Genomic DNA, 288,358 nt, shown 5'->3' with positions numbered 1-288,358 from the left:
TCAGTGGCACCATGATGTGATCAACATCATATTCAGGTTGAACTTGATCAAGTATTAATTTTCAGAAAAACTTTTTATTACTAACATGTCATCATACCAGAAATCATGCAACTACTCATCACGCAGAGCAAGCAACTCTTAAGCATGGATCAAAACAAGCAATATAACTAAGTTGCACTACTAAGATCAGCAACTTCTCTGGTTATAAATCATTTTTATCTACAAACAATATTTTTATTAGTTCGTCATTTAGTTGAAAACTATTACTAGCAAAAATAGCTACCATAACTTTCCATAACAAAATATCTAGTGCAAAACCATACTCTAGTTTGCCAAACAATTCTATGAACTCATCCAGAAGCTAAAACAAGCATATCAAGCATCATAAAACATCTAGCAATTAACCATATTAATTTATCAAATTTTAAATGCAAATAAAGACTCATATTCAAGTAGAAAATCATAGATATTGAAATAACACCATCCAAATGATGTTGTGGCTTGCCTTAGTGCAGAGGGGGGTCACACTCCTCCTGGTTAGCTTCAAGGCAAGATCCTCCTTCTGAAAATATTTAAGAAACCACAAAGATAAATGTCAAAACACCTTCCGAAAATCACCAGAAATTCTAGACAGCAAGGAAAAATCCACCTTTCGGTGTTCTACTAGAGCTTTCTGTAACAAAGACCATGCAAAAAGAATCAATTCATTTGGACTTGTGGTTTAAAAGTTATGTCTGGTCAAAGTTTGGTCAATTTTTTGAATAAATTTGAATTAAATAGAAATTCCTGGGGGGGGTGACGTCGAAGGCGTAAAGTGGGAGTGCGCCTCCACTCGTACCGCTTCAGGCATGAGTGGTGCGGCTGACACTAGGCCCCACCAGTCAGGAGAGAGACGGGGATCGAGATCAGAGGAGGGGCGGCGTTTCGCCGGAGCTCACACCGGCGACGAGGGGGTTTGGGGCTAGGCTAGAGGGATAGATTGGAAGCGGTGCTCGTGGCACACCTGCCTGTACCCGTGGCTTGGCGACTGGTGGACGGAGCTGGTCGCAGTCGAGCTCGCAAGCTTTGGTGGCGGACGAGGATCGTCAGAGAGGAAGAAGACGGCGACTAGAGGCAGCTCTGAGGGCTTTGGCGGGGTCCAGGCAGCTCGAACAGACCACCAAGGCCCTGCCCAAGCAGCTCTTGAGCTCGAGAGGCCCTGGAGAGCGGCAGCTGGCCTGTGTGGATTGCCGGAGTCCTAGGGTAGGGGCAACGGCCAGAGGCCTACCCGACCAAATTGCGGTCGTTCTACGTGTTCGTGGTGGTTGTGTGGAGTGGTGCGTGGCCAGGATTCGAGTTGGGGTGGCTTTATATAGCCGGAGCAAGAGGGAGGGGGGCGTGTCGCCGCCGGAGCGCTCTGGACACGCGGCGAATGTCTACGAGAGGCTCCAACACAAGGGGACAAGGTGCAGCGTCAACGAGCACAAGAGGCGGTTTGAGATGGGGACAAGCACACGCGCGCACTGTGCCGTTTTGGCCGCGACCTGACCTGTCTTGCTGCGGTGGCTCTGGTGTCGGCGAGCGCCAGGGAGGGGTCATGGGTGATGGGTCGAGGGTTGTGGCACGTTGCGGCAGTCGGCGGCAAGCGCTCGCATGCACACGCATGAAACAGAACGAAAAGCGCCAGCCAAAGCATGTCGAGACGCATGCCAGGCACTGTGTCCACGCGCGGTCACCAGACTGGCATGGTCAAAATGACGCCTAGAAGCGACCAAACCTTGTCTATGCTCTCGATTGTGCAGTGTTTAGTCTAGGGGAGTTGATGGCTCATGCCCAGGTCGACCAGAAGTGACTCCACTTAGCTGACAAGTTTCTGTACAGAAACTTGGTCACCAAGTTTGGCCACCTTCTAGAAGGCCATTAGGGCTGATCTCCTAGGGTTTAGGGTTTCTTAGGAGGGTGTTTAAGCTTAAGAAAGATCAAGGCTAAAAGCTTAGGGGAAAATGCACTTGCTTTACAAAGTGCATTTCTGGTCCAGAAGTGAAACGATTTTCTATAGCAAAAATATTACAATAAGTGATGCAATATTTTTGCATGGGAAGATGTGCCATGGTCCTAAGAATATTTAGGAATTATCTCATATTTTTCTGAGCAAGAAAAATTGAGGTTGCTTTGGAGCACAAAGTTCTGAAATGAACTTAAGAGAGAAAATTGAATATTTTCCTTTTAGGAAAAATATTAATTTTATTATTTTGGGGATTTGTGGGAGGAATAAGGTAGATAGGTCGCTTGGGTGAAAGCCAGGGATATGCCCAAGTGACAAGTCCATTTGAATTGATCCAAAATCCAAATCAAATCAGGGCAAAAACCACGATGAAAACCAAGTCTGGAAAGAGAGAGAAGGCAAGTCCGGTAAAAAGGGAGAAGGCAAAATCCAGGCTGTCACAATTAAATAACCAGTGGCAAGCCAATGAGTACTTTGAATGTACTCACTAGCAACCCATGATTTGGTTCAAAGTAACAATGCAATTGTATAACAAGTAAGCAACCTAGCTTCAAGCTAGTTGAGATGTCCTATCAACTTGTGAGATATGCATCAATGAACATGGGTAACCTTGAGAACAGGTTATAGATATCAACATAAATAGGGTTTGGATCAATGCCATTTCATTTAACATGTCAAGTCACCACCTTGACACAAATAGTTCTCTTCCACACACACATGCACCGAGATTGTAAAATTTCTGGAAATAGTTTAAGTAGAACCTCCCAACTGTCCATGACCGTGGACACGACTATTCGAATAGTTTGACACTCTGCAGAGGTTGCGCACTTTACCCACAAGATCCGGGAAGCTTTCGTGTCATCCACGATCCCGCAGTACCTCAAGTACTTAGGGGAAGCACCCGATCATTACCTTTCGCTAGACGACACTAACATAGGGTCCACTCGTTGATACACGGCCCTTGTGTATAAGCAAAAGATCGTGGGACCCTACCCTTTTTACATTATCACGCATACACGAAGGGACCAAAGGTGTGTCCGTTGCCTTGTGAAAACAGTCATGGCCGCCTATCCAAGCATGACCCTGTCCCGAGAATGACCTCGGGTCACCCCTGTCACTAGTAATGTGGGCACCATGCTAGTATCAGCCTAAGTAATCAATAATGCCCCGTCCCATAAAGGGGTAGAGTGGTTGCACATGTTTGGTTGGGACGGTAATCACACATAAATCAAATCCATCATTTTATACACACACCAAAAGCTCTCTTCGGTACACCACTTTTTCCTCAAGTGGTGACCTTAGTTCAACATCTCCCAAGGGCATTAGGGGCATCCGATGGGGTTTTCGAAAGAATGTAACCACAAAGGGTTCATGGTACACATGCATCATTATGCATCAACTAGTCTCTTGACATTGCATTCATGAACAAGGTAAAGTCATGAGTAGGGGTATGCATCATGTGCTAGTTCACAACAAGTTTACCACCGTCATATTTCATCATCATGCAATCGGAAAGGGTACCGATGAACAAGAGGGGTGTCATGGTCAAGGGGCTGCTTGCTTGGCTTAGCAAAGTCTTCGAGGTCTTGAAAGTTTTCTGATCCAATCTCTTTTGATCACAACGCAATCTATTGTCGCAAAATACCAACGAGAAAAATAAGGCAATAGAAAAACAGGAAAATCAAAGTGCTTAGAAAAATGTCAACTCATTTTCGTTAAATACTAAGAAGGGGGAAATTCTTAGTTTTGGATTTGGACTTAGTGGGACAGAGTAGTGGATTTTCAAACAGAGATATTATTGTTCAAATTTGAATTTAAACTTGAACAGTACAGAAGAGTGTAATGGATGTGTATGAAAGTTATATCAATAAATAGGTGGGATTATTCTAAGATTTTAGGAGTTGGAATTATTGCATTTGGATTAATATTTAATATTGTGGAATTTTTGGAAAATTCACATAAAAGGAAAGGGAAAAGGGCACTGTGCCACTGGGCCAAAATAGCCGCAGCGCAGCAGGCCTAGTGGAAAGAGGGCCCAGGCGAGCTGGGGCGGCGTGCGCGCACCAAATTCAAACCTGACGAGCGGGCCCCAGGCGCCAGTGAGAGAGAGAGGGGCGAGGGAGAGGATAGGCTGACAGGCGGTGGCCGCCTGTCATCCCTAACCCTGAAACCAGAGGGTCGGCGAGCTCGCCGGCGACATTTTCGGGCATGGTGGGGTGAGCTGATGGCACCGTTGGACTCCTTGCCGAGTCATCGTTCGGGTGGAGGTGATTGCGGTCGCCGGGGTGGCTTGGTTCGCCAGCGACGAGGAGGCACAGCGGAAGAGCTTCGGGTGGCGGCGGTTCCGGCCATTTCCGATAGCTACAGAGAGGGGAAACAGGGGGGAAAAGATCAGTCTATTGCATAGGTTCCATATCGAGAGGAAGGAGAGGCGGGGATGACTTGTACCTCGTGAACTCCGGCAAGCTGAAGCGGTGGAGGTTGATCTCGATCTCAAGCTCGGGCGCCTTTGGAGAGGAACTGGAGGTGCAAGGGGATGATTTGGTGCGCAGAGAGCGAGTGGTGAGGAGAGGAGAGCTTGGGAGGGCCTTATATAGGCTGGCTAAGGCTCGCCGTGGACTCATGCGCCGGCAAGCTCGTTGTCGTCGCTACGGGTCACGGGGGCTCACTGCGAGGTGTCGGGGGTGCTCATGGGGTTGGTCTAGGGCGAGGGGAGTGAAGAGAGAGCACGGTGCCCGGGGCACCGCGCGTGTGAGCATGCTCACTGGTGCGCTAGGGCGGCCGGCGCGCATGTGAGCTGGGGCAAGAGGAGGGAGAAACAGGAGGGGGACCAGGGCGTAGCGTGCTTCGGACGTCAAGGTGCGTCGGTAGGCGTGCTGGGGAGGCCCAAGGTAGCTGGAGGTGCTTGGCAGGGGCAGCTACAGTGCAGGGCACACTGTAGCACGCTCCAAAGCGCCCAAATGGCTGGCATGGCCATTTTCTATGCAATGTGGGCGCGGCCAAAGGTGTCTGGTAGCTCTAGGGGAAGTAACTAAGTAGGTTATGGCCTTGGATGCCCTGGGGAGTCACTAGAGTAAGGAGGGAGGTTGAGGGAGAGAGAGAATGAGGGTGTTTCACCCTTCAATCATTGAGCAAAATCCAGGGAGAGCCACTGGAGGTAGAAGAGGTCTAGGAGGGTCTGTGGTAAAAAGTAGAACTCATGGAGATTAGTGGAAGTGGTCAAGGTGGTGTTTTTAGAGAAATGGTAGAAGGTCTTTGTTGTTGATTTGGGCAAGAAGATGAACTCCTCTTGTCATAAGGCTTGACAGGGTCAAATGGCATGAGAAAATATGAGGTTCCACCAAGATTGAGTCCTTTTGGGCAAAGTTGCCAATGTAACTTTTGTAAACCCTAGAAATCAACAGAAATGAGTTTTCCAAGATCTAGTCATGAAAAACTATTCTCCTTGATGCACCACTTGGTGTAGTGTCATCATTTAGGGTTTAGAGCATTCCCACAAAGGTTGAGAGCAAAAGGAGAAAGTTGACAATGTAAAGTTGGTCAAATTTGATTCTGGACAGAGAGGGTTTTGAGGCACTTTGATGAAGATATCATTTTATCTAGCTTGTGCCATTTGGTCTAGATGCATAATTAGACCATTGGAGAATGTGCACCCAGTTTGAGAACATCTGGACATGTTTGGCAATGTAAAGTTGCTCAAACTTCAAAATGGACAGAGATGGTTTTGAGGGGATTTGGTGATGTTATCTTGTTCTCCAAGACATGAGGCTTGGCAAGATCATCCAATATGTCATATGTGACATGCTAGAATTTTCTTGGAATTTTTAGAGAATATTTCCATTGTAAATATTTCAAAAGCTTGAAATATCCAAAAAGGGTTTTTGAGGGGTTTGACCAATATTTTGAATATGACCATGTGTTGAAACTCTTATATACGGACAATATGTGTCCAATGAGTTTCCATAAATTTTCACAAATATTTTTACAGCATTAAAAATAATTTTAACCTATTAAAGACCATTCCTTGCCTAAAGAAAAAGCCTTTAAATAAAATAGTAGAATAACTTTTAAAATTATATTTTTCTGGTTTATGGGAGTCCTATAGCTAATAGGAGTCAAACATACTCTTTGAAAAAAAATTCATACCCCAGATCAAGTACTTGTAGTGCAAACCTATATTCAGGGTTTTTTGGTAAACTAAATTTAGAAAATACTTTTTGGCCAAATTATTTTGTAAACAATTCTATACTGTACTATACACATGGCATGATCATTGGGCAAAAGTTTGGAGCAAGGGGATGGAGTAAAGAAGGTGGAGCTATAATATGGCTTTCATGAGCACTTGAAAAAAAAAGCCAAAAAATGTTATAGTTCTTGTCAACCCATATTTTATCATGATATATTAGCTTAAGTGTTGTGGCATGAAAATCAGGGTGTGACAGACCTACCCCCCCTTACAAGAATCTCATCCCTGAGATTCCCAAACTAGGCGCGGAAAGGAGTATGGAAACTTGGATTTGGGTTAGTCTTCACATCCTCATCTGCTTCTGCTTCTGAGCGGTTCTCCGTTTGAACCTTGAAGTGCTTGATGGTATAGCTCCGTGTATAGCATTCAGCTTGATCCAGGTTTCTAAGGGGTTTCTCACGTAGGTCAGGTTGGGATGGAGGTCGATGGCTCGGTGACCGATGTCCTTGTTAGTGAGCGGGCTAGTTAGGAAGTCGGAAACACTTTCGGTGTTGTGTCATGTGGAAAACATTGCACAGTGGGTAACTCAGGTGGTGACTCCAGCTGGTAGTTGTCTACACTTCATCTTGCAGTGACCTCGGAGGGGGACGATAAATCTTGGTGTGAGCTTCCTTTTGACGTGGAAATGCTTGGTTCCCTCGAGAGGAGTGGTTTGCAAATACGCACGGTCTTCGACGAAGAAGTTCAATTCTTGACGATGGTGGTTGGTATAGTTCTTCCTCCTTGACATGGCGGTCTTCAGATGTTCCCTAACCAGCTGAATGATTCTTCTTCCGTCTTCGGGTAGGCAAGTAGGTCACCAAATAAAGATGACAACCAACTTGTCCAAGTACTCCATGAAGACTTGCCCATGGGGTACACAAAGTGGGATGCGGCATTGATGGTTGTCTCGGTTGAGTATTGGCCAAGGTCTTTGTGATCTAGAGCCAAAGCCTGTGGTCTTGATCTGACCATGTTGTTGCTTGGTAGGGCTTAAGGCTTTCAAGGATTCTAGGGTGCGAGTGAACATTTATCATCTTATCCTTGACCACAGTTTCTGAGATGCCAATTGTTATATCTAGTCTTCCAAACAAATCATATCATATTACCGATAGAGTCATCCCGTATAGGTCAGCTCCAATCATCACTCATGCTATTCATATCCTCAGGACTCCCCGAGGGGAGGTCTATCGGAATTATGCATGTCAACTATCCCCAAAACCATATCTATGCAAAATCCATGGGTAGAACATACAAGCTGCTAAGCTTGAATTAAACATGACAATCCGACTGCTCAGCATATTCTTTCAAGGTCAGAGATAGTGCATCTCTATCCTAAGGAAACACGTTGTATGCCACTCCAATATCATGTTCCCTTCCTATGAATTAGCTCCAACAGCCTATTAACTCCATCAATCACTACATGATCCATCAATTCTACAATACAATATCTATGGTGTTCCAAATGACCTTCTAATGTCCTATAACCCCCAAATCCTGGAAAGACTATCCTTACTATAGTCAATCCACCAATTCCCATTATCGCGATTAAGTAAACTTCAAGGTCAAGCTTATATAGATCCCTAAATCGACTTTGACAAATTAATCCAATCTCCTAGTTTATCATCCACCGAGAAACATGGTATTATGATTGAGTTCATCAATCTAAATCCAGTTTACTCCGAACCATGTGGACTTACTTAGCATCTATACTCCACTAGGATCACCTATTTTAATCCAAATCTCATGTCCAACGGGAATTCCCACATGTTTTCCCCCAACTCATAATCGTAATATCAACTATCTTATATCGATATCCCCTGGCTAAGTCAAATCCTTATACTTCCAAGAATTTCAGCTTGCAATCATAATTATCCTACTAAATCCAATTTACTCAAGGCCAATGAAAGTTACGCTACTTTAACATGATCCCACCAAGTTCATATACCAACATGAAAGCCTCATACTCCACCAAAGAGTCTCAGATAAATCCTCAAGGTGTCACATCCCTAGCTTCTGGTACTACCTGGTGTTGCATCTTGTTGCATCATGTTTAATTTTTTTAAAGTTGAATTGGGGATGACAGAATCCCCAGCACCCGCCTTAAACCAACTAGGGTTTACTAAAATCATTTTCAATGAACCCGAAATGCCCTTCTAAAATGTTCATCATCTTTGCCTTGGTCTAGAACCTCTGGAAAAAAATGGTGCACACTTTTCTAGGACAACAGAGGGTCAGTGGATTAAATTATTAGTTAATTGCATTTGGGCATTTAAATGCTAGTAAATATTTTAAATGTCCAAATAATCCCAAACCAAAATGTTCCATGTTGGATATATTCTAAACATTGGGCATGCACAGTTTGGTGATTTTTGAAAATGCCTAGATATTTTTAGTAAAGCCACAAAGTTGCAGAAAAATAGAAAAGAGGAAATAAAAGAGAGAGAGAGAGAGAGAGATAGAGAGAATTACCTAGCTAACTTACCTGTTCGGCCCAGCTCTGCAGCTGGCTAGCCCAGCTGGCATCCCAGCCCACCAAGCCACCCCCTCCCTATCGTCTTCCTCCCTGCCAGGAGGACGGGCGCGTGCCCGACGCGCGCGCACCACCGTGCGGCCACCTCCACCCTGCTTGCATGCGTCCTCGACGCTCTGGACGTCTCCAACGACGCCACGCACCCCCTGGAACCCCCTTGCTCACTCTCCCGTGCCTCTCCCCTCCTCTACTCTCTCTCTCACCCACGCCGAGCGCGTCCGTCGCCGCCGCTCACTGCCACCGCGCCCACCGCCGTCCCCTTGCCTCGTTGTCGTTTCCTCTAGCTCCGCCTTGATGCCATGAAGCTCCAAGCCAAAGAACGCGCCCGCTGATGCCGTGCAGCGTTGTCAACATCGCCATCTTCCTCGCCTGCTCCGACGAACGCCGTCGCTCGATTCGCCGACCTCCGAGCGTCCCCGAGCACGCTGAGCTACTCATCGGCCTCCCTATGAGCTCCCCCGCTTTTCCCCTCTCTTCCCCGCATCATTTTCGCCCTCTAGCCACAACCCTGAGATCAACCGCGGCCGCCTACCGCCATGACCGGCGAGCCCATGCTCCCGAGCTTCTCCTGTTCGCTCCAGGGGTACTTATACGCTCCTGGCGCCTCCAGGAGGCTGCCTAGCCACTCCGTTGGCTCGCCCGAGCACTGCAGCCCCGGACTCGCTTGAGCCGAACTCCGGCCGCCGCCGCGAGCTCCGCTCTGGCGAGCTCCGCCGTCCCCGCGGCCTCCCGCTTGTTCCACTGGATGCGTGCCGCCCCAGCTAGCCGTAGGTCCAAACGGCGCTCGATTCCGTGGACTACAGCGCGACCCCGAGCGCCACCGCCGCGCGATTCGGTCACCGGCGGCTAACCGCCGTTGTTGATGACGTGGCACACTTAATTAGGAGCTAATCACCCCGCTAACTAAACCATGTGCAACTGACAGTGGGCCCAATGCCCTAATTAACCCTGGGATTTATTCCTTGTTTAGCTTAAATTAAACCTGTCGGCCCTGCCTGTCAGTTGGCCCTGCCACGTCAACGTTGACCTGGCCCCACTGGTCAGCCTCTGTTCTTGCCCTGTTACACTGACCCGTGGGTCCCAGCCGTCAGTTTTGACTCTGGGCAACCCAGTTGACCTGCTGACGCAGCAATGACACAGTGCTGATGTCATTAATCATTTTCTGGATTAAAAATAATCCAGGAAATTCCAAAAATTAGCAAAGCTTCAAAAATTCATAGAAATTCAACCGTAACTCCAAATGAAATAATTTATATATGAAAAATGATCAGAAAAATCCAACCTATCCATCTGTACCATTTTCATGCATGTTAGAACAACTTATAGCTGCTGTTTAGCACAAATCAATTAAATGGCATTTGAATATCACATATGGAGTTTGAATTTGAATCTTGTATTCAAACCAACTTCATTTAATTTGTTGCTAGTTGCATTAGCCCAATCAACAGCATATTGCCATGTCATGATCATGCATCATATTGTGCATTGCATTGATTGTGTTCTTCCTTGTTTGCCGGTGTTTGTTCCCTCCCGATAGACGTGGTTTCGACGATGAGTTCGATGACACCGATGAAGAACTATACTATCTTCAGAAGTGCCAGGCAAGCAAAACCCCCTTGTTCATTCCGATACAATCCCACTCTCTCGCTCCTGCTCTATTTTACTGCATTAGGACAACCACGATACAACTGTTACTTGCTGCGGTAGTCGAACCCCTTTATCCTCTGCATGACCTGTCATTGCCACAGTAAATAGATGAAACCCACTAGCATGAGTAGGAGTTGTTTGAGCCCTGATGTGCCTACTCATTCATGCTTGTTTGTCATGCCTGCTATTGCTTAGAGTTGTGTCAGGTCTGATTCATCAGGGATGAATTGGAGGTGTGTGAACATGTCCTACTGTTGAGAACTAAGTGTGTGAACACGATTTGGTAAAGGTAGCGGTGAGAGGCCATGTAGTAGTACATGGTGGGTTGTCTCATTGAAACCGTCCTCAGGAACTGAGTTTTGTGTTTGTGATCCATGAACAGCTACTACCACTCATTGGGATCCTTAATTGACCCTCTCGGCTTCTTAATCACCCTTGTTCTCTGTCCAGGAGTTGCAATTAGTTTCTGGTGTTTGTAGGTAGTGCTAGTAGTCTACCAAGTGGCACCCGGTACAGGTGGGCTTGGGACAGACTAGGTGCAGTGGCATGGTGTACCAAGTGGCACCCGGATGGTGGGCTTGGGAACCCTGCTCACATCGTTTGGGGCCGTGAGCGACACCCCGGCCGGATCTCCTTGCGGATGGAACCCGAATAGGCGATAAACCTGGACGAGAGACTTGAGTGTTTAGGTAGGCCGTGGCCGACACCCTCGCCAGGCTTCCGCTTGAAGGTTGCCGAGATACATGACGTGTACATAGCGGTAAGTGGCGAGAGCGTGTGTGAAGAAGTACACCCCTGCAGGGTTAACATCATCTATTCGAATAGCCGTGTCCGCGGTAAAGGACTTCTAGGTTGCCTGTACAGTTCATAGACAAGTGAAAGTGGATACTCTAAAATACGCAAGATAAGCGTGAGTGCTATGGATGGCGTTCTCGTAGGGAGACGAGAGCGGATCCATAGTGGTGTATTGATATGGTGAATATGTGGACTCGTGTGCGCCACCTCAAAAGAGTTACATTGCAGTCGTAGTTCAGGATAGCCACCGAGTCAAAGCTGGCTTGCTGCAGTTAAACCCCACTACCCCTTTGTTGATAATGATGCATATGTAGTTAGTTCTGATGTAAGTCTTGCTGGGTACATTTGTACTCACGTTTGCCTATTTTATGTTTTTGCAGAGAGACTTCAGTCTCATTAGTAGTTCCGCATGGACTTCGACGATTAGCTTGTTACCTCAGCTACGATCTTGTGCCCTCGGCAGGATCTGGTAGATAGTCAGGCTTCTCAGCCTTTTTCATTTGTAGATGTCTGTACTCAGACATGTTAAGCTTCCGCTTGTGCTTTGACTTGTATGCTCTGAGTGCTGGGTCATGAGACCCATGTTTGTAATATCTCGCTCCTCAGAGCCTATTGAATAAAATACTTGAGTTGTAGAGTCATGTTGTGATGCCATGTTGTATTTGCACATATCGAGCATATAGTGTGTATGTTATTGAAATGCTTGGTATGTGTGGGATCTGACTATCTAGTTGTTTATCCTTAGTAGCCTCTCTTACTGGGAAATGTCTCCTAGTGCTTCCACTGAGCCATGGTAGCTTGCTACTGCTCCGGAACACTTAGGCTAGCCGGCATGTGTCCTTCTTCGTTCCTGTGTCTGTCCCTTCGGGGAAATGTCACGCGATGAATACCGGAGTCCTGTTAGCCCGCTACAGCCCGGTTCACCGGAGTCCTGCTAGCCCAGTGCTACAGCCTCGATTCACTCGTGATGACCGACACGTTCGATGCTAGGTCATGGATGCATGTCCCTGTAAGTTTGTGCCACTTTGGGTTTACGACTAGCCATGTCAGCCCGGGCTCCTTATCATATGGATGCTAGTGACACTATCATATGCGTGTGCCAAAAGGCACAAACGGTCCCGGGCAAAGGTAAGGCGACACCCGTGGGGACACCGTGCGTGAGGCCGCAAAGTGATATGAGGTGTTACATGCTAGATCGATGTGGCATTGAGTCGGGGTCCTAACACAAGGCCACTGACATAAACTCATCAAGTCATTTGTCCTATATTCCTATATCCTCAATTTGGTCTCCCTATGGCATCACCAGTTCTTGTGCTATGTTAAGATGATAATGTGCTTGCTCACTTCATCCACTAGTTCGATAATAAACCCAATGCTGAGCGAGCTTACTGTCGGATATCGGGTTCCGGCAAAACCCTTAAGGTTTGAACTCTGGGGTGCGCGCAGAGATCTTCCCCCTTACCAATCCATGTCCCAATGCCTCGCTGAGAATCTAAGCTAAATGATGAACACACAAGGGACACAAGATTTATACTGGTTCGGGCCACCGTTGTGGTGTAATACCCTACTCCATTGTGTGGTGTGGTGGATTGCCTCAGGGGCTGATGATGAATAGTACAAGGGAAGAACAGCCTCTCGAGAGGTGTTCTTGCAGTGGTGGTGTGCTTGAGAAGGATTCGATCCCCTCCTACTGTGGTGGCTATCTCTATATAGAGAGGCCCTGGTCCTCTTCCCAAATATTGAGCGGGAAGGGCGCCAACAACGGCCATTTTGAAGGGGAACATCTAGCACAAGTTATCCTGACTAAAGTTGGTCTTCGGCTGCCAAAGGCACTGGCGATGACGCCGTCTTGGGCTCCACGATGGCCTCCGTCCTGTCGCTCTACTGGTCTTGTTCTCGTTGCACCGGAATGGTAACCTTTGCTAAATGCCTCGGTATTCCGCGCCTGTGCTTGCCCCCTTTGCACCAAAGAGGAAACAAGGACACTGCGCAGGCTAGCGCCCGCCTGGTCTCGATCGTCATGGCTTGCGTCACGAGCACCTCGTGAGGTACCCTTGCCTTGATCTCTCCGCCTCCTCGTGAGCCGGCCTGGTGAGGCCGTTCCTAACGAAGCCTTTCGCCGTCCGCCCTGTAATACGTCTCCGTCGTATCTATAATTTTTGATTGTTCCATGCCAATATTATTCACTTTCATATACTTTTTGGCAACTTTTTATATTATTTTTGGGACTAACTTATTGATCCAGTGCCCAGTGCCAGTTCCTGTCTGTTGCATGTTTTATGTTTCGCAGAATATCCATATCAAACGGAGTCCAAACGGGATAAAAACGGACGGAGCTTATTTTTGGAAAATATGGAAAAATACAGAAGAAAAATCCAAACGAGACGGTGCCCGAGGAGGTCACGAGGTAGGGGGGCGCACCTGCCCCTCTGGGCGCGCCCCCTACCCTCGTGAGCCCACCATAAGGCGGTTGATGCTATTCTTTTGCCGCAAGAAAGCTAATATTCGGAAAGAAATCACAGCGAAGGTTTCAGGCCTATCGGAGTTACGAATCTCCATATATACGCGAAACGGTGAAACAGAGCCAGAACAGAACGCAGAAACAGAGAGATAGATCCAATCTCGGAGGGGCTCTCGCCCCTCCCAAGCCATGGGAGCCAAGGACCAGAGGGGAAACCCTCCTCCCATCTAGGGAGGAGGTCAAGGAAGAAGAAGAAGAAGGGGGCTCTCTCCCCTTGCTTTCGGTGGCGCCGGAACGCTGTCGGGGGCCATCATCATCACCGCGATCTTCACCAACACCACCGTCATCTTCACCAACATCTCCAGCACCTTCCCCCATCTATATCCAGCGGTCCACTCTCCCGCATCCCGCTGTACCCTCTACTTGAACATGGTGCTTTATGCTTCATATTATTTTCCAATGATGTGTTGCCATCCTATGATGTCTGAGTAGATTTTCATTGTCCTATCGGTGATTGATGAATTGCTATGATTGGTTTGAGTTGCATGTTTTATTATTGGTGCTGTCCTATTGTGCCCTCCGTGTCGCGCAAGTCTGAGGGATTCCCGCTGTAGGGTTTATGATTTATGATTTGCTTATGGTGGGTGGCGTGAGTGACAGAAGCACAGACCCGAGTAAGTAGGTTGTTTGCGTATGGGATAAAAGGGGACTTGATGCTTTAATGCTATGGTTGGGTTTTACCTTAATGAATATTTAGTAGTTGTGGATGCTTGCTAGAGTTCCAATCATAAGTGCATATGATCCAAGTAGAGAAAGTATGTTAGCTTATGCCTCTCCCTCAAATAGAATTGCAATAGTGATTACCGGTCTAGTAACGTAGTCAATTGCTTAGAGACAATTCCACAACTCCTACCACCACTTTTCCACACTCGCTATATTTACTTTATTGCATCTTTATCTAAACAGCCCCTAGTTTATATTTACGTGCTCTTTATTATCTTGCAAACTTATCCTTTCACACCTACAAAGTACTTCTAGTTTCATACTTGTTCTAGGTAAAGCGAACGTCAAGCGTGCGTAGAGTCATATCAGTGGCCGATAGGACTTGAGAGAGTATTTGTTCTACCTTTAGCTCCTCGTTGGGTTCGACACTCTTACTTATCGAAAGAGGCTACAACTATCCCCTATACTTGTGGGTTATCAAGACCTTTTTCTGGCGCCGTTGCCGGGGAGCAATAGCGTGGGGTGAATATTCTCGTGTGTGCTTGTTTTCTTTATCACTAAGTAATTTTTATTTTCTGTTCTTAGTTGTTTTCTATCTTGAGCTATGGATATGGAACGCAAAATACCAAAAAAATTAGATGTACTTGCTACTCATGAGGATGGGGTAACTCCTAAAACCCTCGATTCTCATTATGCGAAAGATATTGTGTACTAATTTGATAATCCGGAGAAAACTCCATTCAACTTTATAATGGGAGACACGTTGGATCAACGTGAATACTTTAGGGATTATCGCTCGACAAAAAAAGGGAAACTATTATGGGATCAATTTATTATGTTGCATTGGTATGCCGGGGCTCTATGCTTGAGATATGATATTACTTGTTGCTCTAGGATGGAGGCTCCACACCTTCCCTTTTCATGCAAATTTAATGCTAATGAAACCTTAGCTTCTTACGGTAATGGTATATACGATTACTATGATGTGGAACAAATAGAAGAATTTGTTGCTTTTAAGGCTGCTTATGAAATTGAATCTTTCTTTGAAAAGCATGAAGCTTTAGATGATGATGTTTATAGGCCTGAAAATCTTGCTATACTTAGATATTGCTATGCAAATTATGAATACAATTACTATATTAATGCATTTATTGAGAAAGTCTCCGCTGTCCAAGAAGAGATTAATATTTTGTAGGAAGCTATGGAAGAAGAAATTGATGAAACTGTGAGCTCATTGGATGAAAAAGATGATGAGGAGAGCGAAGAACAAAAGGAGGAAGAGCGGATTAGCTACCTGTGCCCACCTTCTAATGAGAGTAACCCTCCAACTCATACATTATTTAATTCCCCTCCGTGCTTACCGAAGGATGACTGCTATGATGACTGCTGTGATCCCATTGATTCTCTTGAAATATCCCTTTTTGATGATGCTTGCTATGCTTGTGGCCAAGATGCCAATATGAATGATGCTTATGGAGATGAACTTGCTATAGTTCCTTATGTTAAACATGAAATTGTTGTTATTGCACCCACGCATGATAGTCCTATTATCTTTTTGAATTCTCCAAACTACACTATATCGGAGAAGCTTGCACTTATTAAGGATTATATTGATGGGTTGCCTTTTACCGTTGCACATGATAATTTTGATAGATATAATATGCATGTGCTTGCTGCTCCTACTTGCAATTATTATGAGAGAGGAACTATACCTCCACCTCTCTATGTTTCCAATACGATAGAATTGCAAGAAACTGTTTATACTATGCATTGGCCTTTACTATGTGTGCATGAATTGTTCTTTTATGACATGCCGATGCATAGGAAGAGAGTTAGACTTCGTTGTTGCTTGATATATGTTACTTTGTGCTCACTACTAAATTACAAATCTTTGTTAATTAAAATTGGCTTTGATATACCTTGGGATCCGGGTGGATTCACTACTTGAGCACTATATGCCTAGCTTAATGGCTTAAAAGAAAGCGCTGCCAGGGAGACAACCCGGAAGTTTTAGAGAGTCATTTATTTCTGTTGAGTTCTTTCATATAGTTTAAAAACAACAAAAATAAAGAGGGGAACCCAAAAACTTTTCAAAAAGAGAAGTGAAAGTGAGAGAGACGAGCATTGTGAAAGTGGGGGACGTCCTTAAACTTGTTCAGGCTCATGGGAACTTTGTGAATCTTAATTACAGAAACTTTTCAATAAAAACAATTATCCCCTTGTACAATTCCATTGTGTTATAAAAATAATGTGCCAAGGTTTGCCTTTAGGATGTTTACAATGCTTGTTGGTTTGTACGGTGCAGGACAGAAACTTTGGCTGTAGTGCGCGATTTTACATTTTTAACTGGAACGTCAATTGGTTCTGATTCCTTTTGTGGTGTATTTATATACAACTTGTTTATTTTTCCTAATTGTTTTAGAATTTTTGGGGTACCATAAGTATGGTGTATGTTCAGATTGCTACAGACTGTTCTATTTTTGACAGATTCTGTTTTTGATGCATAGTTTGCTTGTTTTGATGAATCTATCAATTTATATCAGTGGATTAAGCCATGAAAAAGTTATATTACAGTAGACACAATGCAAAAATAAAATATGAATTGGTTTGCAATAGTACTTAGAGTGGTGATTTGCTTTATTATACTAACGGATCTTATCGAGTTTTCTGTTGAAGTTTTGTGTGGATGTAGTGTCTAATCGAGGATGTTTCGATATGAGAAGAAGGAAGAGAGGCAAGAGCTCAAGATTGGGGATGCCCAAGGCACCCCAAGTAAATAATCAAGGAGACTCAAATGTCTAAGCTTGGGGATGCTGGGGAGGCATCCCCTCTTTCTTCAACAAGTATCGGTATGTTTTCGAAGTCGTTTCGTTCATGCATTATGTGCAAGTCTTGGAGCGTCTTTTGCGCTTAGGTTTTTATCTTTCTTTTATGCACCATGCTGGTATGAGATAGTCCTTGGTTGATTTATAGAATGCTCATTGCACTTCACTTAAATCTTTTGAGTATGGCTTTATAGAATGCTTCATGTGCTTCACTTATATCATTTGAAGTTTGGATTTCCTGTTTCTCTTCATATAGAAAACCACCATTTGTAGAATGCTCTTTTGCTTCACTTATATTTGTTAGAGCGTGGGCATACCTTTTGTAGAAATAATTAAACTCTCTTGCTTCACTTATATCTTTTCAGAGAGATGACAGGAATTGGTCATTCACATGGTTAGTCATAAAATCCTACATAAACTTGTAGATCGCTGAATATGATATGTTTGATTCCTTGCAATAGTTTTGCGATATAAAGGTGGTGATATTAGAGTCATGCTAGTGGGTGGTTTTGGATTGTAGAGACACTTGTCTTGAGGTTTGCAAGTCCCGTAGCATGCATGTATGGTAACCATTGTGTGACAAATTTGAAGCATGGGGTGTTTCTTTGATTGTCTTCCTTATGAGTGGCGGTCGGGGACGAGCGATGGTCTTTTCCTACCAATCTATCCCCCTAGGGGCATGCGTAGTAGTACTTTGCTTCGAGGGCTAATAAACTTTTGCAATAAGTATATGAGTTCTTTATGACTAATGTGAGTCCATGGATTATATGCACTCTCACCCTTCCATCATTGCTAGCCTCTTCGGTACCGTGCATTGCCCTTTCTCACCTCGAGAGCTGGTGCAAACTTCGCCGGTGCATCCAAACCCCGTGATACGATATGCTCTATCACACATAAACCTCATTATATCTTCCTCAAAACAGCCACCATACCTACCTATCATGGCATTTCCATAGCCCGAGATATATTGCCATGCAACTTCCATCATCATCATATTCATGACTTGAGCATTCATTGTCATATTGCTTTGCATGATTGTAAGATAGCTAGCATGATGTTTTCATGGCTTGTCCGTTTTTTGATGTCATTGCTACGCTAGATCATTGCACATCCCGGTACACCGCCGGAAGCATTCATATAGAGTCATATCTTTGTTCCAGTATCGAGTTGTAATATTGAGTTGTAAGTAAATAAAAGTGTGATGATCATCATTATTAGAGCATTGTCCCAAAAAAGGAAAGGCCAAAGAAGCCTAAATAAAAAAGGGGGGCCAAAGAAGCCCATCCAAAAAAAAGGGGCAATGTTACTATCTGTTTTTCCACACTTGTGCTTCAAAGTAGCACCATGTTCTTCATATAGTGAGTCTCATATCTTGTGTTTCAAAGTAGCACCATGTTCTTCATATAGATTGTCTCCTATATTTTCACTTTCGTATACTAGTGGGAATTTTCATTATAGAACTTGGCTTGTATATTCCAACGATGGGCTTCCTCAAATGCCCTAGGTCTTCATGAGCAAGCAAGTTGGATGCACACCCACTTAGTTTCTTTTGTTGAGCTTTCATACACTTATAGCTCTTAGTGCATCCGTTGCATGGCAATCCCTACTCCTCACATTGACATCAATTGATGGGCATCTCCATAGCCCGTTGATTAGCCGCGTCGATGTGAGACTTTCTCCTTTTTTGTCTTCTCCACATAACCTCCATCATTATATTCTATTCCACCTATAGTGCTATATCCATGGATTGCGCTCATGTATTGCGTGAGGGTTGAAAAAGCTGAAGCGCATTAAAAAGTATGAACCAATTGCTCGTCTTGTCATCGGGGTTGTGCATGATGGGGCATTTTGTGTGACGAAAATGAAGCATGGCCAAACTATATGATTTTGTAGGGATAAGCTTGCTTTGGCCTTGTTGTTTTGAAAAGACATGATTGCTTTATTGGTACGCTCGAAGTATTATTGTTTTTATGTCAAATGATAGACTATTGCTTTGAATCACTCGTGTCTTATTATTCATGCAATGATTAGACATATGATCAAGATTATGCTAGGTAGCATTCCACATCAAAAGTTATTCTTTTTTTATCATTTGCCTACTCGAGGACGAGCAGGTATTAAGCTTGGGGATGCTGATACGTCTCTGTCGTATCTATAATTTTTGATTGTTCCATGCCAATATTATTCACTTTCATATACTTTTTGGCAACTTTTTATATTATTTTTGGGACTAACTTATTGATCCAATGCCCAGTGCCAGTTCCTGTCTGTTGCATGTTTTATGTTTTGCAGAATATCCATACCAAACAGAGTCCAAACGGGATAAAAACGGACGGAGCTTATTTTTGGAAAATATGGAAAAATACGGAAGAAAAATCCACGCGAGACGGTGCCCGAGGTGGCCACAAGTTAGGGGGTGCGCCTGCCCCCCTGGGCGCGCCCCCTACCCTCGTGAGCCCACCGTAAGGCGGTTGATGCTATTCTTTTGCCGCAAGAAAGCTAATATTCAGAAAAAATCACGGCGAAGGTTTCAGGCCAATCGGAGTTACGGATGTCCATATATACGCGGAATGGTGAAACAGAGCTAGAATAGAACGCAGAAACAGAGAGATAGATCCAATCTCGGAGGGGCTCTCGCCCCTCCCAAGCCATGGGAGCCAAGGACCAGAGGGGAAACCCTCCTCCCATCTAGGGAGGAGGTCAAGGAAGAAGAAGAAGAAGGGGGGCTCTCTCCCCCTTGCTTCCGGTGGCGCCAGAACGCCGTCGGGGCCATCATCATCACCGCGATCTTCACCAACACCACCGTCATCTTCACCAACATCTCCATCACCTTCCCCCATCTATATCCAGCGGTCCACTCTCCCGCATCCCGCTGTACCCTCTACTTGAACATGGTGCTTTATGCTTCATATTATTTTCCAATGATGTGTTGCCATCGTATGATGTCTGAGTAGATTTTCGTTGTCCTATCGGTGATTGATGAATTGCTATGATTGGTTTGAGTTGCATGTTTTATTATTGGTGCTCTCCTATTGTGCCCTCCGAGTCGCGCAAGCGTGAGGGATTCCCGCTGTAGGGTTTGCAATATGTTTATGATTTGCTTATGGTGGGTGGCGTGAGTGACAGAAGCACAGACCCGAGTAAGTAGGTTGTTTGCGTATGGGATAAAAGGGGACTTGATGCTTTAATGCTATGGTTGGATTTTACCTTAATGAATCTTTAGTAGTTGCGGATGCTTGCTAGAGTTCCAATCATAAGTGCATATGATCCAAGTAGAGAAAGTATGTTAGCTTATGCCTCTCCCTCAAATAGAATTGCAATAGTGATTACCGGTCTAGTAACGTAGTCAATTGCTTAGGGACAATTCCACAACTCCTACCACCACTTTTCCACACTCGCTATATTTACTTTATTGCATCTTTATCTAAACAGCCCCTAGTTTATATTTACATGCTCTTTATTATCTTGCAAACTTATCCTTTCACACCTACAAAGTACTTCTAGTTTCATACTTGTTCTAGGTAAAGCGAACGTCAAGCGTGCATAGAGTCGTATCAGTGGCCGATAGGACTTGAGAGAGTATTTGTTCTACCTTTAGCTCCTTGTTGGGTTTGACACTCTTACTTATCGAAAGAGGATACAACTATCCCCTATACTTGTGGGTTATCACCCCGTGAGGCTTGGCCCCTCGCGAGGGTCTTGAGCTTGAGTTGATGAAGATGGGCCGGACTGGGCCACCGCTTGAGCCACGCCGCAGGCTGCAGCCAAGCAAGTCTGGGGACCCCTGTTCCCAGAACACCGACAGTAGCCCCCAGGCCCAAGGCACGCTCGGACTTGTCTTAGCAGAGAACCAAAGGGGCAAGTGCGGAGCGCCGCGGGCACCAATAGGCTGCGACCTTGGTCGCCGCGTGGCGGTTGATTGGACGTGGGCGTCTCCGCTTCCCCACGCTGCCTCGGCAACTGCCCGTCCGACAAAAGGCTGGTCCGGGTTAGGCTTACCTTCATTGCTCTCATTCGCCTTGCTTCAGATCCCCTTTCTTGCTCTCGCCCTCCTGCTTCTGAAATCTCCAGATCCACTTCTCCCTTTCTTCTCCGAAGGACAATGGCACCCCGCAAGACCGCGACCGGGGCTCCATCGGCCTGGCACTCGCCGGCTCTGGATCCCCCAAACATGATGGAAGAAAATATCGCCCTCACACACCTGATGACGGTGGCGCAAGGTAGCGAGATGGGGGAGACTGCGGTCCGGCCCGGCTCCATCTAGCCGGAGGACAAGGGGAGCACCTTCTATCCCTTCTTCATCAGCACCGTCATTGCCGGCCTGGTGCCTCCTTTCTCTGAGTTCTTCTTTGCTGTCCTTCACCATTATAAGCTGCATGCTCTGCACCTCCACCCCAACTCCGTTCTCCTTCTATCGATTTTCGCCTACTACTGCGAGGCGCACTTCGGGGTGACGCCCTCTGTGGCCTTGCTGCGCCACTTCTTCTACCTCCCAGTCACTGGCGCCAATATCTCGGCATGCGCAAGCTTTGTCGTGTACTCCAAAGCCAACGCAATCTCGAAGGCCGGGAAGAGGGCCAACAGCTTCCGGAGCAAGTGGGTCATGTTGGATGCCATATGCATCAATTCTTGGCTGGCGACCGTCGATGCGTGGTCCCGCGCGTGGTCCCACGCGAAGGTTGACGACCAACGGGCAAAGCCGGTGCTGGAGAAGATGAACGCTGACCTGAGGCCGAGCAACATGAAGGCGGAGAAGCTGACTGGAGCCACCCATGGGGTGGCTCCACTTCAGGCGCACTCGTGCCCATTGTGGAGGCTTGAGGATGCGGACGCCGACCTCCGCTTGAGCTCGGAGGCCCTGGCTGACGAAGATCTGACCGCAGCTCTCCGGTTCCTGGTTGGAGAGGACGTGGCAAGCCCGGAGGGCGCTCCCGTCCCCTTGTTCCTTCGCGATGACTGGGAGCAGGTGGTGAACGCCATGCCCACCTTTGATGGGGACGGTCTAGTGCCGGTGGAGGCTCCGGAGGGCTAGGCAGCAACGTCGACAATTGACTTGTCGCCCGATGACTCCTGCGGGGGAGAGGAGGAAGATGAGGAGGAGGAGGAGGAGCGCGACTCAGAGGCGACCACCGAGGGGACAGGGGAGACTTCCCCCGGCGCAGGTCCTGTGCCCTCCGCTCCATGCCGGACGACGACGTGGCCGGCACCAGGCGAGGAGGAGAGGACCCGCCCGTGATCCTGAAGAAGGACAAGTCGAGGCTGATCTCCCGCGGGTCTACTCCAGCCCCGGTGCTGCCCGGAGCCCGGTCCAGCCCTTCTGGTGCGCCTTCCTCTGCTGCCGGGCCTCCCGAGGCTGAGCCCTGTAGGAGGCTCTCGGCCTTCAAGCTCGGAGGCCGTTGGAACCCGCGGTAGCCAACCAGTAAGTACTTGATCTCTGCTTTACTTCTTATTTTTGCTGTCAAGGCTTGACATCCTTCATTGCTTGGGTAGGCCGCCGCCTACGGCGAAGAGGCTGAAGGTGGACGCGGTGGCCCCACTCGGGGCAAGATCGTCTGTTGTGGTTGCACCTTCGCCCGCGGGAAGGGGAGGCAGTGAAGCTTGCACCTCCCCTGCCCGATCGTCCTCGCGAGGCCAGGAGGGACGCTCTAGCAGGGAGCTAGCCCCGCACTAACTCTGGAGGCGCCTGCGCTTGACGCTGTCACCGAGGTTGCCAAGGCTCAGGAGGTCCCGGCGTCTCAAGCCGTGATCACGCTTTCGTCTTCTCCTCCTACTCCACCGGCTTCCATCTCCTCTGTCTCCTCCGCTGTGTTGGACCGTGCTGCTGACGAGCTGAGTCGGCTGCGAGAAGATCTCCAGGGCGCCAACCCCCGCCTTGTGGTCGGGCGCCTGGAGCTGGTCTCTGGCTAGGTTTGCTCTGACGCCTCCGTCCGAGCGGCGCTGAGCCAGGCTGTGACAGCTTCCGACGAGGAGAAGCAAGTCACCTCCTAGGCCATAGCCGTTCGCGACGCGGCATTGAAGGATGCTTCAACTGTCAAGGCCGCTCCAAGGCACTGGAGGACGAGCTGTAAGGCCTGCGTGATGAGCTCGCCAAGGAGGCTCGCGACCGTCAGGCGAAGGAGGAGGAGATGAAGGCTCGGGAGGTTGCCATCAGGGACCGTGACGCTAAACTCTCAGTTGATCGCGGTCGGCTGAAGACGCTGGAGCAGACGCTGAAGGAGGAGAGGGTTGAGTTGGATGCCAAGGCGAAAATCTTGGCCGAAGATCGTGCGGCCTTCACGGACTATGAGGTGATATCTCGCAAGGCGCTGAAATCGCTTTATGAAGATGGTCTGGAGAAGCTGCTGGCCGGAGCCACGAAAGGCCCGCGAAGCTGCTTCCCTTCCTGGTCGAGGCGCTTGAGGAGGTCGTGACCGGCATCGGCCCGATGGCCGAGGTTGAAGCTCGCGTCCTTTCCTCCGCAGCGCTGACGCGGATCCTTAGCCACGTCTACCTCGCAACCCCGACGCCAACCTTGACGACTTGCTGGAGCCTGTGGATGCCGAGCGCTCCGCCGCTGCTGCTGAGGCCGTGAATAGCCGAGCGGAGGCCTTGCTGGCGAAGTTCCGCGCCTTCAACACTGCACCCAAGCGAGGTGTTGCTGGCTCCGCGGCCTCGGGGGGTGGAGCTGACAAGCGCGACCCTACCACGAGCGGCGGTGCTGTCCAAGGGTGATCTTCTCGCGGATTCTTTCCTGCTCCAACTCCTGCAACATGTACCGTGCCTCGTGGAGGCGTTTAAACTTGTGTTTGGTACCGTGAGAACAATTCATTGTCTGTAATATTTGCTTCTGAATTTCTGAGATTTAGCGGTTTCCTTCCCATTTGCTTTGTGTTCTACGTCGGCAGGGCCCGGCCCCACGCATACCTCAGCCGCCATTAGCACCTCCCGGATCACCAGGATGGGACTAAGGAGTGAGGGGCTACATGGAAAGTTGGGCTCCTGAGTCGTGCTGCTCAGGAGTCCCCCTTGACGTGCAAACAACAAATAGAGAGGGGGGTGAAGGAGTGGATCTGTCGTTCTATGTCGGCAGGGCCCGGCCCCGCGCATACCTTAACCGTCGTTAGCCTTTCAAAACTAAGGAGTGAGGGGCTACGTGACTAGTTAGGCTCCTGAGTCGTGATGCTCAGGAGTCCACCTTGACGCTCAAACGGTCTTCATACCTTGGCTCCGCTCGGGGAGGGCCGCGTTACGCCCAGGTCCGAGGGACCTGGCTGGGTGGAGTGGGCTCGGGCATGACTCGGGAGCAGCCCCCATGTCCAGCCCCCTTGCATGGCGCTCCTGAGGGGAGGCGTTGCGATGAGGCCGGACAATGAGCTCTGGGCTCCCTGAGGTTGATACAGCCGTGGGGTGCCCTCACTTGTTTATCACCAGCGCGGAGCATAGCGCTTCCGTATGTGTACGGGCATAGCCGCTCCTTGGCAGTGTCGTCAGCCAGCGCGGAGCATGGTGCTTCCACTGGTACGTTGGCGGGCCTCCGGGAGGAGCCCCCGAGGCATGTACAGCCCCTCCCTGACACGTGGCCGGCAAAGTAGGGCTAGACGAGGTGTATCTGGGCACTCGTGAGCCAGCGCGGGAATCACGAGGCCCTACCTCAAGGCGGGTTGCGCCTGATCTTGAGCCTTGGGCGGCTGAGTGTTCCTGCATGGTGATTAGATGCAAATGCTCTACGTTCTCAGGTCCCAGCCCTCGAGCAAGCTCAACCGCCGCTGGTATGCCAGGTCGCGATGTTGTGGACAAGGCCAGGGGGTGAGGGCTGGAGAGCCAGTAAGAGCTCCTGAGTCACGATGCTTAGGCGCGCCCCTTTTAACGTGCAAGCGATTTGCATGAGGGATAAAAAGGGGCCGCGATGGGTGAGAGATGATAATCATAGGTAGGTTAATTGCAAAGAGCAAATCAGCTTACATAGGTGCAGGAAAGATACATGCTACAGGGTCAGGCCCGAGCAGCTTGGGGATGATGCAGCCCGAGGGGCGCCCCCAACAAGGTAAACTAAAGACATAAGCAAAACGGATACATGTCGCAGGGACAGACCCACGTGACCTAGGAATGATGCAGCCCTGAGGGCGCTCCCAGCTGAAATGAAACTCGAAAGATGTCACCTGGTATCATTGCAGAGCGAGTGTTGGAGTAGTTGACGATGCGCGGTGAAGAAGCCGGTCCTCACGAGCCTTCGGAGCCCTGAGCCTCGGGAGGCAATGGAGGTCCGGGAAGCTCCTCAAGGTCCATGTCCATCTCCTCCAGGAATGCGCGGTGTCTGGCCACCTGAGCTTCCAGAATGCTCCTCATCAGGTGCTGGTGAGAAGCAGACGCGTTCGGCAGACCGAACGGCATGCGAACGTAGCTGTGAGGTGGACCCTCATAGCATCCAACGTGCGAAGGCCAGCAACGCTCTTGAGACGCGACTCGGTTGAGCCCTGGGTAGTCGATGCAGATGCGCAGCCCGCCATCCTCGCCTGGATGGGAGGCTACACTGGGTAGGCGGCGACTGCCATGCATGACTCCTGATTCCTGCAGCTCCTGAGTGACCTTGGTGATGAACTCCTGAGGGTTGGGCCCTCCTTGCCTCATGCCTTCATGAGGGAAACGTTCCATGAAGCACGCCTCCAAGTGGTGCCCGAGTGCCTCCCTCGTGATCTTGGCAAAGTCGGTGGCCCTCCAGGAGAGAGCCCCCGAGCCTTGCCCGAGGAGGGCGTCGGGTGCGCCTTCCTATGCAACGGAGGGAGGCGCCCCTTAGACGGGCGCAGATCCTGGCATGGTGCCTCCGGAGGTGCCTGCCTCCTGAGGCCTTAAGCTGGGTGATGTTTTCTTCTTCTTGGGAGCTGCCTCGGGAAGGTTCCCACTCTTTCTGTCTGGGTCCTCAATTGATGCGGCTTGAAAGGCGTGCTCAAGAGAGCACACCGCATCCTTCTCTTCGCAAGGGACTGTGATGACTCCGCCGCTTCCCGACATCTTGAGGACATTGTAACCATGGTGAGTCACTGCCATGAACTTGGCCAGGGCTGGATACCCGAGGATGGCATTGTATGGCAGTCGAATGTGGGAAACGTCGAAGTCGATGAGCTCGGTACGGTAGTTCTTGCACTGTCCAAAGGTGACAGGGTGGCGGACCTGCCCTATCAGGGTGGTGGAGCCATCAGTGACTCCCGAGAAAGGCTTGGTCGGCTGAAGCTGATCATATCGCACTTGGAGATTGTTGAACGTCTCGATGGACAGAACGTTGAGTCCTGCGCTGCCGTCGATGAGGGTCCTGGTGACTTGCACGTTGCTGATGACTGGGGAACAAAGCATTGGGAGGACTCCGGCTGTTGCCGCACACTTGAGCTAATTCGTTGAGTTGAATGTGATGGCACACATGGACCACCTGAGAGGGCCCGTGGCCTCGAGCTTGGGGAGGACTGCATTCACTTCACGGGCAAACTGCTTGAAGATGCACTGAGAGGCTGGGGCTTGGGCACTGCCCAAGATGCAAGCTATAGCGCGCGGCTCCTAGAAGCCCCTAGCCCCCTCATCCTGATGATGGTCGTCACTCCTTCTTGGCGGTGGTGTCAGAGGAAGAAGGCCCGCGTTGCCTTGCGGGCGATCCTCACGAGGCTGATCCCTCCAAGCCCCCCCCCCCCCCGCGAGGCTGGTCCTGCCAGCGGTCCTTGCGAGGTCGGTCACGCCACCCTTGGCGAGGGCCACGGTCGTCCCATCATCCTCCACCTCTTCCTCCTCCTCGGCCATAGCCCCGATCGTTGCGCTCGGGGCGTCGACCGACATGTCCTTCTCGCACGGCCCTGAGCTCTTGGCATTCGTTGGTGTTGTGGGTGTGGAGGTCATGGTACACGTAGTACCGGCTGCCCTTGGACGACTCTGGCTGGTCCCTGCTGTGCTTCATGTCTGGCTCTGCAGCGAGCACAGCTGCTCCTTTGAGCTTCACGTCCTTGGCCTTGGCTTTCTTCTCTTCTGGGTCCGCAGCTGGGAGCTCGAGGAGGGAGAGGCGTCCTTCTTCAGCCCTTGCGCACTTGGTCGCCAGGTTGAACAGCTCCAGAGATGTGCACAGATCCTTGTGGATTGCCAGTTCCTCCTTCATCTTGACATCGCGGACACCATCGGAGAACGCTGAGATGATGGACTTCTCGGTTACCTTGGGAATCTTGAGGCGAGCGTTGTTGAAGCGCTGGATATACTTCTGCAGGGTCTCCCTAGGTTGCTGCTTGATGCGGCGCAGGTCGCCCATGACTGGAGGACGGTCGTGAGTGCCCTGGAAGTTGGCGATGAAGCGGGTGCGCATCTCGTCCCAAGAGGAGATCGTGCCGGGAGGCAGGTTCAAGAGCCAGGTGCGGGCACCGTCTTTGAGCGCCATGGGAAACCAATTTGCCATGACCTTCTCGTCTCTGTTGGCCGCTTCCATGCCCAGCTCGTAGTGTCGTCGTAGCAAGGTGGCAGATCCGGCTTGAACTTGCCTGGCCCGGCGACACTGCATAGCTCGGTGGTGAAGGTGTGGCAGCCTGCGGTGGCCACCGGAGCTCTTTGCTGACGCGGGGCTTGATCCTGGGGATTCCCGCGCGCCGCCGCCAGAGGCAGCGCGGGGTCTTGACATGGTGGCGCAGAACGGAGGGCAAGGCAGCAAGAGGGATGGCGCAGGGGAGCCCCCTGCGGCGCTGACGAGCTCGGTGATGCGAGCGAGCCACTCCTCATAGAGGTCGTCGACGGGACGGTAGTGCAGGAGCTCACGTGCCAGGAGCAATGCGGCATGCGCGTACGTGGGAGCGCGACGACCATGTGACGACGAACCAGCTGGAGTCAGTGACGGGGTGGCGGTGCGGCCTTCCCGCCGCATCGAGGGATGTAGTGAAAATGCCTGATGCTTGTTCCCCGCCGGGCCGGTGGCGGCGTGGGCGGCAGGCGACAAGGAACGATGGGGAGGCCCACCGACGGGAGTCGTCTGGGCGACGTGGGCGGCGAGAGCAGCTTGACACTCGGCGCGAGCTCGGCGAGCGTCAGCCATGGATGTGACGAACGATCGAACGCAGAACAGCGGAAGAAAGATTCCGGCACACCCCTACCTGGCGTGCCAAATGTCAGATATCGGGTTCTGGCAAAACCCTTAAGGTTCGAACTCTGGTGTGCGCGTGGAGATCTTCCCCCTACCGATCCACGTCCCAACGTCTCGCTGAGAATCTAAGCTAAATGATGAACACACAAGGGACACAAGATTTATACTGGTTCGGGCCACCGTTGTGGTGTAATACCCTACTCCAGTGTGTGGTGTGGTGGAATTCCTTAGGGGCTGATGATGAATAGTACAAGGGAAGAACAGCCTCGCAAGAGGTGTTCTTGCGGTGGTGGTTTGCTTGAGAAGGATTCGATCCCCTCCTACTGTGGTGGCTATCTCTATATATAGAGGCCCTGGTCCTCTTCCCAAATATTGAGCTAGAAGGGCACGAACAATGGCCATTTTGAAGGGGAACATCTAGTACAAGTTATCCTGACTAAAGTTGGTCTTCGGCTGCCAAAGGCACTGGCGATGACGCCGTCTTGGGCTCCACGATGACCTCCGTCTTGCCGCTCTGCTGGTCTTGGTCTTGTTTCACCGGAATGGTAACCTTTGCTTGATGCCTTGGTACTCCGCGCCTGTGCTTGCCCCCTTTCCACCAAAGAGGAAACAAGGACACTGCGCAGGCCGGCGCCCGCCTGGCGCCCGGCTGGTTTCGATTGTCATAGCTTGCGTCACGAGCACCTCACGAGGTAACCTTGCCTTGATCTCTCCGCCTCCTCGTGAGCCGGCCTGGTGAGGCCGTTCCTGAGGAAGCCTTTCGTCGTCTGCCCCGCAAGGCTTGGCTCCTCGCGAGGGTCTTGAGCTTGAGTTGATGAAGATGGGCCGTACTGGGCCACCACTTGAGCCACGCTGCAGGCCCCAGGCAGGCAAGTCTGGGGACCCCCGTTCCCAGAACGCCGACAGTTACCGAGGCTTAACTGGTTCTCTTGCAATTTGTGGGTTAAGCACATGGTTAAGGATTCGAGCTGGGGTATCTCATGATGTCTCGAAGGGTCCAGGGATGGGTTTCTAATCTTGAGGGGTAAAGATAACTCTACGGGGTTGCACTTGGTCGAGGAGGCTGCAGCAAAAGTCTTGAGTGCTAGTTGGTCGCCGAGGTGGTGGTGCATCCTGTCTTGCTGGTCTTTAGTTGATGAGAGAGATGAGATGGAAATTAGCATAGATGGGAGATGCCTAAAGGGGGTTCTATAGTGCAGGTGCAAACAAACAAGTGCCAAAATACCACATAATTTCATTAAGATAAGATAGGTGATATAGTCGCATACATGCTGCCTAAGGCAAAAGTGCGACTTATATCGAAACACAAACAGATAAGAGCAAGCAACACTCAACATGGTTTCAGTTTAACCATCATATGGACTCGACTGTGCATAGGGGGTACATGACTCATCCTACCCTAGGGGTCCTCAGATTTGGTAGTCGTGCTTGCTTCATCACTTTGAGAGAAAGGTGTTCGGTCTTCAACTTCTAGGTTCTCTTGGGTGCCAATGGACATCTGACAGTCGGCTACTTGTTGGGACACATCCTATTAATATGCCCGAGTTCACCACACCTGTGACATGTGATGGAAGCAAAAGGGTTGCTATTCAGTCTTGGGTATTGTCATCGGTGGCCTGACGATGATCCTCTATGAGGTGGATATGGAAATCCATTCCTATGCCTCCTGCGTGGGGTTTGGTTACGAGCTTTCTGAAGTTCCTTGATTTGCTACTCCTGATTAGAAATGTGGGCTTCTAGTGCAGTGATTTGCTGTTCTTGCTCGACCACCTTCTTCTTCTCAAGGCAGTGGAGGTGCAGAAGTGAAGAGAGATATTGGCGAGCCTTGAGAAATGCTTCGGTAAGGTGACGTAGAAGGTAGTCTCCTGCGTTGACGAATCGGATCTGGTACTTGAGAGTTGGATCCTCGTCTTCTGGGGAAACCATCACTTGAGTCGGAGCTCCAAATCCGCTCTTGTAAGGTAGGTAGCAGGTGGCATGTTATTCTTTCATTTCTGGAAGGAGGTCTCGAAGACGGAGGAGTGCTCCGTATGCCATTTGCTGAATGGCTAGGTCTCTTGTTGGCATGGGTGGTCCAACGAAGAACCACCCATGAGGTGAGGTCTTGGCAGGCACAAAAACCTTTGTGTAGAACTCTTTCTTGAACACATGATTTTCCAGTTCATGCAGGGTGTACATGGGAAGGAAGGGATAGTGGCATTGTTGGAGGCAATCTCTTAGGAGTGATGGCAATCGTGTCGTAAGGAGTCTCAAGGGGACGACAACCATCTACAAAAGTTGGATAGGAGGGGTCAATACTGAAAATATCCCTTAGTTTTGGGAAATCTCAGAAAAGAGGCGAGGTATAGATGGTTTTGAAATTTTGTTTTATCCTAACTAATGACCATGCTAACTAAGGCTTCCTACAGTCAGGATGGCTCTGATACCAGCTTTGGGGGGACCCCGAACCATAAGTCGAGATCACTGAATGCACGTGTACAGTGATCTGAGAGATCAATGCTCACTGAACACACAGAAGCTGAATAACAAGAGTCTTTCATCCATACATACCATATTACACAAATTATGACCATTATGGTCAAGTCTTACATTGATTAAGCCTTAAGGGTTGTACATCGAAAGAAACATAAGCAGCGGAAATCTTGGTCGATAAGTAGAACCCATGCCATCTGCCTTAACCCTACAGGCATTCTGACTGGGAAGCGTCCTAGTTCGCGTGTTCGTCATCAAAGAACTCTTCCTTGAACTCCTTCTCTTCCATGCCCGGTCAATTAAATAACTAGTGGCAAGCTAATGAGTACTTTGAATGTACTCGCAAGCAACCCATGATTAGGTTCAAAGTAACAATGCAATTGTATAACAAGTAAGCAACCTAGCTTCAAGCTAGTTGAGATGCCCTATCAACTTGTGAGATATGCATCAATGAACAGGGTAACCTTGAGAACATGTTACAAATATCAACATAAATAGGGTTTGGATCAATGTCATTTCATTCAACATGTCAAGTCACCACCTTGACACAAATAGTTCTCTTCCACACACACATGCACAGAGATTGTAAAATATCTGAACATAGTTTAAGTAGCACCTCCCAACTGTGCATGACCGTGGACATGGCTATTCGAGTAGTTTGACACTCTGCTAAGGTTGCGCACTTTACCCACAAGATCCGGGAAGCTTTCGTGTCGTCCACAATCCCACATTACCTCAAGTACTCGGGGCAAGCACCTGATCATTACCTTTCCCTAGACGACACTAACATAGGGTCCACTCGTTGATACACGGCCCTCATGTATAAGCAAAAGATCGTGGGACCTACCCTTTTTACATTATCACGCATACAAGAAGGGACCAACGGTGTGTCTGGCGCCCTGTGAAAACAGTCATGGCCGCCTATCCAAGCACGACCCCGTCCCGAGAGTGACCTCGGGTCACCCCCTGTCAGTAGTAATGTGGGCACCATGCTAGTATTAGCCTAAGTAATCAATAATGCCCCGTCCCATAAAGGGGTAGAGTGGTTGCACATGTTTGGTTGGGACGGTAATCACACATTAATCTAATCCATCATTTTATACACACACCAAAAGCTCTCTTCGGTACACCACTTCTTCCTCAAGTGGTGACCTTAGTTCAACATCTCCCAAGGGCATTAGCGGTACCTGATGGGGTTTTCGAAAGAATGTAACCATGAAGGGTTCATGGTACACATGCATCATTATGCATCAACTAGTCTCTTGGCATTGCACTCATGAACAAGGTAAAGTCATGAGTAGGGGTATGCATCATGTGGTGGTTCACAACAAGTTTACCACCGATATATTTCATCATCATGCAATCGAAAAGGGTACTGATGAACAAGAGTGGTGTCATGGTCAAGGGGATGCTTGCCTAGCTCAGCAAAGTCTTTGGGGTCTTGAAAGTCTTCTGATCCAATCTCTTTTGCCAACAAAGCAATCTATCATCGCAAAATACCAACGAGAAAAATAAGGCAATAGAAAAACAGGAAAATCAAAGTGCTCAGAAAAATGTCAACTTATTTTTGTTAAATATTAGGGAGAAACTAAGAAGGGGAAAATTCTTAGTTTTAGATTTGGAGTTAGGGGGACAGAGTAGTGGATTTTCAAACAAAGATTTTATTGTTCAAATTTGAATTTAAATTTGAACAGTACAGAAAAGTGTAATGGATGTGTATGAAAGTTATATCAATAAATAGGTGGGATTATTCTAAGATTTTAGGAGTTGGAATTATTGTATTTGGATTAATATTTAATCCTGTGGAATTTTTGGAAAATTCATAGAAAAAGAAAAGGGAAAAGGGCAGTGTGCCACTGGGCCAAAACAGCCGCAGCGCAGCAGGCCCAGTGGAAAGAGGGGCCAGGCGAGCCGGGGCGGCGCGCGCGTGCCAGATTCAAACTTGACGAGCGGGCCCCAGGCGCTAGTGAGAGAGAGAGGGGCGAGGGAGAGGAGACGCTGACAGATGGGGCCCGCCTGTCATCCCTAACCCCGAAACCAGATGGTCGGCGAGCTCACCGGCGACGTTTCCGGGCACGGCGGGGTGATCTGATGGAACCGTTGGACTCCTTGCCGAGTCGCCATTCGGGTGGAGGTTATTGTTGTTGCCGGGTGGCTTGGTTTGCCGGCGACAAGGAGGCACGGCAGAGGAGCTTCAGGTGGCGGCGGTTCCGGCCGTTTCCGACAGCTATAGAGGGGAAACAGGTGGGAAAAGATCAGTGTGCTACGTAGGTTCCAGATTGAGAGGAAGGAGAGGCGGGGACGACCTGTACCTCACGAACTTCGGCGAGCCGAAGCGGCGGAGGTCGAGCTCGATCTCGAGCTTGGGCGCCTCTGGAGAGGAACTGGAGGTGCAGGGGATGATTTGGTGGTGCAGAGGGCGAGTGGTGAGGAGAGGATAGCTCGGGGGGACTTATATAGGCTAGACGAGGCTCACGGGGGACTCGTGCGTCGGCGAGCTCGTTGTCATCACTACGGGTCATGGAGGCTCGCTGCAAGGTGCTCGGGGGTGCTCGTGAAGAGAGAGAGAGAGCAGGGGCTAGGGGCAACGTGCGTGTGAGCGTGCTCACTGGTGCGCTCGGGCGGGCGGCGCGCGTGCAAGCTGGGGCAAGAGGAGGGAGAAGGAGGAGGGGGACCAGGGCGTAGCGTGCTTCGGACGTCGAGGTTCATCGGTAGGCATGCTGGGGAGGCCTGAGGTGGCCGGAGGTGGTTGGCGGGGGGTGGCTACAGTGCGGGGTGCACTGTAGCACGCTCCAGAGCGCCCAAATGGCTGGCATGGCCATTTTCTATGCAATGTGGGCACGGCCAAAGGTTTCTGGTAGCTCTAGGGGGGAGTAAAGAAGTGGGTTATGGCCTTGGATGCCCCGGGGGGCCACTAGAGTGGGGAGGCAGGTTGAGGGAGAGAGAGAGGCTGCTGTCCAGAGGGGTAAATGAGGGTGTTTCACCATTCAATCATTGAGCAAAAGCCAGGGGAGAGCCACTGGAGGTAGAAGAGGTCTAGGAGGGGTTGTGGTAAAAAGTAGAACTCATGGAGATTAGTGGAAGTGGTCAAGGTGGTGTTTTTAGAGAAATGGCAGAAGGTATTTGTTGTTGATTTGGGCAATAAGATGAACTCCTCTTGTCATAAGGCTTGACAGGGTCAAATGGCATGAGAACATATGAGGTTCCACCAAGATTGAGTCCTTTTGGGCAACGTTGCCAATGCAACTTTTGTAAACCCTAGAAATCAACAGAAATGAGTTTTCCAAGATCTAGTCATGCAAAACTATTCTCCTTGATACACCACTTGGTGTAGTGTCATCATTTAGGGTTTAGAGAATGCCCACAAAGGTTGAGAGCAAAAGGAGAAAGTTGACAATGTAAAGTTGTTCAAATTTGATTCTGGACAAAGAGGGTTTTGAGGCACTTTGATCAAGATATCATTTTATCCAACTTGTTCCACTTGGTCTAGATGCATAATTAGACCATTGGAGCATGTGGACCAAGTTTGAGAACATCTGGACATGTTTGGCAATGTAAAGTTGCTCAAACTTCAAAATGGACAGACATGGTTTTGAGGGGATTTGGTGATGTTTTCTTGTTCTCCAAGACATGAGGCTTGGCAAGATCATCCAATATGTCATATGTGACATGCTAGAATTTTCTTGAATTTTTTAGAGAATATTTCCTTTGTAAATATTTCAAAAGCTTGAAATATCCAAAAAGGGTTTTTGAGGGGTTTGACCAATATTTTGAACATGACCATGCATTGAAACTCTTATATATGGACGATATCTGTCCACTGAGTTTCCCTAAATTTTCACAAATATTTTTAAAGCATTAAAAATAATTTTAACCTATTAAAGACTAGTTCTGGCCTAAAGAAAAAGCCTGTAAATAAAATAGCAGAATAAATTTTAAAATTATATTTTTGTGGTTTATGGGAGTCCTATACCTAATAGCAGTCAAACATACTCTTTGAAGGATTTTTCATACCCCAGATCAAGTACTTGTAGTGCAAACCTCAATTCAGGGGTTTTTGGTAAAGTAAATTTAGAAAATACTTTTTGGCCAAATTATTTTTGTAAGAAAATTCTATACTGTACTATACACATGGCATGATCATTGGGGCAAAAGTTTGGAGCAAGGAGATGAAGTAAAGATGGTGGAGCTATAATATGGCTTTCATGAGCACTTGAAACCACAGACAAAAATCCAATTGAAATAAAAGCCAAACAATGCAAGAGTATTTGTCAACCCATATTTTATCATGATATATTAGCTTAAGTGTTGTGGCATAAAAATTAGGGTGTGACAACCCACCTGCCTTCCCAAGCTCCTAAGACAATCCCTCTATCATGGCCATTTTCGCTCTAGGGGATCAATATTCTTGGCCCCTTCCCCTGAGCAATCGAAGGCTTTGAATTCTTGTTCGTTGCCATCGACAAGTTTACAAAGTGTCCGGAAGTGACTACCGTGAGAAAGGTGACTGCCCACTCAGCTATCAAGTTCTTGAAAGATCTAGTGTGTTATTTTGGAGTTCCGGCAAGGATCATCACCGATAACGGCATCCAGTTCATGAGCCGTGCCTTCATGCAATATGTTCATGCCCTCGGATGCAAGATCTCATTCGCCTCTGTGGTACACCACCAGAGCAATGGACAAGCTGAGAGGGCGAACGCTAAAGTGCTACGCAGACTCAAGACAAGAACCTTTGATACGCTGCAGAAGCACGGCAGGCGGTGGATCGATGAGCTGCCAGTAGTTCTCTGGTCCCTCAGAATGACATCAAACCTACCTACTGGGCAGACTCCCTTCTACCTGGTCTACGGGGCAGAAGCAGTTATGCCCACGGAACTCATCTACGGGTTGCCTCTAGTGCTTGCCTATGATGAAGTCGTGCAACATCAGCACTGGCTTGACAACGCTATGCTACTCGAGGAGAATCGTCTCTGGGATGCTACACATGCTGCATGCTATTAGCAAGCCCTACGTCGCTATCATAGCTGCAGGTTCATGCCCGGTGTTTTGAGGAAGGTGACCTTGTCCTTAGGCATGTTCAGTTTGCCAAGGGTACACACAAGTTATCACCGAAGTGGGAAGGCCCTTACCGGGTAGTACCAGTCACCAGACCTGGCGCAGTTCATCTGGAGATCGGAGATGGCACTCAGGTGCAAAATTCTTGGAATATTGAGCACCTTCGCATGTTCTACCCGTAAGGCGTGATGCTATCGGGCCCTGCCCGGCAGCCACCCATTTCTATAGGCCTTGCCTCAGCTACATGTAACCCCTTGTACAAAGCTGGGGCGATGACCCCGTGTAATAGAAAATAGAGAAGCATTGTAGGGGGGGGGGGCAACGTAGACTGCATGCATGCATGAGCATTCCAGATCACTGCATAAGCATTTCATGAGCATTTGCATATGCATATAGATAGGATCGCATCCTGCATTCATTCTCATCTGCATGAAGCTGCAAGTTCTTGCCGTGATCTTGGTTTTAGCAAGGAGCTGAGAAGGCTGCCCGACACTACGATCCCCGGCAAGCCAAACAGATAAGTTCTACCTCTTATCCGTTCATGTTCTATAAGCTATAACTTATGCATCAGAAAACCTCGCCACTCCTTTTAGACTTAGGTACTCCCATTCCTGACTCGAACATTGCTTCGGTCAGAGTGGTCACAGTGGTGTTTGGTAAAAGGAAGTTGGCGGGGGGCTGGTCCCTCTATCTGTATCCTGATAGATGATGCCTACCGGGAAAAACTCGTTTATTTACATTAAAGAGGCATCTCCCCTCTGCATGGACATATACATGCGCGGGTCCCCGGCAAGGTTCATCTTTTTCATTAACATGTTGATACAAGTACAAGCTTTACAGAACACAGACATGGACTCAAGAGATTACATTATTTGAATTAAAATTTGGCCAGTGCCTACAGATTTAAGATTGAAAAAAGATAAGTGCCCCGTAATGCCTTTGCCCTTGTCCATCTCCTACAGGACAAGGTCAAAGAGGCAGAAGGCAAACCCAGCTGGGAATCGGCGCCTCCCCAGGATCAGGATGGCGCCACTTCTCGGCAAGGAAGAAAGAACCGAGGGGCAAATGCGGATGGTGACGTTGCCGGAGGACCAGATGGAAGACATAGAGTCACCAACAAACACGCCTTGTCGAAACGGTCGCCCTCATTCTTGACGCATCATGGGTTGCCACCGCCATCCGCATCACTACCACCCGAAGACCTCAGACCGTCAGCCACACCAAATGCCATGCTCTCTGGCTTACCCCCATAAAGAGCATGGTCGTCCCCAACGGCCCTAACGTCAGAAATCACTGCATGTTCCGAAGACGTGTACAAAGACGATAAGCCCTCCTCCACAAACAGAGGGAGATGCCCGGAAGAGCCAAATCCGCCCTCACCAACGGCAGACCTCTCCCAAGGCTCTTCCTCTATGTCGCGCAGGAGTGAGAATGAGGAGTGATCGACTGCCATGCCCCATGCCTGCCATGGGCCTTGGCATCGGTTATTCGCATCCCCTACCACCAAGATCAAGGCCGGGAGCGGCAAAACAAAAAGCGCGCTCGAGTCGCCACCTCCAGCATTACTGCCGTGCCGCCCGAGCATCCTCACGACCACTAAAAGTTCTAAGCTAAAGCCCGAGGCCTAGCCCCGGGCTCTCCCTTCCAGCATATCTAAGACGGAGCAAGATAGAGGAGAAGAAGAGTGCGGATGAATGGCTCCACTCCTCCACCGCTCTTCCTCTTATAGGCAAGCGGGGGGGGGGGCTGCGGGCTGGTTCCACAACGGGTAACCACCGCCCTCCTCCACCAATTCAAGGAAGTCGTGCCCTCGCCATTATGCTCTCTGGCACCACACGCCTCTGTTACCTACCCCGCGCGATGCATGCAGCATACGTGGATAAGGATAAGGGCGTGGTGGGAAGAGTGAATTAGCCGTTTCTACCCCGTGCATTAAAGTCATTCAGGGGCCATTACTGGAGCGGCCCCACCACTATTGGCTTTACACGACGCGTGGGGAAACCTGAAACTGGCCCAAAATCAAGACTATTGAAGACGTAAAGAGGATCTCAAGAGACCAGCCTCCACTACAAAAAAATACACTTCCGTGATGATACGTGTTTGTCATAGTAGGTCACGTTTTCTGTCATGCATGTACATCCATGACGATTTTATGACAGAATCAACATAGTCATACCTGTGTTGTCGTAGAAGTGTTCCATGACATTACCAAAATTATCATCACAGAAGTGGCCACTTCCATGACGATAAATCACGCGTCATAGAAGTGCTTTCGTTAAGGGTGACCGACACATGGCATCCACCATAACGGAATGCCATTAAGCTACCGGGTCCGATTTTGGATCCGATAACCCGTTAACAGCCCCGACCAATGAGGATTTTCCACGTGTAAAATCATCATTTTTTTGACTGGGAACTGTGAGGCAACAACCCCACAGTATTTTATTAAAACTAAACCAACAAAATACACAAGGTTCTAGTAAGTAAAGTTAACACGTGTCGTCTCACTGTTGGGACAGATGCCATCCCCTCATTGGACCGAAGGCGCCTATGATACATCGACACATAGCACGGCCCAACAGAGGCCCATTCCTGTGAAAAGGCCGGCCTCTTTGACTTGGTCAAAAGGTGGCGGGCCGGCCCATAGAAAGCCTGTTAACGGTTTGTTCGCATATAGCCCATTTACAGCCCACTAACATAGGGCCCATTACGGCCTAACTGAATTAGGCCCAGTAGCATCATCTGGGCTGTCCAATATGATTCCAGCCCATTTTAACATCTGGCCCATGTATGGCCCATGACGTCTTTTGGCCCATATGAGACCCTTTGTAACTCTTGGCCCATTAATGGCCCGTGGTGAAACAATCCCGTAATGAACAGCGTATCACTTTATACCCATTAACGACCCATTATTCCATTGGGCCGTTTCCAGCCCATGTTATCTTTCGGCCTTCTCAGGGCCCATTTATTCTTGGGCTCATTTCCAGCATTCGGTTACTTACGGCCCATTGCTGTCATTTTCTGCTTGTTGGCCAAATTTTGCTCGTTGTTACAGTCGGCCCGTTTGTGGCTCGTTAATACGTTGGGTTGTTTTCATAGTGTCATCAAATACAACTTATTAACGACGACCCGTTATGGTCGGCCCATGAACGGACGATTCCAACTCTAGCCCGTTTACAGCCATAATGTGTTCTGTTATTGGCCCATGTTTGGCCGATCGATCATACGACCCATATAAGGCCCATTGATGATACGAACCGTAAAAGTCCCATTGTGTCTATGGCCCGTAGAAGGCCCAATGTTTCTACGGCTGGTAGGAGGCCCAGTGTCACTACAGTAAATATGTAGCCCATGGTTATTGTGGCCTAGTTTTAAAAAATAGGTTATTGCGGCCACTAGCAAACCGCAGAAAAAGATCTGCACTGACTACAATCAAACAAATAAACAAGACAACAAGGAAATAAATAAGCAAGCAACTTACGCTAGGCTATCACGGCTATTACACATATTACATCCACTGGGCATCAAACTTCGCCACCAATGCAAATATAGGGACAAAGCAGCATATAAACGCCGCAGCAAAACAAGTCCAAAAGTGAAACCACTTCAGAAGAGGTCAGGAACCAATATCCTGGGTCCCCATGATGCTAGCAAGATGCTTAGCAAGCTTATTAACTTTCTCTTATTTGGCGCTTAAATCCTCCAGCGCTTGCTGTTGCACAAGAAAGTACACATCTGAATTATGCAGGGACTTCCTCAGTCCTTCGGCTTCTTGCCGGAGCACAACTGACTGATGCCTTTCAACTTATAGCTGAGACTGAAGAAGTCCAAGTGATTCAAGCAGCGAGTTTGAAGAGCTTGTGCCAGCGGTACTAGCCAGTAACTCGAACACTACATCAACGCAGGACTGTGGGGTTTTCTCACTGTCTACAAGATCATTTTTATCAGCTTTCTTGGAGACCAACAGGGTTGTCTGTAACACCCCCGGGGTCATGCTACAGTAATATCATACCTAATGATGCTATGTCATCATAATTATTTTTGCTAATCCTCACTTTGCTCCAAACCAAACTCAAATCCAAATTCTAATGCTTCAAATTATAATTTTACAAAATAGTAAAACTAAAATGTTCACACTATTCTATAAATCCCCTCGATCATTCCCGTGATGAAACCAACTTCATTTGACTCTCAGTTAAATCCCTTGGAAATTAATAAGTGGCCCAACAACACTTAACCGAGCCATTTAAATGCAAACATAATTTGAATAAATTCAAACAAACTTCAAACCTTTTGTGGCGGTACTAAATAATGCCTAGTATTTGTTTAGACCAGTTTCATATTTTGCAAAAGTCATTTGGTGGTCAAACAAATACAAAACAATAGCTAAGTTAAATACATAAAAAGAAAAAGGAATCTGGAAAGCCTACACTGTGCACTTGGGCCTGCTAGCAACAGTGCAGGCCCAACCCAACTTCTCCTCTGTCCTCTTCTTTCCTGTTCATCGGTCGCGGTGGACGTTTGTACATCATCTTTGGCCGGATCCTCCACGGGGCAGCCATTCCATGCCTGCTCTTCTCTCCCCGCGGCAAACCGCCACCATGGTCGCCAAGTCCGACCTCGCCCACGTACTCTACGCCCGCCGCCTAGGAACGTGTCAAGAGCACCATCAACGTCCGCTGCTCCCTCTCCGTCCATGAGCTCGAGCTCGGAGTCCATACATCGCGTGGATCGGGAGGCTTCATCGCCTATGGTTGTCGCTGCCTCACCGCGGATCCACGCTCCAGCAAGCCCCCGACCCGTCCGAGCTGGCCGTCAGCCATCCCCTGGTGAGCCTCCTTCGTCCCCCCTCGCGTCGACCTTGATTCGTATTGTATATCACCGCCCCACCGCTATGGCCGCGTACGTCCGCCTCCACTCCTCACAACACGTCGAGGTCGCCCACTCGCTCGCTCTCCCGTGGCCACCATCGCGCCCGCTCGCACGTCCGCTCGTCACTGCCTCCCGCGCCCAGTCGCGTGCGCCCGCCCTGGCCTCACCTGCGTCTGTCGTTGGCTCGGCCGCCGTTGCCTACTCCCAGCCGCCCCGCACACCGTGCCCCTGGCCATGCCCAGTCCCGTGTCCGCTGCACCCCGGCGCGCTGGCTGGCCCGGCCGCCCGCCGGCTCGCCCGACCGCGCGCCCACGCGTGCCGCACTGCAGCCGCCCGCGGCCCTGCCGCTGTCCTGTTGCTCCCTGTACTGCTGCTGCTTCTGCGTGCCGCCGTGGCCTCACGTCCGCTCGCTGTTGCTCTATTTCTGTTGCCGGGCTGCTACTCCTGCCGTGTGCCACTGAACTGCTGCTACTCCCGCTGCTGGCCGTGCTGGTGCTGCTCTTATCCTGCTAGCCGCCGCCACTAGCGTTGCCTTGCTGCGGGTACTGCCGTCTGCAATCGCTGGCTGCTCGTGGTGGTGAATGTGGCCGTGTGTGCGTACGTGTTGTGTGTGGCCGGCCTAATTAGATTAGGCCAATTTAGACTACTTATTAGGTAATCTTTGTTAGGTTAGTTGCTAGCCTACGGCAGGTGAACCCCATTTAGTTAAGTTAGATTTTATTTATATTTTTACGTATAGTCTATGCCATGTGGGCCACGCCTTACCTTTTGACCAGTCAATTTGACTTGGTCAATTCGGTTTAAATAAATGTTGAATCTTCATAAAATGATTAAAGCTTTAAAATTTCATATAAAATAAACCGTAGCTCGGATCGAAAAACTTTCTACATGAAAGTTGATCAGAACGACGAGACGAACCCAACAGTGCCATCTGTTTCCGTATCGGGACCCTCTATAGAGGTGAACCCGCAACTTTTAGCCTGCTTCCGGTAGATGAATAGTGCATATATACATGTGAATAAATCCAACTTTAATCCTAAAATACCTAATATGACTTAGACATATCTTTAGGCAACCCTGCACTGCACGTCAGCATAGCATCCTCTGTGTTGCATATGATTACTGTGTATTTATCCGTTGCTTCCCCTTCTTCTCTCCGATAGCCCCCGAGACCGATGTTGTCCCTGTGATCGACTACGTCACCGACGACACCACTAACGACCCTGCCTTTGCCGCTGAGCAACCAGGCAAGCCCCCCCCCCCCCCCCCCTTGATCATCCTGATATCGCTCATTCCATTCTCTCATGCTTGCATTAGATTTTGCTACTACTATTGTTTGCTCCTACTCTGATGCATAACCTGCTTATTGTTACCTACCTGCTTATCCTAAACTGCTTAGTATAGGTTGGTTAGTGATCCATCACTGACCCCCACCTGGTCCTTGTTGCCCCTGCTTCATCATCGACGACTCGATCAACGTGATCGACGACCAGAGCCCGACACCTCACATCACATCACGCTCCTTTTCTTGCTTGACTCTACAGAGTTACCATCGAGTGCCGAGGGTCGAACCTCATACACCACTCCTGATGAGATCTCTGTAGTGTAGCTATTCGGTCATGGTCATCGAAGGTGATTTCCTCCGTAACCACTTCTGATACGACTCTGTCGTGCAACCCCTCAAGTGTGAACCTCGAGGGTGGTTCCTCTTGCGTTCACCTTGATGATTACATCGAGTGGAATCCACCGAGGGTGGTTCCTCAGGGTTTCCCTTGGTGTTAGACACACAGTTACTATGGTTACTATGACTTTACACTGAACCATGTTACTAAAGACGGGTCGTCCCTGAGGGGTACCCGCGGAAGTTTAATTGTGAGTGATGTGGAGTCGGGTTGACCTTAAAGGTACCCGCGAGATAATTACGAGGCGTGGCCGGGCATTCTTAGCCCTTGCCGCAAGTCCTTGAGACGGGGCGATGGGGTCACATCTTTCATGAGTCTCTGCTTGTTACCGCGCGTTCCTAATCCACTACGATTTGGATATTTGATCCGAGGGGCCTCTGGCCTAATAGCACTAACCATCACGTGGGCATAGTATGGGTGTTCTGCGTCGTATGCATCAACCGAAGTTTAATAGACGTCAGCGACTGAGCGGCGCGTGCCGGATTGGACTGCGTAAGCTCCTGCCATTTTAAGGAGGTAGCTAGGTCTGCTCACCGGTCGTGTACGGAACGTGCAGGAGTTCCCGGGGCGATGGCCCATGACCCCTAGGGGCATAGGTTTAGTCCGGCGTGCTGACCTCTCTATTTAGCCTAGGTCGGGTTGTGACGTATTGTTTCGCCGAGGCCGGGCATGACTCAGGAAAGTGTGTCCGGTCGGAGTTAATCAAGCGTGGTGGGTAAGTTGGTGCACCACTGCAGGAAAGAAAACATCTATCGATAGCCTGTCCTATGGTAACAGACACTCGGAGTTGTATCCCGATTGATACAACTAGAACTGGATGCTGAGGCATGATTTGGATATGTTGCTTCGGGAGTCGAGAAAGGATCCCGGGGCATTGACAACAACATAAATATGACTTATGTTATACTACTCTACTTCATTCTCTTGCTGCAAGACGGTGGTTCCCGAAAGATGCTAGTGTTCGATAGGACTAGCTTCTCCCCTCTTATTCTGACACTCTGCAGTTAGTCCACAGATACTACCCCTTTCATTGATACTGATGCATAAGTAGTGTAGATCCTTGCTTGTGAGTATTTTGGATGAGTACTCACGGTTGCTTTGCTCCCTCTTTTCCCCCTTTTCCATTCTTCTCGGATGACGCAACCAGATGACGGAGTCCAGGAGCCAGATGCCACCTTCGATGACGACTACTACAAACCTGAGGGTGCCTACTACTACGTGGAGGCCGCCGATGACCAGGAGTAGTTAGGAGGCTCCCAGGCAGGAGGCCATGGCTTTTCGATCATGTTGCTTTTGTGCTAGCCTTCTTAAGGCAAACTTGTTTAACTTATGTCTGTATTCAGATATTGTTGCTTCCGCTGACTCGTTTGTATTCGAGCTTATGTATTCGAGCCCTCGAGGCCCCTGTCTTGTAATATAAAGCTTGTATTATTTTAATTTGTGTGTAGAGTTGTGTTGAGATATCTTCCCGTGTGTCGGATATTGGGTTCTGGCAAAACCCTTGAGGTTCGAATTCCGAGGTGCGCACGAAGATCTACTCCCTACCGATCCACGCCCGAAAACCTCGCCGTGAATCTAAGCTACACGATGAACAACACAAGGGACACAAGGTTTATACTAGTTCGGGCCACCGTTGTGGTGTAATACCCTAATCCAATGTGTGGTGTGGTGGATTGCCTCTGGGGCTGATGATGAACAACACAAAGGAAGAACAACCTCGCGAGGGGTGTTCTTGTGGTGGTGTGCTTGGAGAGGAATCGCTCCGTCTCTGTTGGCTCTAGGTGAGGTCCAGATGCCCTCTACTGTAGTGGCTATCTCTATATATATAGAGAAGCCCTGGTCCTCTTCCCAAATATTGAGCAGGAAGGGAGCCAACAACGGCCATTTTGAAGGGGGACAGCTAGTACAAGCTATCCTGACTAAAGTTGGTCTTCAACTGCCAAAGGCACTAGTGATGATGCTGTCTTGGGCTCCACGGTGATCTCCTTCCTGACGTACTGCTGGTCTTGGTCTCGTTGCACTGATATGGAAACCTTTGCTTGATGCCTCGGTACTCCGCGCATGCGCTTTCCTCCTTTGCACCAAAGAGGAAACGAGGACACTATGCTGGCTGGCGCCCGCCTGGTCTTGATTTCATGGCTTGCGTCACTAGCACCCGCGAGGTACTCCTTGCATTGATCTCTCCGCCTCCTCGTGAGCTCGCCTGGTGAGGCCGCCCCCGAGGAAGCCTTGCGTCGTCTGCCCCACGAGGCTTGGCCCCTCGCGAGGGTCTTGAGCTTAGGTTGATGAAGACGGGTCGTACTAGGAAACTGCTTGAGCCACGCTGCAGGCCGCAGGCAGGCAAGTCTGGGGACCCTCGTTCCCAGAACACCGATAGTAGCCCCCGGGCCCAAGGCGCGATCGGACTTGGCTCAGCAGCGAAGCCAAAGGGCAAGTGCGGAGCGCCGCGGGCCCCAACAGCCCATGGCGTTGGTCGCCGCGTGGCGGTTGATTGGACGTGGGCGTCTCCGCTTCCCCATGCTGCCTCGGCAACTGCCCGACTGACAAAAGGCTGGCCTGGGTTAAGCTTACCTCCATTGCTCTCATTCACCTTGCTCCAGATCCCCTTCCTTGTCGTTGCTCTTGTTGCTTCCGAAATATCTAGATCCGCCTCATCCTTCCTCTTCCAGCGAGCAATGGAACCCCGCAAGGCCGCGGCTGAGGCCTCGCCGGCTTGGTACTCGCCGCCCCTGGATCCCCCCAACATGACGAAGAAGAATCTCACCGTCACGCGCCTGATGACGGTGGTGCAGGGCAATGAGATGGGGGAGACCGGGCTCCGAGCCGACGCTGCCTAGTCGGAGGCCAAGGGGGGGTACCTTCTATCCCTTCTTCATGAGAACCGTCATCGCCGGCCTGGTGCCTCCTTGCTCCGAGTTCTTCTATGCCGTCCTCCGCCATTACAAGCTGCAGCACCTTCATCTCCATCCCAACTCCGTCCTCCTTCTGTCGATTTTCTCCTACTACTGCGAGGCACACGTTGGGGTGATGCCGTCCGTGGCTTTGTTGCGCCACTTATTCTTCCTCCGAATCTCCGGCAGCCATACCTCAGCGTGCGCTGGCTTCATCGCGTACTCTAAGGCCAACGCGATTTCGAAGACCGGGAAGAGGGTTGATGGCTTTCGGAGCAAGTGGGTCATGATGGACGCCGGGTGCCTCCACTCTCGGCTGGTGCTGCCCACAGAGCAACCCAGGCTGACGAGGCGTGGTCTCGTGCTAAGCTTGACGACTGTTAGGCGAAGTCGGTGCTGGAGAAGATGAACACCGACCTGAGGCCGGGCAACATGTAGGCGGCGAAGCTGACAGTGGCCACGCTCATGAGGGAGTTCCTGGCGCAGCGGGTAGCTCCACTTCAGGCGCACTCACGCCCGTTGTGGACGCTTGGGGGTGCGGATGACGATCTCCACCTGAACTCGGTGGCCCTGGCCGACGAGGATCTGGTCGCAGCTCTCCGCCTCTTGGTCGGGGAGGACGTGGAAGGTTTGGAGGGCGCTACAGCCCCCCTGTTCCTTCGCGTAAACTGGCAACAAGTGGTGGAAGCCATGCCCACCTTCGAATGGAGCGGTCTGGTGCCGGAGGTGCCTCTCGAGGGCTAGGAGGCGGTGGCGCTGGTGGAATTGTCTTCCGATGATTCCCGCAGAGGAGGAGAGGAGGACGAAGAAGAAGAGGAGCGCGACTCGGAGGCGACCGCTGAAGGGACGGGTGAGACTTCCCCCTGGCACAGGGCCAACATCCTCCGGACCATGCCGGACGACGACGAGGCCGACACCAGGCGAGGGGGAGAGGACCCGCCCGTGATCCCGAAGAAGGAGAGGTTGGGGTTGATCTCCCGAGGGGCTACCCCGGCCCAGGCACTGCTCGAAGCCAGCTCCAACCCTTCTGGTGCGCCCTCCTCTGCCTCTGGACCTCCCGAGGCTGCGCCCCGGACCAAGAGGCTCACGGGCTTTAAGCTCGACAAGAGACCGCCAGAATATTCCGCGATTGACCAGTAAGTGCTCGAACTCCCTATTGTCCTTGTTTTTGCTGTTGGGTCTTGACGTCCTCCATCATTTGGTTAGGCCGCCGCTTGCGGCGAAGAAGCTGAAGGGGGACACGGTGGTTCCGCTTGGGCCAGGCTCATCCGTTGTGGCCGCGCCTTCACCTGTGGGAAGGGGAGGCAGTGGAGCTCGCACCTCCCCTGCCCGGTCGTCCTCGCAAGGCCAAGAGGAGCGCCCTGGCGGGGTGCCAGCCCCCATGGCCCCGCTGACTCTAGAGATGGCGGTGCTTGATGTTGTCGCTGAGGCTGCCAAGACTCAGGAGCTCCCAGTCTCCCAAGCCGTAGTCACGCTGCCGCCTTCTCCTCCTACTCCATTGGTTCCTGACTCCTCTGACTCCTCCGCCATCTTGGTCCGTGCCCTTGCTGGGCTAGGCCAGCTGTGGGAAGACCTCCAGGGCGCCAACCCCCACCTGGTGGCCAGGCGCCTGGAGCTGATCTCTGGCTTGGTTCACTCCGACACCTCCGTCCGAGCGGCGCTAAGCCGGGCTGCGACAGCTTCCGAGGAGGAGAAGCAAGTCGCCACCCAGGCTGCAGCCGCCCGTGATGCAGCTCTGAAGAATGCTACGGTCGCCTAGGACCGGTGCAAGGCGCTGGAGGACGAGCTGGAGGGTTTGCGCGATGAGCTCGCCAAAGAGGCTCGCGACTGCCAGGGGAAGGAGGAAGAGATGAAGGCTTGGGAGGCCGCCTTTGGGGACCGTTACGCCGAGCTGTCCGCTGATCGCAGCCGACTGAAGACGCTGGAGCAGAAGCTAAAGGTGGAGAGGGACGAGCTGGATGCCAAGGCGAAGGTCTTGGCTGAGGATCGCGTGGCCTTCACGGATGTCGAGGAGAGATCTGGCAAGTCACTGAAGACGCTCTAAGATGGTGGCCTGGAGAAGCCGCTGGTTGGGGCCAAGGACGGCCCCGCCAAGCTGCTTCCCTTCTTGGTCGAAGCGCTTGAGGAAGTCGTGACCGGCGTCGGCCCCATGGCCGAGGTTGAAGCTCGCGTCCTTTCTTCCGCGGCGCTGACGCGGGTCCTCAGCCACATCTACCTTCGCGACCCTGGCGCCAACCTCGACGAGCTGCTGGAGCCTGTGGATGTCGAGCGCTCCACCGCTTCTGCTGAAGCCGTGAAGGGCCGAGCGGAAGCTCTGCTGGCGAAGTTCCGCACCTTCGCCACTGCGGCCAAGGCATGTATTGCTGGTTCTGCGGCCTCGGGAGGTGGAGCTGACAAGCGCAACACCACCACGGAGGCAGGGCTCCTGGCGAATGACGGCGCTGCCCAAGGGTGATATTCTCGTGGCTTCTTTCCTGTTTCAACTCCTGCAATATGCACCGTGCCTCGTGGAGGCGTTTAAACTTGTGTTTGGTATCGTGAGGAAAATTTATGGTTTGTAATATTTGCTTCTGGATTTGCTTCGAGATTTGGTGGTTTCCTCCCTATTTGCTTTGGGTTCTACGTCGGCAGGGAGGATATATGCCACTGGGTCAGGCCCGAGCGGCTTGGGGATGATGCAGCCCGAGGGGCGCCCCCAGCAAGGTAAACTAAAGACATAAGCTAAAGGGATACATGCCGCAGGGACAAACCCACGCGACCTAGGAATGATGCAGCCCCGAGGGCGCTCCCAGCTGAAATGAAGTCGAAAGATGTCAGTTGGTACTGTTGTAGAAGGGGTGTTGGGGTAGCTGGTGATGCGAGGTGAAGAGGCCGATCCTCACAAGCTACTGGAGGACTAAGCCTCGGGAGGCTCTGGGGGTCCAGGCGGTTCCTTGAGGACCATCTCCATCTCCGCCAGGGCCGCGTGGTGCCTGGCCTCCTAAGCTGCCAGAATGCTCCACAGATGACGCTGGTGAGTGGCAGCCGCGTTCAGCAGAACGAAAGGCATGGGAACGTAGCTGTGCAGTGGACCCCCGCAGCGTCCCACGCGCGAAGGCCAGAGGCGCTCCTGAGACGCGACTCAGCTGAGCCCTGGGTAGTCGATGAAGACGCGCAGCCCGCCATCCTCGCCTGGATGGGGAGCTATGCCAGGTAGGCGGCGATCGCCGCGTATGACTCTTGATTCTTGAAGTTCCTGAGTGGCCTTGGTGATGAACTCCTGAGGGTTGGGCCTTCCTTGCCCCATGCCTTCCTGAGGGAAACGTGCTGCTAAGCACGCCTCCAAGTGGTGCTTGAGCGCCTCCCTCGTGATCTTGGCAAAGTCTGAGGCCCTCCAGAAGAGAGCCCCCGAGCCCTGCCTGAGGAGGGCGCTGGGCACGCCTTCCTATGTGATGGAGGGAGGCGCCCCTTGCACGAGCGCGGATCCTGATGCGACACCTCCAGAGATGCCAACCTCCTACGGCCTTGAGCTGGGCGATGTCTTCTTCTTCTTGGGAACTGCCTCGGGAGGGTTCTCGCTCCTGTTGTCTGGGTTCTCGATTGATGCATCTTGGAAGGCGCGCTCGAGGGAGCACACCGCATCCTTCTCTTCGCAGGGGACTGTGATGATTCCGCCGCTTCCGTGCATCTTGAGGACATTGTAACCATGGTGCGTTACCGCCATGAACTTGGCCAGGGCTAGATACCCGAGGATGGCATTGTATGGCAGGCGAATGTGGGCAACATCGAAGTCGATGAGCTCGATGCGGTAGTTCTTGCACGGTCCGAAAGTGACAAGGAGGTGAATCTGCCCTATGGGAGTAGTGGAGCCATCAGTGACTCCTGAGAAAGGCTTGGTTGGCTGAAGTTGGTCATAAGGCACTTGAAGGTTGTTGAACGTCTCGACGGACAAAACATTGAGTCCTGCACCACCATTGATGAGAGTCCTGGTAACTTGCATGTGGCTGATGACCGGGGAACAAAGCATTAGGAGGATGCCAGCCATAGCCGCACACTTGAGCTGATCCGCTGAGCTGAAAGTGATGGCGCACGTGGACCACCTGAGAGGGCGCATGGCCTCGGTCTTGGGAAGGACTGCATTCACCTCGCGAGCAAACTGCTTGAAGATGCGCTGAGAGGCTGGGGCCTGGGCACCGCCCAGGATGCAAGCGATAGCACGTGGCTCCTGGAAGCCCCCAGCCCCCTCGTCCTGGTGGTGGTCATCATTCCTTCTTGGCGGTGGCGGCAGAGGAGGAAGGCATGCGTTGCCTCGCGGGCGATCCTTGCGAGGCTGATCCCTCCAAGCCCCCTCGCGAGGCTAGTCCTGCCAGCGATCCTCGCGAGGGCGGTCACGCCACTCCTGGCGAGGGCCTCGGTCGTCCCATCGTCCTCCACCTCTTCCTCCTCCTCGGCCATAGCCCCGATCGTTGCGCTCGGGGCGTCGACCCACACGTCCTTCTCACACGACCCTGAGCTCTTGGCATTCGTTGGTGTTGTGGGTGTGGAGGTCATGGTACACGCAGTACCAGCTACCCTTGGATGACTCTGGCTGGTCCCTGCCGTGCTTCGTGTCTGGTTCTGCTGCGAGCACAGCTGCTCCTTTGCGCTTCACGTCCTTGGCCTTGGCTTTCTTCTCTTCTGGGTCAGCAGCTGGAAGCTCAAGGAGGGAGGGGCGCCCCTCCTCAGCTCTTGCGCACTTGGTCGCCAGATTGAACAGCTCTAGAGATGTGCACAGATCCTCGTGGATGGCAAGCTCCTCCTTCATCTTGATGTCGCGGACACCGTCACAGAACGTTGAGATGATGGCCTCCTCGGTCACCTTGGGAATCTTGAGGCGAGTGCTGTTGAAGTGCTAGATGTACTTCTGCAGGGTCTCTGCCGGCTATTGCTTGATGCGGTGCAGGTCACCCATGACCGGAGGACGGTCATGAGTGCCCTGGAAGTTGGCGATGAAATGGTTGCACATCTCGTCCCAAGAGGAGATCGAGCCGGGAGGAAAGTTCAGGAGCCAGGTGCGGGCACCATCCTTGAGCGCCATGGGAAACCAGTTCACAATGACCTTTTTGCCTCCATTGGCCGCCTCAATGCCCAGCTTGTAGAGCTGCAAGAACTCCTCGGGGTCGGCAGTGCCGTCGTAGCAAGGAGGCCGATCTGGCTTGAACTTGCCTGGCCAGGAGACGCTGCATAGCTCGGTGGTGAAGGCGCGGCAACCCGCTGTTGCCACCGGAGCTTTTTACAGACCTGGGGCCTGCTCTTGATGGTTCCTACGCACTGCTGCCAGGGGCAGCACGGGGTCGTGGTGTGCTGGTGCAGGGATGCGGTCTTGGCGTGCTGGAGCAGGAAGCAGGCGAGCGCCTTCTTGGGGCCGACGGATTTCTTGTCAACTCCTTTCTTGTCGCGCGGGCATTGGACGCAGTGGATCTCGTCCAGGGGCCGCGCGCCTTGGAGCCAGGGCGCCTTCTTGGGGAGGAGGTGGTGGAGGCACCTCCTGAGCTGCATCGCCCATGCAGGACGGAGGGCGAGGCGGCGAGAGGGACGGCACAGGAGAACCCCCTGCGGCACTGACGAGCTCGGTGATGCGAGCGAGCCACTCCTCGTAGAGGTCGTCCACGGGGCGGTAGTGCAGGAGCTCACGTGCCAGGAGCAACACGGCATGCGCGTTGGTGGGAGCGCGACGAGCATGAGATGGAGTGGCGGTGCGGCCTTCCCGCTGCACCGAGGGATGCACCAATGATGCTTGCTGCTCATTCCCCGCCGGGCCGGTGGTGGCGTTGGCGGCAGGCGACGGAGAACGACGAGGAGGCCCACCGACGGGAGCCATCTGGGTGACGCGGGCGGCGATAGCAGCCCGACGCTCGGTGCGAGCTCGGCGAGCGTCTGCCATGGATGCGACAAAACGATGGAACGCAGAACAGCGGAAAGAAGATTCCGGCGCACCCCTACCTGGCGCGTCAAATGTCGAATATCGGGTTCCGACAAAACCCATGAGGTTCGAACTCTGGGGTGCGCATGAAGATCTACTCCCTACCGATCCACGCCCCAAAACTTCACCGTGAATCTACTGGTTCAGGCCACCGTTGTGGTGTAATACCCTAATACAGTGTGTGGTGTGGTGGATTGCCTCTGGGGCTGATGATGAACATCATAGAGGAAGAACAACCTCGCGAGGGGTGTTCTTGTGGTGGTGTGCTTGGAGAGGAATCACTCCGTCTCTGTTGGCTCTAGGTGAGATCCAGATGCCCTCTACTGTAGTGGCTACCTCTATATATAGAGGCCCTGGTCCTCTTCCCAAATATTGAGCGGGAAGGGAGCCAACAACGACTATTTTGAAGGGGGACAGCTAGTACAAGCTATCCTGACTAAAGTTGGTCTTCGACTGCCAAAGGCACTGGTGATGACGCCGTCTTGGGCTCCACGGTGATCTCCATCCTACTGTCCTGCTGGTCTTGGTCTCATTGCACTGATATGGAAACCTTTGCTTGATGCCTCGGTACTCCGCGCCTGTGCTTGCCCCCTTTGCACCAAAGAGGAAACGAGGACACTGCGCTGGCTGGCGCCCGCCTGGTCTTGATCATCATGGCTTGCGTCATGAGCACCTCGTGAGGTACTCCTTGCATTGATCTCTCCGCATCCTTGCGAGCCTGCCTGGCGAAGCCGCCCCCGACGAAGCCTTGCGTCGTCCGCCCCGCGAGGCTTGGCCCCTAGTGAGGGTCTTGAACTTGGGTTGATGAAGACGGGCCATACTGGGCCACTGCTTGAGCCACGCCGCAGGCCGCAGGCAGGCAAGTCTGGGGACCCCCGTTCCGAGAACGCTTACATCGTGAGTCCTTGATCTTGATCGTACACATTTGCATGTATGATTAGTGTATGATTGAATCGAGGGTGTTAGAAGTTGGTATCCGAGCCGACTGCCTCTAGGATCCCCCTTTCCAACTCCTTGGCCGAAGTTGAGTCTAGTCTTTGAAAAACTGTTTTACTAACATGGTTGGGTTGCTTATGGGCCCACGCCGCTATTGGGTGGTATTAGGATCTTTTATTCCTCTCCTTTACTCTGGGAATCTGATCTCTCTTCTATTCGGGTTAAATAAGTTTGTTATCTCTAACTCTAGGTTCTCGTAAATACTTTCTCTCAGAGAGCCCCTCACTTCAGATGATTTCTTGGTGCATCAGAAGATTCTGAAGATACTCTCAATGTTGTACCGAGTCCCTTGTACCCTTCGCCGCTGCAATCCATACCATCGATAAATCCTTAGGTGTAACTACCTACATTGTCGTTCATACAGTCATTGCTCGTTGATCTTGTTATTACGAGATACCTTGAATTTCTTCTTACTGTTCCGAGAATACCTTGAGCCTACTGATTGGCAGTTCCTTGCCGCATGATTACCCCTACGGATAGTTACTCGTTCTCATCAAGCATCCGTTCATCCCCACTTATTCTTATGCTTCATAAGATAATTTGTAATACAATCCGAGCTTTCGATGACCTCTGTCGCCTATTGCTCTACAAGGTCTTACCTGCCTACACTTGGTTAATTCCCTATGCCTAGCAGTATCCATTAACGTCCTTTGTCATTATCATCTTGAGTCTTTTGATTTGATATGTTTGTGATTAGTCGCAATCATTAGTTGATCCTTATAGATTTTCTTTCCGGCTTAGGCGTCTTCTCAAACATGAGATGGTCGGCCAATCAGATTGCCATAAATTGTGCCCTAAGTCTATTCAACTTATCCATCCTTGATCAGAGTGTTTGCTTCTTATCCCTTGATTTTGGAAATCATAATTCCGTTACATTGAGCCTTGAATTAGTCAGTTTTTTCTATAATCTGATCTCCTTGCATTCTTTCTTCTTCTGGTTGAGTATTGATGCTCACATCATATCCCTTGTGGACCATCGGATCCTTTGTTGGGTTTTATCCGACATCGTCCTCCATATTCAGTAACCTTGTGAGCCTTTCCTCGGATAAATAATGCCTTTGGTAAATTGTATCTCTGCTCTTGTCAACCATACTCTACTTACGAGCTTGAGTACCCGTGAAGTTTGTGGTATATGTTCCTAAGATGCCCCGATGGGTTGAATCTATGTCTTCCCTAGATCCATGTGAACTCAAAAGTTATGCGGGTTATACTCTACTGGCTTTCGTCGGGTAAAATTTGGACACTACAACTTTTTCGGATGCGAGAAGTGAATGGAAAGTTGTGCATTAAAGAAGTGGGATTCGACCTTGAACCTTTGTGTTCATGCCCATGGACCCGATGCCGAACTTATCATGGAAGCTGCTCGTAAAAATAATTATTTACTTGGTACAAGGCCATCTTGTATCTATGAATTGATCCTTTGCAATCGTGGTTCCGACCATACTTTCTCCTTGATTCCTTTTCCCAGACAAGTTAAAAGTACTTGTCTTCTGCAAATCATTTCACCTGTCCAACCTCTATTTTGATCTACCTTCAAGAATTGCCCCATGTTATATCGAGGATATTGCGTCATCGCACTACCTCTTGTGAATTCTTTTTCTTGGAATGATACTCCATCATGTCATTCCTAGCCTGCTCGGCTATATCATTGTCATTCCGATTTGAACCGTCCTGCCTGGTCCTTATTCCCAGAGAACAACTTTTCGACGATGAGCGAAGCCTACGTCGATCTTCCTCATCTTATCATTCCACCTTGAACAACAAGCTTGATTTTGAGCTTGTGTCGTATTCATGGTTTCAATAACCTTTCGCTTCATCATCCCCCTTTTGCCAGATGCCGTCGATGTTCGATTGCATCTTCATAGATCCTCTCGACCAATGCGTCCAGATCAGCATCAACATTTTGACTTCTGTTGAGATATCAATCATGATGCGTAATACCATCCTTGCTCTTCGACGATTTGTGATATCATCTCCAAGACTTTTGTCTTCTTCCCAACACATGTTTGATCATGTCGTGGTTATACTTTGAGCCCCTTGCTATTCTTGCAATTGTCCCTTGACGAATTCTTGTGATCTTCAACTCTAACCTTTACTTGAAACACCATACCAATGCTACCTTGAAGCATGATTGTGGCATCCCGAATATCCAAAAAGGAACATTGGAAGCGCAACGCTAAATATTTCTTGATCTATTATCCAAAAACCGTTGTGTGGGTAATATCATGATTCTTTCCTTGCCCATTTATCTAAATGCTTTTGGTCTTGCTGGCCTATCATGTATATCGTGCTCCACTTTTCCTTGGGAAGGATATACTACCAATTCTGGTGTGTAAACACATTTTCCTTTCCATTGATTTGTCTACCCTTTCTTGTGATCTACATGTTATAAGCAAAAATAATTCTCTGCTGATGGAAACACTCCGATGTACAACCTTGTCAGTGAGACCCTGTTACTATTGTTGATGACATTCCGGTAACCCCCGATGGATGAGAACCTTACCTATTGTCCCGCCTCGTTTCAACGAGTAGGAAAATTGTTCTCATCGTCCCTCGCCCTTGGTACCGACGCTGTTGCCAACAGAACTGGTAGGCTATGCCCTGACATGCCTTACTATCATGACTGTGCAAGATGTCACCACTCTTTCTACTCTTAACCCCCATGTTGGGCCCATAACCCACAGTTCCACAGGATTGAAACCTGACTCTCCTGTACAACCTTGATCCTGAAGTATACTTTGCCCTGGGATTCGTATGTATCTTATGAGCCACCTTCCCTCACTTATTCTATTCCAATGTCAGACGCGATATTTATTTCGTTGCTCTGAACCTCTCTCACCCTCTGTTTCAGGCATCGAACATTTGTCTGCCACTTGTAAATTTTCATGCCTACTTTAATTCTCTCGATGTTTTTCCTGAGTTCCAACTCAAGAGATACTCATATGTTCATTCATGGGATAACCCCAGATGATTACCCTTATAAGATTCTATCATTGCCGAGCTCCCCCTTACCTATTCGTAAGTATGACGAAGACCCCGAAGTAAGGGTGATGACTTCATCATGATGGTTGAAGCAGAGAAATGAAAACATCAATATAATGGATTGAACTCTTTGAGAAGATCAACTAGGACCAAGAAGATTCGTTAGAATTTCATAACCAATTCCTTTACCCTTACTCTACCTCTTAAATCTCGGGACGAGATTTTGTAGTGGAGGAGATTTGTAACACCCCTGGTGTCATGCTACAGTAATCTCATACCTAATGATGCTATGTCATCATAATTATTTTGCTCATCCTCACTTTGCTCCAAACTAAACTCAAATCCAAATTCTAATGCATCAAATTATAATTTTGCAAAACAGTAAAACTAAAATGTTAACACTATTATATAAATCCCCCTGATCATTCCCGTGATGAAACCAACTTCATTTGACTCTTAGTTAAATCCCTTGGAAATTAATAAGTGGCCCAACAACACTTAACCGAGCCATTTAAATGCAAACATAATTTGAATAAATTCAAACAAACTTCAAACCTTTTGTGGCGGTACCAAATAATGCCTAGTATTTGTTTAGACCAGTTTCATATTTTACAAAAGTCATTTGGTGGTCAAACAAATACAAAACAATAACTAAGTTAAATACATAAAAAGAAAAAGGAATCTAGAAAGCGTACACTGTGCACTTGGGCCTACTAGCAACAGTGCAGGCCCAGCCCAAGTTCTTCTTTGTCCTCTTCTTTCTTGTTCATCGGTCGCGGTGGAAATTTGTACATCGTCTATGGACGGATCCTCCATGGGGCAGCCATCCCGCGCCTCCTCGCCGTCTCCCCGTGCGATAAGATTGCGCCCTCACCATGGAACGAACCCTAACCCCCCACTCACCTCTCTACCTCGCCCGCTCTTCTTGTTGGGTTCTACGGTAGGGTGCATCGACTGCAAATTAAAAAATTTCGACACGTAGAACAATAGGAACATGCTACGGGAGATGGATCACAGTTCGTTACCACTAGACGCATAGTGTCGTGCAGCGGAAAAAGAGTTGGGGCAGCGCGTTCGTCTGGATCGTCTCCTCCTCGTCCGATCTCCCTCGAACAGCCGGTCGTCCGATCCCACATACTAGTTCGCCGGAGCGGCGCAAGTGCACCGCCTCTAACAGTATCCACACGTGCAAGAGGAACACCGTGCGGCGGACTGCTAGTTCCGATCACACAGTCGGCGGCGAGTGGAGGTGGCTATTCGCAACACATGCAAACCCTACTGACAGCACCGAGGCGATCAAATCACATGAGTGTGCCGCACCTCCACTTTGTATAGGCGTCCGTCGCAGGCTCAACACTTGGGCCTCGCACGGACTCTAAAGCCCACATGTCTACTCGGCCACAATCCGAATACAGCTCGGATCACATCCGACCAGTGTCCTCAGATCCGACCTTGTAGGTTCCTTCCCTTAAGCACGCGACCCCTTAGGTTCAAGTCAGCTTGGTCGCAGTTCGGATCACCTCCGACCTGCACGGTTGGTAGCGGTCTTTAGCGAGGTGTGTCGACCACCAAGCATACTATGAAGCTGGTTAGGAGAACCTGTACAATGTGTCACACTTCTGTTCCCTTTGCCTCATGATATATGTTGTCGGGCTCAAGGAGATACTGTCCTCCTTGTGCTAGCCCGACCTCTTTCTCGTTCCAGTGATGCGACCACTATCCGGATTATCTCATAATCCTTGTCGCATGGCCATGCTTATCCTGGTCGGATCACACGAGGGGCCCAGAGTACATCTCTCCTAATCGGAGGCGCAAATCCCATCTTGCTCGACCATGTCTCGCGGCATGGGTCTGGACAAGCCTGAAACCTACCTTTGTAACTACCTAGTTACGGAGTAGCGTTTGGTTGGCCCAAAGCAGGTCTGTCACCATCCCGAGTTCATGCGTCAGCTCAGGTCTTATGTCACGCCCAATATGCGATACTATCCTAAAGAGACTCGAAGGTCCCACCAAGGATAGAACCGCATATTGATACGCTTTTGCAAGGTGGATATCATTACATCAACATTACATAATAGATGGGGGTACATACAAAAGGCATACAATACCACGCGAATACAACATCATCTTACATAAGAGCACCATCCGACTACGGATGAAACACAAACAGAAACTCAAACGACATCCACCCTGCTAGCCCAGGCTGCCGACCTGGAACCTATCCCCTGATCAAAGAAGCAGCAGAACAAGAACTCCAAAACAAGCAAGCATCGCTCTCACGTCATGATCATCGCATAACCTGTACCTGCATCTGTTGTTGTAGTAATCTGTGAGCCACAAGGGCTCAGCAATCCCATTACCATGGGTATCAAGACTAGCAAAGCTTACTGGGGAAGGAAGGGGTAAAGTGGTGAGGTTGCAGCAGCGACTAAGCACGATATGGTGGCTAACATACGCAAATAAGAGCGAGAAGAGAAGCAAAGGAATGGTCGTGAAGCTAGCAATGATCAAGAGGTGATCATGAACTCCTACTTACGTCAAACATAACCCAAAAACCGTGTTCACTTCCCGGACTTATAAGTGCATCTAGTGCCCCTTAGTGATTTTGGTGTATTGAAGACTTATAGGTTAAGGGACTAATGTGTTTATGAGTGTACACAGGTCTATAAGTCTATGAGGAGTTTGATACGGACAGAGAAAGTCGACCCCTAAAAATGAATATCTTCGACTGAAGATTTTGGTATTCCTGAAGACTTTCATGAAGACTTTGAAAGTGAAGAAATTGGTGTGTTCGTGAAGACTTGATATTCATGCAAGGAATATGAAGCTTGAAGACTTTCGTTATCATAGTTTTGTTTTTCCCCTTCTTGAGTCATAGGAAACACCGTACTGTTAAAGGGGGTCGAGGAAATACTAAGGAAAAATTTCCATGTGATGCTCAACTCAAAATCCTACACCTATCAATTCCTTTGAGTGAAGCCATTGGAAATCTCATATAGTTCAGTCAATTTCTTCAGTGACAGAGACGAAGTTCTTCTGGTTGCTGAGGAATTTGTTCTGACTAAGGAGTTAGGAATTCGCCAGTGCGGATTGCCTACATAGTGAGGAACATGATAGCCCTAAGGAATTTGAGAGTCAAAATTCCGACCGTTGCTGTGCTGCGCGCCAGCTGTCCCAAAATATCTTATCCACCTAACGGTCATATCATTGAAGGGCATTTATGTCTTATCATGTCGGGCTGCTCCCTAGGCTATAAATAGCCGCCCCTACAACCACTAGCTGGTTGGCTGCTCCGAGAGAAACTGACACTTGTCATTTGAGAGCAACCCATCCTCCAAGGACTTTGAGCTAAAATCATCGAGTGAGGAAAAACCCCAACCCAAACACCTACAAACCCAAATTGATTGAGCATCACTGAAGAGATTGATCCTGTGTGATTCCGACGCTTGTTACCTTTGAAGACTCTGCTTCTTCTAGACGGTTAGGCGTCATCGTCTAGAGCATCCAAGAGGAATTGTGGATCGCCGAGTGACCGAAGTCTGTGAAGGTTTGGAAGTCGCCTGAAGACTTACCACGAGTGATTGGACGAGGTCTGTGTGACCTTAGTTCAAGGAGAATACGGTGATGACTTGGTGTCCTAAGCTGCGTGCTCAGCGACTAGGTGTCCGGGACTGTGTGTCCTCGAGTTTAAATACTCAGCCGCTCCAACCAAACGTACAACTGAGACAGCAGTTGGAACTGGTCTACCAAATCATTGTCTTCACCAACCTTACTGGTTCTATTTCCTCAACTCTTTCATTTCTTCATTACTGTGTTGAGTGATTGTTCATATCTGTGTTTGAAGACTTTGACTGAAGACTTTCTCAGTTTCCTCAGTTCAATTTCTTCAGTCTGTATGTCTTCATCTTGTGTTATCCTGTGTTTACGCTTTCTGTACTCTGTGTTTGTCTTCATTTCATCATGATGACCATGTGTGTATTATGTCATGCTTACTTCTGAATACTTATTCCGCTGCAAGTAGTTCTTCGCTCAGGAATTTCCTCACCGGCAAATTCCTGAGTGAAGAATTCATAAAAATCGCCTATTCACCCCCCCTCTAGTCGATATAACACACTTTCAATTGGTATCAGAGCAAGGTACTCCCTTGTTCTGTGTGATTTTGGTTTAACCACCTGGAGTTCTAGTTATGTCGACTGCAGGATCGAGGAAAGTTTCCTGTCCCATCTTTGACGGTCATGAGTATCCTCGGTGGAAGGCCATGATGAAAAAGTGACTCATAGCTATGGACAGCAAACTGTGGACCGTCACTGAGATCAGTCTTACCGATCTATGCAAGATGGCTGAGGATGATGACATTCGCAAGTACACACTGCTTAACCTCACAGCGAAGGATGTCATCTGCTCTAGTCTGTCTCGAAATCAGTTCAGGAACGTCATCCATGTCAATCACGCGAAGCTAATCTGGGACGGTCTCTCTGAGGTCTATGAAGGTCATCGGACTCGTCATGATCCTTGGTTTGAGGATTACAAGGAATCTCTCAATGCGATGACATTCAAACCAGAATCATCATCGTCTACCCCTGCCTTATGGCAAACGGTGCTGAGGTAACCGAATCCTACCTATCCGAATCTAGGGATGATGAATCTGGCGATGAATTTGGACCTAGCTATGTCAAACTTGCTTCCCTTTCCACTAAACAACAAAGAGCCTTGGAAAAACTTCAATACATGCTAAATAAGAGCGATGATATGTTGGGTGAAGAAATGGATCAGTCAAAAGCCTTGGCTGAAAGTCTTCAGGGACTCCATTCCAAGTTTGACGACCTTCAAGGTCATCATAACGCTCTCTTATCTGATCACGAGAAGCTTTCTCTTGAACTTCTTCAAAGAAAGCAAGATCTTGAGAAGCTAAGAGTGAGTTATGAAGATCTTCAGAAGGAGCGCGATTCATTACTTGCTCAACAAATCAGCGCTACTCAGGAAGAATTTGATCCTTCATGCTTAAAGTGCATTGAACGTGAATCTGCTAATTCTTCACCTGAATGTTCAAATGCTTCAAATGTTACAAATTCTTCACATGCCTTTGCTATCACTAATTCCTCATCTGAGGATGTTGCTAGTATCACTGACGATGCAGGGCTGAAGGAATTGTATATGACAGGCATGTACAAAAGCTTCAAAGGGCATCAGACTCTTTGTGATGGGCTTAAAAAGCAGATCCTCAACAGAAACCCTAGGAAAGAGGGTATTGCCTTTGAGAGGAAACTCAATGCTGATGGAACATATTGGAAGCCTGAGCAGTACCCCAAAACCTCATGGGTTGCTACAAAGGGACCTCCAGTTGATCCATCTAACTTATCTGACTTTACATGTGAATCTCCTCATTCGTCTGATGAGTCATTTGACTCCAACTATAAACTGTTCAAAAAATCAGAATGGTGAAGTATTTGCTAGATATGTTGGCACTAACTGCAGGAATGGTTCCCCTATGAAGAAAATCTGGGTTCCAAAAGTTATGTTGAAAGTCTTCAGGTGAATGTCCTCATGACACCACCAGTGAAGAATAGGAACCCCAGATCAAACTCTTCATATGGACCAAATTCTTCATATGGATCCAAGTCCTCATACGGACAAAATTCCTCACGTGGATCAAATTCCTCAAAAGGATCAAAGTCCTCATATGATCATCATCGTGCTAACCCTTCTGTTTCGCAGGGTAGAGCTAAGGGTTATGAATATGTGCATTATTATTCAAATCATTATGTTCATAACTCCTCGAAGAATTTCTCTGCTTATTCATATGCTTACCCTAACCCCTCTTATGTGAAACAAAGTGGACTGGCGTCCATGCCACCTTTCTCATATGGTGCTCGCAGAGTGATGAATTCTTTGCCACCCCTCCAGATGTGGGTGGTGAAGAAAAAGAACTAATCTCTTATGTATGGTCAGGTCTCCAGTCATGCTCAAAACGATTGAAGAATTTGCTGGAGACCTAAACAGTGCCTGATAGGACGCAGGCGAATCATGATGAAATGAACTTTCATTTCACACGTCCTCATACTGATTATCTGATCAATTTACTTGATGAAATTGACCTGATGATACTGATGTCATATTCTTCACTGATGAAGTATATGAGTTTGTAGCTGCACTGATTCATCTGCAGGATGATCAACCCAAAGCAAATGAGTGGGTCCTCGATAGTGGATGTACAAATCACATGACTGGTGACAAGAACCTATTGATGGATGCTCCCTTAACACCGTCACATCTGAAGCATATCATCTTCGCTGACAAAGGCAAAAGTCAGGTATTGGGTCTAGGTAAGGTTGCGATCTCAAAGGATCGACACATGGACAAAGTCATGCTTGTCGAGTCCTTAGGATACAACCTCATGTCTGTATCAATGCTTTGTGATCTTGATATGGTTGTTGTCTTTGGCAAGTATCGTTGTGTTGTGATCATGGAAGCTGACAATTCCAAAGTCTTCGAAGGCTTTATGAGAGGAGACTTGTACATTGTTGATTTCTCTACAGGACCACAACCTGCCGTGTGCTTACTTGCAAAAGCTTCAGAAGGCTGGCTATGGCATCGACGACTTGGTCATGCTGGCATGAGGAATCTGCACACGCTCGCAAAGAAGAAGCATGTCATTGGCATTGAGAATGTCAAATTCCTCAAGGATCACTTATGCGGAGCATGTGAAGCTGGAAAAATGACCAAGGCCAAGCATCCAGCGAAGACTATCATGACCACTACTCGTCCATTCGAATTGCTTCACATGGATCTCTTCGGTCCTAATCATTATTCTGCTGTGACAAATGATGCATCCCTATATGGCTTTGTTATTGTTGATGATTATTCTTGTTACACATGGGTACACATTGTTACTTACAAACATGAAGTGCAGGAAGTCTACAAACGATTTTCCTCGAGGGCTTCAACCAACTTTGGTGTGAAGATCAAGCACATCAGGAGTGACAATGGAACCGAGTTCAAGAATTCCGGTCTTAATGACTATCTTGATGAAGCATGTCATGGAGCGCAAGAACAGAACTCTTGTTGAGATGGCTTGCACTATGCTTGATGAATACAAAATGCCTCATCGTTTTTGGATTGATGCAATTGATACCGCGTGCCACATCATCAACAGAGTATATCTTCACAAATTCTTCAAGAAGACTGCCTATGAACTCCTCACTGACAAGAAACCCAATGTGAGTTATTTCAAAGTCTTCGGTGCTAAATGTTGGATTAGGGATCCTCATCACAATGCTAAATTCGCACCGAAAGCACATGAAGGTTTTATGCTTGGTTACAGAAAGGACTCGCACACCTACAGAGTCTTCAACAACGCTCTTCACAAGGTTGTTGAAACTGTAGATGTGCGGTTCGATGAAACTAATGGCTCGCAAAGAGAGCACCTACCTTCTATGATAGATGAACCAGCACCTGAGGATTCTATCAAGTTCAAGGCTACTGAGGATATCATTCCTACCGAAGAATCTACTAAAGAATTCATTCCAGAACGCGAAGATCGTCGAGCTAATGCACCTGAGGAAAATGCTGAAGAAAATGGTGCTGAAGAAAATGCTGATCAAGTTCCTCGACGACAACCAGCTCACCCTCGCGTTGCAAAAGAAGTGCAAGTTGAAAAGATCATCGATGACATTGAAGCACCAGGTCCTCTCACCCGCTCAAAAGCTTCACATTTATCTAACTTTTGTGGGCACTATGCTTTTGTCTCTATCACAGAACCCACTAAGGTAGATGAAGCATTTCTGGAGCCTGAGTGGATTCAGGCCATGCAAGAAGAATTACATCAGTTCGAGCTCAACAATGTCTGGGAACTGGTCAAACGTCCAGCACCTCGCAAGCATAATATCATTGGCACAAAGTGGATCTACCACAACAAGCAAGATAAAAATGGCCTTGTGGTGAGGAATAAGGCACGACTTGTAGCTCAAGGCTACACACATGTTGAAGGAATTGATTTCGATGAAACTTTTGCACCTGTTGCTAGACTTGAGGCTATTCGCATATTACTTGCTTATGCTAACCATCATAATATCACTTTATATCAAATGGATGTGAAAAGTGCATTCCTCAATGGTAAGCTTGAGGAATAAGTATATGTTGCTCAACCCCCAGGTTTTGAATATCCAAAGAATCCTGACAAAGTCTTCAGACTCAACAAGGCCCTCTATGGCCTCAAGTAGGCCCCTCGGGCATGGTATGATACTTTGAAGGAATTCTTCGTGAAGAATGGCTTCACACCCGGTTCACTCAACCCTACTCTCTTTACTAAATCTTATGATGGTGAACTGTTTGTGTGCCAAATATACGTTGATGATATTATCTTTGGCTGTACTGACCAATGTTATAGTGATGAATTTGCCTATATGATGAGTGAAGAATATCAAATGTCTATGATGGGAGAGTTGAAATTCTTCTTAGGTATTCAAATTCGTCAACATCACAATGCCATATTCATATCTCAGGAGAAATACCTCAAGGATGTTCTGAGGAAATTCGGCATGCAAGATTGCAAAGGAGTCAAAATTCCTATGCCCACAAATGGACATCTATGCACTAATGAAAATGGTATTGACTTCGATCACAAGGTATACCGCTCCATGATTGGTTCTTTATTGTACTTATGTGCATCTAGGCCAGATATAATGTTTAGTGTTTGCATGTGTGCCCGATTTTAAGCTACACCGAAGGAATCACACCATAAGGTTGTGAAGCATATTCTTCAATATCTAGCTCACACACCAACACTAGGACTATGGTACCCCAAGGGCTCTACTTTTGATCTCATTGGATATTCTGACTCTGACTATGCTGGAGATCGTGTGGACCGCAAGTCAACATCTGGTACTTGTCATTTCCTCGGACGATCTTTAGTCTGTTGGTCCTTGAAGAAACAGAACTGTGTATCACTGTCTACTGCGGAAGCTGAGTACATTGCTGCTGGTTCTTGCTGTGCTCAATTGCTCTGGATGAAGCAAACTCTCAAGGACTACGGCATCAACATGAAGAATGTGCCTCTCTACCGTGACAATGAGAGTGCCATCAAGATTGCTCACAACCCAGTTCAGCACTCGAAGACAAAGCACATTTAGATTCGTCATCATTTTCTTCGCGATCATGTGTTGAAGGGCGACATTTCTATTGAGCATGTGAAGACTGAAGAACAGCTAGCCGATATCTTCACAAAGCCCTTGGATGAGAAGAGATTTAGCAAGTTGCGGTGTGAGCTAAATATCTTAGAGCCTTTGAATGTTCTTTGAAAAAGGACACTCATCCTAACTCTTATGCAAAATTGATGACTTAGATGTGCAACACATGAAGAAAGGTTTTTCTTCAATCAATGAAGAATAACACTCTAAGTGTGAAGAAATTAATGAAGAATTTGATTCTCAGAACCCTACGACAATTGTACGCGGTGTCTGAAATCATCATTCTTATACGGTGGGTCACGCCACCACCGAAGTTGAAAATCTTCAATTTGAGTTTTTCCTCAGTTTTTGAAATTCTTCAGTTTTTCAAATTCTTCAACTTTGCAAAATCTTCACTGCTTCTGTCGTTTTTCTTCATTGGCTATATATATATATGGGTTTATGTCCTCTACAGCATTCACTTATGCCTATTTCTTTAAGTTGCATTTTCTGCTAAGTGAATGTGATCAGACCCTTCCCCCTCTATGCTATACTCAACCCAATCTATTCACAAATTCTTCATGTGCATTCTATTAAAAACTCGTTCAAAATCTTCACTGTGTCCTTGTCAGCTGAAGAAATTGCGAACGGAACTTTAAAACTAATCTTATAAAAAATTTCGGCTTTGCCGCCCAAACCATTCCGCTTCCTACGATAGACTTATCTATTCACCCATGATCTAACACAATCTCCACTTTTCAGTATGTAGGTGACACATGTCAAGCGAATGAGAAGGGCCAGGGGCACGTTCGTCCTAAATCAGGCGAACAGTTTTTCACTGTGACTATAAATACCCCCTCACCCCTTCCTCACTTCCTTTACTCTGCTCGACCGCTCTCTCTCTCGCTCGAGCTTCTCAAACCCTAGCGCCACCGCTACTCCATCGTCGCCGGTGAGGAAGAGCTTCACTGCCTCGACCTCATCGCCGTCGTACTCGCGCCGGCCGCGGAAATCTTCACTCCGCCGCCATAGGTGGCTGTCTTTCTCCGCCAAGTTAGGGCGTGGAAGATCTGAACCGATGAGCTTCAAATCTACACTTCTCAGTTCGTCGTGTTCTTCATCAGGGTAATTAAAAGTTACTTTTACTGCCCTCTTTGATTCAAATTTTCTCTACAAAATCTTCAAAGGTGTTTTATTCTTCAAATCCTCACACAGAAAACACTCACTAGTCATCTGCTCTTGATTCATTTCTCTAAGCATCATTTATCTTCAAGATTCCTCAATTGTGTGGATCCTCAATCTATACAACTCTGGAACCTAAGACAAAGAATGCTTAGTGAAATTCTTCAAGACTCATCTGGTAAAATTCCTCAAACTTGTTCTTTTTGAAAACCTTCTAAGAATGCATATGACCTCTTCAAATTCCTTGCAACTATACTCTGTTCACAGGTACTCATGTCCGCTGCTGAATCACTAGGTTCTCATCAACTTAACTCATTTGCAGCGTTCCTCGGAGAAAAGTTGCATACTTCTTCAGAGAATTCGATCGTTCAAATCCCTCAATTGAAGAATATGGTAGACGGTAAGAAACCACAGAAAGGAGGAAAGAGGCCTGAGGTCATGACTATGTTTGAAATACCTGAGGACATCTATGCTGACTATTGCACACCTGATGAGGCTAAGTTCGGAAAGGAGAACAAAAATTAGCGCAAAGTGCACATACAGAGGATTGAAAGGAGATGGGCAAGAGAATGGACGGAGTACAGATATGTAACTCCAAAGTATATGAAGAAATTCGCTCTAAATCCTCCATGCCCAAGAGCTCCATTGGCACCTGGCCAAGAAGCTGACCCCACCAGCATCAAGCGTGGTGAGGATTTCCCTGAAGAATGGGCCAAACGCCAAGCCAAGTTGGCAAGACAAGCCAAAGAAGCAGCGAGGAAATTCAATGAAGACTCTGCTACTGCCACTGCCACTGAGGCCTCTATCAGGCCTAGAAAATCAATGGCAAAGAAGCCCGCTCACAAGCCAAGTGCTTCACCAACTGTGCCCTCAAGGCCAAGTTCCTCAGCAATGCCCTAACGGCCAGATTCTTCAAAGCCCTCATGGCCAGTTCCTCATGTTGCTCCTGCTCCTCCAAAGTCCTCAGCTCCTCCCCCAAAGTCCTCAGTTGCTCCGGCAAAGTCCTCAACACCTGTACATTTGGCCACGTGCCAAAGGACTGCAGGCATCTCTATTGCCTATGGTGTCTGAGCAAGTTCCTCAGCTGCACCAAACTCTTCATCAGGCCCCACTCTGCTGAAGACAAAGGCAACAGCTGGTCGAGGTCCTCGGCCAAATCTGAAGAAGAAACAGGTTGCCTTCCAAGTGCCATCTGACGATGAAGATGATGATGACGAACTTGCAGAAATCATCAGAGATAGGCAAGAAAGGGCCGCTAGAGCCAAAGGCACACCTATGCCACTGCTTTTGGATCCAAAGGTGATCCTCGACTACATTGATCTCTGGCACAAGGACCCAAACACTCCTATGCCTGATTTTCATTTGACTCGTGGCCAAAGTCACGTGTTGACCCATTTCATCAATGAAGAGAAATGAAAATTTGAGAAGGCTAGACAAATCAAGAAGGATTAGTTCAGGAAAGAGAAGTTCCTGAAGCCTCTACTCATTAAACTGAAGAACATGCCAGTACCGCTGATGACTATCAGGATGCTGATGAAAATGCTAGTTCTAGGGCTGATGACTCCATTCTAGCCGCTAAAGACATTGCCAGGGCATCCACTAGTGGTGCGCCTGAAGAAGTCAGGGCAACTACATCAGTTGCGCCTGAGGAAATTGAAACAGATTCCTCAGCTCTTCCTGCGCCTACACCAACTCCTACCCTTCCATCTGCATCAGATGTGAGGAAGACCAAGGCTGCAAAGAGAGCTGCAGTGAAGAAAAAAGGAAAGCATCATCTGCTATAGATTCTTCAGCTCCGAAGAAAATGAAGCCTATGACCAGCTCACTTGAAAATCCAATTGATGTTGTTCCGATTTCCACCCTGCCATCAAAGGACCTTGTTCCTTTTGGTGAAGAATATGTGATCCCTAGCAGATCTGATGAAGAAAATCATTCTTCTGCTTCGTCAGAGCAGATTGATGAAGAAATTGAAGTGGATACGATCCCTTCAACGCCTATTGCTTCCTCGCCAATGCATCAGTTCACAGCTGAAGAGGCTGGCGTTGAAGAAATTGAAGATGAAGACGTGGATATTGGATGCACTATGCCTGTGATGAATGATGACTTTTGGGAAAGTCAGCATCCCAATTCTCCACACTTCACCCCAATACAACAAATACCTCAGTCCCCTGCACCAACCGTTCAAATAGGCTCTGAAAAAACTCATCCTACCTCGTCTGTGCATGAAGAAATTCCAGCCACTAGTGCTGAAGAAACTGCTGCTGCTGATCCTTTGAACATGCAGACTGCCAGTGAAGAGGAACCAAAAATTCCTCAGCCTGAAGAACTGGAGATTGCAACTCCTGAGGTTGTGATGTAACTCGCTGACACTCCTCTGCCCAAGCCAAAGGATCCATTCTCAAAGAAGCAAAAGTTCAAGGCTGCAGATTTCTTCAATGAGCATGTGTTCTTCACTGACTACAATCCCTATGATTCTGCTCGCATAAGGAAGAGGCGTTTCTAGACTGCTAGTCAAGCCAATTTCTATTCCTCTGTGCTATTTGACAAAGACAAAGTCTTCGATCATGCACATATTCCTCACGTGGACATGGAATCTCTGCCAGGCTTCGAGCCTGTCCTCAATGTTCTTCACGATGCTGGATTGCTGAATTTCTGCACTGACATCTGTGATTGGAATGAAGAACTCATTCTTGAATTCTATGCAACGCTGCACATCACAGGAAATTCTGAAGATGTGAACTCTTGGGTGCTGGACTGGATGTCAGAAAATACTCACTACAAGGCACCAGCAACTGAATTGCTTCGTGCCCTCCCACTCAGTCCTCCCCTTGATGGTGCTCGTTGCGTCTACAGTGAACCTGAGCTTACAAATCATTACATGCAAGTGCTGATGAAGCCTTTGAAGCCAGGGCAGGCCCCTCGAACCAAATTCCTCGTCAAGGAATTACTGTATGTGCCACGGACTCTCTATCGCATTCTGATGAAGACATTGAGTCCTATCAAAGGCCACGACTCAAATGATGAAGAAATCGTTGGCATCATGAGGAATATGCTTTTCAATATCATTCATGGCGTTCCCGTCAACTTCCATGATTTCTTCATGAGGACTCTGGCCAATATTGCTATGTCACCATTTGAGCTGAAGCCTTATGCACCATGGATTATGAGGTTCATCAGGACAAGGTCTTCACTCAATTATAAAGATGATACTCTGAACCACGGCAGCTATTTGCCTCCAATTGAAGTCCTCAAACAGACATTTTCCTCAGTTGATGACAAAGGCAAGGTAGCTGCTGTGATAAATGAAGGCATTCATCCATTGGATGGTCAATTTCGCAAAGCTGCATCCTACTCCACCAATGATGACTCTGCCACACATGACTCTGCCGCCAACACCTTTGCCAAGCAAATTCCTCAAGCCACAGCACCCAGGGTGATGACTGATCGTGAGTTACTCCTTAGTCTTCATCAGAAAGTTGATCGCAATCATAAATGGGTCAAGCGTCAGTTTGGTTCAATTCTTCACAACATGACCCCCACACACAATGCAGTGAAGATAAACCACTACTACCTCCATGAAACCTTCAACCGTACCTGGGCTGTTCTATCTCATGTCTACAGCGCAGAAGATCTGAAGACAATGGGCCTCAAGGAAGAATTTGACTGGTCTGCACCTCCACCTAAGAAATTCAAGAGGGTCAAGGTTCCTCCCTTGGTGGCCAGCTCCTATTCTTCATCGCGCGACACTGATGAAAATGAAGACTTGGAAGACACTACGGCAGGCCTTACTACGACAACCGACCCCGACAACACTGACGCTCCTCCATCAACTTGATATTCTTCAGGGGCGTTAGTCCTCAGTTTCGATCCTTTTGGTCATTCGATGACAAAGGGGGAGAAATCTGAGTTAGTCTTCAAGCGGGTCTATTATATGGGCGTTTTTTTGCTAAGTTACAACTCCCGCTCTTCTGAAACTTTTATTGGATCGAGTTGTAATCTTAAAACCGATGGTGCTCTAATACTTTTGATGCACCGTGCTCTCATACTTTTGATGTGTTATTCTGCATGCTTGTTCCTTGTTAATATTATTGCACACATGCTGAATTTCTTCAGGCACCATATTTCATCATGCATTTCAAATTCTTCATATTATATGTCAAATGCATGTATGAATTACAAGATATAGGGGGATATCTCCATGATTCAACTCTTCAAGTGTGCATTGCTTCAAAAGCAAATTCCTCACTATGCACATCTTTAGGGGGAGTTCTTCTATATCTTGCAATCAAATTCCTCAATATCAGTACTTACACTTCATATGTTTATCCCCGTTGAAAACTTAACCTATATTGTCATCAATCACCAAAAAGGGGGAGATTGTAAGTGCATCTAGTGCCCCTTAGTGATTTTCGTGTATTGAAGACTTATAGGTTAAGGGACTAATGTGTTTATGAGTGTACACAGGTCTATAAGTCTATGAGGAGTTTGATATTGATAGAGAAAGTCGACCCCTAAAAATGAATATCTTCAGCTGAAGATTTTGGTATTCCTGAAGACTTTCATGAAGACTTTGAAAGTGCAGAAATTGGTGTGTCCATGAAGACTTGATATTCATGCAAGGAATATGAAGCTTGAAGACTTTCGTTTTCATAGTTTTGTTTTTCCCCTTCTTGAGTCATAGGAAACATCGTACTATTAAAGGGGGTCGAGGAAATAGTAAGGAAAATTTTTCATGTGATGCTCAACTCAAAATCCTACACCTATCAATCCCTTCGAGTGAAGCCATTGGAAATCTCATACAGTTCAGTCAATTTCTTCAGTGACAGAGACAAAGTTCTTCTGGTCGCTGAGGAATTTGTTCTGACTGAGGAGTTAGGAATTCGCCAGTGCGGATTGCCTACACAGTGAGGAACATGATAGCCCTGAGGAATTTGAGAGTCAAAATTCTGACCGTTGTTGTGCTGCGCGCCAGCTGTCCCAAAATATCTTATCCACCTAACGGTCATATCATTGAAGGGCATTTATGTCTTATCATGTCGGGCTGCTCCCTAGGCTATAAATAGCCGGCCCCTACAACCACTAGCTGGTTGGCTGCTCCGAGAGAAACTGACACTTGTCATTTGAGAGCAACCCATCCTCCGAGGACTTTGAGCAAAAATAATCGAGTGAGGAAAAACCCCAACCCAAACACCTACAAACCCAAAGTGATTGAGCATCACTGAAGAGATTGATCCTGCGTGGATCCGACGCTTGTTACCTTTGAAGACTGTGCTTCTTCCAGACGGTTAGGCATCATGGTCTAGAGCATCCAAGAGGAATTGTAGACCGCCGAGTGACCGAAGTCTGTGAAGGTTTAGAAGTCGCCTGAATACTTACCACGAGTGATTGGACGAGGTCTGTGTGACCTTAGTTCAGGGAGAATACGATGAGGACTAGGTGTCCTGAGCTGCGTGCTCAGCGACTGGGTGTCCGGGACTGTGTGTCCTCGAGTTTAAATACTCAGCCGCTCCAACCAGACGTACAACTGAGACAACAGTTGGAACTGGTCTACCAAATCATTGTCTTCACCAACCTTACTGGTTCTATTTCCTCAACTCTTGCATTTGTTCATTACTGTGTTGAGTGATTGTTCATATCTGTGTTTGAAGACTTTGACTGAAGACTTTCTCAATTTCCTCAGTTCAATTTCTTCAGTCTGTCTGTCTTCATCTTGTGTTATCCTATGTTTACGCTTTCTGTACTCTGTGTTTGTCTTCATTTCATCATGATGACTATGTGTGTATTCTGTCATGCTTACTTCTAAGTACTTATTCCGCTGCAAGTAGTTCTTCGCCGGTAAATTCCCCAGTGAAGAATTCATAAAAATCGCCTATTCACCCCCCTCTAGTCGATATAACGCACTTTCAGGACTCTGCCGAAAAGAGACCATCACGGCTAGACATGCGGTTGTTGCATTTTAATTCGTATCTGATGTCAAGTTATCTACAACGAGATATTAACAAATTCCCATCTGCCACATAACCGCGGGCACGCCTCTTGAAAGTTTATACCCTGTAGGGGTGTCCCAACTTAGCCCATCACAAGCTCTCACGGTCAACAAAGGATATTCCTTCTCCCAGGAAGACCCGATCAGTCTCGGAATCCCGGTTTACAGACATTTCGACAATGGTAAAACAAGACCAGCAAAGCCGCCCGAATGTGCCGACAAATCCTGATAGGAGCTGCACATATCTCGTTCTCAGGGCACACCGGATTGTCCAAACTTCCGGTAGGCTAGCCCAGAGTTGCCCCTGGTGACCACCGGCGGCTGACAGGTTGGACCAACACTCACGACGAGCTTTGGCCCAGGGGGTAAAAATAAGATGACCCTCGGGAGCGCGACTCCCAAGGGAAAAGGGCTAGGTGAGGCAAATGTAAAACCATGGTTGGGCCTTGCTGGAGGAGTTTTATTCAAAGCGAACTGTCAAGGGGGTCCCATAAATAACCCAACCGCGTGAGGGACGCAAAATCCGGGAACATAATACCGATATGACGGAAACTAGGGCGGCAAGAGTGGAACAAAACACCAGGCATAAGGCCGAGCCTTCCACCCTTTACCAAGTATATAGATGCATTAATTAAATAAGAGATATTGTGATATCCCAAACATAATCCTGTCCACCATGGAGCAATCTTCAACTTCACCTGCAACTAACAACGCTATAAGAGGGGCTGAGCAAAGCGGTAACATAGCCAATCAATGGTTTGCTAGGAAGGGTGAAAAAGGTTAGATGGCTATCATGGCAATTTGGGAGGCTTGATAAGCAAGTGGTAGGTAACGTAGCATAGCGATAGAACGAAGCAACTAGCATAGCAATGATAGTAGTGAGATCCAGGGTAACGGTCATCTTGCCTGAAATCCCGTTAGGAAGAAGAACGAGTCCATGAAGAAGATGAAGCCACGAAGATGAACCAAGCATAGACGAACGAATCCTCACGATCGCAACGAAACGGGAACTATCAAGAAGAAACACACGACATGGTAAACACACCACACATGAACAAGGCATGATGCACAACCAAGTATGATGCATGTCCTGTTTAATGAGGCATGGCATGGCAAAGTGCAACAAACAACACTACAAATTAAGTGTAGCTCAATATGCAACGAGTTGCATATTGACGAAACACCACATGACTTATTTAGTTCCCTCTCGTTTAGGTACCCATCAATATTAAATGTTGTTAAACGTAGCAAGAGGTGAAGCATAATAAAACTACCTATCTAGGCAAGTTTAAATGAGGCCGGAACAACAAACAACAATTCTGGAAAATCCTGATATGCATAATATGAATTTTGTACTGTTCTGCCCTAAACCATATTTTAATGTTGTTAAACAGGGAAATAAAGTACACCATGTTAATCTAAGCATTTTTCCACCCCATTTAAATATAAAGATTATTAAAAATGGAGCTACGGTTATTTAGTTATGAAATAAACCATTTTAACATGGCACTTAGCAAAAAAATGCAAACAACTTTTTTTAACATTTCAAACATGGATGAAAGTGGCAAATTATGAAACTAGACATAATTCTAAGCATTTTACATATTTGGAGTTTTTACATATGATGCATAGTTCATGAGTTATTATATGCATGATGCTCGGGGTCCAAACTGTAAATATGTAGTTTTCTGGATAAATGCGAAAATCACAGCGCATGAAATAAAATACTACGGGCCGAGATAGATGGATCTGTGCTCCTCACAGTGGGCTCTAGGGAGCTCGCAGAACCGGGCCCGATGCGGTGCGGGAGTGGCTGGAGCTGGGCCAGTGGCTAGATAGGCCAACGCGGGCGGCACACGGTCAACGGGCAAGACGAGCGGGCGTCCTCTTCTCGACTAGAAACAGAGCTGCGGTGGCGCGGGCAATTCAGCGGGAGGACGGAGCGACGGGAACGGGGAAGATCGCCGGATCTGGGCGGCGGGAGCCCATCTCCGAAAATGGTGGCGCCGGCTGGTGCTCCTGTTCGAGGCAAAGGGTAGAGACATAGATTAGAGGGAAAAAGCAGAACACAAAGAAGAGGAGGCAGGGTACGGCGACATGACCTGGGTAGTCGCCAGCAAAGGCGTCCATGGAGGGGTTTGCGGTAGCGGCAGCAGGTCGAGCTCCTGCTCGAGGAAGAAGGCGCGCAAGGGGCTCGGCGGTTGGGGTCTCGAAGCGAACCAGAGGATTGAGCAACAGAAGGAGGCAGCGGCGCTCGCTCGAACCGGATGAAGCAGAAGCGAGGTCGGGCATGGCGACGCGGGACTTGGCGAAGGGTGGCGCGACGAGGGACTTAGGGACGTGGTTCCGGCGACGAGGCGTTAGCAGGGGAGGCAGACGAGGCGCTGGCGTTGCACCTCCTTCGTGCAGAGAACGAGCAGGCCAGGCAGGGGACTAGGCGCCCGATGGCTTGAAGGTCGCGCGGCGGCAGACTTGGTACAAGGGCCTTGGGGCTCCGGTAGCGCCGGGAACGGCAAAAATGGAAGAATCTGGTCGTCGGCGCCGGATCCGGACCACGACGGCACGGACGGAGCTCGGGGACGGTACTGCAACTTCGGTTGGCAGCGAGCTCCTCGTGAAGATAAGAGAGAGAGGTGAGAAACCGGAGGGAGAGAGGGACAGAAAGAGAAGATTGGGGGGAAGGCGCTGTGGTGCTCATCTTGCTAGCTGCTGGTGGCCGGCGTGAGGGAGACGAGGTGAGGACGAAGCGCTCAGTTGGGGGGTTCGAGCGACGAGAGGAGCGGGCGGTGGTGCGATTGGATGGATGGATCAATGGAATTGGCTGGGATGGATTGGGGAGATGGGGAAAACAAGGTGGAAGCTCGGGCTGTGGTTGTTGGTGGGATGGGGATCCCAATGAAGGAGGGGATCAGCGGCGATGGGACAAGCTCCCAAGGTACAAGGCAGAGTGGGTGGCGGCGGTGGGGAGGATTAGATGGATGGATGGGACAGGGCTAGGGTTTGCACTGATTTAGAATGTAGGTGGTCTTTATATATAGAAAGGAGAGAGGTTTGGATCATCCGATCCAGATTGGATGGCTCCGGGTCAAATGGGTGGCCTAATCAAATAACCAAAAATATTGAGGGGATGTTTGAGGTTGATCCGGACCCAACGGTGACGACTGAGCGGTTCGGGTTCAGATGAGTTTCGAACGCGCACACGAGGGGGTCTATGCACTATGCAGAGAGATAAGGCGGACAAAGAAGAGGGAAACAAGAACCTGGTTGGTCTCGAAACGGTCAACGAAAGCAAGGGGGGACGCGGCAACTACGAGCGGATGCAAGTTTGAAAACAATGACGGCAACAGAGTGCCGATGCAATGCGAATGATGCGATGATGAATGCAACAAACAAATAAAACACAAAGCAGCAACGAAATAACTGGAAGGCTTCTGAAGCGTCGGTCTCAGGGCGTTACAACACTCCACCACTACAAGAGGATCTCGTCCCGAGATCCAGGATGGCACCGGAGGGAAAACGTGGGAGGAATAGGTAAAACAAAGTTGCTTCTTTGACAAACGAGTGAAACCAAAGAACCTTGAGAGGTTGAACAGTTTCGAGAAAAGAATACAATGAAGATGAACGAAATTGAAAACATTGCGTTAGAAAAGAGGAACAAGGAACACTACGAGAACCTTATAGGTTGAAAGACTAAAGAAAAAGGGTTAGAATGGACAAGAAGTACATGCAAGCACTCCGGTTGAAACGAGATGTACGGGGAACGATACAGGTCAATTACGACAACACTCCGGTTGGAAATGGAAGGCATAGAATAAGAACTTGGTAAAATTAAAGCACTTGGATGAGACTCTGAATAAAAGAGGAATGATAGACACAACACTCCAGTTAAATGGATAAGCACGAAAAGAACACGATCTTCACAATTCAAGATGATGAGCGAAGAGAGCAACATCACATTGTCTCCGGAAGAAGGAATAGAAGATGGATCATTGGAATAAAAGAATGGAGAAGGAAATGCCAATTTCTGCCACAAATGAGCTTGGAAAGCACCCTTCCAAGAAGGTTATAACGTAGTTGTTGGAAAACCAACAACGAAAAGAATAATCTTGTAGTGGGCTTATGGAAACATCTCAACACTTGAGGTGAAATTCTGCCACTAACAAAAAACAATTGCTTGTTTGAGATCAAAGAAGAGATGAAAACTTCTTTCGCCGAGAGGATAAGAGAAAACTCGGATCATTGATAAGCACCACAAATAGCAACATTCCTTAGGGAAGGCTTTAGGTGAAATCTATACCAAGATAACTCCAAAGAAGGGATTGATGGATTTAAAATACCTCATTCTTGACGACATGTGAATCACGAAACATGAATGGAAATTGTCAAGAATGATATAACACCATCTCAAAAGATAAGGTAGGAGAATTGCTCTTAGGAATGCAAGATGAAGAATGCTTGAACGCCTCAAAACAAAACATGTGTTGAGCACCATGTTTAATTTGGAGTATAGCTTGGCGTGTCAAAATTCCAAGAGAAATCTTGAAGAACGACCGAAGATGAAAAGAATCCTTGAAGAACCACCATCCGTGAAGAAACTCTCGAAGAACTCCGGATAGATAAAAAGAAGGTCGTAAGAAAAAGAAGCTTGAAAAGAATAATATGAATCCTTGCATTGATTTAGATGGATCTTCGTGATGATATAATTGAGAGAGTTTGGAACTCTGGGAAAAGAAAAGATGAAACAATTGAAACCGCGAATTTGATGAACCTCCGGAATAAGGAATTAAACACTTGGATGAAACAAGAATAAGAATTACGTTATGCGTATCCTTCACCAATTTAAATTGATGACAAGCAACAGATTTGGCATACTACTTATTCTTCTAGAGGGATTAAGGATAGAGATAGCGCAAACTTGAGAAGGTATTGATGGAACCACCGGTGGGATTTGGAAACAATGAATGAATTGTTATGGTAGCAAAGGAAGAGGAATCTCGAACGAACCACCGTAAGAATTGAAAATGAAAGTAGCAAAGGCACAATTCAACGGGAAGAATTGGAAAATGAATGAAGATACTTGAGGGATTTAGATACATGAGAACAAAGAGAACATGATCTGATTAGAGGATATTTGAACGATTCACTAGTAAGATTTGGAGAACGGTAGCTACACGCTGAGAATGAAGAATTATGACATGATGGCCTTCGAAGGAAAGAAATGGAAACAACTCATGAAATGCTCCGAATGGTAAGAAAAGAATTCTCGCAATCTAAAACAATTATGAGAGGATGGCATCAAGCTTGAACTACGCCTCTTTGGAAGCACGGGTAAGGATTTAAGAGGAACTCTTCTTCGGTCTTCAAAATCCGAGAATGACGACGAGAAACACCACAATGACAATTTATGAGACACTTCGGAGCAATGAAGAATAGAAATGTTGAACCAATGATGAAAATGTTTTAAAAGCGATCTTGGAGAAGGAATATGACTGATGATAATTCATTCTTATGTCAAACTTGGAAATGAATTTGAGAATCGCTCCTGATAATTAGAAGAGTCAGGTAAGATCCTGGGAAAAGACCTGTGGGTTAGGGTCCACTCGAAAGAAACATCGTTGAAGGATTTCTTGAAATAAAGATTGCACCGGTAGAATTAAATGGCTTGAATGAGATAACAATCTCGAGATATCTTGAACGGATTGAGAATGGAAACACAAGTCTTGTGATATATCTTCAGCACTCCAGAACAAATGAATAGGAAGAAGTGAATGATTAAGAGGTGCATCGGCATGAGAAAGCATTAGAAACGAGGAAAGGAATATGATGAATATCGAAAGCTTGAATTGGATCCACAGGAGAAGAAACAACAATGAAGGATGATGAACTTGAAACTGTTGAGCATCTTCATGGGAAATCACCGGATAAGAACATTGAAAGAAAAGAATGAAGAGACTTCCCACAAATAAAAGGATACATGATTAAGAAATTTGAGTCCTTGAAGAAAAGGGGTGGGAGGGCAGGAAAACAAAGGAAACTTGGGGATGGATGTAACAAACACCGGTGAGAAAACTTAGAGTTGATCTTGCGGATGTTGAAAATGATCGGATCCACTTGAAGAGAAGCACACCGGTTGGAAAAGAATTAACATGATGACCTCGATGATCAAGAAGGATTATTATTCACATAGCAATATGAGAACACCGTTTGAAAGGTATGGAATCAACAATTGACATTGAAGCAACTCAAATATCACAACTCAAAACAAAGGATTGGCTTGCAGAAATAAGCCGGTACAAACATATGATAGAGATTTCGTCCGAAGTTTTCGTGGTGGGGCCCACACGGGCTCGATCGTACAGCACCATCATGTACAAGGCAGTGCACATGACATACGAAGCGTCCCCGAATCGGCATAGCCAAGGATTCTTTAAGACACAATGAGACCACTGTAAAAATGACTGTGGATAGGCGGACCACTAGACGTCGAACCCCAATCTCATATCATGCATCTGTCGGAAAGATATTCTAGGAGCTACTTGAATTCCCACCTATAAAACTCCCGAAACTTTCTGGTTATGCAATCTGGTGTTGGGGATACAGGGGAAGCAATATATCTCACCCAAACTAACAATCCCTACATCCAGCTGTATCCATCCGTCAACACATAACCAAGAAAACTCCGGAAATCGTGTACCTCAACCTTCGAAAAGCATCCGTTATACGAGCTATGCCAATACTCCCGAACTCCCCAGTACTGGGTGGTGTCGAGGTTATCTCACCAACAACTGCATAAAAGAGATTTCCGATGTCGGGAAAACTCAGGTATTCCAGAACTGCAACGATAAAATTGTGACGACAACACCTCGGAGCTCAACTCCCCGGGACACTGCCACAACCCCTAAATGTCAGGAGTCACCAAGAACAATGTTCTCGTCACAAGACTATCAAAACAATTCCAAGATACCCGCGTAATCCTAAAAAAATTGTGAAAAATTGAGAAGAGGAAAGACAAAACATCTACGTCAAGAGTCCTCACCGGAGCAACAAAGGGGGCTGAGGAGTAAAAAGAATCCTACTCTCCGATATATATAATCCTAAGACTGAAAATAGTTTTCTTCTAGACTCAACAACGACCAACTATCAAGGGGGCTCCTATGGTGGGTCGAGGCTCTGATACCAACTTGTCACGCCCAATATGTGATACTATCCTAAAGAGACTCGAAGGTCCCACCAAGGATAGAACCGCATATTGATACGCTTTTGCAAGGTGGATGTCATTACATCAACATTACATAATAGATGGGGGTACATACAAAAGGCATACAATACCACGCGAATACAACATCATCTTACATAAGAGCACCATCCGACTACGGATGAAACACAAACAGAAACTCAAACGACATCCACCCTGCTAGCCCAGGCTGCCGACCTGGAACCTATCCCCTGATCAAAGAAGAAGCAGAAGAAGAACTCCAAAACAAGCAAGCATCGCTCTCGCGTCATGATCATTGCATAACCTATACCTGCATCTGTTGTTGTAGTAATCTGTGAACCACGAGGACTCAGCAATCCCATTACCATGGGTATCAAGACTAGCAAAGCTTAATGGGGAAGGAAGGGGTAAGGTGGTGAGGTTGCAGCAGCGACTAAGCACGATATGGTGACTAACATACGCAAATAAGAGCGAGAAGAGAAGCAAAGGAACGTTCGTGAAGCTAGCAATGATCAAGAGGTGATCCTAACTCCTACTTACGTCAAACATAACCCAAAAACAGTGTTCACTTCCCGAACTCCACCGAAAAGAGACTGAGGGAGTCCTGGACTAAGGGGTGTCCGGATAGCCGAACTATCATCATCGGCCGGACTCCAAGACTATGAAGATACAAGATTGAAGACTTCGGCCCGTGTCCGGATGGGACTTTCCTTGGCGTGGAAGGCAAGCTTGGCGATACGCATATGTAGATCTCCTACCATTGTAACTGACTCTGTGTAACCCTAGCCCTCTCCGGTGTCTATATAAACCGGAGGGTTTTAGTCCGTAGGACACAACAACAATCATACCATAGGCTAGCTTTTAGGGTTTAGCCTCTTTGATCTCGTGGTAGATCCACTCTTGTACTACCCATATCATCAATATCAATCAAGCAGGAGTAGGGATTTACCTCCATCGAGAGGGCCCGAACCTGGGTAAAAACATCGTGTCCCTTGTCTCCTATTACCATCCGCCTAGACACAGTTCGGGACCCCCTACCCGAGATCCGCCGGTTTTGACACCGACATTGATGCTTTCATTGAGAGTTCCTCTGTGTCGTCATAATCAGGAAGGATGCCTCTTCCCGTCTTTAAAGACGGAACCATCGCCAATGGAGCTTTAGCCACCGGACAAACTATCCGGCTAGGTTGTTTTCTTATGACCACCTGTTCGGCCGCCGCTCCGACGACGACCTCTCGGGTCATCAAAAGCGATCTTCACGTCAACTCGGAATTCGCCGAGCTGCTAGATCTGATGGAGCTCTCCTTCGTAAACAAGCTCTTGGATCGCATCGCCGCCCTGAGAGTCGCTACAGACTATAATCAGATTGGGCTTAAAACCGATCTGAGAGAGATCAACTCTCCCCAGGCTACCCACCACATTGCGGTGGTGGAGGAACAAAGCGGCGACTCTTCTTCTATATTGAAGACCAGTTATGTCCGGATTCCTGATCCCTCCATGCCGGATTCCCGCGGTGGGACGGACGTCAATCAAGTACTGAACCTAAACTCAGGCAGCGGACCAGATTCGTTGGACAACATCCAGCAATCCGAGCTTCCAAATTCGGAAACTTTTCGGCCCTTGAGCCTCAAGTTGGGCAGGGTTCCGGACTTAATGCCACCCGCGCACCCAAACATAAGCGATCTATCTCAAATCCGGCAAGAGCCCACGGAGACAGTACATCATTACTGGGCCAGATTCCTCCTGGTTATGGACAGGATAAAGGACTGCGTGAGGAAAACACAATCTCAATTTTCTGCAACAATTGCACGGACAAGGGAATTGTGAACGCCGTAAGCCATCGCGAAATTACACGCTTCGCCGACCTGGCGTCCATAGTACGAAAGTATTGTGCGATGGAGAGTGCCTGGAAAACCGAAACTAAGTTTTGGGACAATCCGGCTCCGAACACAACCCTAGTTCGAAATAATCGAGTGCATCACGCCCAGGCACCTGGGACAAAAGCCAAAAAGCAAAAAAAACCCTAAAGGGCACGGAACCGTACTGGAGGGATGGCACAGCGGACCCTGTAAAATCCATAGTACAGAAGGCGCCAATCCAACACATAGCCTTCGGGCATGTTGGATACTACGGCAGGTGGCCAAAAGTGGCGAAGAGCTTCTAGCCCCGGAGAACCAGCCCAACAGTACCAGTACGGTATTAACAGTCTTTGAGACTTTCGCATCAAATAATATGCGGAAACGAACAATCCGCAGCCTCGCCGAAGTATACCAAGTAGCAACAACAAATCCATGGAGCGACACGGCTATTACCTTCAACGCCAGCGACGAACCTAAATTCCGAACAGCCCGAGCACGAGCTGCATTGGTCCTCAGTCCGATAGTAGACGACTTTCGTCTTACCAAGGTACTCATGGATGGCGGCAGCGGATTGAACCTCATCTACGAGGAGACCCTTCGAAAAATGGAAATAGACTGGAGCCGCATTGAGCGAAGCAGCACTACCTTTAGAGGAATAATCCCTAGTCGGGAAGCGCGCTGCACAGGAAAAATTGCATTAGATGTGGTGTTCGGCTCGCCGGACAACTACAGGTCCGAGGAGGTCACGTTCCAAGTGGGCCCGTTCAGCAGCGGATATCACGCTTTATTAGGGCGAGAGGCATTCACAATTTTCCAAGCCATACCCCATTATGGGTACATGAAGCTTAAAATGCCCGGCCCCAATGGAATCATCACTCTTGTCAGTGATCCGGACATAGCGCTCCGCGCTGAAAATAAGACAGCCGCACTAGCCCTAGAGGCACCATCCGAAGCCCTAGCGGCAGAGGAACTCACCACCCTGCGCTCCACGGTGAACAGGGACGATGTGATACTCAACAAGAGATCCAAGTCCACCTCTTTCAAACCAGCGGACGAAATAGTCAAATTCCAAGTCCATCCAACGGACCCCACAAAGACGGCCTCCATCGGGGCACAACTAAACCCTGATGTAGACGCCGCACTACGAGAATTCCTTCGGGAAAATTGGGATATCTTCGCCTGGCACCCTTCAGATATGCCAGGAATCCCACACAGGCTGGCAGAGCACAGCCTAAACATCCTAAAAGGATTCAAGCCAGTCAAATAGGCTCTTCGGCGATTTTCCGAACCCAAAAGACACGCAATGGGGGAAGAGGTAGCCAAACTATTAGAAGCCGGATTCATCAGAGATATAAAACATCCGGACTGGCTAGCAAACCTGGTAATGGTACCAAAAAAGGACAAATCCTGGCGCCTGTGCGTCGATTTTAAAGACCTTAACAAGGCTTGTCCAAAGGATCCTTTCCCCTTCCCCGCATCGATTAAATCATCGATGCTACCGCAGGACACGATTCATTGTGCTTCCTTGACGCATACTCCGGATACCATCAAATCACGATGGCAGAGACAGACCAAGCCGCAACGACATTCATTACTCCATATGGACCATTCTGCTTCAACACAATGCCCTTCGGGCTCAAGAACGCCGGCGCAACATATCAGCGCATGATTCAGACATGTCTGGCAACCCAGATCGGCAAAACAGTGGAGGCATACGTAGACGATGTGGTCATCAAGACCAAACACGCCGAAACTCTAGTAGACGATTCGAGGCTCACATTCGACAACCTCCGAGCATATGACATTAAGCTCAACCCGGAAAAATGCGTTTTCGGCGTACCAGCCGGAAAGCTCTTGGGCTTCATTGTATCCGGTAGAGGAATTGAAGCAAACCCAGCCAAGATCCGAGCTCTGTCACAATTGGATATCCCAAAAGACCTCAAACAAATACAAAAATTGACAGGATGCATGGCGTCCCTAAGACGCTTCATCTCCCGTTTGGGAGAAAAGGCATTGCCCCTCTATCGCCTCCTCAGGCGCACCGAACACTTCGAATCGACGGATGCTGCCACGGCCGGACTCGAAGAAATAAAGGCCATGTTGGCAACAAATCCGGTCCTGGCCGCGCCCAACTTGGGCGAACCAATGTTATTATATATCGCGGCAACACATCAAGTTGTAAGCGCGGTGCTTGTCGTCGAACAAGAAACTGAAGGACACAAATTCCCTCTTCAAAAACCAGTGTACTACGTGTCCACTGTCTTAACTCCATGCAAGTCCCGGTACCCACATTATCAAAAGATAGCGTACGCGGTGTTCATGGCATCCCGGAAGCTGCGACACTACTTTCAAGAGTGTTCAATAACAGTGGCCTCTGAAGTACCTCTCAACGACATTATAAACAACTGCGACGCGACGGGCAGGATTGCAAAATGGGCCATCGAGCTCTTACCATTCGACATAACCTACAAAACACGGCGAGCTATAAAGTCACAAGTTTTGGCTGACTTCATCGCTGAATGGACTGAAGCCGAACTCCCTAAAGAGTACGGCGCATACTCCAATTGGATCATGCACTTCGACGGCTCTAAAATGTTGGCTGGCTTGGGGGCTGGCGTCGTCTTGACGTCCCCAACCGGAGACACAGTCCAATACGTACTTCAAATAATGTACACGGACTCCAACAACGCAGCCGAATACGAGGCCCTTCTACATGGTCTCCGGATGGCCATCTCCATGGGCATTCAACGCCTAGAGGTCCGCGGGGATTCAAACCTTGCAATATCCCAAGTAAATGGAGACTTTGATGCCAAGGATCCGAAAATGGCAGCCTACCGTAATGCCGTCTTAAAAATGTCAGCTCGGTTCGAAGGACTCGAATTCCACCATGTAGCCCGGGATAACAACCAGGCAGCTGACATGTTGGCACGCATCGGCGCAAAACGCGACGCCGTCCCTCCAAACATCTTCCTGGAGCGGCTCTTTAAGCCATCCGTAGTATGGGAAGAGGAGTCCGGAAATAACAATCCGGAACCAACCGCACCGCCCAACACCGGACATTCTGACACAATTGGTGGCTCAGCCAATGAAATAACACCTTCAGCCCACGAAATAATGGGAGTGATTGCCCCGTGGACGGAACCACTCCTTGCCTACTTAATTAGGCAGGAACTCCCCGAAGACCAAAATGAGGCCCGCTGCATAGTTCGGCGATCTAAAGCCTACAAGGTCCATGAGGGAGAACTTTATAAGAAAAGCACAACCGGAGTCCTTCAAAGGTGCATCTCCGAAGAGGAAGGGAGAAATCTTCTGGCTGAAATTCACGCCGAACTCGGCGGGCACCATGCCGCAGCCCGGGCCCTTGTAGGCAAGGCCTTCCGTACAGGATTTTATTGGCCAACAGCCCGGGCAGATGCTAAGGACTTAGTCCAATGATGCGTCGGTTGCCAGCTCTTTGCTAATCGGAGCCACATGCCACCCACCACCCTCAAAACTATACCCATCACCTGGCCGTTTGCGGTCTGGGGGCTTGACATGGTTGGACCCCTTAAAGGGGGAACCCACAAGCAAAAATACCTATTGGTCATGGTGGATAAATTCACCAAATGGATAGAGGCCAAGCCCGTTAAGACGGCCGAATCCGGACCTGTGATAGACTTCATATCTGGGGTAGTACACCGTTATGGCGTCCCCCACAGCATCATCATTGATAACGACACGAATTTCACGGCCGACGAGGTTAAACTCTGGTGCAAAAATATGGGCATCAAGCTCGACTACGCTTCAGTCTATCACCCTCAAACTAACGGTCAAGTCGAACGAGCGAATGGTCTAATCATGAGCGGCATCAAACCCAGATTAGTGCGGTCCCTCACGGAATCTAACACGCACTAGGTAGAGGAGCTTGACTCCGTACTCTGGGGGCTGCGGACCACGCCAAACCGCACTACCAGATTCACACCATTTTTATGGTATACGGCGCAGAGGCAAGTTTGCCCTGCGATATAATTCATGACTCACCTCATGTGCGCATGTACGAAGAAAGAGAAGCCGAGTTGGATCGGCAGGACAGTTTGGACGCCTTAGAGGAGGAGCGTGACGTGGCGAAAGCCCGTTCCGCATTCTATCAGTAGCAGGCTCGAAGATATCAAAGCAGAGAAGTACGGGCCAAAACTTACAATGTTGGCGAGCTAGTTCTACGCCTGCCGGACAAGAAAAAGGACAAACTTAAGCCCAAATGGGAAGGTCCCTTCATCATCGACCAAGTCCTGACCGGCGGAGCATACCGTCTACGTAACGCATCTGACAACCGACTCGAGCCGAACCCATGGAACGCAGCCCGTCTCCGAAGATTCTACGCCTAGCGCCGGACTAAGAGTTCGTCTCCTTCCTCCGTCCACCTTTTATAATTTCGCTATCTTTTGTTTCCCTCCTTTTTCCTCCCTTTTTAGTAAAAGCCTTTGAGGGCTGATTTGCGCATTGTTCGCACACACTTGATGTGCTACTCTCACTCATTATACCTGGGGGCTTCTTTAACAAAAGCTTATTTATACGGGCTTCATGCCCAACACATGTGTCATACTTCTGCATGTACCTTTTACTCACCATTATATGCATCGATATGACTTAAGTTTTGGCCAAGCTGGGTTGCCTGGCTCTTGTGCTTACCCCTACGTTCCCGATTGTTCGGCTAGGAGGTAAAGGGAGCACCTCTGCGATTGTTACTGCCGGGTCAGCCGGATGTGTACCTCAGACTGGGTGAAGCCGAAAGCTAGCGTTCTTAAGGGAATATTCGGTCGGTGACTTGAAAGATGATTTATTACTTATTTATTTGTCTGCCCCCAGATGCTTTTTCTGCTCTTTTCGCAGTCTGAACATGCACTTTAGGGCATGCCTCCCAGGGAAAGGAACCCCTAACGGAACTATTCTCCCTGGAAGATGTTTCTTACTAACCATGTAATATAACATAACTAGTTGGGCACTTGTCTGATAAAGCACTAATGACCCCTACGCCTGGTCTCCATGCATGCCCCGGTTTTTACATAACCGTGAGGGTATTCGGACACACTCCGGACTGTTGGGTCCCGAGGTTGAAGCGAAAAGGTCCGCAAAGACAAACGATCTACAATCCGGCTAGAAGGCATTATACATGTCATTTCAAAATACATCATCAAATTGACTGATTGTACTCCTCTTCAATCCCATCTAACAGGCTGTCTAATTTACAGTCCCGTTGGGAATACTTAGCGGCCAACTCCACTTGGCCGTACATTAAGCTCACAGGGATCTCCTTCCCATCGGGCCCCACAGGTCCGACCTCGGCCATGTGGTTTGGATCCGACTTCTTGTATTGCGTCTTAACCATGGCCCAGGCCTCCCTGGCGCCTTGACGGCAGGCCGAGATCTTCCACAGACGGAAGCGCTGCCGTGCTCCCTGAAGCTTCTCCGCAAGCCCTCCAAGACCCTCGGGTAGGGAGACGGACGGCCACAAGGCCTGGGCGACGCCAATCATAGCCTGCCGAACACGTTCGTGCAGTTGCAGCAGCTCGGGAAGTTGGTCACCCGTTGAACCAGGCATCTCCTCCGGAGGACGACCTGTGAGCACACCTACAGACACATTTCTGTCAATCGACTTCCTCGCCGAACTCTTCTTTTCAAAAGAGTTTGCTCAAGCACTTACTATAGATGCCGCGACGAAGCCGCCGATTCTCCTTCAGGGAGTTAGACAGCTGGACCCGAACATCTTTTAGTTCTTCGCCCAGCTGGGTGTTGGCATCTTGGAGTTTGTTCCTCTCCTGCTGCACCCTCATAAGCACCTTCTCGCCGGCCTTCAGCTGGCGCAGCAGACGTTGCTTGTCCGGATCTAGTCCGGCACCCTCTGCAATATTATTGTCAGACTTACGCACAAGCCGCACTTCATAAACTGCTTATCTTTTCGAAGTATGTATTACCAGGGGGGTCTCCGTGGCTCCCCCTGCAGCGGCTAGTGCGGCCTCAAGTTGAGCCTTGCATCCTTGAAGCTCCTGAGATAGGTGGGTATTCTTCTCTGTAAGATCCTGCATAATAAATGATCCTTAAATCAGTTATTCTAACTATTTTAAGTCTCGGGGGCTACTGGCATATATAACTATTAAAATTTCTTACCCGTATGTCCTTCACATACTGCTCCGTGGCTCTGGTTAAACCATCTTGAGCGGCACGGAGGTGCGCTTCTCCTGCATTAAAGGCATTCAACGCCTCTGGGGAGAAACACGTGTCACGAAGAACTGTCCGGCGGCGCCTGTGATTCATGGCGCTCTCCACCTCAGACCTGGTGGCGGACAGCCTTTCGGTATCCTTCACTGGAGGAGCATCCGGGTCGCGCCTTACGCTCGCCTCCCCCTCCGAACTAGGCGTTGGAGCCTGGCTAGCGGAGGCCTGGTTGGCCACCTCTGCGGGCACAGTCCGACAAGCGCTCTTTCTCCTAGAAGAATTAGGAGCGTTAATATACCTCCCAGAAATCTTTCCCTTCAATACGGTGGTGCTCCATACCGTTGCGGCGATGTTTTGACTCGCGCCGCACTCCTCTTCCGCCTACTGGTCCGAACTGACCCTTGTTGGTCAGCCGTCGCGGATCCGGCTTCCCGCCCTAAAGGTACCTCCTGCAGGACACCGTTGGTATACAGTGTACAGAAATAAGCATGGATGAGTAATAATGACAAGACCTCGGTCGCAGTTACCTAGGAAGCCGGAGTTAAACCAGGGTAGTCGGCCGTAATGGCAACTAAAGCATTGTCCATGCTAAGTTGGTGGAACACCCCATCGATCAGCTCCACCTTTATATCCGGATCCTCCTTGGAGGCCGGATCAATGGATCGTCCCGGATCCTCGGGTTGTGGAGCCAGGCTGTGTATGCCCTCCACATCCCGGCGCAGTTCCTGCATCGAAATCATAAAGTAAGACACTTAACTTTGAAAGCACGGATCGGATAGATAAACGTCCGCTTACCCAGCTCCGAGGGTTATTCATGGAGAATCCATTCAATGGACTCGTGCGGAGGAAGTCCTCCTTCTCCCCCTTGTATAAGCCAGACAGGATCTTCACCAGATCGGCAGTCGATCCCGGTCCCTTGCGGCCATGACGGGTGGCATCGTTCTCCCCGTTGAAGTCCCACATGGCGTGGCCCCTATATTGGAGCGGCTGCACCCCTCGCATAATGCACATGGCCATGACTCCAATCATGGTCAATCCGGAATGGGCCAGTAACCTTATCCGGCCCATCAGGTATTGGACGCTCCTATCATCTTCCCGTTGAGGGCTCCGCGGGCGCCAACTCAGGTGTTTCTTCAGAGGAGCGTTGCTGAACTCCAGGAGGCCGATCCGAACTGGGTCCAGCAGTGGAGCATCTTCCACATAAAACCATTCCGAAGGCCAGTCTTCGGATGCCTTCTTCGGGGTCCCGGATAGATATCCGGTCCCAGCGATGCGCCATATTTCGGCTCCGCCCACTTGATATATCAACCCCTCATGAGAACGGGGTACGAGGCAAAACAATCTCTTCCACGGTGCAAAATGGGGCTCGATGCCAAAGAACAGCTCGCAAAGAGCTACAAAACCCGCGATGTGCAAAATGGAGGCGGGTGTAAGGTGATGAAGCTGGAGTCTGTAGAACTCCAGGAGCCCCCGGAGAAACGAATGTATGGGAAATCCGAGCCCCCTTATTAGATAAGGGACGAAACACACCCGCTCTCCTTTGGAGGGATTGGGGGTGTCCTCCGCCTGCTTTCCGCCTTTATAGGTGGCCAGCCCGGCTCGAACCGGGACCATGAAGGCCGGAGGAAGGTATCCCTCCGCTTGGAGCATCACCAGCTCGCTGTGCGGAATTGTACATCTCCCCTAGTCCCCTGGCTAAGGGCTGGGAGCGCGAGAGGAGGAGCCGCGTCGACTGTCCATGATGGAGTGGATTTTTGTCAGAGGCACTCTGATGAGTACTCGCAGAGGGAGGATGGTGTGATTTGGATCTAGATCCTTGCCTCTCTTATAGGCAGCTTATTCGTGCAGCTTGGGGGTAAAACGTAAAAATACCCTAGCTTTTCGCATTCATACGACACGTGGAAGAGGGCCATTATTGGACGTGGTAGCCAAGGAGCGCAACATTTATGAGGAAGCCGGACACTATTTGGCAAGCACATGGAATTTGGAGGAGAACCCGCCTTGCAACGCCGAAGACAATATGCGCGCTGGACTAATCGTCATTGAAGCCTGGTTCGGGGGCTACTGAGGGAGTCCTGGACTAAGGGGTGTCCGGATAGCCGAACTATCATCATCGTCCGGACTCCAAGACTATGAAGATACAAGATTGAAGACTCCGTCCCGTGTCCGGATGGGACTTTCCTTGGCGTGGAAGGCAAGCTTGGCGATACGTATATGTAGATCTCCTACCATTGTAACCGACTCTGTGTAACCCTAGCCCTCTCCGGTGTCTATATAAACCGGAGGGTTTTAGTCCGTAGGACACAACAACAATCATACCACAGGCTAGCTTCTAGGGTTTAGCCTCTTTGATCTCGTGGTAGATCCACTCTTGTACTACCCATATCATCAATATCAATCAAGCAGGAGTAGGGTTTTACCTCCATCAAGAGGGCCCGAACCAGGGTAAAAACATCGTGTCCCTTGTCTCCTGTTACCATCCGCCTAGACGCACAGTTCGGGACCCCCTACCCGAGATCCGCTGGTTTTGACACCGACAGAGACCATCACGGCTACACACGTGGTTGATGCATTTTAATTCGTATCTGATGTCAAGTTATCTACAACCGGATATTAACAAATTCCCATCTGCCACATAACCGCGGGCATGGATCTCGAAAGTTTATACCCTGCAGGGGTGTCCCAACTTAGCCCATCACAAGCTCTCATGGTCAACGAAGGATATTCCTTCTTCCAGGAAGACCCGATCAGTCTCAGAATCCCGGTTTACAAGACATTTCGATAATGGTAAAACAAGACCAGCAAAGCCGCCCGAATGTGCCGACAAATCCTGATAGGAGCTGCACATATCTCGTTCTCAGGGCACACCGGATTGTCCAAACTTCCGGTAGGCTAGCCCAGAGTTGCCCCTGGTGACCACCGGCGGCTGACAGGTTGGACCAACACTCACGACGAGCATTGGCCCGGGGGGTAAAAATAAGATGACCCTCAGGAGCGCGACTCCCAAGGGAAAAGGGCTAGGTGAGGCAAATGTAAAACCATGGTTGGGCATTGCTGGAGGAGTTTTATTCAAAGCGAACTGTCAAGGGGGTCCCATAAATCACCCAACCGCGTGAGGGACGCAAAATCCGGGAACATAATACCGATATGACGGAAACTAGGGCGGCAAGAGTGGAACAAAACACTAGGCATAAGGCCGAGTCTTCCACCCTTTACCAAGTATATAGATGCATTAATTAAATAAGAGATATTGTGATATGCCAAATATAATCCTGTCCACCATGGAGCAATCTTCAACTTCATGTGCAACTAAAATCGCTATAAGAGGGGCTGAGCAAAGCGGTAACATAGCCAATCAATGGGTTGCTAGGAAGGGTGAAAAAGGTTAGATGGCTATCATGGAAATTTGGGAGGCTTGATAAGCAAGTGGTAGGTAACGCGGCATAGCGATTGAACGAAGCAACTAGCATAGCAATGATAGTAGTGAGATCCAGGGTAACGGTCATCTTGCCTGAAATCCCGCTAGGAAGAAGAACGAGTCCATGAAGAAGATGAAGCCACGAAGACGAACCAAGCGTAGACGAACGAATCCTCACGATCGCAACGAAACAGGAACTATCGAGAAGAAACACACAACATGGTAAACACACCACACATGAACAAGGCATGATGCACAACCAAGTATGATGCATGTCCCGTTTAATGAGGCATGGCATGTCAAAGTGCAACAGACAACACTACAAATTAAGTGTAGCTCAATATGCAACGAGTTGCATATTGACGAAACACCACATGACTTATTTAGTTCTCTCTCGTTTAGGTACCCGTCAATATTGAATGTTGTTAAACGTGGCAAGAGGTGAAGCATAATAAAACTACCTATCTAGGCAAGTTTAAATGAGGCCGGAACAACAAACAACAATTCCAAAAAATCCTCATATGCATAATATGAATATTGTACTGTTCTGCCCTAAACCATATTTTAATGTTGTTAAACAGGGAAATAAAGTACACCATGTTAGTATATGCATTTTTCCACCCCATTTACATATAAAGATTATTAAAAATGGAGCTACAGTTATTTAGTTATGAAATAAACCATTTTAACATGGCACTTAGCAAAAAAATGCAAACAACTTTTTTTAACATTTCAAACATGGATGAAAGTGGAAAATTATGAAACTAGACAGAATTCTAAGCATTTTACATATTTGGAGTTTTTACATATGATGCATAGTTCATGAGTTATTATATGCATGAAGCTCGGGGTCCAAACTGTAAATATGTAGTTTTCTGGATAAATGCGAAAATCACAGCGCAGGAAAAAAATACTATGGGCCGAGATAGATGGATTTGTGTTGCTCACATTGGGCTCCAGGGAGCTGGCAGATCTGGGCCCGATGCGGTGCGGGAGTGGCTGGAGCTGGGCCAGTGGCTGGATAGGCCAACGCGGGCGGCACACGGTCAAGGGGCAAGACGAGCGGGCGTCCTCTGCTCGACTAGAAATAGAGCTGCGGCGGTGCGGGCAAGTCAGCGGGAGGACGGAGCGACAGGAACGGGGAAGATCGCCGGATCTGGGCGGCGGGAGCCCATCTCCGAAGATGGTGGCGCCGGCTGGTGCTCCTTTTCGAGGCAAAGGGTAGAGACAGAGATTAGAGGGCAAAAAGCAGAACACGAAGAAGACGAGGCAGGGTACGGCGACATGACCTGGGTGGTCGCCGGTGACGGTGTCCATGGCGGGGTTTGCGGTAGTGGCAGCAGGTCAAGCTCCTGCTCGAGGAAGAAGGCGCGCAAGGGGCTCGGCGGTTGGGGTCTCGAAGCGAACCAGGGGATCGAGCAACAGAAGGAGGCAGCGGCGCTCACTCGAATCGGATGAAGCAGAAGCGAGGTCGGGCATGGCGACGCGGGACTTGGCGAAGGGCGGTGCAATGAGGGACTAAGGGACAGGTTCCAGCGACGAGGCGTTAGCAGGGGAGGCAGACGAGGCGCTGGCATTGCGCCTCCTTTGTGCAGAGAACGAGCGGGCCAGGAAGGGGACCAAGCGCCTGATGGCTTGAAGGTGGCGCGGCGGCGGACTTGGTACGAGGGCCTTGGGGCTCCGGTAGCGCCGGGAATGGTGAAAATGGACGAATTCGGTCGTTGGCGCCGCATCCGGACCACGGCGGCACGGACGGAGCTCGGGGACAATACTGCAGCTTCGGTTGGCGGCGAGCTCCTCATGGAGATAAGAGAGAGATGAGAGACCGGAGGGAGGGAGGGACAGAAGGAGAAGATTGGGGGAAGGCGCTGTGGTGCTCATCTTGCTAGCTGCTAGTGGCCGACGTGAGGGAGACGAGGTGAGGACGAAGCGCTCAGTTGGAGGGTTCGAGCGACGGGAGGAGCGAGCGGTGGTGCAGTTGGATGGATGGAACGATGGAATTGGCTGGGATGGATTGGGGTGACGGGGAAAACGAGGTGGAAGCTCGGGCTGTGGTCGTTGGTGGGATGGGGATCCCAATGAAGGAGGGGATCAGCGGTGATGGGACAAGCTCCCGAGGTACAAGGCAGAGTGGGTGGCGGCGGTGGGGAGGATTAGATGGATGGATGGGACAGGGCTAGGGTTTGCACTGATTTAGAATGTAGGTGGTCTTTATATATAGAAAGGAGAGAGTTTTGGATCATCCGATCCAGATTGGATGGCTCTGGGTCAAACGAGTGGCCTAATCAAATAACCGAAAATATTGAGGGGATGTTTGAGGTTGATCCGGACCCAACGGTGACGACTGAGCGGTTCGGGTTCGGATGAGTTTCGGACGCGCACACGAGGGGGTCTATGCACTGTGCAGAGAGATAAGGTGGACAAAGAAGAGGGAAACGAGAACCCGGTTGGTCTCAAAACGGTCAACGAAAGCAAGGGGGGACGCGTCAACTACGAGCGGATGCAAGTTTGAAAACAATGACGGCAACAGAGTGCCGATGCAATGCGAATGATGCGATGATGAATGCAACAAACAATAAAACACACAACAGCAACGAAATAACTGGAAGGCTTCTGAAGCGTCGGTCTCGGGGCGTTACATCTTAGGACATAGAACGTATGTTGTACTAGAGACTCACAGATGACATATCGCTGCGTCTCATAGTTGGGTCTGTCCGACTCGGACCTTATCTCGACTCGGATCCGACTATGTCGAATCCAACCAAACCATTCCAAGTCCATATTATCCGGTTAGCATCCAATGCTCCATGGCTAGTGAGAGAAGGCCATCGACCATGTCATATTCTAGTGTAGTCAGCTGCGCATCCACACAGCCCTTTTGACTAGGAACCTTTTAGGACAGTCATCATACAATGCATAGTCCCACAGACAAGTCACATACTTGCTGATACACATCATTGATAATATCCAAGGACCATCTTTATTCATAAACACACAGGAAATATCATCATACATGATTGCCTCTAGGGCATATCTCCAACACTTCTCTCCCCGCGGCAAACCGCCGCCATGGTCGCCAAGTCCGACCTCGCCCGCGTGCTCTACGCCCGCCGCCTAGGAACGTCCCAAGAGCACCATCAACGTCCACTGCTTCCTCTCCGTCCACGAGCTCGAGCTCGAAGTCCATACATCGGGTGGATCGGGAGGCTTCATGGCCTATGGTTGTCGCTCCCTCGCCGCGGATCCACGCTCAGGCAAGCCCCTGACCCGTCCGAGCTCGCCGTTAGCCATCCCCTGGTGAGCCTCCTCCGTTCCCCCTTGCATCGACCTTGATTCGCGTTGCCGCGTCCGTCCGCCTCCACTCCTCACAACACGTCGAGGCCGCCCACTCGTGCGCTCCCCTGTAGCCACCACCGCGCCCGCCCTGGCCTCACCTCTGACTGTTCGGCCACCGTCACCTACTCCCAGCCGCCCCGCACACCACTCCCCTGGCCGTGCCCTGTCCCGTGTCCGCTGCGCCCCGGCGCGCTGCCTGGCCCGGCCGCCCGCCGGCTCGCACAACGGTGCGCCCACACGTGCCACACCACAGCCGCCCGCGGCCCTACCGTTGTTCTGTTGCTCCCTGTACTGCTCCTGCTTCTGCGTGCCGCCGTGGCCTCGCGTCCGCTCGCTGTTGCTCTATTTCTGCTGCCGCGCTGCTGCTCCTGTCGTGTGCCACTGAACTGCTGCTACTCCCACTGTCGGCCGTGCTGATGCTGCTCTTATCCTGCTAGCCACCGCCACTAGCGTTGCTTTGCTGCAAGTACTGTCGTCTGCAATTGTTGGCTGGTGGTGGTGGTGCATGTGGCTGTGTGTGCATATGTGTTGTGTGTGGCCGGCCTAATTAGATTAGGCCAATTTAGACTACATATTAGGTAATCTTTGTTAGGTTAGTTGCTAGCCTATGGCAGGTGGACCCCATTTAGTTAAGTTAGATTTTATTTATTTTGTTTACGTATAGTCTATGCCATGTGGGCCACGCCTTACCTTTTGACCAGTCAATTTGACTTGGTCAATTCGGTTTAAATAAATGTTGAATCTTCATAAAATAATTAAAGCTTTGAAATTTAATATAAAATAAACCGTAGCTCGGATCGAAAAACTTTCTACATGAAAGTTGATCAGAACGACGAGACAAACCCAACAGTGCCATCTGTTTCCGTGTCGGGACCGTCTACAGAGGTGAACCCGCAACTTTTAGACTGCTTGCGATAGATGAATAGTGCATATATACATGTTAATAAATCCAACTTTAATCCTAAAATAACTAATATGACTTAGACATATCTTTAGGCAACCCTACACTGCACGTCAGCATAGCATACTCTGTGTTGCATATGATTACTTTGTATTTATCTATTTCTTCTCCTTCTTCTCTCCGGTAGACCCCGAGACCGATGTTGTCGCTGTGATCGACTACGTCACCGACGACACCACTGACGACCCTGCCTTTGCCGCTGAGCAACCAGGCAAGCCCCCCCCCCTTTCATCATCCCGATATCGCCCATTCCATTCTATCATGATTGTATTAGATTTTGCTACTGTTATTGTTTGATCCTATTCTGATGCATAACCTGCTTTTTCAACCTGCTTATTGTTACCTACATGCTTATCCTAAACTACTTAGTATAGGTTGGTTAGTGATCCATCAGTGACCCCCACCTGGTCCTTGTTGCCCCTGCTTCATCATTGACGACTCGATTAACGTGGTCGACGACCAGAGCCCGACACCTCACATCACATCACGCCTTTTTTGTTGCTCAACTCTGCAGAGTTACCATCAAGTGCCGAGGGTGGAACCTCATACACCACTCCTGATGATATCTCTGTAGTGTAGCTATTCGGTCGTGGTCATCAAGGGTGATTTCCTCCTTAACCACTTCCGATACGACTCTGTCGTGCAACCCCTCAAGTGTGAACCTCGAGGGTGGTTCCTCTTACGTTCACCTTGATGATTACATCGAGTGGAATCCACCGAGGGTCGTTCCTCAGGGTTCCCCTTGGTGTTAGACACATAGTTACTATGGTTACTATGACTTTACACTGAACCATGTTACTAAAGATGGGTCGGCCCTGAGGGGTACCCGCGCGAGCTTAATGCAAGTGATGTGGAGTCGGGTTGACCTGGAAGGTGCCCGCGAGATAATTACGAGGAGTGGCCGAGCATTCTTAGCCCTTGCCGCAAGTCCTTGAGACGGGGCGAGGTCACATCTTTCATGAGTCTCTGCTTGTTACCGCGCGTTCCTAATCCACTATGATTTGGATATTTGATCCGAGGGGCCTCTGGCCTGATAGCACTAACCATCACATGGGCATAGTATGGGCGTTCTACGTCGTATGCATCAGCCGAAGCATAATAGAAGTCAGCGACTAAGCGGCGCACGTCGGGTTGGACTACATAAGCTCCTGCCTTTTTAAGGAGGTAGCTAGGTCTACTCACCGGCCGCGTACGCAATGTGCAGGAGTTCCCGGGGTGATGGCCGATCACCCCTGGGGGCATAGATTTAGTCCGGCGTGCTGACCTCTCTATTTAGCCTAGGTCGGGTTGCGGCGTATTGTTTGGCCGAGGCCGGGCATGACTCTGGAAAGTGTGTCCGACCAGAGTTAATCGAGCATGGTGGGTAGGTTGGTGCACCCCTGTAGGGAAGAAAACATCTAGCGATAGCCTGTCCTATGGTAACGGACACTGGGAGTTGTATCCCGATCGATACAACTAGAACTGGATGCTGAGGCATGATTTCGATATGTTGCTTCGGGAGTCGAGAAAGGATCCCGGGGCGCTGACAACAACATAAATATGACTTATGTTATACTACTCTACTCCCTTCTCTTGCTGCAAGACGGTGGTTCCCAGAAGATGCTAATCTTCGATAGGACTAGCTTCTCCCCCTCTTATTCTGGCATTCTACAGTTAGTCCACAGATACTACCCCTTTCATTGATACCGATGCATAAGTAGTGTAGATCCTTGCTTGCAGTACTATGGATGAGTACTCACGGTTGCTTTGCTCCCTCTTTTCCCCCTTTTCCATTCTGCTCGGATGACACAACCAGATGACGGAGTCTAGGAGCCAGATGCCACCTTCGACTACGACTACTACAAACCCGAGGGTGCCTACTACTACGTGGAGGCCATCGACGACAACAGGAGTAGTTAGCAGGCTCCCAGGCAGGAGGCCTTGCCTTTTCGATCATGTTGCTTTTGTGCTAGCCTTCTTAAGGCAAACTTGTTTAACTTATGTCTCTACTCAGATATTGTTGCTTCCGCTGACTATTTGTATTCAAGCTATGTATTCGAGCCCTCGATGCCCCTGGCTTGTAATATAATGCTTGTATTATTTTAATTTGTGTCTAGAGTTGTATTGTGATATCTTCCCATGAGTCCTTGATCTTGATCGTCCACATTTGCGTGTATGATTAGTGTACGATTGAATCGAGGGTGTCACATTGTCTCACTATCTTGAACCTTGTCTGCATTACTTTCTCTACCATTGCATAGTGGGGTGCTCTTCTCCAATATTTTGTTTGCATACTACAAGAGAAACAAGCAGACACATCACAGGTTTAGCATGTAGTATACATAACTCATTTTGGTAAACCTACTCAGTCGTAAGGTCAACAGGATAATAGCATGAAACAAACATATATCTATGTACTATGGTCACTGTATTGTCCATATCATTCTAGTTTATGTTCCCTAATCAAGATATAGACACAGTTCAACTAATATATATTTAAGACACAACAGCATAAACAGAATATAAGTGTGAGAAACTACACAACATTGGCAACACTTGTAATGTGCGTCACATGAGAACCTAACTATTTATATAACTTAAACTGAAATCAAAATAGAGAAATAAGTTAGAACAATCCAATTAAAGAAATAGTTTAAAACATACCTGTTGCGCCATTGGAGTTTCAATTGGATCCTTCAAATTCGGAAGTAGTTGGTATGAGTAAATACAGTGATGCAACAGCAAAGGAGTATGGACCATAGCTACGGAATCTGACCTGAGAACAGTTGCTCTTCTGCTTTAAACATGGAGTTTGGGTTAGTTGTGGTGGTCTTTGTGCTTTGGGCACTGCAGTAGCTTTACAAACTGCTCGTGTGGGGGTACTCTATGGTGGACATGGTTCTTTGTCAACTAGAAGTGGGTTACTATCCACTGGGGTTGCGGTTAGATGGGTTGTAGCTGGTTCTCTGTCCAATGGTGTAAGTGTGCAATCTGGAAGAGTCTCGATTATGTGTGGTCGGGCTAGTTTGTGGGCCAGTACAACCATGGTTCTATCTGCATCGACGGGTAGCACTGTCTTTCGTGAAGAATGGGTTTTTGCTCCCTTAGATACTGCCATCACCACCTCCAATTCAAATGGCTGATAAACAAGAAAAGAAATTGAACGTACAAACGTTGTATGATAGACAGATGTGGTAATTCACATATATGTTGTCTAACCAAACAGGACAGCATGACACAATTTCACATATATGATGCCTAACTAAACAGGATAGCATTACACAGTTTCAGATATATGATGGATAACTTAACAGGATATAATGGCATAATTCAACATATGATGAGTATCTAAACAGGATGACATGACAAAACTATATGATGTCTTTCTAAAATAGGTTGGGATGAAATAATTCACATACATGTTGTCTAAGTATACAGGATGGCATGATATAATTGACATAATTGATTCATATACTAAGTAGCTGGCACTCGCATGTATGATCTCTAAACTAAGCAGATGGAATTCAATATTGTGCATATGATGTCTAAACTAAGCAATGCAAGACACCATATGCATGATGTGAGAAATATAAACATTGCAACTTAGAGCATACACCTCAGGTGGGATATAGGACTGGTCATCTATCTCTGAATCCTCCTCTGAGGAGCTCCCTGTAACCATCGAGATATATGCTTCAACAGGTACCATTGCCTGCTCTGAAGACCTTGTTTTCACTCCAGATTTTTCCATAACCGGCTCAAATGGCTGATATGAAGAGTAGTTCAATATACACAGATTGTCGACAAATGGAATACATAAGGAAAAAAAGATGGCATGAGATAATTCACATATATGATGCCTGGCTACATGGCGGTGCATAATTCACATATATGATAACTGGCTAAAAAACATGGCATTGCATAATTCACATATCTGATATAGAAAGCAAACAGGAGGCATTCACACAAAGCATGTCTAATCTAAGCAGATGGCATGGCAATGCAAGACACCATATGCATGATATGAGCAATATAACCCTGCCAAGTTAGAGCATGCACCTCGGGGGGGGGATACGACTGGTCATCTGTCTCTGAATCCTCCTCTGAGGAGCTATCTGTAACCAGCAAGAAATCTGCATCGACAGGTAGCACTGACTGCTCAGAAGACCTTGTTTTCACTCCAGATTTTCCCATGACCGACTCAAATGGCTGATGCACAGGAAGAGTAGATGAATGTATAAACATTGTTGACAAATGGAATACATTATGGAAAAAATATGGCATGATACAATTCACATATACGATGACTGGCTAAACAGGATGGCATTGCATGATTCACGTATATGATGCCTGGCTAAAGAAGATGGCATTGCATAATTCCCATATACTCCCTCCGTTCCTAAATATTTGTCTTTTTAGAGATTTCAAATGGACTACCACATACGGATGTATATAGACATATTTTAGAGTGTAGATTCACTCATTTTGTTCCGTATGTAGTCACTTGTTGAAATCTCTAGAAAGACAAATATTTAGGAATGGTGAGAGTATGATATAGAAACCAAACAGGTGGCATTCACACAAAGCAAATCTAAACTAAGCTGATGGCATATAAGATGTATAATGAAAGCAATGCGAGGCGCCATATGCATGATATGACCAACATCAGCATGCCAGGTTAGAGCAAACACCTCAGGTGGTAAACAGGCGTGGTCGGCTCCTTCTGAATCCCCATCTGAACAGTTATCTTCCTCTGGAATACAATCTGGAAATGCAGGAGGGGGGCCCACTTTGCCCACCATGGAGCGGCGTCTGCATGACATTATATTCCCACGCAACGGTCTTCTCTTTTTCTCTACATGTTCAGTACGATTGTGTACAATATCTGACATGCATAATAAAAAATAGTTAGATTTTGTAAGGCCTAAGGGGTGCATGCAAAAATCAAGACTGATGGTAGCAAACGAGTGGATGGATCCAAAACTAATGATAGCAGGTAGATTATAGCTTCAGTTTAAAAAGATAGACAATGGATATTGTTTGTTGCCCACCCAACATGAACCACATAGAAGACCCCAGATGAACCAGATAGTAGACAGATACTATTCGTTGCTGCCTCGATATGATACCCACGGGCATTTTAAAACTCAAGTTTGAACGATAAAGTAGCAGGTAATAATAACCGATGTATAATGTAAGCAAACACGAAAGACCGCGACCTCTCTTACGGAACTGTGTTGTCCTCAGGTTCATCTGCTCAGTCGATGATGGTAATGCAGTTGGCGTGGCTGCCGGCAACGGGGAAGATGATCTGAGGCGGCGAAAGAAAGTCTGCAGGGGGGATCTCTGCTGCAGTGAACGCTTCTGTCTATGGTGCACCTCAGGTGGGGTGGATGACGGCACGACAGGAGCAGGACATAACACACAGAGTTTTCTTTGACGCCTATCTGAAAATGAAGTAAATCTGTAAGGGCTCCTTAGAATTGGAGGATTCTATAAACGCAGGGACAGGAAAAACACAGGAATAGGATAGGAATGCACGTGCAAAACAGAGCATTTGGAAACATAGGATTTCAGTCAACCTGGGTGTTTGGTTCACATGAATTGGAAGAACACAGGAATGGAGAAACGTGGTCAAATTAAAGTCAAACCACATGAAAATGAAAAAAATAAGAATCTTATTATGCCAGTAATGCAATTAGTTCTGTTCTTCATGCATATTAATTTGAAAAGGAAGTCCAAGTGAATATTAAAATTCCTACAGTTTTTCTTCGAAAGAGACACCAAGGGAAAAAATCCTCCAGTTTTGCTTTGCTCCACTCCTTCTAACCAAATGCACGAATAGTAGTACCATAGTAGTACCATAGCAAAGGGTCCCTAAGGGATCGACATGAATGCAGAGTAAAAAAGTGATGCGGCGAGTGTACAACCTCTTTGGCATAGCCTTGTGGACGTCAACATCATTGGGTTGGAGGATGGTGATGCTGGTGTGACTGTCGAAGGTGGGGAAGAAGATCTGAGGCCTTTGGGAATGGCGCCGAGGGTACTGCTCTGCTGTGATGGAGGGTTTCGTCATTGAAGCAGCTCCGGTGAGGTGTACAGTGGCGAGGCTGAAGCAGGACAAGACAGACAATGTTAATCTGAAGTGGGACTCTAATATCATCTGCAATAGATGATGTAAAATACATCACCAAAAATTGCTAGATGTAAAACGCACCAGCCACGCCACGGCCGCTCCGACAGATGCTGTAAGTACTGTTCACTCTGAACTTAACTGAAGAAACTGAACTTTATAGTCGAAACTAAATTTTACTGTCGAAACTGATTGAACTAGTAGCAGAGCATTGCAATACATGTTTAGGGCATTCGAGCACTAGTAGCAAAGAAGCAGTGATCTAAATCAGCAGACGCTCAAGCAGGGAACACACTAGCAGAGAGCAAGTCGTGCAGTAGCCCGGCGAGCGAGCGCTAAAGCAGCAACTCCTGTAGCTGCCGGAGGTCATGCGGCAGCAGCAGCAGCGCGAGCGAGAGCAAGAGCAGAGCAACAGCATGAACGAAAGCAAGAGCAGTGCAGCAGGGTGATCGATTGCAAGAACAAAGCCGTACCAGTTGCAGCTAGTGCCGGTATGGAAGTCGCCACCGAGGAATCAACAACATGGGGGAGAGACGCCGTGGATGATGTGGCCGGCGACGGCGCCGTCGATGGAGACCCGCCATGGCTGCTCGGTATCGAGCTCTAGCAGCCGCGTGAGATCGAATAAAAGATAAAATGCAGCGGTGAGTGCAGAACCTCCTTGGTGGCATCGAGTTGGCCTCAGCTTCATCAGAAGAATTGGTGAGGGTGTTGAGGTTCTGGTAGGGCAGGTCAAGACGACACTGTGGGGATTGAGGTGGCGCGATAGACGAGGTGAACATTGGGGCAGCTCCTTGGAGGTGGAGGATGGGGCGGCTGATCCGGCGGGACGACGAGATCGACGACGGATCCTCATCCAGTGCGGTGGATGAGGGACGGTGAGCTGTTGCGGTGGACAACGTAGTCGAGGAAGAGTCTCTGGCTAGGCGGCGGTCAGGAGGCCGGTGGAGGAGCGTGGGGTTTTGCGGGTTTTGGCGGCCTCGGTGTACGAATATGGGGGCAAAGGGGAAGGGAGGGGGAGCCATGGCTTAGGGACGTGCTTGTCTGAAATGTAGGGTAAGTTACCAGCATACCCCCACCGGTTTTGACACCGCGACGTGAGCTTCATTTTCGGCTGAGGGCTAGAAGGGGGATTTCGTGTGTCTGGGCTGCGGGACCATTTTGGATGAAGAGGGAGTTTTCGCGCGCGTCGAAATTTCGGGATAACAAGGCGCGGTGCGGGTTGAAGAGGCGGAAGTTTCAAAGCAGGTGAGACAAAAGATACTCGAGCTTGAAAATTTCGGGATAACAAGGTGCGGATTCCTTGTTCGGCAGAACAAACTTAACGTGTAAAAAACAATTCATACAAGACACAACAGAGTCATGTCCCCTTTTACTATATTGCTATAGATGCCATTGAAAAACTACAAGAAAAATGTAAAAAAATCGGGAGAACAAGATTACCCTGTACAGTACCAAATCGATTCGCACTTCCCTCAACAACAACAAAAAACAAATCAATTCCCACCAAAAGAAAGAGTAATGTCACTTTTTATATGATTACAAATGCCAGGATCTCGAATTTCAATTTTTGAATCCACGTTATGTTGAATTCGAATATATCGTTAGGTGACCTTGCGGTTTATAATTGATGTAGTCGTACATTTTGATCTTCCATCATATATGAACATTTTACTCCACCATGTGAACATATATATTGTTGTCAACCATATGGACTAAATTTGAATCAATTTTCCTTATTTGAATACGATTGTTGTCAAGTTATACAATAATTTAAATATTATCTTGATAACAAAAAACATGCATATAGCAGTAATCATATTTCAGTATGCGCTACATGTAGCATACGATCTCCAATTCAAATATTTGTATCCATTTTATGTTGAATTCAAATCATAGTACATTGGTCTAGGTATCGAGATGTTCGGGATAATCTAAACCCTGTTTTCATATGTATAATTTTTGGCTGAATTGGGACAAGTTTTGGTATAAGCTTCTTGCAAAACCGGAGATTCTCTCAACAAGCCTCGTGGTTCCGAGAGGGAACGTGTCACCTTTGTGTGCGAAACGATATACGCTGCCTCCCCCCTGATTTTCTTTATAGAGGCAACATAGAACTATATGAGTGCCCTGTTAAATTTTGGAATTATTTCGGGTTCGTTTGGCCTTTTTATACATTAATTGAGCTTCTGGACTTTTAATGTGCATAATCCAAATTTGAACTGCAGGCACATGCTCCGGTGCACCAAAGTTGGTTGAAAAATCACATGTGTGTCCTTGGTTGAATTTCTAGGTCCCATGGAAGAAATGAGAATGAAATTCAAACATCTGGGCATCGTGACTCGGCCGAGAACATCGAGAAACTTGGATTTTAAATTCATGTAAATCCAAAACTCGCCTGGAAATCATGAAACTTGGCATGGTGTCATGTCATGGCACTGACATGGTGTGGTAAAAAATTGGGCCGGTTTGGAACAAGGTTTGGTAATAGGGGCCGTTTGGATTATGCCCACACCAGCCCGACCAAAACGACGGCATGCCAAAATTTTGGCGAAGGAAATAGCCGCCGGGAACTCGCCCACACGCTAGTGCGGAATCACAACGGCTGGCCAAAAAGTTGGTTGTGAGCCAAAAACTTGGCTGCGATCCAAACACTGGCCCAACCTGTGGTCAACGACCAAAATTTTGGAAGGGCAGCTTGGGGCTGCCATCCAAACAGCCCTATAAGCTTCTTGCAAACGGAAGCTTCTCTCAAGAAAGCTCGTGGTTCTAAGAGGGAACGTGCCACCTTTGAGTGTGAAATGATATACGCTGCCCCCCTTGAGTTTCTTTTCAAAGGAAACATAGAACTACATGAGTGCCCTGTTAAATTTTGGAATTATTCTGGGTTTTTTTTATACATTAATTGAGTTTCTGGTCATTTAATGTGCATAAGTCAAATTTGAACTACAAGCACATGCTCTCGTGCACCAAAGTTGGTTGAAAACTCACATCTGTGTCCTCGGGTGAATTTCTAGGTCCCATGCAAGAAATGAGAATAAAATTCAAACATCTGGGCAAATCGTGTCTCGGCCGAGAACATTGAGAAACTTGATTTTAAAATTCTTGTAAATCCAAAACATGTCTGAAAATCATGAAACATGGCATGGTGTCATGTCATGGTACTACCATCCTATGGTAAAAAAATTGGCTGAATAGAAGCAATTTTTGGTATAAGCTTCTTGCAAACCGAAGCTTCTCTCAAGAAGGCTCGTGGTTCTGAGAGGGAACATGCCACCTTTGAGTGCGAAACGATATACACTGCCCCCTTGAGTTTATTTACAAAGGCAACATAGAACTACATGAGTGCCTTGTTAAATTTTGGAATTATTCCGGGTTCGTTTGGCCTTTTTTATACATTAATTGAGTTTCTGGTCATTTAATGTGCATAATTCAAATTTGAACTACAAGCACATGCTCCCGTGCACCAAAGTTGGTTGAAAAATCACATCTGTGTCCTCGGGTGAATTTCTAGGTCCCATGCAAGAAATGGGAATAAAATTCAAACAGCTGGCATCGTGGCTCGGTCGAGAACATTGAGAAACTTGGTTTTAAAATCATGAAACTTGGCATGGTGTCATGTCATGGTAGTACCATGCTGTGGTAAAAAAATTGGCCGAATAGGAACAAATTTTGGTATAAGCTTCTTGCAAACCGGAGCTTCTCTCAAGAAGGCTCGTGGTTCTGAGAGGGAACGTGTTACCTTTGTGTGCATAATTCAAATTTGAAATACAAGCACATGCTCCAGTGCACCAAAGTTGGTTGAAAAATCACATGTGTGTCCTCGGGTAAATTTCTAGGTTCCATGCAAGAAATGGGAATGAAATTCAAAATTCTGGGCGTCGTGGCTGGGCTGGAAACATTGAGAAACTTAGTTTTTTAATTCCTGTAAATCCAAAACACGCATGAAAATAATGAAACTTGGCTTGGTGCCATGACATGGCACCAACATGTTGTGGTAATTTTGCAGTCCGATTTGCGAAGGCGCACACATTAACAATCAACAAAGTCATTTTGGAACAAGTGTTGTCACGTTACAATCGGAAACACAAGTATTATTGAAACCGTGGGCGTTCTATTTACTACCATTTACGTGCCGCCACGCGTCCCCTTTTTTATTAGCTAGGAGGCGCCGTGCAGGGTAGCTATTTGAGTACGAGAGGCGTGCGATCAGACCCCTGTGCGTGCTTATCGGGGGGAGAGCCCTTTGACCTCCATCTGCCGTCCACCTCTCTCCCAAGGTCTCCATTAATGGCGCCCAAGCCTCTGTTTAATGGCGTGGCTATGTCTCACTCGACTGAGATTTAAGAGAGAAAAAAGAAAATCTGAAAGCACGGATCTTGATGTAAGATCCGACGGACCTATATAGCATCTACTGCGACTTATAGCAAGACTAATGAATATATAAGGACGACGACAGTGGATAATAATTGTCTTACATAATTAGGAAGATAATTAAAAAATCCACATGCGGCTACGCCCGAAATACACGAGGGCATAAGAAGAAGGAAGACAAGGATCTGGCTCGCTGATCTCTACTTTCTTGATGTGTTGCTGCAGGCCGCGGGAACTAGTCTCCGCGGCGAGCGGCGATGAGCTCTTTCGTGTCCTCAAGACGCTGCTTGAGAGCATCCACGGATTCCTCCACCAGCCTTTGGCGCTCGATGCAGAGCATGTCATTCTCGTCCATAAGTTTCTTGATGATGACGCTGGTCCTCTTCAACAAGGCACTGGTCTCCTCCTGCTGGTCTACACTTCGGACGATCTTCGCCCTCAGCAGGTCGCGCTCGGCCCGGAGCCTCTCATTGTCCTCCCTTAGTTGACGGATGACGCCGGTAGCCTATTCAAATGAGGCTTTCATGTCGTCCTGCAACCTCGCCCAGCCAGAGATCTGATCCATCTGGCTATGGACGATCGCGTGCATGCACCTGTAAGAGTCGTCGCCTGCCTGCGAGACATTTTCCCAGGCCGCCGTGGTGCAGCGGGACATCTCTTCTGCATTCGTGGTGCGGCGGGACATCTTTGCTACTTCCGCAGTGCGGCTGGACCAGTCTGCTGCATCGACGGCGCGGCGGGACCTCCGTGCTGCTTCGGCGGCGCGGCAGGACCTCTGTGCTGCTACTTCCGCACAGCGAGACATGTCGGATGCTTTCGCAGCGAGGCGGGACATCTCTCATTCTTCCGCTTCCATGCTCGTCTCTCCCTGGTGGTAATCTCTCGACCCATAACTCACGTTGGCCATGGCAGACGCAAGAGAAGGATGCTGAATGACTTGTTTGTTTTTGTGGATGAGGAGTTGAGGAGGAATGTGCAGTCATCTTGGCATAGTAGTATTTATAACCGAGTACTAATACGCTCCTAAGTGTGAAACCGTTTAGGTTGTGATCGTGTGAACAGGTTTGCAATTCAATATAGCGTGGTAGTAGTAGTAATTTGGAATGTGACGAGACGCAAGCTCAAAATTTATTGACAGTTCTAGTTTCGAAGTGCGGCACTATTCCCAGATGGCGTAACGTGGGCACGTGTTCTCGGTCGTGGTGTAGCATATGCCATGGTAGTTCTTTTTCTACTGCTGTGTACATGCAATAACTGGCACCGTCGAATACATATCTTACGGTTAATGGGGCGTTCGACGGGAATAGCCGCGTGGCGAGCTATAGGCTAGTCTTTTTTCAGAGGCATTAAACCTATCTCTCAGGACTTCTCTCACGCACCATCGTGCCACCCACATACAATTGTATTCTGAGTTTAGTACATTATACAGGAAGAGAAGAGGTGCACGCACGCACTCGTCCTCTCACACACGCATCTGTTTTTTCTCGAAAAGGAGGATGATGACCCCCGGCCTCTGCATCTGGGAGTCACACACGCATCTATAGCTACGAATTGTAGTGTTCTCAACCATCCGATTGGCTCTATCATAGGATTCACGTTGCTCCTTGGCCTTGAGATTGAGAAGTTTAAAATGCGAAGGATAAGCTGGAGGCGCGAGGTTTTGGTTAATGTGCGGACCACGCACGACTCCAACACGACACAAGCTTTGTCTGCCTGGTGCGCAATCCGGTGAGTTGTCCAACACAACCAGGCTCTGCTTGGTATCTGTGCCTCGACTTATGCGCAGAGAAATTAGGGCCGGAGGGAGCACTACTAGTAGTAGTACTACTTTGATGTGTCGCGTCAACTCGCACAAGTATGAAACACTTTGTGAACGAACAAGCATATACTCCCTCCGTTCCAAAATACTACTCTACTTGACTTTCATTTGTCCAAAAATGGATGTACCTATATACTAAAACATGTCTAGATACATCTATATTTTGACAAATGGAAGGCATGTATTGTGGAACGGAGGGAGTGCTTGTCATCAAAATGGATAAAAAGGGACGTATCTAGAACTATAATATGTCTAGATATATCTCCTTTTATCCATTTTGATGACAAGTAGTACTTCTTACCCAAAGGAACTTTATATCCAATAGACACAAAATATCTATTCGAATGTTGGAAATTATTGATCTTATGTCGAAGTAATTGCTGCATCGCCACCAAAACCCACCATTTCTTAAGCTAAAGCAGACCGAGCTAATCCCTATATTAGCATATTACTAAGATAAACAGAAGGCATTGTAGAAACATTTAGGACGTGAGCTTGTCAATCTGAATGTGGAGGGACACCAGCTTAGCCCCGACCAGCAGTTTGGGCGGAACTGTGAAGAAGGTCAGCTCCTGCACGGCGACGTGCCGGTATCCTTGCTGCTTGTCACCTCCATTTCCACCTTGACGGCGTCGGTCATGCCTTTGGGCACCCCCGGCGGGCCGTTCACCCACAGCTTGGACAGATAGTGCGGCAGTGGGGATGCCCCCGCTCTGATGCAGACAACCGACACGGCGATAGTCGCGCCGATATAGAGCACGCCGCCGACCAAGAAAAACACGCGGTCGTCCTCCTCCGCGTACAGCAAGAGCCGTGGCTCCGATAGTGGCACTTGCAGCTGGAGCACCTTGCTGTACTGGATCCTATGCACGGGCATGGGATGCGCGGTGCTGATGTGGTGGTAGAGCACCGGCGGCGGGCCTTCGTAGCCGCAGACAGGCACGGGGCATTTGCAGGGCGCGAGCGGACACGCGCTCTGGTGATCGGCGAGCTTGTGGTAAGTGACGTAGAGCCCATAACCTTCGTGCGGGCACTCCACCCTCACCGACGAAAGGACGGTGTCCACTGCCGTGTTCCGCACGTCGAAGCCACCACCGCGCTCGCACTTCTGGCACTGCCGCTGGTTCACGGGGCGCTCCAGGCGGCAGTCCACGCAGGACAGGTGCCCTCCCTTGCACTACAGAAATCAATCGAATAGCACATCAATCAAGAAACCTGCACCTTGCTCGATCAGCTGAACAGACGAGGTGTATTCAAACCTCATACACTGGAGGCGTCAAGGGGAGGAGGCACAAGGGGCAGTGGAGCACGGTGAGGTCACACGAGACCTTAGAGAGCTCCATCGTTGGGTCCTGTTCCGTCTGCATGATCTTGCCCTCCTCGTGCACAACCATCTCTCGCTTTAGGGCCGGGGCATTACAAAGCTTTACCGTCACATATTTATACTACTTCAAGGTGCATTAAATCAACACATGCAAGTATCAAAAGGAGATTCACGGCATGCATGCATGCATTGTAATTAATGCATCGTTAAACGCAAATTATTGAAATATATCGAGTGTTGTGCTTTGAGGTGTCGCGTCAACTCGTACATCAACAAGAAGTTTGATTATCCTCTCCCTCGCGGACTTAACTGCACCTGCCTTTGGTTGTATGACAAGTTGGCCACCCACATGTCGGGCCCACCTGTCATACATGCAAAGGCAGGAGTGTCCCTCCCTCGCCCATGAGCGTGGTGGCTGGCAAGACTAGGAGAAGCTTTCGCTACACGCTCTCCCTCCCGCACGCGGTGGACATGCAGCAGTTCAATCGGTGTCAGATGGCTAGAAGCATACTGTAGTACTCCTCCAGTGCAGTAGTACTCCATCATTGTTCGACTTCCCGAAGAGGCGAAGAGCCAAGCGCAGCCCGGATGCTCATGTGGCAGTTTTGTGTGTAGAGTAGTCTAGGATAGCGTGTACCGTGCATGTAAGCTTAAAATCGTTGGGGTCGGCTCCATGCTATGTGGTCGGCTTGAAGTGTTTTTTAAAATCAAAATAGTCTTCTGGCCCTACCTGTCACCCTGGTGATTGTAGTTTGCATGCTCATCTGGTCAAGACAAGAATATATATTTTAATTTGTGGTGGGTAAATGTTAGAGGTTGCAGCAAATATATTGTACACCGCAGGTCTTTCAGCCAAGTTTAGAGGCAAGCATGTGGGGCCAGTGCTATGACGTGTCATGTCAACTCGTACAACGAGGAGAAGCTTGATTTTACTACTACACGCCTTCTCCCGCGCCCATGCGCGGGGTTGCTCGCAAACGAGGACAGGCTTTTGCTTACAGTACTACAACAAGCTATCCCTCCCGCTCGCATTGGACGGACATGCAGCAGTGGATTCAACACTGAAGCAGTAGTAGTAACATCATTGTTCGTCTTCTCGAAGAGGTGAAGAGCCAAGCGCAACCCAAACGTGGCAGTTGCGAACATTGGAGCACGCATATAGCCATGCTCTTGCATGAGACAAAATTGCTATGTGAGCCCACTATTTTACTAGTATATACTACTACTTGCTAGTATAGCCCTGTAAACCAGAAAGGAGTATTTGCCTTTCTAGACATTTCAACAAGTGACTAGACTACACCGAGACGGAGTACATATGGAGCAAAATGAGTGAATCTGCACCGTAAATAAATATGTAGTTCTCTCGTTTTCCTCTCCGAGGTGCACAATATTGAGTATACTAACTAGTCTCTTTTTGACACGCATTTACGTTTTTTACACAGTACAGACACAAGCGCTCATATACACGCGCATAGACTCACCCCTATGAATGCACACATGCACACCCTACCCATATGAGCACCTCCGAAAGACTGAGCCGGCACTATCATCTTGAAATTTATGAAGTCATCATGGGCACCTCGTCGTCGACGGGAACGTCTCCTGACATGCGATAGATGACACGAGTGGCAGTCGCCTCCATAGGTGCTTGAATGCCAAGGAGGGAGGGTAGCGGTTCCCGAGATGTTGAATGGTCAATGATGCATCCTCAATTACATGCAGAGGGAATTAATTGGAGAAGCTGACTGCGCAACACTGCTCACTCCAATCCAAGACCAAGTGACCAGAAGCCACAAGCACCTATGGAGGCGATGGACGAGAGCGGTAGTCGGCTATGCCAAATCATCCAAGGCGCCGGCCTGTGGCCTCGCACCATGCAACATTTCTAGACGGTGCTGGCAACCGCCGGCATCGTAGCCATCGCTGACACCGGCTTCGCCTCTCGCATGGACGACATGATGGTCAACTCCATCCGCAAGTTCACCGCCGTCAAGAAGTGCGCGGACAACCATGCCATACTGCTCCATCCCGTGCACCCAGGCTCCTCATTTCCTGCCACCCTCATTAGCCTCCATGGTGACAAACTCTTTCAAGCCCTGGTGGCCCTACAGGTGCTGGAGGTCGCGACGAAGAATGTGCACCTCGAGGCCACGCTTGCCGTGCAGCGCCTCGCCATGCAAGAAATCGTCGACCTACACATCCACGTCTACGAGGAAATCGTCTACATGGGCCACTACAAGGCAAGCAAAGACAGAAAGACGTTGGCCTTCTTCCAGCGGCTGGAATCTTTGGACACCATTGTTCAGAAGCACGTCGACCTGGCCACAAAAGCCACTGCTACTTAGGCGCCCTTCGGTGGGCCGGCACCCTGAGTTGAGGGGGTGGACGTCGTCGATGGATGCATCTCTTCTTCTTGCCTCCTGTAACCAGCACTGCATCGCCTCGTGGCCTTAATGTTTTATTAGTATAGTACTCCCTCTGTTCCTAAATATAAGTCTTTCTAAAGATTCCAGCAAGTGACTATTACATACGGAGCAAAATGAGTGAATCTACACTCTAAACTATGTCTACATACATCTGTATGTTGTATTCCATTTGATAGTATCTAAAAAGGCTTATATTTAGGAATGGAGGAAGTATATGGCATTTTTATTCTAGTCGTAATGTTTTCACTGTGAGATGGGGCCGCAGTTGTGCAAACCCACCCCGCCCACCGGGCGTCGACCGAGTTTAGAATTAGAAGAGAGAAATGAGGGAGGAGAGCTAGCTGTAGCACGGACGCTGTTGTTAGATGGGACTCGTGTTGATAGAATAGGAGTACTGAGCACTCGTGCCTCTTTTTTTAGGGAAAAATAGTCGCATGTCTAGTACCACTAGGTGGGTGCATGCGACCTATAGCTGTCATCACTTTAGGTCTCCTTTTTGAACCGCGGCTACGCTTCACAGTACATATGTTTTCACGCATTTATCCTCCTATATGTACTCCTAGGCTATTTCCACGTGCTCCCATTCGCCGACATGTGGGACATAGAGCATCTGGGTCGTAGTGCATGCACGACTCGGAGCATATGCCGGGGTAATTTACATTTCAGACCTCATGAATTACATGCAAACCCCCCGCAGAAGAATAAATAAATAAATGAATTACTACATGAAAACGGATTATTTTTGGTAGAAACCGGAGCACGTTCATTAAATTTTGGACATAACACGTTTATAAAAAATGACCGGACCTAAACCAGTCTAAGGGCCTCTTTGATTTTTCCCGCAAAAAAAGGGCCTCTTTGATTCGCAGGATACTGAAAACACAGGAATGGGGAAAGTATGATGGCGATGAACCGAGACGAGGAGAACTCTAACTCAGTTAGAGGTTAGAGTTAGATTCTAACCCTGAACTAACTCTAAACCAAAGAGGTGTATGGATGGCAGGGTTAGATTGACAATAAATGCTCTTTCTCAATCATTTGACTACTTTGGACCCTATTTCCTGCCGGATTTGGTGTGGCCGGCTCTTGTGTGGCCTCCTCCCGCTCACAATTGACATAAACGAACCATCTTTACAAATCAAGCATGCAAAACATGATAATTTTTACTTTGTCCATACAAATGAGATATCCCACTTAAACATACAAGTCGTCAATCAAGCTTCACAAAAAAACACTCCATGAAACAAAGCATGAGCTAACTCATCACGGAAGTCATTCACGATAGGGAGGGAGCCCGGAGCCCCTCACGCACCGAGGGAGGAGCTCGTCATCGTCGCTCTGGAGGAAGGCTCTGTAGAGCCCAAGCCCGGGAACCCCTCCGACGCCGGCCCTTGTGAGTTGAGGTCGACACCGGCATGGGTAGCAGGGACGCTTGCCGCCGACTGGGAACTTAATCTTTGGGCCTCTAGAAATAATGCAAGCCTGAAACTCAAATACCTAGAAAGGTGAACTGAATCTTTGGGCCTCTAGATATAATGCAAGCCTAAAACTGAAATACCTAGAAAGGTGAACTGAATCTTTGGGCCTCTAGAAATAATGCAAGCCTGAAACTGAAATACCTAGAAAGGTGAACTGAATCTTTGGGCCTCTAGAAAGATTTATTACCTCCTCAAGCAGCATTAAACAATTCCGTGCGTGCACCACAAATCTATACCAAGTTTGTTCAGGATCTACTTTTCCAAATCAGTATTAGCGCAAGAGCGAGCAAGATCAATGATATGGCTGTGAGACAGAGAAGGAACGAACAAACACACCCCTCTCATGACCTCCCTGGTAGATGCGCCGCCGCCGCGCACGACAGAGGGAGAAAAACGACCGGTGAAGGGGGAAAGGGGCGACCTTCGAAGGCCGGAGGGAGAGGGCGGCCGGAGTAGGGCCGCAGAGGCCAGAAGGAGAGGGCGGCCAGAGGAGAGAGAGGGCGTGCGGCGCTTGGGCGGGCGGCCCTATGGGGAACAGAGAGGAGTCGTGCGAGAGGGGGGGGGGCAATCTGGTGCGGGCAGGGGAGATTTTTTTAGTTCTCTTTTAGTGGGCCCAAGGATAACTAACCCAATTAGAACCTCTCCACCGGGCTAGTTTTTTTAGCTGGGTTAGAGCAAACTAGCTCAATTAACCCCTCCTGTTTAGATAATTTGAGGCTATTTCAACCCAAACTAGCTCTAACTTAGGGATCCAAACAAAGAGGAGTAGTATTATACATGCTACAGTCTGGACCGTAGCACATTGTTTTTTATGGCCATATCACCACATTGTTTTCTACTGCTGGTTCACTGGGCTACCGTGGTTCGCACTGCTGGTTCACTGGGCTGTCGTGGTTCACACTCCTCCGACCTGAGTAGTAGTAGTAGTATATACCGCATCATTCTTTGCTCCTTCTTACTACTACGTACTTCGCCGACATGTGGGAGAGCCAGCATCCGGGTCGACGTGTCATGCACCAGATTAGAGTGCGGAATGGAAGGGGGGCATCACCCCGGTCGTAGCGCCAGTAATTCATGACTATAGTGAGTAGTCATATCACAAGTCTTTCCAGCAGTAACACGCCGTCAAATCTCACAGCCCGACCTTTCTAGCAGTAAGTTTGAGAATCCGCCACTCGCTTACCCTCCTCGCCTCTCTGTCAAACCGCCTACCCGAAAACTGTCGCGCGTACTACCCGGGAAAAGCCCCGCCCTCAACTTTTAACTACGCGAAAATAGTTCGAGCTTGTTCATTCTATATAAATACTTACTGTATGTTTATTACCCGTGGGGTTGTTCAATGAATGGAGGGCCGGGGAGCACAAGTGAACAATACTAGTACTACTAGTAGTAAGTAGGAGTCGTACAGTAGTCACCTTAAATAGAGAGTTTCTTTTTTTTAATGCCACGTACACAAATTGAAACGCTTGTTGTGGAGAGAAAAACATAATCACTCCACTATATATGTACGCAGGGGCCTAAGCGCTTGCTTTACTAGGGTTGCTCTCTTCATTCTCTCATCCTCTCCAGATCTAAACAAGACAGCAGTAGCGACATCTTCTCTCTGCTCACCGCTGATCACAGATCTGGCCGGATCCCTTCGGCAAGTGTGTGTAGAGGACTAAAAGGTGCATCGTTCACGCGATCATCACCGCCGAGGGAGGAAACCCACAGCTGCCGGTGGGGCCTGATCCTCTGTCCGTGTCATTCTCTCCGACACATCGCCGACTCGTGAGGTCCTCCAACCCTTCTTCCTCCTTGCCGTGTTGTGCGCATATCGGACCTGCTGCCGCTGACATCTCGACGGACCTCAGGTACAAGTTTTTCGAAACTGGCCTTGCTCTACTGCCCTAGCTCCCAACATGTCTGCATGTGCATCTTTTTCTACTTCCATCAGCTCTTCCAAATCCACCTAAATTTTTTGTATTATTGGAGGTAAATCTACTTCATGCATTCGAATCTAGGACTTGGTTCAAACAACGAAGAAAGGGGGGGAAGTCGTAGCATGAATCTAGGACTTGATTCAAAGAGGAAATAATAGGGGGAAAGTAGTAGAGACCGGGTACCCAACCGGTCTCTGGGTTGAAAAGGGAAATAATCGGAAAACTAAGTACAAACTGGATAAGGAACAAATCTATTATTGGTTGAAAATGGATAGAAAGTGGTGGCTGGTGGACAAGTCAACAGAGTATGTACAGAATTAGATTTGCTGCCCTCACATAGTAAAAGGTCTCCAGGATTAGATTTGCTACCCTCACATAGTAAAAGGTCTCCAGGATTAGATTTTCTACCCTCACATAGGAAAAGTTCTCCAGTATTAGATTTGCTGCCCTCAAAGAGCATGAACAAACTCGGCATCACCACTTTATGCCTCTTTGTAGGTACATTGTGCTGATGCGTCCACTGTCGCATGTCCTTATACCAACCTTTTGCTGTTGTTAATGTAAGGGCGCATGTAAAATGAAGCGATCAAACTGTTACCTTAAGGACATGTCTAACCAGTGTTATTGTTAATCTAACGCCTTCAGTGATATGATGCAATTAAACTGTGTTAACAAATGGTACTCCTGCTGTTTTCCCAAGTATGATAAGTAAGTTGCTTCTTTACGCTACTGAGTGACTTGGTGTTCCCATGGTCCCATGCCCTTAAACCAACTCTTTAGCTACTGTTGATTTACTATATCTGGTAAACAAGCAATGCCACCATTAAAGAAATCCCATATTTGACGAATGTCATAGTTGATCGTAATGCTTCCGGTAACATGAAGCATTGCTGACGTTTTAAAATTTCTACTATCCTTGCGTGATTGCCATGAACATAATCAATATGCTTCTTTTCATTTCGTGTATGTTTTGTATATTCTTATTGACCAGCAACTGTTTACTTTCTATCTTTTTGTGCAGATAGGGATATGCATTTCACCTGCTGCTATTGTGACCTTTTGGTGAACTGCACAAAACACTTTCTTTTGGAATGAGTGTCTTGTGTTGTTCAACTAAAATGTAAAGTGGGCAACATCTCTCAATTTTGGTGGAACTGCACAAAATGGTGATTGGAGTTTCCAAAATCTCCATCAAATTCTGCTGGTAATCTCTTACAACATTTTATTAGCTTTTGCAAGATGAGCCGTCACTGTCACCACAATGGCACTTTATTTTAGTGGAACTGCAAATTATAGTTGCACCTTACATGAGCAGGACAACCAAACTCAATGTTGCTGCACTACTAAAGAAGAACCTGCTAGCTCATGAGAGCAAGTACTTCTTGCTAGCTGAATGATGCAAGCTTTGCTTCATTTCTGTTGAACTGCAGAAAAAGGCGCATGAATTGAATCATGGAACTCCAGGCTGGCCTCATCCAAGTGGAGTTGTAGGTTCACCACATCGAGTTGTGGTGGTATAGGACCCCTCACACCGGTTGCTTCAACTAGTGCCACTATTATAGTAATCATGCTCTTTCTTATTTGTGCAAACAGGAATACTCTACTACAGATGTTGTGATGGTCAAGAGCATTCGCTAAGTTCTTGGGTTGTATGACACACCTAGCCAAGATGGATTTAATCCCGATATTCACTTTATCAAAAGGCTCTAGTGGGTTGGTTCTGAATCTTGCAAGCTGGGAATCAATGAGATGTGTAGGCATCTTTGTTGAAATTATTATTTGAATCTTATTTGTTGGTTCTGAATCTTGGAAGCTGGGAATCAATGAGATGTGTAGGCATCTTTGTTGTACTTATTATTTGGATCTTATTTGTTGGTTCTGAATCTTGCAAGCTGGGAAACACGGCATGATGATGTAGAGGACAGCAACCATAACAAACTTCAAACTTGGTAGTATTTTCTCTGTGAAATTGCGGCAAAGGTGTTGATCATGTGCGTCCTTAGAATACTAATTCTAATTGTTGTGCATGTTGATCCTGTGGCACTGATAGAACGAGTCAATGCATTGCTTGTTCTAAGAATACATTTTAATTTAAGATAATTAAATTTAAGTAAAGTGACCACTAACACTTGTTATTACAGTACCAATACAGACCCACTCGTGAACCGACGTGTGTGGTCGGAATAGGTTTCTTAATGGAGCCGTTTGAATGTGCCAAGTGTGCATATACTGCTGGGCGTGCAGTGGGCGACGGAGGGGTAGTAACTATTGTCGCCTATACACACTCAGTTTACTGTTGAATCCAGTTCCCCAAGAGCTGAAAAACGAACTGCTGCTGCCGCCTACTCACTCGTTCACTTGAAGAGACTCCAATGGCGATCTGAGGGGTGAGCCTGCTGGATATGGACTCCAGCAAGGAGTTCACCTTTGAGTTCTCCGTTCAGTCCCATGGCGGCACCAGGTTGAATGTGATGTACACCAATGATCCGGACTCGGTGAAGCTCTGCCTCGCCGAGTTCAAGCAGTACCTACAGGACGAGAAAGCACAAGGTCGCAGGACTAGACCTTATGCCCATCCATTCGTCTCTTGACATGGACCAGCCGACCGCGGTCGCCCAGGTATGCGTGCGAGACGAGGTTCTAGGCTACCACTATTGTAGGGCCATCAGAGGTTCTGGAGCATTCGCTCATTTCATCGGCAGCACCCACTACACCTTCACTACGGTGGAGAGAAGGAAGAACGTGACGATTCGGCCATATGCTGCAGCAAGCTTGTTGACATCCAGAAGCAATACAAGATCATCAGCAACATGCAGGAGAAGGACTCCGTGGTTGACCTCGTCAAGACCATCATCAACCCCTGATACTCCAATATGAAAGAAGACAACGATACCAAGGAGCTCCACCGGCCAGCATGCATCCGAACAAGTCAACCCTCATACTCCCCTCCGCCTACGTCTTCCCCCGCTCCGGTTCGTTCGGTCCACGGTCTCGACATCGTCCTCCACCTTGGTGCTCTCGCCATGGCGCCGCCGTCTATCGTTCCCAACATGGCCAGCAAAACAAGAGGAATCAGGAGACAACTGTTCGTCGAGAGGCTGACAGTCCCGGGCCCACTAGGTCCATGGCCTAGGTTTTGTTGTTTAACATGGGCAGCCCACGACATGTTTCAAAGTTTTTTGGATCAAGCGGCCTCTGGATCTCCCAACCTAGCTTGTCTATAACATCAGCAGCCCAAGTTATGTTTGTTTTTTCAAGACGACGCATAGCTCAGTTCTTTTTTCTATAAGAATGCAAAACTGAACCTATGTTTTCCTTTAAATAATAGTATATATATATATATATATATCTAATTTTATTACATATACACATATATATATATATATATGTGTGTGTGTGTGTGTGTGTGTGTGTGTGTGTGTGTGTGTGTGTCTATATATAGAAACAACATAAGGTTCCGTTAAACCTGTCGTTCGTCCAACCATTTTATAGACCTTCCCACTTCCTTTATTTTTTGCTCTCATTAATTCTATATCTGAATTTTTCTTCCTCTTTCTTTTTCGATGTAAACTGTGTTTTCTCTCAGTACTTTTCCCTAGAACCAACTCAACTGTCCCACGTCTAGCCTAAAAATAATAATACCCCACGTCCTATTAACTCATCAAATTAAAATGATATTTTATTTTGTAAATTGAAAGTTCTTACAAAATAATAATAATAATTGTTTATATATAACTTGGCAAGTTAACTCCTAGTGATTAAGTACATAAGCTTGCAAAGATTTTACTGAACCATGCCGTAATGGACGTGTAATCATGTGTTTATGTTTTTATAACATTTCTCCATCCAGCCCAACATGATATTTTCACCCAGCCCAGCAAGTCGCGGATTTCGAGAAAAATGCAAAGGGCTTTAAATTCTACCACATATATAAATGGGCTACATAGATGCTACATCATTGTTTCATCCATCCCACCAAATGGACTAAAAAAACAAATGGACTGGCTGACATGTGGGCCAGTAGGTCGAAGCCTAAGCAAGGCGTTGGATTTACATCCAATGGCTGACATTCTTCTTCAATCTCTCGTCTTCTTCCCCCAGCGCTGCCGGGACCGCCTGCTCCAGCCTCCGGCGTCTAGCGGCATTGTTTTGCGTGCCTCGCCGCGAAACGCTGCTCCGCCGATGGCCAGGCCATCCCTCCACTCCGCACCTCCTGTTATTCTCTCCCGAGTGTAGGCCCACCCCGCACCTGAACCAGTCAAATTTCCCAATCCTCTCCGTCTGCGACTCCACTGCCGTGTCTTCCCCATCTCTGGGTCGTTCCAATCTGGGGCCTCACCGTTGTCCACTGCCTCGCTGCGCTCGGCGGCGTGGTCAACAAACGAGAGTCGTCGGAAGAGGACTGTAGTTGATAGCCTGACGACTGGGACCTACAAGGTCCATGGTCGCATGCAAGGAAAGTTCCTCCTTATTAAGCTGTTTCCTTCCCCTGACAGTTGGGACCCACCGGGTGTATCTTCGCACGGAAGGAAGTGCCTCCTTGTTATGCTAAAAAACTATTCCTCCCTATGACAGCTGGGACCCTACAGATTTGGTGGCTGACTTGTGGGCCTACTAAGCAGACGTGTACGCAGGGCTTTGTCAACTTAATCGACAAATGATTCTAGCAGTTGGACCGTTGGATGTTAATCCAATAGCCGTGCTTCTTCTTCAACCTCTGTTCTTGCTCCTGTCTCCCGTGGGTGGCAGTGCTGCCGCGCACCCGAACCAATCAAGTTTCCCACTCCTCTCCATCTGCGATTCCACTGCCGCGTCTTACCATCTCCGGGTCGTTCCAGTCTGGGGCCTCTCCATTGTCCATCGGCCTTAGTGTGCTTGGCACGGTGTGGTCAACATGGTCAACAAACGAGAGTCATCGGAAGCCTCACACCGTAGCCGAACCAGTGAACCCTCGTACTCCTCTCCGCGCGGGCTTCCACTGCCGTGTCTTCCCCGGCTCCGCATCGTCCCCTTCCTAGGCCTCGCCGTCGTCCACCGCCCTGGTGCTCTCGGCGCGGCATGGTTAACATGGTCAAGGAATGACTTCCATCGGAAGAGTACTATACGTGGAGAGGCTGACAGCTGGGCCCACGGCGGCCGCAAGGAAGTGCCTCCTTATTACACGCAAATAATTATTCCTCTACCTGACAGCAGGGACCCACCAGACTATTTCGCAAAAGAAAATGTTTCCCCCCTGACTGCTCAAACCCACCAGCTACATCTTCGCACGCAAGGAAGTGCGTCCGGGCAAAAAAAAACGATTCTCCCCCCTAACTGCTGGGACCCACTAGCTACACCTTCGCACGCAAGGAAGTCCCTGACAGCCAGGACCCACCTGGTCGAAGCGTACGTAGTGTTGTCATTCTGGTCGCGAACGTGTATGTACATACTGGTCGATGTAGAGGCGCGCACGTGTCGTAGTAGAGGCGCACACGTAGCATGTACACGTACGTACATCGGCCAGGGTGCAAGAAAGAAAATACGGCCACTTACGTACATACGGGCCAGGTCTCGAACGCCTACTCATGCATACGTACGGCCAGGGCTCGTGTACATGGCTGGGTCGGAATAGAGAAACTGCATCGTCGTCGTGTTCATGGGGAGGCAACGGAATGCGTCGTGTTCATGGGGAGGCAACAGAATGCGTCGTGTTCATCAGGAGGCACCAGAATGCGTGGGAGCTAACCGGCTTGGACGGAACAGCCGATGGAAACGAGGCCTGGCGTACCGCATAACAGAGGAAACATCCTTGTGTTCAACCGGCCACGTTCGAAACGGGATCCTGTTCGTCGGGAGGGGTCTGGCGTACCGTAGAATGGAGGAAACGGACTTGTGTTGTACCTCCTATGGTCGAAACGGGGTCCTATTGATCGGGAGGGGTGTGGCGTACCGCAAACGGAGGAAACGGACTTGTGTTGGAGCGCTACGGTCGAAACGGGTGTCCTGTTCATCGGGAGGGGTGTGGCGTACCGCAAAACGGGACTCCACGGGATATTGTTCATCTCCACCGTCGACCTCCTCCAGCCTCCACGGGCTACTGTTCATCCACCGTCGACCTCCTCCAGCCTTCACCTGTGACTGTTCATCCACGGGCTCCTGTTCATCCGGCCTCCACCGCGCGCTACTCCACCAGCTACTGTTCAACCAGCCCTCTCCATGGGCTCCTGTTCAACTACCCCTCCACGGTCTACTGTTCATCCACCCCTCCACCGTCTACTGTTCATCCGGCCCTCCATGGGGTTATCCTGTTCATCCAGCCCTCCACGGGGTCCTGTTCATCCAGCCCCAACCGGATCGATCGATTGGGGTCCTGTTCATCCAGAGGCAACACCATGGGGTCCTGTTCATCCACCCCACCAGGAACTGTTCATCCAACCCCCCCTACAACGCTCACTGTTCATCCAGAGGCAGTATCGATCAGCTTGATTTAGTAGCAGTAGCTAAGGAATTGCTCGATCGGGTTCAGTTAACAGCCATCGATCGATTGCAAGAGTTCAGTAACGCGTAGCCTGCATTGCAATCGCTCGGGTTCAGTAGGCGAACGCCTCGCTCGGGTTCAGTTAGAGCCCAATGCCTCGCACCCATGCGCGTGTGTGTACAAGAGAAACGCGCAAACCTTCATGCATCGCTCGGCCCCGACCACCCATTGTAACCGGGAACACCCCAATATTTTCCTCGCCCTCGCTTCTACCATGGTTTTTTCCGTCATGGACGGCCCAAAGAATGTCATGCAGCTGCATCTCTGGACTGCCTAGGACGAAAAGCCCATTTTCTGTCATGATTTTTTGTCATAGAAGTAGGAGCCCACCACATCTATGATGATACCGGGTTTTGTCACAATTATCGTCATAGAAGTGTCATAAGTATGACAGAAAAAAAATTCGTTCGGCCCAAAATGTCATGGACGTGTCTTTTTTTGTAGTGCACTTCAGCAACTCTGCCTGTGCACTTATTAGGCCCTACCCCGACGACGCTCGGCAACATATTCGGGGCAGGCCCGGGGCTTCTGTCAGTGCAACAAACCCTAGGTCTGTTGCCTTGACTGTGCACAGCCGCAGGATCAAGATTGAAGCGCCAGTCCAAGACAGAGTACAAGACACCAAGAAGAACCAACGAGAATATCAGAGGGACCAAGACCAAGCCAGTGAAGCAAGATATCAACAAGGGAGAAGCCTCCCCTGCTGGGCAGGCGAGCCGGGCAAAGGGCGAGGCCAACCCCTAGAAGAAGATAACCAAGGCGTCTCGGTAGGGTCTGCTGGGGCTTGCGGAGGCTAAAACACCTCACCAAGCACTCCACCATGACTAACGTCATCGATTAGTGCGGTGTCAAGCCACAGAGTGATTAGGTGGCAGCCATTCGCCACATGGCAGCCACTTTCTACCAGAAAGCCCATAGACGACACCCGTCCTATGACGTGTCAGAAGAGCAGGCGTGGAGCTGGCAAGATAGCCCGGCAAGCCTTGACAGGCAACCAACGACATGACATTGAGCGGTGCATTAAATGCACACTATCAGCCTGCGGAGTTAGGTATGATAGCACTATTTTCTATCTTATCAGTGTCTAATACTGATTTGCCACTGTGGTGACCCCTTAACCTATAAAAGGAGTCCCATGGCAATGGTTCACGAGGTTGGCAAGTTAGAGGACTCATACCCCCATATGCGCATAGTCGCTGCCGCCCTGAGTCAACCCTTGCGGGGAAAGTTTACTACGCCCTGCCACCACATTTCCACCATCAATCCACCAAAGCAGGAATAGGGTTTTACGCCTCACGACGGCCCGAACCTAGGTAAAACTTCCCGTGTGATCTCTGCCACGCTGCCCCATGTTGGTTTGCTCTTTGTGCAATGCAACTTCCCCCTGTCGAACCAACAAGGGGCCATCCTGGACCCATAGGTGGTCGTGGTTACCCGTAGCACCAAGCATCTAAGCTTGGGGATGCCCCAGATGGCATCCCCTCTTTCGTCTTCGTCCATTGGTAAATTTACTTGAGGCTATATTTTTATTCACCACATAATATGTGTTTTCCTTGGTGCGTCTTGTATGATATGAGTCTTTGCTTTTTAGTTTGCCACAATCATCCTTTCTGTACACATCTTTTGAGAGGGACACGCATGAACCGTGAATTTATTAGAATACTCTTTGTGCTTCACTTATATCTTTTGAGCTAGGCAATTTGCTCTAGTGCTTGACTTATATCTTTTTAGAGCACGGAAGTGGCTTTATTTTATAGGAATTGTTGAACTCTGTCAGCGTCCTGGATATGGGGGTATCCATCCCTACCTGCCTGTGGCCCACCACATGTCTCCATCAATGGCCTGGTACGGCCTAGCTTCAGCATCAACAACACAAGACCCTCGCAAGAGGCCAAGCCTCGCGAGGCGGACGACGCCAAGACCCCCTAGGGGTTCAGCCTCCTTAGGCTGGCTCTCGAGGGGCGGGGAGTTCTATGCAAGATTCACCTCATGAGGTTCAGCTGACGTGGGCCATGACTACCAAGGCCAGGCGGGCGCCCGGCGGGCGCCAGGCGGGTGCAGAGCGTAGGTTTCCTCTTTGGTGCAAAGGAGGCAAGCCACAGGCGTGGAGTCCCAGGAATCAGCCAAAGGTTTCCATTCTGGTGCAACGAGGCCAAGACCACCAGGACGGCAGGACGGAGGTCATCAACGAGCCCACCGCAGCGTCATGACCAGAGGCTTTTCGTAGGCGAAGACTACTTTTGTCAGGATAAGCCGTACTACTTGTCCCCTTTCAAATTCGGTCGTTGTGTGATCCCTTCCCACCAATATTTGGGAAGAGGACCAAGGCCACTATAAATAGGACTAACCACCACCATAGAGACAAGACAGGTCAAACTAGCTCACACCACACCAGCTCCCTTGAGCTCAAGAACACCTCACCTCCTGAGGCTAGTTCATCCACTGTACTAGTTCATCCTCAGCCCTCCGAGGCAATCCACCCAAAACGCTAGAGTAGGGTATTACACCGCAAGGTGGGTCGAACCAGGATAAACTGTTGTGTCTCTGTGTCTCTTTGGCTTGACACGCTAGGCTTAGGAGGATCGCGAGTAGGCAGGCTGGGTAGGTTGAGATCTCCGCACGGACCCCAGAGTTTGAACCTCTCAAGGGTTTGTGGATCCCATAATCCGACAAACTCTCATGCTTCACTTACATTATTTTGAGAGTCTCTAAATAGCATGGTAATTTTCTTAGGTTATGAATTTAGTCCTAATATGATGGGCATCCAAGAGGGATTTAATAAAAACTTTCATATAAAGAGCATTGAATACTATGAGAAGTTTGATTCCTTGCATTTGTTTTGAGATATAAAGATGGTGATATTAGAGTCATGCTAGTGAGTAATTGTGGATTGGTAGAAATACATGTGTTAAAGTTTGTGATTCCCTTAGCATGCACATATGGTGAACGGTTATATGATGAAGTCGGAGCATATTTTATTTTTGGATTGTCTTCCTTTTGAGTGGCGGTCGGGGACGAGCGATGGTATTTTCCTACCAATCTATCCCCTTAGGAGCATGCATGTAGTACTTTGTTTCGATAGCTATTATTTTTTGCAATAAGTATGTGAGTTCTTTATGACTAATGTTGAGTCCACGGATTATATGCACTCTCACCCTTCCACCATTGCTAGCCTCTCTATTACCGCGCAATTCTCGCTGGTGCATTAAACCCACCACATACCTTCTCAAAACAGCCACCATACCTACATATTATGGCATTTCCATAGTAATTCTCAGATACATTGCCATGCAACTTCCAGAGTTCCATTTTATTATGACACACGCCATCATTGACATATTGCTTTGCATGATCATGTAGTTGGCATAGTATTTGTGGCAAGGTCATCGTTCATAATTTTTTATACATGACACTCTTCATCATTGCACATCCCAGTACACAACCGGAGGCATTCATATAGAGTCATATCTTGTTCTAGCATCGAGTTGTAATTCTTGAGTTGTAAGTAAATAAAAGTGTGATGATCATCATTATTAGAGCATTGTCCCATGTGAGGAAAGGATGATGGAAGCTATGATTCCCTCAAAAGTTGGGATGAGTCTCTGGACTTAATAAAACATAAAAGAGGCCAAATAAGCCCAAATAAAAAAATTAAAGAGGCCAAAGAAGCCCGAACAAAAAAAATAAAAAAATGAGAGAAAAGAGAGAAGGGACAAAGTTACTATCCTTTTTCCATGCTTGTTCTTCAAAGTAGCACCATGATCTTCATGAGAGAGTCTCCTGTGTTGTCACTTTCATACACTAGTGGGAATTTTCCATTATAAGAACTTGGCGTGTATATTCGGATCATGGGCTTCCGCAAATTGCCTTAGGTCTTTGTGAGCAAGCAAGTTGGATGCACACCCACTTAGTTTCCTTTTGATCTTTCATACACTTATAGCTCTCGTGCATCTGTTGCATGGAAATCCCTACTCACTCACATTGATATCTATTGATGGGCATCTCCATAGCTTGTTAATACGCCTAGTTGATGGGAGAATTTCTCCTTCTTTTTTTCTTCTCCACGACCACCACATTCTATTCCACCTATAGTGCTATATCCATGGCTCACTCTCATGTATTCACTACCAGGGAAAACCTTATACACGGAAATTTAGCAGCAGCGTGGGTCAAAAAAGGGCGCTAGTGCTAGATAGCAGTAGCCAGTTAGCAAAAACCGCGCTACAGATAAAATTGTAGTAGTAGCATGTGCGGTCGTAAAAGCGCTACTACTAATATTCCCATTGCTAAAATGATAGGCTACGCATAGCAGTAGCGGGCTTGGAAGAAGCGCGCTACCGCTAGGACATAAGTAGTAGCGCGTTTCCTACGAAAAGTGCTACTGCTAATGGAAATAAAATAAAATGAAAAAATAGAAAAGTAAATGAAAATGAAAGAAATAGAAAAATGAGAAAGGAAAATAATAAAATGTAAAGCAAAATAACTGAAAAAGCGAAAAAAAGGAGAAAGGCATAGCAGTAGCGTCTGTTCGTAAGAGGCGCTATAGCTAATGTAGCTGCAGCGTGTTTCCTAGACCCACGCTGTAGAAACAGAAAAGGAAATAAGAAAATGGAAGGAAATTACATAGCTATAGCAGTAGCGCGTTTTGCTAAAACCACTATAGCTACATTAGCTATAGCACATTTTGTGAAACATGCTACCGCTAAGTTTGACTTAACCAAAAATCTGTTTTCCCCCGGCAACCACTTCTCCCCCAAATCCCTTGACCCACCCCGCTGCCGTCTCCCCGATTCGCCATCGCCCCACTTCGCCGACGTCGACGCCCCCGGAGCCACCAGAGCCGCGCGCCGTCGACGCCACCGGAGCCGCCCCCAACGCCACGGAGCCACGCGGCCTCATCAACGCCATCGGAGCCGCCGTCGACGCCACCGGATCCTCCCTCGCCACAACTGCCTCCCTCTCCATCACCGGAGACGCCCCTGCCTCCCTCGCCACCACTGCCTCCCTCACCGTCACCGGAGACGCTCCTGCCTCCCCCGTCACCACTACCTCCCTCGCCACCACCAGAGCCATCCTCTGTAAGCCCCCACCCCTCCTCTCTCTCTCTCATGCATATATAGCACAAACACTAGACAGAGAACCTAGGTTAACTAGTTTAATTAGGTTAATTATCTAGGTTAGTGCAAAAATTTAGTTAGGGCTTTGACAGAGAAGTAGTTAGGTTAACTAGTTTAATTAGGTTAATTATCTAGGTTAGTGCAAAATTTTAGTTAGGGCTTTGACAGAGACCTAGTTAGGTTAACTAGTTTATTAGGTTAATTATCTAGGTTAGTGCAAAAATTTATTTAGGGCTTTGATAGAGAACTAGCTACATTAACTAGTTTAATTAGGTTAATTGTCTAGGTAAACTAGGTTAACTAACTAGGTTAAATAGGTAGGTTAATTAGGTTCGTTAGATTAACAAGCTAGGTTAAGTAGGTTGGCTAGGTTAGAGCAAATTTTTATTTTAGAGCATTAGGTTACAAGGGTTAGAGAAATGGAGTTCCTTTGCAATTTAATTGGGTTATGTCCTAGGCAGAGAAGTGTTAGAGAAAATAATGTGTGTGTGTGTGAGAGAGAGAGAGAGAGGAATAGCTAGATCAACATAATTTGGGTTCTGTCCTAGGCAGAGAAGTGTTTAGTGAGTTCATTTTGCAATGGTTTTTGATTTTTGAAAATACCACTATTTTTCAAGGAAAATAATTTAGGCAAGTATTATTTTAAAGATGATCCCTTCCTAGACTTTTATTGTTGATTATATCTTTTCATTGAAGTGGTCGTGTTATATCTTTTCATTGAAGTGGTTCGATTGTGCCCAAGTGGCTTTGTTGTTTCCATGGAATGAAGCCGAGTGTCCTATGTTTTGCCGGAATGTTGATTCATTTCCATTCCGGCAAATTTCAGGTTCTCGATTTGTCCACTTTTTAGCAAAAGTCATGCCAAAATTTTCCGTGAATTTCGGCATGACTTGTGCTACAAACTAGGACATATCGAGTTCCCAGGATTTGCCTCACCAGGAAGTAGTCAACGTTCCTGCATGTCATTATTCATTTTATTAGGTCTAGATAATACTAGATTTAATCGTAGGAAACATGGCTAGAAACGATGAAGGACAGGGTTCAGGTGACTGCGACAACGTCTATCGGGCGGCAGAAGAATTTTTGAGGGACGCCATTGATCAAGAGTTGATGTTGGTGGGTCCACCTGTCACATTGGAGATTGAGATTGACATCAAGACCGGCGGTGAGACTGAGATCGGCGCTGAGACTGAGACTGGCATCGAGACCGGCGCTGAGACTGAGACCGATGCCGAGACTAGCAGAGCCGGTATAGAACCGAAAGCAAAGAGGCAACAGCTTCCTAACAAGCTTGGGACTACTAGACTGGTGGTCACGGAGGTGGACGACGACAATTTTCAGCCAACCGCGCCCAAGGAAGCGCACGCGTGCTACGGCAATCAAGTAGGCTGCATCACACGGACAACCGCCACCATCAACGATGAGAAACTAAAGAAGATAGATAATATGAGGCCCTCCCTCCTAAAGAAGTTGCACCAGATATTCTTGTTCCCGGGATGGAATGAAAAGGATTATAAAGATCCAGATAAGGACCCATCAGTGAAGAAGATATAAAAACATCCCATGACCAAGTTTAGCGACACGTTGGCTGCCTGGAAATCAAGGGTGAAATATCGGATCGTCACCAAAAAGGAACCCTACTCTGAGATTGTAAAGGATAATCCGACAATCACGACAGAGCACTTTCAAATATTCAAGGCGGCTTGCGAGGCCAAAGCTGCCAAAAAAAAGTTGAAGTACATGAAGGGGCTTCAACAGATGAACATTGGGAGCCACCACCCCGGAAGCCGTTGTTACGGCGGGAAGAGGTCCATATGGGCCAAGGAGGACGCGGAAGCCGTGAGTCTGGGCATCCCAGACACCTTGGCGGAGTTCACCGTCCCGCAGGAGCGTGACATCCTCAGGGCCTGGCACCGTTGGGACCCAGTGAAGAAGGTTTTTGAGATGAACGGGGTCACGACGGAGTTCATGAGACTGCTGGTAATTTTAGTTTTCGATCAATTCGACTGTAGGTTAGTCATATTTGTAAATGATCCTTGTGCCTTTTGCAGAGAGAGCAGCACAGGATTGCGGCCGAAAGCAACTCGCCGTCTGAGGCATTGGCGAAGCCCAAGTGGGACACTCCTTTCAACCGGGTGTTGAACATATTGAAAGGACTCCCGGTGGAGACTCGACTGTCGTATGGACGCATGCACGGTGTCGGAGACGGTGCTACGTGGAAGAAGTACTACCGTGAGACCATGGAGGAGAGAAAGGAAAGACGCATGTTAACCAAAGAAAACATTGACAAGAAGGTTAAGATTGCGGTTGAGAAGAAATCATCTCTGACAGTCGCAACAGCAGTAGCTCCCGCAAAACAGGTGGTTGTAGATATGTCTACTACCTTGGTTCTGGCTGCTTTCAATTGGACCAGGCAAAATCCTGGAAAAAAAAGCAAACTTTCCCCTTGCTGACTTTTTGGGGACAAGCTCGACTAGCGTTGCACCAGCACCTACAGCTGCACCTGCTCCCATGCCGGCTCACGCACCGGCTCCTGCACCTGCTCCGGCACCGGACGTGCTCGGTGGTGCTTCGTCTTTGGCTGAGCTCGACGCCCTCACGGTATCTGTCACACCGGCCATCTTCAATAAATGTATAATCTCCCATTTTCATTGCCTTTCAGATGTCTCATGTCACAGACATCTCTTTGCAGGCCGACGAAACCCCGTGCACCTTATTGTACACCATCGGCAAGGAGAATGTGGACGTGGGGAAGGCGACAATAATGGAGCCGAAGGAACAATTGTTCAACAGCCGGCCGAACCCCCCGGGCGTCTTCAAGGTTTGCGTGGCCAGTGTCAAACCGGGCCACAAGAATTTGGCTCCTCTGGTACGGGGATGACGATGAGACCCCAGGGCAGCTTGGTGATTGTTGCAATGGGTGGGTCCTATTGTGGCCAAAGAGTCTGCTTCGTCTGGTGGCGGTCGGGAGCACACCCACGAGCACGCAATTAGGTATGAACATCAACACCTGACCTAGTCAATTAGCGTCGGCTGTCGTGCTGGGTGATAGTGGAGGGGTGAGGAAGAGGCTCCATTAGTCGTTGGTGATGTCGCCATAGATGAGGATGAGGATGACGATGACGATGACACTCAACAATATGTCAATATTGGCGCCTACTTAGGGTTTGAGCGTCATGAGTCGGTGCCTGAATTGTCGCCTCCGGTGTCTGAACGTATTATGGACAACCTTATGGTACTAAAGAAGTCTAGGAAGAGATCGAGGAAAGGCAAAAAAACCTAATTCTATGATCCAGCCGCCTCAGTAGCCTCGGGTTCAAGACCGTATAGATATCACCCGGTGCGAAAAAATGGCATATCGTCGGTGAACCAATCCTACCTGAAGCAGTGATAGGGTCTATATTCAGCGATGTAAGAAGACTTCATGACGATGTGCTGCAGAGAGAGAAAGGCCTCATCGCCTCGAAAATCCAGGATACCCACTCTACGTGGTTAACATGCCGTGGCAATTGTCGTACGTCGACACATTCCCCACGGACAAGTTCTTCCTTCGATTTGATTACATCTTCGACATGTATCACTGGAAGAAGCTGGATTTTATGTTTGTCCGCCTTTATGCCTTGCACATGAACTACCTCATCGGGGTTGAGTAGATACCTTTTATCTTTGTCGTTGACCCGTACTTCATGCACGAGAGCTTCTTGGCAGTCTGCGCAAAGCACCATGAATTCGCGAGGGACTACCTCATCAATTTCATGCTCGCCAATAAGGACAAGGAGGCGATTCTCGTGCCTTACCATCCCCTGTAAGTCATCCGCACGGATATCCTTCCTTCGATTTCAATCATTCATTTGCACGGTGGAGGCTAATTAATTTGAGGTGTACTTATTTTGCGCAGCGGCGGGCGCGCCGTCCTCATCATCCTCTACCCCCGATACTCCCATGCTCTTTACTTGGATTCGTCGAAGAACATTACCAAAAAGGATTACACCCACATCAAGTTTGTTCTTGACAGTGCTATCTTTTACTACGGCAAAGGGGGTGGAGAGTTCAACGACAACAAGACAAGGCACGGCAGACCCGCCTTCCATAAGACCAACTTCTGCTGCATCCAGCAACCGAGTGATTCTCTTAATGATGGATTCTATGTCCTACACCACATGCTGGAGTACAGATGGGATCACCAGAAACTTCACATGTCACCTAAATCCGGCGATGCCCATATTCTGCAATGGGCAAAGCACATAGGAGATATTGAGGATCATTGACTTCGAGCTGAGTTCTATCACATCTAGCATGAACTTTCCCAAATCATCATGAAGGAGGTCCTCGAAAAAATAGGGATGTTCTACAAAGAAGGAGAAATGTCGCGGGAAGGCGTCCGAACACGCGTAGCCTCTCAACGTCTCGACATGAAGCCTTTCACTAAGCTCGGGGACTTTCTCCCTGACATGGATGGATGGCACGACATGTTGGAGTGATTGTCGATATATGACAATGTGTGTCCGTTTAGTCCATACTTACTGTATGACAAAACTTTGAGTTATGCATGGCGAAACTTTATTTGTGATGTAATTAAACCGTCCTCCTCCTCGAGTAGCGAAGATCACTCTAGTTAGGGCATTTTGGGTACAATGAACGTTGCTATTTATGCTTATGATATGTTGCTTCTATATATGCCAAGTATGTCTCTTTCTGTTGCTCAACTATATATGTTGCATATCATCGACTCATGTGATGATGCAGGTGCATATATCATCGATGGTGAAGAAGTGCTACGCCAGGAGTATACGACAAGTGGCCAGAGTGTCAGGCCCAGGTGTACCGGTTTCCGGTTTCCGTGCGACAGCTAGTAGTTAGTTTAGGTTCACGCTAATGCAAGAGAGGGGATACGAACTCATGTACTTTGTAGTTCCACTCTCACTCATAGTGTAGCTCTTCTCGCGTATATCATTGTTTAGATGGATGACGATGTAGTTGCAAGTAATCGATGACGAGAGACCACTTTGTGTTGGATGATGATTATGATGATGACATGGTTTGATGAGACTATTTGTATGTATATGCTATGATTACATTTGTATGTGTATGATATGCTAAAGATTATTGTATAAAGCCTATTCAAATACAAAACAAATATGCATAAAAAACAGAAACTAATAAAACTAGCAGTAGCAAGGGGAACAAAGTTAGCAGTAGAGCTCCCTTACCAGTAGCGCTTACTTCTAAAAAGCGCTGCAGATATTAGCAGCAACGCTCTTACCTAAAGCATGCTACCGCTAGCCATGTATAGCAGTAGTGTGGGATGACAGGCGCTACTGCTACACGTTAGCTATAGCGCCTTATCAGTAGCGCGACGGCCCGTGATACTGATAGGCAAAATACCCGCGCTACTACTAGGGTTTTCCTTAGTAGTGATTGCGTGAAAGTTGAAAAAGTTGAGAACACCAAAAGTATGAAATAGTTGCTTGGCTTGTCATCGGGGTTGTGCATGATAAAGTACTTTGTGTGATGACGATGGATCATAGCCAGACTATATGATTCTGTAGGGATAACTTTCTTTGGCCATGTTATTTTGAGAAGACAAGATTACTTTATTAGTATGCTTGAAGTATTATTGTTTTTATGTCAATATTAAACTTTTGTTTTGAATCTTATGGATCCGAATATTCATGCCACAATAAAGAAGATTACATGGATGAATATGTTAGGTAGCATTCCACATCAAAAATTTTGTTTTTATCATTTACCTACTCGAGGATGATAGGAATTAAGCTTGGGGAAGCTTGATACGTCTCCAACGTATCTATAACTTTTGATTGTTCCATGCTATTGTATTATCTGTTTTGGATGTTTTATGTGCATTAATATGCTATTTTGTATTATTTTGAGGACTAACTTATTAACCTAGAGCCCAGTGCCAGTTTCTATTTTTCCTTGTTTTTGAGTTTTACAAAAAAGGAATATCAATCGGATTCCAAACGTACTAAAACTTTACGATGATTATCTTGGACCAGAAGACATCCACGGAGCTTGGAGATGGGGCCAGAAGAGTCCCGAGGGACCCACAAGCCCAGAGGCCGCGCCCTAGGGGGCGCATCTCCCGGGCTTGTGGGCTCCTTGAGAGTCCTCGAACCCTAATTCTTGTGCTATAAATTCCCAAATATTCCCAAACCAACAAAAGCATCCACCAAAATACTTTTTCGCGCCGCAAGCCTCTGTTCCAATGAGATCCCATCTTGGGGCCTTTTCCGACACCCTAACATAGGGGGATTCAATCACGGAGGGCATCTACATCAACTCTATTGCCCTTCCGATGAAGAGTGAGTAGTTTACCACAGACCTACGGGTCCATAGCTAGTAGCTAGATGGCTTATTCTCTCTCTTTGATCTTCAATACCATGTTCTCCTCGATGTTCTTGGAGTTCTACCTGATGTAATATTCTTTTGCGGTGTGTTTGTCGAGATCTGATGAATTGTGGATTTATGATCACATTGAATATTATTCGAGTCTTTTCTGGACTCTTTTATGCATTATTAAATATCATTGTATTTCTCTTCGATTTATCAGTTTGGTATGGCCAACTAGATTGGTTTTTCTTGCAATGGGAGAGGTGCTTAGTTTTGTGTTCAATCTTGTGGTGTCCTCGCCCAGTGACATAGTAGGGGTAGTGAGGCACGTATTGTATTGTTGCCATCAAGGGTAAAAAGATGGGGGTTTCATCATATTGCTTGAGTTTATCCCTCTACATCATGTCATCTTACTTAAGGCGTTGCTCTGTTCTTATGAACTTAATACTCTAGATGCAGGCAGGAGTCGGTCGATGTGTGGAGTAATAGTACTAGATGTAGAATCCTTGGGGTCTACTTGACACGGATGTGATGCCTATGTTTGTAATCATTGCCTTGGACATCGTCATAACTTTGCGGTTTTCTATCAATTGCTTGACAGTCATTTGTTCACCAATCGTATTACTTTATTTCAAGGGAGAAGCCTCTAGTGAAACCTATGGCCCCTGGGTCTATTTTCCATCATATATGTTCAGATCTATAAACCAAAAAAACCAAAAATACATTGCTGAAATTTATTTGTTTTTATTTTGTTTGTCGTTTTAGTAATCTTTTATACCTATTTCTATCAGATCTCATCCTTGCAAGTGACCGTGAAGGGATTGACAACGCCTCCTACTAGATTGATACCTTGGTTCTCAAACTAAGGGAAATACTTATCTCTACTTTGTTGCATCACCCTTTGCTCTTCAAGGGAAAAAAACCAACGCAAGCTTAAGAAGTAGCACAACCAAGCACTGGTCCACCCACATATCAAATTATCAAAGTAGCGAACACAAATCAAACCAACATGATGAAAGTGATTAGATGAAATTCCCGTGTGCCCACAAGAATGCTTTGCTTATTATAAGAGACTGTTTTGGCCTGTCCTTTGCCACAAAAGGAGTGGGCTACCTTGCTGCACTTTATTTACCATTATCGTTACTTGTCCGTTACAAATTATCTTGTTATCAAACTACTTGTTACCGGCTATTTCAGTGCTTGCAGAAAATACTTGCTAAAAACCACTTGTCATTTCCATCTGCTCCTCGTTGGGTTCGACGCCCTTACTTATTGTAAGGACTACGATTGGTCTCCTATACTTGTGGGTCATTACAATGCTAAGTGTCGTGCGGAGGTGTAGTGCCCAAGATGAGTATGCATTCATGATTGGGGCACAACCCCATTTCGAGCGCATAGCAAGGTGGATATAATTACAACATACCATGTACTGAATAGATGAGAATACTAGATAAAGGCTTACACTCACCATAAGCTACAACATGAATACATCAATACATAGCAATCATCATACAGAAGAGCAGGACCCGACTATGGATGAAATCAAATAAAAAGCAGAACGACATCCACCCTGCTAATCCCAGGATCATGACCCGGAACCTATACCTTGATCGAAGAAGAAGAAGCAGAATGACTCCAAAACAAGCAATCATCGCTCTCACGTCAAACTTCACTTTACATGCACCTGCTGTTGTAGTAATTTGTGAGCCACGAGGACTCAGCAATCCCATTGCCATGGGTGTCAAGACTAGCAAAGCTTAATGGGTATGGAATGTATAAGTGGTGAGGTTGCAGCAGTACTAAGCAAACCGTGTAAGGGACACAAATCAAGGAACATAACACCAATATGACGGAAACTAGGGTGGCAAGAGTGGAACAAAACACCAAGCAAAAGGCTAAGTCTTTCACCCTTTACCAAGTATATAGATGCATTAATTAAATAAGAGATATTTTGATTATTCCATGATATCCATGTCCCAACATGGAACAAACTGCACTGCACCTACAACTAGCAACGCTATAAGTGCGGTTGAGCAAAGCGGTAACATAGACAAACAATGGTATGTTGGGATGGTGGAAAGGTTAGAGGCTTATCAAGGAAATTTGGGAGGCTTGTTAAAAAAGTGGTAGGTAGCACGACATAGTGATAGCACCGAGACAACTAGCAAAGCAAAGATAGTAGTGGTATCCAAGGTAATGGTCATCTTGCCAAAAATCCCGCTAGGAAGAAGACTGAATCCATGAAATAGACGAACATGCGTAGTCGAACGAATCCTCACAATCGCAACGTACAAAGCACAACCAGAAAGAAGCAAACAACACGATAAATGCACAAGCATAAATGGAAGACTCTGGGACACGCAAGACGGCAGACTATTATAGGCTCCAGCATTGGAGGCCAGTTCGGGGGCTACTGAGGGAGTCCTGGACTACGGGGTCCTCGGGTTGTCGGCCTGATCCTCACTGGCCGGACAGTTGGCCCGCACTGTAACTACTAGAAGGTTGAGCTGCGAGACAGCCCCGCATCTAGACAAGAAGCTTTTTGGTGCCTTGGTGTGTCCTCCAAGTCAAGAAGAGAAGAATCGACATGCTTATCCTCTCCATGTACCGACCGTGTGTAACACTAGCACCCCCCCGGTGTCTATATAAACCGGAGGGTTTAGTCAGTAGAGGCTAGAACAACAACCATCATCCTACTAGTTTAGGGTTTAGTTCATATGATCTTGTGGTATATTGACTCTTTAATCCTCATATACATAATAAATATAATCAAGCAAGACATAGGGTTTTACCTCTTCAAGAGGGACCGAACCTGGGTAAATATCGTGTCCCTAGTCCCTTGTTCCCAATTGATCCAAGATCCATAGCTAGGGACCACCAACTCGAGATCCACCGGTTTTAACACCGACACCCACTACCTTGCGGAAGGGCACATCCTCCGCTTCAAGTTGGTGGAGACCGACATGATCTCCATAAAGGTCTTCAGGCGCTCAGGTGCTTTCATAGGGTGCTGCATGGAAATCTCGAGCGACAATGAAAGCTCCTCCTCGAGCGACAGCGATGAGGAGAACACCGACGGCGAAGACGGTGACGACGAGCCCTGGGTCATCAAGCATGAGGACAACAACTTGAACTCTGGCTGAATATTGCATGCACTATCACCCTCAGCTAGGTGCCGGTAGCACCATCATCTGCAGCTGGACCCCGGCAGAGCGATCTATCCATGGATATGCATAGCAACGGGAGGGAAGAGTATGTCTGTGTACCCTCGTAGACCATTTAGCGGAAGTGTTTATTAAAGTGGTTGATGTAGTCGAACACCTTCGCGATCCAACCGATCAAGTAATGAACGTACGACACCTCCGCGTTTAGCACACATTCAGCTCGATGACGTCCTCTCCTTCTTGATCTAGCAAGACGGGCAAAGTAGTAGATGAGTTCTGGCAGCACGATGGCGTGGTGACGATGATGATGAACTCGTTTCCGCAGGGCTTCGTCATGCACCATGGAAAACTAGACGGAGGATTAAACTGTGGAGAGGGGCGCCGCACACGGCTAAGAGATTGTCGTTGGTTGTGTGGCGCCCCTCCCTCTCATATATATAGGTGGGGGGAGGGGAGGCAGCCAGGAGGCGCCCCAAGGGTGGCCGGCCGGCCCCCTTTGGCTCCTTCCCTCTAGCGCCCCCTTTCCTTGTTTGCCTGCGGGGGGAAGGCGGGAGAGGGTGGTGCCCCCTGAGGGAGTGTAACGCCCCGGATTCGATGCGCCAAGTGTCTTCCAGTTATTCGCCGTCGTTGCCATGTCATTTGCTTGCGTGTTGCATTTTGCCATGTCATCATCTGCATTTCATCTGCATGTTTTTCAAAACTTGCATCTGTTCGGGTTCCGCCGGTTCTCTCCGTTATCCATTCCGAGTCCGGACACACTCGCACGCGCCTGTTGCCCCTCTCAGACCTCGTTTCGTGAGTGGCATAAAAATGTTCTCGGAATGGGATGAAAGTTGACGTGCGGTCTTATTATAGTGTAGATAGGCCGCCTATCAAATTTCGTCGCATTCGGAGTTCGTTTGACTGCCCAACCGTTAAACATATAGCGGTACCGCTGCCGGTACCTTCGTCGGATGTTTCGGTCTTCGAAACTGCTATCGGGCCTCTCTCTCTCTCTTCTCTGCTTCAGCCCCTGGCCTTTCTAACACAGCCCACTAACCCCTCCTAGGCCCAGCCTACCCCCCCCCCCCCGCGTCCGGAGCCGTCCGATCTCGATCGGAGGCTCCAAAAAACCCCCTTAGCACCCTCTAACCCTAGCCCCTACCTATTTTAAACCCCTCCTCCTTCCATTTTGGGCAGCCTACCCCTTCCCTAATCCCAGCCACAGCCAATCCCCCCTCCTCCTCGGGATCTCGGGCGGTGCCCACCTCAAATTCCGCCGCCGGCCACCTCCTCAGCGCCACTTGGCGCCACGCCATTGGTCGTGCCGCCGCAGCCGCCGACCGCAGCCAACCGGGGGCTGCCACATCGCCCGCGCTCCCCCTGGCCACCTCCCCGCAGCCGTTGGCCCGCCCAGGCCCGCGGGAGGCCCGCCCCGGGCCGGATCTGGGCCGAGGCGCCCGCCCGCGCCGCCGCTTGCCCGAGCGCCCCTGCTCTCCTCTGCCGACCGCGCCTCCCCACCGCCGGCCGTCGCCCTTCCACCGCCCGCGCCACCCTTCCGCCGTGCGCCCCTGCCGCCGTCGCCCTCCAGCACCGCCCGCCGCCCTCCGGTGACGCGCCCGCCGCCGGAGATCCGCCGCCGCCTCGCGACTCCGCCGCCCGGATCCGCCTCGCCCCGCCGTCATGGGTGTGCGCCCGCCAGAGCCGAGCTCCCCCGCTACTCCTCCTCCCGGATCCGGTCGCGGGAGCTCCGGCCGCCCCGGATCCGCCCTCCTCCGACCTCCTCCGTCCTCCCCGGCGATCGCCGGAACCCTAGGGTCGCCGGAGATGGCGTTGACCCGCCCCGGGACGGTCCCGTTCCATATCCGGCGTGGGTCTGCTCGTCCCCGGTCTCCCCTTGCGCCATCGGCTCCCGTCGTCGTCCCAGCAACGCGTCGCCGTGCCCTGCGTCCTCTGCATCGAGCGGAGGAAGACGCCTCCGCTCGCCAACCCCGCGTGGGCCCCGCACCGCCGGCCCAGGCAACGGCCTGCCTCGCGTCCTCTCCTCCGGCCCAGCCAAGGCCTAGCAGAGCCAAGGACCAGCCCAGCTTCAGCCTCCACATCGGCCCACCTTGCCCTCTGTTTTTTTGCTAGGTATAAAAAAACTGCCAAGTCCCAAATTATTTTGCATTCTGGTGCTAACTTTGACCAGCCATATCTCCATGCATACTGCTCCCTTTTGCGTGAATTATATATCAAAATGTTCGTTGTGAGATGCTCTTCATTTTGTTACATTGTGCCATGTTTGTTTGAGTCCTTCTTGATGCCCTAATCATCGTTGCAAGAGTGCTATATGATGTTAACCTGCTAAAACTGTTATAACTTGATGAATTGTCTTTTTCGTTGCATTTTGTGTGTGCATCCTATGAGCATGAGCTCTACATGTGTTTTGTGCTACATCATGCCATCTTTACAGTGGTGCAATCCATGTATTTTTTATGTATTTTAGTGAGTGCATCGAGCTCGTGAAGTAGGGTACTTGCTGTTGCTGTTTTGCTAGTCTGAATCTGCTATATCATGATGCTATGTTAACCTGCTTCTACAAGTCATTCTATGCATAATCTGGAGATGTTCACTAAGGATGATTTGTTATATATGTTATTCTCTATAGATCTATGCTCCTGGTTGCATTTATAGCCTGCTGTAGCTTGTTGTTATCTTGCCCTCAAAACTGATAAATAATGTTGCTGTCAGCCTGTTAACTTTAAGTTCAGTTTGCCATGTGTTTTGCTAGTGATCCATGCACCCTATGAACTTGCTCTTGCCGTTATTAGCTTCATAAACATGTATTCTTACTTTTGGTTACCTTTCCATGCCATTTATTTCTCTGTGGTGAGTGGTACAAGCTCACCAACATGCCTACTTATTGTTGTTCCTGCCATGTCTGAATCTGTCATATCATTTGCCATGTTTGCATGGATGATTCCATCTTTTCTATTGATATTTAGAATAAGTTCAGTAAGGGAGTTTTGTTCTTTGTCTTTATTAGTAGCATGCCATGTCTTTGTTTGCCATGATAAGTTCTTGTAACATGTTGTTTGATAGTTCTAAACATTGCAACCTGATGTTATTTCTGCCAAGTCTGGAACTGTTATTATTTGAAATCTTGCCATGTCCTTTTGAGCTTGTTCTAGTGATTTCTGGAGATAGCTCAGTGTTTATGTTTTGTCATGCTTTACATGTACTTCATTTCCACGCCTTTTGTTTTCACGTTGGGATGTTGTAGCATATTGTTTTGATGCTTGCTAGATGCCTAGTTGCTGTTTTGGACAGCTTGTCCTTTAAACTTGTATAGAGTATGTGTTGAACCGTTGCTCCGTTTTGAGTGTGCTCTATATGAAACTTTCTTAGATTTGCATGTAGTTTCATATTATCATGTTGCATCCTTGTTTTGAGGTATTTGCTTGATGTTTGAGTGCCTTTTGCATCAATGCCATGTTTAACTTGTTTTGCTCATATCTTCTAGCCCGTAGCTCTGAATCTAATGAACTTTATATGTAACTTGACTAGAATCTCGTGTAGATCATCTTGGTGAATCTTAACTTGCTGTTTAACAACTTGAACATAAGGTTTATTCAGTTCTGGACCAATTTCTAAATTTGCATATGAGGACTTACCGGATTAGTTATATGTTGTTTCCGGCCTCATTTAAACTTGCCTTGATATGTTGTTCTTGTTTGCATCATCTCTTGCCATGAGTAGCTTCATGTAGTCTTGTCATGCATCATGCTTGTTGTGCATCATGTCTTGTCTATGTGTGGTGTGTTTACTATGTTGTGTGCTTCTTCTCGATAGTTCCCGTTTCGTTGCGATCGTGAGGATTCGTTCGACTACGCTTGGTTCGGCTTCATTTGTTCGTCTTCTTCATGGACTCGTTCTTCTTCCTTGCGGGATTTCAGGCAAGATGACCGCTACCCTGGATCTCACTACTATCATTGCTATGCTAGTTTCTTCGTTCTATCGCTATGCTGCGCTACCTATCTCTTGCTTATCAAGCCTCCCAAATTGCCATGTCAGCCTCTAACCTTTTCACCCTTCCTAGCAAACCGTTGCTTGGCTATGTTACCGCTTTTGATCAGCCCCTCTTATAGCATTGTTAGTTGCAGGTGAAGTTGAAGATTGCTCCATGGTGGACATGATTATGTTGGGATATCACAATATCTCTTATTTAATTAATGCATTTATATACTTGGTAAAGGGTGGAAGGCTTGGCCTTATGCCTGGTGTTTTGTTCCACTCTTGCCGCCCTAGTTTCCGTCATACCGGTGTTATGTTCCCGGATCTTGCGTTCCTTACGCGGTTGGGTTTATGGGACCCCCTTGATAGTTCGCTTTGAATAAAACTCCTCCAGCAAGGCCCAACCTTGGTTTTACCATTTGCCTCACCTAGCCCTTTTTCCCTTGGGTTTCCGGAGCCCGAGGGTCATCTTTATTTTAGCCCCCCCCCCCCGGGCCAGTGCTTCTCTAAGTGCTGGTCCGAACTAGAGCCCTTTGCAGCGCCCCCTCAGGGAAACTTGAGGTCTGGTTTTAGTTGTACGGATTGCTCATCCGGTGTTGCCCTGAGAACGAGATATGTGCAGCTCCTATCGGGATTGTCGGCACATCGGGCGGCTTTGCTGGTCTTGTTTTACCATTGTCAAAATGTCTTGTAAACCGGGATTCCGAGACTGATCGGGTCTTCCTGGGAGAAGGTATATCCTTCGTTGATCACGAGAGCTTATCATGGGCTAAGTTGGGACACCCCTGCAGGGTATAAACTTTCGAGAGCCGTTCCCGCGGTTATGGGCAGATGGGAATTTGGTAATGTCCGGTTGTAGATAACTTGACACCAGATTCGAATTAAAACGCATCAACCGCGTGTGTAGCCGTGATGGTCTCTTTTCGGCGGAGTCTGGGAAGTGAACACGGTTTTGGGTTATGTTTGACGTAAGTAGGAATTCAGGATCACTTCTTGATCATTACTAGTTGACGACCGTTCCTTTGCTCCTCTTCTCGCTCTCATTTGCATATGTTAGCCACCATATCATGCTTAGCCGCTGCTGCAACCTCACCACTTTACCCCTTCCTTTCCCTTTAAGCTTTGCTAGTCTTGATACCCATGGTAATGGGATTGCTGAGTCCTCGTGGCTCACAGATTACTACAACAACAATTGCAGGTACAGGTATTGTGATGATCATGACACGAGAGTGATGTTACTTGTTTTGGAGTTCTTATTCTGCTTCTTCTTCGATCAGGGGATAGGTTCCAGGTCGGCAGCCTGGGCTAGCAGGGTGGATGTCGTTTGAGTTTCTGTTTGTGTTTCATCCGTAGTCGGATGGTGCTCTTATGTATGATGATGTTGTATTCGAGTGGCATTGTATGCCTTTTGTATGTATCCCCATCTATTATGTAATGTTGATGTAATGATATCCACCTTGGAAAAGCGTTTCAATATGCAGTTCTATCCTTGGTGGGACCTTCGAGTCTCTTTAGGATAGTATCACATATTGGGCATGACAGGGAGTCCTGGATTAAGGGGTCCTCGGACGGCCGGACTATGTGACATGGGCGGACTATTGGGCTATGAAGATACAAGACAGAAGACTTCGTCCCGTGTCCGGATGGGACTCTCCTTGGTGGGGAAGGCTAGCTTGGCGTTCGGATATGTAGATTCTTTTTCTCTATAACCAACTTTGTACAACCCTAGCCCCCTCCAGTGTCTATATAAACCGTAGGGCTTAGTCCATAGAGGCAATCATAATCACATAGGCTAGACTTCGAGGGTTTTAGCCATTATGATCTTGTGCTAGATCAACTCTTGTAATACTCATATTCATAAAGATCAATCAAGCAGGAAATAGGGTATTACCTCCATAGAGAGAGCCCGAACCTAGGTAAACATCGTGTCCACCGCCTCCTGTTACCATCAGCCTTAGACGCACAGTTCGGGACCCCCTACCCAAGATCCGCCGGTTTTGACACCGACATTGGTGCTTTCATTGAGAGTTCCACTGCGTTGTCGCCAAAAGGTTTGATGGCTCCATCAATCATCTACAACAATGCAGTCTAGGGGGAGGTTTTCCTCCCCGGACAGATCTTCGTATTCGGCGGCTTCGTACTGCGGGCTAACTCGCTTGGCATCTGGAGCAGATCAATAGCTACGCCCCTTGCCATCAGGTCAGGTTTGGAAGCTTGAATTACGTGGCAGATATCCGTGGGGACTTGATCTTCGACGGATTCGAGCCCATGGAGGACGCTCCCTGCCACCACAATGAACATGACCTAAATCAGTCATCAGACCGTGCTCAGGAGATAGCACCTGTAACCGCTCTGGCCCTAAATCCGGAGCAGATTGCACGGTTCGAGGATGGGAAGCTCAACCCTATCATGGAAGCCGCAGACTCAGCAATGTTGGAGCCGCACACAGATCCCACCTTGAGCGGGGCCCGTGTCACCGGACCTCAGATTCGTCTCCGGCTATAGGTTCCGAACCGCGTGTATCCGCGCCCATCGAATCTGATCAGGCGTCGATCGTTGAGTTCAGCTCCGCGGACATCTTCTGGCACTCGCGTTTTGGCGATGTGCTAAACTCATTAAAATCCCTCTCCTTGTCAGGACACTCTCCACCGAACTATATCCGGTTCGAATTGGATGCTCATAGCGGAGAACTCCGCTTCCCACCCACCACCCACTTCATAGCCACTGTCGAAGACTTAACTGACATGCTCGATTACGACTCCGAAGACATCGAAGGTATGGACGACGATGCCGGAGAGGAGCAGGCACAAAGACCACCGCTTACAGGGAGCTGGACAGCCACCTCCTCGTATGACGTATACATGGTGGACACACCCAAAGAGAACAACGGGGCCAATGAGAAGAATCCAGTCAAGCATAAGTCTCCTGAGATACAGCCAAAGTGCCGACGACAGCGTCACTGCTCTAAACCATGCCGTGGGAAAAACAGTAATACCAGCACAGGAGAAAATAACACTCCGGACGATGCCAACGACAATGAAGACCCCGTTGAGACAACCTCCGAATAGGACGAACGGGAAGATGGGCGAGTTAGCCCTGATGAACAGGCCATGAATGAAGACTCGGAGGACAGTAACTACCTTCCACTCTCCGAGGACGAGGTGAGCCTCAGCAGCGAAGACTTTATCATGCCTGAGGAGCCCGCCGAGCAGGAGTGCTTTAAGCATCGGCTAATAGCCACTACAAGGAGCCTGAAAAAGAAGCAGCAGCAGCTTCAAGCTAACCAAGATCTGCTCGACAACAGATGGACTAATGTCTTGGCAGCCGAGGAATAAGGCCTCGAGCGCCCAACCAAAAGCTAGCCGAAGCACAAACTGTTACCCCAATTCGATGACAAGGCGCTGGAGCCCGTCCTACCAATGGATAATGTGGCTGACTGACCACCACGTGGCTGGGAGAAAGCGGCAACTCAAGCCGAACACTGGCCCGCACTACCTAGCCGTAAAAACAGATACCCAATAGCTCGGGGATACACATATGAAATACAGCATGACCTGGAAAACATAGCAGGTCAGACCATATTGATCTATGGATCACGGGGGCGTACCCGGATGCGCGACGATGGCCATCCGGCCGGACGTGACAAACATAACCACTCTCGGACCGAAGACCGCAGACAAACTCCATCCGAGTTACGTCACGACTTGGCCCGATATAGAGGCCCCGCACACCCCCTTTGCTTCACTGATGAAGTAATGGAACATGAATTCCTGGAAGGGTTTAAACCCGTGAACATCGAGTCATATGATGGGACAACAGACCCCGCGGTATGGATTGAGGATTTTCTTATCCATATTCATATGGCCCGCGATGCTGATCTTCATGCCATCAAATACCTCCCGCTAAAACTCAAGGGACCAGCTCGGCACTGGTTGAGCAGTCTGCCTGAAAACTCCATCGGAAGCTCGGAGGACTTGGAGGATGCCTTCCTCGACAACTTCCAAGGTACATATGTCTCATCTCCGATGCGGATGACCTAAGTCACATAGTTCAACAGCCCAGAGAGTCAGCCGGGAAATTCTGCACTAGGTTCTTAACTAAAAAGAACCAGATCATCGACTATCCGGATGCTGAAGCCTAAGCGGCCTTTAAACATAGCATCCATGGCGAATGGCTTGCCCGACACCTCAGCCAAGAAAAGCCGAAGTCTATGGCAGACCTCATGATACTTATGACCCACTTCTGCGTGAGCGAGGATAGCTGGCTAGCCCGTAGCAATAAAAATGCAAGCGAACCTGGCACTTCTGAAGCTAGAAATAGGAACGGCAAGCCCCGACGCAACAGACACAAACGTCGAAACGACGGTGAAAATACCAAGGACACGATGGTCAATGCCGGATTCAGTGGCTCTAAGTCTGGTCGGCGGAAGAGGCCATATAAAAGAAACAATCCGGGCCCGTCAAGCTTGGACCGCATACTCGATCGTCCATGTCAAATCCACGGCACCCCCGATAAACCAGCCAATCACACCAACAAAGAGTGTTGGGTTTTCAAACAGGTTGGCAAGTTAAATGCTGAGAACAAGGAGAAGGGGTCTCAAAGCGAGGAGGATGACAAGGTGCCCCGGCCACCGAACACAGGGGGACAGAAGAAATCCCCCCCCCCCCAAGTTAAAACAGTGAGCATGATATATGCTACCCATATCCCCAAGAGAGAGCGCAAACGCGCGCTCAGGGACGTCTACGCGATGGAGCCAGTCGCCCCAAAGTTCAACCCATGGTCGTCCTGTCTAATCACTTTCGATCGCAGGGACCATCCGACTAGTATCCGTCATGGCGGTTCAGCCGCACTGGTCCTCGACCTAATCATTGATGGATTCCATCTTATGCGAGTCCTCATGGACGGCGGCAGCAGCCTGAACCTGCTCTATCAGGATACAGTGCAAAAATTGGGTATTGATCCCTCAAGGATCAAGCCCACCAAAACCACGTTTAAAGGTGTCATTCCAGGTGTAGAGGCCCGTTGTACGGGCTCAATCACACTGGAAGTGGTCTTCGGATCCCCAGACAACTTCCGAAGCAAAGAATTGATCTTCGATATCGTCCCCTTCCGAAGCGGCTATCACGCACTGCTCAGACAAACCGCATTCACTTGATTCAATGCGGTGCCACACTATCCTTATCTCAAGCTCAAGATGCCCAGACCACGCGGTGTCATAAAAGTCAATGGAAACATGGAACGCTCCTTCGTACTGAGGAGCACACTGCTGCCCTCGCAGCAGAAGCTCAGAGCAGCCTTTTAAGGCAGAACCTTAATTCGGCGGCCAAGCTCCCGGACACCGTCAAGCGAGTCTGAACTACTCTGCGGTAGGATAGTCCATCTCGTCAAGAGCTCAACTGGAAATTCAGCCTCTATCCCAGTCCCGACCAAACGGCGGCGTTCGTACCACTCGTACACAACTACGCACTCAAAATACCATGGGCATAGACGGAGGCACAGCTAGATCGCGGTCCACAATATGGCTCAACCGCTCCTGGACCCACATACTTTCACTTTTTCCTTTTCTTTTCAGGTTTCTTCTTTTCCCAGGCATTTCCTGGAGACCTGATTGTCGGACCTATCAAGGGACGGATACACCAAGATGGCAAGAAGCTTTGACGTATAAGGGAATTTTCAGGTGGTCTCTTTAAATGATTGGTATGCCTATTTTAAGGATCCGCACACAGCTCTCCCTTGGTTGTGGCATGTTAAATAGCCCTTTTTTCGCTTATCACACCATTTGTACAAAATACGCTTTGACGTATTAATCAAACTACAATGGAAAATGGTTTGCGGCACAATTTTTGCGGCATTAGCCTATTACTTCATTTTTCTTTTTCTTGATATTCCTATCAATTGCACCCGTACACTGGTACGCCTTAATTCTCTAGGGGCTTCATTACGCCCCATAATATGGCAACAAAGTCCGAACACTTTTTTAAAGTATAGTTCGGCACCCCGAATTGTAGCATTATATGCATCAACGCCGAATCATGTCTTTGGTCAATAGTTGGGTTGCCCGGCTCATGTGCTTACTACCTTACATTCCGCTATATCGGATAGGGTAGTAAAGGGAGAACTACTGCGATTGTGTCCTAGTTCATCCGGATGAGCACCTCAGTAGAGAAAGCTGAAAACTGACTGTCACGATGCGGCGTGAGCCGGTCAACTGTTCGAGAGGATTTCAAATCTTTTGTGATTTTTTCCTGCATTATACGATGAATCGGTTTCATCCGACCAGGTGTTTTACAGCATCCCATGTTCGTACTTACGAATACTAGGGGCTGCGCCTAAATTTCTACTATCAAACTCCTATGGCTAAGTGAGGGTGATAAAGCCATATAGTCCGATTGCCTGGTTCATTGTGCTCAACACCTCCTTTAAGGACCAAAACTTTGGAATAAAGAGTGTTTAGATTCACCCCGAACACCCTCGTACTACCTACGCGGGGGCTTGATAACCCAAAAGTATAGGGGATCAATTTTAGCCTCTTTCGATAAGTAAGAGTGTCGAACCCAACGAGGAGCTAAAGGTAGAACAAATATTCCCTCAAGTTCTATCGACCACCGATACAACTCTACGCACGCTTAATGTTCGCTTTACCTAAAGCAAGTATGAAACTAGAAGGACTTTGTAGGTGTTGTTGGATAGGTTGGCAAGATAATAAAGAGCACGTAAATATAAACTAGGGGCTGTTTAGATGAAGACACAACTAAGCTAGTTTTAGTAGAGAGCTTTTTGTCATGAGAAAGCTATTTGTCCCTAGGCAGTCGATAACTAGACCGGTAATCACTATTGCCATTTTATTTGAGGGTGAGGCATAAGCTAACATACTTTCTCTTCTTGGATCATATGCACTTATGATTGGAACTCTAGCAAGCATCCCCAACTACTAAAGATCATTAAGGTAAAACCCAACCATAGCATTAAAGCATTAAGTCCCCTTTATCCCATACGCCACAACCCCCTTACTCAGGTTTATGCTTCTATCACTCAAGCAACCCACAATAAGCGAATCATGAACATATTGCAACATCCTACAGCAGGAAACCCTCACGCTTGCGCGACACGGAGAGCACCATAGGATAGCACCAATAATAAAACATGCAAATCAAACTAATCACGATCATAAATTAACCCATAGGACAAACGGGTCTACTCAAACATCATAGGATAGCCATACATCATTGGGAAATAATATATAGCGTTGAGCACCATGTTTAGTTAGAGATTACAGCAGGTAAGAGAGAGGTTACAGCGTCGCATAGAGGGAGGAAGAGTTGGTGATGAAGGCGGTGAAGTTGTTGGTGAATATCGCGGTGATGATGGTGGCCCCCAGCAGCGTTCCGGCGCCACCGAAAGCAAGGGGGAGAGGGCCCCCTTATTCTTATTCTTCCTTGACCTCCTCCCTAGATGGGAGAAGGGTTTCCCCTCTGGTCCTTGGCTCCCATGGCGTGGGAGGGGCGAGAGCCCCTCCGAGATTGGATCTGTCTCTTTGTCTCTCTCTGTTTCTGTGTTCTCTGATTCTGCCCTTTCACCGTTTCTTATATATCCGGAGATCCGTAACTCTGATTGTATTAAAACCTTCGCCGCAATTTTTTTTGTGAAAATTAGCTTTCTTGCGGCCAAAGAAGAGTAGCAACCGCCTTACAGGGTGCCCACGAGGGTCAGGGGCGCGCCTCCCCCCTGGGGCGCACCCCCAGCCTCGTGGCCCCCTCGGGCACCATCTCGCGTTGATTCTTCTTCCCAAATCTCACAAATATTTCAAAAATATTCTCCGTCCGTTTTTTCCCGTTTGGACTCCGTTTGATATGGGTTTTCTGCGAAACAAAAAAACATGCAACAGGCAGGAACTGGCACCGGGCACTGGATCAATATGTTAGTCCCAAAAATAATATAAAAAGTTGCCAAAAGTATATGAAAGTTGAATGATATTGGCATGGAACAAAAATTATAGATACGACGGAGACGTATCAGCATCCCCAAGCTTAATTCCTGCTCGTCCTCGAGTAGGTAAATAATAAAAAAGATAATTTTTGATGTGGAATGCTACCTAGCATAATCTTGATCATGTAATCTAATCGTGGCATGAATATTAAGACACGAGTAATTCAAGGCAATAGTCTATCATTTGACATAAAAACAATAATACTTCAAGCGTACTAATAAAGCAATCATGTCTTTTCAAAACAACATGGCCAAAGAAAGTTATCCCTACAAAATCATATAGTCTGCCTATGCTCCATCTTCACCACACAAAATATTCAAATCATGCACAACCCCGATGACAAGCCAAGCAATTGTTTCATACTTTTGACATTCTCAAACTTTCAACTTTCACGTAATAAATGAGCGTGAGCCATGGACATAGCACTATATGTGGAATAGAATATGCTGGTGGAGGTTGTGTGGAGAAGACAAAAAGGGAGAAAGTCTCACATTGACGCGGCTAATCAACGGGCTATGGAGATGCCCATCAAATGATGTCAACGCGAGGAGTGGGGATTGCCATGCAATGGATGCACTAGAGCTATAAGTGTATGAAAGCTCAAACTGAAACTAAGTGGGTGTGCATCCAACTTGCTTGCTCATGAAGACCTCGGGCATTTGAGGAAGCCCATCATCGGAATATACAAGCCAAGTTCTATAATGAAAATTCCCACTAGTATATGAAAGTTATAACTCGAGAGACTCTCTATATGAAGATGGTGCAATTTTGAAGCACAAGTGTGGTAAAAGGATAGTAACATTGCCCCTTCTCACTTTTTCTCTCATTTTTTTATCTTTTTTTGGTGGGCTTCTTTGGCCCCCTTTTTTTATTTGGGCTTCTTTGGCCTTTTTCTTTTATTTGGGCTTCTTTGGCCCCCTTTATTTCATAAAGTCCGGAGTCTCATACCGACTTGTTGGGGAATCTTAGTCTCCATCATCCTTTCCTCACTAGGGCAATGCTCTAATAATGATGATCATCACACTTCTATTTACTTACAACTCGATATTACAACTCGGTACTAGAACAAAATATGACTCTATATGAATGCCTCCGGTGGTGTACCGGGATGTGCAATGATCTAGCGTAGCAATGACATCAAAAAAGGACAATCCATGAAAACATCATGCTAGCCATCTTACGATCATGCAAAGCAATATGACAATGAATGCTCAAGTCATGTATATGATGATGATGGAAGTTGCATGTCAGTATATCTCGGAATGCCTATCAAAATGCCATGATAGGTAGGTATGGTGGCTGTTTTGAGGAAGATATAAGGAGGCCTATGTGTGATAGAGCGTATCGTATCATGGGGTTTGGATGCACTGGCAAAGTTTGCGCCAACTCTCGAGGTGAGAAAGGGCAATGCACGGTACCGAATAGGCTAGCAATGATGGAAGGGTGAGCGTGCATATAATCCATGGACTCAACATTAGTCATAAAGAACTCACATACTTATTGCAAAAATTTATTAGCCATCAAAACAAAGTACTACACGCATGATCCTAGGGGAAGGGTTGGTAGGAGTTAACCATCGCGCGATCCCGACCTCCACACAGAGGATGACAATCAAAAAATAAATCATGCTCCGACTTCATCACATAACGGTTCACCATACGTGCATGCTTCGGGAATCACAAACCTCAACACAAGTATTTCTACTAATCCACAGTCACCCACTAGCATGACTCTAATATCACCACCTTTATATCACAAAACTATTGCAAGGAATCAAACATATCATATTCAGCGATCTACAAGTTTATGTAGGATTTTATGACTAACCATGTGAATGACCAATTCCTGTCATCTCTCTAAATAGATATAAGTGAAGTAAGAGAGTTTAATTCTTTCTACAAAATATATGCCCACGCTCGAACAAATATAAGTGAAGCGAAAGAGCATTCTACAAATGGCGGTTTTCTATGTGAAGAGAAACAGGCAATCCAAACTTCAAAAGATATAAGTGAAGCACATGAAGCGTTCTATAAAGCCATACTCAAAAGATATAAGTGAAGTGCAATGAGCATTCTATAAATCAACCCTGGACTATCTCATACCAGCATGGTGCAAAAAAGAAAAGTAAAAACTAAATGCAAAAGACTCTCCAAGACTTGCAAATATCGCACGAACGAAACGAATCCGAAAACATACTGATACTTGTTGAAGAAAGATGGGATGCCTTCCGGGGCATCCCCGAGCTTAGACGCTGGAGTCTCCTTGAATATTTACTTGGGGTGCCTTGGGCATCCCCGAGCTTGAGCTCTTGCCTCTCCTCCTTTTCCTCATATCGAGACCTTCTCGATCAAACACTTCATCCACACAAAACATAAAACTCAGTAAGATCCGTTAGTATAATAAAGCAAATCACTACTCTAAGTACTGTTGCAAACCAATTCATATTATGTTTTTGCATTGTTTATACTGTAGTATAACTTTTCCATGGCTTAATCCACTGATAGAAATTGATAGTTTCATCAAAACAAGCAAACTATGCGTCAAAAAAACAGAATCTGTCAAAAACAAAACAGACTATGCTAATCTGAACATTCACCATACTTCTGGTACTCCAAAAATTCTGCCAAAATTAGGAAAAATAAAAACAATCTACATAAAGACGGTGCAAAGAGTTTCAGAATCGGTTGACGTTCCAGTAAAAATGTAAAATCGCGCACTACAGCCAAAGTTTCTGTCCTGCACCGCACAAACCAACAAGCATTGTAAACATCCTAATGGCAAACCTTGGCACATTATTTTTATAATACAATGGAATTGTACAATGGTATAATTATTTTTGATGCAAAGTTTCTGTAATTAAGATTCACAAAGTTTTCGTGAGCATGAACAAAGTTCAAGGAGCTCTCCCACTTCAACAATGCTTGTCTCTCTCACTTTCACTTTCCTTTTTGAAAAGTTTTGGGTTCCCCTATTTATTTTATTTTTTGTTTTTAGACTATATAAAAGCACTCAACAGAAATAAATGACTCTCTAAAACTTCCGGGTTGTCTCCCTGGCAGCGCTTTCTTTAAAGCCATTAAGCTAGGCATAAAGTGCTGAAGTAATGGATCCACCCGGATCCCAAGGTATATCAAAGCCAATTTTAATTAATAATGATTTGTGATTTAGTAGTGAGCACAAAGTAACTTATATAATGCAACAACGAAGTCTAACTCTCTTCCTATGCATCGGCATGTCATTAAAGAACAATGTATGCACACCAAGTAAAGGCGAATGCATAGTATAAGCAGTTTCTTGCAAGTTCATCATATGGGAAACATAGAGAGGTGGAGATATAGTTCCTCTCTCATAATAATTGCAAGTAGGAGCAGCAAGCACATGCATATTATATTCATCAAAATTATCATGTGCAATGGTAAAAGGCAACCCATCAATATAATCCTTAATAAGCACAAACTTCTCCGATAGTGTAGTTTGGAGAATTCAAAAAGATAATAGGACTATCATGTGTGGGTGCAATAGCAACAATTTCATGTTTAACATAAGGAACTATATCAAGTTCATCTCCATAAGCATAATTCATATTGGCATCTTGGCCACAAGCATAACAAGCATCGTCAAAAAGGGAAATTTCAAGAGAATCAATGGGATCATGACAATCATCATAGCAATCATCCTTTGGTAAGCATGAAGGGAAATTAAACAATGTATGAGTTGAAGAGTTACTCTCATTAGAAGGTGGGCACGGGTAGCTAATCCACTCTTCCTCCTTTTGTTGTTTGCTCTCCTCATCATCTTTTTCATCCAATGAGCTCACAATTTCATCAATTTCTTCTTCCATAGACTCCTACAAAATATTAGTCTCTTCTTGGACAGCGGAGACTTCCTCAATAAATACATCAATATCGGCATTATATTCATAATTCTCATAGAAATGTTTAAGTATAGCAAAATTTTCAGGTCTGTAAACAGCATCTTCAAGATTTTCACACGTTTTAAACAAAGATTCAATTTCATAAGCACCCATAAAAGCAACAAATTCTTCTATTTATTCCACATCATAGTAATCATATATACCATTAGCATAAGAAGCCAAGGTTTCATTATCATTAAATTTGCATGAAAAGGAAAGGTGTGGAGCCTTCATCCTAGAGCAACAAGTATAATCATATCTCAAGCATAGTTCCCGAGCATACCAATGCAACATATGAATTTGATCCGATAATAGTTTCCCTTTTTGTGTCAAGCGATAATACCTAAAAGTATTCATGTTGATCCAACGTGTCTCCCGTAACATAATTGAATGGGGTTTTCTCAGGATTATCAAAGTAGTACATAATATTTTTCACATAACCAGCATCTAGGGTTTTAGGAGGTTCCCCATCTCCATGAGTAGCAAGTACACCTAATTTTTTTGGTATTTCGTGTTCCATATCCATAAGTAAAGATAGAGAACAACTAAGAACATGAGCAAATAAAAATTACTTAGTGATAAAGCAAACAAGCACACACGAGAATATTCACCCCACGCTATGACTCCCCGGCAATGGCGCCAGAAAAAGGTCTTGATAACCCACAAGTATAGGGGATCAATTGTAGCCTCTTTCTATAAGTAAGAGTGTCAAACCCAATGAGGAGCTAAAGGTAGAACAAATATTCCCTCAAGTTCTATCGACCACCGATACAACTCTACGCACGCTTAACGTTCGCTTTACCTAAAGCAAGTATGAACCTAGAAGGACTTTGTAGGTGTTGTTGGACAGGTTTGCAAGATAATAAAGAGCACATAAATATAAATTAAGGTAGTTTTAGTAGAGAGCTTTTGTCACGAGAAAGTTATTTGTCCCTAGGCAAACGATAAATAGACCGGTTATCACTATTGCAATTTTATTTGAGGGAGAGGCATAAGCTAACGTACTTCCTCTTCTTGGATCATATGCACTTATGATTGGAACTCTAGCAAGCATCCGCAACTACTAAAGATCATTAAGGTAAAACCCAACCATAGCATTAAAGCATCAAGTCCCCTTTATCCCATATGCCACAACCCCCTTACTCGAGTTTATGCTTCTGTCACTCAAGCAACCCACTATAAGTGAATCATGAACATATTGCAACACCCTACAGCGGGAATCCCTCACACTTGCACGACATGGAGAGCACCATAGGATAGCACCCAATAATAAAACATGCAACTCAAACCAATCACGATCATCAATTAACCCATAGGACAAAACGGATCTACTCAAACATCATAGGATAGCCATACATCATTGGGAAATAATATATAGCGTTGAGCACCATGTTTAAGTAGAGATTACAGTGGGTAAAACAGGGGTTACACCGCTGCATAGAGGGGGGAAGAGTTGGTGATGAGGGCGGTGAAGTTGTTGTTGTAGATCGCGGTGATGATGATGGCCCCGGTGGCATTCTGGTGCCACTGGAAGCAAGGGGGGAGAGTCGCCCTTGTTCTTCTTCTTCCTTGAGCTTCTCCCTAGATGGGAGAATGGTTTTCCTCTGAGCCATGGCCTCCATGGCTTGGGAGGGGTGAGAGCCCCTCCGAGATTGGATCTGTCTCTCTGTCTCTCTTTGTTTCTGTGTTCTTTGATTCTGCCCTTTTACCGTTTCTTATATATCCGGAGATCCGTCACTCCGATTGGATTGAAACCTTCGCCACTATTTTTTCGAAAATTAGCTTTATTGCGGCCAAAGAAGAGCAGCAACCACCTTACGGGGTGCCCACAAGGGTCAGGGGTGCACCTGCGCCCCTGGGGAGCGCCCCTGCCTCGTGGCCCCCTCGGGCACCGTCTTGCGTTGATTCTTCTTCCCAAATCTCACAAATATTCCAAAAATATTGTTCATCCATTTTTATCCCGTTTGGACTTGTTTTGATGGGTTTTCTGCGAAACAAAAAACATGCAACAGACGGGAACTGGCACTGGGCACTGGATCAGTATGTTAGTTCCAAAAATAATATTGGCATGGAACAATCAGAAATTATAGATACGACGGAGACTTATCAGTGCTGAAGCCGACGACTGGCCAACTCTCAGATTTAACCAAACGGCCGCACAAGAGGTAAAATTTTAAATAAACAGGCATTATATTACATAAACAACACTATTTCATGATACAGGACATGATAACATGAATGTATTCATGTAAATATAATATCCTTAGCACATTGCTCCGCCACAAGGCGGGATCCCTCCATGACATTATCAAAATACAGCTCGGGCGTGTGGTGCTCCTTTCCCACGGGCTGTCTCTCGGTCACAAGCTTCGCGGCGTCCATCTTCACCCAATGCATCTTGACTCAGGCGAAGGCCATTCACGCGCCTTCGATGCAGACCGATCGCTTGATGGCATCAAGCCGAGGGCACACATTGACCAGCTGCTTCACGAGTCCGAAGTAGCTGCTGGGCATGGCTTCGGCAGGCCATAGCTGGATTATCAAATCCTTCATGGCTAGTTCGGCCACCCTATGCAGTTCGACCAGTTGTTTTAGCTGATCGCTAAAGGGCACTGGATATTCTGGTGCAGGGTATTGCGATCAAAATAGTTTCTTCATGGAGCTCCCCTCTTCGGCTCGGAAGAATTCCACAGCATCTAAAATGCTGCACGGCAGATCCGCAAATGCTTGTGGGGACCCTGACTCATAAGTCGAGATCATCGAATGCACGTGTACAGTGATCCCAAAGATCAATGCTCACTGAACACACAGAAGCTGAATAACAAGAGTCTTACATCCATACATACCGTCTTACACAAATTATGACCATTATGGTCAAGTCTTACATTGATAAAGCCTTAAGGGTTGAACATCAAATGAGATACAAGCAGCGGAAATCTTCGTCGATAAGTAGAACCCATGCTATCTGCCTTAACCCTACAGGCATTTTGACAGGGAAGCGTCCTAGTTCGTGTGCTCGTCACCAAAGAACTCTTCCTCGAACTCCTGCTCTTCCATGCCTGGTCAATTAAATAACCAGTGGCAAGCCAATGAATACTTTGAATGTACTCGCAAGCAACCCATGATTTGGTTCAAAGTAACAATGCAATTGTACAACAAGTAAGCAACCTAGCTTCACACTAGTTGAGATGTCCTATCAGTTTGTGAGATATGCATCAATGGACATGGGTAACCTTGAGAACAGGTTACAGATATCAACATAAATAGAGTTTGGATCAATGCCATTTCATTCAACATGTCAAGTCACCACCTTGACACAAATAGTTCTCTTCCACACACACATGCACTGAGATTGTAAAATTTCTGGACATAGTTTAAGTAACACCTCCCAACTGTCCATGACAGTGGACACGGCTATTCGAATAGTTTGACACTCTGCAAAGGTTGCGCACTTTACTCACAAGATCCGGGTAGCTTTTGTGTCATCCACGATCCCGCGGTACCTCAAGTACTTGAGGGAAGCACCCAATCATTACCTTTCCCTAGATGACACTAACATAGGGTCCACTCGTTGATGCATGGCCCTCGTGTATAAGCAAAAGATCATGGGACTTTGCCCTTTTTACATTATCACGCATACACGAAGGGACCAATGGTGTGTCCAATGCCCTGTGAAAATAGTCATGGCTGCCTATCCAAGCACAACCCCGTCCCAAGAGTGACCTCAAGTCACCCCCGTCACTAGTAATGTGGGCACCCTGCTAGTATCAGCCTAAGTAACTAATAATGCCCCGTCCCATAAAGGGGTAGAGTGGTTGCACATGTTTGGTTGGGACGGTAATCACACATAAATCTAATCCATCATTTTACACACACGCCAAAGGCTCTCTTCAGTACACCACTTCTTCCTCAAGTGGTGACCTTAGTTAAACATCTCCCAATGGCATTAGGGGCACCTGATGGGGTTTTCGAAAGAATGTAACCACAAAGAGTTCATGGTACACATGCCTCATTATGCATCAACTAGTCTCTTGACATTGCATTCATGAACAAGGTAAAGTCCTGAGTAGGGGTATGCATCATGTGGTGGTTCACAACAAGTTTACCACCGTCATATTTCATCATCATGCAATCGGAAAAGGGTACCGATGAACAAGAGGGGTGTCATGGTCAAAGGGTTGCTTGCCTTGATTGGCTTGTTCTTCAAGGTCTTCAAATCATTCTCCTTCTTCTTCTTCAGCAACTTCGTCAATACGGAATCTAATCGACGCAAGAAAATAACGAAAAAATAAGACAAAAAAAGCCAAAGTGCTCAGAAAAATGTCAACTTATTTTTATAAAATACTAGGAGGAAAACTAATAAGGGGAAATTCTTAGTTTTGGATTTGGAGTTAGGGGGACAGAGTAGTGGATTTTCAAACAGAGATTTTATTGTTCAAATTTGAATTTAAATTTGAATAGTGCAGAAAAGTGTAATGGATGTGTATGAAAGTTACATCAATAAATAGGTGGGATTATTCTAAGATTTTAGGAGCTGGAATTATTGCATTTGGATTAATATTCAATCGTATGGAATTTTTGGAAAAGTGACAGAAAAAGAAAAGGAAAAAGGCCACTGTGCAACTGGGCTAGAACAGCTGCAGTGCACAGGCCCAGAGGCGATTCGGCCAAGGCGAGCCGAGCGGCGCGCGCGCGCCAGGTTTGAACCTGATGGGCGAGGACCAGGCACAGTGAGAGAGAGGGAGGCGAGCGAGAGGAGAGGCTGACAGGCGGGGCCCGCCTGTTATCCCAAACCCTACGACAGAGGGCTGGTGAGCTCACCGGCGATGATGAAGTGCACGGCGAGGAAAGCGAAGGGAATGTTTCGACTCCTCGTCGTGTCGCCGTTTGGGTGGAGGTGGACTTGGTTGCCGGGGTGGCCTGGTTCGCCGGCGGCGAGGTCACGCGGCGGAGGAGCTACGGGAGGTTGCCGTTCTGGTCGTCTCAGGCTGCAAAATGAGTGGGAGAGAGAGGGGAAACGATCAGCAGAGTGCGGGGGTTCCAGATCGGGGCTTAGGAGCAGCGGGGGGAGCTTCTACCGTGTGGACGACGGCGAGCTGCCGTGGCAGAGCTCAAGCTTGATCTCGAGCTCGAGAGCTTCTAGAGAGGAGCGGGTGGTGTAAGGGGTGGTTTGGGTGGTGCAGAGAGCGAGTGGTATGGAGAGAATGGCATGTGTAGGCTTTATATAGCCGCGCGATGGTCCACCATGGACTCGTGCACCGGCGAGCTCGTTGCCGTCGCCACGGGTCATGGGGCCTATTTGAGTGTGTTTGGGGTGCTCGTGGGGTTGGTCCAGAGCGAGCGGGTGAAGAGGGAGAGAGAGAGCAGGAGGAGGGCCAGGGGCACCGCGTGTGTGAGCATGCTCACTGGTGCGCTCGGGAGGCCGGCGCGCGTGCGAGCTGGGGCAAGAGGAGGGAGAAGGAGTAGGGGGACAGAGGCATGGCGTGTCGCAGACGTCAAGGCGCATCATCAGGCGTGCTGGGGGGCAGAGGTGGCCGGAAGTGGTTGGCAGGGTGCGGCTACAGTGCCTGGCCGCACTATAGTGCACTCCAAAGCGCCCAAATGGCCGGCATGCCATTTTCTATGCAGTGTGGGCGCGCCCAAGCATGTGTAGCAGGTCTAGGAGGGAGTAAAGAAAGGGGGAGGGGCATTGGATGCCATGGATGGCTAGTAGGAGAGGAGTGGGGTTGAGAGAGAGAGAGGGAAATGGGCTGACCAGAGAGAGAAAGTGGGGTTTTACCCCTCCAATAATTGAGTTGTGGATTTGCCATTGTTACTGGAGGTGCAAGGGGACTAGGAGGGGTTGTGGTAAAAAGTGGAACTCATGGAGATTAGTGGAAGTGGCCAAAGTGGTGTTTTTAGAAAAATGGCAAAAGGTGTTTGTTGTTGATTTGGGCAAGAAGATAAACTCCTCTTGTCATAAGGCTTGACAATGTCAAATGGCATGAGCAAATAAGTGGTTCCACCAAGATTGAGTCCATTTGGGCAAAGTTGCCAATGCAACTTTTGTAAACCCTAGAAATCAACATAAATGAGTTTTCCAAGATCTAGTCATGAAAAACTATTCTCCTTGATGCACCACTTGGTGTAGTGTCATCATTTAGGGTTTAGAGCATGCCCACAAAGGTTGAGAGCAAAAGGAGAAAGTTGGCAATGTAAAGTTGTTCAAATTTGATTCTGGATAGAGAGGGTTTTGAGGCACTTTGATCAAGATATCATTTTCTCCAACTTGTGCCATTTGGTCTAGATGCATAATTAGACCATTGGATCATGTGCACCAAGTTTGAGAACATTTGGACATGTTTGGCAATGTAAAGTTGCTCAAACTTCAAAATGGACAAAAATGGTTTTCAGGGGATTTGGTGATGTTATGTTGTTCTCCAAGACATGAGGCTTGGCAAGATCATCCAATATGTCATATGTGACATGCTAGAATTTTCTTGGAATTTTTAGAGAATATTTCCTTTGTAAACATTTCAAAAGCTTGAAATTTCCAGAAAGGGTTTTTGAAGGGTTTGACCAATATTTTGAACATGACCATGTGTTGAAACTCTTATATGTGGACAATATATGTCCACTGAGTTTCCCTAAATTTCTTCTTCCATAGACTCCTACAAAATATTAGTCTCTTCTTGGACAGCGGAGACTTCCTCAATAAATGCATCAATATCGGCATTATATTCATAATTCTCATAGAAATATTTAAGTATAGCAAAATTTTCAGGTCTGTAAACAGCATCTTCAAGATTTTCACACGTTTTAAACAAAGATTCAATTTCATAAGCACCCATAAAAGCAACAAATTCTTCTATTTATTCCACATCATAGTAATCATATATACCATTAGCATAAGAAGCCAAGGTTTCATTATCATTAAATTTGCATGAAAAGGAAAGGTGTGGAGCCTTCATCCTAGAGCAACAAGTATAATCATATCTCAAGCATAGTTCCCGAGCATACCAATGCAACATATGAATTTGATCCGATAATAGTTTCCCTTTTTGTGTCAAGCGATAATACCTAAAAGTATTCATGTTGATCCAACGTGTCTCCCGTAACATAATTGAATGGGGTTTTCTCAGGATTATCAAAGTAGTACATAATATTTTTCACATAACCAGCATCTAGGGTTTTAGGAGGTTCCCCATCTCCATGAGTAGCAAGTACACCTAATTTTTTTTGGTATTTCGTGTTCCATATCCATAAGTAAAGATAGAGAACAACTAAGAACATGAGCAAATAAAAATTACTTAGTGATAAAGCAAACAAGCACACACGAGAATATTCACCCCACGCTATGACTCCCCGGCAATGGCGCCAGAAAAAGGTCTTGATAACCCACAAGTATAGGGGATCAATTGTAGCCTCTTTCTATAAGTAAGAGTGTCAAACCCAATGAGGAGCTAAAGGTAGAACAAATATTCCCTCAAGTTCTATCGACCACCGATACAACTCTACGCACGCTTAATGTTCGCTTTACCTAAAGCAAGTATGAACCTAGAAGGACTTTGTAGGTGTTGTTGGACAGGTTTGCAAAATAATAAAGAGCACATAAATATAAATTAAGGTAGTTTTAGTAGAGAGCTTTTGTCACGAGAAAGTTATTTGTCCCTAGGCAAACGATAAATAGACCGGTTATCACTATTGTTTATTTGAGGGAGAGGCATAAGCTAACGTACTTCCTCTTCTTGTATCATATGCACTTATGATTGGAACTCTAGCAAGCATCCGCAACTACTAAAGATCATTAAGGTAAAACCCAACCATAGCATTAAAGCATCAAGTCCCCTTTATCCCATATGCCACAACCCCCTTACTCGAGTTTATGCTTCTGTCACTCAAGCAACCCACTATAAGTGAATCATGAACATATTGCAACACCCTACAGCGGGAATCCCTCACACTTGCACGACATGGAGAGCACCGTAGGATAGCACCCAATAATAAAACATGCAACTCAAACCAATCACGATCATCAATTAACCCATAGGACAAAACGGATCTACTCAAACATCATAGGATAGCCATACATCATTGGGAAATAATATATAGCGTTGAGCACCATGTTTAAGTAGAGATTACAGTGGGTAAAACAGGGGTTACACCGCTGCATAGAGGGGGGAAGAGTTGGTGATGAGGGCGGTGAAGTTGTTGCTATAGATCGCGGTGATGATGATGGCCCCGGTGGAGTTCTGGTGCCACCGGAAGCAAGGGGGGAGAGTCGCCCTTGTTCTTCTTCTTCCTTGAGCTTCTCCCTAGATGGGAGAATGGTTTTCCTCTGAGCCATGGCCTCCATGGCTTGGGAGGGGTGAGAGCCCCTCCGAGATTGGATCTGTCTCTCTACCTCTCTTTGTTTCTGCGTTCTTTGATTCTGCCCTTTCACCGTTTCTTATATATCCGGAGATCCGTCACTCCGATTGGATTGAAACCTTCGCCACTATTTTTTTCGAAAATTAGCTTTATTGCGGCCAAAGAAGAGCAGCAACCGCCTTACGAGGTGCCCACAAGGGTCAGGGGTGCACCTGCGCCCCTGGGGAGCGCCCCTGCCTCGTGGCCCCCTCGGGCACCGTCTTGTGTTGATTCTTCTTCCCAAATCTCACAAATATTCCAAAAATACTGTTCATCCATTTTTATCCCATTTGGACTCGTTTTGATGGGTTTTCTGCGAAACAAAAAACATGCAACAGACGGGAACTGGCACTGGGCACTGGATCAGTATGTTAGTTCCAAAAATAATATTGGCATGGAACAATCAGAAATTATAGATACGACGGAGACTTATCAGTGATGAAGCCGACGACTGGACAACTCTCAGATTTAACCAAACGGCCGCACAAGAGGTAAAATTTTAAATAAACAGGCATTATATTACATAAACAACACTATTTCATGATACAGGACATGATAACATGAATGTATTCATGTAAATATAATATCCTTAGCACATTGCTCCGCCACAAGGCGGGATCCCTCCATGACATTATCAAAATACAGCTTGGGCGTGTGGTACTCCTTTCCCATGGGCTGTCTCTCGGTCACAAGCTTCGCGGCGTCCATCTTCACCCAATGCATCTTGACTCAGGCGAAGGCCATTCATGCGCCTTCGATGCAGACCGACCGCTTGATGGCATCAAGCCGAGGGCACACATTGACCAGCCGCTTCACGAGTCTGAAGTAGCTGCTGGGCATGGCTTCGGCAGGCCATAGCTGGATTATCAAATCCTTCATGGCTAGTTCGGCCACCCTATGCAGTTCGACCAGTTGTTTTAGCTGATCGCTAAAGGGCACTGGATATTCTGGTGCAGGGTATTGCGATCAAAATAGTTTCTTCATGGAGCTCCCCTCTTCGGCTCGGAAGAATTCCACAGCATCTAAAATGCTGCACGGCAGATCCGCAAATGCTTGTGGGGACCCTGACTCATAAGTCGAGATCACCGAATGCACGTGTACAGTGATCCCAAAGATCAATGCTCACTGAACACACAGAAGCTGAATAACAAGAGTCTTACATCCATACATACCGTCTTACACAAATTATGACCATTATGGTCAAGTTTTACATTGATAAAGCCTTACGGGTTGAACATCAAATGAGATACAAGCAGCGGAAATCTTCGTCGATAAGTAGAACCCATGCTATCTGCCTTAACCCTACAGGCATTTTGACAGGGAAGCGTCCTAGTTCGTGTGCTCGTCACCAAAGAACTCTTCCTCGAACTCCTGCTCTTCCATGCCTGGTCAATTAAATAACCAGTGGCAAGCCAATGAATACTTTGAATGTACTCGCAAGCAACCCATGATTTGGTTCAAAGTAACAATGCAATTGTACAACAAGTAAGCAACCTAGCTTCACACTAGTTGAGATGTCCTATCAGTTTGTGAGATATGCATCAATGGACATGGGTAACCTTGAGAACAGGTTACAGATATCAACATAAATAGAGTTTGGATCAATGCCATTTCATTCAACATGTCAAGTCACCACCTTGACACAAATAGTTCTCTTCCACACACACATGCACTGAGATTGTAAAATTTCTGGACATAGTTTAAGTAACACCTCCCAACTGTCCATGACAGTGGACACGGCTATTCGAATAGTTCGACACTCTGCAAAGGTTGCGCACTTTACTCACAAGATCCGGGTAGCTTTTGTGTCATCCATGATCCCGCGATACCTCAAGTACTTGAGGGAAGCACCCAATCATTACCTTTCCCTAGATGACACTAACATAGGGTCCACTCGTTGATGCATGGCCCTCGTGTATAAGCAAAAGATCATGGGACTCTGCCCTTTTTACATTATCACGCATACACGAAGGGACCAATGGTGTGTCCAATGCCCTGTGAAAATAGTCATGGCTGCCTATCCAAGCACAACCCCGTCCCAAGAGTGACCTCAAGTCACCCCCGTCACTAGTAATGTGGGCACCCTGCTAGTATCAGCCTAAGTAACTAATAATGCCCCGTCCCATAAAGGGGTAGAGTGGTTGCACATGTTTGGTTGGGACGGTAATCACACATAAATCTAATCCATCATTTTACACACACGCCAAAGGCTCTCTTCAGTACACCACTTCTTCCTCAAGTGGTGACCTTGGTTAAACATCTCCCAATGGCATTAGGGGCACCTGATGGGGTTTTAGAAAGAATGTAACCACAAAGAGTTCATGGTACACATGCCTCATTATGCATCAACTAGTCTCTTGACATTGCATTCATGAACAAGGTAAAGTCCTCAGTAGGGGTATGCATCATGTGGTGGTTCACAACAAGTTTACCACCGTCATATTTCATCATCATGCAATCGGAAAAGGGTACCGATGAACAAGAGGGGTGTCATGGTCAAAGGGTTGCTTGCCTTGATTGGCTTGTTCTTCAAGGTCTTCAAATCATTCTCCTTCTTCTTCTTCAGCAACTTCGTCAATACGGAATCTAATCGACACAAGAAAATAACGAAAAAATAAGACAAAAAAAGCCAAAGTGCTCAGAAAAATGTCAACTTATTTTTATAAAATACTAGGAGGAAAACTAATAAGGGGAAATTCTTAGTTTTGGATTTGGAGTTAGGGGGACAGAGTAGTGGATTTTCAAACAAAGATTTTATTGTTCAAATTTGAATTTAAATTTGAATAGTGCAGAAAAGTGTAATGGATGTGTATGAAAGTTACATCAATAAATAGGTGGGATTATTCTAAGATTTTAGGAGCTGGAATTATTGCATTTGGATTAATATTCAATCGTATGGAATTTTTGGAAAAGTGACAAAAAAAGAAAAGGAAAAAGGCCACTGTGCAACTGGGCTAGAACAGCTGCAGTGCACAGGCCCAGAGGCGATTCGGCCAAGGCGAGCCGAGCGGCGCGCGCGCGCCAGGTTTGAACCTGATGGGCGAGGCCCAGGCACAGTGAGAGAGAGGGAGGCGAGGGAGAGGAGAGGCTGACAGGCGGGGCCCGCCTTTTATCCCAAACCCTACGACAGAGGGCTGGTGAGCTCACCGGCGACGATGAAGTGCACGGCGAGGAAAGCGAAGGGAATGGTTCGACTCCTCGTCGTGTCGCCGTTTGGGTGGAGGTGGACTTGGTTGCCGGGGTGGCCTGGTTCGCCGGCGGCGAGGTCACGCGGCGGAGGAGCTACGGGAGGTTGCCGTTCTGGTCGTCTCAGGCTGCAAAATGAGTGGGAGAGAGAGGGGAAACGATCAGCAGAGTGCGGGGGTTCCAGATCGGGGCTTAGGAGCAGCGGGGGGAGCTTCTACCGTGTGGACGACGGCGAGCTGTCGTGGCAGAGCTCAAGCTTGATCTCGAGCTCGAGAGCTTCTAGAGAGGAGCGGGTGGTGTAGGGGGTGGTTTGGGTGGTGCAGAGAGCGAGCGGTATGGAGAGAATGGCATGTGTAGGCTTTATATAGCCGCGCGATGGTCCACCATGGACTCGTGCGCCGGCGAGCTCGTTGCCGTCGCCACGGGTCATGGGGCCTATTTGAGTGTGTTTGGGGTGCTCGTGGGGTTGGTCCAGAGCGAGCGGGTGAAGAGAGAGAGAGAGCAGGAGGAGGGCCAGGGGCACCGCGTGTGTGAGCATGCTCACTGGTGCGCTCGGGAGACCGGCGCGCGTGCGAGCTGGGGCAAGAGGAGGGAGAAGTAGTAGGGGGACAGAGGCATGGCGTGTCGCAGACGTCAAGGCGCATCATCAGGCGTGCTGGGGGGGCAGAGGTGGCCGGAAGTGGTTGGCAGGGTGCGGCTACAGTGCCTGGCCGCACTATAGTGCACTCCAAAGCGCCCAAATGGCCGGCATGCCATTTTCTATGCAGTGTGGGCACGCCCAAGCATGTGTAGCAGGTCTAGGAGGGAGTAAAGAAAGGGGGAGGGGCATTGGATGCCATGGATGGCTAGTAGGAGAGGAGTGGGGTTGAGAGAGAGAGAGGGAAATGGGCTGTCCAGAGAGAGAAAGTGGGGTTTTACCCCTCCAATAATTGAGTTGTGGATTTTCCATTGTTACTGGAGGTGCAAGGGGACTAGGAGGGGTTGTGGTAAAAAGTGGAACTCATGGAGATTAGTGGAAGTGGCCAAAGTGGTGTTTTTAGAAAAATGGCAGAAGGTGTTTGTTGTTGATTTGGGCAAGAAGATAAACTCCTCTTGTCATAAGGCTTGACAATGTCAAATGGCATGAGCAAATAAGTGGTTCCACCAAGATTGAGTCCATTTGGGCAAAGTTGCCAATGCAACTTTTGTAAACCCTAGAAATCAACATAAATGAGTTTTCCAAGATCTAGTCATGAAAAACTATTCTCCTTGATGCACCACTTGGTGTAGTGTCATCATTTAGGGTTTAGAGCATGCCCACAAAGGTTGAGAGCAAAAGGAGAAAGTTGGCAATGTAAAGTTGTTCAAATTTGATTCTGGATAGAGAGGGTTTTGAGGCACTTTGATCAAGATATCATTTTCTCCAACTTGTGCCATTTGGTCTAGATGCATAATTAGACCATTGGATCATGTGCACCAAGTTTGAGAACATTTGGACATGTTTGGCAATGTAAAGTTGCTCAAACTTCAAAATGGACAAAAATGGTTTTCAGGGGATTTGGTGATGTTATGTTGTTCTCCAAGACATGAGGCTTGGCAAGATCATCCAATATGTCATATGTGACATGCTAGAATTTTCTTGGAATTTTTAGAGAATATTTCCTTTGTAAACATTTCAAAAGCTTGAAATTTCCAGAAAGGGTTTTTGAAGGGTTTGACCAATATTTTGAACATGACCATGTGTTGAAACTCTTATATGTGGACAATATATGTCCACTGAGTTTCCCTAAATTTTCACAACTATTTTTAAAGCACTAAAATAATTTTAACCTATTAAAGACCATTTCTAGCCTAAAGAAAAAGCCTTTAAATAAAATAGCAAAATAACTTTCAAAATTATATTATTGTGGTTTATGGGAGTCCTATAATAGGTTTATGGTAGTCCTATATCTAATAGGTTTCAAATATACTCTTTGAAATATTTTTATGGGAGTCCTATATCTAATAGGTTTCAAATATACTCTTTGAAATATTTTTCATACCCCAAATCAAGTACTTGTAGTGCAAACCTCAATTTAGGGGTTTTTGGAAAACTAATTTTTGAAAATACTATTTTGCCAAATTATTTTTGGAAGAAAATACTATATTGCACTATACACATGGCATGATCATTGGGCAGAAGTTTGGGGCAAGGAGATGAAGTATATAAGGTGGAGTTGTTTTGACTTTAAAGAGCACTTGAAATCACACACAAAGAACCCAATTCAAATAAAAGCCAATTAGTGCAAAAGTTTTTGCTAAACCACATTTTATCAAGATCTACTAGCTTAAGTGTTGTGGCATGAAAACCAGGGTGTGACAGACCTACCCCCCTTACCAGAATCTCGTCCCCGAGATTCCCAAACTAGGTGTAGAAAGGAATACGGAACTTGGATCTAGGGTTGTCTTCGCGTCCTCATACTCCTTCTGCTTCCGAGTGGTGCTCCTTTTATCCTTGAAGTACTTGATGTTGTGGCTTCATGTATGATGTTCTGCTTGATCCAGGTTTCTAAGGGGTTCCTCGCGTAGGTCAGGTTGGGCTGGGGGTTGATGGCTTGGTGATTAATGTCCTTGTTAGTGATCGGGATAGTTAGGAAGTTGGGAACACTTCCAGTGTTGTGTCGTGTGGTGAACATTGTACACAGTGGGTTACTCAGGTGGTAACTCCAACTGGTGATCGTCTTCTCTTTGTCTTGTAGTGATCTCAAAGGGGCCGGTAAATCTTGGTGTGACCTTACTTTTGTAAATGCTTGGTTCCTGCGAGAAGAGTGGTTTGCAGATACGTACGGTCTTTGATGAGGAAGTTCACTTCTTGAGGGTGGTGGTTGGTATAGTTCCTCCTCCTTGACATGGCGGTCTTCAGATGTTCCCTAACCAGCTGAATAGTCCTTCTTCCGTCTTTGGGTAGTTAAGTAGGTCACCAAATATAGATGAAAACCAACCTGTCCAAGTACTCCATGAAGACTTGTTCATGGTGTACATAAAGTGGGATGGGTAATTAATGGTGGTCATGGTTGAGTACTGGCCAAGGTCTTCTCGGTCAAGAGCCAAAGCATGTGGTCATGATCTGACCATGTTGTGGCTTGGCAGGGCTTAAGGGTCCAAGGATTCTAGTGTGAGAGTGAACATTTATTATCTTATCCTTGAGCACAGTTTCTCAGATGCCAATAGTTCTATCTAGTCCTCAAAACAAATCATATCATATTTCCTAAGGAATCACCCTGCAAAGTTCAACTCCAATCATCACTCATGCTATTCATATCCTCATGACTCCCGAGGGAAAGTCTAACAAAATCATACATGTCAACTATCCCCAAACTCATATCTATGCAAAAATCCATGGGTAGAACATAAAAGCTGCTAAGCTTGAATTAGACATGACAATCCGACCGCTTAACCTATTCCTCCAAGGTCAAGGATAGTGCACCTCTATCCTAAGGAAACATGTCGTATGCCACTCCAAGATCTTGTTTCCTTCCTATGGATTAACCCCAACAGCCTATTAACTCCATTAATCACTACATGATCCATCAATTTTACAAATCCAATATCTATGGTGTTACTTACGACCTTCTAATGTCTTATAATCCCCAAATCCTTGAAATACTATCAACTATAGTCAATCCACTAATTCCCATTATCGCGATTACGTAAACTCCAAGGTCAAGCTCGTAAAGATTCCTAAATAACCCCGACAATTAATCCAATCTCCTAGTTCATCGTCCACTGAGAAAAATGCATGATGATCGAGGTCATCAGTCTAAATCCAATTTACTCAGGGGTAATGAAGGTTATGCTACCCTATTATCAGGATCCCACCAAGTTCTTGTACCGTAATGAAAACCTCATAATCCACCAAAGAGTCTTAGATAATTCCTCAAGGTTACTGATATCATCTCATCAAGTTATTAATCTTACTAATCATGTATCCTCGAAACAATCTTCCCTATGGCATCATCAGTTCTGGTGCTATCTTAGGATGATAATTTGCTAGTTCACTATGTCCACTAGTTCCATAATGAACCCTGTGATGAGCAAAGGTTACTGAAGCTTAACTAGTTCTCTTGCAATTCCGTAGGTTAAGCTCATGGTTAAGGATTCGAGATGGGTTATATCGTGAAGTCTCGAAGGGTCTAGGGATGGGTTTCTAATCTTGAGGGGTAAACATAACTCTATTGGGTTGCACTTGGTCGAGGAGGCTGCAGCAAATGTCTCCATTGCTAGTTGGTCGCCGAAGTAGAATCCTTGGTGTACCTTGTCTTGCCGGTCTTCAGTTGAGGAGAGAGGGGTGAGAGGGAAAAGTAGCATAGATGGGGGGATGCCTAAAGGGGGTTCTATAGTGCAGGTGCAAACAAACAGGTGCCATAAAGGCCACACACAATTTCATTAAGATAATATAGGTGATATAGTCGCATACATGCTGCCTAAGGCAAAATGCAACTTATATCGAAACACAAACAGATAAGAACAAGCAACACTCAACATGGTTTCATTTGAACCATCATATGGACTCGACTGCGCATAGGGCGTACACGACTCATCCTACCCTAGGGGTCCTCGGATTTGGTAGTCGTACTTGCTTCATCACTTTGAGAGAAAGGCGTTCGGTCTTCAGCTTCTAGGTTCTTCTAGGTGCCAATAGACATGCGGCAGTCGTCTGCTTGTTGAGACACAACCTATTAATATGCCCGAGTTCACCACACCCATGACATGTGACGGAAGCAAAAGGGTTGTAATTTAGTCTTGGGTATTGTCGTCGGGGGCCTGACGATGATCCTCTACGAGGTGGATATGGAAATCCATTCCTATGCCTTCTACGTGGGGTTTGGTTGCGAGATTTCTGAAGTTCCTTGATTTGCTGCTCCTGATTAGAAATGTGGGCTTCTAGGGTAGTGATTTGCTATTCTTGCTCGACCACCTTCTTCTTATCGAGGCAGTGGAGATGCAAAAGTGAAGGGAGATCTTGGCGAGCCTTGAGAAATGCTTCGGTAAGGTGACGTAGAAGGTAGTCTCCTACATTGACGAAGCGGGTCTGGTACTTGAGGGTTGGATCCTCATCTTCTGGGGAAATCATCACTTGAGTCGGAGCTTCAAATCCGCTCTTGCCAGGTAGGTAGCGGGTGGCATGTTCTTCTTTCATTTCTGGAAGGAGGTCTCGAAGACGGAGGAGTGCTTCGTATGCCACTTGCTGAATGGCTAAGTCTCTTGTTGGCATGATTGGTCCAACGAAGAACCACCCCTGAGGTGAGGTCTTGGCAGGCACAAAAACCTTGGCATAGAACTCCTTCTCGAACACATCATTTTCTAGTTCGTGCAGGGTGTACAAGGGCGTCAAGGGATAGTGGCATTGTTGGAGGCAATCTCTTGGGAGTGATGGAAATCCTATCGTAAGGAATCTCAAGGGGGCAATGGCCATCTACAAAAGTTGAATAGGAGGTGTCAATACTGAAAACATCCCTTAGTTTTGGGAAATCTCATAAAAGAGGCGAGGTATAGATGATTTTGAAAATTTGTTTTATTCTAACTAACGACCATGCTAATTAAGGCTTCCTACAGTCAGGATGGCTCTGATACCAGCTCTGTGGAGACCCCGACTCATAAGTCGAGATCACCGAATGCACGTGTACAGTGATCCCAGAGATCAATGCTCATTGAACACACAGAAGCTGAATAACAAGAGTCTTACATTCGTACATACAGTCTTACAGAAATTATGACCATTATGGTCAAGTCTTACATTGATAAAGCCTTAAGGGCTGAACATCAAATGAGACACAAGCAGCGGAAATCTTCATCGATAAGTAGAACCCATGCCACCTGCCTTAACCCTAAAGACATTCTGACTGGGAAGCGTCCTAGTTCGCGTGTTCGTCACCAAAGAACTCTTCCTCGAACTCCTGCTCTTCCATGCCTGGTCAATTAAATAACCAGTGGCAAGCCAATGAGTACTTTGAATGTACTCGCAAGCAACCCATGATTTGGTTCAAAGTAACAATGCAATTGTACAACAAGTAAGCAACCTAGCTTCACGCTAGTTGAGATGTCCTATCAATTTGTGAGATATGCATCAATGGACATGGGTAACCTTGAGAACAGGTTACAGATATCAACATAAATTGAGTTTGCATCAATGCCATTTCATTCAACATGTCAAGTCACCACCTTGACACAAATAGTTCTCTTCCACAAACACATGCACCGAGGTTGTAAAATTTCTGGACATAGTTAAGTAGCACCTCCCAACTGTCCATGACTGTGGACACGGCTATTCAAATAGTTTGACACTCTGTAGAGGTTGCGCACTTTACCCACAAGATCCAGGAAGCTTTCGTGTCATCCACGATCCCGCGGTACCTCAAGTACTCGGGGGAAGCACCCGATCATTACCTTTCCCTAGACAACACTACCATAGGGTCCACTCGTTGATGCATGACCCTCATGTATAAGCAAAAGATCGTGGGACTCTGCCCTTTTTACATTATCACACATACACGAAGGGACCAACGGTGTGTCCGGTGCCCTGTGCAAACAGTCATGGCCACCTATCCAAGCATGACCCTGTCCCGAGAGTGACCTCAAGTCACCCCCGTCACTAGTAATGTGGGCACCATGCTAGTATCAGCCTAAGTAATCAATAATGCCCTGTCCCATAAAGGGGTAGAGTGGTTGCACATGTTTGGTTGGGACGGTAATCACACATAAATCTAATCCAACATTTTACACACACACACCAAAGCCTCTCTTTTGTACACCACTTCTTCCTCAAGTGGTGACCTTAGTTCAACATCTCCCAAGGGCATTAGGGGCACCCGATGGGGTTTTCGAAAGAATGTAACCACGAAGAGTTCATGGTACACATGCCTCATTATGCATCAACTAGTCTCTTGACATTGCATTCATGAACAAGGTAAAGTCATGAGTAGGGGTATGCATCATGTGGTGGTTCACAACTAGTTTACCACCGTCATATTTCATCATCATGCAATCGGAAAAGGGTACCGATGAACAAGAGGGGTGTCATGGTCAATGCGTTGCTTGCCTTGATTGGCTTGTTCTTTGAGATCTTCAAATCCATCTCCTTCTTCTTCTTCAGCAACTTTGTCAAATACGGGATCTAATCATTGCAAGAAAATAACGAAAAAATGAGACAATAATAAAAACAGGAAAGTCAAAGTGCTCAGAAAAATGTCAACTTATTTTTGTAAAATAGTAGGAGGAAAATTAAGAAGGTGAAAATTCATAGTTTTGGATTTGGAGTTAGGGGGCAGAGTAGTGGATTTTCAAACAGAGATTTTATTGTTCAAATTTGAATTTGAATTTGAATAGTCCAGAAAAGTGTAATGGATGTGTATGAAAGTTACATCAATAAATAGGTGGGATTATTCTAAGATTTTAGGAGTTGGAATTATTGCGTTTGGATTAATATTTAATCCTATGGAGTTTCTGGAAAAGTGACAGAAAAAGAAAAGGAAAAAGGCCACTGTGCAACTGGGCCAGAACAGCCGCAGTGCACAGGCCCAGAGGCGATTCGGCCCAGGCGAGCCAAGCGGCGCGTGCGCCAGGTTTGAACCTGATGGGCAGGGCCCAGGCGCCAGTGAGAGAGAGGGAGGCGAGGGAGAGGAGAGGCTGATAGGCGGTCTCGCCTGTCATCCCTAACCCTATGACAGAGGGCCGGCAAGCTCACCGGCGATGATGTAGTGCACGGCTAGAAAAGCGGAGGGCAGGGTTCGACTCCTCATTGTGTCACCGTTCGGGTGGAGGTGGACTTGGTTGCCGGGGTGGCCTGGTTCACTGGCGGCGAGGTCACGCGACGGAGGAGCTACGGGAGGTCGTCGTTCCGGTCGTCTTAGGATGCAAAATGAGTGGGGGAGAGAGGGGAAACGATTAGTGCAGTGCGGGGGTTCCAGATCAGGGCTTAGGAGCAGTGGGGAGAGCTTCTACCATGTGGATGACGGCGAGCCGCCGTGGCGGAGCTCGAGCTCGATCTCGAGCTCGAGAGCTTCTGGAGAGGAGCGGGCGGTGTAGGGGTGGTTTGGGTGGTGCAGAGAGCGGGCGGTATGGAGAGAATGGCATGGCCAGTCTTTATATAGCCGCGCGATGGTCCACCCTGGACTCGTGCGCCGGCGAGCTCGTTGCTGTCGCCACGGGTCACGAGGGCCTGTTTGAGCATGTCTGGGGTGCTCGTGGGGTTGGTCCAGAGCGAGCGGGTGAAGAGAGACAGCAGGAGGAGGGCCAGGGGCACCGCAGATGTGAGCGTGCTCACTGGTGCACTCGGGCGGCCCGCGCGTGTGCGAGTTGGGGCAAGAGGAGTGAGAAGGAGGAGGGGACAGAGGTGTGGCGTGTTGCAGACATCGAGGCGCATCGTCAGGCGCGCTGGGGGGGCAAGGTGGCCGGAGGTGGTTGGCAGGGGCCGGCTATAGTGCTTGGCCGCACTGTAGCGCGCTCCAGAGCGCCCAAATGGCCGGCATGCCATTTTCTATGCAGTGTGGGTGCGCCCAAGCATGTCTAGCAGGTCTAGGAGGGAGTAAAGAAAGGGGGAGGGGCCTTGGATGCCATGGATGGCCAGTAGGCGAGGAGTGGGGTTGAGAGAGAGAGAGGGAAATGGGATCGCCAGAGAGAGAAAGTGGGGTTTTACCCCTCCTATAATTGAGCTGTGGATTTGCCATTGTTACTGGAGGTGCAAGGGGACTAGGAGGGGCTGTGGTAAAAAGTCGAACTCATGGAGATTACTGGAAGTGGCCAAAGTGGTGTTTTTAGAAAAATGGCAGAAGGTGTTTTTGTTGATTTGGGCAAGAAGATAAAGTCCTCTTGTCATAAGGCTTGACACGGTCAAATGCATGAGAAAATAAGTGGGTCCACCAAGATTGAGTCCATTTGGGCAAAGTTGCCAATGCAACTTTTGTAAACCCTACAAATCAACAGAAATGAGTTTTCCAAGATCTAGTCATGAAAAACTATTCTCCTTGATGCACCACTTGGTGTAGTGTCATCATTTAGGGATTAGAGCATGCCCACAAAGGTTGAGAGCAAAAGGAGAAAGCTGGCAATGTAAAGTTGTTCAGATTTGATTCTGGACAGAGAGGGTTTTGAGGCACTTTGATCAAGATATCATTTTCTCCAACTTGTGACATTTGGTCTAGATGCATAATTAGACCATTGGAGCATGTGCACCAAGTTTGAGAACATTTGGTCATGTTTGGCAATGTAAAGTTGCTCAAACTTCAAAACGGACAAAAATGGTTTTGAGGGGATTTGGTGATGTTATGTTGTTCTCCAAGACATGAGGCTTGGCAAGATCATCCAATATGTCATATGTGACATGCTAGAATTGTCTTGGAATTTTTAGAGAATATTTACTTTGTAAATATTTCAAAATCTTGAAATATCCAGAAAGGGTTTTTGAGGGGTTTGACCAATATTTTGAACATGACCATGTGTTGAAACTCTTATATGTGGACAATATATGTCCACTGAGTTTCCCTAAATTTCCACAAATATTTTTAAAGCATTAAAATAATTTTAACCTATTAAAGACCATTTCTGGCCTAAATAAAAAGCCTTTAAATAAAATAGCAAAATAACTTTTAAAATTATATTTTTGTGGTTTATGGGAGTCCTATATCTAATAAGTTTCAAATATACTCTTTGAAATATTTTTCATTCCCCAAATCAAGTACTTGTGGTGTGATACATCCATTTTGCATCATGCTTTAATATCAATATTTATTGCATTATGGGCTATTATTACATATTATATCTCAATACTTATGGCTATTCTCTCTTATTTTATAAGGTTTACCATGAAGAGGGGGAATGCCGGCAGTTGGAATTCTGGCTGCAAAGGAGCAAACACTGGAAACCTATTCTACACTGCTCCAAAAATTCTGAAACTCCACGAAACATGTTTTTGGAATTAATAAGAATTATTGGGCAAAAGAAATACATCAGGGGGCCCACACCCTTTCCAGGAGGGTGGGGGCGTGCCCAGTAGGGGCGCGCCCCGTGTCTCCTGGGCCCCCTGGTGGGCCCCCGGTGTCCATCTTCTGCTATATGAGAGCTCTTACCCTGGAAAAAATCATGGGCAAGCTTACGGGATGAAACTCCGCCGCCACAAGGCGGAACCTTGGTGGAACCAATCTAGGGCTCCGGCGGAGCTGTTCTGCCAGGGACACTTCCCTCCGAGAGGGGGAAATCATCACCAACGTCATCACCAACGATCCTCTCATCGGGAGGGGGCCAATCTCCATCAACATCTTCACCAGCACCATCTCCTCTCAAAACCCTAGTTCATCTCTTGTATCCAATCTTGTATCAAAACCACAAATTGGTAATTGTCGGTTGCTAGTAGTGTTGATTACTCCTTGTAGTTGATGCTAATTGGTTTACTTGGTGGAAGATCATATGTTCAGATCCTTTATGCATATTATTACTCCCCTGATTATGAACATGAATATGCTTTGTGAGTAGTTACATTTGTTCCCGAGGACATGGGTGAAGTCTTGCTATTAGTAGTCATGTGAATTTGGTATTCGTTCAATATTTTGATGAGATGTATGTTGTCTTTTCCTCTAGTGGTGTTATGTGAACGTCAACTACATGACACTTCACCATTATTTGGGCCTAGAGGAAGGCATAGGGAAGTAATAAGTAGATGATGGGTTGCTAGAGTGACAGAAGCTTAAACCCTAGTTTATGCGTTGCTTCGTTAGGGGCGGATTTGGATCCATATGTTTAATGTTGTGGTTAGGTTTACCTTAATACTTCTTTTGTAGTTGCGGACGCTTGGAATAGGGGTTAATCATAAGTGGGATGCTTATCCAAGTAAGGGCAGTACCCAAGCACCGGTCCACCCACATATCAAATTATCAAAGTACCGAACGTGAATCATATGAACGTGATGAAAACTAGCTTGACGGTAATTCCCATGTGTCCTTGGGAGCTCCTTTCTCATTATTAGAAATTGTCCAGGCTTATCCTTTGCTACATAAAGTATTGGGCCACCTTGTTGCACTTTATTTACTTTATTTACTTGTTACTCATTACTATTTATCTTATCACAAAACTATCTATTACCTACAATTTTAGTGCTTGCAAAGAAAACCTTACCGAAAACCGCTTATCATTTCCTTCTGCTCCTCGTTGGGTTCGACATTCTTACTTATCGAAAGGACTATGATAGATCCCCTACACTTGTGGGTCATCAAGACTCTTTTCTGGCGCCGTTGCCGGGGAGTGTAGCTCTTTTGGTGAGTGGAACTTGGTAAGGAAACATTTATATAGTGTGCTGAAATTTTCTGTTACTTGTCACTATGGAAACTAATCCTTTGAGGGGCTTGTTCGGGGTATCTTCACCCCGACCAGAAGAGCAAAGAATTGCTCCTCAACCTACTGAACTTTATGAAAATATTTACTTTGAGATTCCTTCGGGTATGATAGAGAAACTGCTAGCTAATCCATTTGCAGGAGATGGAACATTGCATCCCGATTTACACCTTATCTTTGTGGATGAAGTTTGTGGATTATCTAAGGTTGCAGGTATTCCCGATGATGTTGTCAAAAGGAAGGTCTTCCCTTTATCTTTGAAGGGAGATGCATTGGCATGGTATATGCTATGTGATGATACGAGATCTTGGAATTGTAAGCGATTGAAGTTGGAATTTCACCAGAAGTTCTATCCTATGCATCTTGTTCATCGTGATCGTAATTACATATATAATTTCTAGCCTCGCGAAGGAGAAAGCATCGCTCAAGCTTGGGGTAGGCTTAATTCAATGTTATATTCATGCCCCAATCATGAGCTCTCCCGGGAAATGATTATTCAAAAAAGTTATGCTCGGCTTTCTCTTAATGATTGCAACCTTCTCGATACTTCCTATGCTGGTTCTTGTATGCTGAAGACTATTGGTTTCAAATGGGACTTTTTGGAAAGAATCAAACGCAACTCTGAAGATTGGGGTTCCGACGATGGTAAGGAGTCAGGTATGACACCTAAGTTCAATTGTGTTAAATCTTTTATGGATACCGATGCTTTTCATGGATTTAGCGCTAAGTATGGACTTGACTCTGAGATAGTAGCTTCTTTCTGTGAATCTTTTGCTACTCATGTTGATCTCCCTAAAGAGAAGTGGTTGAAATATAATCCTCCTGTTGAAGTGAAAGTAGTTGCACCTATTACAGTTGAAGAAAAGACTATCACCTATAGTGATCCTATTGTTCCTACTACTTATGTTGAGAAACCTCCTTTTCCTGTTAGGATAAAGCATCATGCTAAAGCTTCAACTGTTGTTCGTAAGAGTAATACTAGGACTTATACACCTCCTGAGCAAATTAATGTTGAACCTAGTATTGCTATGGTTAAAGATCTCTTGGGTGATGATTTAGATGGGCATGTTATTTATTTCTGTGATGAATCTGCTTATATTGACCAGATACTAAGATACATAGACCTTGTCGGATTTCGGGTTCCGGCAGACCCTTGAGGTTCAAACTCTGGGGTGCGCACGAAGATCTTTCCCCTACCAGCTCACGTCTTGAAGCCTCGCAAGGAATCTAAGCTAGAAAGAAGAACACACGAGGGACACGAGATTTATACTGGTTCAGGCCACCATTGTGGTGTAATACCCTACTCCAGTGTGTGGTGTAGTGGATTGCCTCAGGGCCTGATGATGAACAATACAAAGGGAGAACAACCTCGCGAGGGGCTGTTCTTGAGCTGGTGCGATGAACTATTTGGGTGAGTTTGATCGCTTCTCTCTCTTTCTCTCTCTCTCTGATCGATCCGTCCCTCTACCCTGTGGTGGCTATGTCTATTTATAGAGGGAGGCCCTGGGCCTCTTCCCAAATAATGAGCGGGAAGGGCGCCAACAATTGGCCATTTTGAAGGGGAACATCTAGTACACTTATACTGACTAAAGTTGGTCTTCAGCTGCCAAAGGCTCTGACGATGACGCCGTCCTGGGCTCCACGATGACCTCCATCCTGCCGTTCTGCTGGTCTTGGTCTTGTTGCACCAAAACGGTAACCTTTGCCTGATGCCTTGGCTTGTGCTTGCCCCTTTGCACCGAAGGGGAAACAAGGACACTACGGAGGCCGGCGCCCGCCTGGTCTCGATCGTCATGGCTTGCGTCACGGGCTCCTCGTGAGGTTCCCTGCCTTGATCTCTCTGCCTCCTCGCGAGCTTGCCTGATAAGTTTGCCCCTGAGGAAGCTTCCTGTCGTCCGCCCCACAAGGCTTGGCCCCTCGCGAGGGTCTTTAGCTTGAGCTGACAAAGCTGGGCCGCACTGGGCCCCCACTTGAGCCACGCCGCAGGCCGCAGGCAGGCAAGTCTGGGGACCCCCGTTCCCAGAACACCGACAGAGCCCCCGGGCCCAAGGAGTGCCCGGACTTGGCTTAGCAGAGAAGCGAAGGGGTAAGTGTGAAGCGCCGCGGGCCCCAACAGGCTGCAGCCTTGGGCGCCGCATGGCGATTGATTGGACGTGGGCGTCTCCGCTTCCCTATGATGCCTCGGCAACTGCACGACTTGACAAGTCCCTGCATGCAAAAACGGTCATGATTACCTGTGATCGTGGAGACCGATGGTTGGCCTCCTCCGGCCATAGTATGGTACGGCGCGAGCCCTTCTAGTCCATTCCTACTTGCTGCTTCCTTTCTTCTTCCTCCTCGCCCTTGCTCCACCTTACGCCAATGGCAACAACCGTCGGTTTTCTGCCAAAGAGAAAGGAAAGGCCCCCCGAGAGGGTCCTGACCCGCTTCCGCCGAAGAAACGGCCGGTCCCCTGCCGCCGAGATGAGGGCACTTGGCAGGAGACGTCGAGGCCCTGGTACGAGCAGCCGCCGCCTGGGTTTCCGCTGCCCTTGTACGCCCGCATCAAGGGCCCTTGAGAAGAAGGTGTCGAGCGACACCAACGGTGCCGCCACCGACGCCGGCGAGTTACGGCGGTGCGCATCGTCCGTCCTGGAGTCCACGCCGAGGGCTCCTCTCGCGAGCTCGTGCTTCATGCCGCCATGCCTCCTCGATCTTGGATTCGCCTTCCTCCCTCCTTCGCCTTCGAGATTCCGCCAAGGGGGCCTCGGGAGCTTTGGCTGCAGCACGCCGACTGCAACACCCCCGCGACCGGGGCGAAGGTCGAGGTCATCGCCACGGGCAAGGTCTTCCTGACCCGCGGCTGGGGCGAGGTCGCCTAGGTCTGCAGGATGGAGGCGCCCTCGTAATCCATTTCGAATACGACGGCGCCTCCTTGCTGTTCTTCAAGGTCTTTGACACGGAAGGACGCCGGCTGGAATCCTGCCCCAAGGAAGGCGGCCGGCGCATCATCGTGGCAAGGACCAGGCCCACCAACCGCTTCCCCGGTAGCTCCTCAGGCAGCAGTGAAGGAGCCGGAGAGTCCAGCGACTCCGCCGAGCTTCACGTGACTCCGGAGATGAGCGACGACAGCTACGAGCCCCCGAGCTCGCGTCGCGCCCGGAGCAGGGCAGTTGCATCAGGCCGCCGACGCCACTGATCTGGATGGGGTTGGCGCCGGCGCCTGACGGCCCACTGTTGATGATGGCGTCTCCTGCAGAGGCGCGCGTAGTTAGCGTTCCTTAGGCTTAGCACCTTTTGTCCCCTGCGAGGAATCGAAATGACACCCCATGGGGGTATGTAAGGTGCTGGCCATGTCTTTTGTAAATATTATATCCTTATCATGAATCGAGGCGAGATGCTTGTCCTGTCCCGGCTCGGCTCCCCCTTTCTTTCCTCAGAGGGCTTGGTGCTCTACGCCGACAGGTCCCGGTCCCGAGGCAAGCTTCAGCCGTCACTGGTATGCCAGGTCGCGATGCCGTGGTAAAGGCCAGGAGGTGAGCGGCCTAAGGTCCAGTAAGAGCCCCTGAGTCGCGATGCTCAGGAGGTCCCCTTTAGCGCTCAAGCAGCCTCCGCTGGGCAAGAAAGGTAGGCAATGTTGCCATGATAGAGCTGCACTACGCGAGGGTTTAGCGCTGAGTCGGTTTAGTCATGTGTGACTTATCTCGTAGGTTTGGAGCGGTTTTCAGCGAAGTGCCGGGCCTGCATGGTGGCAGCTGAGGTGTTGTTGGGTTAGGTCCTCGCGAGCTTCTTCCTTCTCCCCTGCACTTTCCTTCATGCTCTACGTCCTCAGGTCCCGGCCCTCGAGCGAGCTCAGCCGCCGCTGGTATGACAGGTCGCGATGCCGTGGGTTAAGGCCAGGGGGTGCGGGCTGGGGAGCCAGTAAGAGCCCACGAGTCACGATGCTCAGGCGCCCCCCTTTTAACGTTCAAGCGGATCGTGCCGGAGAGAGGGAGAGAGAGCTCGCGACGTCCCCAGCGTTACTTCTGGAGTGGGTCCTGCATACCAATCACGAGGGGAAACAAGGTCTGTCATTACGGTTGCCAGCCAACCATTGGTCGCTCCGAGGGAGTGATTGGGGCACTGAGGGCCTGGCGAGGTGGTGCCTTGCGGGGCTGCCACGGCCAGAGCTCGACCACTCAGATTTGTCGGTGTTGCGGGGATTGACCCATGCGCAAGCGCCGTGACAGAGCGAGCGACTCCAAGGGTAGGTGTAAATCGAGCAGGCGATTAGGTCAAGCATGTTAAGCATGAAGGAGCAAATCCATTTAGATAAATGCGTAAAAAGCAAACACCACTGGGTCAGGCCCAAGCGGCTTGGGGATAATGCAGCCCGAGGGGCGCCCCCAACAAGGTAGGTAAAGAGCATAAGCAAAACGGATACACGCCGCAGGGACGGACCCATGCGACCTGGGAATGATGCAGCCCTGTGGGCACTCCCAGCTGAAAATGAAACTTCGAAAGATGTCAGCTGATACCGTTGGAGATGAAAGGATGCTGAAGTAGCGGACGACGCGTGGTGAGGAGGCCTACCCTCACGAGCTCCCAGGCCCAGGAGCCTCGGGAGGCTCCAGGGGTACGGGAGGATCTTCGAGGGCCATCTCCATCTCCGCCAGGACCGCGTGATGCCTGACCTCCTGAGCCTCCAGATTGCTCCTCGGCAGGCGCTGTTGGGCGGCGACCGCGGTCGGCAGGCCAAAAGGCATGCAGACATAGCTGTGAGGTGGACCCTCACAACGCCCCATGCGTGAAGGCCAGAGGCGCTCCTGAGACGCGGCTCGGTTGAGCCCTGGTACGTCGATGCAGACGCGCAGCCCACCATTCTCGCCTGGATGTGGGGCTACGGCAGGCAAGTGGCAGCTGCCGCGCATGACTCTTCACTCCTGTAGCTCCTGAACGTTTCTCGTGATGAACTCCTGAGGGTTTGGCCCTTCTTGCCTCATACCTTCCTGAGGGAAACGTGCTTTGAAGCATGCCTCCAAGTGGTGCCCGAGCGCCTCCCTCGTGACCTTGGCAAAGTTAGTGGCTCTCCCATAAAGAGCCCCCGAGCCCTGCCCGAGGAGGGCGCCGGGCGCGCCTTCCTATGCGATAGAGGGTGGCGCCCCCTGAACAGGCGCGGATCCTAACGCAATACCTCCGGAGGTGCCTGCCTCGTGAGGGTTTGGGCCAGGTGAAGCCTTCTTCTTCTTAGGTACTGCTTCGGGGAGGCTACTACTCCTGTCATCTGGGTCTTTGACTGCCGCGGCTTGGAAAGCACGATCAAGAGAACACACTGCATCCCTTTCCTCACAGGGGACTGTGATGATTCCATCGCTTCCTGGCATCTTGAGGATGTTGTAGCCATGGTGAGTCGCCGCCATGAACTTGGCTAGGTCTGGGTACCCGAGGATGGCATTGTATGGCAGGCGAATGTGGGCGACGTGAAAGTCAATGAGCTCGGTGCGGTAGTTGTTGTGCTGCCCGAAGGTGACTAGAAGGCGAACCTGCCCTATCGGAACAGTGGAACCATCAGTGACTCCTGAGAAAGGCTTGGTCGGCTGGAGTTGATCATAGGGCACTTGGAGATTATTGAACGTCTCAACGGACATGACGTTGAGTCCTGCCCCACCATCGATGAGGGTCCTGGTGACTTGCACGTTGCTGATGACCGGGGAACAAAGCATCGGGAGGACTCCGGCCGTTGCTGCGCACTTGAGCTGATCCGCCGAGCTGAACATGATAGCGCACGCTGACCACCTGAGAGGGCGTGTGGCCTCAAGCTTGGGGAGGACTGCATTCACCTCGCGAGCAAACTGCTTGAAGATGCGCTGTGAGGCTGAGGCCTGGGTGCCGCCCAGGATGCAAGTGATTGCACGAGGCTCCTGGAAGCCCCCAGCCCCCTCGTCCTGATGCTAGTCTTCATTCCTTCTCGGCGGTGGTGGCAGAGGAGGGAGGCTTGCGTTGCCGTGTGGGCGATCCTCACGAGGCTGATCCCTCCAACCTCCCTCGTGAGGCTAGTCCTGCCAATGGTCCTCGCGAGGTCGGTCACGCCACCCTTAGCGAGGGCCACGCTCTTCCCATCGTCCTCCACCTCTTCTTCCTCCTCGGCCATAGCCCCGATCGTTGCGCTCGGGGCGTCAGCCGATACGCCCATCTCGCACGGCCCTGAGCTCTTGGCATTTGTTGGTGTTGTGGGTGTGGAGGTCATGGTACACGCAGTACCGGCTGCCCTTGAATGACTCGGGCTGATCCCTGCCACGCTTGGTGTCTGGCTCCGCTGCGAGCACAGCAGCCCCCTTGCGCTTCACGTCCTTGACCTTGGGCTTCTTCTCTTCTGGATCGGCAGTTGGAAGCTCGAGGAGGGAGAGGCGCCCTTCCTCAGCCCTGGCGCACTTGGTCGCCAAGTTGAACAGCTCCAGGGATGTGCACAGGTCTTCATGGATTGCTAGCTCCTCTATCATCTTGATGTCACATACGCCATCGGAGAAGGCCGAGATGATGGCTTCCTCAGTCACCCTGGGGATCTTGAGGCGAGTGTTGTTGAAGCGCTGGACTGTTGCATGATGCGGCGCACGTCACTCATGGCCAGCGGCCGGTCGCGAGTGCCTTGGAAGTTGGGGATGAAGAGAGTGCGCATCTTGTCCCAGGAGGAGATCATGCCAGGAGCCAGGTTCAGGAGCCAGGTGCGGGCACCGTCCTTGAGCACCATGGGAAACCAATTCGCCATGACCTTTTCGTCCCCGTTGGCGGCTTCGATGCCCAGCTTGTAGAGCTGCAGGGACTCCGCGGGGTCTGCAGTGCCGTCGTAGCGAGGAGGCAGGTCAGGCTTGAACTTGCCTGGCCATGCGATGCTACGCAGCTCGGCGGTGAAGGCGCGGCAGCCTGCAGTGGCCACCGGAGCTCTCGGCTAATGCGGGGCTTGCTCCTAGAAATCCCCATGCGCTGCCACTTAGAGCAGCGCGGGGTCTTGACGTGGTGGCGCAGGGATGCGGTCATGGAGCACCGGTGCTGGGGGCACGCGGGCACCTTCTTGGGGACGAGGGATTTCTTGGCAGCTCCTTTCTTGTCGTGCAGGCACCGGATGCGGTGGGTCTCGCCCTGGGGCCGCGCGACTCGGAGCTAAGGCGCCTTCTTGGAGAGGAGGTGGCGGAGGCACCTCTTGATCCACGCCTCCCGTGCAGGATGGGGGGCGAGGCAGCAAGAGAGAGGGCATAGGAGAGCCCCCTGTGGCGCTGACGAGCTCGGTGATGCGGGCGAGCCAGTCCTCGTAGAGGTCGTCGATGGGACGGTAATGCAGGAGTTCACGCGCCAGGAGCAGCGCGGCGTGCGCGTCTGTGGGGGCGCGACGAGCATGGGACGACGAACCGGCTGGAGTCAGCGACGGGGTGGCGATGCGGCCTTCCCGCCGCACCGATGGATGCAGGGACGAGGCCTGCTGCTTGTTCCCCACCGGGACGGTGGCGGCGTTGGCGGCAGGCGATGGGGAACGACGGGGGCGTCCGCCGACAGGAGCTGTCTGGGTGACTCGAGCGGCGAGAGCAGCCCGACGCTCGGTGCGGGCTCGGCGAGCGTCAGACATGGATACGACGGAAGATCACATGTGACCAGCGGAAGAAAGATTACGGCGCATCCCTACCTGGCATGCCAAATGTCGGATTTCAGGTTCCAGCAGACCCTTGAGGTTTGAACTCTGGGGTGCGCACGAAGATCTTTCCCCTACCAGCTCACGTCTCAGAGCCTCGCAAGGAATCTAAGCTAGAAAGAAGAACACATGAGGGACACGAGATTTATACTGGTTCAGCCACATTGTGGTGTAATACCCTACTCCAGTGTGTGGTGTGGTGGATTGCCTCAGGGGCTGATGATGAACAATACAAAGGGAGAACAGCCTCGCGAGGGGCTGTTCTTGAGCTGGTGCGATGAACTGCTTGGGTGAGTTCGATCGCTTCTCTCTCTTTCTCTCTCTCTGATCAATCTGTCCCTCTGCCCTGTGGTGGCTAGCTCTATTTATAGAGGGAGGCCCTGGGCCTCTTCCCAAATAATGAGCGGGAAGGGCGCCAACGATTGGCCATTTTGAAGGGGAACATCTAGTACACTTATCCTGACTAAAGTTGGTCTTCGGCTGCCAAAGGCTCTGACGATGACGCCGTCCTGGGCTCCACGATGACCTCCATCCTGTCGTTCTGCTGGTCTTAGTCTTGTTGCATCGAAACGGTAACCTTTGCCTGATGCCTTCTCCTGTGCTTGCATGCCCCCTTTGCACCGAAGGGGAAACAAGGACACTGCGCAGGCCGGCGCCTGCCTGGCGCCCGCCTGGTCTCGATCGTCGTGGCTTGCGTCACGGGCTCCTCGCGAGGTGCCCTGCCTTGATCTCTCCGCCTCCTCGCGAGCCTGCCTGATGAGGCTGCCCCTGAGGAAGCTTTATGTCGTCCGCCCTGCGAGGCTTGGCCCCTCGCGAGGGTCTTGAACTTGAGCTGACGAAGCTAGGCCGCACTAGGCCCCAACTTGAGCCACGCCGCAGGCCACAGGCAGGCAAGTCTGGGGACCCCCGTTCCCAGAATGCCGACAGACCTGTCGTAGGCATGCCTGTTATTTCTGTTAAAATAGGAGATCACTATTATCATGATTTATGTGATATGGGTGCCAGTGCTAGTGCGATACCCTATGATCTATATAAAGAAATTATGCACGACATTGCACCCATTGAATTAGAAGACATTGATGTTACTATTAAGCTTGCTAATAGGGACACCATTAAACCAGTTGGGATTGTTAGAGATGTTGAAGTCTTGTGTGGGAAGGTTAAATACCCTGCTAATTTTCTTGTTCTTGGTTCCCCACAAGATGATTTTTGTCCCATTATTTTTGGTAGACCCTTCTTCAATACAGCTAGTGCTAAGATTGATTGTGAAAAAGATATTGTCACCGTTGGCATAGATGGTATGTCTCATGAGTTTAATTTTGGTAAGTTTCATAGACAACCTCGTGATAGGGAACCACCTAGTAAGGATGAGATTATTGGTCTTGCTTCCATTGTTGTGCCTCCTACTAATCCGTTAGAACAATATTTGCTAGACCATGAAAATGATATTTTTATGAAGGAAAGAAGGGAAATAGATGAAGTGTTCCTTAAACAGGAACCTGTGCTTAAACATAATCTTCCTGTTGAAATTCTTGGGGATCCCCCTCCACCCAAGGGTGATCCCGTGTTTGAACTCAAACCATTACCTGATAATCTTAAGTATGCTTATGTTGATGAAAAGAAAATATATCATGTTATTATTAGTGCTAACCTTTTAGAGCAAGAAGAAGAAAGATTATTGAGAACTCTGAAGAAGCACCGAGCAGCTATTGGATATACTCTGGATGATCTCAAGAGCATTAGTCCCACATTATGCCAACACAAAATTACAGTGGAGAAAGATGCCAAACCAGTTAGAGATCCTCAACAACGACTAAATCCCAAGATGAAAGAAGTGGTAAGAAAGGAGATATTAAAGCTCCTTGAGGTAGGTATAATTTATGTCGTTGCTGATAGTGAATGGGTAAGCCCTGTCCATTGTGTTCCTAAAAAGGGAGATATTACCGGTGTTCCTAATGATAAAGATGAATTGATTCCGCAAAGAATTATTATAGGTTATAGGATGGTAATTGATTTCCGTAAGTTAAATAAAGCTACTAAGAAAGATCATTACCCTTTACCTTTTATTGATCAAATGCTAGAAAGACTATCCAAACACACACATTTCTGCTTTCTAGATGGTTATTCTGGTTTCTCTCAAATACCTGTGTCAGCGAAGGATCAATCTAAAACTACTTTTACTTGCCCTTTTGGTACTTTTGCTTATAGACGTATGCCTTTTGGTTTATGTAATGCACCTGCTACCTTTCAAAGATGCATGATGGCTATATTCTCTAATTTTTGTGAAAAGATTTGTGAGGTATTCATGGATGATTTCTCCATTTATGGATCCTCTTTTGATGATTGTTTGAGCAACCTTGATCGAGTTTTGCAGAGATGCCAAAACACTAGTCTCGTTCTCAATTGGGAAAAGTGTCACTTTATGGTTAATGAAGGCATTGTCTTGGGGCACAAGATCTCCGAGAGAGGTATTGAAGTTGATAAAGCCAAAGTTGATGCTATTGAAAAGATGCCATGTCCCAAGGACATAAAAGGTATAAGAAGTTTCCTTGGTCACGCCGGTTTTTATAGGAGGTTCATTAAGGACTTTTCTAAAATCTCTAGGCCTCTGACTAATTTATTGCAAAAAGATATTCCTTTTGTCTTTGATGATGATTGTGTAGAAGCATTTGAAATACTTAAGAAAGCTTTGATCACTGCACCTATTGTTCAGCCACCTGATTGGAATTTACCTTTTGAAATTATGTGCGATGCTAGTGATTATGCTGTAGGTGCTGTTCTAGGGCAAAGAGTCGATAAGAAATTGAATGTTATCCAGTATGCTAGTAAGACTCTTGATACTGCCCAGAGAAATTATGCTACAACTGAAAAAGAATTCTTAGCAGTTGTGTTTCCACGTGATAAGTTTAGACCTTATATTGTAGATTCCAAAGTTACTATTCACACTGATCATGCTGCTATTAAATATCTTATGGAAAAGAAAGATGCTAAGCCTAGACTCATTAGATGGGTTCTCCTGCTCCAAGAATTTGATTTACATATTATTGATAGAAAGGGAGCTGAGAACCCCGTTGCAGACAACTTGTCTAGGTTAGAGAATGTTCTTGATGATCCACTGCCTATTGATGATAGCTTTCCTGATGAACAATTAGCGGTCATTAATGCTTCTCGTACTGCTCCTTGGTATGCTGATTATGCTAATTACATTGTTGCTAAATTTATACCGCCTAGTTTCACATACCAGCAAAAGAAAAGGTTCTTTTATGATTTAAGACATTACTTTTGGGATGATCCACACCTTTATAAAGAAGGATTAGATGGTGTTATTAGACGTTGTGTGCCTGAGCACGAACAGGAACAGATCCTACGCAAGTGTCACTCTGAATCCTATGGAGGACACCACATTGGAGATAGAACTGCACATAAGGTACTACAATCTGGTTTTTATTGGCCTACTCTCTTCAAAGATGCTCGTAAGTTTGTCTTATCTTGTGATGAATGTCAAAGAATAGGTAACATTAGTAGACGTCAAGAAATGCCTAGGAATTATTCTCTTGTTATTGAACCGTTTGATGTTTGGGGCTTTGATTATATGGGACCTTTTCCTGCCTCTAATGGTTATACACATATTTTAGTTGCTGTTGAATACGTTACTAAGTGGGTAGAAGCTATATCAACTAGTAGTGCTGATCATAACACTTCTATTAAAATGCTTAAAGAAGTTATTTTTCCGAGGTTTGGAGTCCCTAGATATCTTATGACTGATGGTGGTTCACATTTTATTCATGGTGCTTTCCATAAGATGCTTGCTAAGTATGATGTTAATCATAGAATCGCATCTCCTTATCATCCGCAGTCTAGTGGTAAAGTAGAGTTGAGCCATAGAGAGCTCAAATTAATTTTGCAAAAGACTGTGAATAAATCTAGAAAGAATTGGTCCAAAAAACTTGATGATGCATTATGGGCCTATAGAACTGCATACAAAAATCCTATGGGTATGTCTCCATATAATGTGGTTTATGGAAAAGCGTGTCATTTACCTCTTGAACTTGAACATAAGGCATATTGGGCTATTAAAGAGCTCAGCTATGACTTCAAACTTGCCGGTGAGAAGAGGTTGTTTGATATTAGCTCACTTGAAGAATGGAGAACCCAAGCCTATGAGAATGCCAAGCTATTCAAAGAAAAAGTCAAATGCTAGCATGACAAAAGGATACAAAAGCGTGAGTTTAACGTAGGAGATTATGTGTTATTATTCAACTCTCATTTAAGATTTTTTGCAGGAAAACTTCTCTCTAAATGGGAAGGCCCTTACGTTATCGAGGAGGTCTACCGTTCTGGTGCCATAAAAATCAACAACTTCGAAGGCACAAGTCCAAGGGTGGTAAACGGTCAAAGAATTAAACATTATATTTCAGGTAATCCTATCAATGTTGAAACTAATATTATTGAAACAGTAACCCCGGAGGAATACATAAGGGACACTTTCCAGAATGTTCCAGACTCCAAAAAGGAATAGGTATGTGGTACGGTAAGTAAACCGACTCCAAAACAACTCCAATGGCAATTTTTATCAGTTTTGGATTATTTAAGAATTTTAGGAAGAAAGAAGTAGTCCAAAAGGGACACGAGGCCCCCACGAGAGTGGAGGGCGCCTCCCCCCCCCACTGGGCGCGCCCCCCTGTCTCGTGGGCACCTTGTGTGCGTCCCGGACTCCATTTTCTTGCACGTTACGTATTTTGGTTGGTAAAAAATTCATTATATATAGTCCCGAAGGTTTTGACCACCGTATCACGCAAATATCCTCTATTTTCATTTCGAGCTGTTTCTGTTTCAGATCTAGAGCACCATGTCGTCTCCAAGCGCTCCCAAGGACAAGTTTTTTGAGAGGGTTATCAACCCCTATCTCACGAAGGTGCTGCAACACCCTCAAACCATTGAGATGCGTGAGGGGGTGCTGCACATCCGCGATGTGGAGGGACCAAGGCGTACCAGAAGCGTGGAGACAAAGCTCGAAGCCGTGGAGCAGCAAGTTTTCAAGTGCCAAGGGATGGTGGAGCGTGGACTCAACACCAACCAGATGATGATCACGAAGTTCACCAACAACCACAAGCTGGATGCCAAAGTCATTGGGGAGACCATCTTCAAGCTTCAAGAGAAAATCGAGCACCTCCAAGCCCAGATCTATGACCTGCAAAACCAGAACTATGAGTATGAATATAGATTCAAGAGGATGAGTTTTGGCTGCAGATTTAAGGATCCCGGAGACTCGATCATCCTTCTATGATGGAGAGCCTTTGCCTTGAAGACAGACGACAAGACTACATCATCAACAACTCCTACTTCACCACCTCCGAGGACATAGTCACATGGGTGTGGGCACTCCCCTTGGCAACTGCCAAGCTTGGGGGAGGTGCCCGGTATTGTATCACACTCCTATCTTTACCGCTTTATTTAGCTCGATCCTTTTAGTAGTATCTTGATCTAGTAGATTGAAGTTTTGATATCAAGTAGTTTTGAGTTTTGCTTTGTGATCTCTTTATGTAATCGAGTCTGTGAGCTATGTATAATAAAGATTAGTGTTGAGTCAAGGGCTTTGCTATGTTGCTATGATCTTGAGAAATTAGAAAGAATAAGAGAGTTCATATTGATATTATGGATAGTGATGACTTCACATATAGAAAGTATGAGGCATAAAAGTTGTTGAGAGTTGATAAACGTAGTTTTGGTCATCGTTGCAATTAATAGGAAGTGATAAGTAAAGAGGAGTTCACATACAAATATATTATCTTGGACACTATTTATAATTGGGAGCACTAAGTATTACATGCTAAAAGAGTTGACGTTGGACAAGGGAGACAACGTAATGGTTTATGTTTTCACACATCTCAGTTAAAGTATATTGTCATTGACCTTCCAAACATGTTGAGCTTGCCTTTCCCGCTCATGCTTGCCAAATTCCTTGCACCAAGTAGAGATACTACTTGTGCTTCCAAACATCCTTAAACCTAGTTTTGCCATGAGAGTCCACCATACCTACCTATGGATTGAGTAAGATCCTTCAAGTAAGTTGTCATGTTGCAAGCAATAAAAATTGCTATCTAAATATGTATGACTTATTAGTGCAGAGAAAATAAGCTTTGTACGATCTTGTTGTGGAAGTAATAAAAGCGAAGGACTGCATAATAAATGTCCACATACAAGGGGCAATATAAAGTGACGTTCTTTTGCATTAAGATTTCGTGCATCAACCCTAAATGCACATGACAACATCTGCTTCCCTCTGCGAAGGGCCTATCTTTTACTTTATGTTTTTACTTTATGCCTGAGTCAAGGTGATCCACACCTTTCCCTTTTTCATTTTATCCTTTGGCAGGCTCCTCATCTTTGAAAGATCATGATATATATATCCAATTGGATGTAAGTTAGCATGGGCTATTATTGTTGACATCACCTAAAGGTGAATACGTTGGGAGGCAACACAATAAGCCCCTATCTTTCTTAATGTCCGGCTGAAACTCCATAACCACAAGTATTGCGTGAGTGTTAGCAATTATAGAAGACTACAAGATAGTTGAGTATGTGAATTTGCCGAAAAGCTCTATTGTTGACTCTTTCTGATGTTATGATAAATTGCAATTGCTTCAATGACTGAGATTATAGTTTGTTAGTTCTCAATGAAGTTTTTGAACCATACTTGACATTGTGAATTGTTTGTTACTTGAGCATAGGAAATCATATGACAAAATCCATATATGTTGTTGTTATAAGAATGATCATGATGCCCTCATGTCCATATTTTATTTTTATCGACACCTCTATCTCTAAACATGTGGACATATTTTTTGATTTCCGCTTTCGCTTGAGGACAATCGAGGTCTAAGCTTGGGGGAGTTGATACGTCCATTTTGCATCATGCTTTTATATCAATATTTATTGCATTATGGGCTATTATTACACCTTATACCTCAATACTTATGGCTATTCTCTCTAATTTTATAAGGTTTACCACGAAGAGGGGGAAAGCCGGCAGCTGGAATTCTGGCTGGAAAGGGAGCAAACATTGGAAACATATTCTGCACTGCTCCAAAAATCCTGAAACTCCACGAAACATGTTTTTGGAATTAATAAGAATTATTGGGCGAAAGAAATACATCAGGGGGCCCACACCCTGTCCAGGAGGGTCCCCCCCTACTGGGCGCGCCCCTGTCTCCTGGGCCCCCTGGTGGGCCCTTGGTGTCCATCTTCTGCTATATGAGAGATCTTACCCTGGAAAAAATTGTGGGCAACCTTACGGGACGAAACTCCGCCGCCACAAGGCGGAACCTTGGCGGAACCAATCTAGGGCTCTGGTGGAGCTGTTCTGCCGGGGACACTTCCCTCCTGGAGGGGGAAATCATCACCAACGTCATCACCAACAATCCTCTCATCGGGAGGGGTCGATCTCCATCAACATCTTCACCAGCACCATCTCCTCTCAAAACACTAGTTCATCTCTTGTATCCAATCTTGTATCAAAACCACAAATTGGTACCTGTGGGTTGCTAGTAGTGTTGATTACTCCTTGTAGTTGATGCTAATTGGTTTACTTGGTGGAAGATCATATGTTCAGATCCTTTATGCATATTATTACTCCTCTGATTATGAACATGAATATGCTTTGTGAGTAGTTATGTTTGTTCCTGAGGACATGGGTGAAGTCTTGCTATTAGTAGTCATGTGAATTTGGTATTCATTCAATATTTTGATGATATGTATGTTGTCTTTTCCTCTGGTGGTGTTATGTGAACGTCGACTACATGACACTTCACCGTTATTTGGGCCTAGAGGAAGGCATAGGGAAGTAATAAGTAGATGATGGGTTGCTAGAGTGACAGAAGCTTAAACCCTAGTTTATGCGTTGCTTCGTTAGGGGCTGATTTGGATCCATATGTTTAATGTTGTGGTTAGGTTTACCTTAATACTTCTTTTATAGTTGCGGACGCTTGCAATAGGGGTTAATCATAAGTGGGATGCTTTTCCAAGTAAGGGCAGTACCCAAGCACCGGTCCACCCACATATCAAATTATCAAAGTACCGAACGCGAATCATATGAATGTGATGAAAACTAGCTTGACGATAATTCCCATGTGTCCTCGGGAGCTCCTTTCTCATTATTAGAAATTGTCCAGGCTTATCCTTTGCTACATAAAGGATTGGGCCACCTTGCTGCACTTTATTTACTTTATTTACTTGTTACTCATTACTATTTATCTTATCACAAAACTATCTATTACCTACAATTTCAGTGCTTGCAGAGAAAACTTACCGAAAACCGCTTATCGTTTCCTTCTGCTCCTCATTGGGTTCGACACTCTTACTTATCGAAAGGACTACGATAGATCCCCTACACTTGTGGGTCATCATAGTGCAAACCTCAATTCAGGGGTTTTTGGAAAACTAAATTTTGAAAATACTATTTGGACAAAATATTTTTGTAAGAAAATACTATATTGCACTATACACATGGCATGATCATTGGGCAGAAGTTTGGGGCAAGGAGATGAAGTATATAAGGTGGAGTTGTGTTGACTTTAAAGAGCACTTGAAATCACACACAAAAAACCCAATTCAAATAAAAGCCAATTAATGCAAAAGTTTTTGCCAACCACATTTTATCAAGATCTACTAGCTTAAGTGTTGTGGCATGAAAATGAGGGTGTGACAGACGCCCCCGTAGAACTCCAAATCCGGATCAGTAAGAGGAACCTTTTCTTCACATATTTGCTTTGCATAATAAAGGCCTTACCCGCTGTGATTTTTCTGGCCTCCTGGATTTCCTGGAGGGCGCCTTGGGCTTTAACCCGGGCATTGTGTGCGTTTTGGCGGGCCTTGTCCAGTTCGGACTCTTGATCCGCAAGTTTGTGCTCCAAGGACTTGCATTTCTTCACGGCGTCCTGGAGCTCCTGCTGGATCTCACTGACCCGGGCCTCATGCTTTTCATGAGTGGCTTTTTCATTGGCCGCTTTCTCCTCGGCCTCGGCCAGCGCCTTCTTGAGGGTCTCTACCTTGGTTGCCGCTCCTAATAAATACCATGGCACTTTAGTCAGGAAAAATCATTCATCCTTCCTGAAAATAGACAAGGTTACTGCATACCTTGACTGTCTTCCAGCTATTTCTTCACACGGCCGATCTCCTCCTCGGTCCGCTCCAGACTCTGCTTCAGTCCGGAGACCTCAGTAGTATGAGAGGTCGCAGCCAGCAGCGACGCTTGCTTATTCACATAGACATATCAGGTTAGTCTCGTGCAAAAATTATTTGATCCTCTGTTCGGCTTTTCTTTCCGAACACCGGACAGAGTTTTAGGGGCTACTGTCTATACTATGACATTCTTTTTGCATAGTTGCGTTGCTTACCTCAAAGCCTGTTAGAATGCTTGTGCAGGCTTCGGTCAGTCTGCTCTTTGCAGACTGGATCCTCTCTATCACCGTATCCATAAGGGTACGGTGTTCTTCAACAATGGAAGCACCTCGCAGCGCTTCCAGCAAATTATCCGGTGCCTCTGGATGGACAGAGGTCACCGATGGAGTAGGCGCACCTCCTTTTGTCGCAGGAAGCTACTTGCCTGATTCCGGAGCCGTAGAGGTCTCCGGAGTTGTATTCGGCTGGGGGAAGAACTGAATATGGCCCCCATCGCTAGTCTCCATGGGGATTCGCTCCCCCATGTGTCCGGCGGCTGAGGTTTCACTCTCCGGCGCCACTCGGACATCCTCCTGAACCTCTCCCTGGTCTGGAATCCTTTGAGACAACACCTCGGTGTCCTCCATGGCCTTGGGATAGGAGGCCGATGAAAGGGTCCCGCTGTCCATCGCCTCCGGGTCCAGCGAATCCCCCGACGATGAGGATCGCTCGAGGTTGGACCGAGCCGGACTGCAAATACATGATTCAACATGTTAAAACAATGAAGTAGACAGGCCGGATATATGAATGTGTCCGAGTACTCACGATTTGGCCAAGGGCTTATCCCTGGGTCGACACTCAGAGCTGATGTCGGTAGCCGCAGTGGAGCTGTCCGGAAGGGAAGCTTTCCCCTTCTTGGACGCCTCGGCCTCCAGACGCGTGGACGCCGACCTTTTCTTTCTCCCCCCTTAGGGGGGGGACAACTTTCTTCTTCCTCCTCCTCTTCCTCATCATCCTCGGTGGCGGAGGAATGAGTCTCGGCGTCTTCGGACGTGCGACGGAGACCACCTTTGGTCCCATTGGCCTTCTTCTTGGCCTTCTTCTTCGGCGCTTGATTGGGCGCCGGAACCAGCATCTTTGTCAAAAGCGGGATTTCTAGGTCTTCGGGCGGCGGAGCCGGACAATTAATCCGCTCCGCCTTCTTTGTCTAGGCCTGAGAGAATTAGTAGGGAGGCTTAGGCATCTTCCTCGAGTATGCAAGTAAAGGAAACACCTTGAAAGCATGAAAAAACTTATCGGACTAGCTGGATGGGCCAAGTCGTGCCCACGGTCCTCGGCCGTGGACGGTCGTGTCTCGTTGTCCTTGAAGAGCACCTTCCAGATGTCTTCGTGCGTGGTGGTAAAGAACTCCAGCAAGGTCTAGTGCTTGGCCGGATGATACTCCCACAAGTGGCAGGTCCGATGTTGGCACAGAAGGATGCGACGAATAAGCATCACCTGGATCACATTGACGAGCTTGATGTTCTTGTTTATCATGTTCTGTATGCGCGTCTGGAGCATTGTTGGCTCGTCCGGTGAAGATCAGTCCAGGCCTTTCTCTGGCCAGGAGGTGAGCCGCATTGGGGCCCCAGGCCGGAATTCGGGAGTCACGGCCCAGTTAGTGTCGCGCGGCTCCGTGATATAAAACCATGATTTCTGCCACCCCTTGATGGTTTCCACAAAGTAGCCTTCAGGCCATGTGACGTTAGGCCTCTTGCTCACCATGGCACCTCCGCACTCTGTGTGTTGGCCACTCACCACCTTCGGTTTCACATTGAAGATCTTTAGCCATAGTTCAAAGTGGGGTGGGACGTGCAGGAAGGCCTCACACACGACGATGAATGCCGAGATGTTGAGGATGGAGTTGGGGGCTATATCGTGGAAATCCATCCCATAGTAGAACATGAGTCCGCAGACGAGTGGGTGGAAAGGAAATCCCAGCCCACAGACGAAGTGGGGGATGAACACCACCTTCTCATGGGGCTCTAGGGGAGGGACGATCTGTCCCTTGGCCAGAAGCCGGTGGGAAATTTCCTTGGCCAAATACCCAGCCTCCCGGAGCTTGGTGATGTCCTTCTCCTTCACGGTGGAGGCCATCCAACTGTGCGCTCCGGATGCAGACATGGTGGGAGTGCTTTTTTGGGGCGGAGAGGATGAGAACTTGGGCGCTGGAGCTTGAGAATGGGGGAGGCAGAGAAGGCGTGGGAGAGATGGGGTAAATCCTTATCCCTTTATAAAGGCTGTGAATATCAAGCGCCTCCCCACGCGCCTTAAAACTCGCCTATTACCCAGGGGCAGTGCAGATGGCACGGTTGGATTACCCACGCACGTATTGATGAGAATCCTGCAATAAGGGGACACAGTCTCTGCTTTGACAAGATGTGCCAATGGAACCGCATCTTGAAAAACGGAGCGGTGGGCTAAAAATAGTTCGAATAAATGACCAAGCGACAACGTGATGTCATGCTACAAAAAGTTGTCAGCAAATTAGACTCGTGAAATATTATACTCTCTACGGTTTTGTGTGGGATTTGTTTTGCAGAACCGGACACGTTTCTTGTGTTCGAGGACTATTTTGGAGTATTCGGAGGAGGAACCCGCCTTGCAATGTCGAAGACAATCTATGCGCCGGACACCTCGTCATTGAAGCCTGGTTCAGGGGCTACTGAGGGAGTCCTGGATTAAGGGGTCCTCGGATGGCCGGACTATGTGACATGGGCTGGACTGTTGGGCTATGAAGATACAAGACAGAAGACTTCGTCCCGTGTCCGGATGGGACTCTCCTTGGTGTGGAAGGCAAGCTTGGTGTTCGGATATGTAGATTCCTTTTCTCTGTAACCGACTTTGTACAACCCTAGCCCTCTCCGGTGTCTATATAAACCGGAGGGCTTAGTCCATAGAGGCAATCATAATCACATAGGCTAGACTTATAGGGTTTTAGCCATTACGATCTCGTGGTAGATCAACTGTTGTAATACTCATATTCATCAAGATCAATCAAGCAGGAAGTAGGGTATTACCTCCATAGAGAGGGCTCGAACCTGGGTAAATATCGTGTCCCCCGCCTCCTATTACCATCAGCCTTACACGCACAGTTCGGGACCCCCTACCCGAGATCCGCCGGTTTTGACACCGACACCCCCCTTTCCTTCCTCTTACATGGAGGGAAGGAAAGAGGGGCTAGTCCTCCCCCTTTCCATCCATAGGGCCGGCGTCCATGGGAGGGGCGCGCCATCCCCTTGTGAGCTGGTGTGTTCCCCCCTCTTGGCCCATAAGGCCCATTAACCTCCCGGGGCTTCCTGAAACCCCTTCTGGTGATCCAATGACTACCTGATACACTTCGAAACCTTTCCAGTGACCAATCGTCCTATATATCAATATTTACCTCCAGACCATTTTGGAGCTCCTCGTCATGTCCGTGATCTCATCTGGGACTCCAAACAAAATTTGGTCACCAAATCACATAATTCATATATACTATATCGTCAACGAACATAAAGCGTGCGGACCCTACGGGTTCGAGAATGATGTAGACAAGACCGAGACGCTTCTCCGGTCAATAACCAATAGTGGAACCTGGATGCCCATATTGGTTCCTACATATTCTACGAAGATCTTTATCGGTCGAACCTTATGATAGCATATGTAATTCCCTTTGTCTGTCAGTATGTTACTTGCCCAAGATTCGATCATCGATATCTTCATACCAAGTTCAATCTCATTACCGACAAGTCTCTTTACTCGTTCCGTAATACATCATCTCGTAACTAGCTCCTTAGTCACTTTTATTGCAAGCTTCTTATGATGTGTATTATCATGAGGGCCTAGAGATGCCTCTCCGATACACGGAGTGACTAATCCTAATCTCGATCCATGCCAACTCAACAGACACCTTTGGAGATACCTGTAGAGCATCTTTATTATCACCCAGTTATGTTGTGATGTTTGATAGCACACAAGGTATTCCTCTAGTATCCTAGAGTTGCATGATCTCGTAGTCGAAGGAATATGTATTTGACATTAAGAAAGCAATAGAAATAAATTGAACGATCATGTGCTAAGCTAATGGATGGGTCTTGTCCATCACATCATTCTCGTGATGATGTGATCCCGTTATCAAGTAACAACACATATCCATGGTTGGGAAACCTTAACCATCTTTGATCAACGAGCTAGTCTAGTAGAGGCTTTACTAGGGACACGGTATTTGTTTATGTATCCACACATGTATTTAAGTTTCCGATCAATACAATTCTAGCATGAATAATAAACATTTATCATGAACAAGGAAATATAATAATAACAACTTTATTATTGCATCTAGGGCATATTTCCATCAGTCTCCCACTCGCACTACAGTCAATAATTCAGTTCACATCGCCATGTGATTAACATCCATAGTTAACATTGCCTTGTGACTAACACCCAAAGAGTTTACTGGAGTCAATAATCTAGTTAACATTGATATGTTATCAATACCCAAAGAGTACTAAGGTGTGATCATGTTTTGCTTGTGAGAGAGGTTTAGAGAATGGGTCTGCCATATTCAGATGCATATGTCTTTTGCAAATTTCTATGTCTACAATGCTCTGCATGGAGCTACTGTAGCTAATTGCTCCCACTTTCAATACGTATCCATATTGAGACTTAGAGTCATCTGAATTAGTGTCAAAGCTTGCATCGACATAACCCTTTACGGCGAACTCTTTTATCACCTCCATAACCGAGAAACATTTCCTTAGTCCTCTTAGGTAACTAAGGATAATTTTGACCGTTGTCCAGTGTTCCACTCCTGGATCACTATTGTACCCCTTGTCTGATTCATGGCAAGGCACACAATAGGTCTAGTACACAGAATGGCATACTTTATAGAACCTATGGCTGAGGCATAGTGAATGCATTTCATTCTATCTCTATATTATGTCGTGGTTGGGCTTTGAGTCTTACTCAACTTTACACCTTGCAACACAGGCAAGAACTCTTTCTTTGGCTGATCCATTTTTGAACTTCCTCAAAAACTTTGCCAAGGTATATGCTTTGTGAAAGTCCTATTGACCGTCTAGATCTATCCCTATAAATCTTGATGCCTAATATGTAAGTACCTTCACCGAGGTCTCTCATTGAAAAAATCTTATTCAAGTGTCCTTTTATGCCATCCAGAAATTCTACGTCATTTCCAGTCAACAATATGTCATCCACATATAATATCAGAAATGCAGCTCCTACTCACTTTCTTATAAATATAGGCCTCACTGTAAGTCTGTATAAAACCATATGCTTTGATCGCCTCATCAAAGTGTATATTCCAACTTAGAGATGCTTGCACCAGTCCACAGATGGATCGCTGGAGCTTGCACACTTTGTCCACACCTTTAGGATCAACAAAACCTTTTGGTTGCATCATATATAACTCTTCTTTGAGGAACCCGTTAAGGAATGCAGTTTTGACGTCCATTTGCCAGATTTCATAATCATAAAATGTGGCAATTTCTAACATGATTCGGACAAACTTAAGCATCGCTACGGGTGAGAAAGTCTCATCGTAGTCAATCCCTTGAACTTGTCGAAAACCTTTTGCGGCAAGTCGAGCTTTGTAGATAGTGACATTAGCATCAACGTCCGTCTTCTTCTTGAAGATCCATTTATTCTCAATGGCTTGCCTATCATCGGGCAAGTCCACCAAAGTCCATACTTTGTTCTCATACATGGATCCTATCTCAGATTTCATGGCCTCAGGCCATTTATCGGAATCTGGGCTCATCATAGTTTATTCATAGTTCGTAGGTTCGCCGTGGTCTAATAACATGACTTCCAAGACAGGATTACCGTACCACTCTGGTGCGGAACATGTTCTGGTTGTCCTATGAGGTTCAGTAGTAACTTGATCTGAAGTTTCATGATCATCATTAGCTTCCTCTCTAATTGGTGTAGGCATCACGGGAACGGTTTTCTCTGATGTGCAACTTTCCAATTCGAGAGAAGGTACAATTACCTCATCAAGTTCTACTTTCCACCCACTCACCTCTTTCGAGAGAAACTCCTTATCTAGAAAGGACCCATTCTTGGCAACAAAGATCTTTCCTTCGGATCTATGGTAGAAGGTGTACCCAATAGTTTCCTTAGGGTATCCTATGAAGATACACTTCTCCGATTTGGGTTCGAGCTTACCAGGCTGAAGCCTTTTGACATAAGTGTCGTATCGCCAACCTTTAAGAAACGATAGCTTAGGTTTCTTGCCAAACCATAGTTCATACAGTGTCGTCTCAACAGATTTAGACGGTGCCCTGTGAATGCAGTTGTCTCTAATGCATAACCCCAAAATGATAGTGGTAAACCGGTAAGAGACATCATAGAACGCACCATATCTAATAAAGTACGGTTACAATGTTTGGACACACCATTACGCTGTGGTGTTCCAGGTGGCGTGAGTTGTGAAACAATTCCACATTGTTTTAAATAAAGGCCAAACTCATAACTCAAATATTCACCTCCATGATCAGATCATAGAAATTTTATTTTCTTGTTACGATGATTATCTACTTCACTCTAAAATTCTTTGAACTTTTAAAATGTTTCAGATTTGTGTTTCATTAAGTAGATATACCCATACCTACTCAAATCATCTGTAAAGGTTAGAACATAACGATACCCGCTGCATGCCTCAACACTCATTGGACCGTATATTTTGGTATATATTATTTCCAATAAGTCATTAGCTCGCTCCATTGTTTCGGAGAATAGAGTTTTAGTCATCTTTCCCATGAGGCATGGTTGACAAGTATCAAATGATTCACAATCAAGTGATTCCAAAGTCCATCTGCATGGAGTTTCTTCATGCGCTTTACACCAATATGACCTAAACTGCAGTGCCACAATTATGTTGCACTATCATTATCAACTTTGCATCTTTTGGCATCAATATTATGAATATGTGTATCACTATGATCGAGATTCAATAAACCATTTACATTGGTTGTATGACCACAGAAGGTTTTATTCATGTGAACAGAATAACAATTATTCTGTGACTTAAGTGAATAACCGTATTTGCAATAAACACAATCTAATCATGTTCATGCTCAACGCACACACCAAATAACATTTATTTAGGTTCAACACTAATCTCGAAGATAGAGGGAGTGTGCGATGGTGATCATATCAATCTTGGAAACACTTCCAACACTCATCATCACCTCGCCCTTAACTAGTCTCCGTTTATTTTGTAACACCTGTTTCGAGTTTCTAATCTTAGCAATTGAACCAGTATCAAATACCCAGGGGCTACTACAAGCACCAGTAAGGTACACATCAATAACATATATATCAAATATACCTTTGTTTACTTTGCCATCCTTCTTATCTTCCAAGTATTTGCCAAGTATTTGGGGCAGTTCCACTTCCATTGACCATTTCCTTTGCAGTAGAAGCACTCAGTCTCAGGCTTGGGTCTAGCTTTGGGCTTCTTCATGGAAGCAGCAAATTTCTTTCCATTCTTCTTGTAGTTTCCTTCCTTTCCCTTGACCTTTTTATTTAAACTAGTGGTCTTATTAACCATAAATACTTGATGCTCTTTCTTGATTTCTACCTCCGTCGATTTCAGTATCACGAAGAGCTCGGGAATCGTTTTCGTCATCACTTGCATATTATAGTTCATCACAAAGCCTTTGTAGCTTGGTGGCAGTGACTGAAGAACTTTGTCAATAACACTCTCAACTGGAAGGTCAATTCCTAGCTGAGTAAAGTGGTTATGATACCCCAAACATTTTGAGTATGTGTTCACTGACAGAACTATTCTCCTCCATCTGGCAACTATAGAACTTGTTAGGACTTCATATTCTCAACCCGGGCATTAGCTTGAAATATCAACTTCAGCTCTTGGAACATCTCATATGTCCTGTGACGTTCAAAATGTCTTTGAAGTCCCGGTTCTAAGCCATAAAGCATGGCACACTGAACTACTGAGTAGTCATCAAATTGAGTCTGCCAGATGTCCATAACATCTGCAATAGCTCCTGCAGCAGGTCTATCACCTAGCGGTGCATCAAGGACATAATTCTTCTGTGCAGCAATGAGGATAATCGTCAAGTTACACACCTAGTTCGTGTAGTTGCTATCATAATCTTTCAACTTAGTTTTCTCTAGGAACGCATTAAAATTCAAGGGAATGGTAGCACGGGCTATTGATTTACAACATAGATATGCAAAAACTATTAAGACTAAGTTCATGATAAATTAAGTAGAATTAATCAAATTACTAATGAACTCCCACTTAAGTAAACATTACTCAAGTTATCTAAGTGATACATGATCCGAATCAACTAACCCATGTCCGATCATCACATGAGATGGGGTAGTCATCAATGGTGAACATCTCTATGTTGATCATATCTACTATATGACTCACGTTTGACCATTTGCTCTCCAGTGTTCCGAGACCATGTATGTACATGCTAGGCTCGTCAAGTTTAACCCAAGTATTTTGCAAGTGCAAAACTGTCTTACACCCGTTGTATGTGAACACAGAGTCTATCACACCCGATCATCATGAGGTGCTTCGAAATGATGAACTTTGGCAACAGTGCATATTCGGGGAGAACACATTTATCTTGAAATTTAGTGAAGGCATCATCTTATAATGCTACCGCCATTCTAAGCAAAATAAGATGCATAAAGGATAAACATCACATGCAATCAAAATATGTGACATGATATGGCCATCATCATCTTGTGCTTTTGATCTCCATCTCCAAAGCATCATCATGATCTCCATCATCACTGGCTCGACACCTTGAGCTCCATCATTGCGTCGGGGACGTCGCCAACTATTGCTTCTACAACTATCGCTAATGCATAGCGATAAAGTAAAGCAATTACATGGCGCTTACATTCATACAATAATTAAGAGACAACCCTAAGGCTCCTGCCGGTTGTCAATATTACAAAACATGATCATCTCATACATCAACATATATCATATAATATCTTGACCATATCACATCACAACATGCCCTTCAAAAACAAGTTAGACATCCTCTACTTTGTTGTTGCAAGTTTTACATGGCTGCTACGGGCTTCTAGCAAGAACCATTCTTAACTATGCAAAACCCACAATGGTGACTATCAAGTTTGCTATTTTAACCTTCTTCAAGGACCGGACGTAGTCAAATTCGATTCAATAAAAGTAGACGGAACAGACACCCGCCAGACACCTTTATGCAAAACAAGTTGCATGTCAGTCGGTTGAAGTGGTCATGTGCGTGGACATGTCAGGTTGGTCTAGGCCGCTTCATCCCACAATATCGTCGAATCAAAATAAGACGTTGGTGGTAAGCAGTATGACTGTCACTACCCACAACTCCTTGGTTGTCGGCATTCTGGGAACGGGGGTCCCCAGACTTGCCTGCCTACGGCCCACAACGTGGCTCAGTCGGTTGCCCAGTATGGCCCGTCTTCATAAACCAACACTCAAGACCCTCGCGAGGGGCCAAGCCTCGCGGGGCGGACGACACGAGATCTCCTTAGGGGTGGCCTCACCAGGCAGATTTGCGAGGAGGCGAAGAGATCAAGGCAAGGGGTACCTCGCTAGGTGCCCATGACGCAAGCCATGACGATCAAGACCAGGCGGGCACCAGGCGGGCACCAGCCCGCGCAGTGTCCTCGTTTCCTCTTTGGTGCAAAGGGGGCAAGTGCAGGAGCGGAGTACCAAGGCATCAGGCAAAGGTTTCCATATTGGTGCAACAAGACCAAGACCAGCAGAATGGCAGGACGGAGGTCACCATGGAGCCCAAGACGGCGTCATCACCAGCACCTTTGGCAGGCGAAGACCACCTTTAGTGAGGATAGCTTGTACTAGCTGTCCCCTTTCGAAATGGCTATTGTTGGATCCCTTCCCGCTCATTATTTGAGAAGAGGACCAGGGCCTCTAAAAGTAGGGCTAGCCACCACCATAGAGAGGACGGATCGATTCCTCCTCAAACACACCACCAAGCACAAGAACACCTCTCCTCGCGAGGTTGTTCTTCCCTTGTACTGTTCATCATTAGACCAAGAGGCAATCCACCACACCACACCCTAGAGTAGGGTATTACACCACAACGGTGACCCAAACCTGTATAAATCTTGTGTCTCCTGTGTTGTTCATCGATCTAGCTTAGGGATCGCGGCAAGGTTGAGAGCGAGAGTCGGTAGGAGGAGATTTTCATGTGCACCCGAGTGTACGAACCTTAAGGGTTTTGCTGCAACCCGATATCCGACATTTGGCGTGCCAGGTAGGGGTGCGCCGAAATCTTCTTTCCACTGATATGCGTCCCATCGCTTTGTCGCATCCATGGCGGACGCTCGCTGAGCTCGTGCCGAGCGCCGGGCTGCTCTCACCGCCCGCGTCGCCCAGACAGCTCCCGTCGGTGGGCCTCCTCGTCATTCTCCATCGCCTGCCGCCAACGCTGCCACCGGCCCGGTGGGGAACGAGCAGCAAGCATCTTCACTACACCCCTCGGTGCAGCGGGAAGGCAGCACCGCCACTCCGTCACTGACCCCAGCTGGTTCATTGTCTCACGCTCATCGCGCCCCCATGGATGCACAGGCCGTGTTGCTCCTAGCACGTGAGCTCCTACACAACCGCCCCATCGATGACCTCTACGAAGAGTGGCTCGCTCGCATCACTGAGCTCGTCAGTGCCGCAGGGGGCTCTCTCGCGCCGTCCATCTCGCTGCCTCGCCCTCCGTCAGGCATGAGCGACGCGGCTCAGGGAGCGCCTCCACCACCTCTCCCCAGAGAAGGCACCCTGGATCCAAGGCGCGTGGCCCCTGGACGTGACCCACCGCATCCAGCACCCGCGCGACAAGAAAGGAGCTGCCAAGAAATCCCTCGGCCTCAAAAAGGCGCTCCCATGCTTCTTGCACTAGCACGACAAGGCCACGTCCCTGCGCCAGCGCGCCAAGACACCATGCTGCCCCTGGCGGCAGTGCGTGGGTACCACCAAGAGCAAGCCCCGCATTAGCAAAGGGCTCCGGCAGCCACAGCAGGTTGTCGTGCCTTCACCACCAAGCTGTGTAGCGTCGCCTGGCCGGGCAAGTTCAAGCCGGACCTGCCTCCTCGCTATGATGGCACCGCCGACCCCGCGGAGTTCCTGCAGCTCTACGAGCTGGGCATCGAGGCGGCCAACAGAGACGAGAAGGTCATGGGGAACTGGTTTCCCATGGCGCTCAAGGACGGTACCCGCACCTGGCTCCTGAACCTGCCTCCCGGCTCGATCTCCTCCTGGGACGAGATGCGTAGCCGCTTCATCGCCAACTTCCAGGGCACTTGCGACCGCCCCCCGGCCACGGGTAACCTGCGCCGCATCAAGCAGCAGCCTAGAGAGACCGTGCAGAAATACATCCAGCGCTTCAACAACGCCCGCCTCAAGATCCGCAAGGTAACGGACGAGGCCATCATCTCAGTGTTCTCTAATGGTGTTCGCGGCGTCAAGATGAAGGAGGAGCTTGCCATCCACGAGGAGTTGTGCACATCCCTGGAGCTGTTCAACCTGGCAACCAAGTGCGCAAGAGCCGAAGAAGGACGCCTCTCCCTCATCGAGCTTCCAGTTGCTGACCCAGAAGAGAAGAAGGCCAAGGCCAAGGACGTAAAGCGCAAAGGAGTGGCTGTGCTTGCAGCAGAACCAGACACGAAGCACAGCAGGGACCACCCAGAGTTGTCCAAGGGCAGCCGACCGTTCTGCGCCTACCACAACCTCCACACCCACAACACCAACGAATGCCAGGAGCACAGGGCCGTTCGAGAAGGACACTTCGGTTGACACCCCGAGCGCAACGACCGGGGCTACGGCTGAGGAGGAGGATGAGGCGGAGGACAATGCAATGACTGTGGCCCTCGCCAGGAGTGGCGCGACCGACCTCATGAGGATCGCTGCTAGGACCAGCCTCGCGAGGGTGCCTGGAGGGATCAGCCTCGTGAGGACCGCCCGCAGGGCAACGCAGGTCTTCCTCCTCTCCCACCACCGCCAAGAAGGAATGACGACCACCACCAGGACGAGGGGGCTAGGGGCTTCCAGGAGCCATGTGCTATCGCTTGCATCTTGGGCGGAGCTCAGGCCCCAGCCTCTCTACGCATCTTCACGCAGTTCGCTCGCGAGGTGAATGCAGTCTTCCCCAGGCTTGAGGCCACGCGCCCGCTCAGGTGGTCCAAGTGCGCCATCACCTTCAGCTCGGCAGATCAACTCAAGTGTGCGACTACCATTGGCATCCTCCCGATGCTTTGTTCCCCAGTCATCAGCAATGTGCAAGTCACCAGGACCCTCATCGATGGCGGCGCAGGGCTTAACGTCCTATCTGTGGAGATGTTCGACAACCTTCAAGTGCCATATGATCAACTTCAGCCTACCAAGCCTTTCTCAGGAGTTACTGACGGCTCCACCACCCCGATAGGGCAGGTCCGCCTCCCTGTCACCTTCGGGCAGCGGAACAACTACCGCACCGAGCTCATCAACTTCGATGTCGCCCACATCCACCTGTCGTACAATGCCATCCTCGGGTATCCAGCCCTGGCCAAGTTCATGGCGGTGACCCACCATGGCTACAACATCCTCAAGATGCCAAGAAGCGGCGGAATCATCACGGTCCCCTACAAGGAAAGAGATGCAGTGTCCTCCCTCGAGCGCGCCTTCCAAACTGCATCAATCGAGGACCCGGACAGCAAAGGTGAGAACCCTCCTGATGCAGTCCCCAAGAAGAAGAAAACACCGCTCAGCTTAAGGCCTCAGGAGGTTGGCATCTCAGGAGGTGCCGCATCAGGATCCGCGCCCGTGCAAGGGGCGCCTCCTTCCATCGCATAGGAAGGCGCGCCCGACGCCCTCCTCGGGCAGGGCTCGGGGGCTCTCTTCTGGAGGGCCTCGGACTTTGCCAAAATCACGAGGGAGGCGCTTGGGCACCACTTGGAGGCGTGCTTCGTAGCATGTTTTCCTCAGGAAGGCACACGGCGAGGAAAGCCCAACCCTCAGGAGTTCATCACCAAGACCACTCAGGAGCTTCAGGAAGCAAGAGCCATGTGCGGCGATCGCCGTTTGCCTAGCGTGACTCCCCATCTAGGCGAGGATGGTGGGCTTCACGTCTGCATTGATGTCCCAGGGTTCAACCGAGCCGCATCTCAGGAGCGCCTCTAGCCTTTGCGCGTGGGACGCTGCGAGGGTCCGCCACACAGCTACTTCTGCATGCCTTTCGGCCTGCCAAACGCGGCTGCCACCTTCCAGCGTCACCTGCGGAGCATTCTGGCGGCTCAGGAGGCCAGGCACCATGCGGTCCTAGCGGAGATGGAGATGGTCCTTGAGGAACCGCCTGGACCCCCAGAGCCTCCCGAGGCTCAAGGCTCCGGTGGCTCGTGAGGGTCGGCCTCTTCACTGTGCATCTTCAGCCACTCCAACACCCCCTCTACAATGGCACCAGGTGACATCTTCCGAGTTCATTTTAGCTGGGAGCGCCCTCAGGGCTGCATCATTCCCAGGACGCATGGGTCCGTCCCTGCGGCATTTATCCCTTTTGCTTGTGTCTTTAGTTTACCTTGCTGGAGGCGCCCCTCGGGCTGCATCATCCCCAAGCTGCTCAGGCCTACCCAGTGGCATGTATCCCTCCTGCATTTACCTAAGCTGATTTGCATTTCATGCTTAACCTGCCTGTGATTATCGCCTGCTCGATTGGCATCTACCACTGGAGCCGCTCACGCTGGCACGACGCTTGTGCATGGGTCCGTCCCTGCAATGTCGACAAATCTGAGTGGTCAAGCTATAGCCTGCAGCAGCCCCACACGCGTCACCTCACCAGGCCCTCAGTGCCCTCACCACTCTCTCGGAGCAACCAATGGCCAGCCGGCAATCATAGTGGCAACCCGTGCTTTTTCGTGTTAATTTGCAGGAACCTCCAGAGCTCTATAGCGGGTGGCACCACGATCTCTCTCTCTCTCTCTCTCTCTCTCTCTCTCTCTCTCTTTCACGCGATCCGCTTGCGCGTTAAAAGGGGGCTCCTGAGCATCATGACTCAGGAGCTCTTACTCGCTCTCCAGCCCTCACCCCCTGGCCTTGACCACGGCATCGCGACCTGGCATACCAGCGGCGGCTGAGCTCGCTTGAGGGCCGGGACCTGAGGATTTAGAGCACGGTGGATAGTGTGGGGAAGAACGGGAAAGCTCGCGAGGGCCTAACCTAGCTGCGCCACAGCTGCCGACGCACAAGTCCGGTGCAACGCGAGGGAACAACGCCGTATTGTCAAGATAAGTTTTACGCCTGGGTCAGCTAATCGTTACAAACGCGAGATCCTCACTTGATGTGGCTCTGTGATGGAAATGTTGCCTTCCTTTCTCACCTCTCGGCGCCTGCTTGCGTGCTAAAGGGGACCTCCTGAGCATCACGCCTCAGGGGCTCTTACTGGACCTCTGGCCGCTCACCTCCTCACCTTGACCAGGGCATCGCGACGGCTGAAGCCTGCCTGGGGACCGGGACCTGTCAGCGTAGAGCACCAAGTCGTCGCGAGGTTAGAAAGGCGGAACCTAGCCGGGAAAGGACAAGCATCCACAGGACTTCATAATAAGGATAACATCAACAAAAGACACCAAGGACCCTTTACATGCCCCCACGGGGTGTTTTCTCGATTCCTCGCAGGTAACAAAAGACGATATTCCTCAGGAGTCCTAACTACCCGCGCCTCCATGGTCGATGCCATCATCAACAGTGGGCCATGAGAGGTCAGTGCCAGCCCCATCCAGATCAGCTGCGGCGACGGCCTGATGCTGTCGCCTTGCTCCGAGCATGGCGTGAGCTCGGGGGCACGTAGCTGTCGTCGCTCGTCTCCGGAGTCGCGGAGAGCTCGGGAGAGTCGCTGGACTCCCAAGCATCGCTGCTGCTGTCGGAGGAGCCGTTGGGGGAGCGAACGGTAGGCCTGGCCCCTGCCACGTTGATGTCCCGACTGCCTCCTATGGGGAAGCACTCCAGGCGGAGGCATTCTGCGTCGAAGACCTTGAAGAACATCAAGGAGGCGCCATCATATTCAAAATGAATCATGAGGGTGCCCCCCGTTCGGCAGACCTGGGTGACCTCGCCCCAGCCTCAGGTCATGAAGACCTTTCCCGGAGCGACGACTTCAACCTCCGCTCTGGTCGCCGGAGCGCCACAGTCGGCGTGCTGCAGCCAAAGCTCGAGAGGCCCCCTCAGCGGCATCTCGGTTGCGAAGAACGAAGGAAAGCGGATCCAGGTTCTTGGAGGCCTTGCCGCGTGCAGCACGAGCTCGCGAGAGGAGTCCACGGCGTGGACTCCAGGAGCGACGGCGCGCGTCGCCGCAGCTCGTCGACCGTGTCTGGAGTGGGCGGTGTCACTCGTCGTCCCTTTATCCAGGGCCCTCGGCTTGGGTGTACAGGGGTAGCGGGAACCCAGGAGGCGGCCGCTCGCACCAAGGCCTCGTCATCTCCAGCCTCACAACCTCATCGCGATGACATGGGACCGTCCGTTTCTTCGGCGGGAGCGGGTCAGGTCCCTCCCGGGGAGCCTTCCCCTTCTCTTCGGCCGAGAATCTGTGGATCAGTGCCATTGGCGTAGAGGATGGAGATGGAGCAAGGGAGAAGAAGCAGGCGAAGCAAGAAGATATCAACGATAGGGGCTCTCGCCCCTCCTCGGTTATACCCCAAGGGAGGCCAACCGTTGACCTCCACGATCGCAGGTAATGATGACTCTTTTTGCATGCAGCAGGGACTCGTCAAATCGGGCAGTTGCCGAGGCAGCGTGGGGACGCGGAGATGCCCACGTCCAATCAATCGCCACGCGGCAACCAGGGCCGCAGGCTGTGGGGGCCCGCGGCGCTCTGCACTTTCCCTTTGGCTTCGCTGCTAAGCCAAGTCCGAGCACGCCTTGGGCCCGGGGGCTACTGTTGGTATTCTGGGAATGGCAGTCCCCATACTTGCCTGCCTACGGCCCGCAGCGTGGCTCAGTCGGTGGCCCAGTACGGCCCGTCTTCATCAACCAACACTCAAAACCCTCGCGAGGGGCCAAGCCTCTCGGGGCAGACGACACGAGACCTCCTCAGGGGCGGCCTCACCAGGCAAGCTCGCGAGGAGGCGGAGAGATCAAGGCAAGGGGTACCTCGCGAGGTGCCCATGATGCAAGCCATGACAATCAAGACCGGGCGGGCGCCAGGCGGGCGCCAGCCCGCGCAGTGTCCTTGTTTCCACTTTGGTGCAAAGGGGGAAAGCACAGGCGTGGAGTACCAAGGCATCGGGCAAAGGTTGCCATATCGGTGCAACAAGACCAAGACCAGTAGAACGGCAGGACGGAGGTCACCGTCGAGCCCAAGACGGCATCATCACTAGCACCTTTGGCAGGCGAAAACCACCTTTAGTCAGGATAGCTTGTACTAGATGTCCCCTTTCGAAATGGCCATTGTTGGATCCCTTCCCGCTCAATATTTGGGAAGAGGACCAGGACCTCTATAAGTAGGGCTAGCCACCACCATAGAGAGGATGGATCGATTCCTCCTCAAACACACCACCAAGCACAAGAACACCTCTTCTCACGAGGTTGTTCTTCCCTTGTACTGTTCATCAACAGCCCAAGAGGCAATCCACCACACCACACACAGGAGTAGGGTATTACACCACAACGGTGGCCCGAACCTGTATAAATCTTGTGTCTCTTGTGTTGTTCATCGATCTAGCTTAGGGATCGCGATGAGGCTAAGAGCGAGATTTGGTAGGAGGAGATTTTCGTTCGCACCCTAGTGTTCGAACCTTAAGGGTTTTGCCAGAACCCGATATCCAACATTGGTGTTCTACTCGTGCATATCATCTACGCATAGACCTGTCTCGGATGCCACTGTTGGGGAATGTTGCATGGAAAACAAAAAAAATCTATGCATAGGCAAGATCTATCCATGGAGATGCATAGCAACAAGAGGGGAGAGTATGTCTACGTACACTCATAGACCATTTTGCAGAAGCGTTTCTTAACGCGGTTAATGTAGTCTAACACCTTCGTGATCCAACCGATCAAGTACCAATCGTACGACACCTTCATGTTCAGCTCGATGACGTCCTCACCTTCTTGATCAGCAAGACAGGCGAAGTAGTAGATAAGTTCTGGTAGCACGACGACATGGTGACAGTGATGGTGAACTCGTTCTCGCAGGGCTTCGTCATGCACTACGGAAAACTAGACGAAGGACTAAACAGTGGAGAGGCTTGGGCGCCGCACACGTCTAAGAGATTGTCGTCGGTTGTGTGGCGCACCCCCTCCCCTCTCATACATATAGGTGGGGGACGGGAGGCATCCAAGAGGCGCCCCAAGGGTGGATGGCCAGCCCCCTTGGGCTCCTACCCTCTAGCCCCCCCTTTCCTTGTTTGCCTGCGGGGGAGGCAGGAGGGGTAGCGCCCCCCCCCCCCATTTCCTTCCTCTTAGGTGGAGGGAAGCAAAGAGGAGCTAGCCCTCCCCTTTCCATCCATAGGGTCGGCGGCAAAGGGAGGGGCGCGCTAGCCCCTTGTGGGATGGTGTGTTCCCCCCTCTTGGCCCATAAAGCCCATGAACCTCCCCGAGCTTCCCGGAACCCCTTCTAGTGATCTAATGACTACCCGATACACTCTGAGACCTTTCCAATGACAAAATAGCATTGTCCTATATATCAATCTTTACCTCCGGTCCATTTCGAAGCTCCTCGTCATATCCATGATATCATCTGGGACTCCGAACAACATTCAGTCACCGAATCACATAACTCATATAATATTATATCGTCAACAAACGTTAAGCACGCGGACCCTGCGGGTTCGACAATGATGTAGACATGGCCGAGACGCTTCTATGGTCAATAAACAATAGCGGAACCTGGATGCCCATATTGGTTCCTACATATTCTACGAAGATCTTTATCGGTCGAACATTATGGCAACATATGTAATTCCCTTTGTCTGTTGGTATGTTACTTACCTGAGATTCCATCGTCGGTATCTTCATACCAAGTTCAATCTCGTTACCGGAAAGTCTCTTTACTTGTTCCATAATGCATCATCTCATAAAAAACTCCTTAGTCACTTTGCTTGCAAGTTTCTTGTGATGTGTATTGCAGAGAGGGCCCAAAGATACCTCTCTGATACACGGAGTGACAAATCCTAATCTCGATCCATGCCAACTCAATAGACACCTTTGGAGATACCTGTAGAGCATCTTTACGATCACCCAGTTACGTTGTGATGTTTAATAGCACACAAGGTATTCCTCTGGTATCAGGGAGTTGCATGATCTCATAGTCGAAGGAATATGTATTTGACATTAAGAAAGCAATAGTAATAAACTGAACGATCATATGCTAAGCTAACAGATGGGTCTTGTTCATCACATCATTCTCCTAATGATGTGATCCCGTTATCAAGTGACAACACATGTCCATGGTTGGGAAACCTTAACCATCTTTGATCAATGAGCTAGTCTAGTAGAGGCTTTACTAGGGAGACATTATTTGTTTATGTATCCACACATGTATTTAAGTTTCTGATCAATACAATTCTAGCATGAATAATAAACCTTTATCATGAAGAAGGAAATACAACTTTATTATTGCCTCTAGGGCATATATCCATCATGGACGTCACCGCCACCTCCAGCTAGACCCTGGCAGGCTCGTGGACTCCAGCTTCGTCTTCCCTGCCGGTGTCCCTGCTGAGCCACGTCCCTCTGGTCCTAACAGGGTTGACCAGGGCATCGCCTAGCCGCTCCCTCCGTCTCCAGCCTCTTCTTCCTTGCCAGGGAGGCGCCCTCCCGATCTTGTCAGGTTGCGTCCCACTGGTCCTGACGGGCTCAGGCGCTCCTTTTGCCCTCTTTCCTTCTCAATGTAATTCCTAGGAGGAGACGGACAAGAAAGGCATTACGAAGCCCTTATCTTTTTAAATCAGAAAATGTAGGCACTTGCCAAATTTTAATCAAATTTATGTAATCCTTCATCCATGTTGATACTTGTATGATTTGTACTTGCTTGTCCACGTAATTTTGAAAAAAAAAGAGCTTGTCAGATACTTGTACGTGTACTTTAGACATACTGAAGGATGAGCCTTCAGTACTCTTTTGTAAGCAAAGTTTTCGGCAAAGTCGTTTGCCGGCCTTTAACACAGCTGCTATCAAACCTCGTTTAGTGAGCTCATAAACGGGTTAGGAGCGCGACTAAAGGTTGATCCCTTGCCAATCTCCCCAAACACAGCTACAACCAACCTTGTCAAGTGGACTCGAGTCAAGGACAGGAGCGTGAATGATAGATGTGGCAAGGTTTCCTCATGTGCAAGTTCCTCATACATAGGTATAACATGGAATGATATGTAACAAATTGAACTAATCTCTCTTTGATGTTCTTCTTATCTTCTTATATATATAAGAGAGGGTTGTCGGGAACCAAATGCACGGGCTTGCTTGCTTCTATCATCCTCCCGGGAAAATTGTTCATGATGAAATACTTCTGCTTTCATGAAAAGAAAATAGAGAAAGGGGATAGCACACGACCCTTTATAGGATGCCAGTCATCTTATCTAAAACCAGTGTAATCACAATAAGATTGTACTTAAGCAAACAAGAAATCATGCATGCAAGTTTTGTGAAAACACTTTGTTATATTCAGCTACGCATAGGGCCTGCGTTACAAGTCCCGGAGACTATGCTTGTACAAAACAGGTTGTCAGGGCAAGGCCCGACAACTGTGCCTTACGGGTAGAACTTGTGAAGATGCTCAATATTCCATGAGTTTTGCATTGGGATACCATCCTCGGTCTCTAGACAGACTGCATCAGGTCTAGTGACACGTACTACCCAGTAAGGCCTTCCCACTTTGGCGTCAACTTGTTTGCACCCTTGTAGATTGGACGCGCCTAAGGACAAGGTCGCCTTCATCAAGGCTCCGGGTGTGAACCTTGTGGCTATGATAGCGGCGCAGGGCTTGCTAGTATTGTGAAGCACGTGCAGCTGTCTAGAGACAATCTTCCTCGTGGAGCATGGCATCATCATGCCGCAACTGCTCCTGTGCTACTTCATCATAGGCAAGTACTTGAGGTGACCTATATGTGAGTTTCATGGGGGGTACTGCTTCTGCATCATACATAGGGAGAAGGGAGTCTGGCCAGTAGCTCGATTTGGTGCCATGTTGATTGACCAAAGAACCATTGGCAACTCATCAAGCCAGTGCCAGCTGCATTTTCGCAACTTATCAAAAGTTCTTGTCTTGAGCCCACGCAACACTTTAGCGTTCATCCTTTCAGCCTATCTCTTGCTTCTAGGATGGGCAACGGAGGCAAAAGAGACCTTGATTCCAAGGCTCTAGATGTACTACATGAAGGCACGACTTGTGATTTGAGTGCCATTGTCAGTGATCACCCTGTTGGGTACTCCAAAACGACACACAAATCCTTTAAAGAACTTGATAGCTGATTGCACAATCACCTTCCTCACTGGCTCTACCTCGGTCCACTTTGTAAACTTGTTGATTGCCATGTACCAGAATTCAAAGCCCCCAGTAGCATGGGGAAAGGGGCCCAAGATGTGGAGCCCCCAGACCGCAAAAGGCCATGATAAAGGGATTGTTTGAAGGGCCTGTGCAGGTTGATGAATGTTCTTGGAATGGAACTGGCATGCTTCACATTTAGTGACGAGCTCAGTTGCATCCCGAAGGGCAGTGGGACAAAGAATCCTTGTCAGAAAGTCTTCCTGACAAGTGCTCTTCATACTAGGTGTGATCCATGCACTCCTCCGTGTATCTCTGCCAATAGCGATAGTCCATCTTCCCGGATAATACATTTCATCTTCACACTATTCAGCCTCTTTCTGTATAGAGTGTCATCCACAAACTAGTACATACACGATTGGCAGGCCACCTTTTCATATTCCTCTGGGTCATTGGGAAGTTCTCTTATTTGCAGGAATTGGACTATATGTTGTGCCCATGCCGGAGCTTGTGGCTGGACGATAAGGACTAAAGGCATCTCCTCTGCTGAGGGGGCGCTAGCCTCAACAGCGAGAACTTGGGGTTCTACTGGAGGATGCTGCTCACCAACCAACATAGGGCTCCCCCCAGCAGCCTTCTCACCAGCAGCTCTAGGGAGCTCTGCCGGGAAATGCTTGTCGGTGTTCAGTTTTCTTCTTTTCCTGGCCAACAATGATGGGGAAACTTATGGTTGAGTTAGGTGGAGTACAAAAGTTCCTGGTTCCATAGGGAGCTTCTGAGAAGCACACTTTGACAGGTGGTCAGAAATGATGTTCTCCGCACGGGGCACATGCTCTGTTTGCAGCCTGTCAAAGTGTTATTCCAACATTCTCACCTCTTTCACATATGCCTCCATCAGCGGGCTCATCCTTATTCACTTGCTTCACAATGAGCTAAGAATCACCACAGATGACTAGCTTCTTTATCCCCAATTCTATTGCAATCTTGAGGCCGGTAAGAAGCCCCTCATATTCTGCCATGTTATTGGTAGCATCCTCCCTGGGCAAGTGCATCTTGATAACACACTTGAGGTGCTCTCTGGTGGGTGCGACAAGCAGCACTCCAGCCCCGGCACCTTGTATCAAAAAAGCACCATCAAAGTACCTTACCCACTGCTTTGGGGTCTCCTTGCCGGGGAGGGCTGTTTCCGGCACCTCTTCATCAGGCGTTGGTGTCCATTCTGCAATAAATTCTGCAAGAGCTCTGCTTTGTATAGTTGTCGTGCTTTCAAACTTCAAAGCAGAACTTGATAGTTCTAGTGCCCACTCCATTGTCCTCTCGGTAGCCTCGGGGTTCCTCGGAATGCGTTGCAATGGAAGGCAAGTAAAAACTTTGATCTCGTGAGCTTGGAAGTAATGGCACAGTTTCCTCGAGGGCATGAGAAGGCCAAATATCAACGTTTGCACCCCCAGAGTACCTTGACCTAGCCCTCATGTAGGAGGGAGCTGACAAAGCAACCTGGTCGTTGCACCATTTTCTTGTTTGCTAACGCCTTCGAGTTATTAGCATCTACTTGTGTCCTTCCTTCTTTGTCAACGATGGGCCTTGCCGGGGGGGCTTGTCTCATCACTGGGCAGCTCTACTGCTCCGACTTCTCTGCTACCTACTTCCCTCTGCACCACCAATGCAGCAGTAACCACTTGATTCGTTGTTGCCCAGTATAGCAGCAACGGTTCTTGTGGTCTAGGCGCGACCAAGGTTGGTGCAGAAGAAAGTTAGGTTTTTAAATCCCATAGTGCAACCTCTGCCTCTAGGGTCCATTTCATTGGGCCTACCTTCTTCAAAATTTTGAAGAACGACAAAGCACCTTCAGCGGACTTCGAAATGAACCTGCTCATTGCAGCAACGCAGCCAGCTAGACGCCTCACATCTTTGACGGTTTTCGGGCTTGTATCTGCCCCATTGCCTTGATCTTGTCGGGGTTAGCTTCTATCCCTCGCTGAGACACGAAAAATCCAAGAAGCTTGTCAGACGGAACGCCAAACATGCACTTCTCGGGGTTGAGCTTCCAGTTGATCTTGCGTAGATTTGCAAAGGTTTCTTCCAGATCTCTGATAAGTGTGGACTTGTCTCTGGTCTTGACCACTATGTCACCCATTTAGGCTTCTATGTTTTTGTGTAGCTGAGGTTCAAAACGATTCTGCACAGCCCTTGCGAACATAGAACCGACACTTTTTAGCCCTAAGGGCATGCGTACAAAACATTATGTGCCACATGGGGTTATAAACATGGTTTTCTCTTGTGGTAACCGGAGTATGCATCAAGGAAAGAGAGAAAATCACATCCTGAAGTGGAATCGACGATCGGATCGATGCGCGGCAAGGGGAAAGGATCCTTTAGACATGCTTTGTTCAGGTCAGTAAAGTCAATGTAAAGTCTCCACTTCCCATTTGCTTTGCGCACCACCACCGGATTTGCTAACCATGTTGGGTGCAATACTCCTCTGCCCAAACCTGTTGCCTCTAGTTTCTTCATTTCTTCAACAATGAACTGCTACCGCTCCAATGCCTGCTTTCTAACCTTCTGCTTGACGGGACGGGCATGAGGGCAGACAGCAAGGTGGTGCTCGATTACCTCCCTGGGAACACCGGGGATGTCAAATGGTTGCCATGCAAACACATCAACATTCGCCCGTAGGAAGGCAACGAGCGCGCTTTCCTATTTGTCATCAAGGGTGGCAGTAATGGTGAAGGTACCATCGATGTCATCATGCCTCGGTAGAACCTTCTTCATTGTAGAGGGAGTAGCCTTGGGTTCTTACTAGCCGAACATTCCGGCAAGTCAATGTTGGGCGAGCGCACTCCAAAGAGGCATGCTTCCCAGGGTCCTTGTCAGTGTCCTTACTAGCTTTCCTACCCTTATTTCCTTCCTTGGCAGGAGCCGAGGCCTCGATGGCCTCTGCTGCTACCACATCTTTGTACATCTTATCGATGCATATAACTGCATCCTTCTTATCCGACGGGATGGAAATGACTCCTATTGGCCCTGGCATCTTCAAGGTGTTATGTGCGTAATGGGATGCCGCCATGAACTTGGACAAAGCTGGATGACCAAGGATCGCGTTGAATGGCAGGGGAAGCTTGACAATGTCAAACACAACTTTCTCAGTCTTGTGGTTCAGTTCCCCGCCAAACATCACCAGCAATGTAATATTTCACTTAAGTTGGGTTCTTCCTTGGTTGATTCCTTGGAATGTGCCAGTCCTCTTGAGGTCCTTGTCAGGAATTTGGAGTTTCTTAATCACATCAAGGAAACTCAAATTCAACCCTGCCCTGCCGTCAACGAGCATCTTTGTGACCTTGAGGTTGCGGATTGTTGGTGAAACCTACAACGGAAAGCATCCGACCGCAGTGTTGCGATCTGGGTGGTCCTCAACATCAAAGATGATGTCAGGACCCCGATCCTAAGTCACACTGATCTAGCATGTAACACATCATATCACTTTGCAGCCTCGCGCACGGTATTCCCACGGGTGCCACCTTACCTGGTCCAGGACCGTTTGCGCCTTTGGGCTCACGTACATGATTGTGTCGCTAACATCCATATGACAGAACCCAGGCCGACATGACTAGTCGTAAACCCAAGGTGGCACAAACTTACAGGGACATGCATACATAACCCAGCAACAAATGTGTCGATCATCAATCTATGAACCCAAGTCGTAGCAAGCTACAAGGACTTAAAGGAACAACGCGTGACATTTCCCCGAAGGGACACACACAGGAATGAAGAAGGATACATGCCGGCCATCCTAAGTGTTCCGAAGCAGTAGCGAACTACCATGGCTCAGTGGAAGCACTAGGAGACATTTCCCCATAAGGAAGGCTACCAAGAATAAAAAACTAGGTGTCAGATCCCACACATAGCAATACACGTTACACGTACGCATAACATGCAATTATGTGTTGTACAACATGGAATCACAACATAACTCAACAACTCATATAGATAAAGGCTCAGAAGAGCCATCATAGCATTTATTACAAACAGGGGTCACATGACCCAACATACAGAGCATACAAGCAACGGAAGCATAACATGTCTGAGTACAGACAACTACAAATGAAAAAGGCTGAGGAGCCTAACTATCTATAAGACCCTCCCAAGGGTACAAGATCGTAGCTAAGGTAACAAGCTACTTGTCGAAGTCCACGTGGAAAACTAGTGAAACCGAAGTCTGTTCTGCAAAAACATAAATTAAGCAATGTGAGTACAAAGGTACTCAGCAAGACTTACATCAGATCCTATCATACATGCATTAGTATCAAGAAGGCAATGAGGAGTTTAGTTGCAACAAGCCAGCTTTGGCTCAGTGGCTATCCTATTCTACGACTACGAGTAACTTCTTTGAGGTGAGATGGCACACACGAGTCCACTAATCACCACACAATACACTACTATGGATTCTTTCCCATCTCCCTACGAGAGGGCCATCCATAGCACTCACACTTGTCTTGAACATTTTTGAGTATCCACGTCAAGTTGTCTATGTACCACGTAAGCATCCAAGAAGTCCATAACCGCAGACCCAGCTATTCTAATAGATCATGTTCACCCTGCAGGGGTGTACTTCTTCACACATGCTCTCGCCACTTACAGCCATGTACACATCATGTATCTCGGCAACCTTCAAGCGGAAGCCTGGCGAGGGTGTCGGCCACGACCTGACTAACCACGCAAGACCCTACTTCAGGTTTATCGCCTATCCGGGTTCTATCTACAAGGGAGTCCGGCCAAGGTTTCCATCACAGCCCCAAACAATGTGAGCAGGGTTCCCAAGCCCACCATCCTGGTGCCACTTGGTAGAATGTGCCACTGTGCCTAGTCTGTCCAAGTCCACCCTGCCGGGTGCCACTTGGTAGAAAAATAACACTACCTACAAACACCAGAAACTAGTTGCGACTCCTGGACAGAGATCAAGTTGGTTAATAAGTCGAGAAGGGCACTTAAGCATTCCAATGTGTGATAGTAGCTAGTCACTACTTAAAGTTTTGACCTCTCCAAACCCACTTTTATCAATTTTCTCAACAAGATTTTCACCCTCCACATTATTGGGACGCCTTCTAGCTAAAGTTGACACTCCTTCAGTCCTTTTATCATCAATATTAATTTTACTAAAAAAATAATAAATATAAGAAACACTAATAATTTTAAGATCTTCATCATTTTTATGGAAGCAATCACTAGAAAACGCTTTTTTCTAAAAATTCTCTTTTAGCTCTAAGCATAGCAGCTCTTTTCCTACTTTCTCAATAGAAACAAATAAAGCTTTAGTTGATTCTTCGACCTTGGGCACAAAAAATTTCATCTTGAGATTTTCTACATCATAAGAAATTCTATCAATGCTTCTAAACATATCATCAATCTTATTCAACTTTTCTTCTATTGTAGCATTGAAAACTTTTTGAGTATTGCTAAATTCTTTATTATTATTCTCAAGATCAAAGGTGTTCCTATTATTATTATATGAAGGATTATCATAGGAATTACCATAATTATTAGAGGAATTAATAGGAAAAGGTCTAGGATAAAAATTACCTCTATAAGCATTGTTATTGAAATTGTTTCGCGAGATAAAATTCACATCTACGGCATCACTATTTTTTTCAATCAAAGTAGACAAAGGCACATCATTAAAATCAATAGGAGCACTTTATTAGCAACCAATTTCATAAGAGCATCAACTTCCACACACAAAGAAGAAATTTCTTCAACCGAATTAAATTTTTTCACTACAAAAAAAAGACACATCCGTGACATTTTGGGCCGAATGAATTTTTTTTCTGTCATACATATGACACTTCTATGATGATAATTGTGACAAAACCCGGTATCATCATAGATGTGGTGGGCTCCTACTTCTATGACAAAAAATCATGACAGAAATGGGCTTTTCATCCTGGGCGGGCCGGAGACGCAACTGCATGACATTCTTTGGACCGTCCATGACGGAAAAAACCGTGGTAGAAGCGAGGGGGAGGAAAATTTCGGGGAGTTGCCGGTTACGGTGGGAGGTCAGGGGCCGAGCGATGCACGTTTCTCTCATACACGTGCGAGGCGTTGGCTCTAATTGAACCCGAGCGAGGCGTTGGGCTCTAACTGAACCCAAGCAATTGCACTGCAGGCTACGCGTTACTGAACCCGAGCGATCGATCGATGGCTGTTAACTAAACCCGATCGAGCGATTCCTTCGCTACTACTGCTAACTGAAGCCGATCGATTGGATGAACAGTGAGCGTTGCGGGGGGGGTGGATGAACAGTGAGCGGTGGCGTTGCCTCTGGATGAATAGGACCTCGTGGTGTGGATGGCTAGATGAACAGTAGACGGTGGAGGGGTGGCTATGGAGGGGTGGTTGAACAGGACCCCGTGGTGTGGAGGGCTGGATGAACAGTAGACGGTGGAGGGGTGCTCGTGGAGGGGTGGTTGAATGGTAGCTGGTGGAGTAGCGCGCGGTGGAGGCTGGATGAACAGGAGCCCGTGGAGGCTGGAGGAGGTCGACGGTAGCCCGTGGAGGCTTGAGGAGGTCGATGGTGGAGATGAACAGTATCCCGTGGAGTCCCGTTTTGCGGTACGCCACACCCCTCCCGATGAACAGGACCCCCGTTTCGACCGTAGCGCTCCAACACAAGTCTGTTTCGTCCGTTTTACGGTACACCACATCCGTCCCGATCAACAGGACCCCCGTTTCGACTGTAGGAGGTCTGTTTCATTAGTTTTGCGGTACGCCACACCCCTCCCGATCAACATGACCCCCGTTTCGACCGTAGGAGGTTCGTTTCCTACATTTTGCGGCACGCTACACCCCTCCCGATCAACAGGACCCCGTTCCGAACATAGGAGGTCTGTTTCCTCCGTTGTGCGGTACGCCAGGCCTCGTTTCCATCGCATGTTCCGTCCAAGCCCTCCCGATGAACACGACCATGCATTCCGTTCTGACCCAGCCGGTTGGCTCCCCATGAACACGACGACGATGTTGTTTCTCCGTTCCGACCCAGCCATGTACGTATGCGCGAGTAGGCGTTCGAGACCCTGCCCGTATGTATGTACGTGGCCGTATTTTCTTTCTTGCACCCTCGCTGATGTACATACGTGTACATGCTACGTGCGCGCCTCTACTACGACACGTGCGCGCCTCTACTACGACACGTGCGCGCCTCTACATCGACCAGTATGTACGTACACGTTCGCGACCGGAATGACAATGCTACGTACGCTTCGACCAGGTGGGTCCCGACTGTCAGGCACTTCCTTGCCTGCGAAGATGTAGCTCGTGGGTCCCAGCAGTCAGGGGGGCGAATCGTTTTGTTTTTTTTTTGCCCGGACGCACTTCCTTGTGTGCGAAGATGTAGCTGGTGGGTCCCAGCAGTCAGGGGGGCGAATCGTTTTTTTTTTGCCCGGACGCACTTCCTTGCGTGCGAAGATGTAGCTAGTGGGTCCCAGCAGTCAGGGGGACGAATCGTCTTTTTTGCTCGGACGCACATCCTTGCGTGCGAAGGTGCAGCTGGTGGGTCCCAGCAGTCAGGGGGGAAACGTTTTTTCGCGAAATACGGTGGCCCGTCCGATGGGTCCCCGCTATCAGGTGGAGGAATAATTATTTTCCGCGTAATAAGGAGGCACTTCCTTGCTGCGGCCGTGGACCCAGCTGTCAGCCTCTCCACATACAGTCCACGTCCGATGGAAGTCGTTCCTTGACCACGTTGACCACGCCGCGCCGAGAGCACCAAGGCGGTGGACGACGGCGAGGCCTAGGAAGGGGACGACTGGAAGCCGGGGAAGACGCGATAGTGGAAGCCGCGGAGAGGAGTACGAGGGTTCATTGGTTCGGCTGCGGTGTGAGGTTGCCGTGGCCGCAGGGCCTGGCCAGCGGTGGGAATAGTAGGGGGCGGTGAGGCCTCCGCGGCAACACATCCGGCCATGGGAAGCAGGAGCATGCGGCACGACCGGCGCTGCTTTGAGCGGTTGGAGCAAGAAGACGAGAGGTTGAAGAAGCACTATGGCCGTTGGATGGATATCGTACGGTCACTGGAGCTAGAATCGTTTATATTGACTAAGTTGACAAAGCCCTCCGTCCCCGTCAACTTAGTAGGCTCACAAGTCAGCCTCCCACCAAGGTGGGTCCCAGCTAGCAGGGGGTATTCATTTTCTGTGCGTAATAAGGAGGCACTTCCGGTGGGTCTGAGCTGACAGCAGGGGGAACCTTGTTTTCGCGAAATATGGTGGCCCGTCGGGTGGGTCCCAGCAGTCAGGGGCAAACATTTTTTTCGCAAAATACTGGTGGCCCGTCTGGTGGGTCCCTGCTGTCAGGTGGAGGAATAATTATTTTCTGCGTAATAAGGAGGCACTTCCTTGCAGCTGTCGTGGACCCAGCTGTCAGCCTCTCCACGTACAGTATTCTTCCGATGGAATTCGGTCATTGACCACATTTACCACGTCGCGCCGAGAGCACCATGGTGGTGGACGATGGCGAGGCCTAGGAAGGGGACGACGCGGAGCTGGGGAAGACGCGGCAGTGGATGCCCACGCAGAGAGGAGTACGAGGGTTCACTGGTTCGGCTGCGCTGCCGTCGCCGCAGACTAACAGGGGGTGTGGGTGAGTGGAGTGGAGGGATGGCCTGGCCAGCGGTGGGAGTAGTATGGGGGCAGTGAGGCCTCCGCGGCAGCACAGCTGGCCACGGGAGGCAGGAGCACGCGGCATGACCGGCGCTGCTTTAGGCGGCTGGAGCAAGAAGACCAGAGGTTGAAGAAGCACTACGGCCGTTGGATGGACATCATACGGTCAGTCGAGCTAGAATCGTGCATATTGACTAAGTTGACAAAGCCCTTCGTCCCCGTCAACTTAGTAGGCCCCATCAACTTAGTGGACATCGTACGGGGAGTATTCATTTTTTTGGGCGTAATAACGAGGCACTTCCTTGCGTGCAAAGATATAGCTGGTGGGTCCGAGCTGTCAGCGGCGGTAACATTTTTTTCACGAAATACAGAGGCCCTTTCAGTGGGTCCCAGATGTCAGGTGGAGGAATCATTATTTTGCACATAATAAGGAGGCATTTCCTTGCATGCAGCCATGGACCCAGCTGTCAGCCTCTCCATGTACAGTCCACTTCAGATGCATGTCGGTCGTTGACCACGTTGACCACGCCATGCCGAGAGCACCAGGACGGTGGACGACGGCGAGGCCTAGGAAGGGAACGACACGGAGGCAGGGAAGACTCAGTAGTTGTTTCCCACGCGGAGGGGAGTACGACTGTACGAGGGTTTACTGGTTCGTCTGCCGTCGCCGAAGAATAACAGCAGGTGTGGGACTGTGGGTGAGTAGAGGGATGGCTAGGCCAGCGATGGGAGTACGGTGGGGCAGTGAGGCATGCGCGGCAGCATAGCCGGCCACGGGGAGGAGGGAGCAGGTAGTCTCGGCGGCGCTTGTTTGAACGGCTGGAGCAGGAAGAGCAGAGATTGAAGAAGCATGACGGCCGTTGGATGGACATCCAACAGTATACAGGCCATCTGTGGAAAGCCTCAAATCTGTGGAAAACAGCATACAGCCCATCTGCCATTATTTCAAATAGTTTACAGCCCATTTGCTAATTCTTACGGGTTTTTTGGAGCCCATATTCTTTTTCTTAGCATTACATCCCATATTGTGGCCACGGTTAAAAAAAATATACGAAATTTTGCATATGTCGGTGCGGTCTGAACTATTTTTAATCCCGAAATTTGGAGTCACATTCAGACTGATTTTAAAAATAAATGTATATCAATATAAAATCCAATAAATTTTCCACGCATAAAAATCAATTCAATTTAAAATCTCAGAATGAAAAAAAGATATTTGAAACTAATTGCCAGTTTGGTGTGTTTTAAAAATGTACAGCCTATTTCTCATTACTCATAGGCCATTTTCTCGGCCAGCCGAATGAAGCTCTCCTCGTCTTGAAAGATTTGCAGCCCAACAGGCCTGATAAAGTGACTTACTTGACAAATCACAAAAAACTGGGCTAGCCATTTTCAGAAAGAAAAAAAACTACTGGGCTGGTCTGTGGTAAACATAAAAGAAAAGGTTGTCTAGACAGGCCAGAGTGTCCCGCACAGTCCAGTTGACACCCTGCTTCCATCTCAAAAACAAATTAGATAAATACCACTCCAATTATGGTGATTCATAAAAATGCCACTGCAATTTCCAAACTTTGAAAAATGCCACTGCAATTTTTGCAAACATTGAAAAACGCCACTGCAGTTTGCAAACTTTGAAAAACGCCACTCCAAACTTCGAAAAATGCCACTAGAAATGGCATGAAATGGCATTTTTCAAAGTTTGGAAATTGCAGTGGCATTTATCGGAGGCATTTATCAAATTAACCCAAAACAAAAATAACTGGGCGAGCTGCTGGGTCCCTGGTGTCAGCCGCTCGTTGTGCAATTCTCTCGTTTATTGACTACGTTGACAATGGCATGGGACCCAGATGTTAGAAATCCACTTGGAGGAGCCACTTTTTTATTGGCTTGAAATAAGGAGGCACTTGCTTGCGTACTGCCATGACCTTGGCGGGTCCCTGCTGTCATCCTCTCCACGTACAATCATCTCCTGATTGTGTACGCGTCAACTTGCTAGGCCCACAAGTCAGCCTCTAAACCCGTGGAGGACAAATACAACCCATTTAAAAAAATAACAGCCCATTCCATACGTTCAAACGGAAAGTTCAACATCCAGCGCAAAGTAACAGGACTGATCAACATATAGAGTACTGAACTTCCATGTTGACAACCATCATAGCCAAGTTAACTATCTATTCCCACTAGACAAGTACTAACTTACTCTTAGCTAACTAGACGATGCCGGCCGCTATCTGTGGTACACGCTAAACACCGGCACCGGCGTCCTGCGCCTCACCTCAGACTTGCCAGAGGTGCGATAGGGCGCGTTGCTCGTGCGCGTTGGCCCTTTCCATGCCGGCATGGTCCACCGAAGCTTTGGCTTCCAAGCGGGAAACCCACTTGACGAGCTGGTAGTAAAAATCGGCGTCGCGAACGCGTGCGTGCCCGACAGCCTCCAGGGCTATTTGCCGGGTACCGGCCTCCACGTAGTCGGCCCAATTGCGGGCGCTCTGCTCGCGACTCAGAGCGTCGGTGTGCTGCTGCTCCATGTCCCACTGGCGGCGCAAATCGGCGATATGCTGCTCCTCCGCCAGGCGGTCGCGCTCCAACAACTCCTGCTCCTCCGCCATGTGGTCGCACTCCAACAACTCCTCGCTCTGTGCATTGCCATCTAAAGACAGATAGAATGCCTCCTCCCTCCGTCTGCCTTCCGATGAAAAACCGAACACTAGTTCAGGCAGTGACCGCCTCCGGCGTCGCCTACCGCGGACGGGCGGGGGCATGACGGACATGGCGAGCGACGTCGGGATGGTGGGGGCTTATGAGGATATGGCGAGTTGGGTCACGGTGGCACCGGAGAAGGCCGGGAAACAGTACTTGTAGGGGGAAGGTAGCGCGACGGTCATCGGAATTCAATACATAATGGCTTAGCGCGCCAGCTTGCCATGGAAAACTAGGGAAACTGAAATTATGACAGTGAAGGAAATATGCCCTAGAGGCAATAATAAAGTTATTATTTATTTCCTTATATCATGATAAATGTTTATTATTCATGCTAGAATTGTATTAACCGGAAACATAATACATGTGTGAATACATAGACAAACATAGTGTCACTAGTATGCCTCTACTTGACTAGCTTGTTGATCAAAGATGGTTATGTTTCCTAACCATAGACATGTGTTGTCATTTGATTAACGGGATCACATCATTAGGAGAATGATGTGATTGACTTGACCCATTCCGTTAGCTTAGCACTTGATCGTTTAGTATGTTGCTATTGCTTTCTTCATGACTTATACATGTTCCTGTAACTATGAGATTATGCAACTCCCGTTTACCGGAGGAACACTTTGGATGCTACCAAACGTCACAACATTACTGGGTGATTATAAAGGAGTACTACAGGTGTCTCCAAAGGTACATGTTGGGTTGGCGTATTTCGAGATTAGGTTTTGTCACTCCGATTGTCGAAGAGGTATCTCTGGGCCCTCTCGGTAATGCACATCACTATAAGCCTTGCAAGCAATGTAGCTAATGAGTTAGTTACGGAATGATGCATTACGAAACGAGTAAAGAGACTTGCCGGTAACGAGATTGAACTAGGTATTGAGATACCGACGATCGAATCTCGGGCAAGTAACATACCGATGACAAAGGGAACAAAGTATGTTGTTATGCGGTTTGACCGATAAAGATCTTCGTAGAATATGTAGGAGCCAATATGGGCATCCAGGTTCCGCTATTGGTTATTGACCAAGAATATTTCTAGGTCATGTCTACATAGTTCTCGAACCCGTAGGGTCCGCATGCTTAAGGTTTCGATGACAGTTATATTATGAGTTTATGAGTTTTGATGTACCGAAGGAGTTCGGAGTCCCGGATGAGATCGGCGACATGACGAGGAGTCTTGAAATGGTCGAGACGTAAAGATCGATATATTGGACGACTATATTCGAAGTTTGGAAAGGTTCCAAGTGATTCGGGTATTTTTGGAGTACCGGAGAGTTACGGGAATTCGCCGGGGAGTATATGGGCCTTATTGGGCCATACGGGAATAGTGGAGAGAGGTCAAAAGGAAGGAGGCCTGCGCCCCCCTGGTCCGAATTGGACAAGGGGCGCAGCCCCCCTTTCCTTCTTCCTCTCCCCCTCTTTCCCCCTCTCCTACTCCAACAAGGGAGGTGGAATCCTACTAGGACTAGGGAGTCCTAGTAGGAATCCACACTTGGCGCACCCCCTCCTAGGGCCGGCCACCTCCCCCCTTGCTCCTTTATATACGGGGGCAAGGGGGCATCCCATGACACACAAGTTGATCTACGGATCGTTCCTTAGCCGTGTGCGGTGCCCCCCTCCACCATATTCCACCTCGGTCATATCGTCGCGGAGTTTAGGCGAAGCCCTACGCCGGTAGAGCATCATCATCGTCACCATGCCGTCGTGCTGACGGAACTCATCCCCGAAGCTTTGCTGGATCGGAGCCCGGGGATCGTCATCGAGCTGAACGTGTGCTGAACTCGGAGGTGCCGTACGTTCAGTACTTGGATCGGTCGGATCGTGAATACGTACGACTACATCAACCGTGTTGTCATAACGCTTCCGCTTACGGTCTACGAGGGTACGTGGACAACACTCTCCCCTCTCATTGCTATGCCATCATCATGATCTTGCGTGTGCGTAGGAATTTTTTTTGAAATTACTACGTTCCCCAACAGTGGCATCCGAGCCTAGGTTTTATGCGTTGATGTTATATGCACGAGTAGAACACAAGTGAGTTGTGGGCGATACAAGTCATACTGCTTACCAGCATGTCATACTTTGGTTCAGCGGTATTGTTGGATGAAGCGGCCCAGACCGACATTACGCGTACGCTTACGCGAGACTGGTTTTACCGCCGTGCTTTGCACACAGGTGACTAGCGGGTGTCTGTTTCTCCAACTTTAGTTGAACCGAGTGTGGCTACGCCCGGTCCTTGCGAAGGTTAAAACAGCACTAACTTGACGAACTATCGTTGTGGTTTTGATGTGTAGGTAAGAACGGTTCTTGCTCAGCCCGTAGCAGCCACGTAAAATTTGCAACAACAAAGTAGAGGACGTCTAACTTGTTTTTGCAGGGCATGTTGTGATGTGATATGGTCAAGACGTGATGAGATATAAGTTGTTGTATGAGATGATCATGTTTTGTTGAAGTTATCGACAACTGGCAGAAGCCCTATGGTTGTCTCTTTGTTGCATAAGATGCAAGTGCCAAATAATTGCTTTACTTTATCACTATGCGATAGCAATAGTTGCAAGAGCAATAGTTGGCGAGACGACCATGTGACGACACATTGATATAGATCAAGATGATGAAGATCATGGTGTCGTGCCGGTAACGATAGAGATCATGACAGTACTTTGGAGATGGAGATCAAAGGCGCAAGATGATCATGGCCATATCATATCACATATTTTGATTGCATATGATGTTTATCTGTTATACATCTTATTCTGTTTTGTTTGACGATAGCATTTTAGGATGATCTCTCAGTAATTATCAAGAAGTGTTCTCCCTGAGTATGCACCGTTGCGAAAGTTCTTCGTGCTGAGACACCACGTGATGATCGGGTGTGATAGGCTCTACGTTCAAATACAACGGGTGCAAAACAGTTGCGCACGCGGAACACTCAGGTCAAACTTGACGAGCCTAGCATATACAGATATGGCCTCGGAACACGGAGACCGAAAGGTCAAGCGTGAATCATATAGTAGATATGATCAACATAGTGATGTTCACCGTTGAAACTACTCCATCTCACGTGATGATCGGACATGGTGTAGTTGATATGGATCACGTAATCACTTAGAGGATTAGAGGGATGTCTATCTAAGTGGGAGTTCTTAAGTAATATGATTAATTGAACTTTAATTTATCATGAACTTAGTCCTGGTAGTATTTTGCAAATTATGTTGTAGATCAATAGCTTGCGTTGTCGCTTTCATATGTTTATTTTGATATGTTCCTAGAGAAAATTGTGTTGAAAGATATTAGTAGCAATGATGCGGATTGGATCCGTGATCTGAGGTTTATCCTCATTGCTGCACAGAATAATTATGTCCTTAATGTACCGCTAGGTGACAGACCTATTGCAGGAGCAAATGCAGACGTTATGAACGTTTGGCTAGCTCAATATGATGACTACTTGATAGTTTTGTGCACCATGCTTAACGGCTTAGAATCGGGACTTCAAAGACGTTTTGAATGTCATGGACCATATGAGATGTTCCAGGAGTTGAAGATGATATTTCAAGCAAATACCCGAGTTGAGAGATATGAAGTCTCCAACAAGTTCTATGGCTAAAAGATGGAGGAGAATCGCTCAACTAGTGAGCATGTGCTCAGATTGTCTGGGTACTACAATCGCTTGAATCAAGTGGGAGTTAATCTTCCAGATAAGATAGTGATTGACATAATTCTCTAGTCACCATCACCAAGTTAGTAGAACTTTGTGATGAACTATAGTATGCAAGGGATGACGAAAACGATTCCCGAGCTCTTCGTGATGTTGAAATCGATGAAGGTAGAAATCAAGAAAGAGCATCAAGTGTTGATGATTGACAAGACCACTAGTTTCAAGAAAAGGGCAAAGGGATAGAAAGGGAACTTCAAGTAGAATGACAAGCAAGTTGTCACTCCCACGAAGAAGCCCAAAGCTGAACCAAAGCCTAAAACTGAGTGCTTATACTGCAAAGGAAATGGTCACTGGAAACGGAAATACCCTGAATATTTGGTGGATAAGAAGGATGGCAAACTAAACAAGGGTATATTTTATATACAGATTATTGATGTGTACCTAACTAGTGTTTATAGTAACCCCTGAGTATTTGATACTTGTTCGGTTGCTAAGATTAGTAACTCGAAACAGGAGTTACAGAATAAACAGAAACTAGTTGAGGGTGAAGTGACGATGTGTGTTGGAAGTGGTTCCAAGATTGATATGATCATCATCGCACACTCCTTTCGGGATTAGTGTTGAACCTAAATAAATGTTTTTTGGCGTTTGCGTTGAGCATGAATATGATTTGATCATGTTCATTGCAATACGGTTATTCATTTAAAATCAGAGAATAACTGTTGTTCTGTTTAAATGAATAAAACCTTTGATGGTCATACACCCAATGAAAATAGTTTGTTGGATCTCGATCGTAGTGATACACATATTCATAATATTGATGCCAAAAGATGCAAAGTTGATAATGATAGTGCAACTTATTTGTGGCACTGCCGTTTGGGTCATATCGGTGTAAAGCGCATGAAGAAACTCCATAAAGATGGATTTTCGGAATCACTTGGTTATGAATCATTTGATGCTTGCGAACCGTGCCTTTTGGGCAAGATGACTAAAACTCCGTTCTCCGGAACAATGGAACGAGCTACTGACTTATTGGAAACAATACATACCGATGTATGCGGTCGAATGAGTGTTGATGCTCGTGGCAAGTATCGTTATTTTCTAACCTTTACAGATGATTTGAGCAGATATGGGTATATCTACTTGATGAAACATAAGTCTAAAATAGTTGAAAAGTTCAAAGAATTTCAGAGTAAAGTGGAAAAATCATCGTAACAAGAAAAATAAAGTTTCTACGATCTGATCATGGAGACGAATATTTGAGTTACGAGTTTGGTCTTCAATTAAAACAATGTGGAATAGTTTCACAGCTCACGCCACCTGGAACACCACAACGTTATGGTGTGTCCGAACATCGTAATCATACTTTACTAGATATGGTGCGATCTATGATGTCTCTTATCAGTTTACCACTATCGTTTTGGGGTTATGCATTAGAGACAGCTGCATTCACGTTTAATAGGGCACCATCTAAATCCGTTGAGACGACACCGTATGAACTATGGTTTAGCAGTAAACCTAAGCTGTCGTTTCTTAAAGTTTGGGGTTGCGATGCTTATGTGAAAAAGTTTCAGCATGATAAGCTCAAACCCAAATCGGAGAAGTGCATCTTCATAGAATACCCAAAGGTAACTATTGGGCACACCTTCTATCACAGATCCGAAAGCAAGTTTCGTTGCTAAGATGGATCCTTTCTAGAGAAGAAGTTTCTCTCAAAAGAAGTGTGTGGGAGGAAAGTAGAACTTGATGAGGTAATTGTACCTTCTCCCTTATTGGAAAGTAGTTCATCACAGAAATCAGTTCCAGTGATTCCTACACCAATTAGTGAGGAAGTTAATGATGATGATCATGAAACTTCAGATCAAGTTGCTACCAAACCTCGTAGGTCTTCCAGAGTAAGATCCGCACCAGAATGGTACGGTAATCATGTTCTGGAAGTCATGTTACTAGACCATGATGAACCTACGAAATATGAGGAAGTGATGATGAGCCCAGATTCCACGAAATGGCTTGAGGCCATAAAATTTGAGATATGATCCATGTATGAGAACAAAGTATGGACTTTGATTGACTTGCTCGATGATCAGCAAGCCATGTTAAATAAAAGGATCTTCAAGAGGAAGACGGACACTGATAGTAGTGTTACTATCTACTAAGCTCGACTTGTTGCAAAAGGTTTTCAACAAGTTCAAGGTGTTGAATACGATGAGATTTTCTCACTCGTATCGATGCTTAAGTCCGTCTGAATCATGTTAGCAATTGCCACATTTTATGAAATCTGGCAAATGGATGTCAAAACTGCATTCCTTAATGAATTTTTAAACAAGAGTTGTATATGATGCAACCAGAAGGTTTTGCTAATCCTAAAGGTGCTAACAAAATGTGCAAGCTCCAGCGATCCATCAATGGACTGGTGCAAGCATCTCGGAGTTGGAATATACGCTTTGATGAGTTGATCAAAGCATATGGTTTTATACAGACTTTTGGAAAGACCTGTATTTACAAGAAAGTGAGTGGGAGCACTACAACATTTCTGATAAGTATATGTGAATGACATATTGTTGATCGGAAATAATGTAGAATTATTCTGCAAAGCATAAAGGAGTGTTTGAAAGAAGTTTTTCAAAGAAAGACTTCAGTAAAGCTACTTACATATTGAGCATCAAGATCTATTGAGATAGATCAAGACGCTTGATAAGATTTTCAATGAGTACATACCTTGACAAGATTTTGAAGTAGTTCAAAATGGAACAGTCAAAGAAAGAGTTCTTGCCTGTGTTGCAAAGGTATGAAATTGAGTAAGACTCAAATCCCGACCACAGCAGAAAATAGAAAGAGAATGAAAGTCATTCCCTATGCATCAGTCATAGGTTCTATAAATGTATGCTATGTTATGGACCAGGCCTATTGTATACTCTGCCCTGATTTGGCAAGGGAGTACAATAGTGATCTAGGAGTAGATCACTGGACATTGGTCAAAATTATCCTTAGTGGAATAAGGATATGTTTCTCGATAATGGAAGTGATAAAAGAGCTCGTCGTAAAAGTTACAACGATACAAGCTTTTACACCGACCAGATGACTCTAAGTCTCAATCTGGATACATATTAAAAGTGGGAGCAATTAGCTAGAGTAGCTCCATGCAGAGCATTGTAGACATAGAATATTTGCAAAATACATACGGCTCTGAATGTGACAGACCCGTTGACTAAACTTCTCTCACAAGCAAAACATGATCATACCTTAGTACTCTTTGGGTGTTAATCACATAGCGATGTGAACTAGATTATTGACTCTAGTAAAACCCTTTGGGTGTTGATCACATGACGATGTGAACTATTGGTATTAATCACATACAGATGTGAATATTGGTGTTAAATCACATGGTGATGTGAACTAGATTATTGACTCTAGTGCAAGTGGGAGACTGAAGGAAATATGCCCTAGAGGCAATAATAAAGTTATTATTTATTTCCTTATATTATGATAAATGTTTATTATTCATGCTAGAATTGTATTAACCGGAAACATAATACATGTGTGAATACATAGACAAACATAGTGTCACTAGTATGCCTCTACTTGACTAGCTTGTTGATCAAAGATGGTTATGTTTCCTAACCATAGACATGTGTTGTCATTTGATTAACGGGATCACATCATTAGGAGAATGATGTGATTGACTTGACCCATTCCGTTAGCTTAGCACTTGATCGTTTAGTATGTTGCTATTGCTTTCTTCATGACTTATACATGTTCCTGTAACTATGAGATTATGCAACTCCCGTTTACCGGAGGAACACTTTGGGTGCTACCAAACGTCACAACGTAACTGGGTGATTATAAAGGAGTACTACAGGTGTCTCCAAAGGTACATGTTGGGTTGGCGTATTTCGAGATTAGGTTTTGTCACTCCGATTGTCGGAGAGGTATCTCTGGGCCCTCATCACTATAAGCCTTGCAAGCAATGTAGCTAATGAGTTAGTTACGGAATGATGCATTACGAAACGAGTAAAGAGACTTGCCGGTAACAAGATTGAACTAGGTATTGAGATACCGACGATCGAATCTCGGGCAAGTAACATACCGATGACAAAGGGAATGTAACGCCCCGAGACCGACGCTTCAGTTGCCCTTCCATTTATTTTAGTTGTTGTTGTGTGGGTTTTGTGTTTGTTGCATTATCATAATTGTTTTGCATATTTCATTCATATATGTTTATTCCATGATCATGTTGAGTGTCTTGTCATATTTGCTTCCAGCTTCATGAACACCAATGTTTACATTGCATTGTGCCTTTTGTCATTTTGCATTTCATCATAATCACCATGTGCATCGCATTCTTCATGATGTTGTCTTGCTCTATGCATGTTGCATGTGACCAAACCCCTTGCTATGTCTCTCAAATCTACCCATGCATCAACACCTCCTTCTTCCTTCTTATTCCTTTCATTTTTGCTAGTGCCTTTTTCTGTCCTCCCTAAATGTTCATTATTTTCCTATAAATCCTGCTCATTGCCTACATGCTCTCTGCCAATTTTCGGCTCATATAAATATGTTTTGGTTGGGTTCAAAAATGGCTCAAGTTTGAATTCAATTCAAACTTGAATTATTTTTCTTCCTCTAAAAATTGCCAAACCAATTTTATTAAATCTTGCATGTTCCCAGGAGCATGAGGATATTCTTATATCTTCCAAATTCTCTCCCTAGCTCCCCCTTCTTTTCCTTTTCTGAAATTTGTTTATTATAAAAACAGAGAAAAGGGAAATGTCTTTTCCTTATCTGGGCGCTGCACTTGGGCCTTCCACTCACCTGCAGCTAGCATCAGTGGCCCAACAGCAGCCTCGCAGTGCAGCCCACCAGTCCTCCAGCACAGGGTCGTCCCCTACCTCTGTACGGCGCACATCCAGGGGCGCCACATTGGCAGCCGGCTTGATTTGACGGCCGGGACAGCCTCCCTACCTCCTATAAATCATGCCCCGGTGCCCTAGGGTCTCTCCTATTTCCATTCCTCCCTCCTCCTCGTCTAGCCGCCGCAAGGTAAGCCACTCCACGCCCCTGTCGTCGCCATCGCCATGACCAGCCAAGATGAGCTCGAGCCCGGTGTAGCCAGCATCTCCCGGTCGTCGTCTTCCTCCGCAGCAAGTCCCACGACTCCGGCAACGTCTCCCCGCGACTCCCCGAGCCCGGATCGCCAAGTTCCTTGATGTCATCTTCGTCGTCTTCCTCTGCTTCACGGACCCGAGTGGCTCCGTCGATCATCACGTCGTCCCGCCGTCTCCGGTCACCCGCGACCGTGTTCAACTCTAGCATCACCCCCTCGGTGAGCAGTCGCTCCTCCCAGCCTCTCCTTGGTTCAATTCTGTCGCCTTAGTCGTCTTCCTGAGCCCGCCTATTCCATATCCGCCATGGATGGCCTCGAGTTCGTGCTTGTGTTCATGCCGTTGCTCTGCTCGTTGATTCACGCACGCCACCCTCTGCGCCGCAGCACCGCAGTCACAAGCCTCCCCATACCCACCTAGCGCATGTCGCCGTCTCTCGCCATGGCCGCGCCCTAGTCGAGCGCGAGCTCGTGCTTGAGGCTTTGCATGCACCTGGCCGCCCCTTGCTGCACCCACACATGCGCACATCCCACCACGGCCACTGCAAGCCTTTTCCGCACCCCCGCCGTTGTTCTGCTGCACCTGTAGCCGCTGCGTTGCTCGCCGTCATCGCCGGCAAGTTGCTGTGCATCCATGGCTCCTAGACCGGGCCTTTGCCCCGTTCAAATAGTGTAGCGCCCCTCTCTGAACACAAGCATCACAGCTAGCGTAGTGGCTACTGCAGATCGGGCCAACACAGGAGGTCATGGGATCAAATCCCAGGTTCTCCCCAATTCTTTTGCCCCTGTTTTGTTTATTTTTTTTCCCCAGTGTGCACACCCATAGCCGGTTGGGCCCGATTCCACTTCTGGGCCGCTGCACTCTAATGCTTCTGGCCCGTGCATATGTTTTTTTTTCAGTCTATGTATTTTTGCATTTTTCCAATGCATTCTTAATTACAGAAAATGCCCCCCTTTTGTATTGTTAATAACTAAATATGCATGCATCCAAATTAAACAAACTATATATCTAAAATGCTTAGAATTTTGTGTAGATTAATAATATGCCATTTTCATCCATGTTTAAAATGTTTAAAATGTTGTTTGTTTAAATTTGCTTAAATGCCATATTAAAATGATTTATTTCATAACTAAATAACCGTAGCTCCAATTTTAATAAACTTTATATGTAAATGGGGTGGAAAAATGCCTAGATTAACATGGTGCACTTTATGTTGCTGTTTAACAACATTAAAATTGTGTTTAGGGCAGAACAGTTCCGAATCTAAAATATGCATATGGGGATTTTCCGGAATTGTGGTTTGTTGGTTCCGGCCTCATTTAAACTTGCCTAAATAGTTAGTTTAATTATGTTTCACCCCTTGCCATGTTTAACAACATTTAATATTGTTTGGTAGCTTAAACAAGATTAAACTAAATAATTGATGTGGTGTTTCGTCAATATGCAACTCGTTGCATATTGAGCTCCACTTAATTTGTAGTGTGGTTTGTTGCACTTTGCCATGCCATGCCTCATTAAACCGGACATGCATCATACTTGATTGTGCATCATGCCATGTTTATGTGATGGTTGTTTACCATGTTGTTTGCTTCTTTCCGGGTTGCTTCTCTCGTTAGCTTCGGTTTCGATTCCGGAGTTGTGAGGATTCGTTCAACCACTCCCGTTCGTCTTCTTCATGGACTCGTTCTTCTTCCTAGCGGGATTTCAGGCAAGATGACCGCTACCCTGGATCTCATTACTATCATTGCTATGCTAGTTGCTTCGTTCTATCGCTATGTTGCGTTACCTATTTTTTGCTCATCAAGCCTCCCAAATTGCCATGAACCTCTAACCTTTGACACCCTTCCTTGCAAACCGTTGATTGGCTATGTTACCGCTTTTGCTCAGCCCCTCTTATAGAGTTGTTAGTTGCAGTTGAAGTTGAAGATTGCTCCATGGTGAACAGGATTATGTTGGGATATCACAATATCTCTTATTTTATTAATGCATCTATATATTTGGTAAAGGGTGGAAGGCTCGGCCTTATGCCTGGTGTTTTGTTCCACTCTTGCCGCCCTAGTTTCCGTCATACCGGTGTTATGTTCCCGGATTTTCCGTTCCTTACGCGGTCGGGTGATTTATGGGACCCCCTTGATAGTTCGCTTTGAATAAAACTCCTCCAGCAAGGCCCAACATTGGTTTTACCATTTGCCTCACCTAGCCCTTTTTCCCTTGGGTTTCCGGAGCCCGAGGGTCATCTTTATTTTAGCCCCCCCGGGCCAGTGCTTGTCTAAGTGTTGGTCCAAATCGAGTGATGTCTGGCGCCCCCTGGGCAACCAGGGTCTATGCCAACCCGTCGTCTTGCTCATCCGGTGTGCCCTGAGAACGAGATATCTGCAGCTCCTATCGGGATTTGTCGGCACAGCGGGCGGTCTTGCTGATCTTGTTTTACCATTGTCGAAATGTCTTGTAAACCAGGATTCCGAGTCTGATCGGGTCTTCCTGGGAGAAGGTCTATTCCTTCGTTGATCGTGAGAGCTTGTCATGGGCTAAGTTGGGACACCCCTGCAGGGTATAATCTTTCGAAAGTCGTGCCTGCGGTTATAGGCAGATGGGAATTTGTTAATGTCCAGTTGTAGATAACTTGACACCAGATACGAATTAAAATGCATCAACCGCGTGTGTAGCCGTGATGGTCTCTTTTCGGCGGAGTCCGGGAAGTGAACACGGTTTTGGGTTATGTTTGGCGTAAGTAGGAGTTTAGGATCACTTCTTGATCATTACTAGTTGACGACCGTTCCTTTGCTTCTCTTCTCGCTCTTATTTGCGTATGGTAGCCACCATATATGCTTAGTCGCTCCTGCAATCTCACCACTTTTCCCCTTCATTACCCCTTTAAGCTTTGCTAGTCTTGATACCCATGGTAATGGGATTGCTGAGTCCTCATGGCTCACAGATTACTACAACAACAGTTGCAGGTATAGGTTATGCGATGATCATGATGCGAGAGCGATGCTTGCTTGCGTTGAGTTCTTCTTCTGCTTGTTTGATCAGGGATAGGTTCCAGGTCGGCAGCCTGGGCTAGCAGGGTGGATGTCGTTTGAGTTTTTGTTTGTGTTTCATCCGTAGTCGGATGATGCTCTTATGTATTGTGATGATGTATTTGTGTGGCATTGTATGCCTTATGTATGTATCCCCATCTATTATGTAATGTTGATGTAATGATATCCACCTTGCAAAAGCGTTTCAATATGCGGTTCTATCCTTGGTGGGACCTTCGAGTCTCTTTAGGATAGTATCGCATATTGGGCATGACAAGTTGGTAATCAGAGCCTCGACCGACCATAGGAGCCCCCTTGATTGTTGGCCGTTGTTGAGTCTAGAAGAAAACTATTTTGAGTCTTAGGATTATATATATCGGAGAGTAGGAATTCTTTTTACTCCTCAGTCCCTTCGTCGCTCTGGTGAGGTCTCCTGACGTAGATGGTTTGACTCTCCTCTCCTCAAATTTCACTAATTTTTTTTAGGATCACGCGGGTATCTTGGAATCATTCCGATAGTCTTGTGACGAGAACATTGTTCTTGGTGCCTCCTGACATTTAGGGGTTGTGGCAGTGTCCCGGGAGTTGAGCTCCGAGGTGTTGTCGTCACAATTTTATCGTTGCAGTTCTGGAATACCTGAGTTTTGCTGACATCGAAAATCTCTTTTATGCAGTTGTTGGTGAGATAACCTCGACGCCACCCAGTACTGGGGAGTTCGGGAGTATTGCCATAACTCGTATAACGGATGCTTTTCGAAGGTTGAGGTACACGATTTCCGGAGTTTTCTTGGTTATGTGTTGACGGATGGATACAGCTGGATGTAGGTATTGTTAGTTTGGGTGAGATATATTGCTTCCCCTGTATCCCCAACACCAGATTGCATAACCAGAAAGTTTCGGGAGTTTTATAGGTGGGAATTCAAGTAGCTCTAGTTTTATCTTTCCAACAGACACATGATACGATATGGGATCTATCATATGTTTGTTTCCGGCTTATTTTCGCAAGCCAATCCTTTGTTTTGTTTTAATTGTGGTATACGAGTTGCTTCAATGTCAAGTGTTGATTCCATACCTTTCAAGCGGTGTTCTCATATTTCTATGGGAGTGCTAATCCTTCTTGATCATTGAGGTTGTCATGTTAATTCTTTTCCAACCGGTGCGCTTCTCTTCGAGATGATCCCATCATTCTCCCCATCCGCAGGATCAATTCTAAGTTTTCTCAATGGTGTTTGTTTCGTTCATCCCAAGTTGTCTTTGTTTTCCCCCACCCTCCCACCCTTTTCTTCAAGGACTCAGATATCTTAATCAAGTATCCATCTTATTGATGTGAAGTCTCTTCATTCTTTTCTTTCAATGTTCTTATCCGGTGATTTCCCATGAAGATGCTCAACAGTTTCAAGTTCATCATCCTTCATTGTTTTTTATTCTCCGGTGAATTAATTCAATCTTTCAGTGTTGATCATATTCCTTTCCTCGTGTCAAATGCTTTTTCATACCGGTGCACCTCTTAATCTTTCACTTCTCGCTATTCATTTGTTCTGGAGTGCTGAAGATATCTCAGAAGACTTGTGTTTCCATTCCCTGTCTGTTCAAGTTATTTTGAGGTTGTTATCTCATTCAAGCCATTTAATTCAACCGGTGCAATCCCCCCTTTCAATCAATTGTTCAACGGTGTATCTTTTAGTGGGCCCTAACCCACAGGTCTTTTTCCAGGATCTTACCTGACTCTTCGAATTATCAGGAGCGATTCTCAAATTCATTTCCAAGTTTGACGTAAGAATGAATTTTCATCAGTCACATGCCTTCTCCAAGGTTGTTTTCAAATTCTGTTCATCTTTGGCTCAACCTTTCCTCTTTTAATTCTCCCGGAGTATCTCAACAATTCATGGTGGTTCTCATCTTCATTCTCAACATTTGAATACCGAAGAAGGATTTCTCTTGAATCTTGCTCCATTCTCTTCAAGATTCATGGTTCTAGCTTCATGCTATCCTCATAATTGTTTTGATTGTGAGAATTTTTTTTTCATCCATCCGGAGCAATTCAAGAGTCTTTTCAGATTGATTCTCCATAGCCCATCATCTCAGAATTATTCATTCAAGCTTTCAGCTCTCGTTCTCCAAATCATACCGGTGCATAGTTCAAGTATTATCTAATCAGCTCGGGATCTCTGTGTTCACTTGTATCTAAATTCTCTCAAGTATCTTCGTTCATTTTTCAAATTCTTCCCGGTGTTTCTTTATCTTTTCTTCGTTCATTTTCAATTCTTTCGGTGGTTTGTTCAAGATTTCACTTCCTTCGTTATCATTCAATTCATTCGTTCTTTTCAAACCTACCGGTGGTTCATGAAGATTTTCTAAAGTTTGCGCCATATCTATCTTGATCCTTTCTATGAGAATAAGTAGTATGCCAAATCCGTTGCTTGTCATCAATTTAAATTGGTGAAGGATAGGCATGACATAATTCTTATTCTTGTTTCATTCAAGTGATTAATTCCTTCTTTCGGAGATTGTTCATGATGAAGTAATTCTCGGTTCTAGTGTTTCATCTTTTCTTTTTCGGAGTTCCAAGTTTTCCGCATTATCTCGTCGCGAAGCTCCATCTAAATCATCGCAAGGCTTCACCTTGTGTTGTCAACTTCTCTTTCTTTTTATCATCCTTTCATTACCGGAGTTCTTCATGGAGGCTCTACATGGTGGTTCATCAAGGATTCTATTCATTTTTCAATTGTTCTTCAAGTTTTCTCTCGAAGTTATGATCTGCTAAGCTTTACTCTAAAATAAACATGGTGCTCAACACATGTTTTGTTTTGAGGAGCTCAAGTATTCTTCATCTTGCATTCTGAAGTGCAATTCTTTCTACCTTATCTTTTGAGGTGGTGTTATGTCATTCTTGACAATTCGAGTTTGTGTTTGATGATTCACATGTTGTCAAGAATGAGGTATTTTAAACCCATCATTTTCTTCCTTGGAGTTATCTTGTGTCAGATTTCACCTAAAGCCTTTCCTTAAGGGATGTTGCTATTTGTGGTACTTATCAATGATCCATGTTTCCTCCTATTCTCTCATTAAAAGAAGTTTTCATCCCTTCGTTGGTCTCAAACAAGCAATTGTTTTTCGTTAGTGGCAGGTTGTCACCTCATAGTTTTGGGATGTTTTCCATAAGCCCACTACAAGCTTATTCGTTTCGTTGTTAGTTTTTTCCAACAACTCCATTATAACCTTCTTGGAAGGGTGCTTTCTTAGCTCAATTGTGGCAGAAGTTGGCATTTTCTTCTTCATTTTGTTATTCCAATGATCTATCTTCTATTCCTTATTTTGGAGGCAATGTGATGTTGCTCTCTTCACCCATCATCTCGTTTTATCAAGATCATGTCATTTGCATGCTTATCCATTTAACCGGCGTGTCGTGTTTTCATTCGAGTTCCCTCATCTTATCAAGTTTTCCCTCCTTCCTCAACCGGAGAGCTGTCTGAAATCTTTCTTACCCCTTGTGCCATTCTTTCAATAGTTCCGGAGGTAGTGTGTTGTTGATCTCATCAAGTACCCTCTCATCTTGTAAGTTCATGTTCAATTCCTACCATTTACAGTCGGAGTGTTGTCCAAATTATATCAATCTTATTCCTTCTCTATCTAGTTTTAACCGGAGTGGTTTCAATATCTATCTTATCACTAAACCTTTGGATTCTCGTCGTATCCCTTGTTCTTTTTTTTCCTAACGGAGTATTTTCAACTTTGCTCATCTTCGTTGTTGTTTTTTTCTTTCATTTTGCTCAACATCTCAAGGTTCATGGTTTCACTCGTTTGTCGAAGAAGCAACTTAGTTTTACCTCTTCTCTTCCTCTTTATTTTCCCTCCGGTACCATCTTAGATCTCGGGACGAGATCCTCTCGTAGTGGTGGAGTATTGTAACGCCCCGAGACCGACGCTTCAGTTGCCCTTCCATTTATTTTAGTTGTTGTTGTGTGGGTTTTGTGTTTGTTGCATTATCATAATTGTTTTGCATATTTCATTCCTATATGTTTATGCCATGATCATGTTGAGTGCCTTGTCATATTTGCTTCCTGCTTCATGAACACCAATGTTTACATTGCATTGTGCCTTTTGTCATTTTGCATTTCATCATAATCACCATGTGCATCGCATTCTTCATGATGTTGTCTTGCTCTATGCATGTTGCATGTGACCAAACCCCTTGCTATGTCTCTCAAATCTACCCATGCATCAACACCTCCTTCTTCCTTCTTATTCGTTTCATTTTTGCTAGTGCCTTTTTCTGTCCTCCCTAAATGTTCATTCTTTTCCTATAAATCCTGCTCATTGCCTACATGCTCTCTGCCAATTTTCGGCTCATATAAATATGTTTTGGTTGGGTTCAAAAATGGCTCAAGTTTGAATTCAATTCAAACTTGAATTATTTTTCTTCCTCTAAAAATTGCCAAACCAATTTTATTAAATCTTGCATGTTCCCAGGAGCATGAGGATATTCTTATATCTTCCAAATTCTCTCCCTAGCTCCCCCTTCTTTTCCTTTTCTGAAATCTGTTTATTATAAAAACACAGAAAAGGGAACTGTCTTTTCCTTATCTGGGCGCTGCACTTGGGCCTTCCACTCACCTGCAGCTAGCATCAGTGGCCCAACAGCAGCCTCGCAGTGCAGCCCACCAGTCCTCCAGCACAGGGTCGTCCCCTACCTCTGTACGGCGCACATCCAGGGGCGCCACGTTGGCAGCCGGCTTGATTTGACAGCCGGGACAGCCTCCCTACCTCCTATAAATCATGCCCCGGTGCCCTAGGGTCTCTCCTATTTCCATTCCTCCCTCCTCCTCGTCTAGCCGCCGCAAGGTAAGCCACTCCACGCCCCTGCCGTCGCCATCGCCATGACCAGCCAAGATGAGCTCGAGCCCGGCGTAGCCAACATCTCCCGGTCGTCGTCTTCCTCCGCAGCAAGTCCCACGACTCCGGCAACGTCTCCCCGCGACTCCCCGAGCCCGGATCGCCAAGTTCCTCGATGTCATCTTCGTCGTCTTCCTCTGCTTCACGGACCCGAGCGGCTCCGTCGATCATCACGTCATCCCGCCGTCTCCGGTCACCCGCGACCGTGTTCAACTCCAGCATCACCCCCTCGGTGAGCAGTCGCTCCTCCCAGCCTCTCCTCGGTTCAATTCTGTCGCCTTAGTCATCTTCCCGAGCCTGCCTATTCCATATCCGCCATGGACGGCCTCGAGTTCGTGCTTGTGTTCATGCCGTTGCTCTGCTCGTTGATTCACGCACGCCACCCTCTGCGCCGCAGCACCGCAGTCACAAGCCTCCCCATACCCACCTAGCGCATGTCGCCGTCTCTCGCCATGGCCGCACCCGAGTCGAGCGCGAGCTCGTGCTTGAGGCTTTGCATGCACCCGGCCACCCCTTGCTGCACCCACACATGCGCACATCCCACCACGGCCACCGCAAGCCTTTTCCGCACCCCCGCCGTTGTTCTGCTGCACATGTAGCCGCTGCGTTGCTCGCCGTCGTCGCCGGCAAGTTGCTATGCATCCATGGCTCCTAGACCGGGCCTTTGCCCCGTTCAAATAGTGTAGCGCCCCTCTCTGAACACAAGCATCACAGCTAGCGTAGTGGCTACTGCAGATCGGGCCAACACAGGAGGTCCTGGGATGAAATCCCAGGTTCTCCCCAATTCTTTTGCCCCTGTTTTGTTTATTTTTTTCCCCAGTGTGCACACCCATAGCCGGTTGGGCCCGATTCCACTTCTGGGCCGCTGCACTCTAATGCTTCTGGCCCGTGCATATGTTTTTTTTTTCAGTCTATGTATTTTTGCATTTTTCCAATGCATTCTTAATTATAGAAAATGCCCCCCTTTTGTATTGTTAATAACTAAATATGCATGCATCCAAATTAAACAAACTATATATCTAAAATGCTTAGAATTTTGTGTAGATTAATAATATGCCATTTTCATCCATGTTTAAAATGTTTAAAATGATGTTTGTTTAAATTTGCTTAAATGCCATATTAAAATGATTTATTTCATAACTAAATAACCGTAGCTCCAATTTTAATAAACTTTATATGTAAATGGGGTGGAAAAATGTCTAGATTAACACGGTGCACTTTATGTTGCTATTTAACAACATTAAAATTGTGTTTAGGGCAGAACAGTTCCGAATCTAAAATATGCATATGGGGATTTTCTGGAATTGTGGTTTGTTGTTTCCGGCCTCATTTAAACTTGCCTAAATAGTTAGTTTAATTATGTTTCACCCCTTGCCATGTTTAACAACATTTAATATTGTTTGGTAGCTTAAACAAGATTAAACTAAATAATTGATGTGGTGTTTCGTCAATATGCAACTCGTTGCATATTGAGCTCCACTTAATTTGTAGTGTGGTTTGTTGCACTTTGCCATGCCATGCCTCATTAAACCGGACATGCATCATACTTGATTGTGCATCATGCCATGTTTATGTGATGGTTGTTTACCATGTTGTTTGCTTCTTTCCGGATTGCTTCTCTCGTTAGCTTCGGTTTCGATTCGGAGTTGTGAGGATTCGTTCGACCACTCCCGTTCGTCTTCTTCATGGACTCGTTCTTCTTCCTAGCGGGATTTCAGGCAAGATGACCGCTACCCTGGATCTCATTACTATCATTGCTATGCTAGTTGCTTCGTTCTATCGCTATGATGTGTTACCTATTTTTTGCTCATCAAGCCTCCCAAATTGCCATGAACCTCTAACCTTTGACACCCTTCCTAGCAAACCGTTGCTTGGTTATGTTACCGCTTTTGCTCATCCCCTCTTATAGCGTTGTTAGTTGCAATTGAAGTTGAAGATTGCTCCATGATGAACAGGATTATGTTGGGATATCACAATATCTCTTATTTTATTAATGCATCTATATATTTGGTAAAGGGTGGAAGGCTCGGCCTTATGCCTGGTGTTTTGTTCCACTCTTTCCATCCTAGTTTCCGTCATATCGGTGTTATGTTCCCGGATTTTGCGTTCCTTACGCGGTCGGGTGATTTATGGTAACCCCTTGACAGTTTGCTTTGAATAAAACTCCTCCAGCAAGGCCCAACATTGGTTTTACCATTTGCCTCACCTAGCCCTTTTTCCCTTGGGTTTCCGGAGCCCGAGGGTCATCTTTATTTTAGCCCCCCCGGGCCAGTGCTTGTCTAAGTGTTGGTCCAAACCGAGAGATGTCCGGCGCCCCCTGGGCAACCAGGGTCTATGCCAACCCGTCGTCTTGCTCATCCGGTGTGCCCTGAGAACGAGATATGTGCAGCTCCTATCGGGATTTGTCGGCACAGCGGGCGGTCTTGCTGGTCTTGTTTTACAATTGTCGAAATGTCTTGTAAACCGGGATTCCGAGTCTGATCGGGTCTTCCTGGGAGAAGGTCTATTCCTTCGTTGATCGCGAGAGCTTGTCATGGGCTAAGTTCGGACACCCCTGCAGGGTATAATCTTTCGAAAGTCGTGCCTGCGGTTATAGGCAGATGGGAATTTGTTAATGTCCGGTTGTAGATAGCTTGACACCAGATACGAATTAAAATGCATCAACCGCGTGTGTAGCCGTGATTGTCTCTTTTCGACGGAGTCCGGGAAGTGAACACGGTTTTGGGTTATGTTTGACGTAAGTAGGAGTTCATGATCACTTCTTGATCATTACTAGTTGACGACCGTTCCTTTGCTTCTCTTCTCGCTCTTATTTGCGTATGGTAGGCACCATATATGCTTAGTCGATGCTGCAACCTCACCACTTTTCCCCTTCATTACCCCTTTAAGCTTGGCTAGTCTTGATACCCATGGTAATGGGATTGCTGAGTCCTCGTGGCTCACAGATTACTACAACAACAGTTGCAGGTACAGGTTATACGATGATCATGACGCGAGAGCGATGCTTGCTTGTGTTGAGTTCTTCTTCTGCTTCTTCGATCAGGGATAGGTTCCAGGTCGGCAGCCTGGGCTAGCAGGGTGGATGTCGTTTGAGTTTCTGTTTGTGTTTCATCCGTAGTCGGATGATGCTCTTATGTATTGTGATGATGTATTTGTGTGGCATTGTATGCCTTATGTATGTATCCCCATCTATTATGTAATGTTGATGTAATGATATCCACCTTGCAAAAGCATTTCAATATGCGGTTCTATCCTTGGTGGGACCTTCGAGTCTCTTTAGGATAGTATCGCATATTGGGCGTGACAGGGAACAAAGTATGTTGTTATGCGGTTTGACCGATAAAGATCTTCGTAGAATATGTAGGAGCCAATATGGGCATCCAGGTTCCGCTATTGGTTATTGACCAAGAATAGTTCTAGGTCATGTCTACATAGTTCTCGAACCCGTAGGGTCCGCACGCTTAAGGTTTCGATGACAGTTATATTATGAATTTATGAGTTTTCATGTACCGAAGGAGTTCGGAATCCCGGATGAGATCGGGGACATGACGAGGAGTCTCGAAATGGTCGAGACGTAAAGATCGATATATTGGACGACTATATTCGGAGTTCGGAAAGGTTCCGAGTGATTCGGGTATTTTTCGGAGTACCGGAGAGTTACGTGAATTCGCTGGGGAGTATATGGGCCTTATTGGGCCATACGGGAATAGTGGAGAGAGGCCAAAAGGAAGGAGGCCTGCGCCACCCCCCCCCCCTGGTCCGAATTGGACAAGGGGCGCAGCCCCCCTTTCCTTCTTCCTCTCCCCCTCTTTCCCCCTCTCCTACTCCAACAAGGGAGGTGGAATCCTACTAGGACTAGGGAGTCCTAGTAGGAATCCACACTTGGCGCGCCCCCTCCTAGGGCCGGCCACCTCCCCCCTTGCTCCTTTATATACGGGGTCAAGGGGGCACCCCATGACACACAAGTTGATCTACGGATCGTTCCTTAGCCGTGTGCGGTGCCCCCCTCCACCATATTCCACCTCGGTCATATCGTCGCGGAGTTTAGGCGAAGCCCTGCGCCGGTAGAGCATCATCATCGTCACCACGCCGTCGTGCTGACGGAACTCATCCCCGAAGCTTTGCTGGATCGGAGCCCGGGGATCGTCATCGAGCTGAACGTGTGCTGAACTCGGAGGTGCCATACATTCGGTACTTGGATCGGTCGGATCGTGAAGACGTACGACTACATCAACCGCGTTGTCATAACGCTTCCGCTTACGGTCTACGAGGGTACGTGGACAACACTCTCCCCTCTCGTTGCTATGCCATCACCATGATCTTGCGTGTGCGTAGGAATTTTTTTGAAATTACTACATTCCCCAATAGACAGTGCCATCTCGTCCCGTCTGGGTCGCACACCAGCATGGCGGTCAAATGAGTGCACTCGAATCATCTCCCTCCTTGTCAATAATGATTTCACAGATTTAAAAAGCCCGCAACAATTAAGGCGTCTCTTTTTTCGCATCAGTTAGCTGCCTTAATCGGCTGCATGCAGGCACTCAGAATCGCTCGCAGGCAGTATGCGAAGCAGCATGCAATGAGTCGCAGCCGAGGGCACGCATGCAGCCACTTAAATCGCTGGAATTAATTAGGCTTAAACTTCTGCATGCCGTTAATTATTGCCATGCCTTGGTCTTGCTGCTTTGCTCACGGACTAATAAACCCGGACGGAGGGAGCACCTTGGTTGGTGAGAGGTCTGAGTTAAGCCCTGCAAACCGGAAAGGAGGTACTAGTACGTGCGTGATCTGCTATTTATTCGTGTAGGATCGAGTAGGTCGTTTCTTGAATTGAGCCCTGCAAACCGGAAAGGAGGTAGTACGTGCGTGATCCGCTATTTATCCGTGTAGGATCGATAGTGTAGCTTGTCAGTTTCTTCAGAGGTAGGCATTTTTATCCGTGTAGGATCGATAGTGTAGCTTGTTAGTTTCTTCAGAGGTAGGCATTTTTATTCAAAAAACTGTCACTTTGCATCTTGCATCGCAAATAAAACTGCCAGGAGCGCATTTGTAGGCTAGCTAGTGATCGATCAGTAACTTGTAAACATTGAGCGAACAGAAATAAGTAACTGTTAATGCATCTCAATGATTCACATATCATATACATATATGTAGCTCCAAAAGCAAAGATCAGCCACTTCGGATATTGCGTCGCAAGACTCGCAACTAAAACTAACTAGTACGATTCACATACATAAGATCAACATGTTAATGCATCTCAATGATTCACAGATCATATACAAATATGTAGCTCCAAAAGCAAAGATCTAGAAAAAACATATGTTCTTCCTACTAACATGGATGCTTCTCTTGGCCAACATTCAGTACGGACTGAAAGACAAATTTGTTTGTGAAGTCTACAATTCCTCTTGCAAACGTAAGTGGTTTCACCAACAGTTGGAACCATGAGAATGAACCACACATGATGGAGGAACATCCACTGCAATATGATTTGGTCTTCTCTCGATCACACCGCGAGACTATTTTCAGAATACAAACTTTAACTTAGGGAAAATGATGCCCATTGTATAATCAGACCAAAGCAATGAAGCACCTAATGTTAGCCAGTAAATAGTACAGTACTACTTTTCTGTAGTCCATGAAGTGACTATCCAATCTTTGTGTCCATTTTCAAATGGCACTGCATGCAGTGATTATACTATTCTCTTGTGTAGTTCAACCAAAATTGCGGACACTTTGTTTGTTTGCCAAATAGAAACAGGCAGACATCTCTGTCTGCACAAATATCAAGAAGCTAGTAAACATATACCACACTATGTTCGCAGTGATGGAAGAGGTGAAATCGATACAACCAAAATTGAGCATCCAATCATTGAATCCTGTCCTGCACCTCCAATGTAGGTCCACCCTGCCAATAAATTCACATGCAAACCACTAGTATTACTATAAAATGACAGTACAAAAAGAGTAGCAAGATAGTAGCAAACCATGTACCTTCCTAATGAACAGCTCACAGTGCCACCAATTGGATATAAAGGTTTGGAAAAAAACATGCTCCTAATGTTGAACCTGTTGGACTTTTTGTTCAGTTCCACTAAAATCGAGCATCCCTGTTTGCATAGATATTGAAAGTGTGATTACTATAAAAGTGGCACTAGTTGAATCATAGACTCACAAATATAAGCATTCCAATTTCTTAATGGGAAAAGGTAGCAAGACTGTTTCTAACCACCTGTTTGAAGGAATAAATAAAGCAAAAGCGGCTGATGTTAGGAAGGCATACATAGTTTTTTCTGAAAAACTGAGCCATTCCTGACCTTTCCTCTTCTTTTAAGCAAATTTTGTGCAGTTCTACCAAAATAAAATGCCATCACCGCCTTGACAATTCAGTGACACTGTACAAAAGGAAATGACTTAACATTACATCATGATGTCGGGTATGTAGTCGACAGGCATTAGAGACAAACATACAGACCTCCTCCGATAACATAATGAACATTAATTTTAACAAAGGTGTGACTAGCTTTACCGGGATAATTTGAGTGAACTCTACACCCTCTGTTCCTTCATATAAGACGTTTTCGCGATTCAATTTAAAGTACCCAAACGTCTAGTATTTAGAAAAACAGGTAGTAGTTTTCTTGAGCACATATCTGGGAAAGCTTGCCACACTTTATTTATGTCCATACGCTAATGCAACACCATTCGAATACTAAAAATATACACTAATCCAGTGGCTAGTGCAACAGTAGAGTAGTTAGTTTATTATAGGGTACAGTACATTGGTTTTATTTAACAGATTTCAATAAACTCTAGCACTGGAAGGTTTCTATAAGAATTAACAATACAAAATGTAAAGGTAACAAGTTTCAGTATTGGTATACTAGCTGTCCATGAGCATTAAATCAAATACAGAAGTCTGAAGGTAACTAGCATTATTAACTAATGATAGTATAAAAAAATTGCAAACCATGTACCTCCAAGGTAAATATCATTTCGAACTCGGGGGGGACCTTAAAAATTGCTATCCCAATCTTGATAATCGATCAAACATAAAAACTTGATCGAACGAATCAAGAGAACAGCCGGAGGAGGAGGTGCCCACTCTTGACCTTTCCCCTTGTCTTTGTAATTGTCTGTGCAGTTTAACCAAAATAAAATGACATCAGCGCCTTGGCATTTTGGTGACACTGTACAAAAAAATTAACTTATCTCATGAAAGTGAGGTATGTAATCTATAAGCATTAACAGTGCAAAAATCTGAAGGTAGTAACAAGTTTCATCGTTGGTATACTGGCTGTGCAACAGCATTAGAATGCCTTAGCTGAAAAATCTTTAATACATCCACGATCAACAGCTAACCCTGAAATAATCTAGTGACATTAAATGGCATTGCTTAAATTTATCGGTGGCATTAGACTGAGAGCGGCATTAGTTAAATGTGGCATCACTTTAGCAGTAGCATTGCTTGACTTGACTGCTGGCGTTATACTAACAGCAAAAAAGTGGCAATAAGAGCATGGGAGGCCCATTCGGACAGTGGGCGCACCAGTACGATGTACCTCCACGGACGCAGAGTGGTGAGGGAGGTATGGTTGCCCAGAGCAACAAATATCCAGGCAGCATATGTGGATTACGTCCCATTTTTGTTCTCTTTAGCCACCTTTTTCTTATGTGAGGACAACAAACCGATCGACCTGGTCATTCTCTATTGCGTTGTCATGCCTTTCTACCCTTCTTCAACCAAGAGACACGAGACTCGTTCCTTAGCTACTGATTTTCCCCTTTTCAACCTAGATGCGGGTTCGATGCCTACTCTCTTGGACAGTACAGTCTCCCTTCCTTTCCTTATTTAACCCAGACATGGATTAGTCTGCATGAAGTAGGGTTTCCTTTAAAAGTGCAAATTATGGTTTTCGTCTACGTGGCGAGCAGAGCAGAGGATAGCAAATTGGGAAGATGGTGGAGTGGAAAAAGATCCACAGGCAACGACGTGCCAGATGGGGCAATAGAACAAGGGTATGGTTCGAAAAGAGGTAGCATACCTGAGGGTCGGCGGGAATTGGCTTCGCTCGTGGTCGTCGTCCTCCGCACACACTACGGCAGCGAGCTTGGGGACGGAGGCCATCCCGCGTGGGCGCTAGGTCTGAGAGGACGGCCTTGTCATCAGTGCGTGACCTCGCTTGCCGATGATGAGTGTGTCAATGTTGCACGTCCTTTTCTTCCCCGGCGGATCTGTGACCACCGGTGAGGAGGGAGAGAGGGGCCGTCTTTTTTAGATCTGGAGAGAGGGTGGTAGTGTGAGAAGCAAGTGGGCAGCCCTTGGCAAGAAAGCACTGAATCTCCAGCCTATATATCTTTTTTATACTACTAGTACTGGAGGTGGAGTAGTGGTAGAGTAGTTTATATTTTCTCTGCGTACAGTACCAGTTAGTCGTGCTTCAAAGCTGAACGGCACGCCATTAAAAAAATAAGGTCGATAACTAATGCGGTACCTCGGGCCAACGCGGCCAAATCGCATTTTGCACGAGAAATGACACACCATGTTTCGTTGACATGTGGTCCCATTCCAACATATCAGTGAGACGACGGCGAGTAGTAGGAGTATTTCCAAACCGATGTGTAGGCCGGGGCGCCCCTTCGTGAACCGTGGCAAACTGGCAACCGTCCACCGACTCTTCGCCTTTCCCTCTTGATATGGAACTGCTTTCGCATGCTCTTCCTCTCCCTCCTCCATTTTCCTTCAGCCCTTCACCCTTTCTTCTGCCATTGTTCAATCGTCTTCTCCATGGAGGGAACAGGACAGAAATGACCCCATTATTCTTGCCCCGATCTGAAAGATGACGTGGTGGAGGAACTCATTGATCGGTGCGACGTCATCACCTCGGCTAGCATGGCAGGTTCGTTCAAGCCCATTCTTGACTCAACTAATAACATCATTACAAGGAACCCAAGAGTCAAGGAGCGGTTTGATCTCCCCTATCTTCATCGCCATGACCCTGATGACTGGCGCCGTCACAACGGAGGCCTCGCCCTATGCAAGTTGATGCCGCTTGATAATGATACATATGATGTTAAGATGCCATCGCTTGAGGGCAAGGCTTGGGCAGGCGCAAATGGAGATTGGGTTGTTTACATTGGGTCCAACTGCGAGTGGGAACTTGTGAACGTGTACACTCATGACCGGGTTCCACTTCCAAAAATCTTAGCAGACTGCCCAGAGGTTGAGCACACCGGTATTGTACGCACGTTCAAATACAATCATGGTGACTGTCTTCTACGGAAGATAGGAATTTCTCGAGTTCCCAACCGCTCTTGGAATTACAATAACTATGAAGTTGTTGCTATCTTCGACAAGCTTGTTGCCGTCCTTGCTGGTTTGACTCGATGGATATTGCTCAAAAATCAGTTTCTGTACACGGATGAGTACTGTGATGCAATTGAATACAAGGGCCTTGTGTTTGCTGCCACCACTCGTGGCACTGTTTTTGCATGGAATCGTTGTTTCGGTACATTTGTCTTCCACCGTAATTATAATTGTTTCATCCACATGCATGCGGGTTAGCAAGTTTCCCTTTACTAATTAACCTTCTTCTTGTGTTTCCAAGGTCCTACGAACATTCCAGCACCTATACTTGAAGATTTTTATAACCAAGGGGGAGATGATGATGGTGATGATCACGAGCACGAGGACGAGCAGGCCCATATACTATTTGGCGCCTGGCAACTAATTCTGATGGATCACCTCTTCTCGTGTGTATACAGCCCACTAATGATATTACCGCTAAGGAAGCAGGTGTAGTCTCCCATGCTCGCACTCTCCGGACCTTTTCCAACACCCGTTTGCATGGTATTCGGGATGGATGCTAGTGTGCTAGCGCTAACTCCTCTTGGAGTAAACTCGCTCTTCCTTGGACAAAACTATCCAATAATGGTGAAAGGCGATCCAACTGTTGTTGACACAACATCACTACCATTTATGAGAAGCAACTGTGTCTATACCTTGGACATTTGGGTGGTTCCCTACCTTGGTACTAATATAGTAGGCCGCTTGAGCCTGGATGATCAGTCCTGCGTTGGTCTCCAGATCGACAATGGATGGCCCGTCCCAGAGAATCACTTGTGGTTCAAAGCAAGTGTTTCCAACACCGAGGAATGGTTGAGTTGAAGTTCATTTCATTGCTTGTTATTTGTTGTCTGGTGAAAACTTTAGTATTTATAATGTATCCTCGTTGTCCATGTGGGTTGATGACCTATTGTATGTAATAAAATGATATGCTTGTGATAAACTTACTAAATTTATGAATGGCTTTCGAGTCGCTTCTGTGAGTGAGTGGTGCGACAAGGCAAAAAAATATTTCCCGAATACATAATTGTACGTGCATTGCAACAGGTTATCGAATGAGGCCAATCAACAATAGTAGTACACTATTTGTACTAGCTTCACATGCTTCGCGCGTCGTGCGGGTGTTTTTACTGTAGCCATATTGTACTACGTAACCAGCACCTCGAATCCTTGATACTAGTAGTACTATATAGTAAGTAGTAGGAGTAGTAGGGTGGCATGGGCCAGAACAAGCATTCACGTCCAGGAGTACGGCACATGCCACCAGCACGACTTCCATCTGACACCATATTTCTTGGAGTCCATGCTAGAGCAATCTCTTCAACCTCATCATTTCTCTAACTCAGCCATCGCGCGGCGGGCGAGGTGGGGGTTTGCCGATAGTCGGTTTCCTTAACTGCGGTCCCACTTGTAAGGCCAACTGCAACGCACGACCCCAAACGGACCTCCGTTTTGCATGAACCCCAATGATAATTTTTACTAGAAAAGCAAGACCAAAGAAAACAATAACCACAAGAATACATTTTACTACTCCTATAAGTTGGATTAGTGCCTTCTCGATGCATTCATTGTTGATCTGCGGAGGCTCGATCTTGCGTGCTTCTTTCTTCTTCGAGTGTAAAGAAGTAGGACGTTGCTTCCTCGCATCTAGTCTCATGTCTAGCCTCTATTCTAGTATTCCTCCGGTCCGTTTTTCTCTGCGTCTAAGCAGCAACACGCATACCAAGTAGGAGTATCAACAAGTGCACTAATCTCATCTATAGCCTCTGTGCTAGCTAAAAGTGATAGAACATCTACTATATTGCGCTCTATCAATATATGGATGTACTCTTCTTCCCAATACAAAAACTTGCATCCATTCTACTCCCTCCGTTGCACAATACATGCCTTCTATTTGTCAAAATATATATGTATCCAGACATGTTTTAGTATATAGGTACATCCATTTTTGGACAAATGGAAGTCAAGTATTTTGGAACGGAGGGAGTACACAATAAAATTTTTAAGTTAGCACAACTAGTCTAATCCGAGAGCACAACCGAAGATTTGGTCGGGTTCTTCCTCCTTTTGCTGACACGTGGGACATTCAGCATCCAGGTCGTGTCATGAAAGAAAATAGAGTGGTAGTTGAAGCCACGAGATGTGCATCTTGGGTTAAACTGTAAATAGAATCTTACTACTCTTGAGTAACTCCAAAAGTAGCCACCGAATATCATTCTTGGATTTGTCATCACCAGCACGTCGAGGTGAAAGATGTGCAGGTTCAGTGGGTCCGCTTGCGTTTTCACTGACATGTGGGACCGCATGTGAGAAAACAAACGATGGGCTCCGCGCGTCCGCTGGCTGGCTGAGAAGAGAGATAGAGGAGGGCTGAGCACAGACTGCAGGAAATTTGTTCTACGTACCTCGATATAGGCTCGATATAGTGGGGTGGCATGGGCCATAACTAGCATTCACGTCTAGCAGTACGGCACACGCCACCCACACGAGTCCCATCCGACACCAATTTTCTTGGAGTCCGTGCTACAGCCATCTCTTCTCCCTCCTATTTTCTCAGCCATCGCACGGTGGGTGGGGTGGGGGTTTGCCGATAGTCGGTTTGCTCAACCGCGGTCCCACTTGTAAGTGAAAATGCAACACCGCACGCATTCCCGCTTGAGCGGCGTGCCGGACCAACCGTGTGGGGGTGCGACGCGAACACGGCAGGCTTTTCCTTTTGAACTCGTAACTTGTAAAATTTGGTTCTGCTCCATGGCGCGATCGATAGATAGAAAATAACGATTTTGCCTAGAGTAATGAGAAGTTTGGTTCTGGTGCCGTTCATGCATGGAGTACGTACGAAAATTATGAAGTTGATGCGAAAGGTAAGATAATTACTGTAGTATCATATACTACTACATGGATTTGACGGAAAGATAAAAATACATACGGATCCATCAACGACATCCTCACGCCCTAGTGCGCCGGGTCACCAACCGACCTGTGAGGAGCAGTGGCGTTGGCGGTGAGCTCAACGTACTTTTGAACAGTGCCATCCAAGGTTGCCCTGCGGTCCAAGAAGGCCAGCGTCCTATCATCCTCCTCTTGCATGTAGTAGTCCTTGTGGACGATTTGCATGTTGACGTGGGTGATTATGTCGATGGTGTCTTGCTGTGCCACGCGCTGCGCGGCTAGCGCGACCTCGAGGTGGACATTCTCCGGCGCGACGGTGGGCAGTCGCAGAGTGCGTTGAAGAGGTTGTCGCCATAGTGGCTGTTGAGGGTGGCGGGCATCGCAGAGCCTGCATGCGTCGGCTGGAGGCTTACGTCAAAGTCGTCCGCGAGCTTCTTGACGATGGTGAACTTGTCGAGGAAACCAACGAGGACCTCGTCGAACAAGGAGATGAAGCTGTCGTCCAAGCAGCTCCTCGCCCTGGCGGCCTCAAGCAATACTACCTGGAGATGTTCCTCGTTGCCGGGCCGCAGGCCGGTGTCGTGGACCATCTGGCACAACCGGCTGATGCTCGCGCTCATCGCCTCCATGGGTCTAGCTTAGCTTCTAGTCAACTGATCTTGCGATTCGAGTGATCACTCTTGCCCTTGGTTAGCGTGCGTAGGTGCGTAGGATTTCGTACTACTCCTCGGCCCTCTACTGCACCAGCCTTTGGCTGTATTATAGGTGGGCCAGCCACCCCCTGGGCCCACGTGTCATTCACCCAAAGGAAGTTGTCGTAAGTCAATGAAGCTGCGTCCCCCTCCGTGTCGGTGCAGTATAGTCATCTCACCGGACCTCTAGTTGGGGCCAAACGAGAGAAGTTTGATGTTTACTAGTTTATTGGTCCCCTTTGCATTTTGCACCAAGTTTTGACCTTTGATTTAACTAATAAAATGTTAATGCATGCAAACAAAAATGTTGTGTAAGTCACATTACGAAAACCAAATAATCCCAAAACACTTAGGCACAGTGCATTAACTCCCTCCTTGTTTCTTATTTCGTGACATATCAACCAATGAGAGATGTGGGTCGTGCATGCTTTCAATGACTTGAGACTACCAAACATGACATGCAGTGTTTAGTTCATTGCATGTAATCCTATTAGTACTCTAGTTAGCAAAAAACATTAAGTTCTCTCGCCGATAGGAATAAAACACCATGTATTTATTTACAGAGGGAGTAGTATATTTTCTGTGACATGCATTACTAGATATTGCTAGTCAAATACTAAAATCCAGATGGATGTGGTAGTACTCCTAAATCCAGACGGTGGTGCTACTAGTACTAGTAGTAGTACTACCAATGTAGTAGTAGGAGTATTAGCACTGTACTACCCGTTGGTCAAATTATTATGTGCTGCTCCTCACAGTGAAGTGACAAGACCCTACGCCGGAGATGACACCTGAGTATAGGCGCCGTGTTCGGCATACCATAGTCAGCCTCACCGTCTACAGTCACTATCATCATGGCTGTAGAGCTAGCCTGCTTACAACTAGCCTTGTTCAACATAATTTCCCGTGTGTAGATGCCCGTGCATTGCACGAAACACCAAGATTGGGGGTGGACGGCTCCGGCAGCGGCCATCGCGCCAGATTTTTCCACGGCCTTCTATATGTGGTGGGGAGGAGATAAGGCTGATTGTGAGAGACAAGGAGTTGTTGGTAAATAGGGAACAAGTGTGGGCATCTTTTTGCAAAAAATGGAGAAGCTTGGTTTGTATGCGTCAGATCTAGATCCGACAGCTATTGGTGAAAGATGGGAGGCACAACATCATCACCAACTCAGGACCTGTTTGATTTGCAGGATTTTGAAAATGCAGGAATAGGACACGGCAATATTACAAGTTTCAAACTGATATTACAAATGTTAGGAGTAATGCTGCACCTAGGAAGAGGGAATTACTAGGAAGTTTACATAAGAACTTTCGTTACTTTAGGTGGATGCAGCATTATCGTACAAACTAAAATCCACCGCCCTAACAAGTCACTAATGGGAAAATAAGTTTTCGAGTCTCTAGCCACTTGATGTTTCAAAAACAAATTCAGCTTCTGCGGAGACTTTGTCATTTAGGCTTAGACGCTTGCGGTGATCAGCACGCCATTCATTGTTGCGCCAGAGAACGCCAAACCTCATTACCTTGAGCACACTTGCCTCCAGAACAAAGAACCTGGCCAATTTAATCTCAGATGTGCTGCCTCAGTAGTCGATCAAATCAATTTCTGTAAGATGGAGATCAAGGCATTCGATGAGATTGTTATAGTGCAGCACAATTTTCACTTTCAGGTCTTTTTTTATCTGCAAAAGAAGAGAACATATTAGAGCAGCTTGCTGCATAAGATTGCCATGTCATCAAGAGGTACCAATATCATTCGCTCATACGATAGGGTTGGCTGGCTAGTGGAATTTTTTTACTCTCTCTCTCTCTCTCTTTCTGTTTCCTCTCATTTAACTAGGAGCACGTGAAGAGCTTGGGCATTTGTTGCCTTCCACTATGTGGCCGATGCCATATTTCGCAAAAGTGTGCCACATAATACGCATCGATGTCAAATCAAAAGATTTTGGCACCGCTCTCGCGATGTGAGAGAGTTGGCACCACTGTGCACTTAGACCCACATGTATAAACAAATTAATCAAACCAACTACACCAGCCTCTCACTCTCCCAAACAAGTGTTTTTTATTGCCTCATTCCACTCTCTCTCCCACGTAGTGTTTTTCATTGCATGAGTTAATTTGGCACCGGAGCAAAGTAGGTGATCCAGATTGGGGCACCAGGTGAGCAATGGAGGGGCATCGATGCCAAATGCATCACAAGTGAATTTGGCACATGTTTTGGCCTACATAGCCCACTTTTGTACTCCTTCTGTCCCAAAATTCTTGTCTTAAATTTGTCTAAATACGGATGTATCTAGTTACATTTTAGTGTTAGATACATCCGCATCTAAACAAATGTAAGATAAGAATTTTGGGACGGAGGGAATACTACCTCATATTTAGTATAAAATTTTGACCATAGATTTACCTAAGAAAATGCCAATGCATGTCACTAAAAATTACACCATTTGAAATTATGTTCAAATACGAATCCAACGATATAGTTCTTAGTGACATGCATTAACATTTTGTCAGTTAAATCTATGGTCAAATTTTGATACTACAAAATTGGAAGAGTAAACCAGGACGGAGGTAGTACTTGCTCTTAGGGTAAACATAGAGTTACTGGGGTAGTCTAAGTTACTTTCCACTATGACTAGCCTAGGCTACTATAGTAGTACAGCATAAAAACGATGCAGGTGATCACGTGAGAAAAAATACTAAAAACATTTCTTTCGGTGCAGTGCGTAGATGCAGTTTTGAACACTACACTTGTCATTGTAATTTGGGAAAATTACGAAAAAATTGAGCTACGTTGTGATTACCGTTTACTTATAGGAAAGAAGTTTCACCTCGATGAGTAGCTTCTCCGTGCACGGAAAGCATGTAAGGAATCCAACAACTTGATTCAGATTGGGGGCGATAGATTTTAGTGCTAAGATCTTCACTGTGCGCATGGGCTGGGTCAAGCTTGTGGGAATCATTTTCTGGAAGATGGTCGTAAATACATCAAGAAGAAATTTAAAAATATGAATTTCAAGAAGACGGAGAAGAAGATGAGTGATGTACCTGAACGATTACGGATCCAATAAAGAGTTCGGAGAATTTGGCAGACGAGTACACCAACAGTGTCAATTTCGGCGCGTCAATGACCCTGATTTTTGTTGGACCTTCTAGATCTGATACAAGCAATCTCTCAAGGAAAGGCGCATTCTCAATGACCATAACATGGAACAACTGGAGTGATCTCTTCCCAATTGATGTCTTGTTGCGGGGCCAGCAAGACACATAAATCCATCGAAGATTCGTCGAGGCGGTGTGGAGGCTAATGAACCCGTGGATCTGCTAAAGACGAAGGTACTCGAGCGCAGTACAGCTGCGGAGCAGGTGCTCCATAGCCTTCTTCGAGATGACAATGTCGAAGAGGTCGAGCTCCTTGATTTGAGGGAGAAGAAGGGCGGGCGCGGCATTAATCTGGGGAAGATAGCAGGAGCTGAAGCTGGCACGACACAGCATTGGCGTGAGGCGGAGCGCGGACAGCGGTAGAGAGCGACATCGTCCAGCTTCAAAGCTGAGCTCCTCAAGCTGATCTAGGGCGGGGGATAAGAACCACTCGTCTAACTTGGGTTGGACCTTGCAGTTGGTACTGAACATGCGGATGTCAAGGCGTCTGGCTGGCCCAGGGTGCGATGAAAGGATCTTGGAGACTGCGGCCATGCGTTTGCAATCCCTGTCGCAGAGGCAGCTGTCGACGGTGAGGTTGAGGGGGACGCAGCACCAGAGGGGGCGCCACCGCCGGGAGAGCAGGGTGGTCCACACGGCATATTTGGTGGGGAGGAGGCCGATGATGATGAGCAGCATGTCATCGGGGAGGCTGCTGATGAAGTCCAGGCTCACCGGATGCGGTTTTGGCTTGAGCCGCCTCTGCTTGTTGGCTGCCTCACCGTCCATCTCAACCGGCGGCGACGCTGGTGTACACGTGTGCTGGTGTGTGTTGTGTGCTGGGTGTGCGCGAGTGCGTCCTTCTGTGCATGCCGCTGCGTAGTGGTGAATTGTGCGCGAGTGCGTCCTTCGCGCGCAAGAAGTTTGTCCTCAATGCACCCTCAATTTACTAGCGTGCGGGGTGCTACCCTGAGTGGTTTCAACTTTGTTTACTTCACCGCGTGTCAGATGGGCCTCTAGTTTACTTATTTTCACCCACTGCCACATGGGTCAGCACACCAAGATACAGAACACGAGCTGACAACGCAGCATGTGGATTGGTTGACCGGTCAACTAAACAATATACGGAGCTATACACTGACACAGTGAGCTTATAATCCGTCGGTATAGAGAGTTCGAGTGAGAGGGGAGGCCCATGAGAGATAGCAGAGAGAGAGAGAGAAAGAGAAAGAGCTACTCCCTCTGTTCGATAATGTAGTTACAACATTTTTTTTAAGTCAAACTTTTGAAACTTTGACCAAGTTTATAAAGAAATTACTTATATCTACAATACCAAAAATAAATGATAGTATGAAGTAAGTACATGTTGTGATGAATCTAATGATTGTTCCAGATGTAAATGTTTTTCTCCACATATACCTGGTCAAACTTTTCTGAGGTTTGACTTTTCAAAACATCCATATGCTTATGGACGTGACAGAGTCCCTAACGAGAGAGAGAGAGAGAGAGAGAGAGAGAGAGAGAGAAGTGTGTGTGTGCATGTGTGAAAGAGACATGGACAACACACGATAAAAGTAGAGAAAAAGCGTGCATGTCTTATGCAAACATATCACACATGCATCTTCGACAACGGAGGCAAGGTGAGGATATAGTGTGTGGTTGTTTGGAACCCAGAGAGGAAGACCCCTAGCACGTGGCCAAGAGGGGTCTGACAAACAAGGGAGAGAGTTCGAGGGAGACGTACGGAGAAAATGCAGACATGGGGAGGAGAGAGTGTATGTTTGTCATAGAGAGATCCCCTGGAGATCATGATGGGACTACATGGGTGGGAGATCGAGTGACAAGGTGTGTGCGTGATAGAAGATGCCCCGAGAGATATCGAGATAGACGTATGGATGGAAGGAGACAATACGTGTGTTCCTGATGGCTAGTAAGAGATAATCATACTTAGGAGGGGGGAGTGCTTGCACCTATGGCCCTGTTTCGATACTCTAACTTAGTTAGAGGTTAGAGTTAGATTCATACCCTGAACTAACTCTAAGTAAAGAGGTGTTTGGATGGCAGGGTTAGATGGAGCGCGGATATGGCAAGGCATCTTCACGGGCGATGCGAGAGGGAGGGAGGGAGAGGACGAGAAGCTTCGAGGAAGTGGGGAGGGATCTGCTGTGGGGAGAGCGAGAGAAAAAAAGTGTTTATTAGTGGTCCCAAGAAGAACTAACCCAAATAAGCACCTCTTGGATGGGTTAGTTTTTTTTGGATGGGTTAGATGCATCTAACCTAAACTAACCCTCCTGTTTGGATCTTTTTGGGTTAGTTAACTCCAAACTAACCCAAACTAACTCTAACCCATGGATCCAAACAGAGCCTATGATGGAGTGAGGGATTATGGTACTTAGGGGGGTGCGTGTCACATGGAGAGAGAACAAGGGAGGAGAGTGTTGGATGGGTCTATATGTATAGCACGAGCGAGACATGTGTATGTGTGAACCAGGGAGATATAAGGCTAGTTTGGCTTGCGTCGTGAGCATCTTTTGCGTGGCCTGGGGTTGTGGCTGGATTTCATGCACGGTTGTTTGGTTGCTACCCTGTGAAAAAGAAAGCCTGCCTGGGCTGGGTTCCCTTACACTTTAATTAGCCTGGCTGAACTCCAGACACTGCAAGTAGCCTGGCCCAAGCAACCGATTTCGAACGCCTGGTCGTGCCTGGTCGTGCAGCCACAAGGCTAATAGCAACATGGATGGATATTAGCATTAAATAATTGATGCATGGATTGATTGATGGGACGTTGATGCTTTGCCTAGCCCAGGCATGAACCAAACGCGTCAGCACCACACAAGCCTGGCCAGGCAAAAATATTTTACATCTCACGTCCACACCAGGCAGTACTGGCCATCAAAGCATGAGGGTCAGGTCACGAACCAAACTGACCAATAAAGCTTGAGAGAGATTGAGGAGCCCCAATAAGGCTGAGTGGTGCGTCAGATAGCTGAGAGGGGGAAAGAGATATTCCATCCGCTCGATAATGCAGTGCATGTAAATTTTTTAGAAGTCAAACTTTGGAAACTTTGATCAGGTTTTCGCAAATGTTATTTATATCTACAATACCAAAGATACATCATACAAAACTACATCTCATGGTGAATCTAATGGTATATGTTTGTCGTACTAGATGTAATTCTTTTTCTCCACGTACATGGTCAAACTTTGTGATGTTTGACTTTTCAATAAATCTATATGCTATGGACGGAGGAGAGTGCCTCAGTCGAGACAGATCAAGTGCGTGTGAAGGAGAATGAGTAAGTGTGCAAAAAGAGTATGTGTGTGAAAGACAAAGTGACAAGAAACGATAAATTAGAGAGAGAGTGTGTTTTTTCGTTTCTTACGTGAACATATCACGCATGCATCTCCGAGATGGAAAAGCAAGGCAAAGAGATACATGAAGATAGCTAGTGTGTGATTGTTTGCAACAGAGAGAGACACCCCTGTAGCACATGTCCAATAGAGGTCTGGCCAACAAGGAAAAAAGGTCGAGAGGGACACATGGATGGCATGGACGCATGGGGAGGGAGAGAGGGTGTGTTTGTGATAGAGAGATCCCCTCGAGATCGTGAGGGGACTATATGGGTGGGAGATCGAGGGAGTGCGTGCGCGATAGAAAGATGCCCCGAGAGAAATCGAGATAGACCATGCACATGTTTGTGATAGAGACTAACATTAGCTAGTCATATACATATAGGGGGGACTGTGTGTGCCTACAATTGAGTGAGAGACCATCATACTTGGCTAGCTGGGCATGAGATTGTGTGTGTGTGTGCGTGTGAGATGGAGAGAGAACGAGGGAGAGAGATAGAGTTTTAGATGGGCCTATCGAGTGCGAGTGAGATATGCATGTGTATGTGTGACCCAGGTGGATGGAGAGTTTGAGGGAGGGAGGAAGAGCTCCGAGACGACATAGTGGTGCGTGAGAGAGTTACGGGCAAAGAGCCAAGGAATTTGTGTGTGTACGATGAGTGCACCCAAGATATCTAGCTTGGACTAGCTAGAGTATCATACATAGTGTGCAAGAGACCTATAGATGGTGTATATATGAATGCGAACTAGAAAGACCCCCCCCCCCCACACACACACACACACACACAGAGAGAGAGAGAGAGAGAGATGGAGAGAAAGGGAGAGGGACCAACAAGGTTTTTGTGTCGGATGCGTGCGACAGAATTGAAGATTGTCAGCGAGAGAGTGGGAGAGAGAGAGAGAGAGAGAGAGAGAGAGAGAGAACAGGAGTCCGGGAGAGGGGGAGGTCGCGTTTTATGCATCAAAGACTGATATAAACCATGTTTCGATATAAACTTGCATTCAAATATTTAAATTGGAGAACATGTTGTCTGCAATCCACACATGAACAGATATATGTGTATATCAAACAAGTTCATTAATTTGACTTTCAACATGTTCATGGAGTACTATAATATTGTACAACATGCTACTCGATTGAGGTGTTCAATTTTGGATTTCGTATACTATTTTGACCTACTGAACGAGCTAGTTCATTGGATCGAGATATTTCATTTTGGGTTTGATTCGCGTTTTTGAGTGGGTCAACTATTTGTCATATAGTAAATCTCTAGCAACGAGCATGTAAAAACACATTACTCCCGAGCATCATCTCTCCATCTAAAAAAGAAGTGGCAAGCTAATATTTCAAAATTTGATTCGAATCGACTTGGTAAGGTAGACGTGGATGCTCGTTCTCCCAAAGTTTGAACAAACCGTTAAACATCCTCTCTGCTCGGTGGAATTCACCCGAGCAAATAAATGGGAGACGCGAAATTACCGTCCTATGTGGAACACGCATCAATTGGCCCGTTGTACATCGAGGGTAGGTTCATAACTTCATCCAAGCGCGCCTTCTCCTCGGCCGAAATGACATGTGCCGAATAATTCATAAACCATGGTCGGCAAAACACGCTCTCCTTGCCCGAAATAGCTCGCGCCCACTATTTCAAAACACGCTCTCCTCGTCCGAAATCGCTCACGCCCACTATAGTTCAAAACATGCCCTCCTCGCCCGAAATCGCTCCTGCCCACTATTTGGGGAGAAGCAAAGTTACTCTACTATCCCCGACCCTCAGTACACAGACCCAAGCCGAGAAGCCTATAGGCAAGGGTAGAACTGTAACTTCCCCTCACATTTCAGACAAATGCGTCCGTAAGACATGGTTCCACTCCCCTCTCAATCCCCCCCCCCTCGCCCGCCCCCTTTCATACCTCGTGGGCGCCAAATCACCTTCTCCCCGGGAAGCTCCCTTCTCCCGAGCCGCGAAACCTCAGCCCCACATCCATGGCGCCCCCCACCGCACCAATTTCATAGCCGCCCTCCTCCCTAATGCCGGATACGATGTCCAATTGCCGTCGTGCACTGGGCCGTGTGCCTCTTACTCCGTGCTGCTGGTGCTGCCTCGATGATGGCCGCGTGAACCATACCGGAGCCGACTCACCCCCGCCGTTGTTCACGGCGCCGGAGCGGCTCCAACTTCGGATCCGTCCAGAGTCCTGGCACTGCTTCCGCGTAGCCGTCGACCATCGCGACATCACTCTTTCCCTGCCGCCGGTCGCCACCACAACCACGCCGGCCTCACCGACTCGGCAGCTGGACCTGCCTACTTCACCATGCCGCCAGATAGGTCGCACCCTCATCTTAAATCACTTTATTTAGGCGTCAGTTGTCTGAATTTTTATTCTGGGCCAATCGATTCCCAATGGGAAGCAGCACCCCTCGAGGCGGCGAAGCTCTTAGGCTGCCGGTTGGCTGGTGTCTAACGTAAGGGTGTGGGGCCGCAAGTTCGCCGCGGAAGCAGCGCTTAGATAGCTATCTTTTAGAGTTGCGTGGGTTGAAGGTACTGCCGCCGCCGGATCTGGATGACGGAGTCTTTGTGGATTGGCCCGGGGGCGGCGCAACCACGGCAGTGCAGTGGGGCAGGGAGTGGGGTTTTGGCCGGGGCCACGGACGGCGGAGGCAGGCTGCTCTGCCGTTGGTCACTGGCTCTTCGGGGAAGATTCCGAACAGTATCAGCCGGGAGGCACAAGACGGCCATCAAGCCATCCGGCGTAGATCGGACAGTACCAAAATAAAATAAAATCGTGTGACCCCAATTTAGTCTTTAGTCAACAGACGTGTGACCACTCTCATACCTTGTTGTTGATCTCTTAGTGTATTTCTTCATATCAAAGAGATATGCCATTCTTAACATTATGCGTTATCTGCATCTTCAGACACACCGTCTTCCGACTCACCGCAGTTGCTCCAACAAGGGAAGCATACACTAGAAGGGAGCTACAGTCCCCACTCAACAGTTTCCTGCATCGAATGCGCGTGCCGGACATGGACAGCCACAACAACTGCAGGGCCATCGACAAGTTAGCACATGATGCTCACTCCTATGGATGGCAGCCAGATAGGTTATACCCTCATCTTACTTGTGTGCAACATTTATGGCTTTGTTATTCATCTAAGCACGGAAAATAGATCATCACATTTCACTGTATATTCATGCTGATCTCTTACGGGTCTTGTTCAGGAGTTCGCGTTGTTCCATAGTTCAGCTAAGATACTTGTTCTTTAGGTAACGATGTTCCATAGTTATCATCCATCAGCCAATGCTATCCCACAGGCTGGTGATTATAGTATTATACCACTTCTAGTATTACCTATGTTGTTCTTTAATACTTTTGTGTGCCATCTAGTTAATCTCGAGTACAAATGATACATATTATGTAGCTTTCATCTGTGTTCTCCCTTTAGTTTATGAGACCTGTTGCTGCTAGTTAACCCCAGTCCTGCTATTTATGTCATCTCCTACATGCATTCATTTACATAAATCTAACTACTAGTTGTCTTCCATGCATGTCAGATATAATTGCACACACTGATATATCCACAAGAACCTCACGGAGCAATGTAAAGGCCAATAAACTTGATGTCAATGATACCCAATATGATGGAACATGTAAAGGCAGTTCTTCAGAAGACTTGCAGAAAGATGATGAATCCTCTTCACCCCACAAGGTCCTTGCTCTAACTTGGCCTGTGATATGGGTACAACATGCATATAATGTCCTGGAGTGTATCTACTCTGTTGCAATGCCATGTGCTTAGCATGCTGATCATGCATGTAAATATGTCATGCCTTCCTGTTTTTCAGTACCTATTCCATTCATGATAACATGTTTTCAAATTCAAGTACTGTCATTCTACTCTATCGCAATGCCATCTTCTTAATTTGGACATCATGCTTCTGAATATCTCATGCATTGTTATTCATCAGTATGTACTTCATCTGTCTGTCATATCATGTTTTTTTACATTGAAGTGTTGTTCTAGTACTCTCTTGCAATGCCATCTTATTTTCCCAATCATGCACGTGTATGTTGCCTTAGTTATTTCTGTACGTATTCCGCTAGCATATAGTTTTACATTCAACTAGTGTTTTTTTGCTGTGTTGTCATGTCGTATCCCTAGCTCTTACACCATACTCACTCCGTCCGGATTACATGTTGCCGAAATGGATAAAAAAGGATGTATCTAGAACTGAAATACGCCTAGACCCATCCATTTTTTTCCGGATGGAGGGAATACATGTCAATATGTCATGCCTTTCTATTCTTCAGTACCTATTCCATCTCTCTGCTGTCGCATGTTTTATAATTAAAGCACCATTCTTCTATACAAGGCATGCAAGGGGAAGACGACTATGTTAGAATCTGAAGGGTTACAAACAAGGCCTTTGCAAAAGATCCAAACGCCAAGAGATAATAAACCAACTCCAGTTTTTATAGATACTGCTCCAGCACAGAGAAACCCAACTCCTACTGATAATAAGAAGATTCCAGTGCCAAAGAACTAGTCCGCTCTAGTCCAGCAAAAATATGTCAACTCAATTCTAAGAAGCGTGTGCGTATCCTTGCATCATGAAATTTTATTGCATGCTGATCATATTTTCTACATGTTTCTTACCTATCTCTCTTTTAGAAAATAAGCTTAACAGATAGAAGAATTTCTGCCATGGTATCGTTTATGAGGAAAGATTCTTGCAGGAATTCTCTCTGCTCCAATGTAGATGTAAGTACCTGTTGTATATCACTATATTTTTACATCAGCATGTATTTTGTTAATCGGCGTGAATCCAACCTTTATCTGATCTAAATTTAGTTGTAGCAAAATGTATGATTAAAGGCCACAATGTTGATTTTTGTAAGGAAAACTGCCTGGTAGTTTTGCATCCTGAGCTGCATGAGTGTACTATCTCATATCAGTGGGTTTGAATACTTTGGTTCTGTAGTGGGTTTTTCAGTGTGTTTTTTACTGTGTTGTCGTGTCATATCCCTAGCTCTTACATCACACTCCCTCCGTCCGGATTAAATGTCGCAGAAATGGATAAAACTGGATGTATCTAGAACTGAAATACGCCTAGACCCGTCCATTTATTTCTGGATGGAGGGAATACATGTCAATATGTCATGCCTTTCTATTCTTCAGTACCAATTCCATCTCTGCTATAGCATGTTTTATAACTGAATCACCATTCTTCTATATAAGGCATGCAAGGGGAAGATGGCTATGTTAGAATCTGAAGGGTTACAAACCAGGTCTTTGTAAAAGATCCAAATGCCAGGAGATAATAAACCAACTCCATTTTTCATAGATACTGCTCTAGCACAGAGAAACCCAACTCCCACCGATAATAAGCAGATTCCAGTGGCCAAAGAACTAGTCCGCTCCAGTCCAGCAAAAGAATGTCAAATCCATTCTAAGAAGCATGTGCGTATCCTCGCATCATGAAATTTTATAGCATTCTGATCATATTTTCTACATGTTTCTTACCCATCTCTCTTTTAGAAAATAAGGTTAAACGATAGAAGACTTCCTCCATTGGGATCATATTCGAGGAAAATATCTTGCAGGAATTCTCTGTGCTCCAATGCTGATGTAAGTACCTGTTGTATATCACTATATTTTTACATCAACATGTATTTTGTTAATCGGCGTGAATCTAACATTTATCTGATCTAAAATTAGTTGTAGCAAAATGTTAAAGGCGCCAATGTTGATTTTTGTAAGGAAAACTGCCTGGTAGTTTTGCATACTGAGTTGCATGAATGCACTATCTCATATCACGCACATTACTGAATTGTAGTGCTTCTCTGGTTGCCCATTCATTCATTGTGTCAATGTTTCTTTCGTACTACCTTACCTGGCTGATCATAGTTGTGCCATATTGTGTTAATTTGGTGTAGGCTAGTTTCCCAAACATTCGTTGTGTCAATGTTGCTTTCCTATTACCTAACTTGGCCAATGATAGCAATGCTAGTGTGTTAATTTTGTGCAGGCTGCTGAAGATAAGAAGACAAACTCTGAAAACGGCAAGGCAACCCCATTGTTTCTTTCCAGTAAATCTAGGCCAGGTAATATGGCAATAACTCATGATTAATCTGTTTAGTTCCCATCCTAATTTATGTTATGATGAAGTGGTCGGGACACTCTCCACTATCAATAATACAAGCCTGCCAAAATCGCCATCTGAATCTGTTCAGTATCCTCTGTCTCGAATGCAACGGAATAAATGTATGTTTGTGAACCAATTAATGGCTGAAGCAATGATGGAAATGGTGGATGAATCAGAGGTGCAGAGTCGTGTGACACAACAACTGATCACTGTTTTCAGAGACAGTGTAGCAAAGCAGAAAGAACTTGCCCACATGCTTATGGGCGTCATCTGTGCTGAGGTTGCAGATTGTGACGTTGTAGATGGTTAGGTTCTGCTCATTTATTTGCACTGGCATCAATCTTTGATTGCCTAGTGGATGTAATTTCATGTAATATATGCTGGATGTGCAACGTTATTTCCTGTATGTCGTACCTTTGCTTGATCGATTTTGGTCCTGTGCATAATTGCTCGTCGTAATGGGCTCAAATTATCTAATTTGGCCTAAGGACATGTAGGAACTTTAGTGGGCCCATTAAGTTAATGGGCCATTACTAGGCCGAAAGTTAATGGTCGACCCTCTTACCTCCCGGGTCGTTAACAGGCCGACATCAAAGCGGGCAACAGGTGGCCCCAATTTATTTCACGGGTCGTTAACAGGTCATTACTAAGTTTGGGCTACATATGGCCCAACTATACTGTAGGCCTTTAGCAGGCCGGAAGAGACAGCGGGCTTGTACTAGACCATGAAGACCATGGGCCGCTAAGAGGCCGAAAGTCAGGTCGTGTTGTAAATGGCCCAACTGTGTTGTGGGCCTTTAGCAAGCCGAAAGAGAAACCGGGCTGGTATTGGACCAGGAAGGGCATGGGCCGTTAAAAGGCCAAAACTAAGGTCCGACTACAAATGGCCCAACTCATTTATGGTCCGTTAACAGGCCGAAAGGCACACAGGGCCGGGAATTGGCCCAACACATAAATGGGTCGCTAAAAGCCAAAACTTAGGTCCGACTACAAATGGCCCAACTGATTTATGGGCCATCAACAGGCTGAAAGTGACACTGGGCCAGAAATTGGCCCAACACTTAAATGGGCCGCTAAAAGGCTAAAACTCAGGTCCGACAACAAATGGCCCATCAAATTTATGGGCGTCAACAGGCTGAAAGACACACCAGGCCGGAAATTAGCCCAACATTTAAATGGGTCGCTAAAAGGCCGAAAGATGTACATCCTGAAAATTGGCCCATCCATTAAATGGGTCGTTAACAGGAGGAAATCTCATCAGGCCGATATTGATCCCAAATATATAGCGGGGTATTAACGGGCTTGAACTGACGATGGGCTGCAATGGTGTCAAATCTTTAACGGGCCGTTGATGGGCCGAATTGGCACATCCCGTATGGTCCGTGGGCTTAAATGGACCTGACACAAGTAGGCCTTATATGGGCTGGACTGCTAATTTTTACTGGGCCGGCCTTTTCACAGGAATGGGCCTCTGTTGGGCCATGCCACGTGTCGACGTATCATAGGCGCCTTCTGTCCAATGAGTGGATGACATCTGTCCCAACAATGAGCCGACACATGTTTCCTCCAGCCAATGATGATTTTACACGTGGAAAATCCCCATTGGTCGGGGCTGTTAACGGGTTATCGGATCCAAAACCCGATCTGATAGCTTAACGGCGTTCCGTTATGGTGGATGCCACGTGTCAGTCACCCTTGACGAAAGCACTTCTGTGACGCGCGATTTATCGTCATGGAAGTGGACACTTCCGTGATGATAATTTTGGTAATGTCATGGAACACTTCTACGACAGCACGGGTATGACTATCTTGAATCTGTCATAAAATCGTCATGGATGTACATGCATGACAAAAAACGCGACCTACTGTGACAAACATGTATCATCACGGAAGTGTGTTTTTTTGTAGTGTTTACTAGTAGGATCTCTTTCTGTACGCCATTGTGAATAATTTGCCATAATATTGGCTAGCAATTTAGTAGCTTCACCCAAAGTAATTTCCATAAAAGGACCACCCATGGCAAAATCTAAAAGATTTATAGAAATAAAATTCAACCCCACATAATTTTTTTGTATGATCATCCAAAGATTCAAACCATGAGTAGGGCAATTTCTTAGCATCAATTTCATTCTTTCCCAAGATTGTGCAACATGTTCATGCTCAGGTTGCTTAAAATTCATGATTTGTGTCCTAAGGGAAATAATTTTTGCGGGCAGAAATACTTAGTAAGAAAAGCATCCTTGCACTTATCCCAAGAATCTATACTATTGCGAGGCAAAGAAGAAAACCAAATTTTTGCACGATCTTGCAAAGAAAACGGGAATAATTTCAACTCCACAATATCATTGTCCACATCTTTTTTTCTTTTGTATATCGCATAATTCCACGAATGTGTTAAGATGGGATGCGGCATCCTCACTAGGAGTACCAGAAAATTGATCTTTCATAACAAGATTCAACAAAGCGACACTAATATCACAAGATTCCGCACTAGTGGCGGGAGGAGCAATCGACGTGCTAATAAAATCATTGTTGTTGGTATTGCAGAAATCACACAACTTGGTGTTCTCTTGATTCATCATGACTACGCAACAAGATTGCACTCAAAAATAGATCTGACGAAAACACGGCGAACGGAAAAGAGGGCGAATAAAACGGCAAATTTTTGTGAAGCGGGGGAGAGGAAAACAAGAGTTTTGGATTCCGGGCTCCGCATACCCAAGAAAGGTGCGAACTCAGGGGCATGTGCGAAGAACTCAACCTCTCAAGTCGGTCGATCTGCTGCTCTCATGACCTAGCTTGATGAATAAGAAGGAGAAATACACGGCAGTTTACCCAGGTTCGGGCCACCTTGCGGTGCAATACCCTACTCCTGCTTTGTGGTGGATTAGCCTAGCGGGGGGCTGAGGATGAACTAGTACAAGTGGAAGAACAACCTCAGGAGGTGTGTTCTTGTGATGAGCTCTTGGTGGTTTGATGAGCTGATCACCCGGTGCCTTCTACGATGGTGGCTAGGCTATATTTATAGTGGCCTTGGTCCTCTTCCTCCAAAACTTAGGCGGGAAGGGATCCCACGACGGCCAAATTTGAAAGGGGACAAGAAGTACATATGATCCTAACGAAAGGCGGTCTTCGCCTGCAAAGCTTCTAATCGTGATGTCGTGGTGGGCTCGGCGATGACATCCGTCCTGCCGTTTTGGCGGTCCTGGTCTTGTTCACGCAAATGGCAACCTTTGGTTGATTCCTCGGGACTCCACACCTGCGCTTGCCTCCTTTGCACCAAAGAGGAAACCTGCCGCTCTACGCCCACTGGCGCGCGCCTGGCCTTGGTCGTCATGGGTGATGTCATTTTAGCCTCGTGAGGCTGGGTCTCGCATAGAAATCTCTGCTCCGTCAGGAGGCCACCTGAGGAGGCCGCTCCCTCAGGAGGTCTTGATGTCACCCGCCTCGCGAGGCTTGGCCCCTCACAAGTGTCTTGTCTTGCCGTGGGTGAAGATAGGTTATACCAGGCCGTCGATGGAGCCATGCCATGGGCCGCAGGCAGGCAGGTCTGGGTACCCTAGTTCCCAGAACACCGACAGAAGCCCCCGGGCCAAAGGCGTGTGATATGTCTCCAACGTATCTATAATTTATGAAGCATTCATGCTATTATATTATCTGTTTTGGATGTTTATGGGCTTTATTATACACTTCTATATTATTTTTGGGACTAACCTATTAACCGGAGGCCCAGCCCAAATTGATGTTTTCTTGCCTATTTCAGTGTTTCAAAGAAAAGGAATATCAAACGAAGTCCAAACGGAATGAAACCTTCGGGAGAGTTATTTTTGGAACGGAATCAATCCAGGGGACTTGGAGTGCACGTAAGGGAAATAACAAGGAAGCCACGAGGCAGGGAGGCGCGCCCTACCCCCCTGGGCGCGCCCCCCACCGTCATGGGCCCCTCGTGGCTCCCCTGACCGACTTCTTTCGCCTATATATGTCCATATACCCTAAAAACTTCGAGGAGCACATGTCGGCGTTCTGGGAATGAGGGTCCCCAGACTTGCCTGCTTGCGGCCTGCGGCGTGGCTCAAGTGGTGGCCCAGTACGGCCCATCTTCATCAACGCAAACTCAAGACACTCGCGAGGGGCCAAGCCTCGCGGGGCGGCCAACGCAAGGCTTCCTCGGGAGCGGCCTCGCCGGGCAGGCTCGCGAGGAGGCCAAGAGATCAAGGCAAGGGTACCTCGCGAGGTGCTCGTGACGCAAGCCATGACGATCGAGACCAGGCAGGCGCTAGGCGGGCGCCGGCCCGCGTAGTATCCTTGTTTCCTCTTTGGTGCAAAGGGGGCAAGCACAGGCGTGGAGTACCGAGGCATCAGGCAAAGGTTACCATTTCGGTGCAACAACACCAAGACAAGCGGAGCGGTAGGATGGAGGTCACCGTGGAGCCCAAGATGGCGTCATCGCCAATGCCTTTGGCAGTCGAAGACCAACTTTAGTCAGGATAACTTGTACTAGATGTTCCCCTTCAAAATGGCCGTTGTTGGATCCCTTCCCGCTCAATATTTGGGAAGAGGACCCGGGCCTCTATATATAGAGATAGCCACCACAGTAGGAAGGCATCGAGTTCTCACCAAGCCAACGAGGACCGAATCCCTTCTTGTGGGAACACCACACTAGCTCAAGAACACCTTTCGCGAGGTTGTTCTTCCCCTTGTACTATTCATCATCAGCCCCTGAGGCAATCCACCACACCTCACACTGGAGTAGGGTATAACACCACAACGGTGGACCAAACCAGTATAAATCTTGTGTCTCTCGTGTTGTTCATCGTTTAGCTTAGATTCTCGCGAGGCGATTGGATGTGGATTGGTAGGTGGAAGATCTTCACGCGCACCCCAGAGTTCGAACCTCAAGGGTCTGCTGGAACCCAACATCCGACATTTGGCGCGCCAGGTAGGGGTGCGCCAGAATCTTTCTTCCGCTGTTCCGCGTTCGATCATCCGTCATGTCCATAGTTGACGCTCGCCGGGCTTGCGCCGAACGTCGGGCTGCTCTCGCCGCCCGCGTCGCCCAGACGGCTCCCGTCGGCGGGTGTCCCCGTCATTCCCCGTCGCCATCCGCCAATGCCACCACCGGCCCGGCGAGGGACGAGCAGCAGGCCTCGTTGCTGCATCCCTCGGTGCGGCGGGAAGGCCGCACCGCCACCCCATCACTGACTCCAGCTGGTTCGTCGTCATACGCCCGTCGCGCTCCCACAGACGCGCACGCCGTGTTGCTCCTTGCACGTGAGCTCCTGCGCTACCGCCTCGTCAACGACCTCTACAAGGAGTGGCTCGCTCACATCACCAAGCTCGTCAGCGCCGCAGGGGGCTCCCTGTGCCGTCCCTCTCGTTGCCTCGCCCTCCATCCTGCACGGGTGATGAAGCTCAGGAGGTGCCTCCACCACCTCCTCCCCAAGAAGGCGCCCTGGCTCCAAGGCGCGCGGCCCCTGGATGAGATCCGCCGTGTCCAGCGCCTGCGCGACAAGAAAGAAGCTGTCAAGGAATCCCTCGTCCCCAAGAAGGTGCTCGCGTGCTTCCTACACCGGCACGCCATGACCGCATCCCTGCGCCAGCACGTCAAGACCCCGCGCTGCTCCTGGCAGTGGTGCGCGGGAATCCCCAAGAGCAAGCCCCACGTCAGCAGAGAGCTCCGGTAGCCACCGCAGGCTGCCGCGCCTTCACCACCGAGCTACGCAGTGTCGCCTGGCCGAGCAAGTTCAAGCCGGACCTGCCTCCTCGCTACGACGGCACTGCCGACCATGCGGAGTTCTTGCAGCTTTATGAGCTGGGCATCGAAGCCGCCAACGGGGACGAAAAGGTCATGGCGAACTGGTTTCCCATGGCGCTCAAGGACGGTGCCCTGCTACGTCTTGAGCTTGCGTTGGTTTTCCTCGAAGAGGAGAGGGTGATGCAGCAAAGTGTAGCGTAAGTATTTCCCCCAGTTTTGAGAACCAAGGTATCAATCCAGTAGGAGGCTCCTCAAAAGTCCCACGCACCTACACAAAGAAAACTAAGAACTCGCAACCAACGCAATAAAGGGGTTGTCAATCCCTTCACGGCCACTAGCGAAAGTGAGATCTAATAAAGATAGTATTATAAGATAAATATATTTTTGGTATTTTATAAGATAGATGCAAAAAGTAAAGATGCAAATAAAGGTAGATTGAAAGCAAATATGATAAGAGATAGACCCGGGGGCCATAGGTTTCACTAGAGGCTTCTCCCAAGATAGCATAAGTATTACGGTGGGTGAACAAATTACTGTCGAGCAATTGATAGAAAAGTGCATAGTTATGAGATTATCTAGGCATGATAATGTATATAGGCATCATGTCCATAACAAGTAGACCGACTCCTGCCGGCATCTACTACTATTACTCCACACATCGACCGACTCCCTGCCTGCATCTAGAGTATTAAGTTCATAAGAACATAGTAACGCATTAAGCAAGATGACATGATGTAGAGGGATAAACACATGAAATATGATATAAACCCCATCTTGTTATCCTCGATGGCAAAAATACAATACGTGTCTTGCAACCCTTTTTGTCACTGGGTAAGAACACCGCAAGATTGAACCCAAAGCTAAGCACTTCTCCCATGGCAAGAAAGACCAATCTAGTAGGCCAAACCAAACTGATAATTCGAAGAGACTTGCAAAGATAACTCAACCATACATAAAAGAATTCAGAGAAGATTCAAATATTATTCATAGATAAACTTGATCATAAACCCACAATTCATCGGATCTCGACAAACACACTGCAAAAAGAGTTTACATCGAATAGATCTCCACATGAGAGGGGGAGAACATTGTATTGAGATCCAAAAAGAGAGAAGAAGCCATCTAGCTAATAACTATGGACCCGTAGGTCTGTGGTAAACTACTCACAACTCATAGGAGGGGCAAGGATGTTGATGTAGAGGCCCTCCATGGTTGATTCCCCCTCCGGCAGAGTGTCAGCGAACGCTCCAAGATGGGATCTCGCGGATACAAAAGGTTACGGCGGTGGAAGTTGTGTTTCGTGGTGCCCCTGGATGTTTTCGGGGTACGTAGGTATATATATAGGAGGAAGAAGTACGTCGGTGGTCGCCCGAGGGGCCCATGAGACAGGGGGCACGCCCTACAGGGGGGGCGCGGCCCCCTATCTCGTGGGGCCCTCGGAAGCTTCTTGACTTGCACTCCAAGCTCTCCGAATCATGTTCGTGCCAAAAATCATGCTCCCGAAGGTTTCATTCCGTTTGGACTTCGTTTGATATTCCTTTTCTTCGAAATACTGAAATAGGCAAAAAACAACAATATGGGTTGGGCCTCCGGTTAGTAGGTTAGTCCCAAAAATGATATAAATGTGTAAAATAAAGCCCATAAACATCCAAAAGGGGTAATATAATAGCATGGAACAATCAAAAATTATAGATACGTTGGAGATGTATCATGCCCGCACCTGGCTCCTGAACCTGCCTCCCGGCATGATCTCCCCCTGGGACGAGATGCGCACCCGCTTCATCACCAACTTTCAGGGCACTCGCGACCGTCCGCCGGCAGTGGGTGACCTGCACCGCATCAAGCAGCAACCCGGAGAGACCTTGCATAAGTACATCTAGCGTTTCAATAGCGCTCGCCTCAAGATTCCCAAGGTGACCGAGGAGGCAATCATCTCAGCGTTCTCTGACGGCGTCCGTGATGTCAAGATGAAGGAGGAACTGGCGATCCACAAAGATCTGTGCACGTCTCTAGAGCTGTTCAACCTGGCGACCAAGTGCGCAAGGGCTGAGGAGGGGCGCCTCTCCCTTCTCGAGCTCCCAGCTGCAGATCCAGAAGAGAAGAAAGCCAAGGCCAAGGACGTGAAGCGCAAAGGAGCGGCTGAGCTCGCAGCAGAGCCGGATACGAAGCATGGCAGGGACCAGCCAGAGTCGTCCAAGGGAAGCCGGTACTGCGTGTACCACGATCTCCATACCCACAACACCAATGAATGCCAAGAGCTCAGAGCCGTGCGAGAAGGCCGTGTCGGCCGACGCCCCGAGCGCAATGATCGGGGCTATGACCGAGGCGGAGGAAGAAGTGGAGGACGATGGGACGACTGTGGCCCTCGCCAAGGGTGGCGTGACAGGCCTCGCGAGGACCGCTGGCAGGACCAGCCTCGCGAGGAGGCTTGGAGAGATCAGCCTCATGAGGATCGCCCACAAGGCAACGCAGGCCTTCCTCCTCTGCCACCACCGCCAAGAAGGAATGACGACCATCATCAGGACGAGCGGGCTGGGGGCTTCCAGGAGCCATGTGCTATCGCTTGCATCTTGGGCGGTGCCCAGGCCCCAGCCTCTCAGCGCATCTTCAAGCAGTTTGCTCGCAAGGTGAATGCAGTCCTCCCCAAGCTCGAGGCCACGCGCCCTTTCAGGTGGTCCGCGTGCGCCATCACGTTTAGCTCAGCGGATCAGCTTAAGTGCGTGGCAACAGCTGGTGTCCTCTCAATACCCTGTTCTCTAGTCATAAGCAATGTGCAAGTTACCAGGGCCCTCGTCAACGGCGGACCAGGACTCAACATCCTGTCCATCGAGATGTTCAACAATCTCCAAGTGCCATACGATCAGCTTCAGCCGACCAAGCCTTTCTCAGGAGTCACTGATGGTTCCACTATCCCGATAGGGCAAGTCCGCCTCCCTGTCACCTTCGGGCAGCGCAAGAACTACCGTACCGAGCTCATTGACTTCGACGTTGCCCACATTTGCCTGCCATACAATGCCATCCTCGGATATCCAGCCCTGGCCAAGTTCATGGCAGTGACTCACCATGGCTACAACGTCCTCAAGATGCTAGCAAGTGGTGGAGTCATCACAGTCCCCTGTGAAGAGAAGGATGTGGTGCGCTCTCTTGAGCGCACTTTTCAAGCCGCATCAATCGAGGACCCAGACAGCAAGACCGGAAACCTCCCTGAAGCAGCTCCAAGAAGAAGAAGACATCACCCGGCTCAAGGCCTCAGGAACCAGGCACCTCCGGTGGCACCAGATCAGGATCTGCGCCCATCCAAGGGGTGCCGCCCTCCGTCGCATAGGAAGGCGCGCCCGGCACCCTCCTCGGGCAAGGCTCGGGGGCTCTCTCCTGGAGGGCCACTGACTTTGCCAAGATCACGAGGGAGGCGCTCGGGCACCACTTGGAGGCGTGCTTCTTGGCGCGTTTCCCTCAGGAAGGCATAAGGCAAGGAGGGCCCAACCCTCAGGAGTTCATCACCAAGGTTACTCAGGAGCTGCAGGAGTCGAGAGTCGTGCCTGGAAACCGCCGCCTGCCTGGCGTAGCTCCCCATCCAGGCGAGGATGGCGGGCTGCGCGTCTGCATCGACTACCCAGGACTCAATTGAGTCACGTCTCAGGAGCGCTTCTAGCCTTCGCGCGTGGGGTGTTGCGAGGATCCACCTCACAGCTATGTTCGCATGCCTTTCGGCCTACCGAACGCGGTTGCAGCTCACCAGCATCTGATGAGGAGCATTCTGGAGGCTCGGGTGACCAGGCACCGCGCGTTCCTAGAGGAAATGGAGATGGACCTCGCCGAGCCGCCCGGACCTCCAGAGCCTCCCGAGGCTCAGAGTTCCGAAGGCTCGTGAGGACTGGCTTCTTCACCATGCACCGTCAGCTACTCCAACGATATCAGGTGACATCTTCCGAGTTTCATTTCAGCTGGGAGCTCCCTCAGGGTTGCATCATTCCCAGGTCGCGTGGGTCTGTCCCCGCGACATGTATCTATTTTGCTTATGTCTTTAGTTTACCTTGTTGGGGGTGCCCCTCGGGCTGCATTATCCCCAAGTGCTTGAGCTTGACCCAGTGGCATGTGCCTTTCCTTGCATCTATCTAAGTTGGATTGCCTTTTCATGCTTAACTTGCCTGTGATAATCGCCTGCTCGATTGACACCTACCTTTGGAGCCGCTCGCTCTTGCACAGCGCTTGTGCATGGGTCCGTCCCTGCAACATCGACAAATCTGAGTGGTCGAGCTCTGGCCGCAGCAGCCCCACAAGGCGCTACCTCACCAGGCCCTCAGTGCCTCAATCACTCCCTCAGAGCAACCAACGGCTGGCTGGCAATCGTAATGGCAGTCCTTGTTTTCCTCGCCTGGTCTACAGGGTCCACCTAGGAACAATGTGGGGGGCGTCGTGAGCTCTCTCTCTCTCTCTCTCTCTCTCTCTCTCTCTATCTATCTCCCTCTCTCCCATGTGATCTTCTCGCGTGTTAAAAGGGGGGCGCCTGGGCATCACGACTCAGGGGCTCTTACTGGCTCTCTAGCCCTCACCCCCTGGCCTTGACCCACGGCATCACGACCTGTCATACTAGCGGCGGCTGAGCTCGCTCGAGGGCCAGGACCTAAGGACGTAGAGCATGAAGGAAAGAACGGGGAAGAGGGGAGAAGCTCACGAGGGCCTGACCCAGCGACATCCCAGCTACCGACGCGTAGGTTTGGCACCTCGCCAAGGAACGACTCCAAGCTCTCGAGATAAGTCACGCTCCTAGAAAAGCTAAATCAACGCGACACCAAACCCTCGCCTAATGCGGCTCTGTCACGGTGACGTTGCATTCCTTTCTCGCCCAGCGGAGGCTGCTTGAGTGCTAAAGGGGACCTCCTAAGCATCGCGCCTCAGGGGCTCTTACTAGCCCTCGGGCCGCTCCTGGCCTTGACCACGGCATCACGACCTGGCATACCAGCGACAGCTGAAGCCTGCTTGGGGACCGGGACCTGTCAGCGTAGAGCACCAAGCCCTCGCGAGGTTAGAAAGGGGGAACCGAGCCGAGGCAGGACAAGCATCTTGCACCGCTCCGTAATAAGGATAATATTCACAAAAGACATAGTAAACGCTTTACATGCCCCCACGGGGTGTTTCCTTGATTCCTCGCAGGGAACAAAAGGTGCTAATCCTAAGGGACACTAACTACGCGCACCTCCATGGTCGATGCCATCATCAACAGTGGGCCACCAAGCACCGGCGCCAACCCCATCCAGATCAGCCGCGCCGGCGGCCTGATGCGGCTGCCCTGCTCCGAGCACGACGCGAGCTCAGGGGCTCGTAGTTGTCGTCGCTCATCTCCGGAGTCACAAGAAGCTCGGGAGAGTCGCTGGACCCTCCGGCCTCTCCGTTGCTACCAGAGGAGCTGCTGGGGAAGCAGTTGGCGGGCCTAGCCCTCGCCACTTTGATGCCCCGGCCGCCTGCCCTGGGGCAGCACTCCAGCCGGCGTCCTTCCGCATCGAAGACCTTGAAGAACATCAAGGAGGCGCCATCGTATTCGAAATGAATCACAAGAGCACCTCCAGTTCGGCAGACCCGGGCGATCTTGCCCTAGCCCCGGGTCATGTAGACCTTGCCCAGAGCGTCAACCCCAACCTCCGCTCCGGTCGTAGGGGTACTGCAGTTAGCATGCTGCAGCCAGAGCTCAAGAGGCCCCCTCGGCGGCATCTCGAACACGAAAGAGGGAGGAAGGTGAATCCAAGAGCTTGGAGGCATGGCGGTGTGAAGCACGAGCTCGCGAGAAGAGCCCTCGGTGTGGACTCCAGGGGCAACGACGCGCACCGCCGTGATTCGTCGGCGTCGCCGGCGGTGCGGGCAGTGCCGCTCGGCGTCTCCTTCTCTAGGGCCCTCGGCCCGGGTGTACAAAGGCAGCGGAAACCCAGGCGGTGGCCGCTCATACCAAGGCCTCGACGTCTCCTGACGCGCGACCTCGTCGCGGCGGCCGGGGACTGGCCGCTTCTTCGGCGGGAGCAGGTCGGGACCCTCTCGGGGGGCCTTCCCTTTCTCTTCCGCTGAGAACCGGTGGATCGGCGCCATTGGCGTGAAGATGGAGGAGGGGCGAGGAAGAGGGAGTGAAGCAGGAAGAGATGGACTGCAGGGGCTCTCGCCCATCCATACTTATAGTCCGGGGGAGGCCAACCATCGGCCTCCATGATCGCAGGTAATCATGACCAGTTTTTGCATGCAGGGACTTGTCAAGTCGGGTAGTTCCCGAGGCAGCATGGGGAAGCAGAGACGTCCACGTCCAATCAACCGCCATGCGGCGCCCAAGGCCGCGGGCTTTTGGGGCCCACGGCGCTCCGCACTTGCCCCTTCGCTTCTCCACTAAGCCAAGTCCGAGCGCGCCTTGGGCCCGGAGGATACTGTCGGCGTTCTGGGAACGGGGGTCCCCAGACTAGCCTGCCTGCGGCCTGCGGCGTGGCTCAAGTGGTGGCCCAGTACGGCCCATCTTCATCAACGCAAACTCAAGACCCTCGCGAGGGGCCAAGCCTCGCGGGGCGTCCAACGCAAGGCTACCTCAGGAGCAGCCTCGCCAGGCAGGCTCGCGAGGAGGCGGAGAGATCAATGCAAGGGTACCTCGTGAGGTGCTCGTGACGCAAACCATGACGATCGAGTCCAGGCGGGCACCAGGCGGGCGCCGGCCCATGCAGTGTCCTTGTTTCCTCTTTGGTGCAAAGGGGGCAAGCACAGGCGTGGAGTACCGAGGCATCAGGAAAAGGTTACCATTTTGGTGCAACGAGACCAAGACCAGTGGAGCGGCAGGATGGAGATCACCGTGGAGCCCAAGACGGCGTCATCGCCAGTACCTTTGGCAGCCGAAGACCAACTTTAGTCATGATAACTTGTACTGGATGTTCCCCTTCAAAATGGTCATTGTTGGCTCCCTTCCCGCTCAATATTTGGGAAGAGGACCAGAGCCTCTATATATAGAGATAGCCACCATAGTAGGAAGGCATCGAGTTCTCACCAAGCCAACGAGGACCGAATCCCTTCCTGCGAGAACACCACACTAGCTCAAGAACACCTCTCATGAGCTTGTTCTTCCCCTTGTATTGTTCATCATCAGCCCCTGAGGCAATCCACCACACCACACACTGGAGTAGAGTATTACACCACAACGGTGGCCCGAACCAGTATAAATCTTGTGTCTCTCGTGTTGTTCATCGTTTAGCTTAGATTCTCGCGAGGCAATTGGACGTGGATTGGTAGGGGGAAGATCTTCGCGTGCACTCCAGAGTTCGAACCTCAAGGGTCTGCCGGAACCCAACATCTGACAGCACAATAGATTGGGAGTTCCGCCGCCGCAAGCCTCTGTAGCCACCAAATACCAATCGGGACCCTGTTCCGGCACCCTGCCGGAGGGGGGGTCCCTCAGCGGTGGCCATCTTCATCATCCTGGCGCTCTCCATGATGAGGAGGGAGTAGTTCACCCTCGAGGCTAAGGGTATGTACCAGTAGCTATGTGTTTGATCTCTCTCTCGTGTTCTTGAGGTGATACGATCTTGATGTATCGCGAGCTTTGCTATTATAGTTGGATCTTATGATGTTTCTCCCCCTCTACTCTCTTGTAATGGATTGAGTTTTCCCTTTGAAGTTATCTTATCGGATTGAGTCTTTAAGGATTTGAGAACACTTGATGTATGTCTTGTCGTGCTTATCTGTGGTGAGAATGGGATATTCACGTGATCTACTTGATGTATGTTTTGGTGATCAACTTGTGGGTTCAATGTACTTATGCATAGGGGTTGGCACACGTTTTCATCTTGACTCTCTGGTAGAAACTTTGGGGCACTCTTTGAAGTACTTTGTGTTGGTTTGAATAGATGATTCTGAGATTGTGTGATGCATATCGTATAACCATACCCACGGATACTTGAGGTGGCATTGGAGTATCTAGGTGACATTAGGGTTTTGGTTGATTTGTGTCCTAAGGTGTTATTCTAGTACGAACTCTATGATAGATCGAACGGAAAGAATAGCTTCGTGCTATTTTACTACGGACCCTTGAATAGATCGATCAGAAAGGATAACTTTGAGGTGGTTTCGTACCCTACCATAATCCCTTCATTTGTTCTTTGCTATTAGTGACTCTTTGTTGCATGCTGAGGGATAGTTATATGATCCAGTTATGTTATTATTGTTGAGAGAACTTGCACTAGTGAAAGTATGAACCCTAGGCCTTGTTTCCTAGCATTGCAATACCGTTCGTGCTCACTTTTATCACTTGTTACCTTGCTGTTTTTATATATTCAGATTACAAAAACCTATATCTACCATCCATATTGCACTTGTATCACCATCTCTTCGCCGAACTAGTGCACCTATACAATTTACCATTGTATTAGGTGTGTTGGGGACACAAGAGACTCTTTGTTATTTGGTTGCAGGGTTGTTTGAGAGAGACCATCTTCATCCTATGCCTCCCACGGATTGACAAACCTTAGGTCATCCACTTGAGGGAAATTTGCTACTGTCCTACAAACCTCTACACTTGGAGGCCCAACAACGTCTACAAGAAGAAGGTTGCGTAGTAGACATCAGCACGCTCGCACTTGGCTTGGAGGCAAAGCCAAAGGGCATGTGTGGAACACTGCGGGCCCCAATTTCCTACGGGCCGGGTCGACGCGTGGCGCTTGATAAGACGTGGGTGCCTCCGCTTCCCCATGCTGCCTTGGCAACTGTCTGATTTGACAACTGCCTGTTGCGAGCGCAACCTAGCCATCATTGTCCGCCGCGTTCGTCCTCTGCTTCCTCCTTCGTATTGCGAGCTTGTGCACCCTCCTCTAGTCGCCGCACCTTGCTCATCTTCCTCCGCTGCCATGGCTCCCAAGTCGAAGAAAAAGAGCAGAGCTCGTGCACCCAAGGATCCCCTGCCGGGGCTGGAGCCTGCGTTGGACTGATCAATAGTGGTCAACCAGAAAGGGCTGGACAAGGTCCGCCTGTCCCTTGTAGCCGATTCTAGTTAGTGGAAGGTGAAGAAAGCCTGGCCTGCTCCATCGAGATGGGGGACACTGAAATTCCACTTCATCTTCATGCCCTCTCGGCCGGTCTGATCCTCCCTTCTCTGATTTCTTCAATGTCGTGCTCTCGCATTACCAAATCCAGGCATTGCATCTGGATCCCGCCTCCATCATCCTCCTTTCCATCTCCGCCTTCCTATGTGAGGCTCTCGTGGGCATTACCCCATCCATGGCCTTGCTCCGCCACTTCTTCTCGCTCCATCTTGTCGATGGCCGGCAACGCTCCGGGTGCGTGTCGCTCCAGGCGGTGGCGGCGACGGCAGGCTCAGGCATCGACTTCACGTTCTGCACGGATACCATGGGGTTCTGGAGGCGGTGGGTGTATGTCGACACCGCCGTGCTCATCCCCCTGCTCCTTCTTCCGCACGCGCCGGCGATCCCAAGCTCTGGCTGGGGGCACGCGGAGCTGGTCAATTGTCACCTTGGGCGTGTCTGGTCCAGGTTGGCCAAGCTGAGGGAGGCGGGCATGAGGCGCCGATGGTGGCGAGGGAGTTTATCCGACGGTGCATCGCACCGCTTCAGCGCCATTCGCGCCCAATGTGGACCTTCACAGGCCCCAAAGATCCCATGAGGCTTCAGGTGACTTTGCTTCCTGCCGCGACGGTGGGCACCGTGCTTGAGCTCCTGACAGGCAGCCCGGCTCCTGCCGAGCTCCCTGCTAAGGGGGGCCTCCTCTTGTACCATTGCTCGAATGCGGAGGACTTTGTCAGGCAGATGTCGCGCTTTGACGAGTGGGGGCTGCTTCCCATGGGCCACGAGGGGCCTCGCGAGAACCCTATGGTGGTGACCCCCGTGCTTGCCCTTCAAATGGTGGTGGTGACGCACATGCCACCAACCGCTCTCGAGGCATCCCCGGGAAGTCGGACGCTTCCTGGTACCCTCGAGTCAGCCCTCAAGGGCCTGGCACCGCCCGGTCCTCCTGAGGTGACTCCCCGTGGCCCTGAGGGCGACCCGAGGGGAGCCCCGTTCGTCGCTACGATCGCCTCCGCCGCCTCCAGGGGCAGCGCGTCCCGCTCTGGCACGCCTCCTCCAGCCATCAAGGTCTCCTGCAAGAGGGGACTCGGGAGCTGCAGCGGCATCGCCCCACGGGCCCTGAAACAGAGGATTTGGATGGCCAATGATGATTAAGTACCTTTCCCCTTGGATTCTTGCGTGACGGGTTCCCTCCTGACATTTGCCCTTCAGCTTCCTCCTTCCTTGGCGACAAGCCCACTCTTGACGCGCCCTTCGCGAGCCCCGGGGCCGGTTGCCACCCCGAGCCTCGTGAAGCAAGCAGCCGTCCGGGAGGCGGTGCTGGCCCAAGAGCCGCAGTCGCCGGAGGAAGATCGCGAGCCCACTCTCCCAGCGCCTCTCTGCTATGGTAGCCCCCGTGATGTGGGGGCCACACCGAGGAGCCTTTCGATGATTCTTGCAAGCAGCTGGGCGTCTAACATGGCGGCTTCATCTTCAAGTGGCGGAGCTGCGCCCCACTGCACGGAGCCCGAAGCCCAAGGGTGGCCGAAGAGGCTCCGGCCACCGAGCCCTTCTCGAGGACAGGCGAATTGCCCCACTCCTCTCTGGCAAGCCATGACACGGAAGAGAGGCCCGGCCAAGCGCTGGGGCTTGCACGTGGGCAGAGCACCGTCCGTCATAACCTCCTCTAGGTAGCAGCAGGCGCGCTTCGCCAGCTTGGAGCGGAACTTGCTGATGTCGACTCTCGCCTTGAGGTGGAAAACCTGTGTGTGGCGCGCGAGTGGCATCAGCTGAAGGTCACGGTCAATCTTGTGCGCATGCAGCATGAGCGCACCCAAGCAGATGTCGAGGGGTCCCTTGCAGCCTCCCGTGATGCCTACATCCGTACTCAGGAGGAGGCGCGGGCTGCGGAGCAGTGCCGCAAGGCAGCCGAGGAGTGCGATAAGGAGCTTCGAGCCATGGATGTTGATCTTGAGCGGCAGCTCTAGACACACAAGGTCACCCTTGCAGTGCGGCCAGGTGGGGCCCCTGCCGACATGACCGAGGCTCGGGGTCGCGAGGAGGCGCTGGCGTTCGAGGCGATGGCGGAAAGCTTGGAGCATGACCGACTAGTGGTGATGGAGCATCAAGTGACTTCGGCAAGGAGGCCCTTGCTTCCTGGGTGGCGAAAATTCAGCTGGAGGTCGACCAGAAGGTGGCAGAAATTTGCGAGTCCCTTGTCACAGAGTATCGCCGGAAGTTGGGGCTTTGGGAGGCCCGCTTCAAGCAACGGCAGGTCAAGCTACAAGGTAAAGACGATGCTCTCCAAGCCCAGTTTGCCGCGGCAGAGCGGCATGGAAAGGTCGTCGAGGAAGCCCGAGCCGTTGCTGAGGACGAGCTATCTTCTCTTCGTCATCAGGTCGCCGGCGTCTCGTCCCTCGTGGAGAGGGCGTCGGCCGACGCGAACCACCACCGAACGCTGCAGCAAGAGCGCTCCAAGATGCTTGACGACCTCAGGGCGAGGGCCAACCACGCCTTTGACACCATGTGCAAAGAGAACGTCGCCCACTCGCACGAGGCCGACGACGCTGGCTACCTGCACTTCTTCACCCAAGTCATGACATGCCTCAAAAGCAAGGCCGTGAGGGCTCACCAGCTCGTCGAGGAGAAGAGTCAGGATCTCCTTGGGCACGCGTTCTCGCGCGTCTTCAGCCATCTTCTCAACTGGGATCCGTATTTTGACTTCAATGCCGCGATAGCCCCCCTGCCCGGAGTTGTACAGGGTGACATTGCGAGCTGGGTGGACGATCACGTGGATGACCTGGTCAAGGAGTTTGCTCTTGCTGACGACGTAGCCATGCTCGTGGCTGCGGAGGATGGAGCTGATGATGATGGTGATGATGGGGACACGGGCGACAGCGCGTCCCGCTAGGCCTGTACTTCTCTGTTCTTCCTATAAAGATTTTTTGGATGTGCCCCCGGGGGGAGTGAAAGCATTTTTCCTTCGGGGGAGGATGATCTCCTTATGGTGCATGGAATGATGATATATTTCCTGAGTTAATTTCAGAATGCATTGTCGTGAGCCAAGGAGCTCTCGACTAGAGTAGTTGGTGCAATTTACCTTTTATGTTCACGGCCTTGGGTTGGTTCTTGCGCCACGGAGACGCCCTCCGCCTCGGTGAGCCTTCAGGGGGCTCTCGCTGGAGAGGCCTCCTAACGTAATTGCTGGCCCGATCGTGGGCATCGCACGAGGAGCCAACGCCAAAACTCTTGGCGAGGTGTGCGTGTAGGCGGGCATGCGGCGGCGGCGTACTTGGCCCTGAGGGGGCCTTGGCCTACCTAGGTGCACACGCCACACCCAGCACCTACTCGCGGGGGCTCGCGGGGAGGGGTAGCAAGCAGGCACTATGCTTTTGAAGCGAAAATCGAAGAGGAAAAACACTGCAAGTCGAAAAAATCCCTCCCCCTTTCTTTTAATAAGCACAAGAAACTCCAAATTCACTCGAAGGAAATAAATCGGGTTACAGAAAAAGGGCAAAGAGAACAGCCGCGTCCGGTGCTTATGCTAGTCTTCTCACCAGCGCGGAGCTAATTGCTTCCACTGGGCGTGGGCATAGTCATTGGGGGACAGTGCCGACTGCCAGCGCGGAGCATGGTGCTTCCACTACGACGTGGGCCGGAGCCCCAATGAGGCCCACGGGCGGCACTCAGGAGACTTCGGGGCGTGTACAGCCCCACTCATTATTACATGAGTGTCACAGGAAGTGATCTTCGCATGCGCTCCTCTCTCCTCATGGCGACCCCGCCAAACACATCTTGTTGGCATCGTTGGGGAGTCTGGAGACCAGGACGAGACCAAGGGGCAAGGGGGTACGCTGGCGGTGGTCGGGCGATCGCAGGCCCTCCATCTGGGGAAGGGATCACTGATGTCAACTAGGCAACCTTCTTCTTGTAGACGTTGTTGGGCCTCCAAGTGCAAGGTTTGTAGGACAGTAGCAAATTTCCCTCAAGTGGATGACCTAAGGTTTATCAATTTGTGGGAGGCGTAGGATGAAGATCGTCTCTCTCAAACAACCCTGCAACCAAATAACAAAGAGTCTCTTGTGTCCCCAACACACCCAATACAATGGTAAATTGTATAGGTGCACTAGTTCGGCGAAGAGATGGTGATACAAGTGCAATATGGATGGTAGATATATGTTTTTGTAATCTCAAAATATAAGAACAGCAAGGTAACTAAAGATAGAAGTGAGCACAAACAGTATTGCAATGCTCCAAAACAAGGCCTAGGGTTCATACTTTCACTAGTGCAAGTTCTCACAACAATAATAACATAATTGGATCATATAACAATCCCTCAACGTGCAACAAAGAGTCACTCCAAAGTCACTAATAGCGGAGAGCAAACAAAGAGGTTACTATAGGGTACGAAACCACCTCAAAGTTATTCTTTCCGATCAATCCATTGGGCTATTCCTATAAGTTTCACAAACAGCCCTAGAGTTCGTAGTAAAATAACATCTTAAGACACACATCAACCAAAACCCTATTGTCACCTAGATACTCCAATGTCACCACAAGTATCCGCGAGTATGATTCTATGATATGCACCACACAATCTCAGATTCATCTATTCAAACCAACACAAAGAACTTCAAAGAGTGTCCCAAAGTTTCTACCGAAGAGTCAAGACGAAAATGTGTGCAAATCCCTATGCATAAGTTCACAAGGTCACTAAACCCGCAGTTGATCACCAAAACATACATCAAGTAGATCACGTGAATATCCCATTGTCACCACAGATAAGCACATGCAAGACATACATCAAGTGTTCTCAAATCCTTAAAGACTCAATCCGATAAGATAACTTCAAAGGGAAAACTCAATCCATTACAAGAAGGTAGAGGGGAAGAAACATCATAAGATCCAACTATAATAGCAAAGCTCGCGGTACATCAAGATCATGCCATATCAAGAACATGAGAGAAAGAATCAAACACATAGCTACTGGTACATACCCTCAGCCCCGGGGGTGAACTACTCCCTCCTCGTCATGGAGAGCGCCGGGATGATGAAGATGACCACCGGTCATGGATCCCCCCCCCCCCCGGCAGGATGCCGAAATAGGGTCCCGGTTGGTTTTTCGTGGCTACAGAGGCTTGCGGCGGCGGAACTCCCGATCTAGGTTTCTTTTCGGGGGTTTCTGTATTTATAGGAATTTTTGGTGTCGGTTTCACGTTAGGGGGGCGTGCCCGGGGGGTAGGGCGCACCCACCACCCTCGTGGATGACTCGAGACTCTTCTGGCCCAACTCTTTTGCTTCGGGGGCTTCTTCTGGTCCATAAAAAATCACTGGGAATTTTTAGCTCATTTGGACCCTGTTTGATATTCATTTTCTATAAAACTCAAAAACAAGGAAAAAACAGAAATTGGTATTGGGCTCTTGGTTAATAGGTTAGTCCCAAAAATCATATAAAATAGCATATAAATGCATATAAAACATCCAAGATGGATAATATAATAGCATGGAACAATCAAAAATTATAGATACGTTGGAGACGTATCAAGCATCCCCAAGCTTAATTCTTGCTCGTCCTCGAGTAGGTAAATGATAAAAACAGAATTTTTGATGTGGAATGCTACTTAACATATTTATCAATTAAATCTTCTTTATTGTGGCAAGAATATTCATATCCATAATATACAAAACAAAAGTTTAATGTTGACATAAAAACAATAATACTTCAAGCATACTAACAAGGCAATTATGTCTTCTCAAAATAACATGGCCAAAGAAGCTTATCCCTACAAAATCATATAGTCTGGCTATGCTCCATCTTCATCACACAAAATATTCAAATCATGCACAACCCAGTTTCAGCCAAGCAATTGTTTCATACTTTAGTATTCTCAAACTTTTTTAACTTTCACGCAATACATGAGTGTGAGCCATGGATATAGCACTATAGGTGGAATAGAATAGTGGTTGTGGAGAAAAAAAAGAGGGAAATAGTTTCACATCAACTAGGCGTATCAACAGGCTATGGAGATGCCCATCAATAGATATCGATGTGAGTGAGTAGGGATTGCCATGCAACGGATGCACTAGAGCTATAAGTTTATGAAAGCTCAAAAAGAAACTAAGTGGGTGTGCATCCAACTTGCTTCCTCGTGAAGACCCGGGGAAATTTGAGGAAGCCCATCATTGGAATATACAAGCCAAGTTCTATAATGAAAAATTCCCACTAGTATATGAAAGTGACAACATAGGAGACTCTCTATCATGAAGATCACGGTGCTACTTTGAAGCACAAGTGTGGTAAAAAGGATAGTAGCATTGCCCCTTCTGTCTTTTTCTCTTTTTTTGTTTATTTGTCTCTTTTTTTGTTTTTTGGGCCCTCTCTTTTTTTGGCCTATTTTTTTAATATTTTTTTATTTTTCATCCGGGGTCTCATCCCGACTTGTGGGGGAATCATAGTCTCCATCATCCTTTCCTCACTGGGACAATGCTCTAATAATGAAGATCATCACACTTTTATTTACTTACAACTCAAGAATTACAACTCGATACTTAGAACAAAATATGACTCTATGTGAATGCCTTCGGCGGTGTATCGGGATGTGCATTGATTCAAGAGTGACATGTATGAAAGAATTATGAAAGGTGGCTTTGCCACAAATACGATGCCAACTACATGATCATGCAAAGCAATATGAAAATGATGGAGTGTGTCATAATAAACGGAACGGTGGATAGTTGCATGGCAATATATCTCGGAAATGGCTATGGAAATGCCATAATAGGTAGGTATGGTGGCTGTTTTGAGGAAGGTATATGGTGGGTGTATGGTATCGGCGAGAGTTGCGCGGTACTAGAGAAGCTGGCAATGCTGGAAGGGTGAGAGTGCGTATAATCCATGGACTCAGCATTAGTCCTAAAGAACTCACATACTTGTTGCAAAAATCTATTAGTCATCGAAACCAAGCACTACGTGCATTCTCCTAGGGGAAGGGTCGGTAGGAGTTAACCATCGCGCGATTCCGACCTCCACTCATAAGGAAGACAAACAATAAATAAATCATGCTCCGACTTCATCACCTAATGGTTCACCATACGTGCATGCTACGGGACTCACAAACCTTAACACAAGTATTTCTCAAATTCACAATTACTCCCCTATCATGACTCTAATATCACCATCCTCGTATCTCAAAACAATCATAAGGAATCAAACTTCTCATAGTATTCAATGCACCTTATATGAAAGTTTTTATTATATCCCTCTTGGATGCCCATCATATTATGACTAAATTCATAACCTAACAAAATTACCATGCTGTTTAAGACTCTCAAAATAATATAACTAAAGCATGAGAGTTCATCTATTTCTACAAATAAAACCACAATCGTGATCTAAAAATATATAAGTGAATCATTAGAGCAAATGACAAACTACTCCGAAAGATATAGGTGAAGATCAATGAGTAGTTGAATAATTGTGCAACTATGTGAAGACTCTTTAACATTTAAGAATTTCAGATCTTGGGATATTATTCAAACAGCAAGCAAAAAAATAAAAGAAGATGACGCTCCAAGCAAAACACATATCATGTGGTAAATAAAAATATAGCTCCAAGTAAAGTTACCGACGAACAAAGACGAAAGAGGGGATGCCTTCCGGGGCATCCCCAAGCTTAGGCTCTAGGTTGTCCTTGAATATTACCTTGGGGTGCCTTGGGCATCCCCAAGATTAGGCTCTTGCCACTCTTTATTCCATAGTCCTTCGAATCTTTACCCAAAACTTGAAAACTTCACAACACAAAACTCAATAGAAAATCTCATAGGCTCCATTAGTATAAGAAAATAAATCACCACTTTTGGTACTGTTGTGAACTCATTATTTATTTATTTTGGTGTAATATATACTGTATTCCAACTTCTCTATGGTTCATACCCTCCGATATTACTCATAGATTCATCAAAATAAGCAAACAACACATAGAAAACAGAATCTGTCGAAAACAGAACAGTCTGTAGTAATCTGTAACTCTCGAATACTTCTGTAACTCCAACAATTATGAAAAAAATAGTTACACATGAGAAATATGTTCACCAATCCATAGAAAAAGGAATCAGGTCAAAATCACGTTTCAATAAGATTCTGGAAATTATTTACTGAGCGCAAAAGTTTTTGATTTTCAGCAGATCAACACAACTATCACCACAAGCTATCCTAAAGGCTTTACTTGGCACTTTATCGAAACAAAATCTATAAAACATAATTACTACAGTAGATTAATCATGTGGACACACAAAAACAGTGAGGGTAAATATTGGGTTGTCCCCAACAGGCGCTTTTCTTCAATGCCTTTTTAGCTAGGCATGATGATTTCAATGATGCTCACATAAAAGATAATAATTGAAACACATAGAGAGCATCATGAAGAATATGCCTAGCACATTTAATTCTAACCCACTTCCTATGTATAGGGATTTTGTGAGCAAACAACTTATGGGAACAAGTATCAACTAGCATAGGAAGACAAAACAAGCATAACTTCAAGATTTTCAACACATAGAGAGGAAACTTGATATTATTGCAATTCCTACAAGCATATGTTCCTCCCTCATAGTAATTTTCAGTAGCATCATGAATGAATTCAATAATATAACCATCACATAAAGCATTATTTTCATGATGCATAAGCATAGAATTTTTATTACTCTCCACATAAGCAAATTTCTTCTCATGAATAGTAGTGGGAGCAACTCAACAAAATAACTATCATGTGAGGCATAATCCAATTGAAAATTAAAGTCAAGATGACAAGTTTCATGGTAATCATTATTATTTA

This window comes from Triticum aestivum, chromosome 6B (genome assembly GCF_018294505.1).
Source record: "Triticum aestivum cultivar Chinese Spring chromosome 6B, IWGSC CS RefSeq v2.1, whole genome shotgun sequence".
NCBI classification, from domain to species: Eukaryota; Viridiplantae; Streptophyta; class Magnoliopsida; order Poales; family Poaceae; genus Triticum; species Triticum aestivum.
This window is presented reverse-complemented; position numbering follows the sequence as displayed.